This window comes from Pseudonaja textilis, chromosome 2 (genome assembly GCF_049901715.1).
Source record: "Pseudonaja textilis isolate UNSWEBS1 chromosome 2, rPseTex1.2, whole genome shotgun sequence".
In the NCBI taxonomy this organism is placed as follows: Eukaryota; Metazoa; Chordata; class Lepidosauria; order Squamata; family Elapidae; genus Pseudonaja; species Pseudonaja textilis.
In genome coordinates, this window is record NC_141991.1 from 163628171 (window position 1) to 163879263 (window position 251093).

A 251093-nucleotide genomic window follows, 5' to 3' on the forward strand; every position below is an offset into this window, starting at 1 on the left:
TTTATTTATTTATTTTTCACATTTTTGTACTCCCAATCTCCCTCAAAGAAAGACATTGAGTACAATTATGGTTTATTACATGTGACAAAGAGAAAATAGGTGGTTGGGTTCAGGAAGTATTCAACCCCTCTTTAGAAATAGGAAGTCTAACTTCCAGAAGAAACGTTCGTTGGACTTAGAAAAACAATGCTTAATAGGTCGACTGCAGTGGGTCCCTTCTCAGTCAAGATGCTTTGTAAAGTGATAGACTAGGTTTAGGCGGTCTTAGGTAAAATTACTTTTCTTATCTCATTTTAGTGGGACTTTAGATTTGGGCCTAACCTAAGATAGACATGCAGATATGTGACACCTATTATGAGAGGGACAGTTGGAAATGCAAATCTGTCTGATGTCTTTTGCATTTATTGATTATTGATACCATCAACTACAATATTCTTTTGGACCAATGGTTCAAATTGGGCATTGGTTGGACCACTGTTTGCTTGTATAAGCATATTCTTTTGGAGCCAGGTATGCTAGTTTGGAATCTGCCTATAGTAATAAACCGACTGGAGACTAACAAACTAAATCTCCATGCAGGTAAGACAAGACAATGTTCAAGGCCAGTTGTTTGGTCCAGATGACAAAAGGAGGAATTCTAGGAGGAATTTTTCTAGAGGAATTGTTCTCTCTATGAAAAATCAAGTATATAGCTTGAATTTATCAGTGCTTATGTGATGCTTCTGTTCTGGAGATGAAATAGTCATCATATTTGGTAATCATGGGTAGCTTTATCCTCAATTAATTTTTCTAATAAACTTTTAACATCATCCAATTGGTTGCATCAATTATATTTATAGTAGTGAATTCAATATGTGCCACAAGAAGAAACCATTATTTTTGCTTATCTCAAACGTTCAATATTGTCCCTGTCCTCATGTCCCCTTTGTACCCATTTCATGTTCTAATTATATCTGTTATCTAATACATGCTTGACAAATAAAATAAATAAATTATATCATACTGGAAGTTAATATTATGTAAGACGGAAGGGGAGAAAGGGGAAGGGGAGACACCTTTTCTGGTCCTCTGTCATGCCTGTTATTTGCCTTCTATACTACGCTAAAAAGCCTTCAAAGCTTTTCTGTTTTTTCTTCTTCCCTGAAATCATGTCAGAGACTGCTGGACAAGTTCCTGCAGTTTGCTCAGCAAAGTTTTTCACAAGTAGACAGCCTTTGCCTCCTTTCTAGGACTGAGAGAAAATGACTAGCTCAAGGTCGATCAGTTGGCTTCATGCCAAGGCAGGACTAGAACTCCCAGTTTCTGACCTGGTGTCTTAACCACGATATCAAACTGGCTCTCAGCTTTTCTATATGGGCAGGGAAACTGTTCTATCAGTCCATCGATAATTTTTAGATCCTCATTCCTGCACATTTCAAGCTTTATTATGTATTTTCTAAAATGTGATTGCCAGATTGCATATAGTATTCCAAGTATGGCCATACCATATAAGGTACTGTACGATGAAATTGGCATTACTCTTTTCAGTTCCTTCCCAGTTAACCTCATAATTTGCCGTTTTCACAGTATCAACATATATGCATTGAATTTTTTCTTCAATATTCTCTTATTTATGTTAAGAAAAACTAAGATAACTTTTGTGGTTTTGATGTTAACTTTACTTGAAGAATATGTAAATGAGAAATAAGGTGGGATCCTGCAACAACTTCATAGAACAGATATATTGAGGCTAAGCAGTAGTTTCCTGGTATCATTTTTTCAGATTCAGGTTTTCCAGAAAAGAATGACACGAGACAATTAATCTAGAAGGATACCAGCTATCGCCTCCCACAAGAAAAAATGTTATCTCAGTAAATAAACATTGCCAGGAAAGTGTATGTTGAATCCCCTATCTTTTTGTTAGACTAGAGCATGAATTATAAAGGTAGTTGTGTGAAAACAAAAATAATATTAATAATAATACTAGTTTTGGTATCTCATCTACTATAGATGTATTACCTAGTATAGGTTTTATTGATGTTTCACATCTTGTTGTTAGTTGATATATCATTTGTAGTTTTAAGCTATTTCTTTCTTTGGAGACGTATCAAAACACGCATAAAACATGGAATTCATAGCAGCATTAGGCACTCTGCTACAAAAACGAAAACCTGCTCCATATTGCATATAGTTGAGTTTTGGATTTTCCTTTGTTCTTTAATGAGGCAATGATTGTGGGAGACCTCAACACGATACCAGCACCTAATCAAATCCAGCTATGTGAGTGGGACAAAAAAATAGACTGTAATGACATTTATTCAGACAGACCCTGGGAAACATACCACATCTATAATTGTAGAAACTATAACTTACTAGACAAGTATTTGGCAATTATATAAATATTGGCAATACCCAAGCAAAAAATGGAACCACAATACAAGAAATTGTCTTTCAGCTATTGAGAAAAATTAGCCTCACTTTTGACTTCCTTATATGGTCTACTCCATCAGGCTGCTGAAGTCTTCCCAGCATGGCCTTCTCCATCTTTGAAAAAGAAAGTTCTATCTATATCCACAGGGATTGCTCCTCAATTACTGTAGAATCAGATGCCTTTGTCTTGATTGGGCTGTTTGGTGTTACAGTCCAAGAGTTGGCCACTTGTTCCTTATGTTCCTAGATATTTGATCAACAAAAGAACCGTGCATCCTGAAAAGAACAGGAAGAAATCTCTAACAGAATTCGTGTAAACTGCTAAGGCAGATGACCAGGAAGTGCCAGTCTTATGTTGAAAGGTGTCAAAATGCCTTTCTTTTGAGGATTTGATTATCCCGCTGGGAGAGCTCCGGCACAAGGATACAGACAACTGCTTGAAAGCTGGATCTTTTTATTTTTCAGGAAGGCGGAGGACAGCGAGAAGTCTGCGTTCCTGGGCTAGGTAGCTTCTTATGGTAAGTCCCTGGGTTTTTATACCCTTTTCTCCCTTTGTAAGTTGATTTTGTGTGAATGTTTGTATTTGTACTTAATGTTTCAAATCCTGTTTGAGTTTGTCTTTATTCCTGCTGGAGGGCAAACTCTGCGGGCTGCAGAAGGCAAACTCCGCGGGGTGGCTAGATTGTATTATTGGTTTTCTCTAATCTCTTTTAGCTTTAAGATAGTTTTTCATATTTGTTCTGTGGCAATCTCCTGTCTGTCCCTTTTGTAATTTATATTTTGTGTCTTTTGTCTGTTTATTTTGCTTATTTGGTATGTCCTGCGTTTGTAAGGGTTTTCTAAATTATCTTTTTGTTTCCTTTTCTTATTTGTCTAGTTTTCTTAATTACTTAGGCTTTTGTCTATAGGGATTCTTTAATACCTTTTTATTTGATTGATTTTCCTATGTAAGTTTGTTTTATGGCTGACCTGATGTTCCCCTTGGGCTTTTCCTGTTTTTGTGACACTACTGTCTTCGTGAAGTTCCCTTTCCACAATCCTTCATTTTTTATTTTTTATTTTTAGAGGGCAGTCTCAGATTGAGTGTCTGGGTATACTTGGTATTTGTGATCAATCTGGATCAACATCATGGCCGCCTGTCTCCCCTTTGATTTCTCTTCTGAGATGGGATACAGGCCTTTAGGCAGCTAAGGCAGGGTGGTATGCATCGACAGAGGCAACACATGAGGGCTCCAAAGACACAAATAGTGACTATGGTTGTTGTAAGGATTTTGAGCCAATGGAAATCTGGTATCCACGAGAAGAGCCATGAAAAGTCTAGGAATGATTGCTCATGACCAATATTTTGAGCTAGCTCTTTCAGGTGGTGGATGTCCCTCTCTACGAGTCCTGAGGTTTCGTCTAGGTTGAAGCAACACATCCCATGGAATGTTTTGCAGCCATAATTATGCTTCAAGAGAAGGAAGTCTATTGCTGCCCTATTCTCCAGGGTGGCTTCTCTGACCTCCGTCAGTTCTCTGTTAAGGGCATCCAGGGCATGGTAAGTCGAATTCAAGCCTTTTGCTAGGGTACCTGCTAGGCTATTCAAATTTCTAGAATTTCGCACTGCCAATCCAGGTACCCCCACTAAGAATATTGCCAATGAGATATATTCTGCTTTGGTGAGAAGGGAGACTTTGGAGTCACAGTCTGAGTCTAGGGTTTGGAAGGCTCTCCTGTGTCGTCTCTGTAAGGACGGCATAAGCATGATTAACCTTCCCAAGGTGCAAGGGCCATTGGTGGCATTTGCAGGAAGGTATGAGTAGGCTTTTAAGCCACAAAGGAAAAAACCACCCTGGTGGGAGCTTCAGGTAACTATATGAGAATGATATGGTCTCTGTGTAGTTGCATTTTAGTTCTGTGTTGCTAAGGCTGGTGCATTCTGTGACCCTAGGTGTGCTGCACCCAGTGACATTAAAGCATCTCTCAGAGGTGGTTACTGCAGCAATGTGTAGGGTGTACGTGGTGTGGTCTTTGGTTTTTGTAGAGTGGCCCCAGCTAAAAATGCTTTCATAGGAGTCAGGAAGGTTTCTCAATGTGGTGTAGTTAATGATGTTATGTGGTCTAGTTGCCACTCCCATTAGGCATGTGGTTAAGATGTCCTTGACTGATTTCCCTCCTGCTAAGCAAAAGTTAGTGGTGTTGAGTATTTCCCTTGCTAAATATGCCCATACGTTTCCTTTCTCTGGGATAAGCTTTGGTTCCAGGAACACAGTTGCTTGTGTTACAAGTGTTACAATTGTTACAGATAATAATACATAGTATATATTGCATTTCATGTTTCCCATTGCTAGATTCCTTTTCTCCCCCCCCCCTTTTTTTAGTACAATGTAAAAACAAAAGGTAACAATAAAATGTAAAAAAAAAAGATATAGGTCAAGTCTCAAAAATTACTAAAAGGTATGGCTGAAGTCTCTTCCTTGTTAAAAAAATATACGAAGAAAAAAGGGAAAAAAGAAAAAAATGGAGAAGGTGAGAGAAAAATAAAAAATAAAAATAGAGTTTTATAATTCAGCACCTGGGAGTCCAGTTTTGTGTAATTCAACATTTGCACTTGGTTCCTCACAGTTGTGTGGTTCAATGGTGTTGAAGAATGCTGCAAGCGTCCATTGATCTGTGTCCCGATCTTTCTTGAGTTTGATGGGTGGGATTGATTGTGGTGGAGTTTGGCTATGGTCTATGACTGCTGGCTTTGCATGTGTCCAATGAATTCAAGTGTCTCATTCTGCAATCTTTATGGCAGTGTGTGTAGTTAGTAAGACTTGGTAGGGTCCTTTCCACCTGGGTTGTAAAGGTGAGGTTCTGGTGAAGAACTTGATCCACACCCAATCTCCTGGCTCATATGGATGCAGGGCTTCTTCCAGGGGTAAGGTCTGTGTCAGTGCACTCTGGGTCCAAAGGGTCTGTAGTCTCTTTTGCAGGGCTGTAAGATAAGAAGAGAGAACCCTATCCCCCCATCTAAGCAAAGGGAATGAGGATCTAGGCCTTGTAGGGTATCGGGGGTGGGGGGGGGCGACCAAAAAGGATCTCAAAGGGGGAAGTACCTATATCTTGTCTTGGTCTAGTTCTGATATAAAAGAGGGCAATTGGGAGCACTTGTGGCCAGGAGAGGTGTGTCTCCTGACAGAGTTTGCCCAGCAGGGTCTTCACCTCTTTGTTTGCTCTCTCCATGGCTCCTGATGATGTCAGAGAATAGGGCATATCGAGGTTTGGGGTAATGCCCAGGGCCTGGAATATAATTGTGAGGACTTGTGCTATGAAGTGTTTTCCTATCCATGTCCAGAATGGTGGGGACCCTGAACCTAGGCACAATGTCTTTGAGGAGATGTCTGGCTGTTTCTAAGGCAGTAGCATGGTGGCACGGGAAGGCCTCTACCCAGTGGGTTAGTTGGTCCTTGCAGACAAGAGCATATTGATACCCATTTGCCTTAGGTAGCTGTATATAATCCATTTGGATCTTTTCAAATGGTTTCTGTGCCCAGGGTCTTCCTCCTTCATGAATTGCTTTTCTGGAGGTGGTATTATTTGCTTGGCAGGTTTGGCATGTCGTGGCTATTCTTGTAGCCTCACTATAGGCTCCAGGTGCATACCATACCCTCCTGATGGCATCTACCATAGCTTGTGTGCCACAATGTCCCTTTGTATGTAATCTTTGGCAAATTAACCTAAGGAGACGTCATGGGGCTATGGGTCTGCCATCTGGGACTCTCCAAAATCCTTGCTCAAAAACTGCTGGATTTTTTTCCCCCCATTGTTCAGATTCCCCTTTATCTGGAAATTGTTTGTATAGTAGTTCTGGTTTAGTTGTTAAGGCTGGTGTCATGATGGTGTGAGGTAGAGGTTTGGTTGCCACCCATTTGGCTGTTGCATCTGCATATTGGTTTCCTTTTGTTATTGTAGAATCATCTGTTTGGTGGGCTTTACAATGGATGACTGCTAGCTCTTGTGGTAATTGGATGGCTTCTAATAGTTTGGCTACTAATGGTGCATGTACTATCTGTTGTCCAGCTGAAGTTAAAAATCCCCCTTGTTTCCATAGAGCTCCTGTTGCATGGCAGACTCCAAAAACGTATTTGGAATCTGTATAGATGTTAGTAGATCGGTTCCTTGCAGCTTCGCAAGTTTTAGTTAAAGCTATAAGCTCAGCTGCTTGGGCACTGGGGGGGGGGGGCTGCTCCTGTTACTCTTTTGTTCTCGTGCATGTAGGAGGAACCATCTGTGAAGAGTTCAATGTCAGGGTTTTGTAGCGGGGTATCTGTTAAATTGGAGTGGGGTAGTTCAGCGTCATGCACTAAATGGAGGCAATCATAGAGATTACCTTCCCCCTGTTCTGTAAGGAGCAGGTTAGCTGGGTTTAGAGTATTACATCTCTCAAACGTAATGTGATCAGAGGTAAAAAGTTCAGCTTCATATTGAGTAATCATGTTGGATTACAGCAAACATTTTTAAGTCTTCCTGTCTTTCTATCCTCCTTTTTCCTTTTCCTGTCTTTCTATCCTCCTTCCTATCTTTCTCTTCCTCTTTCAGTTTCTCTCTTTGATCATAGACAAAGTTAGTGATCCTGAGCAACTCTGCTATTTCTTAGGTTGGCCAGTTAGAGACAAAGCAGTGAAAATGCTCTTTGATATCCACGGTGGACTGGTCCACGAAGGCTGAAGCTAAAATCCTTTGGTCCTTCAGGCAGCTAAGGTCTAGATGGGCATATGCAGTAGCTGCTTCTGACAGGTGGACCCAAAAGGCATCAGGGTTTTCCTTTTCTCTTTGTGTTGTTTTTTGAAATTCTGACCAGTTTAAAGGCTTTTTACCTATTTCCTCTAAAGCTTCTAGTAAGTTATTTTTTGCTCTTGTGTATTCATCCCAGTGATTGGTATCATTGTAGTCCCAGTTAGGGCAATGTACTGGCCATGCAATTCAGGCTGGGGCTGCCTGTCCAGGGATAGTTGGTAGTTTAGCTATTTGGTCTGTTTTTTCAAATAGTTTTAATAGTTCATCTTTAGTTAGAAAGACTTGTAGCAGCTGAGTCATATCACTCCAGTATGGATTATGGCTGTCTATGATAGATTTCAGGGTTTGAATTACTGTTTGAGGATCAGCCCAGAAAGCTGGGATATCCTTTTTCCAGATGACCAAATCAGAGGCAGAGAAGGGAGTGTGAGTAAAAACATATTCTAATTGTCCCCTATTTCTGCCTGGCACTGGTTTGCTTAAAAGGGGAGCCATAATCTGTGCCTCAGTCTTTCCTTCCAGGGAATGGGTTTCAGGTTTTTCATGATCTTTTCCCTCGGTCAGGTCTTTGGCCCTAGCCATTTCAGCCTAGCAGTACCAATAGGGTATTTGGCTGGGTTTAATGTGTGTTCTAAGTGCTTTCAGGGTTTTATAATCTAAAGTACCGCTATCAGGCCAAATTTGTCTACCCGTGTCATCTCTCAATAAAGCCCACTTTTTGCAAATTCTTTTTGCTTCTTTTTTATGCATTCCAGTCAGGACAGGCACTTGCCTTTCATCCCAAGCCTCAAGTAATTTATCCAAGGGGGTCTCTTACATTGCCCTCGAGCTACAACTTTCCATATTCCATATTCCCTGCCTGATGTGGGGATTGCTTTGTTTAGCCGGGCTACAGCCGTCAGTTTTCAGACAAAAAAGGTCTGGAAAGGACTCCGGTTTCCCTACACATGGAGTACGGGCCCCTTTCTTTTAGGGAAACTCAGCCATCAGTTTTAAGACCCCCCTCCTAAAAAACAGGGATCTCGGAGGACTGTCTGCCCCCTAGCAGCTCCAGTACGGGCCCCTCCTTACACTCAGCCATCAGTTTTCAGCTCTCCCTTAAAGGTAAGGATCTGGAAGGACCTTTTCTGCTTTTTTTAGACAAACTATTTCCAATTTTGTTTGCAAGCAGCCGGTACGGGCCCGTTCTAAATGCACAGGGCTTTGCTTGCGGGATGCACCGGGACTATTTGTCCTCTGCTTTTTATTTATCTCCTAACACCAGTTCCTTTTGCAGCCTGCTCGGTTTTTCTTACGTCCTTCAGAAGGACTCACACTCTGTGATCACCCCTTGCGTTCCCAAATCCAGCCGGTCACGGCTCGTGTTTCAGCTAGCAGCTGGCTGGGGTGCGGCTGGCAATCACGGAGGAGGTGAGGTCCCATTGTTTCCACAGAGAAAACCCACAATCACACACCTGGTCCACTCACACTTCCACTCCCCTCACTAGTAAGGTTATAAATTTGAAGCGGTACTCACCTGCTTTCAAGCAGCTGTTGAGCGGAAAAGCCCAAGGACTCCCTTTACTACCCTATACCTTCCGGGCTGGGTCCGTGGATGTTGTCCCTGGACAAAGAAGGTCCATGCCGGCTGGGTTTGGATCCATGGGCCCAGTCTAGTGGCAGGGTTGGCTGGGAAACCTTCATGGTCGCTAATTGTTGAAAGGTGTCAAAATGCCTTTCTTTCAAGGATTCGATTTTCCTGCTGGGAGAGCTCCGGCACAAGGATATGGACAACTGCTTGAAAGCTGGATCTTTTTATTTTTCAGGAAGGTGGGGGACAGCGAGAAGTCTGCGTTCCTGGGCTAGCTAGCTTCTTATGGTAAGTCCCTGGTTTTTTATACCCTTTTCTCCCTTTGTAAGTTGATTTTGTGTGAATGTTTGTATTTGTGCTTAATGTTTCAAATCTTGTTTGAGTTTGTCTTTATTCCCACTGGAGGGCAAACTCTGAGGGGTGCAGAAGGCAAACTCCGCAGGGTGGCTAGATTGTATTATTGGTTTTCTCTAATCTCTTTTAGCTTTAAGATAGTTTTTCATATTTGTTCTGTGGCAATCTCCTGTCTGTCCCTTTTGTAATTTATATTTTGTGTCTTTTGTCTGTTTATTTTGCTTATTTGGTATGTCCTGCGTTTGTAAGGGTTTTCTAAATTATCTTTTTGTTTCCTTTTCTTATTTGTCTAGTTTTCTTAATTACTTAGGCTTTTGTCTATAGGGATTCTTTAATACCTTTTTATTTGATTCATTTTCCTATGTAAGTTTGTTTTATGGCTTTTCCTGTTTTTGTGACACTACTTTCTTCGTGAAGTTCCCTTTCCACACTTATTAATGTTCCCCCTTGACTCTTTTCTGATCCTGCTATTGTTCGGGGGGCGGGGGGGAGTCATTAAAGCATTGGATCCTGGATTACCATTCAATGCTGGTTAGTATCTCCCATTCTTTTCCCTTGCAGTACTGTTTGACATGTGCAGTGATTTGCCATTCATTTTTACTGTATATGGATCTGATTTATTTGAAGATCTCCAGTACTTTTAGCAATCTTGAGATGATTGCTAAGCATGTGATATCTTGTTTGAAATGTCACTTTTGTATCATGGCCAAGGAATTTTGAGGGAACTTTCATTGATTTCCTCCCCTAATTTCTAGAATTCTGGAGTGTAACCCAAAGTAAATGCCTCTTACATGAGGACAACAGAAAGACTTATCTGGCTTCTGATACATCACACTTGAATGAGGAATATGGACTAAAATTTAGCCAGTATTTTTCTGTACATGTATATACAGGGGAGATATATATCTAGGCAGAAAATAGCAAAACCGCTAGGGTGAGTTCTAATCTGGAGCTGGTTTAAATTCTTCCACCTGTCTACATCATTTTCATAATAACCATGACTGGGGGAACCATATGCATATATTTCATCATGTGGGACAAATAACTGTTTTAAAGGAAGAGGGGGGCTTGGAGGGGGAAAGGGCTAAAATCTTCCTCTATATAGAAAATTGTTTTGAAATTTCCACTTCTTTCATGGTGGCTTTTAGTAAAGAACAGTGGAACTTCCAGTTGTGGAGTCCAATGTCACACCTCCTAGATCTCTTTTAACTTTTAAAAGAGCCTATTTTAAACACTCTTTTGATCCATAGTAAAATATTGTGAAGCTGAAGTGCCTGCATTTAAAATAGGTACTCCAATTTACATTTTGAATGTGCATTTCCCTTCTCCCTCCCTGCCTCCGCTCTCTCTCATAAGGTAGCTGAAGAAATTAAGATGCAGCTTTCTTTCACACACACTGAATTTACAAACTGCAAGGATTTCAAAGGAACCGCATGTTCTTTAGAGTCCCAGAGAAATAAAGAATCATTACTGAGCCGTTCTAATAATCTAGATTTATTTTTAGTGGTGGAAAGACAGGCATGACATTAATGAACCTCACCGTGAAGTCTACTAGAGCAAAAGACTTAAGCAAAGTGAATCAATTTATTTATTGGAATGTTTAGAAAATATAATCAAAAATAACAGGGAAGGTCATGAACTTAACCCAACCAACATGATTACATCATTGTTTTCTAAACATCACATCTTATTCATTTTTTTTCTGAATTGGAGTCATACTTTACTTCAGGGAGAGGAATGTATATTTGAATATGTATAGATTATGATTTATTCTTTCTCAAGGGCATCTCCCTCCTATGTTTCTCTGTAAGTTCCTGATCCAAATATATCCACTGATTGGATAAAGGCATGCCCAAAGAAATTATTCTCAGGAACAGCCAAAAAGGAGATCATGTCTGAGGATGAATAATTGTTCTACAATCCTACATTGCCAATGTTTTGAATTATTCATCATGTTTGATGTGATATTGCCCAGAAACTGATTAGAAGGCAGAGTCATGAATTGTATAGAGCTGCAGTGGGTAATCTCCCTTGTGGCGGGACATTATAGGTTCGGGTCTAAATTTACTACCTAAACCAAGTTAGCATATTCTGACACATATTTTGAAAATAATTAGCTTCTCTTTTATTAATGATAGCTTTAGAATTAGTTCTAATTTATCACTAAGAAAAAGTATAAAAGTCATCAATGTCACTTGAAGAACAATCCTAAGTACTACTGATTGAAAGAAGTGTGAATTGGTAAATTCTTTTTTAAAAAACCTATAGGTGGTTCTTGTGCAGTGACCATAATTGGGTCTAACAACTCAATTGTAAAGTGAAGCAATTACTAAGGGAAACTGTGTTATGATTTTACTTCAGTTTTCTCTGGGACTTTTTCATTCATTGATCGGAAAGAACATGCGACTCCTTTGAAATCCTTGCAGTTTGTAAATTCAGTGTGTGTGAAAGAAAGCTGCATCTTAATATCTTCAGCTACCTTATGAGAGAGAGAGCGGAGGCAGGGAGGGAGAGAGAAGGGAAATGCACATTCAAAATGTAAATTGGAATACCTATTTTAAATGCAGGCACTTCAGCTTCACAATATTTTACTATGGATCAAAATGCATGTTAAAGTAAACACCAGAGGCCTTCTTGGAAATTAAAAGGGGTGGGCAGCTGCAGTTTTATTTAGAAATGTGTCCACCTGCAAGAACGTTGACGGAGGTAATCCAGGTGACAGGAAGCAGTGCAGGAAGGAAACAACCTTGAGTGGGTAGCGGGAACAACATCACATGCTCGACTCTCAAGAAGCAGGAGTTTTGTGACTGACCATGCTCCCAAGGCAGCCATTTTGTGGGAGTACAGGTAGCCCTCAATTTACAACCATTCAGTGACCATTTGAAGTAACAACAGCAGTTTTTTTTAAAAAGGCGATCTATAGCCATTTTTCACACTTAAGACCACTGTCATGGTCACATGATCAAAATTCGGATGCTTGGCAGCTGACTGACATTTATGACAGTTGCACTATGGTGATCCTTTGGTGACCTTCTGACCAACAAAGTCAATGGGGAAGTCAGATTCATTTCACAATGGGCTTTCCTAACAATTGGCAGCAATTCCCTTTAACCCACTGTGGCAAGAAAGAAAGAGTGTAAAATGGGGGCCAAACTCACTTAACAAAGGCAACAGAAATTTGGGGCTCGGATGTGGTCGTAAGTCAAGGGCTACCTGCATGCCATCATGGCATCCAACCAAAATTTGTCCCCCTACTTCCAAAAGCCTGAAGCCTGAAAGGGGCCCTCAGAGAAGCAGGCAGGAGAAGCCAGGACAGCTGATAGGCTCCTCAGCCTTCAGCAAAGGCAGGAGGCTTCCAGAGTTATCACCCTTCGAAGCGCCTCCTCCTCTTCCTCCTCCCTCTTTGCTTTGCCAAATCTCCAGCCTCGAGGTCGCTTCACGTGCTCCGGCCGCGGGGGGCTTTCAGAGGGGGGAGTCTTATTTTCCACGCTCGTCCGCGCCCCGCGTCGTCCCAAGAAGTCAGCGCCAGGCGAGGGAGACACCCACTCCGCCAACTAAAGAGCAAAGGCGCGCAAAAGGCAAAGCTTGGGACTCTTCCCCCACCTTCTTCCAGAGGGAACCAGCAGCGGCGACCGCCAGCCGCTCTCCGCCTCAAGCTCGGGCTCCCGTGCCGCCATTCCGCCAGAACCCCCTGCATGCTGCTGAGGGCAGCTGGTGGTGGTAGCCTGGGCTCGAGCCCCGCTGCTTTCCCCCTCCCTCGCCTCGCCTCGCTCGCCGCGCCTCCCCGTTTGTGACCCCCTCAGCCTAAACGCGCCGCGGAGAGGCGAGGCGAGGCGAAGAGGGCATTTCGGGCCGGCGGAGGAGACAATGAACAGCGGCAAAAGCGAGCAAGAGCTCAGCCCGGCCGAGCCGAACTTGCAAGAGGAAGAGGTACCTGCCCGAAAAGGAGAGGCCGTGGTTTAATTGGCCGTCCTGGGCTGAGGGGGTGGGGGTGGGGGGGTGGAGGTGGGAAAAACTTTCCTTTTTCCAGCGCGGTGTCACGGCGCGCCACGGCGATATATTGGGGAACCCTGGGCAAAAGTTTCGGGGCATCAGAAGCGTCACTTCTGAGCGGGCAGCCTCGTTGGTGCTGGGCTTTTTCTGACACACACGGACATAACACCCGCCTGCGGTGCCCATTGACACTTGGCTCCGTTTTTGGTGGCGAGAGAGATTGCGCAACCTTTGCAAAAAGCGAAAGGAGTTTCGAGTGTTCCAAACAGCATCGCTGTTGGACTTCTGGCGATTCTAGAAGTTGGTAGAGATTGGGCTTCCAGGATCTAGTGTCCGCAGCAATCGGCTGGTTTTAAAGCAGCGTATTCCTTTAAAAAGCCAGGCGCCCAGATTAATAGATAACGTATCGAGCGCATTCTTTTCCGATGAGTTAAGATGCGGAAAACTTGCAGAAGATCTTGAGTAAATTTTAATCCGCAATGTCATATGCGGGGGGACCAATAAAATAAACTAAAAAGGAGGTTAGTCATGGATCATTTACAGCTGCAGGTTAGCAGTATCCCGTGATTTAGCAGCCTGGGTCCTGTATATGTTTGCTTTGGAATAAATATTTCCAGAGAGGTGCGTGTTTTCTAGGTGTGCGATCTTGCACATATGTGTTCAGAAGTAAGGTTTGAGTTAAATGGAATTTATGCCCATATATATGTGTGTGTGTGTGTTGGTGTATGTAAATAAATAGTGTTTAAACTTATCCTTCATGTAATTTTGAAGAGGTAGAGTTGCATTTCTTTAAAAGTTGTACATTTCTAGAATGTTTAATAAATTCACAATCAGCTTAGATCTATGTTTGGATAGTACAAGCTAATACTATGAACATGGTAGCTATCTTTTGAAATTAATAACATATTTGTCTTTGTAAAATGCAGTTGTTTAACCGATAGAGTGACAGACATTCAAAACTCAGTCTTGGAGCACCATGACCTGATGCTGATTTGTGAGAGAAACTTTGTTTTTCCTTGTTGACTGTGCCAGAAAAAAAATGTTACTCATAGTTTTGGCAAGTTGGTAAGACAGTTGCAATTAGCTACATTAACAATACACACAGGCATATTCAGGAAGAGAATAATTTTATCTTGGGATACTCCCCATGTAAATAATATTTCTAAAATATATCTGTAGGTTTCTTCATTGATTTCTATAGATAACTTTTGACACACTATGCCATTTAGATAAAAATAATACTACTTAGATTAAAAAAATAAGAAAATAAGGTTTCTATAACATATTGTAACCTACAGTATAACAGACTATTTAAAAAGTTTTTTAAAACTATAATTAATCTGGATTTATTTTCAGAACTAGTAAGATTTGGTATCTTTATATGTATTTATTTACTTCACTTTTTATCATGTCTGGGAAGAGAAAGTTCATGATATTATCACCGTGAAACCTTTCTACACTGTGAGCAGATTTCATTGTTTTATTGTGTAACTCTAGTGTTTTTTTATTGTAGAACTACTCTGAAGTTGTGAAACAGGGTATTGTTACAGGATATATCTGCATGGCTATCAGATAAGGCATATCCTTTCTTCTAGTAATGCCAATTATGGGTTAGGGTTTTAGAAACAAAGCGAAGAGGATTTTCAGAGGACTTTCTAAAGCAAGGGCCTTCAAATTTGACAGCTCTAAGACTTGTGGACTTCAACTCCCAGAATTCCTGAACTAACATGACTGGAGGAGGAATTCTGGAAATTGAAGTCCACAAGTCTTAAAGCTGTCAAGTTTGAAGATCCTGACCTAAAGCTAGATAAAATTTCAAAACAACACTATTGCTCCAGCATTTCCCAAAAAATGATATTCAAAGACTGACTCTCATTACTTTATAGGAGATAAAGCAGGCAGTTCTAAAAGTCCCTTCTTTTATAGAGAGGTAGGTTCATTTAAGATTCCACTCCAATGTTATTCCTTAAAATTTGTGTTATGTAGGGTTGACTTGAATTTTGACATGGATTCCAGGAAAAGAGCGGCTGCTTTAAAAGTTGCACACTGAAACACTACTCATCCCCATGAATTCCCCATGAACATATTTTTGGAATTGAATCTAAAGCATTGTGTGGTTCTTGACAGCAAAATGAATTACTAAAAAGGGAGAAAGGAAAGAAAAGACCACCTTTTCCTAAGAATATCTGGCCCCAGTAAGATTTGATGGAGATAGTATAGAAAATTAAATGTGCTTCTAAGGTGGGCAGAAACCTGACACACTATGCCAAGATGGTTTTTTCTCCCTCAGATATTTTAAAATGAGACATGTTCATATTTAGCTTCCTACAGCTGCACAGTCTACAGCAATAACACTAAACCTTGGCAAATGAAAGTATGGTATAAATGAAAGTGAAAATAAATTAAGTAATGGGAACTATACCGTCATTCAACAAACTTTGGGTGATACAAACCGGTTTGGTAATTTAATTGATTAGTATTCTTGAACGCTCCTATTGTTTGTACCCTATAGAAGTGTGCTTACCTCACTGACATACTCAATACATCGTATTTTGTAGGGATTCTCCTATAAAATATACTTATATTCCCACTGATAATATTGGGAATGAAAACTATAGGTCAAAATCTATATAATACATAGGATATATTTTTCTTTAAAGCCTGGTGACCTGGTCCAGTGGAGGGAGATGTTTCACCATCCTCCACTGTTTCTCCAAAACTATTTTTCAAAATGCACTTCTTCCTAAGGTCCCTGTAGTAGGATAGCAGTACAGTGTCCATGTCTCAATGATAAACTAGATAAGTATGTTTTGTCAACCCAGCCCCGATGATGAGTTTGATTCAGTGAGTTATGTGAAACTTGAACAGTGAATTAAGCAGGTAATCAATGAGTGAGGAAGTGGAAACCATGTAAATACAATAAACCAACATAGCTACTTCTCTGCTTGTTTTTTGACTTGGGGCATTAACGCTGAGTATATGTAACACGAGAGGTTACATGCCAGTACCCTAGAGCCATTTCAGTAATCCAATGAGAAATTCTTAAAAATCAGAAACTGCTAAGATGAGGTAAAGAGAAACATTGCAACATACTGTATCTTGTCTAATTTTACAAAAACAAATAAATCTGTGGCTAAAGTCAGACATGAATCCAAGTTTCCATTTCCAGAGCTTATATGGTTCTGATATACTATCATATCTTCAGTATCAGTTACAGGCTGAAGAGTCTTCATGATTAGTGGTGATGTACTAGTAGTTGAACTGTATGAAATGTAGATGGACTAAAACTGATTGGGTAAACAAGATAATACACGTACAGAAAAAAGGTAATGGTCCTGGAAGAATGTTTTGTTAGGTTCTCAAACTAAAATCCATGCCTTTGTTTCTTAAGTCTGGAAAGTCTAATCTTTCAATTATTCCAACAGTTTCAAAGAGTATGGCTATTTCTAATAGTGCTAAATGAAACATCTGAAACTATATTAAATGAAAACAAAAACGCATAGGCTATTTAAGGATTTGATAATAAGTTTTGACTGAATAATGCTATTCAAAATCAGTCTAATTCCAGTTCTAAAAATTATTTTACTTCTAGCAGACGGGCTAGAAGGATATGTTTATTTTTTGAGGACTGGGCAACTGTTCCATTTTTATAATGTTACTGAAGGGTTATTAGTAACTATCTTTACCAAGTACTAATATTTCTTATTATACCAAGGGGTTTCTTGTTTTTTTAATTATTGTGCACATAGTATAGATTTTGTGACTATAGATTCTTGGCAGTGAATCTAGGATGATTTGCAAATGGGGCTTTCATGCATTTTTTCTGTATGGAGAAGTAGCTATCTGTTCTCAGATCAAGTTTATTGATACTGACTACCAATAAAATCAATCCTGGTATTTGCCTGGACTATACAACCCAGTGACAAAAAGTTTTCTCTTTAATTATACATTACCAGTAGCATTGGAGGGGGGGGATTTATTTGTGATTTCAAGTATTCTCATTTTTATTAGTCATGATCAGAGAAGATTTGGGGGTGTTTACTTATATGGTCATATGCTATTTCAGTAATAGGGATCACATAACATGCTACTGTGATTTGCTTGATTTTATTATTTATTACTAATTTCATTGGCATATCAGTTTTCCTTCTAATGCAGCCTAGAAATCAGCACAAAGGTTCTTTGACATAAATTAAATGTTTTAAAAGAAAAGAATAGAAGAAAAATTATGCAACTCCAACCATACAATAATAAAAGAAAATTTAAGTCACCCAAGTAAACAAGTACTGTATGTGTTTAGTTGTTATTTAAAATTAGTGTGGAAAGTAATAGCACTTTTCTTTGGAAAGAATTCCAAAATTGTGGCACCATTACTGCACATTCACTAACCTTGGTTCTATACTATGATCCAGAACCACTTTTGGGACCATGATCAGGATTCAGAGGTAGTATTCAGTAGGTTCTGATCAGTTCTGGAGAACCAGTTGCTGAAAGTTTGAATAGTTCAGAGAACCAGCAAATACCACCTCTGACTGGCCCCGCCCCCATCTATTCTCTGCCTCCTGAGTCCCAGCTGATCAGTTGGGTCTTCATTTGTTGCCCTGCACAGGAGAACGGAGCTGGAAAGCAGGTTAGTGGGGTGGGGAGGGAATGGAGATTTTACAGTATCCTTCCCCAGCCATGCCCACCAAGCCACGCCATGCCCACCAAGCCACACCACGCCCACCAAGCCACGCCCACAGAACCAGTAGTAAAAAAAATTGAATCCCACCACTGTCAGGATCTCTTCAACTGATTAGAAGAGAGATAAAAACCAAAATTGGCTGGTACTTACTGCTTTTACCTTAATTTGTTGTGTGAATTCAGTCAACATGGCATGCAAAAATGGTTTATAATGTAGCATATTATGTGAATTTAATCAAATCCCAACTTAGTATGTAATCTTAGCACAGGCAATGCATCCCAAATTGTTTAGCAGGTGTGCGTGTAGTTGGCAAGAATACCAGTATTTCATCATTATAATTTTGCATTGATTGACAAAGGCTGGTGATCTGTTTTGGGTATGGCTTTACAATCTGAACATTGTAGAAGTAGCGTATAATCAAATCATGTTGCTGTCAACTGATGTACCTGGTTGAGCAAATGACATGGGTTCAGGGTACCCTAATAAACTGCTTTTAAATGATCTTTTGACTCAGTTGCTTATTGGGGAGGTAAACTGAGGCAGAACCTAAAGCCAAATTTGGTTTTTATGGGTCACCTACAAAACATTAAGGATACGATCCATAAAGTTCAGACACTATGTTTTTTTGTAAACAGGTAACTCTATAACCTCTCCCCCCTCCCCCCCAAAAGACCACATTTGTGGTCTCAAAATTCCCATTATGGCCATTGACCACATTCTTTCTCTAAATGTTCTCTGCAAAATCAGAAGGTGCTTACCTGACATAGATGCATCTCACAGATACCCCTCCCCCAATTTCCAATGTATGGATGTTCATCAATGTAAAGTTACTGAAATTCAAAATAACAAATTGCTATACATACATATTTGATTAAAACAAAACAAAACAAAATTTTATTACTTTTAATTTAAAGAAGTGTATGTTAATTTAATCTTTAAAAGGAGCTACTAGAATGTATTAAAATGTATTCTCAAACACATGTTATATGCATGCACACATACATATTCATCCTTTCTGAGGTAAGTAACTTTATGCAAAACGGGGAATAAAAAATAGAACAGAAAAATATTGAAGGTGGGAGATAAGAAATCAAAGAGAAGCCTAACTAATTCTAGTTTGTATCAACACTATTTTACTTATATCTTTTTGTCTTGAGAAGCTACCATTGCATCCACTATGTCTGTACATTGGTTTTTGTTCTTTTAAGTTTTTAGTTTCTCATCAACCCATTCAACCACGACTTTCTTGGTCTTCTTTCCTTTTCACCCATTCCTTTTTACCTTGTAAACAGTATTTTGCTTTGCAAGTAATTCTTTTTCATAACATGCCCAAAATAGTTCAATGTACTCCTTTTTTTCATACTGTTTATTCACTACTGCATTCAAACCACATCCATTCATGATTCTCTTTTCTTCTTGTTCTGCCACAGATATTTCTTAATTTCCCCAATCTCACATGCTTTCAACTTATTTTCAGTGCTTCTCTTGACAAATTCCAACCCTGACTTCCACATAATAAAATGGGCAGAACAGCCATTTTTGCTTCTTTCAACTTTCCTTCCTCATAACAGACTATATATTACCCACTGCCTTTCTTAGACCACTCCATATGACTTTAAATTTCTTCAACCCCTTTCCCATCTTTAATAAACATTTTTCCAAAGTATACAATTCACCTGTTTGCTGTAATTTTTATTTATAGATAACTTAAAATACTTCTATCTTTTCAAATATCAATATTTAAAACACTGCATGTCATTGCTGTAATGAACTTTCATTAACTAAATTTGGAACCAATAATAAATTTATATGTCTTAACATATCAAAGGTGAATACAATTCATCATGTCCTATACATACAATATGATTACCTCCAAGACCCTGTAAAAGGAATTCATTTTTGGATTATTGTGCAGGTACTCCTTGAGTTATAGCCATAATGGAGTCTGCTCCATTAAACCGCCTCACTTAATGACCCCTCCCATCTCTGCTCTCCCAATGCAATCATGAAATGAACATGCCAATTAGGTGGAACATGGGGTGTCTCAGGTAGGGGAGATCCTGGGATGCCCAATGCTGTAGTGGTTAACTTGAAACACGATTTTAAATACTGTACTGTACTTCAAAGGAGATCTCATAGATATGGCATAATTGCTGTGAAGGCCAGATGGCATTTAATCAAACAAGTTGCAAAGATGGCAGTGATGAATTGAGGAATGGGCTCTTGTAAGGAAGGGAGAGAGCCTTTGAGAAATTATGGTTTCCAGGCTGTTCAATGCTTTAACAATCAAACAAACAAACACTCAGAATTGGTCCTTGAAATAACCTGGCAACCAGTGCACCTGGTATAGCACAAAAGACAAGTTGGTTGTTCTAATAGTTAGCCAGTTGTGATGAGAACAAGAATCCTTTATAGAAGAATAGAACTGTAGAAACGAAGCTTCAAGGGACATCCCACTCAGTTGGTAGCTCTGTATAGGAAATGACACTTATAATTGCATAAATCAACTCCCCTAAATGTTTGCCCGTGCATTTTATAGTCTCAAATACAATATAAACTACATTAAATTTTCTTTTAAAAATATTTGAAATAAAACCGTGCTTATATATACTTAACAAGAACATTTACTAGATTATTATGCACAGCATAGACATCATTAGGAGCGAATGATGTGAGTTATGAAATTTGTATTACTTGTGTTATGTCATGATGTGAACGATCTACAGGAAATCATGTGTCATTTGAACAATAATGTGTCATGTGTGAGATCCCTGTGCACTGTAAGCATCTGTGTGCCGCACATCTGTTGTAATCCAATTATATGAACATTTCAAAAGAACAGCAAGTATGTTCAGTATATTTTACTCCCACATAAGCAGGTATAACACTAAAGCATAATAGAACTAAGTTTTCTAATGGCGTTGTTTCCTCTTGCCAGTCTTGTCCAGATCCACTGTGTGTTTAAAAACAGACGAAAACCATTACTTGCTTTTGGTTTTTGATGCATTCGGGTCTTGTTTTTGTTCTCTGAGATACTGGAAAATACTTGAAATGTGTACCCTTTAACCATGCTTAAATGAACCCAAGTTTTTTATAGTTTGATCTATGGTGTATGGTTTATATACAAGGTCTTTATAATATATTTAGATTTTTACTAACATTTTTCTTTACCTAGAGGGCTAACTAGGACTGGGGAGAGCAATGGACCATTTTCAGCCATAGATCGCCGAGTGACTTTGGGACTGGTTTTCTCAAATTAGCCTTTTTGTTGTGGACAAAAAATAGGATGGAGCATAGTGGAGGCCACCTTGAACTTCTGGAGAAAAGACATAAAATAAATCTTAACAAACAAACAATATTTAGTACCTCAGGGTTGTTAGGATTACATCTGTTGTCATGTTACATCTGTTGAAACTATCCAGAATGGTCTTTCTGTGGTCCTTTGGGCCACAGTATTGCATTAATCCACTACATGGTGCCCCCACACTACAAATGTACTCATAGACACTTCTCTTGGCTTCTTCACACTGCCGGACCCATCTGATTTCTTGTATTAAAATTTTTAATTAAAATCCTTGGATTTAAAAATAATGAGAGGTTGCAATAGTTTGCTCTGCAGTTATGTTAGCCCCAGGAACAGGACAGAGATAAGCAGAGGGTAGGAGTGTGCCACAGAGGGAGACTACTACGGGTGGCAGGTAGCATTGTATTAAACTGATACTTTGTAAGTATTTGCGTTTCCACTGAAGCATTTTGTCCACAGTTATTTTGTCAGAGTGTTCTTCACATTTGGAATCAACTGTCCCCAAATTGTTATCCCCGGCATAGGAGATAGTTCAATTCATCTACCCTTGCTGCTAAAACTTTCATATATTAGTAGCAACAATAATTCCTTACCCTCTTATTAGTCTTTTATGTATGTATTTCAGTGTGTAATGATTTCTGCCAGATATTGTTGAACTTTATTTACTCTCTGCCTAATTTCCTGGTCTATTAAGATAATTCCTTTTGGTGAATCCCCTGGACTTATGGACAATGCAAGGGAAAGCAAACGTCTCTAGAGTCCCGAGGTCATTTGCATTTCCTTGCATTTTTCCCATGAACTGAAACATTTATGTATATTTGCCCGTTCTTAAACTTGATTGGACATTTCTTTACCACTGGTTATAAATTTTGTTTAGTTTGGGTTTTTTTTCAGAAGGATATCCAACTTTCGTGAAGCAAAAACAGACTAAGCATAATCTTTAATGTAGTAAAATCTATCAGATGAATGAAGAATTACCCTCGTTTGGCAAATGTGTTTTCGTGGATGAAAATCCATCAATTGCATTAAGTCTTAGTTGGAAGATGTATGTGGCTATAGAGGAATTATAAGCAATGAGGTCACTTCTGTGGCCATGAAATGCAAACAGTTCTGCATAAAACTTCAATAGGTAGGAAAAAAGCACAGTGATTAATTAAGCAGTAATTAAATTGGAAACCGTCATCTCCATTCAAGCGCAAACAAAATCAAACTTTTTGATGTGATCTATGTGAAATTGTTTATCACCAATTACTTGTGTTCTAGTAGGAAATGGGCTCAGTTTATGAAAGCATATACTACAAACACTTTTTGATATGTTTAAAAAACTGAGTACTTCCTCAAGTTAATATCATGGACATGTGCATTTCCTGATAGTTAAAACAATTAATCAATGGAATGGCTTGCCTTCAGAAGTCATGGATGCTTTATCACTGGAGGTTTTTAAGGTAAAAAAATTAAAAACAGCCATTTGTCTGAAATGGTAAATGGTCTCCTACTTATGCAGGGGTTTGGAAGATCCTCAAGGTCCCTTCCATCTCTGCTGTTCTATTATCTTTTGGGCAACAATGAGAAGTGCTTTGCTTTGTTTATTCCAAGATGATTTTTTAGCTCCCCAATCTAGCCTATAGCCCTGGTATTTCCAAATAAGTATTAACCAAATATGATCCCGATTAGTTTCAGGAAACTAATATATTTGTAATATATTAACCAGTAGTTAACTGGATGGGGGGGGGGAGGGCGGTTTAATATGTGTATATCCTTTAGTGTTTTTAATGCACTTTTTAAATGACTTGTTTTGTGTTTTTTCTTTGCTTTTTAACATTTTGGAGTTTTATATTTGTATTTTAACTTTTTTTTGAATAAAATAAAAATAGAATTAAAAAAAAACCAATTGCAAATGTCAACATGATATACTTTAACAATTTTCAGCTGCAGGCTTAGTTCCCAGGCTAAGGATTGGGTCTAGAAAAGAATAGAGACATTCCCACCGTGGTAAATTATTGTACTCCTTTTTTGTACAAATATATAAAAATGTTGTCTATCCTGGAAGCCCATTAGATATTAACTTTTGCTGTTTGAAAACACTGCTTTCTCTTTTAATTTGCACATTTATACACTTCTGTATACCTAGAGAGTTTACAAAAGATGTAGAAAGTATTTTGTAATTTTTGGAATTGTCCAGCTGTGCTCATTGAAAGAATAAAGACCTACACTGATATTAGAAAGAATGGCACAATCCTAAATTCCATTCACCCTCTGTGGGTGAGATAAACTGGAACCAAGTTACCTTACAATAGTTAAACATTATAGTAGGACCACTGGTTCAAAGGGAATCTGAATAATCTCTTACCTGGCAAGTCAAGTTAATGCTAGCTGGGGAAACTAGGGTGGATTGAGGAAGCAAGCAAAATCAGAATGTTGCTTACAACTATCTCCTTTCAAAGATCAAGTGGCAGGTGTTGTCTCCTATGAACTTTGTCTTTTAATGTCCCTTATGCACCTCATTACTGAAAATCCATATTTCTCTTTACACAAATTCCAGTATGAATATGTCTACAGCTATTATCAATACTGACAATAGTCTTGAATGTGGGGCTGTTGCGTTCTGAAATAATGACAAAATGAAATTTGAAATACTCTTCCCATTAATACATTTTATTTATTATTATTTTTTCACATTCTCTCAAAGAGGGACTCTGGGCAGTGTACAATAAAATGTTAAAATATAAAACAGTATATATTGTTGTTTTAACTATTTAGTTGAGTCCAGTTCCTGGCAACTTTATAGGCAAGTGATTCCATGCTATCTCATCAAGCCCAGCTTATTTCAGATATTGGATGTTCATCTTTTTGTCAGTTTTGATGTTGTCAAGCCAGTGTGCCTTCTTGTTCCACTAACCATTCCTAGCATCATTGATTTCTCCAATGTAGTCTTGTGATTTGTGCTTCTAAAAGTTAAAAGCAAGAGATTTAACATTAGTTAAAGAGTGTAGGGTGGGCTTTCAGGAGAGTAACCAGCCCCATAGTTGAGTGCTCCCCTGGGCTCTCTACACAATGTCATAGAACCATGTCTTAACTCCTTTTTGGAAGGGTAGTGGGGGCCTGTTTCACTACTGGGGGAAGAATGTTCCATAGGTTTAGGCAACAGGAGAGGAGGCTTTCTTCCTAGACCCCACCAGTCAGAATTATTTAATTGATGGGGTCTGCAATATATTTATTTATATTTCACATTTCTATATCACTCACCTCCCTCAAAGACATATCTTTCTTGCCTGACCAGGTGGGGTGGACTGATGTAATGGGACAAAGACTCATTACTTGCATGTTTTGGATTCCAAAGCTGACGCCTTTCTTCATGACAGGTGTATATATTGACATTTATTTATTTGGTTATTTATTAAATTTTTATGCTGCTTTTATTATTTTTGAATAAATAACTCAAGGCAGTGAACATACCTAATATTCCTTATTTCTGCTATAATTCTCAGCCTGTACCACCATCAACATCTGTAAATGTTCTAGTTGATTGGTCTGCACATCCCCATTTTCAGTGTCCTATTATATTGTTGGTTTGATTCCACTGTTGGGCCTCTAGTTCTGCTCATATGTACAGACTGTGTTTGTATTGCTTAAAGGAGATGTTAGGAATAAACAAAGAATTTTCTTTTCATAACTCTGTTCACCTGTTTCCTGTAATATTATGTTTACCAAATCCAGATCTTCCTGTAGTTCCTGTAATAGAGAATTTTTTTTCCAGCTTTTGCATTCTAATGACTCATTAGTAGTACTTGGCCAAGTGTGATTGGACACACAAGGAATTTGTCTTGGTGTAAATACTCTCAGTATACCTAAAGAAAAGGTACATTCGTTAAGAATCAATCATAACATACATGATATGAGCAGATTTAACATTTGATGAGAATAAAATGACACTGGCCATGCCAATGGGTCAGGGATGGAGGGTGCAAGTGGTTCTTTTGCAGTTGCTCAAGTTGAAAATAAAATACCAACAGACATATTGGATGCTATGGTCCCTTGGATGTGGGTGAATGAAAAGCCAGGAAGAGCAAAGTACATGATCCCAGTTCAAGTAGATTGAAACTCTGCCCTTCCAACTTGAAATGGGAAACAAGGAAGGGATTTTGAGTTGAGAGGTTTACCACTTGTGGATTAATCTGGAAGTTTATATTGGCTTTCAGCACACCAGTATTACCAGTAAAGAAGCCCCACTTCACTGAATATTACTTTATGCAGGATTTAACAGCAGTAAATCAGAATATTGTTTCTCTAGTTACTTTCCAATTAAACAGAAGTTGATGTCTTATCTTGCCTGGGTTTGCCTGACTTGACAAAACCTTTTCAGCTATTTGTACATAAACAAAGGCGGGTGACTGCTGGAATACTAACATCAATGCTGAGCAGGTGGCAATGCCCTATGGCATATTTTTCCAGAAAAGGTGGACCCAGAAGCAGCAAGATTGCCAGCTTGCTTACAAGTCACTGCTGACATGGGTATTCTGGTAAAAGCTGCAGAAAAGTTAACTCTTGCCCAGTGAATGACTGTATATGTGCCACATTCTGTGTTAACAATGTTGGAATAGAAAAGTCCCTGGTTTACTCCAAGCAGGATGGCCAATTAACAGGCAATACTCCTGGATAATTCTATTGTCACCTGGCCACTATTACAACACTTCAATCCAGCAAACCTCCTGGCACAGAACAAGTATGAAGAATTTGAACATTAGAGTGTACATGTGATTGAAATTACCCTGACCTGAAAAATAGCCAATTACTCAGTGAAGAGCTGGAGTACTTTATGGATGGAGCAGCACTATATAGCCTAGGGAGGAGGAGAGCAGGGTATGTAGTGGTCACAAAATGTGCATGTGTTGGATAGTAAAAGCTAACCCTCTATCCCCTCACACTCTGGATCAAAAAGCAGAATTGTTTGCCAAGTTTCATGCTCTCACAGGGTAAGTCTCTGATAAGACCGTCAATATTTATACAAATTCTGGTATGTTTTTGGAGGATTACCTTGTGCAAAGAGAAGGCTTTAATGACTGAAGCTGGTAGTGGTATGAAACATGTACAGGAAATTCTGAAGTTGCCCAAAGAGACATTTCTAAAGTCAAGATTGAAATGTTTGTTGACTCTTTACTGGATCACCCACAGTTACACTGAAAGCACTATGTGCTCATGGTACTCAAATGTCTTGTGGGAAATGAAATGCTTAAACAGTATATGGTTCACTGACAACCCATGCATCCTTAAAACTAGCAGGAGTCAAGCTATGGATCCACAACACCAGTAAGATGGACAGCAGAGCCAGATACTCTACCAGGAGAAAGTGTCCAAAATCAATGGACAGTTGAACTTGTGGAACACTTGAAGTTTTTGTTTAATCAAGTGGTGTATGGGTAGTGATCTGGGGCCTTACCCATATTTTACGATAGTATAATACATCTTTTTCATCCTTCTTTGTTTATAGAAGAAAGAAGACCACATGTGTTATAGGTTTATTGAGATTTATTAAATAGATCATAGAATTTTTGGTATTTAGCCTTTGAAATTAGACAAATCCCTTTAGACAGGGAGAAGGATTAAAATACCAGATTCCAGTTCTGGCCTTCCTCAACCACCCTCATTAGGGATAGTGATTTACTAAAAACAGCAGGAGGTAATTATCACGATAGGATTCCAGGTAGCAAGATTTTGTTTTGATCTACATGCTCTGGATGGGATGTGGTTCTAAGTCTCCAGCTAAGGATCTGCTTAGACCCCTATGCACCTGGGGTCTATTACAATCCCACTTGGCAATAAGGAAGGGCTTAATTGGTCTTTGTACAGATGTGGGTCATTTGATAAAATCCAATCAAGTGCTTTTACTGCTAAAAGTGAAATTGTTTTTAGCTCCCTTACAGCAATGAGAAATATTGACTTATCCGATGGCAAAATTTTGGCTCATTGGTATGTGCCTTATGGAAATTTCCTTTTTTACTTCTTTTCTGCCCTGCAACACTACTGAAAAGCCTTTTGCATTAAAACATCCCATCTGTGCTTGCCTTAAAACATGTCATGATATGAGAGAGCCACCATTTGCAATTGCCATGAGTTTAAAACTGTTACTTGGTCATATAGGCTGCATCCAGGTTGCTTTCAACAAGAGATTGTGGCCACAGATTTGGATAGATTATTTTATCACATTGACATTTTTTCCATGACAGGGAAGCCTTTCTTAGAGCGCATAACCAATATTGATGAGAAACTCTTATCAAACTCTTTCCTGCAAATCCCTTTTCCTTGTTGATTTTTAAGATTCCCACAACTTCACTGGAGCCCAAGTGGGAGTTATTTCATCATGATCAACTGTTAAGACAAGTTCATTGTCAATATGTCATTTCACATAGCTGCTAATCTGCAACTAAAAGACTGTTGGATGTACACACACCTTTTTTGTGAATAACACCACTAAGCGTGCCTGGATTTATAAAGACTGCTATCTTGAAACCCAGGACGGTTTCATAATTCAGATGGTTTTGGATTTGTGAATATATTGCACATAAAAATTTGCCTCCTACATGGTATGGAATGTGTACTTTAGGAAACCTGGTTCCAGCTGTCAGTATATAGCCCCCACCGCATTTTTCCAGGTGGCACCACAATTGTCATTTTTAAAAATTTTTTTATTGGTTTTTAAAAACAAATATAAACAAACAAAACATAAAAACATCAAGCTATCTTCCATAGGTGTACATACAGTGTGCCGGTTGGTTTACAAATTGTTTTGTGCTCCCATTTCGTAGTCTTCAATTACAATTACATTGCATATAATCTCATATTTTCAATCAAAAATTAAATACCTTAGTATCATTATTAATCAATCATTTGACTATACTTTTATTCATTCATGTTTTACAAGATAATCATAATTTACTTAGTTTATTTTATAACAGTTCATATTATCATCCCAAATCTATCCTAAAATCATTTTGTAGATATAATAAGAAAGAAGTACATCTTTATATATTTATTATTTTCTAAAAGTCTACATATTTCATTACTGTATTTTATTGTCTAACCATTGATAGAAAAGATCCCAAATTTTATAAAATTGTTTATCCTCTTGTTCTCTAATTTCAAATGTCAATCTACTCATTTCAGCACATTCCAATATTTTCTTAATGATTTCCTCCTGTGATGGTCTTTTCTCATTTTTCCAGTTTTTAGCAAATACAATCCTAGCCGCTATTAATACATTTACAACCACATATTTCAAATCTTGAACTATATATTTCAGGTAAAATTCCCAATAAAAATATCTCTGGTTTCAAGTCTATTTGCCTGGTCACAGGGAAATAGAATATTTTCAAGCCTCTAGTTGGCAGTGTTACAAAGTTTCTTTGCTCTCACTTTCCCCCTCCTTTTCCAAGCAAGATATAATAAGAATTAATAAAAAAAGAAAAAGATATTTTAAAAAAAGAGATAACTAAAGGGAACCTCTAGCCTAAAATATTACAAAATCAAAAAGGAGAAAAAAATAGATGTAAACGAAAAAACCAGTCCAGTTTCAAAATACAAGATCGTGTATAGAAAATCCAGCAATGAGAAAAAAAACATTACTTGGATATTCCTGTTTAAAATTGCCGCTTAATCACTTCTGTCAAAACTTTTACAGATTCTTTCTTTTCCTTAGGGTGTCCTTTCAGATCTTAGAATAAAGAAAAAGTTCTCATCAAACCGGCAGACTCTCTTTCTGTTCTCTTCCGTTTCGGAGCTGTCCCAGCTTCAGCAGCTTTAATGGCTGCCTCTTTGCCGCTGGCAAGAAGAGCTTCTCCTGGATCTACCAGGGACTTTGTGGTATCCCTGGGATCGACAGGATGTGCTCTTCACTTTTACTGTATCTTCGGGACAGTTTAGATCCGATAGGACCGTCCAGAAGCAAAGATATTGGCAGCGATCTCAGATCTCCAAGATCGCATGCCGTATCGTCACAACGCCAGCTCCGCCCTCTCCATCCTTCCACAATCGTCATTTCTGTCTTCCCCGTTCCATACATAATGCCTTGGTAGAAAGGCAATCTCCTTTGCATTCTTTCCTTCGCTGGTTTTTGCTTTCCACTGGCATTGCTGAATTGGAATTTGCCCTCCTTAATATTCTGGCATCTCTTGAGATTTATGCAAATGTTACAGCAGACACCCTTAGTCAGTTACAAGTAACCTCCTTTTCACAAATATCCATCTAAATCCATATGGCCTTGGATATTTTTTTAGCAAGTCAGGGAAGTCTCTGTGTTCTTATCAACTCCAATTGCTGCTGTTATATTGACTAGCAGCGTAAGATTCTCACTGAGATTCAAGTAATCCCTAAGCAGTCTGCTAATTGGCATATCACTGCGCACTGATGTTTCCTTTTTTGAATTATGGAACACTCTTATATCTTGTTATCAAATTTGGGGTGGTTAAAAACTTGGTTTTTGTATTTTTGTGTGTGTGTTGAATTTATGACATGCTGTTGTATTCAACTCCTTCCCACCCTGATGTCTTCTTGTCCCCAAAGTTTGTGACTTGCTTTAAAATAAACCATAATATTATGGTGATCAATCAGTGGTTTTCTATTGACACTTTTGTCCATTAAATAGGCTGGTGAGCCTCATCATTCTTTTTGTTCTCCTTTTTAACAGTCTAACTTTTAGAAACACAACACCAGCAAATCTGTTTGTGAGGTATGTGACCTTGTGTATTTTGACATTGGGTCACCCTTAACGGGAGGGGAGTGATGAGATAGTGCTTTTTACTCAATGTATTCATGTTTTTATTTATGTATTGATAATCCATTTTAATTCATACATTATTTAGCACATAGCTATAGCTATGGTATTTTGTGCCTTCACTGCTTGGTTAACCTATTTTTTGCGTAGATATGATGGCACTAGAGAAAAACCAGACCATTTGCCTTTGTACTTAGGAATGCCTGTTAACGTGATAAGACCTTAGTTACTGGTTACTTAGGAATACTTGTTAGTGCAGGAATGCTATTGATAAGAGAAAAGCCCTAATATACCTTTTAACCTTTAGTTGAACTATGTTTCTATGACTACTGGGAATGAATGTACTGTAAAACATTATTCTTCATGATTGGTTTACAGTGATGTAAGCTGTTCAGAATTGTATAAAAGAGGCTCACTCCAAGATGTGTTGTGTCCATTTTGAAACTTGCTTCTAGGTAACCTTTTATTTTCAAATAAAAGTCTTAATTCTTGGAAAAAAATTAAATGATTTATTGGGCCCACACACTAGGTAAAGAACATGAGCTTTGAGAAAACAACCAGAGAAATGTCTTCCAGCTGGGGATCTTGCCAACTGGTAACCTAGACTTATCTGTATGTTTCTGCGATGCCCCTATAATTTTTTTAGCAAAAATAAGGGAGTGGCCGGATATAGCCTTCTCATTTTGGAGCTGACATCACAAGTGTCATCGCTCCTTATACTCTCATCCCCAGTGTCGATTAGTTTATGGTCTTAATAACAATGGTGATTGTTTAAGAGCTACCACCCTTATTTATGACATGGGTTTTTTTCAAAGGCCCTGCTAGATGTTAAGGCTACCCTCAAATAGTTTGAGAATCACTGATCACTGCAAGTGATTTGTCAGGGTGGTGGCTTCATCAAGAGGCCTGTTCACCAAGAGGAAAATGTAGGAAGGACTAGAAGGCATGAGATGGTTGTCCTCCAATGCTAGCCAATCAAGTTACTAAACAGAAGGGCAGCTTCGGCATGGAAATTACATGGAGCTTTGCACTAGATTGCTATGACCAAGCAAGGAGAAGGATGAGGAGATACATTATACAGGTAATCCATTTGGGGAGAAAGAAATAGAAAGTGTTTGTGGCAGGATAATGACAACCATAAGTTTCAGAATCTAACAAGCCCAATTCCCATAGATTCAAGATTTTGACATTTATAGTTTTATTATTTGTGATTTAACTCTGGAATAGAACTTCATGAATGTAAAGGTCATACCTGGAGACCATTATTTGAGGAATTAAAATGTATTTATAAATATATGACTATTTAAATGTTTATATCCTATTGGAGCATATGTATAACATATGCAAAGTTTTTAGGATACTTCTAAATGATACTTCTAGATGTGATCAAAGTTCATTATAGAACTTTGTTCCAAAAGAGTAGATGCCTTTTCCCCAAATAATGATTATATTGTTCAGTAGATTGCACTTTTCTTTTTATGCAAATATTAATAAATATAAAAGTTGGCTTTTAAAATGATCATAGGGCTATAGTTAGCATTAAATTATTTACAATTGGTAGTTCTATAGGATAAGTTGACCCTAGGAGCACATTTGTCAAAGGGAGAGAAGCTGGTAGAATAAATATAAAGTTTGAAAATAAGCCAGAACAGACCAGGGTCTGCAGAAGAAGAAGAAAATCCAGAGGCAAAATCTAATTCCATTGATGGGAAAAGCAGTTTGAGCAGCGGCTCAAAATGTTGCCGATTGTTCTGTTCTAAGCATGAAACTCAGAGCAATGCTGCTATTAATGCATTGGAAAAAGTTCTGATGGCCCCGCACTGCATGCTTTCTCTATCTTGCCTATACACTACTAGTTGGGAAGAGAGGAAAGCAGTGAATTTCTGTATTCTAGATTTGAACAAGAAATTCTCCATATCTGCTTATCAAGGCTTGTTATATATATTAAAGGGAAAAGCAATGTCTCAATTTTCTGGAAAATTAAATCAGAAATAAAAAATGGAAGACTGGGGTGTGCTGGGTTTTGATATAACTTATTTGTTCGGGAAAGACAGGACATGAAAGACAAAAGTTCTGGCTTCTTCATCAAAGAACCAAAGAGGAAGATATTCTGGAAAAAAATCATAAAAAATATTGTGAACCAATAACCTTGACTGTAAATAAATAATCAAGAAATAAGTAAGCAAATTGAATATTCCACAGATTTTTTTTTTACTTTTCAGTAGGTAACTTCCATATTAGCTCAAATGTTAATTAACTTGATTTTTAAAATTGCATTAAAATGTATATTTGTTAATCAGTGTTGGAAGATATAGAAAACATGTATAAAGTACAAGATAATTATGAAGTGGAAATCTGGAATCAAATAAGCTGATTCAAACATTGGATATAATTTTTTTTATTCCTCTAGACATTATATTTCTTTTCTAAATGGAATACATTCCCAGTAGAGCTAACATTAGAATGACAACCAGTAAAACTCAAAAGTATAAGGTTGAATTACAGCAACTGATTTCAACAAAATTTCTGTTGCTGAACAAGGCAGCTGTTAAGTGAATTGCACCCCATTTTACAATCTTTTTTGCCATAGTTGTTAAGCGAATCACTGCAGTTGCTAAGATCATGTGGTCATTAAGAAAATCTGGCCATAAAAGCAAAAAAATAAAATAAAAGTAATATTTAATAAAAGCATGTTAAAATACTCTGAAATTTTGGTACTTTTTCATGTTGACATTTAAAAAAAACCTTCCTTTGTATCAGAATGTATTAGTCACACATCATTCCAGTTATTGTGGATTGAAATCCTCAGTGTAAATATTTTTTCAATCCCATCTTTGCTTTCCTGTTCTGCTGGCCCCTCTCTTCTTCGGCACCATAGCATATGATATTTCAGATCATACATGATATTATTTTCTGGCTTCCATTTGATAAATAGAGAGAGGAACAAGACTTGTAAGGAGAAAGAGATCTAGTATGCTTCCACTGGAGGGCTCCATTGGGAGGTGTTTTAAAGGTAGTTTTCCTCTGTTCCTCAGTTTGTGCTCACGTCAGTGGCTGCCCTTCTCCAAGGCAATATATATAACATAAACATTTGCAAATCTGTTTCTTGAACAGCTGTGTTTTTCAGATCACCAGCAAAAAGAATATCCAGTGTTTTCATGTATTACAATTTTATCTTAAAACTAGCCTGCTCAACTGTTGCTCTTTTTTTAAAAAAAGAGCTCCTATTTGCATGTAGCTATCTTAATTTTTGGAAGAAGGTTACAGAAAGTCTGAGTGGAAATGGTCAGCCTGATTTTAAAACAGGAATAGGGAAAACAAGGCTCTCCAGATGTCCCAGCCACGCTCCTAGCCAATATGGACAGTAATGTGGGGTGCTAGATTTAGAGCTCAACAACATCTGGAAGGTCACAGGTTCTCCACCTTTGCTTTCAGAGAAAAAAACTAAATTCCTTCAGTGTTTTATACAAATATTTGAAGGGAAAATGCTTGATTGTTTACCTTTTCAAAAAAGAAAAAAAAGCCTACAGGCTTGCCAGATGTTTCCACAAATACTATTTTCTGTCCATACTTCTTACAAATGAGACCACAAAAATCTAACAGCTCACATATTCTATTTTCCCTGGTTTGCCAACTCACAGATCTGCAAGTATCAGCTGTTTTACAAAAGCCCTTTTTAGTCACCTGAAGATTCTGTTTTTATTAATAATGGAAAGTGAGTTAAGTTAGTGACACAGAATCCAGGAATTTTGGAGGAAAGATGAGAGCTCAGACGTCAATAAATAAGAAGGTGAGAAAATAGCTGACTGTTCTTTATCCTGTATGGAACCATGACTCTTCTCTGCTGTTATAAAGGCCAGCTGTGAGGCTGTCCGGGGGTCTCTCCCAGTGCCTGCAGGCTGTATATGGGCCTAGATGAGGAGGAACCAGCTCCAATTCAATCCTATTGAGACTGAGCAGCTGTGTATATTAATCTTCAAATATGGTTTATATAATTCAATCAAATCTTTGTTACAGTCATAAGCCAGCATAAGTAAGGCGAGTTACAAACAACTTTTTTAAACTAAAAAATATTAAAACCTGGGTTATGCTGTTTTCGTGTTGTTGGTCATATTTGCCATCTTGTTCCTTTTTCCAGGTTGTTTTTATTTACATTGTTCTTATTAATATGATACTTTTGTTCTGTATGTTTATTGTGAGCTTCCCAGAGTATTTCAAAAATCAGTTGGCACCTAAATCAAATGAATAAAGAAATAATTTATGCCTCTGTGTGTTGACATTGTTTTTGTAGCTTTGAAGTTCTACTTCCTGTGCAGGTAGAATGGGCTCATGCCCTAAGTTTTAAGACAACATGCTCGTGTTAAAAAAAAATCTGAGTGCACAAGATACTGAAAGATTCTCAGTTTTGCCCTTGCAAACTACTAATTTTTCTGTTTTTGTCCGGGGCTGATTGAGATAGCTTTGTAGCACAGGCAGACAATTTTGTGAAGGGATCACATGTAATGGAAACCAAAGGCTATAATTTATATGTGGTGTTATAGATCATCCAATGATTCTGCTTCTTGGGTTTGGAATGGGGAGTTGGGGACTTTTTTTTTCTTTTTGGAGAAAAAGTTAAATTATCTACTCTACAATTATTGTGAATTTCATGCCCTAAAGTGTCGGGGAGCCATGCCATCAATTTTCAACCATTGATCAGAGAAGACTTCAGAAAAAGATTGTAGAGGCAGATTGTCCATCATAGTTTTATAGGGATAAAATTTAATCTTTCTTTTTTAAGAGATAAACATGCAAAGTAATCTCTTTGGGGCCAGATTTATTAAAGAACAAACCATTAACTATGTAAAGACACAAGGATGATTTAGTGCCATCAGTTTCTACTGATTTTCAAGCAGAAGGTTTTAAAGATCCTTGTAGTGCTCATTGAGTACATAATAATACTTCTGTAATTTAAACACTTCTATCTATTACTTGGTTATTTGTACTCTCATACTACATGCATTCAGAGATCAAACTTTTATGGAAGGATTTAGAGTGCCAACTAGTTAGCATATATGTCTCAGTATTTGCAGTTATAAAGGGTGATCTAAGCAATCCCAAAATTGGGATTGACGATTCAGTCTTTGTGCTTATCATTATAACTGGCTCACAAAGATGCTCCAGGCTTAATTAAAACAGTTCTGTCTTTTTCAGGGTTAAGAAAAGCTTGGACTGTTCAGTTCAGATATAGTCTATATACACACAAGCACTCCGAATTGCACTTTCTCAATGGTATCTGTATCACTGCACAGATTCACCTTTATCACATAATATATATGTTGGTTTGGTATCACTTCATAAATACCTTACAGCAGGATGCAAGAATGCTATGTTATATGCAGAGGTGGGGTTCAAATTTTTTTACTACCGGTTCTGTGGGTGTGGCTTGGTGGGCATGGCGTGACTTGGTAGGCGTCACAGGGGAAGGATACTGTAAAATCTCCATTCCCACCCCACTCCAAGCGAAGGATACTATAAAATCCTCATTCCCTCCCCACCCCACTAACCTGCTTTCCAGCTCGGCTCTCCTGTGCAGGGCAACAAAAGAAGAACCAGCCAATCAGCTAGGACTCGGGAGACAGAGAATAGATGAGGGCGAGGCAGAGGTGGTATTTGCCGGTTCTCCAAACTACTCAAAATTTCCGCTCCCGGTTCTCCAGAACTGGTCAGAACCTGCTGAATGCCACCTCTGGTTATATGACACTATCTTCCCCAAAATAGCAGCCCTTTTTTTTGCCTTCCTACTCAAAAACAGGTTATTTGGTTCCAGCAAATATGACATTAATCAGTAGCTCAGCTATGGAGACAAGCTAATGCTATCTTCCAGTTGCACCAAGCTTGAGAGAGTAATATGTGAATGTTTAAGATTTTTCTGTCAAATCCTCAAACGTGAAGAAGGAAAACAGAAATGTATCCTTTGCAACTGGCAAATGTTATCTTATCCCACATCCAAAGTTTTAGTTGTTAATGGATTGCTGAGGGTTGAGGACAGAGTTTGGCTATCTATGAATAGAATAGAATAGAATAGAATAGAATAGAATTACCGTAGCTGTTTAGCAGAGTGATGGCATGAGTGATGGCATGAGTGGGAAAAAACTGTCCTTAGGTCTCATTGTTTTGGCATGCAAAGCCCTACAGCAGCATCACAAGGGGAGGAATTGAAACAGTTTATGTTCAGGATGTGAGAGGTCTGTAGATATTTTCTCAGCTCTTCTTTCTACCCGCTCAATATATAGGTCTTCTATGGAAGGCAGGCTGGTTGCAATTGTTCCTTCTGCAGTCCTAACTATCCATTGGAGTTTGTACCTGTCCTGTTTGGTTGTAGTAGAAAACCAAACAATTCTAGAAGTACAAAATACAAACTCAATACAGGTAATCCTTGACTTAAAACAGTTCCTTTAGTGACCATTCAGAGTTACAACGGCATTAAAAAAAGTGACTAATGACCTATTTTCACACACCATTGTAGCGTCCCTGAGGTCATGTGATCAAAATTCAGACTCTTGGCAACCGGTTCATATTTATGATGGTTGCAGTATCCTGAGGTCATGTGATCGCCTCTTGTGACTTTCTGACAAGCAAAGTCAACGGGGAAGCCAGATTCACTTAACAACTGTGCCACTAAGTTAACAACTGCAGTGATTCACTTAAGAGCTGGGGCAAGAAAAATCATAAAATGGGGCAGAATCCACTTAACAAATGTTTCACTTAACAACATAAATTTTGGGCTCAATTGTGGCCATAAGTCGAGGACTACCTGTAATTCCTCTGTAAAACTGCATCAGCAGCTCCTGGGGCTGTCTGAATTTCCTGAGTTGATGAAGGAAGAACATTATTTGTTGTGGCTTTTTAATGATGGTTCTAATACTTTATATCTATTTCAAGTCCTGGGAGATTATATAACCCCAACACTTGAAGGATTCTGTTGCTGCTGCTTAAGTTAAATTAAACTAGTGCTTTAAGTTTAAAAAAAAATCCCAGATAGCTGGATCCTATCCTATTTACTGATAGTTTGGATTAAGGCCTTATTAGGAAAACTGCTGTCATCAGAGTTCCTGTTATCTATGAGCTATGAGAGGCCTAAAAAGACTTCTCGGCAGCATATGTTGGATTGAGAAAATAAATATTTTAAATTGAATCTCCAAAATTTAAAACCTTGAAATTGACTAGCACAGGGTTTAACATTATCTTACTGTTTTAATTGTACTCAAGTTCCTAGAAAAGCTTTAAATACCCTGTCACTTGCTTTGTTAATATTTCATAATGTACTGTTTAATGAAAGCTTTTGTCTTTATGACTACAGAATTGTTGAAATAGTCATACTTTCTTATATTACATTTATTATGGAGATATATGCAGTGACTTGTGCTAATTACTACCTCTCTTCCTGGATATCAAGATTATTTTGATATTTCTTATATATTATCAAATAAACAGGCTGTGATTACTAGTAGAGTAGCTAGATCCTCTATGCTACTTAATAAGAATTGCCAAGTGGTTTACTTTTCCTGTTTTTCCTATATGTATTTATTTTTTTAATATCTGTTTTTAGTATTTTGTAGAGTAGGAATTCTAAAGGATAACAAGAGAGTTGGAAGCGACCTTGGAGGTCATCTAGTCTAACCCCTTGCTCAGACAATTGGTTATCCAATCTCTTCTTAAAAACTTCCAGTGTTGGAGCATTCATAACTTCTGGAGGCAAGTTGTTCCACTGATTAATTATTCTGTTAGGAAATTTCTCCTTAGTACTAGGATGCTTCTCTCCTTGGTTAATTTCCAACCATTGCTTCTTGTCCTGCCTTCAGGTGCTTTGAAGAATAGGTTGACCCCCTCTTCCTTGTGGCAGCCCCTTAGACATTGGAACACTGCCACCATGTCACTCCTAGTCCTTCTTTTCATTAAACTAGACATACCCAATTCCTGCAACCATTCTTCATATATTTTAGCCTTCAGTCCTCTAATCATCTTTGTTCAATGTTTGATCGATGTTTAGGCATCAGGCTTTGTGACCAGAGTGATGACTTGGTAGGCTCATGTTTGATGATGTAACAGATGATGTTAAAAAATAAAAATCCTTGGCTAAAGCTTTTGGTTTATGATAAATAGACTTGTGAAATTCCAGTAAGTGTAAACAATTTTAGATAAACTAACCAAGAGAACGGGGAAAGCTTTCCATTAATGGAATTAATATTTATGTGATGCATTCCAAGAGACAGACTGTACCTCCTTTTTAAAAACAATAACAGAAGAACTATTTCATTTGCTTTCTATGTTATGCCTGTTTCTCTTTTGTGAGAAAAAAAAAACATTTTTCTGGGGAAACAAGCTTGAGGAATAAAATTTGAGGAATACAAGTTGCTTAGAATCTGTTTGGTTTCTCAAAATTTTAAAATGAATTTTGTTTTATGTGATGAAAAATTGTAGGTCATACTTCTGAGTGAACTTATAATTTTAACTTTCATAAACCATATATTTTGTATACTAAAGTCAATAAAATCCACATATATGTACAATGTACAGTAATAATAAATTGTATGTATTTGTTTCATTCTGAGGAATTTTATGTTTCTTCATGTAGCTTTAACAATTCTGAGAATTTTAAACTTATTTGTCATGTGTATTGCTGTATTTAATAGCTGCTTCTTTGTGATGGGAGCCATCCAAAAGTTTTTAGCTGGCAAAAATGCGACAAGATTATGGACGGCAAACCTAAGTTTCTGAAAATGCAGAGTGACAAGGGAGTTTCGTTAGAGGGTCAGTCAGGTGTCACATGCTATGCTTTCTAATTGACAGAGCTTTTTGTATCGTAATATGCTGAGAAAAAAAAATGTTACAAAGAGGATATGTGGCACGCAAGCATTAGAACATCCTTGAGAGCCATTAAACTGCAGCTATATTAACTTATTAATTAACAAATTCAAAAACGTCTCTGAACTTTGATTAGAGACCATACTGTTTCATGATCCAACTGTACTGTAGTTATGGGCTGATATAAAACATAATGCTCATTGCTTGATGATAGTATATATAAAATAATACATGTATGTATTAACAAAAATTGTCCTTTTTGTGGCAATGACCCCCCCCAAAATATATTGTCTCTTATTTCCAATCTTTCTTGGCACTTTTTTGGATCTTGACAGTTTTTAAATCTCTTTAATGGAATTGTGACTTGCTTTATTTTGAATTTGTTTTGAATTGATTATTAATGATAGCGATTAAGTGAATTAATTAAAGCTGAGTAGGATTTGGAAAATAATTTAGCGTTACTGCTTAGTTCATTGTTGGGTTGCATTTGAATATTTGTCCTGTCAAATGTTTGAAATTTTAATTTTGATACAAAAGTGTTTAGGAATTGTTTGGGTTTTGAACATTAATAAACATTACAACTTTAAGACTATATATTGATGCAAAGCCTCAAGCACTCTTTTTTTCAGTTACTGTAAACTGACTGTAATTGAAAATAAATTGTTGATTTGGGATCATCAGTTTCCAGTGTAAATTGAAGATTTTTATCAAATCCATTTTTAACTTTTCAAGTTGATGTATGTTCAAACTAATCCATCCTTTTGTGTATGAATATATGCTGTTTATTCATGTAGGGACAAGACACAGAAATATTAGGACAAAAGAAACTGACTTGAAAATTCCTACTTTTTAAGGTAGTTTTCATAGTTTGTTGGATAGTAGCAGCAACATTACCACTTAATTATTCTAGATTGATGATGTTGCAACATAGTCCCTTGGTTGCGTGTAATTCCTAAACCACTTGGGTTGTATTGTGACAATTCAGCATCAAATCACAATTTATCAACAGGTTTGTTTATTTTGGGCTTGGGAAACAGAAAATGTTCCCTTAAACTTAACCAGACTGCTCCCCAAAGAGTTAACAATGTTTCTTCATGGCACTTCCAGAACATTACTAAGATTTCCGCTGCAGACTGCAAAGGCATAGTACAATTACTACTGTTTTTCATTACAATCAATGAAGGAAAAGTGCTTTACACACAGTCCTCTTGATTTCAATCATGATTTGAATTCTGGACACTGGGGTTTCCAGGTCATGTGCCCTCTACTAGAATAAAGCAGCAGTTGTAAGGAAACATAATCCTGACTGTGAATATATGTAATTATAAACCCTCATTCCATTCCAGTTCAGTTCTATCATTAATAATCATTAAAATCTTAACATCTTTAACACTTCTTTTCAATTAAATATCATACTTCCTTAAAAACACATATGATCTCCATAATTAATTTTTCCCTTATTTCTCTTCACATATGTTTTATAAATCATTAAATATACCTTTTGTTACATTTATTTATTGACAAGCATTCCACTGAATTACAATAGCTATTTTATCAGACATTTTAATCATACATTGTTTCATATTTTCTAAAATTATTTCTGCTTCTAATATAATATAACCATACTATCTTATGTACCTTTGCAGAATCCCTTTTTCCATTAAGTTTTCACCCATTATCTCTAAATAGGCCCTGTTTCTCTATATTTTGCTTCTGTCCTTTATAACTTCTTTTCCTTTCTTTCTTCCCTCTCATCTTCTCCCTCCCCTTTTTACCCCCTTGTCTCTCTAGTTCTAATTCTCTCTTCTGCATTTCCCTCTTCTGTTGCTTTCTGATTTTATACTTATTTTCACTCTATTTTTTTGGGGGGAGTTGTTTTTCACAATCTTAAACTTTCCATTCTCTTTCCCCCTTTTCCTCCCCCCCCCATCTAAGATTACTTGTTCATTAAAGGTGGCTTCTTCTTTGTCGCAATCTTCTTGTTCTGCAGGCATTTCTTGTTTCTCATAATTCCAAATCTCCATTTCTAAAAACTGAAATATGAAGTCAAAAGAAGCTCTCCCTTCTTGTGCATCTTCTTTGTATCTTCTTCCATTTTCAGTTCTTCTAAAAGTAGAGCCATTTTAAACAGTTTTAAATAACCACCCAATTGATTTTAGTCATTCAAAACAATAACCAAGAATCCAGAAATCATCAAGTAATCCAGGTAGCCCTGAGTTATATCTTCTTATTTCTTTTTCGACTTTCTCTTCCTGGGGTTTATCTGTCCAGTATGTGCCAAGACAAAACCTAAAGCAGAATAGAATTAAAACAAATGCATTGGATTCATTTGTTAACTTTAAAAACTAAGCAGTTACAGCGTAATATGGAAGAGTTCTCTGACTCGCAAGATGACCTGCCAAATTTTGAACCTTAATTGGTACCTAGAAGTAAAAGTATGTCTTGCTTCTATGAATTGTTGTACTCTTTGTAAAGAAAAGTTGTCTTCGGTTAGGAAAGGCCTGTATAGTTTGTGACCTGCTAAGATGACCAGCCATCTTTTATCCTCTGTCAGATAAATTTTACTTCCCTACTAGCTTCTGTTTTGCTTTTGCAAAATAAATGCCAAAAGAGAGAATGACCCTTTAACCTCTCCTCACCTTGGGTGGGGCTGGAAAGACATATTTAGATCTTTGGGTATTTGATTGATAAGGGAATGCTTTTTAAAACCATTTGAATGGTTTTATTCTTTATTTCTGTAATAATCAGTATATCTCTAGTAATGTTTAAAAAGGTAAGGAGGAGTGTAGAAAAGTAGAAATTGACCTCTGAGGTCGGGACTGCGGCTCGTGTGTTTACTTCTTGAGTATCTCGGAGCTGGAAAAGGAGGAAAAGGAGAAAGCTTTTAAAGATACTCTTCAGATTCTTTTATTATTTCATTATCACTGTTGTATATTCCTCTTGTAATAATACAAAACAATTTTCCTTAATCTGCTTGGAGGTAAAGAGACATTCTAAGTTATCTTCAGGGTCCAGATATTGAAATCACAGAGTCCTATTAAATCTATAGTTGTGACAGAGAAAACTTTTCAGGTTATAAATGAAGAACTATAGGAACAAACTAGAATGTGTTGCTTCCTGTTGAAACATAAGCATAGAGAGACTTTAGATTTTTGGAACAAACTTCTTAAAGCCAAAGTTTTTTTTTTTTCTTAGGATTTGTGCTGCTGTTTTGGGGCAACCATTCTAAACCTTGGGAAAAGTCTTGACTGCTTTAAGGTGTTGGAGACTGAAGCTACATTCACATCCTTCCAAAGCAGCTTTCTGCATTCTGATTTTACAGGGTTGGTCAGTTTGTTTGTGAAGAAATAACTTTTCTTTCAATAAATAAGGCAAGTAAAAACATGGTTAGGGAAATTTAAAAGCATTATGTTCTTTCCTTCTGGCTTATGCCCTGGCTCACCCTTGACTTGATTATAACAGCAGTAATATTTTATCATTTAAGAATTGGCTGACCTGTGATTGAACTTTAAAGAAAACAAAAGTAATGTCTTATTGAGCCTGTTTCTGGTCACTCCTTAAAGAATTAATGTACCTGTTTTCTTCCCAAATACAAACACATCATTGTGCACTTGAATTTTAGAATTAAGACTAGGCTTTTAGGGAGATGTATACTTTATTGAGACATGGTAACTTTATTCTGCTATAGAAAAAAGAATTTTACAAGTGTGCCTATGTTCCCTTTCCCTCCCTCTTACAGCCCAGGGACTGAGGAGGGGAGGGGAAACCTCTTTCTAATACCTTCTGTTCCCTCTGGGCTTAACACCTGTTTCTTCTGCACCTGTTGTCCTAATGGTTTCTGGATGCTATCTCCAAGGACACCTGCATGATTCCCTATACTTTCCTAGCTTACTATAAACAAGCAGGAAATCGGTGGATACAGTTTATGGTTTACTGTATCATCTGAATTTGGGATTATGATTTATTGTGCCAAAACAATATAGGATTCTTGAAATAGCTTTGAATCTGGACTTCTTACTGACTTATGTCTCCTGGGTTTGTTTGGCAGAATTAAACTTATCATTTAGCTCAGACATTATGGTAACAAGTCTTTCTGGTTAGTTTACTTTCTTACATGAGTGGCAAAAGTAAATAATACGTATTCCTCAACTTGCAATTGGGGCCAGAATTTCTGTTGCTAAGCGGAGTTGAGTGAGCCGTGCCCTATTTTTTGACCATTTTGTCATAGTTCTTAAGCGAATTGCTGCAGTTGTTAAGTGAATCATGTGGTCATTAAGTGAATCTGGCTTCCCCCATTGATTTTGCTCGTCAGAGCTTGGCTGGGAAGGCTGCAAATGGCAATCACATGGCTTTGGGATGCACAGGCCAGTTGCCAAGTACCCAAATTTTGATCATGTGATCATGAGGATGCTACAACAGTTGTAATATGCAAGGACTCATTGATCATAAGTCACTTTTTTCAACACTGTTGTTACTTTGAACAATCGCTAAACACTAATTTAAGGACTACATGTATACAGGGTCTAACATATACTACATTCATAAGAGGTTTGGTAAGCCAAGTTTATCACCACAAGTGAATTTATGTCTCTCCATGTGGAAAAATTGTACATACTAAGAAGTGGATAAGAACCACACTGTCTGATTAGCAGAACTGTTCTCATTATATTGTTAGCAAGGAAGGGTATATTTGGGTTAACGTCCCATCAAAATACACTTTCTGCATTTGGGAAACTAATAATATTGGGTAAAAAGCTAGGGTTAGGCTGAGAACCTTGTTGGAAATATATTAGAGGATAGACTAACATGGCTATTGGATATCATAATTAAAATGGATGCATTTGTGGCAGAAGGGTTAATCCTTTCCTTCAGTGCCGTTAATGTAATTAAAATCGCTTTTATTTAAAGCTGAGAACAAAGCTTTCTCCTTATCCTAGCAAGGAGTCATTTTTTGAAGTGAATGTATATTTAATGTCAAAGTGTTTAGTATTACAAGTGGCTTGGCTCTAGCTACCCCTTTGGAATCTATTTTTAATATAAAAGGAATGTCCAGTTATGCTCCTCCCAAGTAATTGTGGTATAATGAAGAACTATTTCTGTACAGAAGTTATAATGATAGGACAAGCTTTGTATCACAGGAACCACTTGTTATCTAAAATCAACAGTGAATCTAATACACCTTCAATAAAAAGTTGCATTCTTTTGGAAATCAGTTTGAAACAAGTGCTGCTTCCAATTCCTTGAACTTCATCAGTTTAAGGTGGAATTACTTCCTCCCACAGTCATAGAATGGTTATAGAATAGAATCCTATAGAAATAGAAAAAGCATATGACACCAAGACTGATGTCATCTAATAACTTTGGTTTTAAGTTTGAGAAGTTGGATGAGAGGTGATCCCTGATTCTCCTTTGTACTTGCTTAGCCTCTGAATTGTCCTCTGGCCATCTCAAAAGTCAGAATAAAAGAACCATTTTCAGGCAAGGCTTTGGTTTGATGAAGGATTTAGGCCCCGCTTCCTCAATTATCTTTTATTTTCTTTAAAACCATATAATTTCAAACTTTTCTTAATAATAATAATTCTAATTAATAATAATTCTTGGATATGTATATTCAAACATGGGGATGTGACTCATTCAAAGATGCCAAAATTACTGAGCTGATTCATCTCAAAAGGATTGTGCATATTGCTTTAATATCATTCATAGAATCATCAAAACTATGAGTTGAAGGGACTTAAGAGGTCATAGTCAAATCTTTGTTCACTGAAGGAATCCAGTAAGCCATCCCCAACAAGTCATCCAGCTCAGTCTGAAAAGCTATAATGAAGGGAAGGTCATCAGTGCTCTAGGCAGAGTCTCTTTAACAACGGTGACCATTACAAAATTCTTCCTGATGGGTCACTCCTGGGTGAGAATCAGAGAAATAGCTACAGCTTTTCCTTCAAATTGGCCTTAGATTGTAATTTAGGACTGGCTTTATTTTTATGCCACTAATTTGTCCCAGTGACAGGAGGAAGGAACTAGAACTAAAGCTGGTTGCTTTGCAAATGTACTGGGTGGATTTGTGGTTAGGAAATTTTGCACGTGAAATTTTGCTGGTGAACTACTGAGGCAGGCCCTTTTGCAGTATTTGTAGAGTAAAGGGAGAGGGGGCTGGAGGACTTGAATATGTTTGTGAACGATGGGGCTTTCGAAGCCTGAGGAGGGATGACAGGGATGAGGGGATTGGACTGATGGGGAATGGGGATAAGTGGGAATATTGCATTGGGCAGAATGCAATAGAGGTTGGGCTGTTCTCTGACAACACAGTGGCAATATTTTGCATCAATCCCACCTTTCAATCCCCTGGGCTTATTCTAGATGCAAGGACATTGGATCCTCACAAACCTTGGTTTCTGACTGTTGTTCAAGCCTTCCTCATCCATGAGAGAGCTGTCAGGGCATTTATTCCCCTCTCAGAGTTAAGCTCAATGAGGTTTTAAGTGTCATATCAGAGATGGCCTTATGTTTTTTGAGTAATGGTGGTGGAGTGGCTATTGTTATATGGGAGAATTTTCAGAGATGCTACTTCATAGATAAGTGTATATAAGATCTTATTTGTTACATTGGGCTGCAGAGAAAAGTTGGAATTGAGGCTGTATGAAATAAATAAGATTCATCTTATGCATCAATTGTACCCTTTCCTGGATCAGGAAGCATTCCACCTTGTGTGGAGTACTCCATTACTCTATACGTGGGGATACTCTTAATGTAGCCTCAGCTAAAGCTGATTCAAAATGTAGAAATATGCCCATTTGACACCTCTACTTCTCAAGCTGAAGAATTGCCATTTGGTTTCTGGGTATAGTACAGTTCAGAGTATTGATAGAAACTGATAAAGCTCTTCAGAGCTCAGGGTCTTGTTATTTGCACACCACCTTTCACTACTTAGGTTTACTTGCCATCCAGCATGCTCCAGGTCAACTCGTGGACAAATGTTACCTTATGGGATCCTGTGTGTCTTCTCCTGTTCTCTAGAGCAGCATTTCCTCTGTCCATGTCATCTTGACCCTGCTGCCTTTAGGAAGGCATTAAAAGACCTGGCTCTCCAGCAGATCCTAGGCCAGAGTGATCTGTGAATTTGCTAATATACTGTGGGTTTTACATTTCCTTTTCCTGGCAGTTGTTTATCAATTTGTTTTTCTGGTAATGGCTATAGAGTGCTTTTAGCTTTTTTGAGATGCCACCTCAAGTCACATGACAATATAGTGACCAACAATAATAAATAACTATCAGCCAAAGAAATAATTTCATTCATAAGAAGGAAAAAAGAGTTTGTATTACTAGGCTAAATCAAATTAAGAGGAATACATATAACTGAAAGCAGTAAAAATGAAAGCAAAGAGATGAAAATCCTTCCTTCCCACTTAGAAAGATTAAGGGTTTTTTTGATACAAAGATTATGGGTGAGTTCAAAACTAGTTCAGATCTTAGTCTTCTTGATTTCTTTGAAGTCACAAATGGTTGTCTGTCCTGTGGACAGTAACATACAGAATGTTTTTATTTCTATTGACTATTAGGGAGCCTTGTAAATTGTTCTTAACAAAAAAGCATCTTTAAACATTTTCCTCCTTGCTTATAGTACTGGACAAAATTGTGTTCCTCATGCTAAGTCTTTCTCCTATTTCATTCAGATAGATTGTCTGGTTATCAGTAGGGAGTGAATAGTGCAAGGTTTTCTGCAAATATTATGGGCAAACTGTAGGTCATCAAGGAAACTTCTTGCAGAAATAACTTTCAAGTATATAGAGTATCAGTGTAATTGGAAAACACTTATCTAAATAATGCAGATAAACAAAACCCCAGGAATCACTTCTCGTTCTGTTGGATATTTTATGTGAGGAAGGAGTGCAGCAAGTTAGATTGATTTGGCCCCATGCCTATGACTCTTGGAAATTCAGCATCTCAGATTAGTGCTAATATACGGATGCCCTGGCATCGGTTTCTTTCTCCATTTATGGGGATTTTGACATCTTGCTCTTATGTTATGGTCCCTGGCCAAATATATTATAAGATATTATGCAGTTATTATTTCTCTTTGTCCCAGGAATTTTGTTGCTGGAGGTTTGTTTCCATTGTCCCCTGCTGAACTTTATTGATATTTTTTTTCCACCAGCTTTTCTTGGCAGTATGGGCGATAATTCTATTTATGCTAGTGAAAGTAGGTTTACCAACTTTTTATTATCATCATGGAATATAGGTATGACTTAAAAAATAAAAAGCATCCAACTAAAATACATGGATAAACACAAGGAAAACAATATTTACTTCATTGTTCAAAGTAAATGAACGATGGTAGAGAGTTGCTGATTACATATACTGTATGTTTAACTCACTATTCCCAGTTTGTTTTAAATTCTTTAGCTTATTCTTCACTACTTATGAAGTGGTGGCAGAAAACACTCATTATGTCATCCTTTCTGCCTGGACATCTATGGACAAGTTGGTCCAGATTTTTCTCTTGCCATGCATCTGGAGATTGGGGATGAAATTGAAAAAGTTGTGCATTCTCACCATAAAGTCACTATGAAGCCATCACGATGCTGCTTGTTTTTGCTTTAGCTTTCTTCAATTAACTTTCGTAAAATATAATGGCTTAGGAGCTGCAAAGCACAGAGAAACAAACATTTCTACCCATTGAAGATGGATAGAAGTTCCACCATTGCAAAAAGAAGAGAAAAAAATATCAGCTTTACTTCACTTTCAAAGTGGTGCAAAGCCAGGAAAGTGGAAAGCCGGATCATCCTTCATAGTAAGCCAGTGTCATCTGATCAGATAGACCCGGTGGTGTTTTTGAAAAGGCATGAAGTCCTTATGTGGAAGTGCTGGTACACAGGCAAGCGATGGGATAGGTTGGTTGTCCATCTCACAGTTCTCACAGAATTTGTGGTAATTAGTTCAGAATAATTCAGGAAAGAGCTCCCAATACTATCAAGCCCAGTGGGCACTGGATGTTCATATGATATTTATATAGAGCCCGTCTGACCTTCTGCAGTTTTCAGTGTGGCTTGGCAAACATTGTTTTTACTAAGGAAATAAATATACATTGTTATTTGGGTTGCTTTTTTCTACAGCCCATACTATTCTACTTCACTGTGCTCAGCATTTTAGGGTTACTTTTGCTTGCTGTGGATGCTTTGTTTCTGAGTGCAAGGCATTGATATTTTAGTATGCGGATCACTCTTTCCTCCTTAATGCTACTCTTTACTGAGATGCTGTATAATTGTAAATAGAGATACCCTAAGTTTCTTTAGAAGTTTTCAAGATGGCAAGATACATAGATCTGGTTGATTTTGCTAAGTCCTTGAGTCCTTCTCCTAGGATGGCCTTACTTGCTCCCACCCACCCACTCACCCATCCCCATTAGCTATTTCTGTTTCAAGAAACCAAGAAGCATTAAAATAGTTGGTCTTCATGTGCAAGAAGAGCGAAGGAGATTTATGGGGAAGAGTTTTCCTTAGTTGCCTAAGTAGATACAGAATCCTTTTGCAATAAATTATAGAATGATATGGAATGATATGAACGTATCAAAATCCAGATCTCTTTGAAGCTAATGACATTCAGCATGGTTTTTATTAGGTCTGAACGAAAAATATTTTCTCTAATTAATTTATTGCCTACAGTACTTTCAAGATTATAATAGAAAAAATCTTTGAAGTAAGATTCCTCAATTGTTCCAAAGAGCAAACAGCAGGAAGGTTTTTAAAAATCTCCATCTGACACTGCCTGGCTTAAATCAGATAATCTTTATTGCTATAGTCCCTGACCAGCATTTTGTACAATTCATATAAAAAATTATAAGGTTTCTAATTAAAATAAGTTACAAAATACAAGGTTCAAATTAAAAATAAAAGTAAAGGAAATAGCTTGTTATAATGTTATAAATAGAGTAGGAATATAAAAACTGAATAAAAAAATAAACAAAACAAAAAACTTTTATGGTGCAATTATAAAACCAAACCAAATACCCCAAAATGTGCTTAGTAAATGCTAAGGAGTGGAGTAAATGTTTCATTCCTAGGAAGATATTTATGTACTTGCATATATGAAACTTAACAGGAATCAGTGACTAGTGAGTTCTAAATTGAATAATGGTAGGATCTTAAGGGCTAAAGGAGTAATTTTCTGCATATAATAATGTGGCTGAATTTTTCTTTTTATTCTTCTAGAGATATTAGGATTTTGGTTCAAGAATAAAAAGTAAATACACTGCTCAAAAGAATAAAGGGAACACTTAAACAACACAATGTAACTCCAAGTCAATCACACTTCTGTGAAATCAAACTGTCCACTTAGGTAGCAACACTGATTGACAATCAATTTCACATGCTGTTGTGCAAATGGAACAGACAACAGGTGGAGAGCATAGGCAGTTAGCAAGACATCCCCAATAAAGGAGTGGGTCTGCAGGTGGTGACCACAGACCACTTCACAGTTCCTATGCTTTCTAGCTGATGGTTTGGTCATTTTTGAATGCTGGCGGTGCTTTCACTCTAGTGGTAGCATGAGACGGAGTCTACAACCCACACAAGTGGCTCAGGTAGTGCAGCTCATCCAGGATGGCACATCAATGCGAGCTGTGGCAAGAAGGTTTGCTGTGTCTGTCAGCATAGAGCATGGAGGCGCTACCAGGAGACAGGCCAGTACATTAGGAGACGTGGAGGAGGCCGTAGGAGGTCAACAACCCAGCATCAGGACCGCTACCTCCACCTTTGTGCAAGAGGGAGAGGAGGAGCACTGCCAGAGCCCTGCAAAATGACCTCCAGCGGGCCACAAATGTGCATGTGGCTGCTCAAATGGTCAGAAACAGACTCCATGAGGGTGGCATGAGGGCCCAACATCCACAGGTGGGGATTATGCTTACAACCCAACACCATGCAGGACATTTGCCAGAGAACACCAAGATTGGCAAATTCGCCACTGATGCCCTGTGCTCTTCACACATGAAAGGAGGTTCACACTGAGCACATGTGACAGACGTGACAGGGTCTAGAGACACCATGGAGAACGTTCTGCTGCCTGCAACATCCTCCAGCATGACTGGTTTGGCAGTGGGTCAGTAATGGTGTGGGGTGGCATTTCTTTAGGGGGCCGCACAGCCCTCCATGCGCTCGCCAGAGGTAGCCTGACTGCCATTAGGTACCGAGATGAGATCCTCAGACCCCTTGTGAGACCATATGCTGGTGTGGTTGGCCCTGGGTTCCTCCTAATGCAAGACAATGCTAGACCTCATGTGGCTGGAGTGTGTTAGCAGTTCCTGCAAGATGAAGGCATTGATGCTATGGACTGGTCCGCCCGTTCCCCAGACCTGAATCCAACTGAGCACATCTGGGACATCATGTCTCGCTCCATCCACCAATGCCATGTTGCACCACAGACTGTCCAGGAGTTGGGGGATGCTTTAATCCAGGTGTGGGAGGAGATCCCTGAGGAGACCATCTGCCACCTCATCAGGAGCATGCCGGCGTTGTAGGGAGGTCATACAGGCACGTGGATGCCACCTACACTACTGAGCCTCATTTTGACTTGTTTTAGGGACATTACATCAAAGTTGGATCGGCCTGTAGTGTTTTTTTTTCCACTTTAATTTTGAGTGTAACTCCAAATCCAGACCTCCCTGGGTTGTTAAATTTGATTTCCATTGATAAATTTTGTGTGATTTTGTTGTCAGCACATTCAACTATGTAATGAACAACGTATTTAATAAGAATATTTCATTCATTCAGATCTAGGATGTCTTATTTTTGTGTTCCCTTTATTTATTTGAGCAGTGTATTTTCAGTGGGCCTTTCTTTAATCTGTGGACTGTGTGAGCAACCATCTCATGATTATTATTGTGAATGTTTGTAATATGTTTTAAGATTTTCAGTTTTTGTTTTTCTGTACCTGACCCAGAATCTCTTTGACAAGAAATATGCAAATGTTGCAGAATAAATAATTACCAGTAAATAACAAATGTTGATGATAATACTTCTTCTACAAAAACTATTTTCACAGGTTTCCTTAAACTATATTATATCAAAGTGCTTCCCATTTTAATATGGGTTAACTTCCTCATTAAAGATTAGTTGAAAAGACCTGGAAACAATCTTTTGTCTATAGAGTGATCTTCAAAATTCAAGCAAGGGTTATAATTCCTTCTTTCAGCACCATCATAATTTCAAATGGTTACCAAACAAATGGCCATAAGTCAAACACAGATAGTCTTCAACTTACAACCACATTTCAGACCAAAATTTCCATTACTTAAACAAGGAGACTGTTAAATGAGTCACACCCAATTTTTTGAAGTGTTTTTTCCTACAATCAGTGCAGTTGTTAAATGAATCTAGGTTTCCCCATTGACTTTACTTCTCAGAAGCTGGCTAGGAAGATAGCAAATGGTGATCACATGACCCCAGGATGCTGCAACCATCATAAATACATGCCAGTTGCCAAGCTCCCAGATTTTAATCACATAACTCTATGTTGTGGCAACAGTCTTAATTGTGAGTATTGATCATACATCACTTTTTTCAGCACTGTTATGACTTCAAATGGCCACTAAATAAATGGTTATAAGTCGAGAACTGCCTTTACTTGTACAAAACTCTTGTGGACTTCCAGATTTGGATGTAGTTTGTGTTTAAAATACTTCATTAATACCAGAAAGAAGTGCAAAAGAACAAAAATGCCTTTTAAGGTGAAGAAAGTCATTCAGTTTTACAAAGTCGTTTTGAAAGGCTTTGAAATTATTTCCATATACCAGGACCTTTGGGCTTCAACTTCATTATTGTGTACAATACCATGAAGCTGTTGGATTTAGCTGCTGGCGTATTTCTCTCTTATTGTACCATAGTTTGGAACAAGGCACTTTTCTTTCAGAGATGGTGAGGGCAAGTCAACTCCTGTGTAGACACTTCAGGTTGTAGATGTAGGTTTCTGATTCATGTGCCTTGATTATTTAACACAGGCAAATATGGGTTGGAGATTATCTGGCAGCAACAAATCAGCTTTACTTTCCTAATGGAAATAAGCAAAATTAACAAGAACATGGGTAAAAACAGAGAAATTCACTTATGCATAACAAAGGAATAATAAACAGCTAATAAAATAGGCAGGTCTTATAGATAATAGATTTTATAGGTATGGTTAGCTAGATCAGCTCAATGGGTTTTATAGGTTTATGTATATAATTGTTATGTTACTGCATCTTAAATTAATCTTATTCCTATTTGTATACAGGTGGGGATGCAGTGGCTCAGTGGCTAAGACGCTGATCTTGTCGATCAGAAAGGTCAGCAGTTTGGCTGTTTGAATCCCTAGCACTGCGTAACGGAGTGAGCTCCTGTTACTTGTCCTAGCTTCTGCCAACCTTGTAGTTGGAAAGCATGTGCAAATGCAAGTAGAAAAATAGGGACCACTTTGATGCGAAGGTAACAACGTTTTGTGCACCTTCGGAGTTTAGTCATGTTGGCCACATGACCACAGAGACGTCTTCAAACAGCACAGGCTCTTTGGCTTTTTATTGGAGTTGAGCACTGCTCCCTAGAGCCGGAAACGACTAGCACATTTGTGCGAGGGAAACCTTTATATTTATTCAGGTAGTCCTTCATTTACAATAATTCTTTTAGTGACCATTTGAAGTTGCAGCAGCACTAAAAAAATGACTTATAACCAGTTTATACACTTAGGACTGTTGCATCATGAGTGCTTGGCAACTGGCATGCATTTATAATAATTGCACTATCTTGCGGTCATATGATCACCATTTATAACCTTCCCAGTTGGCTTCCAACAAGCCTAGTCAAGGATGGAAGCCAAATTTGCTTAATGACTGCATGATTACTTAACAACTGTGGTGATTCACTTAACAACTGTGGCAAAAGGATCCATAAAATTGGGCAAAACTGACTTAACACTGCCTTGCTTAGCAACAGAAATGCTGAGATGAATTTAGTCATAAGTTGAGGAATGCCTGTATGTATGTGGATATTTATATCCACATACATACACAAACACACTTCACTCTATTTAGTGGTCCTTCAGTAGAGAGAGGCAGACCAGAGGCAGACCCAAAAAAGAATATTTCTGTAATTTTTATATTTTTTATAGACTCTGTACACCTAGCTGACTTCCGATGAAAACAGAATGCTAGATTAAAGGACTTCTTTATTTGATCCAAGACTAAATCTCTTTGAACATTCATTAAATATAAGAAAGCTTGTGTATGATACTGGAAACTAAGGAAGTTTTTGATCATATAAAGGGGGCTTAATTGCTGATTGCATTTCTTTTTAGTAATTCTTCATTGACTTTTTTTAGCCTCATAGACGTCAAATCAGAGTAATGGAGTTTAAATTTGCCCTTTACCCTTTATCGTTATTTACTGAAAAGAGAATTTGGGTAATTTCTTTGGACCAAGATTATCTCACATTAAATGACTCAAGCACTTTGTTGCCTAATTTAAGTGCTTTACTTATTAGTTGTTTGAAATAAGTTAAAAGTAAATATCCTGTTTAACTTACTTAGAAAATAAAGAAGATGAAAGCATTCAACTGGAAACAATGTCTTAGGCTGTAGTGGGGTTTTTCTGTTTAAATAAGCCTGTCTTTTCTACTGTTTACATATTTTAGTTACTCCATACTTGAAGGAGTTTGCTAATTGTAAGATTGGAGACAGGGACTTTTTTTTGTTCTTGGTCAAACAACTTTGTAAAATTAAAAGGGGAGACATGAAAAACTGCCAAATTTGTCTTGGCAGAGATAACCCAGTTGGATGTACATGCTATCAGGACTAATCACTTTTTTAAAAAAAACCTTTGTTTTTCTCTGTGGAAAGAGCAACACAATCCTTTTAACCAGTAAATTGGCTTTCTGAGTTCAGTAATACCTTTCTCAGTCTTCAGCAAGTTAACTTAAAGTTGTCAGTAGGAACACTTTTATCTAGATTTGCATTTAAGTGTCTATCTAGAATGTTTTTATGCCTCTGTGTTTGCACAAATCCTGATCAGCTATTCTAGATTTCTTTTATGCTGGATATCTGATTGATAGATATCCAGGCCGATGGGAACGCAGAGTTTTATTTTGTTTTTGTCATAAATTGTTTTCTGAATTTTTTTGTATTGATTGTAGACCTGGATCTTTCACCTGGGCCCTGTTAACAAAAAGTTGCTGTTGGCTTTTCTTTTTCTTGTTGTTTTGCAGGGGGAGATATGAGGACATAGAAGAATGAGGTGGAAGGCTAAGCAAAGCAAATATATTTCATGTAGAGCAAATTGGCTGAAAGGAAGAATGTTTTGGCCTGGCTGAAATGACTCCTCTCATGATACTGAAACTAGCATATAACTTTTTTTTTTTTTTAAAGCAGCACCAATTAGGTCAATGTTCTAAATGAACCGCCTTCCTAATGCTGGAAGACATCTGGCATGCTGCAGAAATAATGCTTGATAGGGTATACAGCAAATATATAGCAAATTTTATCTTGCACAGTTCGATAGGAACAGAGTTGGAGAGAGGCCTTTTAGGAGTTTGGAATGTACTTAAGGGAGATAGTAGCCCAGATTGTGAAGATCAGTTAATAACTGTAGAAATCATAAGTCAGGAAATGAACTGGAAGCCTGACAATTTCCCTTCTTAAAGCGGCTGCAGATCTTTTGTGTAAGGTAGAGTAAAATCATTGAAAAATGCGACAGAATAATATTTAAAAATGTTAGAAATAAACAATAACTAGGAACATCTCTATTTACTTTTGAAATATAGAGACTTATTATAAAGGCAGTAATACTCAATAATAGCACCACACAAATTCACATATTCATGCTAGTTAAAATCATTTTTAAAAATTCAGAAAAAAATCTATTGCTTCAAATTGTTCAAAGGCTGCTTAAAATGCCTTTCTTCTGAGGATTCATTTTCTCCGGTGCACGGATACAGACAACTGCTTGAAAGCTGGTTCTTTTTATTTTTCAGGAAGGGGAGAGATAGCAAGAAGTCTGCGTTCCTGGGGCTAGCTAGCTTTGTATAATAAACCCCTGATTTTTACACTTTTTTCCTCCTTTTGTGTGTGAGTGCTTGTGTTTGTATTTCTTAATGTTTTAAATCCTGTCAGGGGTTGTCTTCATTTCTGGCGGAGGGTAAACTCTGCGGGGTGGTTTGATTGGATTATCAGTTTTGTCCTAATGTTTTCTTATATTTGTTTTGTGGCAATCTCCTGTCTGTCTCCTTTGCAATATATTTTGTGCCTATTTGTTTTGCTGATTTGGCATGACCTGTTGTTTGTAAGGGATTTCTTTTTCTTGTTTCCCTAGCTTTCTTAATTACTTGGTTTTTGTCTAGGGGGCTTCTTTCAATACCTTTTATTAAATCTCTTTTCCTATGCAAGTTTGTTTTATGGCTGGCCTGATGTTCCCTTTGGGCTTTTCCTGCTTGGGTGACACCACTGTCCTCGTGAAGTTCCCTTTCCACAATCCTTCATTGTTATTTTTTTTGGAGGGTGGTCTCTGATTGAATGTCTGGGTATACTTGGTATTCGTGATCAATCTGGATCATTATCATGGCCGCCTGTCTCCCCTTTAATTTTCTCTTCTGAGAGGGGATACAGGCCTTTAGGCAGCTAAGGCAGGGTGGTATGCATCGACAGAGGCAACACATGAGGGCTCCAAAGACACAAATGGTGACTGTGGTTGTTATAAGGATTTTTTGAGCCAGTGGAAATCTGGTATCCATGAGAAGAGCCATGAAAAGTCCAGGAATGATTGCTCCTGACCAATATTCTGAGATAGCTCTTTCAGGTGGTGGATGTCCCTCCCTACGAGTTCTGAGGTTTCATCTAGATTGAAGCAACACATCCCTTGGAATGTTTCACAGCCATAATTATGCTTCAAGAGAAGGAAGTCTACTGCTGCCCTATTCTCCAAGGTGGCTTCTCTGACCTCCCTCAGTTCTCTGTTAAGGGCATCCAGGGCATGGGAGGTCGAATTCAAGCTTTTTGCCAGGGTACATGTTAGTCTATTCAAATTTTTAGAATTTCGCACTGCCAATCCAGGTATCCCTACCAAGGATATTGCCAATGAGATGTATTCTGTTTTTGTGGGAAGGGAGACTTTGGAATCACAGTCTGAGTCTAGGGTTTGGAAGGCTCTCCTGTGTCGTCTCTGTAAGGATGGCATAAGCATGGTTAACCTTCCCAAGGTGCAAGGGCCATCGGTGGCATTTGCAGGAAGGTATGAGTAGGCTTTTAAGCCACAAAGGAAAAACCATCCTGGTGGGAGCTTCAGGTAACTATATGAAAATGATATGGTCTCTGTATAGTTGCATTTTTGTTCTGTGTTGCTAAGACTGGTGCATTCTGTGACCCTAGGTGAGCTGCACCCAGTGACATTATGATTTCCCTCCTGCTAAGCAAAAGTTAGTGGTGTTGAGAATTTCTCTTGCTAAATATTCCCATATGTTTCCTTTCTCTGGGATAAGCTTTGGTTCCAGGAACGCAGTTGTTTGTGTTACAAATGTTACAATTGTTACAGATAATAATACATAGTATATATTGCATTTCATGTTCCCCATTGCTAGATTCCTTTTCTTCCCTTCCTCCCCCCCCCTTCCTTTTTTTTTTAGCAATGTAAAAAAATGTAAAATGTCAAGTATCAAAAAAATATGAGAAAGGTATGGTTAAAGTCCTTTTTGTTAAAAAAAAATACGATGAAAAAAGGTAAAAAGAAAAAGAAAAAAATGGAGGTGAGAGAAAAAATAAAAAAAATAGTTTATAACTCAGCACCTGGAAGTCCAGTTTTGTGTAATGCAATGTTTGCACTTGGTTCCTCACAGTGGTGTGGTTCAACAGTGTTGAAGAATGCTGCAAGCGTCCATTGATCTGTGTCCCGATCTTTCTTGAGTTTGATGGGTGGGATTGATTGTGGTGGAGTTTGGCTATAGTCTATGACTTCTGGCTTTGCATGTGTCCAATGTAGCCAAGAGTCTCATTCTGTAACCTTTATGGCGATGTGTGTAGTCAGTAAAACTTGGTAGGGTCCTTTCCACCTGGGTTGTAGTGGGGAGGTTCTGGTGAAGAACTTGATCCACACCCAATCTCCTGGATCATATGGATGCAGGGCTTCTTCCAGGGGTAAGGTCTTTGTCAGTGCACTCTGGGTCCAGAGGATCTGTAGTCTCTTTTGCAGGGCTGTAAGATAAGAAGAGAGAACCCTATCCCTCCTATCTAAGCAAAGGCAGTAAGGATCTAGGCCTTGTAGGGTATGGGGGCGGGGTGACCAAAAAGGATCTCAAAGGGGGAAATACTTATATCTTGTCTTGGTCTGGTTCTGATATAAAAGAGGGCAATTGGGAGCACTTGTGGCCAGGAGAGGTGTGTCTCCTTTAAGTAGTCCCACTTCTGATGTATCCCAGCCGCATAAGGAGGTGGCAGGCTTTTTAAATCTTCATGAAGCCCTGTGTTGCTGGTTATCAGCATGATTGTCTTGTGTGTGCCTTTTCCTGGGATTTCCAATTGCAGCCCCTGTTTGCCACATGTTATGGTAGCTCCCATTTTACATAGGAGATCCCTTCCTAGTAGAGACAGTGGGGACTGGGGGCAAATAGTAAATGCATGGTCTACTGTGAAAGGTCCTAGTTCTACTGGTATGTTGTGGGTAAATTTTACATGGATTATTTCCCCCCCGCACTCCCATTATGCTATCCTGAGCCCCTTCAGCCACTGAAGCTTTATATGGTGGTTCAGTAATGAGGAGGTGGCTCCAGTATCAACTAAGCAATTGTATTTCTTTCCTCCTATAAGAATGGTGACAATGGGTTCCCCTTCTGGGCCATTTTCTAGAGGGATAGCCAGCCCATTAAAGGTAGCCATGAACTCAGTGCTTTCATTGTCATGCTCTAGTCAAGAAAGGGGTAAATCATGTTCTCTTCTTTGCTCCCATTGATGTCTATTGTTATTATTTATTGGAGGAAAGGGAGCGCTGGGTGGTGCCTGGTGACTGAAACTTTGTTGCTCAGTGTAATGGACTGGATTATTGGCTGGCCTCATGTTCCTAGGTGGTGGGTGATACCAGTTGCAGGAGGGGTGTTGCCTACATTGCCTGCTGAAATGACCTTCCTGTCCGCACCTATAACAATGCTGACATTTGCCTTGCGACCATCCTGCTTTATCGCAATGCCAGCATTTCTTTGAATTATAGGGGGTTTTACCTGGCGTTTGTCTGGCATCATGCTTCATTACAGCAAACATTTTTTTTTAAGTCTTCCAGTCTTTCTATTCGTCTCTTTCTATCTTTCTCTTCCTCTTTCAGCTTGTCTCTTTGATCATAGACAAAGTTAGCAATCCTGCGCAACTCTGCTATGTCTAAGGTTGGCCAGTTAGAGATGAAGCGGTGGAAATGTTCTTTAATATCTAAGGTGGACTGATCCACGAAAGCTGAAGCTAAAATCCTTTGGTTGTTCAGGCAGCTAAGGTCTAGGTGGGCATATGCAGTAGCTGCTTCTGACAGGTGGACCCAAAAGGCATCAGGGTTTTCCTTTTCCCCTTGTGTTTTTTTTTTTTTTTTTGAAATTCAGACTAGTTTAAAGGTTTTTTTTTTTCTTATTTCCTCTAGAGCTTCTAGTAAATTATCTTTTGCTCTAGTGTATTCGTCCCATTGATTGGTATCATTATAGTCCCAGTCAGGGTGATGTACTGGCCATGCGATGCGGGCTGGGGCTGCCTGACCAGGGATAGTTGGTGGTTTGGCTATTTGGTCTGTTGTTGTTTTTTTTTCAAACAGTTTTAATAGTTCGTCTTTCGTTAGAAAGACTTGTAACAGCTGAGTCATGTCACCCCAGGATGGATTATGGCTGTCTATGATAGATTTCAGGGTTTTAATAACTGTTTGAGGATCAGCCCTGAAAGCTGGGGTATCCTTTTTCCAGATGATTAGATCAGAGGCAGAGAAGGGGGTGTGGGTAAAAACATATTCTAGTTGTCCCCTATTTCTGTCTGGCACTGGCTTGCTTAAAAGGGGAGCCATAATCTGTGCCTCAGTATTCCCTTCCCTGAAATGGGTTTCAGGCTTTTCCTTATTTTTTCTTGGTTAGGTCTTTGGTCCTAACAATTTCAGCCCAGCAGTACCAATAGGGTATTTGGCTGGGCTTAATGCATGTTCTAAGTGCTTTCAGGGTTTTATAATCTAAAGTACCGCTATCAGGCCAAATTTGTCTACCCGTGTCATCTCGCAATAAAGCCCACTTTTTGCAAATTCTTTTCACTTCCTTTTTATTCATTCCAGTTAGGACAGGCACTTGCCTTTCGTCCCAAGCCTCAAGTAATTTATCCAAGGGGGTCTTTTCCATTGCCCTCGAGCTACAACTTCCCATATTCCCTACCTGATGTGGGGATTACTTTGGTTTAGCCAGACTACCGCCGTCAGTTTTCAGACAAAAAAGGTCTGGAAAGGACTTTGGTTTCCCTACACACGGAGTACGGGCCCCTTTCTTGTAGGGAAACTCCACCATCAGTTTTAAGACCCCCCCTAAAAAACGGGGATCTTGGAGGACCGTCTGCCACCTAGCAGCCCGGTACGGGCCCCTTCCTACACTCCGCCGTCAGTTTTCAGATCTCCCTTAAAGGTGGGGATCTGGAAGGACCTGCTCTGCTTTGTAAGGCAAACTATTTCCAATTTTGTTTGCCAGAAGCCGGTACGGGCCCCTTCTAAATGCATAGGGCTTTACTTGCGGGATGCACTGGGACTATTTATTCTGCTTTCTATTTATTTCCCAACACCATTTCCTTTCTCATCCCACTCGGTTTTTCTTACGTCCTACAGAAGGACTCACACTCTGTGATCACCCCTTGCGTTCCCAAATCCAGCCGGTCATGGCTTGTTTTGGAGCTAGCAGCTGGCTGGGGTGTGGCTGGCAATCACAGAGGAGGTGAGGTCCCACTGTTTCCGCAGAGAAAACCCACAATCACACACCTGGTACACTCACGCTTCCACTCCCCTCCCTAGTAAGATTATAAATTTGAAGCGGTACTCACCTGCTTTCAAGCAGCTGTTGAGCAGAAAAGCCCAAGGACTCCCTTTACTACCCTTACGCCTTCCGGGCTGGGTCCGTGGATGTTTTCCCTGGACAAAGAAGGTCCATGCCGTCTGGGTTTGGATCCGCGGGCCCGGTCCGGTGGCAGGGTTGTCTGGAAAACCTTCATGGTCGCCAATTGTTGAAAGGCTGCTTAAAATGCCTTTCTTCTGAGGATTCATTTTCCTGCTGGGAGAGCTCCAGTGCAAGGATACAGACAACTGCTTGAAAGCTGATTTTTATTTTTCAGGAAGGGGAGAGATAGCAAGAAGTCTGCGTTCCTGGGGCTAGCTAGCTTTGTATAATAAACCCCTGATTTTTACACTTTTTTCCTCCTTTTGTGTGTGAGTGCTTGTGTTTGTATTTCTTAATGTTTTAAATCCTGTCAGGGGTTGTCTTCATTTCTGGCGGAGGGTAAACTCTGCGGGGTGGTTTGATTGGATTATCAGTTTTGTCCTAATGTTTTCTTATATTTGTTTTGTGGCAATCTCCTGTCTGTCTCCTTTGCAATATATTTTGTGCCTATTTGTTTTGCTGATTTGGCATGACCTGTTGTTTGTAAGGGATTTCTTTTTCTTGTTTCCCTAGCTTTCTTAATTACTTGGCTTTTGCCTAGGGGGCTTCTTTCAATACCTTTTATTAAATCTCTTTTCCTATGCAAGTTTGTTTTATGGCTGGCCTGATGTTCCCTTTGGGCTTTTCCTGCTTGGGTGACACCACTGTCCTCGTGAAGTTCCCTTTCCACAAAATAATCTAGAAAAAGAATGTAAGAATGAGTATGAATACATATGGGAACATATAGTCAATATGCCTATCATAAATTCAACAAATCTGCTTAATTGTCCTGTGAATAAGCCAAGATAGCTTAACATACATAACATGTCCCCAATTGATGGGGAGTCTGTTTAAATTTTTCAGCCTGCTTACTTACGTGAAACGCTATGGAAACACAAGAGTATGTAACAGAATCATAATAATTGGAGATAGCAGTGACTGCAAACCTATTGGTTGGATTTTGTCTATGGAGTAAGGAACTTAAATATATGAAAGTCATTTTCATAAAGAAATTGAGATGTGTGCATTCATTTATATAGTAAGAAAGTATAATTGCAGAACGAGAAGCTTTAATAAACTGGAAGAATTTACAGCTTACTGTTGATCAGATGGACTAAATTTGCTGAAAGTTGCTTTTATTTTCTTGATGTGAATCTTTTTTTTTTTAATAGGTACGGACACTCTTTGTCAGTGGTCTTCCTCTGGATATCAAGCCCCGAGAGCTCTATCTCTTGTTCAGACCATTCAAGGTACTTTCTTTGACTATCAATCTTGGAAGACAAAACTGAGACTAAGAGCCTTGGTGTGCTTATTTATAGAAACATTGTGATTTGTGTTGTTATTATAAATGGCATATTTCCACAGTAATGTCTGACAGGTTCTCTTGGAAGAGAATGCAATATTTCTAGTGTCTGGATTTTTAAAAGTTTGGAATACAGTTAATTGTAATATCTTATTTCAACTGAAAACATGGCTAGGAGGACTTTCAAAGAGACTGAAAGTTGGCCAAACACGCCCCCCAAAAATGTCTATAAACATTAACAGTGGTGTGATGAAGTTACACATACATGAGCCTCTGGTGATGATAAAGATTAGGTAGAGTTCATGATATCTGTAAATGACATGCCACATATTCTAGATGCTACCATATATTCTTCCAAGGCATATTTTACTGTTTTTTTTAATTTTCTAATACCAGCAATGGAAATGTACAAATCTAACATATATTTTTTATTTGTTCTGGGTTGATAAATCTCATTTTCATTTATAGAAAGCATAATATTAGGCTATATATGTATGAAATCCATCTTTCTCGGTAATGAAATATTTTAATCCACTTCATTACATTTTCCCACCCACTCCCTTTGAGCTGGGTGACATAGGAAAAATTCTTTTTTGTGTCCTTTCTGTTTGACATCGTGATTATATGCATATTATTTTGACTGTGCAAAGCGTTTGAAAGAAGTGTTTCACCAAATGTGTTAGAAAGAACAAAGCACACCTCTGTTTGAAATGTTAAAACAGCCAGGTCATTTGCAACACTTTTAGCTTGCAGAAGACTTGACTTCTTTAACACTTCACTGAGAAGTGCTTTGCTTATGCTCACCTACATTGCCAAACATCTCTGTTGAATGCTTTGCAAATCCCTAATACATATCCCATTAGCAGTTTCTTAGTATTTGAGGTATCTTCCACATGATATTTTCTGAATCATTTAAACACACCTTTTATAATTTTGCCTCAGGAAAGATGGAGACTAACAATCTTTATTTCTGGGAAGCCCCCAAATGTTTCTCTCTGTAAGGCTGATTCAGAAGTGGCATTGCTTTGCCAACTTTTTTTAAAAAAACATGGGTGCTCTAGTCCCAAAGGTATTTTTTCAACAGGCAACTGGACTTTCTGTTTTTTCTTTGAAGACATTTCGCTTCTCATCCAAGAAGCTTCTTCAAGTAACACTGGTGCCCTTGTTACCTCAGCTATTAATTCTAGTACCCATTCTCAGCATAGGCCTAGACATTGGGATACTAAATTCTAGTTCTATCTTGGGCACGAAAGCTGATTGGGTAACTTTCAGCCAGTCATTCTCAGTGCAACACACCTCACAGGGTTATTGTGGGGAAAATAGGAGGAGGAACTATTAGGTATGTTTGCTGACTTGAGTTATTTATAAAATAATAAAGGTGAGATAAATCTAATAATAAATATTGGCATTTTAGCAGACACACTTTTTATTAAGGCTTGCAAGAATCAGACTTGCAAGAGGCTGTTAATGTAACCTTACAATAAAGTAGAACCATCAGGTGTCTACTTCACAAGCTGACATCAGTTTTACAAATCTGACAGTACCTTTCTCCAGCACGACGATTGGAGAATCCATGGATGGGTTGACACATGCCTTTCTGCCCGGAGGCTGAGTCCAACTGTTTTTGCCACACCCTTCATCAACTGTCACTCTCCCCAGTTCATGACTCAGCCTTGCACTAGAACAGGGGTCTCAAACACAATTTACCTGGGGGCCACTGGAGGCAGAGTCTGGGTGAGGCTGGGCCGCATAGTATTATACTTTATATTATACTTTATATTTATATTATACACTAATATTCTACTTTCATATCACGGTGGGGGCCACAGGATATCGTCCTGCGGGCTGCGATTGGCTCACGGGCCGCGAGAATGAGACCTCTGCACTAGAAGGTTGTGGCAAAAGATTGCCTCGTAGATCTCCAGATAGAAAGAGTTTGTGGTTAAAGCTGACTTCTTATAGTTCAGGTTAGCTTCGTAGCGTTTTAATGGGCTATGGAGGCAAAAAAAAAAAATTTCTTTTTCCTCTTTCTTCTCCTCTGCTTCCTGGTCTTCATTGTTATTTCCCTTAGCCACTGCTTGCTGCCAGCCTCGCATAATGCCAGAGGGAACAGTTTTCCCGCATGAGGGCAGCTGCTACGTGAACTAAGAGCTGTGTCTTATTTGATCATTTTTCTGCCTCTGTTTTCCCCCTGTCTCTCAAGGTCGTTGCTACATACCTTTGCACTTGGGGACAATTTGAAGCACTGGTGAATTACATGCTAGGAATGAAAATATTAGATTGCTTCAACAAAGAACTCTATCATAGAATCTTTCTACCCAGAGGGAAAGGGGAAAGGGAAAGGCTACCCAGATAGCTGTCAAAATGCAGAAGAATTGGCAGATAGTTCAGCTGGTGCCCCCAGCCTCATTGTAGTTGTTTTATCCTCAGTGTCTGCAGAATGTGGTGTTGGTGGTGAGGGGCTCTTTAGGTATACTCCGAGTGGATAGCAGTAAAATTGCCTAACTAATCTTAACTAATAATGGTGAAATAATGCCTTGACTTCACAAGGGAGCTATCAGATATGGCAAAGTTGTTTACAAACCTTTGTCCTAGAACTAGGAGAAAAAATGCAACACTCTCTATACAGCATTTCTTCTGGAATGGATATGAATCAGTAGTTAATTGGCAAGCTCACAGAGTGAAGAGAATCCAGGGTAGCAACACTGGTTTCAGAGCAGTAGAATCCTTGCATTATAGAACAGTCCTAAATACACAAGCATTTTGCCATGCAGATTCTTGTGCATTGCATTATGATGTAAGTACAAAATGGTGGAGCTCATGACAGCATGGCATACATTTGTGCCGCAGTGGTTAGAGTGCAGTACTGCAATCTACTTCTGCAGTCAGCTGCCTACAGTTTGACAGTTTAAATCCCACCAGGGTCAAGGTTGACTCAGCCTTTCATCCTTCCGAAATTGGTAAAATGAGGACCCAGATTGTTGGGGGCAATATGCTGACTCTGTAAACCACTTGGAGAGGCTGTAAAACACTATAAAGTGGTATATAAGTCTAAGTGCTATTGCTATTTTGTCATTTTGGCACTTTTTAGTTGTGAGGAGTGGATGCCCCTATGGTATAATATCTTATTTGTGTTACCCCAAAGCTAACATGTCTTTGGAGATTCTCAATCATCCAAGTCATGGTTGTCCCAAAAAGGCTTTTTCCAAAAGACAACTGGATTTTCTTGGGTGTTTTTTTCTTTGAAAATGTTTCCTTCTCATCCAAAAAAATATAGAGAAGCTTCTTGGATGAAAAGTAAAAAGTTTTCAAAGGAAAAAAAAAACACCTAGAAAGCCCAGTTGTCTTTTGAAAAAAGTACCTTTGGGACAAACTTGGCCTTGCTTTTATATATAGATCTGTAGGATTATTATTTTTTCTCTATGCTTTACTCAAAATACAGTACAGATAATCTTCATTAACTGACCACTCATTCAGCAATGGTTCGAGGTTATGATGGTGCTGAAAAGGGAGACTTAGGTTTTCAAAATGCAACTCTTGCAGGGTCCCCTCAGTCACATGATGGTGATTTGGACACTTGGTAGCTGTCGTGCATTTATCAGGATTGTAGCACTCTGCAGTCCCATGATTGTCATTTGTGACCTTCACAGGCAGCTTCTGACAAACAAAGCCAATGGGGAAGCCAGCAGGAAGTCAAAAGTTGCATCATGTGATGTCATGCTTAATAATCTACAGTTATTCACTTATTGACCATAGCTGGAACTGCCAAACTCATCAAGTGCAATCATATTGGCACAGTCATGTGATTTTTCACTTTACACATGTGCACTTAGTAACAGAGTTGCCAATCCCAGTTGCAATTGGTAAGTGAGAAGTGTCTGTAGTTCCAATAATAATGAATACTTTTAAGTATATAACTTACAGTTTAGCTCAGTTTTTAATCCTAATATCTGCCTTAAGGCCATATGAAATAGATCTTTTTATGAATTATGATTGCTGTCCTTTTAAAAGAAAGCCAAATGATAAAGAATGCTGTGCATTACTGTGAGACAATGTGCTGATATTCAGTATTTAAATGTACAGATCTAAAGATCTTGTATATTATTTTGTACATATGTAGTTTTTATTTTTCTCTCCAGGGATATGAAGGTTCTCTTATTAAACTCACCTCAAAGCAGGTAAGGCTAACACTGAATAAATGCTTTATCATAACCATCATAAGAGGTTATTAAGATGTGGTAAATTACAAATGATAAAGTAGGTATAAAAGTTTGGCACAGTAATCTTTATTTTTTTTCTTTTTAACAAAAGTTACTGAAAATGGTTGGAACAACTGAGTCATTGCAGTCTTTTTAGTTGATTCAGTACTTATCTTTTAACTATAGTAATCACTGTGTTAGAGATGTATGTTAGATGTACTTGAAAAATTAAAATTGTGTCCAGCCCAGTTCATCTTCAAAATGTGATCACTGACATTCAGAAGGATTGTTGTGATAATGTTATATATGTAAGTCTCACTTTTTTAAAATATAATTTTATTGAAGACATTTTTAACAAGATTAAAAAATACGAACATATTAAAAAAGAAACAAAATAAGAAAATAGAAATGCAAATAGAAAAGAAAAAGTAGGGGAAGAAAAGATGACTTTCCATCTTTTTGACAGCAGTTATAAATGCATCTGTATTCCACTCTCTGTCTCTAAGGTTACATCATAATTTCCTTCTTTCTATAAGCTACCCTTTCTAATCTACAAACCCATAAATCACAAGCTTTTTTCCTCTTTTTTTCAGCAAAAAGTCCATAAGAGTTTTCCAATAATTGATAAATGTAGTTGTTGATCTTTCTCTAATCAGACAGGTTAATTTTGTCATCTCTACTAGTTCTGTCATGGTCACCATTTATTCCTTGGTTGTGGGCATATCAGAGTCTTTTTATTTTTGCACATATAATAGTCTTGTAGCAGTAATCATATATGAAAATAATCTTCCATGGATCCTTTCTAACTGAATGTCCACTAATCCCAGCAAGAAAAGTTCTGATTTTAGTTGAATATTGGTCTTTAAAATGTGTGGTATCATTGCATGTATTGAACCCAGAAATTTCTGGCTTTTTTACAAGTCCAGTAATAATAAAAATGATACCTGTTGTCCAACATGTATTTAAAGTACCTTTATACATTCTAGATAATTTTTCTGGAGTCATATACCAATGTTACATCATTTTATAAAAAAACATCTTTTAGATTATAACAATATAAATTTCAGCCCTTTTAACCACATATTTTCCCACTGTTCCATCAGTGTATCGTGTCCAAAGATCTTAGCCCATTTTATCGCAATCTTTCATTTGTTCTTTCTCCATTTCAAAATTTCAGCTAAATTACATTTTAGCAATTACATGTTCACCACTTGTACATAGTTAAAACTTCATATTCTGTCATCTGTTATCAATCCCAAATGTCCTATTATCTACCTTAAATCTTTCTCTTAACTGTGCATATGAAAACCACTAAAAACTAAATCCCTCTTTCAGTCAATTGCTCTTTTAAGTTCATCTTATATTTTCCATGTTTCTGTTATAAGGGCTCTCGGTAAGTTAACCATTTTTCTCTATCTACTGTTTCTTTCCTGTAAAACACTTCTTATGCTGTCATTATGTTGTTGTAAGTATTCCCAAATATCCCATATGTTTTTAATATTGTCCCACAGCTTTTAGGTGAAAATCCAAACTAATTATAGTTCTGTAAACCACCTTCATTATCTCAGCTGAAATCATCATAAATAACTTACAATCATTCTTCAATAATGATATTGAGAAATATTTTTTGGTCCAGTCAAATCTTGATCTTCTCTAGGTATTTATACTATATTAGCCTCTATCAAACTTTCTGGTATCTTTCTAGTCTGTAAAATGAAGTTCATTACCTTTTGCAATAGTTGTAGTCATTTGTTTTAAAAATATGATAACAAGCTGGTAAACCACCTGGTCCAGGTGCTTTCCTTGTTGTGACTTTTCTATAGCTTCATAAACATTTCTTATTGTAATAGATCCATTCGTTAATTATTTCCATATTTCTGTGATTTTTGGAATTTTTTGTTTCTTTAAATGTTCATAACTTTCCTAGGGAGATTTCTTTTCCTTTATATTAATTAGAGTAGTATTGATGGCATTTCTTCTGTTAATATAATATTTCTATGTTTTAATTTTAATATTTTTTCTCACGTTCCTCAATTGATATGCCAACAATTTCCCCAGCTTATTGGGCAAGTTCAAAATTCTTTTGTTTTGCATAATTTATTTTTACTTTCATTTTCCCTACTATAAACAAAGACCACTGTTGTCATAAAAGTTTAATTTGGTGTTACATAATTTTCTTTTGGGGGGATTCTTTAATTCTTTAATTTTTATCTGACCTAAAATTGTATTTTCTTGTCTCTTTTTTTCACTTTACTATCATGCTGTATAAAATATCCCTTCATAAAAGCTGTAACTTGTGTCCCAAACCATTATTAATCTCTACCTTTATTAAAATTACTATAAAAATGCCTTTAACAATTTTTTTACATTTTTTTTTACTGTTTCTTTCTGCTGCAATGTTTGTTTACTTTCCATCTGAAAGAATTGATTTTCCTTTTAAACGCTAAAGTGTGAAAAGACCTTTGGCAGTATGTCCACTTATAAACACTAATAGAGAAATTCTTGGATATTCAAAGCATATTAATTCTTGAGAAAGATCTATATTTTTCAGAATAATAAGTGTATTATTTTGCATCATGATTTTTGTGTCTTCATGCATTTACAAGCTCTAGATTATTTATCATGTCAAAAAAAGTTTCGATAATTTATCTTGTGCTATTTTAATATCTTTCTCAGAGGAACTGTCCTTGTGTGAAGAAATGTGAAGCCCAAAGAACCAGTAACACTTCCTATGTTCAAAGCCCTGAAGAGTTTATTATTGTTACTTATACACAAGAATCTAACAGTCAAAGTTAAATTGATGCTAAATAAGGGTGAATGAAATTCATGGGGAGTTAGACTTAGATCTCTGATGACTGTGCAATGATTTCAAACTCATAACACATTTAACCCTGCCTGCCAGCTCAGCCTGCTGATCTCCTACAAAAATCACTCCATTCCAATTTTCCTTAAATACCAATTTTCACATGGTTAGTTTGTTCATAACTCTTTTGTAAAAAATTACTTTATCCTCATTTGGAGCATAAATTTCCATTATCAAAGCTTTGGTCCCATGGAGATAGCTTCCAACCACACATATTTACCCTACGTATTGCCCAATTGTTTTTATAGTTTTTATACTGTAAGCCACCCGGAGTCATTGATTGGGACAGGTGGCTATAGAAATTAAATGAATAAATAAATAATTATCAGTCAACATCAGTTCTGGTTTTAATTGGGGTTTACATATAAAACGATTCATTTCTCTTTTTAATTATAACTGAAATATATTTTGCAGATAAAATATTTTATATTCCTTTTTCTAATATGCATTTCTTAAAGACAAACTATTTTGACAAATTCGTTTGAATTTTTTGAAGTAACTTTCTCCTTGTTTGAGGAGCATTTGTTCCATTTATATTTCACATTAGGCTTTTAAAACTGATGTCTATACCAAAAACTTTAAAAAATCAGTACTTGTAATTACCTAATGTTGTCTCTTCCTCAGTTTATTGTTTTAGCTCTTTAAGGTAGTGAGTGGTAAGACTCTTTGTCACTTTCATTTGCATTTCTTGCAGTTTATCTTTAAACTTTCCTATAAAGTGTCTTGCTTTTTGGATTGAGTTCAGTCAGAACCTCTATGGTTTAAAAGTGAAACTGTCAGGCTTTTAGCAATAGCTGTCATTGGAAACCTATGACTGCAGATTTTCTTCTTATAGTTTGATTCCATGAAAGGGACAGATGACAGTGGAATGTATACAGTGTAGGAATTTGCTGCTGCTGCAGTTTTAAAAAAGGATAAAGAACTTCAAGGTTGTTCATTTGGTAACTAATCTAAATGTTAATGAAATAGATAATTTGAAATTATCTTGCCTGTGCACTAGTATCCTGTCATAATGAAAGATGGGAAAATATATCAATAGGTGCAGATTTAAAAATGTATAATTTCAGATTTTTGTCTAAAAATCTTTATAAGAAACCTAGCCTAAACATTTTGATTGTTTTTCACCTCTTAGGTTAAATCTGTTTACATACCTTGAAAGTAAAATGTTTAATAAAGGCAAGAACAGAAGTAAGATTGGTTCCCTAGTTTCTGCTAAATTAAGTGCTCTAGTACAAATATTTCATAAAACACTTCCTTGTTTTAATGTTTTTATAGATAAATTAGTCTAAACAACAGTCCTGTTTTAATTCTTGGTAAATGCAGAGTGTAGAAGATGAAGCATTTTGGAATAATTAAGTAATCATTTCTTCCTTTTAATTTGTTTTCATAGTCTGAGTCTTTTGATATTGGAGAAATGATTTTCCACAGATGAGAAATCTCACAATCTTTAATATTCATTTTGGAGGCATAATCTCAAGTTTCCAAGAATGTGAAATAAATAAAATTAACCACGGTCTTTTAAAATTACTTAATATGTAGAATGCAACATTGAATAGAATTGTCCGAAATATTTATTTTTAAATATGTCAAGTATCAGATGTTGAAAAAACTGTCATCTTAAATGCGAAATTCAAAATACTTTGAGCATTTTGAGAGAAGCTTCAGTTTGAAACAAGAGGAGTAACAAGTTCAAGACAGTGAATTTCAAATTTGAAATGCTTCCAAAATGTTTGGAAAGTCCCATCTGGCATATGACAAGGGATATTTTGTGAAAATTCACATTAAAAATAAATAAATCAGAAATGAAATGTTTGGACATTCCTAGAACAGAACAAAGTTTAATCAACAAAAGTCTACACAATGAAAAATCAATACCAACTCATAAACTAAAGATACTAAAAACAATGTAATCGTGTTTAATTTGGGCTATCATCAATATTTCAAATGAGATTTTTCTGCATCATTTTTGAATTAAAAGTAGCATATGAAGTAAAGGATAATTTTGACTATGAACAGTCCAGAAACATTCTAATTTTTCTCTTCTTTCAGCCTGTGGGTTTCGTAACCTTTGATAGTCGCTCAGAAGCAGAAGCTGCTAAGAATGCCTTGAATGTAAGTACATAGTATTAATCTCAGTTGACTGGATTGCTTTCTAAGTATGGTTAAATACTTAAGTACAGGGATGTAAAATACATACAGGGAAGTGGCACTGGACTATATTAAAATGGAGCTCTATTGTCTCTACAGAGTCATGTACTGCAATTCAAGTAGGAATTTGAATTGAAATTTCAAATGGGATTGTTGTTTTGAATACTTATAAAAATGCTCTTGCATGTAGAAATTGTCAGCTTTAGCAGAATAGAAATAAAATCAAAGGGGAGATAATTATATAATGTGCTGCATATAGAGGATTGATTTATATCTCTATGCTATATCTACTTCTTCTGCCAAGTGTCCATGGAATAAATCAAATGATTTTGAGCTGCCAAATAGAGTGATGATTGATTATGGGTCACCAAGTTGTCAACTCTTAGTGACATGTAGATAGAATTTATCCAAGATGATCTGTCCCCAATCAAGTTCATCCAGCTCTTGTCTGTTTTTTTTTAATTTATTATTTTATTTATTTATATTCCTATTTCCATCTCCCTTGGAGATTGGTTATCCTGCTCTTCTGTTTTTTTCTTTCTCTCCCAGAATTATGGCTTGTTTGTTTATTTAAATTTATTTCTCAAGGGAGCTATGTTTTACATAAAATGTCAAAATATGATAATTTTAGCTTGGTCACTCAAGCATTGTTTCATTTGTTTGTTTACTTGGGTTTTCATAGTTGTCTTGGGAGTCTTTCCCAACACCACAGTTCAAAAATCTCAATGTTCTTTCTATCCTTTTTTAAAATCATATCCCATTTTAACTTCCCTACCATTGCTTGCACAATTTTTGTATCTGTAAATATAGACATATCATAACATCTGAATATCTTTTCCAAGGCCTTCATTACCAGCATGATGATGAAGATGATGATGATGATATCATCCATTCAGTTGAGTCCAACTCTTGGCAATTTTGTGAGCCAGGTCTCTCCACATCTCCTGCAGTGTTTCCTTGAGTTTTTCTATGCTCTGGCTGGTGTCAGCTTTGAAGGTGATTACCAGCCTACTAAGTGCTAATCTGGAATATATTTCTTGATTGATGATTCCTTGTCTATGTAGTTGATCCTACATAGAAAGCTATCCACAACTTCATTGTCTTCAATGTTGCTGGTTGCTGTACTCACTGTTATTAGTTTGATCCTCTTTGTATTTCATTGTAATTCCATTGATTGTCATTGACTGACTTTAGTAGAGCTTCCAGATTATTTGTATTCTCAGCTATCAAAGTACCATTGTTAACATAAACCAAATTATTTTCTTCTTCCAATTTTGAAACCACACTCATTTTCTTTCAAACCAAATTTTCTCAATATATAATTCTTCATATAGGTTGAATAAGTGGCAGGAGTGACAATTCTGTCTCACTCCTTTGACAACCTGGAGCCAAGCTGTTTTACCATGTTCTATCTGTTCTGACGCGCAGAGGCTGCCTACTCAGGACACCCAATCCACTTTTGGAGCATCGGGCAGCCTCGATGACTCTGAAGAAACACAAGACCATGCCCCCAATGGCTTCTCTTTTCCATGTCAAAAGCTTTTGCAAATAGATGAAAGGCTTCTGGGGAGCGATCTCACATTGCTTCAGGCCTTCCATCCCTTTGCAAAAACTTTTGGTGCAGAGAAGGAGCATGAAACTGCATTCCAAAGGCTTTTCTTTTCTCTTGTGGGAGTGGACCGGTGTATGCACGTGCATCTGCACACCAGCCCACCTCTTGCGTACCTCCCTTCTCCCCGCCAAGCTGGGCTGCCAAGGCTGTTCTAAGATATCCTGAATGTTGACATCTCTACTGTAAAGAATGTCCTATCTTTGTTTGATCTTTTTTGAATTATTTACTGTTTGCTTATAAGCATCCTTTAACATATCAATTTTACGTTGGAAGTTCTCTCTGAGTATAAGATCTTTTGGGAAATGTTCCTTGTTTTTCCTGTCTAGGTGATAGTCCAACTATGTTTTTTATTCTTTATTTCCAACTGCTACATTCTAATCGGTAAGCATAAGCAATACATCTTGCTTATATGTTCTGCCAATTTAAGATTGACCTTGATTATTCAACTCATTAACTTCTTTTTCTTCTGCATCAGAATTGGAGCATAAGGTGATCATCATATGTAATCATCATATTAAAGGGTAATCTGCAAAGTCTAACTGATATTATTTGGGCATTTACTGCATTGTAGCCAAGGAAGATCTTTGCTATATTTTTTTTCTGACTATAAGAGCAATGCTATTTCTTCATTGTTTTTGATATCCTGGATTAATAAGCAGTATTATTTTCTGAATGGAAGTTTCCAATTCCTCTCCATTTTAATTCTCTTATGCCAAAGTGTTCAGTTGCAGTTGATTCATTTCAGTTTTTACTACGTTGAGTTTTACCATGTTCATGCTTCTTATTCCCATGTTCCATGAAAATTATGTCTTTTTAGTTACAAAATCTCCCTGTCTCCATTTCAACATCAGCAGTTCAAATCCTGAGGGCTTTTATGAAATTGCATCATAAAAACCAGTAGTACTTTGAAAAATCCTCAGTTTTCTTCCACAGCATATTGAATGCCATTTAACCCGAGGGGCCCATCCTCAGGCTCCATGTCATCAATTATTTTGTATTATCTATCTATATAGTTTTCTTGGTAAAATACAAGAGTGGTTTACCATTGCCATCTTTTGCACTCTATGAAATGATATTTTTGCCATTATCTCTAAAGGGATGATCCTATACTACAGTATCTTCCTATACTACTGCTGCCTGATATAAGCACCTACTTCCATTAGCTGCAGTTGAGTTGATCTTCATGTCTTCCACTTCTTGAAAGTGTATGTTTTTTGTGTACATTCCAAGCATTCTTTATTCATTCCTCCCAGGAACATCCCCTGTCATGATACAGCAAGAGAGTAGGATTTCAGAGGGAAAGGTGCAGTGGAGAACATATATTTCAGACACTATTATGGTATGCAGAGAATGGAAGAGCAGTGTCCTTCATTCCTGCCTGTATAAAGGAATAAGATTTATTTCCAAACAGGGGTAGACAGCAGGAGAATTTTTGAGAAGTCAAGGAGCATTAAAATGGTAAGCATGACTGGGCAATTGAAGGGCCACCTTTTTAATGGGCATAGCAAAGCCAGTACATGAAGTGAGATAGGCCACTTTTAAATTTGGCCTATATTACAAACAGGCAGTTCAACACGTGTATGTTTATTGATGGAGGATACTGTGTTAGTCATTAACTCTGGTGGCTAAATAATCATAAACTCAGTTATTAAGAGCTATCATTGAACATTTCTCCATCTCCTCCAAAGAAAAGACTTGTCTAAGGCTTCGTAATAGCTCCATTTAGGTGAATGCTGCATACACTCCTAATCATAACATCGGTGGTTAGCAACTGTGTAAGATCATGTTGCATCAACAGGTCCCCCACATAAACAGTAAGACTGCTTCCAATGACTGATACCACGGGATCTCACCTCAGATCCTGATAGTTCAATGGTGTCAGAGTTATAAAGTTATCAAGTATTGTTACCAGATGGGGAAAATGCTGATATATAAGTATCGTGACTAAAAACTGTGTCTACTACTCACTCACAGGAATTCCTAATGCTTTTAGTACAGAAACACTTTTAATTTTATTGGCAAATTTATTTAGAAAGGAATTAGTAAAAAAAAAAATTCGTTTCAGCACAATAAACAAATTGCTTTCTGTTGATGTCCTGATTTTTAATTCAACAATCCTCAACTTACAACCATTCATTTAGTGGCTGTTCAGAATTACGATAGCACTGAAAAAAAATTATGACTGGTCATAGAACTGTCACAGCATCCCTGTGGTCACATGATCCAAATTTGATTGCTTGGCAATCAGCATAGGTTTACAATGGTTGCATATTCCCAGGGTCATGTGATCACCATTTGCAACTTTTTGCTTGCTTCCAAAAAGCAAAGTCAATGGGAAAAGCCAGATTCACTTAATGATCACACAATTCACTTAATGACCACAGCAGAAAAGGTTGTAACATGGGTCACATCTCACTTAGCAACTACCTTTGCTAAGTGACAGCATTTCCAGTTCCAGTTGTAATCATAAGTCGAGGGTTACCTGTATAAATCTTACTGCTGGAAAATAACAATTACAATTTGAGTTAGGTGATGTCATTTGTTTTCCATGTAATATAATGATTAAATGGAATAATTTAGTGGCACACACTTCAGAATCCCATAAAAAAATGGTATTCCAAAGAATACAGTTCTTTGCACTGTTGAGACTTGAGAGACAAAAATACAAGGTCTTCTCACTTGAGAAGGGGAGAATCTGAAATAAAGTGCATCCAAATTCTAAACAGCCTCTCTGCATTCAGAATAAACACATTCAAATGGAAAAAAAACAATGGTACAATCAATGGTGATTTTTTTCAGAAACATCTTAAGTTCTTCCAAACTGATGGCTTTTAGCATGATCGATCAAAAGACAGTTGTGTTCAAAAAGCAGTTAGAAAACATGAGAAAATAACAAGTGAAAGATGTATGGAACTCATATAAAATGGCATTATTGCCCCACAGAAGCCTCATCTTTTTATCTAAACATGCTACTCTGACTTAGACCACCACATTTTTCTAAAATAAATTGTCTGCCTAAACAAGCAGACATTGATGTTTTGATCCTTTTTGCAAACAGCCCCAAATGAAGTGAATAAAACAAATGTTGCAAATGGTAACTTGACTTCTAGAACTTTTATACATAATGCATATTAAAATCACCTTTTCTGCTGCATTTTGCTTAATGCTACGTATGCATTCACCATCATATAGCATTTTATAGAATAACATAAAAAGGAGGTTTTGTTCTATAGAAGTTACAGCCCAAATCTGGCACATGAGAAGAGGGTTAAAAAAGGGCAAAAAAAAATGATTTGCAGTTCAAAATTAGAATTAGACTACAGTTTAAATTCCTAGGCTTTTTATTATTTAGGGATGAGAGGTTAGCTGGTTCTGCAGAAGGCTTTGTAGGGATTCTTTTAACTGCAGTTTTTCTGTAGCTGGCACATAGGATTTACCATTTATCCTTTATAATGTATCATAGAGCTGCAGGGGTGTGTGGCTATGGAGCGAGATAGCAATGTTGCACATTTTCTTTTCTTTTTTATATCACAAATAGTTGACAAGGGCAACCAAGGTGGTGTAGATATTTGAGTAAGAGCTGTGTGAAATTTATATTTGCAAGCTTCTCATTTTGTATGAAAGAGATCTTTGATAATTGGTAGCCTATAAATCTTTAGACAAATGAGTAACAACTCCCTTTTTTTCTCTAAACTATGCTGTCAGCAAGCCTTTTTCTTTTCCTTCTCCCCTCCACCTTTGTACTGCTTATCTTTCTTCCCCCAGGCTGACACATATGTTTGTGTTGGAGATTCATTACCACAAATGAAATATAGCTCAAGATGAGACAAGCTTGCTGTATGACTAGGAAAAGACTTATGAGTATTGATATGGCTTGTGCATGATTAAGTTACTCTGGCATAGGGCCACTGAATATCACATGAAAAGTGTATCAGACATTAGTATGGTACACTGTGAACATTAGTTCCAAATAGACAGCCATGCAGGAATTTTGCTATCAAAAAATGTTTCATTCATCCTGTCATCAGATTGCAAATCCAGATAGTTAAGATGCAGCTGACATGATCTGAAAAAGTAGTTGCTGTTAATAGACTTCAGAATAATTCACATACAAATCAGTTGAGTGATCTAAATAAATACATATTTAATTACTTCTTTTAATTAATAGTACTGAGCATATTTAAGGAAGGATACCCAGACACAATAGTGCATTCCTGAACACATCTGATGCCTATCAAGTTTCTAGCTTTAGCTGTTTTATAGTGTCTCTAACATCAGTTTTATTTCCAATAACCCCTAGTTATAGTTTGGGCAAATCTACATACTACCCTTGCACCAGTATGAAGATGGTTTAGAGCACGGGTGTCAAACTCGATGACGTCACATGACATATCACAATGTATCATACTGTTTTTTGCCTTTGCGGAGCTGGGGTGGGCGTTGCCTGCTGTGCGTGATGCGTCTGGCCCGCAGGCTGCTAGTTTGATACCCTGATTTAGATGATGTACAGTGTCTGTGTTCTATCAACTGTATCTTATCATCCATCTAAATTGGAGGAAGCCTGAGGGCACTTTGATTTCTCTATTCTGGAAATGATATTTTCCCTCTTATCTCACCTGTAGAATGTGGCCAGTGTAGTGTATATAGTTGCTAATGGAAGAGGTAGCCTGAACAGGTATATTCTATGTTGATAAACCTGTAGCTCCAATAGTTTCTGATGGTTTCCTGTGGGTCCAGTTCCTTCTTTCATCCTCCAAAAAGCCTCTTCTCCTACCCATTTATCCTGGCTTTACCCAGCCCTCACCCATTTTTTCTTTTTAAAATGGATAAGCCAGTTGGTCACCCTAGATAATGCAAAACCTTGAAATTGACTTGTCTGCCATTGCTTAAGGCATGTAATTGGAAGTATTACTGAAAGGGTTTGTCTCTTGTATATGTCTTCTGGTCTGTCTAGCTGGGAATCTACTTCTTGGTAGCCATTGCTTCCCAAAACCATGGTTCCTACTTCCTTTTGACATGTAATGTTATTAGAGTACTCTGCAGTTCCCACACTTTGCTCCAGCTAAAGTCTTTTCTCAAACTTCAGCTGATCAATAGCACTCATCCAGCAGCTGCACTAGTTCAGACAATCACTAGGTGTGAGACAACAGGAGTAAAAAAAGAACCTCTTTGCTGCCTTCTAGTGGTCACGAGGTTAGATAGTTTAATCATAGTTTCAAGATTTTTTTAAAAAAGTGCAATCAGATGACAGAATTACAGGGAAAAAATACAGCGCATGGAGAGTATCGTGCATGGAATTTTTTTTACATGATAGAGGTTTGGTGAGGCTGGAATTTCAGCAGAGTTGACCATCAGTCGTAACCTTTCAAAGTTTAGAATGGTATGCATTAAAACTGAATTGATAGAAGAGTATGTAACAAGGGCATGTTATGAGAACCCTTTAGGGCAGCATGATTCCCTGTGATGAGCTGGAGTATAGTAAAACAGCTTTGTAGATCTCCTCTTTAATTTTAGAGCAACAGATTAGCCTCTGGAAAATAAAATCTGTGTGTACAGAATTAACCTCAGCATAGATTATAGGTTATTAAGATGGTTCTTTTTCCTTTTTGAGTTCAGAGAGTAATCCTTTCATACTAGAATAAAAGTATATGGTAAGGACTCAAGATTTTAGTCTATGTTTCTATCTTCATTTTTAATGCACAATCTGTTTGGCTGTGGTAATCTCCAGGGATATGAGGGAACAGAGCAGGATACAGACTACCTTATATGGTGCTGACGCTAAAGATGTTTTAGGAATGTGACTTGCTATAAACCCTATGGCTCCAGATTTTACTGCCAAACAAATTAGATCATTTAAATTTCTGAGGTTTTAAAAGGTTGTTGAGACTTTAATTTGGAACTAGGCATTCTGTATTGTTATTTTTTTGTTCAATGGCTCAGATTCCCACACAGTTTAATGAAAGGCTTGAAGAAGTATGGTATGTTTTCGGGTGCTATTTTTTCTGCATTAAAATTAATTGGAAAGATGCAATGTACATATCACAATGTATCACAGCCCTACTGGATGCAGAAAACACAACTTGGATTGAATGAAGAGTGAATTAAACACCATGAAATGCATTTTTTCTTCCCAATTTATTTCAAGGTTCTTTGCCTGGACTAAAAGATCTTTGCATTAGTCATATTCTGCAGGATCAGAAAGCTTTTCCCCAGACTATATCATTTGTTTTATTTTTGTTAATTTACATTATTTCTATATCATCTGATCATATCAATTTTGGACAATAAACCACAATTAAAACAACTAGAAATAAGTCCCCTAATAGCCACATTAAAATAACTTACTATAAGTCAACTTAACAGGTCAAAAGAAAAAAAAATGATGCAGATTTTTTTGTGTGGCTAGGAGTCAGAAGCCCATTGAAACAGTTCCACTTTTAAATTAAATTGAATGAATTGTATATGTTGTATGAGGTTTTTTCTATACATTCTTCTTGAGGGGGATAATGATGGTGATATGGACTTCATGCATCTGGTGTCAAACTCATAGCCCACAGTGCTGGCCACGCCACCCCCTTTTTAGCAAAGGGAGGAAAAGTCACAATACGTCATGTGATGACAACGTGACTCCCACGCAGGGGTGGGATTCAAATTTTTAACAACCGGTTCTGTGGGCATGGCTTAGGTGGTAGGCATGGCTTAGTGGTCATGTGACTAGCTGGGTGTGGCCAAGTCAACATCACTCACATTGAAGCACATATCTCCTCGCCTGGCCTCTCATGACTATGGGGATGCTGCAACAGTCGTGTGAAAAATGGTCATAAGTTACTTTATTCAGTGCCACTGTAACTTTGAATGGTCACTCCACACAAGCAAAGTACCAGCAAAGGAGGGGTAAAAAACTCCAGAGACATTCCTGAGACAGGAAGTCTAGTCCTGCCAAGAATGTAATAAGGGTTAACGGAGAGGCAGTTTCTGTAAGCAACACCAGAATGTTTCCTTCCTGCCTTCCTTACAGGATTAGGCCAGTAATTTCTTCTAACAACCGGTTCTCCAAACTGCTTAGAATGTTAACAACCGGTTCTAGCGAATAAGTGTGAACTGGTAGAATCCTACCTCTGCTCCCACGAGTTTGACACCTCTGATCTAGAAAGTCAGCAAGTCAAGGAGAGAGCTGCTCTAACAGTCAGTTGGAGGAAGAAGATGCCCCTTCATTAGTCTGATTGGAACTTCTTGTCTCAAGTCTTCCTCTTTTGTGGGAGCTGTACTAATTAATATCCATCCTGTCCAGCTATTATGATGTCCTTGTTTTCTTCTTTGATATACTATTTGCATTCCTGACATTTACACATCCCAGAATCCTCCTTGAACTGTGGAGGATTTAATTGATGACTAACTGAAGCATTTATCAGATAAGCACTGGACAAATTCCTGTCAAAAACATGGCCAGGAATCTTGGCTGGAGATTGTATGTGACTACAAACAACCTGCTCAGGTTACAGCAGAAAATACTGAATAGGATTTTTTCTCCCCATAATTTACGTGTCTTTCAGTTGCTACTTTTTATTTATTTATTTTTGCTTTTTTATTTTTTTAGCAGAAAGCTCTTACGGATCAGTGCTTGTGCCTTGTACATTACTGTACAATTAATAACCCAGTATTTTTGCTTTGGCATTTCCTGTTCTTAGCCTGTTCTTGTGGAAACAAAAGTCGGCAATACTGTGCTAAGTATTATCTCACTCTACCTCCTTAAGGGCCTTGAACATTGTTAGTGTGCCTCTATATGCCCCTCATCGGCCCTTTGCACATGAAAGGGCTGCTTAATCTTAGAATGACCCTACACATATATGCCCCCCCCACAATGCTGGGGAGCTTGTGGGTATAACCAGAAGCTCAGTCCATGAACTTTTTGTTCAGCTGGTGCTCTGGCAGCAGAAATGTCACACAGATTGCTTGGAAATTTTTATTCTGAAGCTGTCATCTGCTGAGAGACGCAGACTTCCTGCTGTAGCACCGGGTCTTTTTTCTGCCATCATTCTTGGCTGTTCTATGAGGCCGCTTGGTCACTCTGTTGCATATAACTGAAGTTCTTAAAATTACCTTTTCTCTCTCTAAAAAAAGAAAACAAGCATAGGAGGGAAGGGCAAGGGTGAAGCATGGCACTTGCTGCTGCCATCTTATGTGGTCCCCCCATTAGTTGCCACAATGGAGCACTTGTCAGAGCCAAGGAAGCACAGAAGACAAAGATGACAATAAGAAGGAAACTCTTACGTTGAATTGAGAGAATTGCTGGCGAAAAGCCAGCAGGACCTGAAATGGCTTTCATTAAACAGTGTCACATGCTTATGTTTTGGCTCTTGTCTTCATATCTCGCTGGCCCACAGTGTTTGCCAGGAATGAAAGCAGAGCTAGGATCTTCATGGTATATAGGAAAAAAATCAGGTAGAGTCTGGTAGTTCCTTTATTAAAAAGCATAAACTTTTGTGAGTTTCTGCTCCACTGCTGCAGCAGGCGAAAGTCTTATGCCTTTTATTAAAATGTATTGTTGTGAAAGGCAGTGCCAGACTCCTCCCGATTTTTTGTTTTCAGTAGACTAACAAAGCTCTGTTTCTGCAATGTCCCTACTTATGAAAATATTATATCAAGTCAGATTATTTGACCATCCACATAGATTGGTTGATTCATTTGATTCATATATATGCCCATCTCACATATGTGTAACTTACAGAAAATAAAATGCATCAACAAAAAAAGTATAATGCAAGGAAAAAGCCAACAAAACATATAAAAGCGTTTTTAAAACCAAGTTTAAAAAAACCATAAAACATAATTCAGCAGGCGCAATAGAAAACACAGCCTTCAGCATAACCATTGAATAGGCTTTGCACCAAAAGTGGATCCCCAGGAGTGTCAGGGCCAGTTTAATTTCTGGGGCAATGTTTCTCAACCTAAGGAACTTTAAAATGGGTGGACTTCAATTCTCAAAATTCCCCAGCCAGCACGATGGATGGGGAATTCTGGGAGTTGAAGTCCACCCATCTTAAAGTTGCTAAGATTGAAAAACACTGCTCTGGAGGGATGATGTTCCAAAGGATAGTTGCTATGACAGAAAAGGCTCGATATTAAGGCTGGATTGATTGAGGGCTTCTGCAACTTCACCCTTTCTGAGTCAGCTGATATACACATTTCCCGCTGTGGTCAAATAAGGCAATGCTCTGCCTTCTCTCATACTTACGATCAGGCTGGTTAAATAGCCCCCAAATGTAATGGTCCTGGGTGCAAGAAGGCAGTGATGTTACAGAGAAAATGTAATATCTTCTTCTACAGAATAGGTTCCATCAGACCTCTCCCTAGGCTTAACCTCACAGTACACTGCTCCATCATATGTCCTGCAGTTCTATCCAAAATAAGTTAAGATTTTTAAATAAAACTTTAAATGTTTAAACTTTATTTAGTTTTCTTTCAATACTGTGTTTATTTTTAAGAAATATATGCATTAAGTAAGTTGTCTTTAAGCAGAAAGACACATAAAACAAGATTAAGTATCGATCGGTTGACAAAACTAAGAGACCAGAGGTTCTAACCAGCATAAATAATAAGAATTTACTGTAGTTTGAAAACTCTCCTTGTCAGCAGAGCCAACCTGTTAAATTACTTATTCTAGATCTAAATCTCATGCAGGTATACAGCTATTCTGTCTGCAGGTGGAGGCTGGTAGGATTTTACACGCCAAAATTCTAAATGACAGAAAAGAAGATCCTTTCTTTGTGATTCAGATTTTCAGTTAGGTCATATTGAGTTTCTTTTCCTCCCCCCTACAAACTGTATCCTTGGGTTTACAATATAGTAGAACATGAAGTAGGAGGCAAAGGTAAAGTTAAGCAAAGCAATTTGCACATTAGTGCTTGATGTTTCATTTATGTTGTCATTCCTGAAAACCAAGATGAGTTCATTACCCCCGAAAGAGATGGCCCTGTCATCATCACAGGAAAACAATCCCCAATGGCCGCTGTAAAGAAGGAAGCTTTTCACCACAGGGAAATGGTATTCTCTTATTGCCTGCTTTTTCTTCACAGGATAGGTGGCCTTGATAACCTCTTTGAGGATTAGCCCAGCTGGTCTTGGAGATAGGAGGTTGCAGTTGACAATAAAGTACACGTGTTTTATTGAGGCTTGCTAATTCTGAGGCTCAGATAATGAGGATGTCTAGCCAAAGTTTTGATGGCTGAATATTTAGCCTAGGAGCTTCTCTTTCTCAAGTGGAACTTCAATGCTTATCATTGCCATTTTAAACAACCTTATTAATCCTAACTTTTGCCTTTAATGTGTTTGAGGGGATTTGAAATGCAGTTGATTAGACTGTTATGCTTTTAATTAAAAATGGGGATGAGGAATTCAAGCTTGCTTTGCTGCTTGCTTCTATTTCCCCTTCACCCTTTCTCTAATTATTTAATTTTGAGTATCCTCATCCTCCTTATGATCTACATGTTATTGCACTTGTTTTCTTCTCTTATTTTCTTTGTGTGGTTAAGGAGAAAGGGACTGATCAGTTGCTTCTGAAGAAACAGATCTCAGTCAACTCTGTCAACATAGGATCTCTCACAACATACAACATAATGCTGGAGCTGAGATCACTATTCATAAAATAAAGCAAAACCTGTCAGCTTTATAGGGCAGTCCAGACAAGAGGTACACCCAGAACTACTAACTTTATTGGAAATTAACACCTGACTGCCAAGGCCATTCCCACATTCCAGCACAAAATCTATACTGCATCTGGCTTCACTAATCCAAACCTGTGGTCTCATTTTTTGGAACTCAACCCAAATTTCTAAATGATGGCTCTTCTTTTCTTAAACTGGCCTGTAGCCAAGCACAGAAAATTCCCCCACGTCCTGTTCAGAGAAAGAGGAAGGTGAAAAGGAAAATTGCTCAGTCAAGACCTCCTGGCTGCATCTGCTAAATGTATGGAGCATAGTGAGTTTTAATTACATGTGTCTTTTGTCCATTGTATATGTAAATGCAGCCCTCTAGCTTACTTTATGGTCCAATGTATTGTGAAAACTCACAAAATGGATTAATCTAATAACAGTACCTTGTACATACTTAGTTTTTATGGTATATACTGAAATAAGTAACCATATACACTAAACTAAGCACAATAATACTTAGGTGAACCATATTTTGTATAGGGATACCTAAGCTTCATCTACTCCAGAGACTTCAATTACTGCATTCCTGTATTTCATCCAAGGGCAAAAACATAGATATTATCTCTCAACAATGAACTTAGGCCAACAGAACAGCCAACATACCTTTTGTCAGCCAAACAGGAGAAGATCTCCAGGAAACACAGAAACAGAAGAAAAACTATTTTATTCTTTTGAATCTACAGTATGTAAAATATAATGCAATGCATCATGTAACATTTATTTATTACAATCTTTTTTACATGTTGTTTACCTTTCAATAGTAGATGAAAAACCTTCCCCAAATCCAAACTGCAACATCTTAAAATCATATGAAATATATAATGCATTACTGTATTGTAATATATAAAATATACTACTATGTTGTAAACACATTCCTGAAATGTGCTATGAAAGAGGGAAATCAACACTCTGAGGTTCAACTAACCACTCCTATAGCCAGAATGTAGGCCAAAATGTCAGCTTGTACCCATGTCTGGTCTTTCTTGTCTTTCACCATCATTACAACAGTCATCTTTATAGGTGCTTTATCTTCTCGAGCTCCTCCCTAAACCATGACCCTGTTAAGAATCAGCCTGGCTGTTCAGATTCAAAAGTTGGATATTTGACCAGTCTGAGTCTCAGCCTGGCCCAAAGAAATTAGCTAAAGAGAGCACACCTGGGGAGACTTAGAACTAGGTTGAATTAGCTGAAAATATACTGTTTTTTTAACGTTTTTAATATTTTATTTGTACACAGTGCAGCATACCTCTGTGTGGGAGATGGGCGTTTTTACAATGTGATGGATTGAAAAGGGGGTAGGGAGAGGGACAGAGAATGACTTGAGTTCAACAACACATTTCAAATTAAGAAGAGCACCAGGAATCAAGTTTTCTGTCTGAATTAAAGAAGCATGACTCCACAAATTAAGTCAGAGTGGTAGGAAAAGACACAGCAGCTTAAACTGCTTGTTGGTACAATCAATATTCCATCACTTTGTTTTCTTCCCTCTCTGTGTTATGCTTTGGATGTTGTTGGATTATCTGTTTGGAATTTGGATTGGAACCTGTTTTCTCTGCTCTTTCTTGGATCATTGCTGATCCACTATGCTATCTGAAAAGTAACCTTTTGTGTTTTCATTCTTTAAGGTTATAGTTTGCAACATGTTTATATTCTTACAATTAAGGATTCATGACTGCAATAAATATCTTGCTTTTTTTAAATCAAAAGCTACTTATTTGTTTGTAATTGCCACCACAGAAAAGACTGCATCCCCCAGTTTCTTAGAAAAGTCACTTGGGAGCAATACATTGATGGTATTCAACAGGTTCTGATCAGTTCTGGAGAACCCGTAGCGGAAATTTTGAGTAGTTCAGAGAACCGGAAAATACCACCTCTAACTGGAGATTTTACAGTGCCCTTCCCCTGCCACACCTATCAAGCCACGCTCACAGAACCGGTAGTAAAAAAATTTGAATCCCACCACTGGAGCAATACCTGAGAATTGCTTTCTTTTTACTGGGAAATTTCCCAAATAACTGTTGGAAAAAATTCAGTTCTATAAGATGACTGGGGGGGTGGGGGGGGCATCAATTTAATGTGTCTGTTCTCTACACAACCGATCAATGGTGGCTATGAATATCACAATAATTGGTTGTTGACCAGTGCATGACAACCAACTGATGTTAATGTCCTCTACTCTCAGATCACAAACAAATTTCAATGAGGTGAAGAGCAGACTGACTTGGACTACAGGAGTTAGTACTGTTATGATTTAGTTGTCTTGTAGCCATGAACTCCTGAGTTCACTGACTCGACCTTTATGGAGTGGAGGTCCTCCAGCACAAATAACTTGCTAGAGTCAACCTTTAGCATGGCAATGAGTCTGAAGAGATCAAGGAAGGGGCAAATTGCTGGTATGCCAGCAAAAACTTCCAGCTACAGATAGGATTTCAACCTAGTCACCTGCAGAACAATACAGAGTCTCAGGAAATTATTAGCACCACCATTCCCTCCTATTCTGGAGTTGAGGTTAGGGTACAGAGAGATTACTCCATCCGTCCCTTGCCAGGTCTCAGTGAAACATGCCACATCTCCAACATCATATCATGAAAGAGCAAATCTTTTTACAAATCATTATGGCATTCCTTAGACTCAACCCAAGTCTAAAGCTTCCTGTAATCTGGCAACAAAGAACATGCTGGGTTGGATTATATCAGTCAAAAGATGGGAAAGAAATCAGATGTCTTCTTCCCCCTTCCCCTGTAACCAACAGATCCCTGCCCATCACCTCCACAGTCCTTTTATTACTCTTCAACCTTTCGAGCATCCTCCTTGCCCCTTCACCTAATCACCTCCCCTCATTTGCATCATTTTAACAGCCTACCTGCAGCTGTTCTAGCAGATAAAAGCAGGCTGGCCCTTCTCAGAAAAACTCCAGGTTTTAGCCTTCCCACTTCCCTCCCTGCCGAGGAGACACATTTACACTCCCAACTCTTATTCTCTGAACTACTTCCTCATGCATAATTTGAAGACTTGACTAGTTTTTAAAGCTAGTTGATAAAGATGATCCCTCTAGAAGAATATTTATATGCATCCATTACTTGGCGATGTCTTATATCGTTAGAGTAGCATTTGCTAAAAAACCTTGCATATGCCTGCCTTTGATCCCTGATCTCATTTGTGATAACTGAAATTTTAACATTCTTAGTTCTTTTGAAAATGATTGGATTGTTGTCCTTGACATATTATGGTTCACTTGGGAAGAACAAACATGTAGTTGATGATGTTTGGATCTGTTTGTTCACGCCAGCGCATATTTTATGAGACGTTTAAGGATAACTTTAATATGCTTATTATAAATTCAGTTTATTTGTTTGTAAACATTAAATTAAATATTGTTCTGATTGATCTCCTGAATATTTTTAGTTTTTTGGTTTTGTTTTATTTAAATCCTTTTCAACTGAAGTTGGCCTTACACCCAATTTAAAACTTCTCGATTACCTCAGTAGGATTTATGATACTACTCTGGTTAAAAGTAATAGTTCTTTTATGCTGCTATATCAAGAATTGGTCACATGCATTTAATTTTAACTTGGGTGCTTCTATCTAGTTGCAACTTATTTGTTAAATTTGGGTCTTCTCAATAACTACTTTGCAATGGTCTTTTCAGTATTTGTCTCTTTTTCTTATACAAGTTGTCTGGTTCTGTCATGCACAACATATTTATTGTTTGTGCAAAGCTTTATGAAGGTTTGTACATAATGAAATGTGATTTAGAATTCTGTTAAACCGGATATTTCATCACTAATTTCCTTCTCTCTTTGGTTTAGGTTAATATAAAACAGTAACAGTCCTATATTATAATATTATAACATGACATAATGTTAATGGCAATCTGTGCTGTCAAGTATTTTATTTGGCAAAGATTACAGAGTCTTTAAATGCATGCTGTTATTTGGTAGAGCTCAGAAAAATGGCATCTCTTTCATCTTGGATATCTTCACTTTGAAGCTTCTGCTTTGTTGTAATGCTGTTGCTACCCCTGTCAGGTTTGAGTGTACCTTTAGTGCAAAATTCAGTTTAGCTGATACATCAAATGATTCTTGTTATTTTGTTTTCTTTCTGCAAAAGGGAATTCGTTTTGACCCAGAAATCCCTCAGACGCTCCGACTAGAGTTTGCAAAGGCCAATACGAAGATGGCTAAGAGCAAATTAGTGGGCACTCCTAATCCCAGCACTCCTGCCACCCCCAATGCAGTACCTCAGTTCATTACCAGAGAGCCATGTAAGTGATGGAGTTTCATTGTTAAATTAGAAAAGTGCATCTTCAAAAGCAGAATGTTTAGCAAACAGCATGCTTAGCTTTTTCAACAGTTTTATTTCTGTTTTCCTTGTTGCTATGAAAATGATGAATATGGGGTTCTTGGTTTGGGTTTTTTTTCAGTCGATGGATCATTTGAATGCTTTTCTCAATGCCTATGTAGGCCACTGGCATGCAGCTTCTCCTTCAACCTCAAAACAAAGCTTTGGTTCTCTGAAGAAATCTTGTCATTTAATCAGGGATTTATTCACATTCCGTAACATGGGTAATATTTATGGAGCGTTTCTAAGAAAAAAACTATAAATTACAGCAACAATCTGTGTCTTAGAATGAATTGCACCATGATGTGTGATGGAAATGTGTACATTTGAGTTGGATGTGTATGTTTTCCTAGTCATGGGTGTCCACAGAGGTTTCTTACTTTCATAAAAATGTTGGTTGAGGCTTGCAATGCAGCACAGATTTTGTCAGTTTCACCTTCCTTCTTGGACATCGCTGCTGTACACAGTCATGGCATTTCTTTTAAATCTTCGGTCAAGTTGCTTTTTTCTTCCTAGACACCTAGTGAATGTGTCAGGGAATAAGAGAAGAATATGGAAGAGTAACTAATAAAGCAAGGATGTAGAGGCTAAGTTTTATGAATTGTTCTTGCATAGAAACTTCCATGTATATATCAGGGCATTGCTTACAAATTACCTAGAGTCAGAATGCATAATCAAATGACCAAGCTTGCTAGTGATGACAAATCATTCAAAATGGCAAATTTTTTCTTATGAAAATATGCTTGCAAATTTGCATGACTTGCAAAGAGAACACGTCCACACTGCATTTCACTTTGCTGTATGAGTAGCTTATTAAGATGGAACAGCTAAAGATTTTGCTGTTGCTTCAGGTAGCAACAAAATTACATCTATCGCACCAACAGCATTTTTTGTTTGCTTTAGAACGGCAAAGTAAGGATGATACTATGGTGTGATGTTATATATCAATTCACAGAATTAATAGAATTGTGGAGTTAGATCAGACCTCTGCAATATATGAAAACTAATTAAACTATCTGGTTTAACCCTCATCTTAACAACTTCCAAAGATGGAGAATTAACCTCTATTAGTAGTCTGTTTTATTGTATACAGAATTTACAGGCAGGGAATTTTTCTTTAGATTTAAATGAAATTTTAAATGTAAGTATACCCATTATTTTGGGTCCCATACTGATATTAATATCATGTCTCCCCTCAGTCTTATTTTCTTTTCCCCAATTTGCAGAACTCCACATAAGGCATGTCTCCAGATCTCTTTTATTACCTTTGTTGTCTTCCACTGACCTTTTGTATCTTGTCAATATACTTCTGGAATGTGATACCCAGAATTGTGGAAGGTACTCCAGATGTGATCTCACTGCTTGTCATTTACCCTCCTTCCTGAAATTTATTTAGGAATTTATTCTTCTTTGTTTTATTAGGAACTATTTTTCCTCCTATCTAAGATAATCTCATACTCTGTAGTTAGAAATATTGATTTGTGAACAGCTCTGACTATTATCAGGGACTACCAAATTTGCTAATAAATACTTCTATAAATCACATCCCATATGTTCCTTGGCTGGCTATTTGCTGCTGTGTATAGACTAGAGTATGCAGTCATATAGTGTGGAATTATGGGGGTTCTGAAAAGAAAATTTGAAACTAAGCAACAGATCTGGTATATGTGTTTATGCAAATTTGCATATTTTTCAGGTTTATAGTTTGCTTGTTAGAATTATGAAAGAAGTAGCTTGAAAAAGCAAATAAAATGTTCAGACATTTAAGACATCCAGTTTTGGTAAAGATTTTATATAATGGAATGACTGAAATGTTATCTTTGTAACTGGAATCAAAAAATAGTTCTTGCTCACAATGTGCTTGTTTGTTTCCTTTGCGGCAGAATTGTCCCTGAACAATTTTGCATGACTTTAGTTTTGCCAGAAACAGCAGTAGGACAAAATAAACAAGAGAACAGACCATAAATAACTATGAGTTTTATCATGCTGCCTTAAATTCTCTTAAAACTCTCTTCTATCTTCAGTAGATCCATGTAGTTTAAAATCACAATAGAGAATGTGCACCTTGATCTGACAATTATGGTTTTGTTAATAACTCAGTTTAACTTTTTCAGAACAGCTTTGATAACTTGCACACCCCAGTTTCTTTTTATTTTCACAATTTAGTTTGAAAGTTCCCTTAAGAAGCCTAAAGTTAATGTTTATTGTAGTAGCATTCATATTTTACTCCATCTTTGTATATTGCACTGGGTAGGTTCTTTGCTTCCCCAGAAGCTTACAACTTAAATGTCAGCAGAGAAAAGTCCACAGAGAAAGAATGAAATGCTAGAGGCAAATCTAATAGAAGAAAGTGTGAGTACAGCTGCGTTGTTTTGAAAGTTTCCAAACATTTTATTGGAATAGAAAAGAGACTGGGAGCTTGGGTGTACAAAAATGCTCCTTGATGTTGCTTTCTTGTTAAACTCCTCCCATGTGACATCTTATGGATGAGGTTAGGAAATGGTATGAGTGTATTTATTAGCTTGTTCCCTTCCCAACCTTAGGAATGACCACAGCCTTTGGAATGGATGATAAAGGGAAGGTTGCTTGCTTTAGCTCTTGCCAACCTTTTCTTGTTTATCTTACTTTCAAATTTATAGCGTTCATGCTTAATGTTTTATATAATTAATACGCATCTTTGTCAGCTCCACTGAAATGAAACTCTTGAGGCTATTCTTGAATGTTTCTCTGTTGTTGGCATAGGGCAGGCTGCGAAAAGAGAGGATTTTAAACAAGTGACATAAAGCTGGTTCTAAACGAAGTCTCTTGCAGTGAGTTTCTCTTTTGTCCATTGATTAGACACTTGCCACCACATTAGGGATATACAAATTGTAAAGCAATACTATCAAGAAGGATCAGGAAGGCAGCTCTCTACGAAAGATAAAAAGAAGGGGAACCTACCACAGGCCAAAACCTTATTCTTGGGTTGCTGTTCTCAAAAGTGTGAGGAGAAGTTGGAACAGCTTTTCCCATCAGCTGCTTCCTATTACTGTTGTCTCTCCCAGTTGTTCTGTTTCGTGGGATATCTCTTGCAGGGTTTCAATAGATGCTGTACTGTATAAGTCATTAATGGCAGATTTGTGATAAAGTCATGTTCCACTGTTTTGTATCAGTTCAGAAATGCCAATAGTTTGTGACAAAGCAAAATTGAGATTGAACTAAAGCTAAGTAAAGATTCTTTTTCTAGTGACTCTTGTCATATATCTTAGTACCTCTCAGAAAAGACAAGCAACCTTACATATTTTATCCTGAAGAGCTGCTTTTGCTGCTGTAAAAACAACTGATTCTTACATGTTTTCCATTTTTGCTTGTGGTATTTGATAGATAGAGATGTTTGTTCGATAGTGCACTGAAAATGACAGGCTCAGTGATGGAAAGGGTAAATTAGTGCCAAGGATTATTAGGGAAGAACTTGATAATAGGCAGAGATACTAGCATAACTGACAAAATTGCTTTGGAGTTACTGCATATTGTTTGCCCCATGTCAAAAAGTAGATCATAGAATTGGAAAAGTTGCAGAAAAGGGCAGTTACAATGATGAGTTGGTTATAAAAACTTCTGTTCAAGGAAAAAATGAAAAAAATGAAGTTGATATCATGATTCATTGTGGCTACTTTTTGTCCTTGTTTCCAAACAAAGCAAGAAGAAGCACTGGCTTTAGGTTGTTGGCCCTGATAAATAAGTTTGAGCTTGAAGGTTTTTAATATTGCAAAATTAGAACCACATAAATGTACTCCTTGTTCTGTGATTAGCACTTTGTATGCTTTGTTTTGATATATTTAGATTCCGCCCCACTCCTCCTGATTCTTAATAGTTAATTATTTTCATTAGGTAGCTCACATGAGGTAATTATTGATTAAGGATTAAAGTTCATTTCATTTCAAAACAGCTGAACAGATTTACAATGACAAAGCCATTGGGATTTTAAAGGTTAAATTGTGCCAAGTAAACAATAAACAACCAGACTCAATGCATTAAAGGCTGCTTGTTTAAATGGATGCAAATTTTTGATATAATACAACAATTGATAAACAGTTACAGGAATTTCAATAGAAAAAAAATATCACATTGAATATTAGGAGAAAATCTGGTTTTATTGCTGGTATATTAGCATTGATGACTAAAATGGATAGTTCATTGTCTAACAATTGTTGGAAATGTAATGACCAGGCTGGATTATGGTTCTATATTGGATTGCAATGTTGCAAAATTCAATGATTTCTGAATGGGATTTATAAATAACAGAATGAAACAAAGTTTAAATGCTGATTTTCCTTTCCAACTTGATACTTTTAATTAAATATTACTTTTCCACACAGTACACTGAACTAACTTTGTGCATGATAATTGCTCATAGATACTTTATGCTTCCTAAACAGAAATCCTACAATTCTTAATCTCATTTTATGATTTTTGTAATGTTTTTGGTATTGATATTTAATGTAGATATTTGATACTGATACTTGGATTTTGGCAATATGTGGTAGTTTAAAAATATTGTAGTATATTTAGATATTTAGAACTAATCAAAGAAATATTTTTAAAAACCTATTTCTCTCATGCCTACAAATTTCCTTTTTATTCATCTTGTATACATTTCATTCTTTCTTCTTTTGTTGGTGTGTGTGTCTTTTCCCCCTTTTCCTTTTTTCTCTTCTTAAAAATGTTTAATAAAACATTTTCTGAAAAATAGTGCAGAACTTTTCGGTCTAGGTGTCATTGATTTTTGCATTTTATACCAACTTTTAAAGAGTTTCCTAATATATCCATGTAGAACAAATTGCAGTAATCAAAATGGGATGTAACTAAGGTTAGATAATCTGATTAGTGACGGAAGGCTCACAACTGGCCAAAGCATTATTGACAAATCCAGTGATAGCTGAGAACCTTTCTCAACCATGGATCTGCCCTTCAGTGAGAATGAAGTCCAATCCCAAACAGGCTGAACATTATGAGTCTTATTTCTTGCTTGTTAATTTAACCTCTATCTTGCTTAATATTTATTTATTTGTCAATAGCTTACAAGATAATAAACATAAGTATAAATACAGGAAATGAGTACAAATAGTTGAGGACAATAGGACAAGGGATGGTAAGGCACGATTGTGCGCTTATGTAATGCCCCTTACATACCTCTTAGGAAGTGGTTAGTTTGAGGGAAAAGGAGAGTGGGTTTGGGGATGTGACAACAGAGTGAGGTTTAGTAAGTCCATGTCAGTTTGTTCTCCCTCATCTAGACCATTATTGAAATTAGGCAACATTCAAAGAAACTGATTGCTTCCTTGGAATGAGATAGCGAGGAACAACTTTTAATTATCTTCTCAAGCAATTTATGTAGTTGCTCAACTGTTTGTCTATGAAATGGAACCCATTTGCAGTTCTCCTGCAACATGAGCTCATATTGCAGAAATTAGGAAGTAAAATGGCCAAATTTCAACAACAAAAATTGTGGGTCTTGTATGGGATGGATTTAAGGATGAGAAACAGAGTAACTTCCCACAACCAAGCTCAGCCTTAATCCCTACCAAAAAGGTAGCTGCATGCAATCAGACCTGGAGGACTATTGGATATAGCGTCTATTGTCTAGTACGCAAGATGAAATTCCTAAAGATGAAGGTCATGCTGCTTCCTTGACTCCCGAGTTTTTCAGAGCACACATTGGCCAATGAATACAGCTTTCCTCTTTCCTCTCATCCAGGTCTCAGTGATGTACACAAGTCACATCAGCACTTCCATCTGAGATTAAATCTTGGATAATGGATAAAGTTGTGAAGTGCACAACTTTTAAGAATAGAGGTCCAATTCATTATTTATTTCCTTGATACCTTTATTTCCTAAACTGCCATATAAAAGAAGAGAGGCCAGCCAGCTGCTAGATTTCAATCTCCCATCATGTCTCCTTAGAATAGCTATTACTTAAATAGGCTGATCTATTTGCCTAGAATTTTGTAAGGATTTGAAAAATACATTTTATACAATGTAACATGCTACAAAATGCCAGGACCTATAATTTTATATCTTTTGTGAGAAACATTTCTGAATAAATTTTTAGCTTCTGTCACACTGAATAATGGGTATTGTTTTTGGCTTAACCAATTCATTCTATATTCATATGTTTTTCTTTTTGTTTACTTTTAATTATTTGATCATGTGTTTCAAAGGCTCTGATACTATGAATAGTGTGATTGTTCTTAGAGTGATGTAGATTCTTGCATGGGTAGGGTTATTATAATGGAGTAACTATCAGGAAGAGTATTTTTAAAACTCTCCCTTCATAGAAATATTTTCAGATGAACATATCTTAGGAATATTATAGGCTGCATGCTGTGCTCACCTGAGGCCTCTTGTATGGTATTCAGCAGCCATCTTGTCAAACATGAGAGTTATCTGGGTACTATGCTGCCCTCCAAGTGATTTATTGTCCAGTGACAGGATGATGTGTAAGATGGCTTACAAAGGATTCAATTGTTTTGGCGGGAGATCCCAGTCAGTCCCCTTTACCCAACTTCCCAGGTCTATGATCATTCTTTAGAAACCTATATATTTCTGCTATTTATAAAATAATTTAGATGATACAATTACATACACTGATGCATTGTTCCACATTTTAATATGTAATGAAGCAAACAGTGGATTGTTTTCTTTCAGAATTTCCCAGTTGTAGCATCAAGTATAGTTTCAGCTGTAGTCATTGATTCAAAAAATATATTACAGTCTTTCCTGATGTGGTGTTCTAGGGATGTGTTAGACTATGATTCCCATCATCCCCACTCAGCCTGGCTGATATCAATGTTTTCGTTGATTGCTCTTAATTGGTAGAGTAGCTTACTTTGATTTTCTCTGTCTCCTGTTTTGCCCCTGTTGAAAAATATCCTTGTTTTTTTTAATGTAAGATATAGATGTTGATTTTTCATAGGTGGTCTCACAGTAATCCCTGATCCCCTTTATCCCTGATTTTCCCCATTTTTGCTTTTTAAGGAAAGAAGAGTGGTCAGAGAAACCTTTTTAATTTGGCAGTGGAGACAATTTGCCGTTTTGTTTTCTGCACTTATTGTTTTTTTAACAATGACCTTTCCTTATTCTTCTCTTGCAGATGAACTCACAGTGCCTGCACTTTACCCCAGTAGCCCTGAAGTGTGGGCGCCGTACCCTCTCTACCCAGCGGAGTTAGCACCTGCTCTACCTCCGCCTGCTTTCACCTACCCTGCTTCACTGCATGCCCAGGTAATTTATATCAATCAGTCACACCTTCACCCACGTTATTCCTTGATCCTCTTCAGAGCTCACCATACAACTAACACTTGTCTGCCTAATAGGGTCACAAGAGCGAAATTAATGATCACTCCTCAATCAAACTGATCCATCCTCTAGGGATCACTGGACTCATCCTTGGTAAAATGGCAGCACCCTCTCTGCCTGATAGAACACCTTTCTCTTCTTGAGTAATTTCACCTCCATTCCCTTCAGGCAAATAGAAATATCTCCTGGGTCTTTGTACGCATATATATTTTCTTATATATATGGATTGTGCTCCCCAGACTTGCCTTTCAGTGGTTTTAACTTCCAAGCTTCACAGGTTTTGAAATAGATCCAAGCAAAGTATGTAAGAATATACTTTTAAATACATGTGTACCTGTAGCTTAAGAAGAAACATGGAAGCAAAACAAAGCCAATGGCAGAGGAAATATACATGTAATGATGATGAGTGGTAAGTTGGGAAGATCTCCAACAGCAAATTGTTTATTAATAATTAAATAATTTTCCCTGTTGAAATATTATTGTCCCCAATCAGTAGTAATTTAGATGCAGGTCATCCTACTGTGCGCATCTTGGTTGCAGGGGATAACCATATCATCACTGAAGTCACCATTTTGCCTCAGTACCCTTGGGAGTGGGCTTTAAATTGGCTGCTTATGAAAATACTTTATTAATTGTAAGAAAATGAGTATGAATAACCATTTGCCAAGTGAAAATGTGCTTGTAATTATTTGCTGTTCTAGTTGTTTGTGTACTTTCTAGTGATGAGTAAAACGCTGAATAGATGCTTGGCAAAGATTATGATCTACATAAACATTAATGAGCTGAAACATTAGAACTGAACAAAAATGGATTCAGACTCTTTAGGTTTACAATTGTGTGAAAGAAAATATGGGTAGTTCTTAGTGCCTTGCTTAGTGACTGTTCACAATTAGGTTGAAAATTGATGAAAAAGTACTACAACTTTACTACCAATCTTCACATTATGCCCTTTGCAGGTCTATAAAGCAAAGGGAAGCTGAAGTAAGATCATAAGCACAGTCATTGTTTCCCTTTCAGATCGCTTTGGTTAACAACTGAGTTGCCATTCCACTTATGATGCTAAACAAGGACTGTCTATATACTGTTTTAATTCTGTGATAGTTAATTAATTCTTAATCGTGTGGGGTGATAAGAAGGGCCTTCTATCCAATTCTGATGCATTAGCTATCAGGGTTGTGGGATTTTTTTTGAGAAATATTGATTTGGCATGATGGGAGATAACAATGTCCTTATGATTCTGAGATTCTATGGGGCAATGTCTAGATTGAAGATCTCTGTGTGTTTTAAATAAAAATACTAAATAAAGCTACTTTTGCATGAATATCTGAAAGCTTCAGCTGTCCCAAATGTAGCTGGTAAACTGCTACAAAAATGGAAGCAGAAGTGGCATGGTTTTTATAAGAGCAGCAGTAATTGTGCTTTTATTAGAATGCTAGTTGACTTTTATAGTGCCAGGGCTTAATTTATTTGAAGTTTTGCAAAGCAAGCCTCTCCTACTGCATGAGAGAGGAAGCAAAACTACACATCCAGCATGTTCTGTGAAACTACTGGGAGAGGCACAGACCGTGGCCAACCTCTCTGACACTCCCTGAGCCTTAAGAATATTTAGGAAATTAGCCTGTTTAGGTGACCTCTTTGTTACTCTATAAAGCAGCAGAAGATAGGAGTTCTGTGATAGTTGTGGTATATTTGTTGTGGGCATTCTTTAACTGTAAGCTGCTTCAAGGGCCTGATTGAGTTGAGTAAGCTAGTCACCCTGCACAAGGGAGTGGGGGAAGACATTTGTTTCAGACTATATGCCGGCAGAAATCAAAGCAGCAGCAAGAATAAAGTTTCTTTGCCATTTGCTAATTAGTCAGTCTTCGTAGCCCCTTCCCTGTAGGATTTTATTGCACTTTGGTAAAATTTACACTTGATAAATGGTTAGTTGAATCCACTGATGGTCTTGTCCAGAAGAGAAAGTGTTATATATAATGCATTTACTTAAGAATTACGTTTTTTTAGATGGGGAGACAGATTGCTTTTCGGGGGCTTCCAGGGGTATGACTGGAAATTTGAAAAGACATGTCAGAGGCACCCACAGAATCTCTTTCATGGTCAGCATGGCCACTCATGAGATACAAATTAATTTGAAAATTGACACGTCCCACGGGATGCTCTTTACCATAACTAATGCAATGAGGGAGAGGACGGGAGGAGTCGAGCAAAGGTTTTTGTGCAGAAATACAGCAGGAGTAGAGGCCGGTGTGTTGCTTTGTTTTGCAGTGGGGCAGCTTCATAATTCATTTTTATTAAAAGAATCATTTTAAAAAAGAGTCAGATGATGCAATGAGTTCAGCAGGTGCAAAGCAAGACACCTTGGAGGAGCAACATCCACAGGGCAAAGGTCCAAACAGGAGAGGTAGTGAAAGTGGTACCTGTATCACCTCTTTTGTACATGTGTCAATGTATATAAGAGGGGCAGAGTTTTATTTAAATGCCCACCCCCACAAAAAAATTTTTTAGTAGTATAAAGTTCTAGTAGCAACTAAATAGGTCTATTTTATAGGAACTGAGAACAATATTCAGACTGGTACAACATCCAGAGACACTGGAAATTTGGGCTGCTTTTGTTATATGAAATCAAATACTGCTCCCCATGAAAGAATATTATGCTAACTAAATCTAAATTAGATAATGGTCATATTTATTCTGGCATCCAGGGTGGCTTCTAATTTTTCAGGCTAATTAAAATTCTGCTTTCTGTATCATAAACTCTTTTATGCTACAAGGGCAAAGGCCAGGTTCAGAAAGGCACATCTCTTTTATATAAGTCAACCATGCAAATATCAAGGAGCGCTTCCTGTATTCCAGGTAGACGTTATCTCGTAGGAATGTTAAAACAGTCTGAAAACATCCAGCACAGTGTTTAAGTGAAGCAAGGTGAGCTGAATGGGAAGCTCTGGTATGCTCTTCTGAGCAAACTGGGAAAAGCATGGAATGCACACATGCCAGAAACTGAAGTTTTGCCAAATTAGTTTAATCTATCGGGTAATATTATTGATTAATTGAATCATAGGGTAGGATTATATGATAAAATGTTTGCTTTCTATGTTGAAAACTCCAGCAATCAATATCTGACATCTCAGCTATGAGTATTCCAGGAACGACTTCAGGTTTGTAAATCCACATAATTTTCCCTTTTAGATTTCCTACTTTGTTCTTTAGGTACTAGAATTTGAGATTCATAGACATCCAGCTGCAATTCTTGATGGAACCTCTTAAACTAGATTTTCTCTTAAAACAGTTGATTGAACAGTCAGTTCTGTTCAGCGAATATTTTATTGTTCATGTTCTCAAAAAGTGATTGAAGATTGAGTGTGATATTTTTTTTTACTACATCTTCTTGTGCGATGCCACCCACCCCCACTGACCACAATCCTAGTTTTTAGTTTGCTAGGAGGCATAGAATTATTCCTTTCTGGCATTGGGATCCTGTTTATCTGAAACAACTCAGATCTATCTTTTCTAGCAAAAAAAGGATCAGCTGAGTGTTATAAGCTGGTATTTGGTTGTTTGACATAATGAAACTACAAATAACTATTTTGCTATTCAATATCCATACTGTCTATGCAATCAGAGCTCTCAAAGCAGTTAACAATTGATAAAAGTCAACATGCAAAAATAAAAATCTGACATCGTCACTTAAAACCAATATGAATATTAATAACTAAATGCCTGGCAAAAGAGATCCATCTTGAGTGCTGTGAAAATATCAGGAGCTTATGCAATCTCCAAGGCACCTATCCTGCAGGTTACATGTATTGTTTTATTTCCTACAGCTTTAATTAAATTTTGAAGAGAGGACCACTGTTTTTATCTTCTTATACCTATGAAGTCATTACAGCATCTTTCCTGGGAAATATCTTGAGGCATGCAGGATGCTTGACATGTATTCTTAAATATTTCACAGTTAACATAGAGCTATTATTAAATAAAAAGTGAAACACATAGAATGGGGTGCGTTAATGTTTCTTAGCAAATGCAGCTTTGCCAATATTTCCCCTAAATATTGAAGACTTGTGGGAAATGGATTGAGAATACAAACCATGAACTTGAGGAAAACTATTTGTGACAGGACAGGAAAAGGAGAATTAGGTTGGAATGGAAAACTATCTTTTATTCACGAATTACAACAGGGCAGATTGCATGTAAAAATCTCCAAACCCATCTGGACGAGTGGGAGATCAGAGTGCCCAGTAATGTACTGTATGTTCTGTCACAAACACTTTTCCTGCTCCTTGAACCTTGCTGCCTGAAACTCCTAATGTTTTCTGAAAGCTGGTGTAATCTACTTAAAAATTAACCAACAAAGGGGAAAAGTAATGAAACATGGATGGCTTTAATCACTGGGGACTGCCTGGGGAGCATGTCTGGTCTGTAATCCTGCATGCTTGGATGCTCCCTTATAGCCAAGAACATTCAGCAAGTTTAGAAGAAATTGGTGTGAGCTTTTGTTGGAAGTCTTGCTGGCTCACAACCTTTGCTGGTTGGGATAGGCCAAATCTTTCTGAAGGAGATACCCGAGGTGCAGACTTCCAGAGTAATGGAATGCTGATTAACTTTGTGGAATTAATTTGAGGAATTCTGGGAACAGGTGTACTTGTCTGTGTTGTCTTTGCTCAAGAGAACTGTCATGGTTTAGTGTCCCTATCCACTTTCTTAGAAATTGTGTTAGCAGCCAGGATGGAATGGACTCCTTTTTGTTTTTCCTTAAACTGGGGCTGTCCTGCCATAAGAACACATTATTTAAGATTTAAAATCTTCTCTAATACCAAGGTCTGTTTAACCTCTGTTAATGTTTTTCGGTTTTCTTTCTGTCCCACCATTGTGTTTTCTTTTTAAAAAGAGCTCCTTTTTCTCAAGTCCAACCAGTTTTCTGTCCATTTCTTTATTTACTTTTCCTCTTACGTTAACCCTTATTCTCACAACAAAGGCTACTTAATCCACAGCTACCAAATTTAGGTCCTATAGATAGATCCCCATTCGTTTGTTTTCTTTGTAAATTTTTTTCTCCCCTCCTCAATCTTTTGTGTATAAAAAAGAAATTTTAAAAACTGATCTCAGAGAACAGATCATTTTTGCTAGGAAAATTTTGAATTTTCTGACCCTGTTAGTATGCCTAGATTAACAATAGATACTATCCCAAAGGATTAATGTTTTAATTTGTTGATAATCTTAAACAGTAGGATTTATCCATGCAAAGTCAGTTTAATTTACTATGAGTGGATAGCCGAAGCACATGAAGGTCTGTTTGAGATTTAAAAAGTTCTGAGGTGGTAAATCAAGCCAAAATTAATCATGACTAACTCCCTTTCAGAACAACCAAGCAGATCTAATTGAGACTAATTTGTGTTGAGCATCCTTTATAAAGTTCTCTATCAGGCATTCTTTCATAAAATGGCTGACTCTTAAATAACTTAAGCATTAAAGGCTTTTAATTATTTTGACCTGGTATTAAAATTTTCAGTCCACCAGAAGTGGACAGCTATCATAAACTTACTGAAATAATAAATCTTCTGCCTCTAGGAGAATTATGGCTATTACAAGATAAAAATGCAATCCAGTTGCTGAATTAAGATGTTTCCCAATTAAAAAGCTATATAAGTAATAATCCTTGTCTTATAACCACAATTAAGCCCAAACTTTCTCTTGCTAAGTGAGATCATTGTAAAGTGAGTCTTGGTTCATTTTACAACCTTTGTCATCACTGTTGTTAAGTGAATTGCTGCAGCTGTTAAGTTAGTAACATGGTTGTTAGTGAATCTGGCTTCCCCATTGACTTTGCTTATCATAGAATAACAGAGTTGGAAGGGACCTTGGAGGTCATCTAGTCCAACCCCCTGCGCAAGCAGGAGCAAATATTAGCCTCTACCTGGGAACGAACTCACAGCCTCCTGATTGTGAGGCGAGAGCTCTACCTCTAGGCCACCGCACCTCCTTTTATCAGGTCGCAAAAGGTGACCACATGACCCAGCAACACAGCAACCATCATAAATACATGCCAGGTGGCAAGCATCTGAATTTTGATGATGTGACTAGGGGGATGCTGCAACCGTCATAAGTGTGAAAAAGGTCATAAGTTACTTTTTTCAGAGCCGTTATAACTTCAAATGGTCACTAAATGAATGGTTGTAAGTGAAGGACTTCGTGTAGCTCAGTCCATGTTTGGAATGTAGACGGTGACAGGTTTAATTCCTCACCATTTTATTTAAAAGATTATCAGATCCCTGAATTATATTAGGAAGGATCAGTGACTGGATGATGATTAGCATCTGGTAGAGGTACAAGGTTGGACTGAAAATATGTTGTTGAGAACAGAGGAGGTATTTATGTCCCTGCCCCAAGTTCCTTCTATAGTGAGGGATGGAAAAGAAGTTTGTACCACACAGTAAATGTAGGATTTCATTCCAGCCTCAGGACCGAGTATGTCATTGTGTGAAGATGAAGCATATTCATAAGCTGAATCAATTAGTCAATTGTCTCACTGGGCCACTGTAACATGAAACCTGATTTTAATCAGTGTTAGTCAGCAACTTCACCTCCATTGCTTACAGTGGATTAAATCATGTTGCAGTCTAAAATCCTGGAGAATGTTCATCATCCCAAGAAATCTGCAAATGTTTTCTGACCTGCCATAATTCAATACCGCATCTTCTCTCTTCTCTGTGTTTTATGTTCTGCTTTCTTGACAGTGAGTTTTCTAGTTCACTTTGAACTTGCTGAACAGGTTATTGTATTTTGTGCTTTCAAAGCACGCTTTCAGTGATTATGAGCCCTTCTCACTGCGAGCTAAACAAATCTGGCCTGTTGACCCTCCATATTGCTCCCACTTTTGTTGTTTTCAGTCCACTGCAAGGCCAGGAGCAAGGCAGAGAATCACCCTCTCCAATTATAAATAAAGAGCCACATACCAGCCACTGAAGGCACATATTTCCAAAGATGGTAGGTTTTATGCTTCTTTCTGTTGTGCCTCCACTGGACTACAGGCATGGAGGTGAGAATCATTGAGGATAACTCCAGGAACAAAGACAGATTCCTTCCTCATATGGCAAGATTAGTCCTGCTTTAGGCATGAAAGTCAGCCAGTCACTCTGTCTCAGCCCAATCACCTCACAAGGTTGTTGTTGTGGGGAAAATAGAAAGATGTAGGAGTATTAGATAGGTTCACTGCTTTGAGTTACTTATAAAAACAGTAAAAACTCTGTTTTTGTCTGTATGTATGTGTTCATTCTGAATTAAGACTGATTAATCATAGAAAACATGTTAGGGTTCTAGTACATAATTCTTTGGAAGTAACCATTCACAATACAGTCATAGTTAAATTAAAAGAGCAAATTCTGTACTAAGAACTATAGTGAACAGAACTGAAAATGAAATCCAGTATCTTCATTTGATGTGGCTGTATTTGGAATACGGTCTGTGGTTCTGATTACCCTATTTCAAAAATTCTGATTACATTGTCCTTAATCTTTTTTTTAGAAGGAAACTAAGAAGGATCAAAAGTTTATCTTTGATGAAACAGCAACAAGTTTCAGACTTTTGTTCTGAAAAATACTGGCTAAGCTATTTGAGAATATTTATTTGTATCCCACCTTTATTGTTTTTACAAATAACTCAAGATGAACATATCCAACACACTACCCCTCTCCTATTTTTCCCACAACAACCCTGTAAGGTGCTTTGGGGTGAAAAAGAGTGACATATGTATTGTAAAATTATGAATGGGTGATAAAAACAGATTAGATAATAGAAGGTATCTCATACAATCACTGAGTTTGTGAAATCAGTACAGTTGATGATTGTGTGACTTAATATTTTTTTCATTGTTTAGGAGCTCCCAAGTAGCAGAAGGCAAAAGCATGAGAAGGTTCATGTCCTGTTTGATTTCATATTTATTTATATTTTGTGTTTTTAAACTACACATCTCCCTCAATGAGGGACCTGGATGATGCCCAGTGTATTACTTTTTGTAGATGTTGGTTGGTCACTAATGGAGGAAAATGTTAAATTAGTTAGGTCCTTTGTATAATTCAGCCTGGATTGTGCAATTTATGTAAATTTAGCAAACCAAGCAAATTTTCCTTTGGTTTATTTTATTGACAAAAGGTTTAGGCTTGGAAATCTGTAGGGTAACAATATCTGACCTTCAAAAAATCCAAACAACCACTGGGTACATACAAAAAGTTCTAGCACCTTGCTTCTATGATTATCTCACAGTTGTAGGGCTTTTCCTCAGCACAAACATGTTAAACTTTGCTAGCAATCACTGTCTTGCCACAGGCATGATGCCCACAAATGATGCTCTCATTTACTCTAAAAATTGGGCACATTGAGGGCAGGCAATAACAAATTCTCCTCCCACCAAATACCACCAGCTAGTAAGAAAATACATATTGATTATTTTTCTTAATGTGGATGGAGATAGGGATTGAGACGCAAATTAATGGCTAGATAAATGTTTCTCAACCATAGCAATTTTAAGATGCATGGATTTCAACTTTCAGAATTCCCTAGCTAGCATTCTGCCTGGGAAGTTCTGGGAGTTGAAGTCCACACATCTTAAAGTTGAGAAAGATAGCTAGATTGATGGATCCAGAGGAAGAAGTATATTTGCCCATAGCAGTGGACAATACTACAGTATCAGAGCTAGCTGATACCACCCTTAATGGCTACCTGATTGTAACACCATCTGAATGGTTGATAAAGCACATCAATTTGTACCCATAGCAAAACTGTTGTGGTTGATGAAAGGAGAAAACAATGCTCTAATGTGGAAACAACTAAGGATGACTGTAAACTGTCTCAGAACTGTACTGAAGTTAAGATGAATGTAATGTCAGGAGGAGTTGGTAGAAAAAAAAAGATTATTTGAAATATCTGAAAAGTACTGGGCTTCTCTATTTCAAAACCCCTGTACTGAAGGAATAGAGAACTGCAAAGAGAAGGCCATTAGCCCCTGTGGAATGTGTGCATTGTGAACATTTAAGGCTGTCCATTTCCTGGGTTGCTAAAGACTGCCAACGTGTGCAAGTGTAAACATGCTTTTGCTGCTGTGTATGTGAACTTAATCCAATGCTTTATGAGCCAAAGAGTTCTTTTAAGGTATTCTATTGTTCCATCCAGCTTGTAGGCAATTATTTGATCAACATGAAAGTGGGAACCAGTGCAAATTTTTACATTCAAATTCTAATGCTGAGTAGAATTTGGAGCAAATAAAAATTGATTTGGAAAAATGTGGATGCCAGGCAGTTCTAAGAATTAAAATGGAGTTGGCTACCCAGATTTACTCCAGATCTAATAGTTCAACGAACATAACTCTCTGCCTCTTTGTCTTTCCTTTTTTCCTCATACTGTCCCTCCTGCAAAACATTCAAATCTCAGGACTGTAATGTGTTTTATTAAAACAGATTAATTAAAAGGGTCACATTTAAACACATTTAAATATTTGAGCTTAAAAATGTCTTAAGTACTTAAGTTCAAGTACTAATAAAACCATATTATTTCCCTTTCTCTTGCAGATAGTGCATCTCTAGAAGATTTAATTAATGCAAATTGTCATGAAATTAAATGGCTAAAATCTTTTTAATACCAAAGTGTTTTTTTTAGCAAAGGGCTTACTTGGCATTTCAGTGGCCTATAAGGTACCAGGAGAAAAATACATTTGATTAAATTGCTTGTAAGCCTAGAGTTGCTATCAGCGAGTAGGCAGCCATATAAATATCCCAAATAGCAATAGCACTTAGACTTATATACCGCTTTATAGTTCTTTACAGCCCTCTCTAAGCGGTTTACAGAGTCAGCATATTGCCCCCAACTATTTGGGTCCTCAGAAGGATGGAAGGCTGAGTCAACCTTGAGCCTGGTGGGATTTGAACTGCCAAATTGTAAGCAGCTGGCTGCAGCAGAAGTAGCTTGCAGTACTGCACTCTAACCACTGCGCCACAGAGGCTTCTAAATAAATAAAAATAAAATAAAATAAATAAATTTAATCAACATTTAAACTGAGCTAAAGTTAAAAACAAATTTAAAATTAACAAATTTAAAATTAACATTGAGCCTGTTTGGTCTAGTGGTTAAGGAACTGGACTAGAAGCTAGCTGGGTGACCTTGAGCCAGTCATTCTCGCTCAACCCTAGGAAGGAAGGAAGCAAGGGCAAACCACTTCTGAAATCTTGCCATAAAACTACAGAGATTTGTCCAGGCAGTTGTTGAGTTGAAGTCATAGATGAAAGAGAGACAGGTAGAGATACAGATTTCCTACTCTGGTTAATATTTTCTTTTTATGAGCCACTAAAAATTAGAATTTGGTGACAAATTTAGGATTGGTTCAGGGAGTGACAACCAAGGCTTGTTGGCATTGCATAAAATTTGGAGTCCTCTGGTTTTGCTCTCCTGATAAGGTTCTGTGCAAGTTGGTGGAGAGCATATCGTGAGAGTCCAGGATTTGATTCGCAGACCAATTGCTGTGCCAAAGATTCAAAAGGCAATTAGACTTTCTTGGTTTTTTTTATTTGAAAACCTTTCACTTCTCTTCCAAGAAGCTTCTTTATTTCTGATTGAATTGTGGGGAATGGAAGGATTTATATTTTTGTATAGTCATCTGGTCATTTGTATTGTGAAGATTATTAGCTCTCTGAGAGACGTTGAGGCCACTTGGGGGTTTATCTCTACCCTCAGGATCACCTGAATCATAGTGCAAATGGGTATCTGGAACCTTTTTGGAATACCTACTGCATCCATAGTTTGCCTCTGTGAAGCTTTCCTTTTTACCTGGTCTCTCCTTGGAGCAATACCTATTAACTCTGAGAAGGCAAAGTATACCAGCAGGATTTCATTTTGTTTTAAAACGTCATGTCTAGAACACGGCCAAAAAATTCTGGCCTTTTGTGCTAGAGTCCTTACATCAGTTGCAAATTCATAAGTGATATAACACATGTTGTGTCATTTGTCTTTCTGAAGATGCACAAAGTTTGACAGACTCAGGGTTTTTCTCACCATTGCATTGAAGAACGCTCTGCCTATTCCTGAGTTGGCAACAAAATTCTTTTTTTTTTTCTGCCCCTGACTTCCCCCAAAGTTTATAGTGGTTTATTTTATACAAATTAAAGCTATCTTAAGAATACTGAATTTAACTCCGGTACAGCGAAGGATGAATTCATGCTGTTTCACTCATGGTCAGGGGATGAAATGAAGACAAAATGAGGCCTAAAATATGTCAAGGCATGTTTAGGCTGTGATTAGGTGTCAGTGGGGGAAAAACCCTGAGAGGGACAAAGCAAAAACCAAACAAAAGGTATCTCATTTTTATGTATGTTTTGGCTGAAGCTAATAAAATGGCTATGACTTAGATGATAGTTCCTAGTAGGATCATTTCATGCATTATACTTCCTATGCCTACCTTTTACATTTTTAAAACTGTGAAGACAAATAAGAGGATTGTGCGGTGAACCAGGTTGATGCCGTATGCTGACTGCCAAGCATTGGGTCGTTGCAATGTATAATGTAGGATAACCCTAGAGCAGGGGGTCTTCAAACTTGGCAAGTTTAAGACTTGTGGACTTCAACTCCCAGAATTTCTCCTCCAGTCATGTTAGCTCAGGAATTCTGGGAGTTGAAGTCCACAAGTCTTAAACTTGCCAAGTTTGAAGACCCTTGCCCTAGGGTATCAGGCAGGTAGTGACAGATTCTGTCAGCTTCTTAATTAAGGCTTTTGAAGATAGTTTTCTAAGATTATGAAGAAGCTTACTTTTTTTCAAGGAGGGAGTTTATTTGGAATGGAATCTCTTCCTCCCCAAAGTGCTTTTTCAGGAGGCAATTGGACTTTCTGGTTTTTCTTTGAAGACATTTCGCTTCTCCAGCTCTAACTTGATGGTGGGGAATGGAAGGATTTATACTCCTTGCAGATAGCTGGTCATTTGCATTCTTTTTAGAGAGTCATTGAGGCCACTTGGAGGTTTATCTGTGTCCTTAGGGTCACCTGAGTAGGGCAAATGGGTGTGGAGCCTTGGCTGCATGATGTTTTTTTTGCCTCGTGTCCCTTCACTGTTGAAGGTAGGTGCAGGTTGTTGGGGATGAGTCTGTGTTATCTACATCTCAAACTGAAGCACAAATGGTTCCTGTAGTCTGCAGTTTTTCTGGAAATCCATAGATCCCTTCCTTCTCAGAATTAAAACTTGACCTATCCATTTAGAGAGTTGCTCTTGTGCAGGAGTGCAAATCTGGAAGTACATTCACTAGTTACAAGGATGTCTTTTTTGCAAACTTTTTCAGGTCATTTCCTTGACTACTGTGATAAGTCAGCTTTCCTATCCTGTTATTTTGGGTCCATTTAAATACTCTAAAGCAGGGCTTGTGGCCCATGGGCTGAATGCATCACATGCTGGCCACACCCCCATCCTGTTTAATGAAGGGGGGAAAGTCCCAATACATCACGTGACGCTGCCATGACGACACAACTTTGACACCTCTGTTCTAAAGTATTAAGTTTTTTTCTGATCTCTTGGCTTTGGTCTGAGTGGAGTTGAGGGGAATGTAGTGCAATACATCTGCACCAGAAGAAAAAAGGTATGGTATGGCATCAGCAACAGAATATTGGTAAAGAGGCAAGATGGCAACTGTAGCAGAGGAAAGCAAAGCCCTATCCCTTTGTATGTACATATCATGATGACAAGTACAAATGGGGTGGGCCTTTGTGCTGCCACCATCACCATCTTGGTTTTTTTGGACTCTCCTGCAAATGCCACTGCATGTTAATATGAAAGAGCTACTCGTTTTTGTATTCTTGTCCAGAACTTTCTGCAAACCTAAGTGACTCAGATCCAATTTATTTAATCTGACGTTTTCATAACATTTAACAGCAATGTAGTGGTTTATCTTTATCTGATGGTAGATGTCAAATTGCTTCATCTGCTGGCTGCTTTATTTTCATTTGCTATTGGTTGAGTTCTTTGTTGTTTTTGGTTAAGTTTTTTTAAAGTGGTCCAGGTTTTTAAGCAAGATATATATACTGATGTAATTACTTCCATGTAATGCAACATCAAGCAAATGAACATGCATGGTTTTGCTGGCTGCACCAAATATCATGTCTTTATGTTCAGTTCATGTTCAACTGAGCAAAACTCCCATAACCAATTACTGACCGCTACATGATGTCTGGTGATAACTTTTCTTCCTATTTAAATTGTTAAAATGAAACTGTATTGCATCTCTAATAATGTCAACGATGAATTGTGGCTGCAGAATTCAAGGATATAAAACACGTCCCCTGTACAGAGTTACTCTGTATTTGTCTGTGACCTTTGTTGATATAGCTGTAATATTATAATCTCTTACTGTGTTGGTAATGAGCTGGCAAACTGCAATGTGGTTTTGAATTCATCTTGGAGGAGGAAATTTCATTTTCATGTCAGCTGGAAAAGAAAGAGATGAGATGAGGAACTGGCTGAGAGAACTCTCTCTTGTGGAGAAAGAACCAGGCTGCATCTTCTGGGAACATCTGAGCCCCAAGGGATGGAGGTGTGAGGTTCTACCAGCATTTTCACCAATATTTTGTCCTCTTGCCATTTCTGAATATATTCCATATTCAATTAGGCTTTTAAATGTTAAATGTGAGTGAAGATAGAACATTTCCTGGCTATCTCATGATTGCATACAGCTATCTGTGGGATAAGAAAAGATCAACTTCTCAATAATTTCTGACTTTCCCTTCTCCGTTTGGCTTCAGGCCCACCCATTTACTCATTAAGTTCAAAAATAGACAGCTGCTTGATCCATGTGGGAGGACTGGGGCTGTGAGGCTGGGAATGAGATGACACCACAATAAGTTAATGAGCCTGCTAGTGATTTTAAGCCATTGACCTATAGGGCAGGAGCTGAGTAACTTTTTTCTTTTTCAACTGCTGGTTGCCATTTCTCCGATCAGTCTCTCTTCAGTCTCTTCAGTGTTGTATTTCCAGCAAGGAGTTTCCTCTGTAGTTTATTTTCTGACAGTAGTGATCATTCCCCCCAATCCCAGCAGATATGATCCTTCCTGATTGAAGATCTTACTTGGGAGCTGCGTAGAATATCCATATATAGGTTAGTGCTGGTGCTTTCTGATAAACATCCAGAATAAGTATTTAACAGTCTCTTAACTGTTCTGCTCTGTCCTTAGAATCATAGGAACACTGTATTACAGTAACTGACTAGCGCAGAAAAATAAGATAACAAATTATGACAAATATAGCAAAATGCAATAATTATAAAACCCATGAGGTCAAATATGGGAGGGGGAAGGAGAGAGATTCTCAAGCAATGCAGCGTTGGAATACCTGGTCTCAACTGTCAGAATTAAAGATGGTTTGTGGTAATTATGACGGACTGTGGACACTATTTAAGAACGTAATGGTTGGTGAAATGGCTAACCACTGTATTTTTCAGGATCGATTTATTCCCTTGAATGTGAGCCAGAATTTGAAGTGATTTTGATTGTGAAGGTTGGCCCTCTACAAGTGGCTTATCTCCGCAGTAACATTACTTTTTGCCATATATACCTAGGAAATTTTCCTTTTGGATTTTTACATACAGTAAAAGGTGAAGCATCTTTTGCTGTAACTTAAAATTATGTTGTATTATAATGTGAATATGATTATGGAACCCCACTGCACAATGTCTTGATTTTTAAATCTCCAGGTCTCCCAGGCACTCCTTAGTTTTTAAATACGAAATAGTCCCCTCTGATATATGAGGAAGTGCATATAGATAACGACAACTAATCTCAAGTGAGATATGCAAATTGCAGGAGTAAGTTTATGTTTACAATTCCCGTGCTCTCAATAGTTAGTGCTCCACTGAATTATACAGTACTATTTGATATAAGCAGAGCAGGGGGGAAAATCTGCTCTTTGCTCCAAGTTCTTTTTTAAAAGTGAAATTCTGTAAAACAGCTAGATCCATAAGTGATCTCAGTGGGTTAATCAGGTAATGCAGATCTATTCTCTTTTAATGTTCCTTATATACATTCTTCTTGATTCACTTTTGTTTTTACCTGCTCCTTCGCTGTAATGATTTAGTAGCGAAGGTACTGCCTTTATTAGTCACCTTGCAGCAGTCCCAGGATATAAAGTTTAAAGCTAATAAGTGAAACAAATGATAAGTAGGTCCAACTTGCTTTTCCCAGATACAAGGATGTGTCCTACTTCCAAGGAACTCGAAGAAGGACATTGGGCAAAAAACATTGTTCATGTTTGCCTGAGTCCCATTTCTTACTTGTGGACTTTGGTCTTTTTCAGATCCGCTGGCTCCCTCCCTCAGAGGCTACTTCTCAGGGCTGGAAGTCCCGTCAGTTCTGCTGAATCCTGTGTGAGTACAGCACAAGCACCACTGGCCAGAGGCTCCAGCCGATCACCAGGGGAAGTACAAGGGCTGTGGCTTCTGTTTTTTTTGTGGTGTGTGTAGAATGAACGTCTGTGCCTGTGATTACTCACCCTTGCAGCTGTTTCCTTTCCCCCATCTCCATATATCTTCCCTGTGAAAAACTACACTTTGACAAGGAGGACACGCTTATGTAATTTGGAGGGGACAGATTTGTTGTTCTATCTATGGCATATTGTTATTAGTAATAGTATTAGTAATATTAATATTCTCGAAGCTCAAATCAGCATATACTGGAGTCCTAATTGTTAATTAAGAGAAACTGGGCCTGGACAGAGTGATGATTGAAAATCATGGTATTCAAGTGGGAACTGGACTCTGCATCTCTTCAAGTCCAAGACCAGCACCTGAACCATTGACTTAAATTAACTGAATTGGCTGAAATTAGAATTTGTAATGCCTTCGAAATGACATATATAAGAAAAAGCATTTTTTGTACATTTTTGCTCATGGTTAAAAAAAAGGGGGGGGGAACAGGGTTAAACCTTATTTTAACATGATGTTATTAATCAGTTAAAAATAGATGTAAGAATGAGCTGAGCTTGTTGACAGTAATAAAAAATAAATTATGAAATTATAAATTAAAGACCCTAATCATGTAGGCTAGTGGGTATATTTGGAATGTTAAGGCCATTACAGTGAATTAAATCTGATGATGTTCCTCAGATACCACAGCAAAAGACAAAATATGTTGCTTTCTATAGTTGCCCACCTTGCCTGTGATGGGAGCTTTCCAAGCAGAGTCTTTTGTAAAGATTGCATTCCAACAAGAGGACCTCAAGATGTCTTCCTTTCTCCAGTGATTAGTTGTCCCCCATTCTTTTAGGGATGTAAATAATCCCTTCCCTGTGGGTAAGAGACCCCTGTAATATATAGGTAGGGTTGGGAAGAAGGGAGTACTATTTTGCCTGGGTTCAAGACAGGAAGAGAGCTGTCTTCAGATGACCTGAAATAGCTATAGCACTTAGACTTAAATACTGCTCTCTCTAAGCAGTTTAAAGAGTCAGCATATTGCCCCCAACAATCTGGGTCCTCATTTTACCAACCTCAGAAGGATGGAAGGCTGAGTCAATCCTGACTCAGTGAGAATCAAACTGATGGCAGTTGGCAGAATTAGCCTGCAATACTGCATTCTAACCACTGTGCCACCATATGGCTCTTAGTTGAATGTCAGAATAGACAAGTGATATATACCTACAATGTCAAGGGTTCATGTACAAACAATTCCATCTACCCTCTATAGATAAAAAGAACTCAAGCCAGCCTCTGATTTTTGAAGCTTTTTGTTTCTGAATCAAAGAGGGTTAATTCACCAGTTATCTTTCTCTATTTTTAAATTATTTTTAGCCAAATAAAAGGAATCTGCTGTTGTTTTTTTCAAAACAACAATAACAAAAAATAAAACTTCACTGGCTGTGCTTCAGGGTTGGAAAGCCGTAAATCAAGAGTACATACTCACAGGGCTATCGAAGGACAACGGCCATGAGATGAAAAAAAAAAGAAGAAAAAATGCAAGCTGAATTTAGTTTTGTAAATAAAATGGGACAGGTTAAGAATGCCAAGCAGTATAGCTGCCCTGATGGGCCGAAAGGAAGAAGACATTTTTCTCCTGAGAAGCTGCTGGTCTGAGTCAGGCAGTGGTCGAAACTCAAAGTCCTCCCCACCACTCCTTTGGAGCTGTATTTTTCAGACCTCCTACAGATAGATTATTCTTTCTGCATACTAGGTCTCCTTCCTACCCCTGGAGCTCTGTGGATTTAGGAACTTAATGCATATTCTCATTTCAGCCCTGGGAGCTGAAACTATTAGGCTTCATTATCTTATGGTGTAGCCTGGTAGCGCTCCAAAATGGATTGGTTGCTTTTCTTGCATTCTTTGCTGGCTGAAGACATGTGACAGAATACAAGCTGTTGTTCAGGAAAAGGTATACATGTGCCATGAGTGATGTCAGATACAGAGTTGTGACAGGTGCAGAGAATGGTTTTGGAGTTGAAAGAGGGAAGTGTCAGCATGCTCAAAGGAACACACCAGATTTAGAAGGATGGCAACCTAATTGGACTAAAAGAAAATGAGCAAAACAGCTCTTAACAGCAATACAATAGAACTAAACATCAGCAGTAGGATTAGATGCTGGCCGACTGCAGGAAAAACAAAATGGCTGGGTGTGAGAATGTAATGGAGCGTACAATAAAAAAAGTCTTGGCAGCTTGGTGGAACCTTAAAAGAAGAAAATTGATTTGATGGGGATCACATACAGTACTGTCAAAATACGGCTTCTTGATTGTGGTTTAGTGTGTTATATAAATCCAGGTAATGCGGTTTTATGACTTAATGTACATTTAAACCCTAATTGTGGCATACTGAGCCATGACTTAGCATGACGTATCAACCCAGTTTTTGTTGCAAATCCCACTGACCCATTTTCCCCTCACATAAAAACACTTTCAGATTCTATGGGACAATCTCAAAATCACAACACCAGAATATTTCTGATGCAGCTTCTGCTTAGTCAGAAGTCAAAAAACTGGTCGGCAAACTTCAATAATGTTAATGGCTCAATTGAGCCAACCAGGAAAAATACAGTAGTCCAACGATGAAAAGAAATTGCTGTCGCTGATACAAAAGTGGGCTACCATTTCCTATTCCTTTATATTTGAGAATGTGGCTAGTTTTGGATTATGTAACTCTGTTGGCTGGGGATTTGGGAGTTGAAAGCAAACATACTTGAAGGCCATCTAGTTGGAGATGGTTTTGAAGAAGCTGTGTGATGTTCACTGGCAGCCTATAGAACATCATAGAGTTCAGATGAGTTCTCTTCATGCTGTGCTTATGAGCACCCAACATGAGACCAGTCTTTGCTGGAAATTCACTACTCAACCTTTTAGTTTGCCACAGCATGTTTTTATCATGTATGAAATTGTTAAGCATCTCAGAACAAGTTGAAGCTTCATATCTAAATTTTAATCATGTTTAGTCCAGTATTGTATTACATTGGGAGAAGAGATGCTGTTCCTCTTCATTTTAAATCCCACAATTTCTATTCCAAAGTGAGTTTTGAAATTTCTAAGCTTCGTTAAAAAAATAAGTCCAAATGAGTACATAAATTATTGTTAAAAGAAGATAAATTTCTAATTCCAGTAACTTTTTGTCCCTCTACCAAATCTATTCAGCTTAATCTTCTCACATTTGACAATCACATCACAGCTTCATTAGACAGAATACAATGATTTACACTGGCATTCTTTTTGCAAACTCAGTCAATGTATTTTTCCTAATATAGCAACTTTCTTTTCCCAAGCCTAAATAATTTAATCATCAGTGACTAAATAAGAATTGGCTGGTGTTTTTAAGCACAGATACAATGAGCGCAGCAGTAAGTTATTTTCATACCAGCATATTTGTGTATGAGAGGGAGAGATGTAAAAATAAGATTGGAGGACTCACAGATTTTTCTCTCCAAAACATTATGCAAACATAACCATATTTGGGAACAATTCTCTTAAGTTATTGCAACAGTAAAACCACGCAACATCTGTATGTAAAGTTCATCTTCCATTACACATATGAATCTTAAGGTATCAAAAAAGGAACCAAGCTCTCTCTTTAAAAATCAAGACCTTAAAACGGGTATTTCATACATTAAAAGTACACCTGCTGGCAAAGCAGCCTAGCAATGGAAAACGGCTACATGGGTTGATCCTACTTCAGGCCGATATTTTACAATGGCCTGTTCCTATTTGGAAGATGAGCCAATACTTCAAGTTCATTATTCTTGCTGGCTTAGATCATTTTGAGGAAGAGATTCTTGGACTCCACAAATCCAACTTTTGCAAATAGAAAAGCTGCCTTTTTATTGATTTCAGTACCTATCTTTGGGCAAGTAATTATTCCTTATCCTAGCCTATGTCTCTAGGCTGGTGGTAAGGGTGAGATTTATTTTTTTGATCCTATTCCACAGTTGGACAAAAGGATGGGTAGCATACATTGTTGACTAATCATTATAAAATCAAGCAAAAAGTCAGCATTTCCACTGACTTTTGACACAGTTGGACAAAAGGATGGGTAGCATACATTGTTGACTAATCATTATAAAATCAAGAAAAAGGCAGCATTTCCACTGACTTTTAACAGGATTACAGTTTTCATTTTGCAAATAGATGCCATGTAATTATAATTAATTGTTTAGTAGATTCTCCAAATTGTTTCAATCACTGGAAATCATATCATCTATAAACAGGAACAAATTTCAGTTAATTCACATTCTTGTGATTCAGTGTGACATTTAGCAAATTATGATTTCCTAGTCTTGAAGAGGATAGATGTACCAATTCCTCAAGATCTTCTTCTATTGCTCTAATAGGCAGGTAAAATGGCCTATCTCCCATGGGTAGAAAAGGTTTCTGCAGTTCAAATGTTGGGAAACAATAGGATTGCAACCTTTGGAAAAGCAGTTAAAATGCTACTTGTCCACAAAGCCTTCGGAGATTAAAGGTAGAGTGTAAAATTGCAGTTTTCTTGGCAAGGTTTTTCAGAAGTGATTTACCTTGTCCATTTCCTAGGACTGAGAGAGAGGAACTGGCCCAATTGGCTTTGTGCATAAGGCATTGGAATTCAGTTCTCCCGGTTTCTAGCCTTAACCACTAGAGTGCATTGGCTTTATCATATATTGGTAACACTGAACTAAAATATATAGTCAGGAAAAGAAATCCAAAAAAACAGTATTTCTGAACATTAGATAAAAAACATTAACCCAGTGTACAAAGTTTGCTGAATAACTAAGTTCTATTCTAGCTATTTGTACCATAATTGTGTATTGTATTTCAGTTGGTTGCAGATTAATAAATAACTGTGAAGAGTTCATTGTGCCTTGGGTATATAGATCAGGCTACTTCTATTTTTATCTATTATCCAAACCCTTTTGTTAGCAGCGAAAATAGTTTTCATAGTCCTGTCTCCAGCTTCCGGAGCACCTCCGGACCTCAGGGGGAAGCCATTTTCGCCCTCCCAGAGGTCCGAGGGAAGCCTCCGGACCCAGGGGAAGGCGAAAAACAGCCCTCCTGGAAGTTCCGGTAGGCCATGCCCACTATTGCCACACCCACCCAGCAATCAGGCAGCGAACTGGTTGCTGGGATTTTTGAATACCACCCCTAATGCTCAGGCTCTTTTAAGTTGTGTAAAACAGAGATCTTTTCTGAGTGGCTGAGGCAATTTGTTCTCATTTGGTCTTCATTTTCAGGAATAAGATTAGCAGATAATCAAGAGGAAAAAAGAGAAATGTGTAGCCTATACTAATTAGTGATACTTTATAAATTTAGTATATAATAAATGAAGTTTCTGATGACACATTTATCTCTGCCTTAGGTATCAGGTGTGTGATGGCGGCTACACTCTGTCTTGTGGGTATTAATACATTCTTCCAAAGTCGCTATTGATGTCTTACCTTCATCTTCCAAATTGCAGTGTGGTCGGTAAGTCAGCATCTACTGCAATCATAAAAGTACACTTTATTTTGAATGAATCAAAAATCTTTTAATACCTCTTCAACATTGGAAACAGAGACCGGGCTTCTACACTAATACAGCAGGGGGCTTTAGTTCACTTTGTTTCATAAGTAAGTGGACAGGTATTTTTTTACTCAATTGTTTAATTAGGTTCTCTTTATCTAGTTTTAGGGCTTGTATGAAGAACAGTTCAGGTAGTATTTATGCAGAAATATTGAAAATTCAAAAGGGTTCACAAAACTTTCAAGCACCATTGTATTCCACCAGCAATAGTAAGGGTCAATAAGTTTATTATTTTCTGCTATTGTACCTTACACATTAAAACTTTACACATTATATTCCTAGTCTGTGGCTTAATTTACTGCATTCTCAGTTGTACAGGTCGGAGAGTCCAAGAGAGAGTTGGGCTGTCTCCTGCTTCCTTTCTCAAAGACGGAGACAATCAAAGTGTAGTCCAGCCCCCTTTCCACTGCGCATGCCCAGTTTTTGACTCTGTCTTCATGCAAAGAGGACACGAGGAGAGAGTGCTCAGAAAGAAAGATAGAAAATATAGGCTCAACGCTTTCGATTATTTGAGAAAAAAAAAAGAGAAAGAGTGAGTGTCAGCAAACCGTGAGTAAGCGAAAGAGCCGGGACCTCATCCCAATGCGGGAAAGCCCGCATAGCTGTTTGGTGTTAAGAGAATAAGCGGCAGCAGCCTCAGTAAGAGCGGGAGGGCTCTCGATCAGCTAGCAAAGAAGGACAGCAAATTAACTCAGCTTTCCCAGAGCCTTCATTAAACAAACCAGAAACCGCACAAGCCTCCAGTGCTCTCTTTAATTGGACGCAAACTCACTTTTAGGCTGAGCAAGTTTCCATTACAGCCACACACGCCTACCCAGGAGAAAGGGAGGCTAGAGTCCATGCTCAGGCCGGTCTGAGTATAATCTATCGGCAAAAGCCAAAGGGAAAGATCATGGCCGACTTTTCTGAAACAGAGGCAAGCCTGGAGGAGCAGGAATCCCCTGCCCCCAGTTTGAGCAGAGAGCAAAGCACAAAGGAACCCAGAGAGGCTGGGAGAGCTTCAGAAAGGCCTCTCAGCAGGGTGTCCAAGGCAGATGAGAGGGAGGCATTAAGGAGACAAAGGGCCATTGAGAAATGCCTCCCAAGGCCGGAAAAGGAGGCGAAGAATGGAAATTCCCGCGCTCCAACAGGCAAACCAATGAAAGCAAAGTATCAGGAAAGGAGCGCAACGCTAGAGGGCACTGAAAATCAGCCTTTCCAGCCTGCTCTTTGTGTGAACGAAGGATTGAATGGACCAGAAAGACAATGCTCTCCGGCATGCAATGAAGAGCCCTCCCCCAAGAGAAAGAGATTTTCAACTGAGTCTAGTTCTTCCTCCACAGCATCGGAAGTCGGGGAACAGTCCTTTAAAGAGGAAATGAGGACTATGATGAAAGAAATGATGGCAGAATTCAGGGACAGTCAGGGTAACAGACCCAGCCTGATGCATAAGGAGAGGAGGCAGGATGCTCATCATCATTCTACTCAAGCAGGAGAAGTAAGGGAGGAACGGGGCTTCCAGGGAGAAAGTTCCAGTAGATCAGACACTCACAGTGAGGCCTCTGTTTCAAGAGAGGAAGAATGTAGGGAGTCAGCTTTCTCAGATGAAGAACCAGAAATTCCAATGTTCACAGGTCTATTTCGTCACCAGCTCTTTAAGATGCTGCTGGGGAAGGCTAAGATAGCAACAGGCCTGGGGAGAATCACAGGGACAGAACGGTCTGAGTTAGAACCATCTGATCCCAAAGATAGCTTTTTTTTTGCCAGAACCAAGGTTGAAAGTGAATCCATACCTTCACCTGAATTGTTCAGGAAAGCGGTAGAAGGTCAGTTGGACAAACAAGTTATTTTCCCAAAGCCAGGGAGGGAATGAGAGGAAATTTTATAACGCGGAACTAGCGGACTTATTCCCAGTCCCCAAGATAGCCCAGTAGCAGCTTCCACGTCTGCTACAATGTTGGCTAACGAAGCTGAGGATGGTCTAAAGGGGAAGGATAAGAAAACAGAACAGACCCTACAAAAAGTTCACCAGGCCACAGCATGGGCGGTAAAGGCAACATCCACGGCATCATTTTTCAGCAGAGCAGTCCTGATATGGATTGAACAGATGCAGGAAAGGATGCCACCTGGCAATCTTCGATTGCAACAGGATTTGAACAAAATAACTGCTGTAACAGAGTTCATAGAAGACGCCACACTTAATGGGGTCAAGTACGCAACTAAGGCCATTGCAGTTTCAGTAGCTGCAAGGCGACTTGTTTGGTTCCACCATTGGCAGGCAGATCTGAAACATAAATGGAAACTGGCATCAGCTCCAGTTAAAGGGGACAAACTTTTCGGGGAGGCCATGGAGCCATTACTGATTAAAACCAAGGACAAGAGGAAGGTCTTACCCAGGAAACTTGGTCAGGCAGGTAGGCAACCTTCTCCATATACACGGCAACAGCCCTTTCCTATACACACAGAGACGGTACACGCAGACCCCTACTAGACATCCAGATAGGTCAAGATTTAGTGATGGGGTGGACAACGGTCCCAGGAAAGGCGCCCCTTCTGGAGTTCGACTGGCAGGGCCTTCCGGCATACAAAGTGACAGCCGGAACCTTTCTCATTTGTTTATTTTTCTCCTTGCCTTTTTCCCCCCCTTGTCTCTCCTCCCCCCTTTTCTTCTTCTGCTTACTCACTTTCTGTTGTTTTCTAACCTTATATCCAGCTTTCATCTCATTTTTCTCTTTTTGGATTGTTTTCTCTACCCTTAAAATCCCCTTTTTCTTTTCCTCTTCCTCCTCCTCCCCAAAGTGAACCCATTGCTCATCCAAAATGGCTTCTTCTTCTTCTTTATTCCAGTCGTCCTGCTGTGTTGTCAATTTTTCATAGGTGCGTAACGCCATTTCTAAAAATTGAAAAAGAGTGCCCCGAGAATCTTTTCCATCTTGCTCTTTCTTATATTTTTGGTATTGAGTTTTTAATTGATCCAAAAGCAATGCCATCCTGAAGAGAAAGATTTCTTCAAAAACAACCACCCAAATATTTTTAATCAAGAGTAATTCCAAAAGAATTCCAAAGTCACTAAAAAGTCCAAATGACTGTTTCTTTCAATACTTTTTTTTTATCCTCTTCAATTTCTCTTTATGGGGTTACTGATTGATCAAAAGGTTCCCATTAAAGTGTATCTTTCTTTAAAATTCTAGGTAGTCTCCTCCTTTTTCAAGCTCTGCTCCAAAAAATTTTTTCCTCTCCCCCCACTTACAACAAGAATTTCCCTTTAAACGCTCAGAAATCCATACCTCCAATTCAGGCTTTCCAATTTCTGAGGATGTTAAGTCCAAAGTCCAAAGTCCAAAGTCCTTTCTCTGATAATTTTCAGGTTAAAATATCTTCGGTGCCCAATGCATTTTCCAGTTCTGCATTTGATACTTCTGTGGGGTGGGAGAGTAAGTAGAAAAAAAAAGGTTTCCCTTAGCAGCTTTCTCCACCGCTGTCTCTCTTCTTAGGGATACAATGTATCTTTCAGGCAATAAACAATTCCACTCCAGGGTTTTAGAAGCTGTTATTTTCCCGGTACAGCCAACACTTTCACGGTTTAAATCTTCCTTCTCCTCCTTCCTCCAGCGCAATCTTTTCCAGCTGCCAGCTTCTTGGTGGCAGCCATTGCTGACCGCCGCTACACCGCCTTGAGAAAAGGAGGTTAAGCTGGGTGAGGAGGGGGTCTGCGACACTTCCAAACCCCTTCCCAGATCATCCCTATCTTCGGCTGCCTCTACAGGGCAGCCTTATCCTCCAAATCCATCTGGATCAGAGGCACCAAGACGGCGAGCACAGCAGGGATCGCAAAGAAATGCAAATCCCTGCTGTCGCCGAAGCCTGGCAACCTGGAAGGCCTAGTTCTAAATGTTCAGAAATCTTTATTGTCCCCTTGGCATTTAATCCAGTTGAATTACCTGTTGGTGCCCAAGCGGATTTTTCCGATTTCTCATTCATCTGCTGTCAACATAAGGAAGGAGAGTGAGAAAAAAGAAACTTTCACTTTTCACTTTCATTTGCTACTTCTGAATCTTCTTTGGGAGCGATGTATCTTTTAAAAGATTTAAATTCCAGGGTATCTCAGTTGTTGCTTCTTATCCCGGTCAGCCAAAACTTTCACTTCTTAACTTCCCCCTGCACTTTCTTTTCCGGCTGAGTGCTTCTTTGAGGCGGCCATTTCTGACCGCCACTCTTGCTGCCTTCGGGAAAGGGAGTTTTGCCAGCTGGGGAGGAAAGATGCGGCTTCCCTCGACCCTGCTGGGATCTTCCCCCCTCTTTGCACACCTCTACGGGGTGGCTTAGCCCCGAAGCCAAGTGGCTCGGGACACTCCAGCGGCGAGCCCAGGCAGAAACTGCGCACGATCGTGGATTCCTGTCTGCCGCTGAAGCCCTGCAAACCGGAAAAGGCATCGGGAGGGAGGGTGTAGACCAATTTTGGATCTCAAATTACTAAACAGGCACATAGGATACAGGAGATTCAAGATGCAGTCCCTGCAAGCTATACTAGGGAGCATAAGGGAGGGGGATGTCCTGACATCAGTAGACCCCACAGATGCTTACCTACACTTACCTATTACCAGGAGGCATCAGAAGTTCCTGCGGTTTTGTTGCACAGGGAGACACTACCAGTACAGGGCTCTACCATTCGGCCTGTCTTGAGCGCCAAGGACTTTCACCAAGGTCCTGGCAGCAGTAGCAGCCTTCCTCAGGACAAAGCCCAAATGGGTCCAATGCTACTTAGATGATATATTAATACAGTCAATGTCGACTCTAAGAGTACAGAGCAATCTAGAAACCATGATACAGACACTACAAGACCATGGCTTTTCGGTGAATTTCGAAAAGAGCCACTTAGAATCGACCAGGCGATTACAACACTTAGGAGCTATAATAGACACCAACTCCTGCGAGGTTTACCTATCACAGGAAAGGCAGAACAGCATAAGGTCATAAATAAATCAAGTGAGCACAGCTCTGGGGGTGTCCCTGGACTTGCTGTCACAAATACTAGGGAAGATGATATCATGCATCTCGATAGTACCTCGGGCCAGGCTGCACACAAGGACATTGCAGTGGTTCCTATTACCTTACCAGAGAGCAGGCAAGGGCAATACAGGAACCAAGGTATGAGTCCCCCCCACTCCCTGAGTGAAGCAGTCACTCCAGTGGTGGAGATCACCCGCAGTGACAAGGGGATGGAGATCACCCGCAGTGACAAGGGGAACCCACCCGACTATCACAACAGAGTGTGATAGTCAAGTTTGATAAGCTGGGGAGCCCACTGTTGGAGCCAGATTACAGAGGTCAGTGGTCTCAGTCAGACCTCAAAAACAACAACAACTGGTTGGAGCTCAGGGCATCTCATCTGGTTCTAAGGGCCTTCAGGTCAGTGATAGTGGGACAGCATGTGTTGATCCTGACCGACATGACTGTCAAAGCTCATATCAACAGGCAGGGGGGGTACTCACTCCCTAGTGCTCATGCAAGAAGCAGAGCGATTGGGCCGCTGGGCAGAGACGCACCTTCTATCGATCAGGGTAGATATCGGGAGTGGAAAACGTTCAGGCAGATAGGCTCAGCAGAACAATGGTCGACCACTCAGAGTGGCGCCTACACCCAGACCTGTTCAAGGAACTGTTGCACAGATTCGGGAGAGCAGTCCCGGACCTGTTTGCGATGCCAGCAAATGCACAACTCCCAAAATTCAACTCGAGATTCCCAACACAGGGAGCACCAATACGCTCCAAGAAGCATGGCCAAGGGGTTTGCTCTACGCATTTCCCCCATTCCCCTTGATACACCAAGGGTAATCAAGAAAGTGATAGAAGAGGGGGCGGAGGTCTTAATGGAAGCACCTCACTGGCCCAGGAGGTCTTGGTACACGGATCTGGTAGATCTGTCGGTATCCAGACCATGGAGAATTCCCCCAGACAAGGTAGAACTGAGTCAGGGAGCCATACGACACCCAGAGCCACAATGGCTGCAACTAACCGCATGGCACTTGAGAGGACCACGCTAAAGCGTTTAGAGTGCTCAGACACTCCAGGCATCCAGGAGACCATCAACCAACAGAATTTATGATGCTACTTGGAGAGCATTTGGAACCTGGTTTTCCAAGAAACAAATAGATCCAAACCACAGTGTTAGTTACTCAAGTGCTGGATTTTCTCCAGGAAGGCCTGAAGAAGGGTTTAACCCCTAACACCTTAAGGAGGCAGGTAGCAGTGATAGCTTCAGTGTTGGGTTGCGGGACCTCAGAGTCCCTCTCACGACACCCCCTAATCCATACGTTCATCAGGGAGCAACCAATCTAAAGCCACCAGTGATACACAGGTACCCTACTTGGGACTTGACAAGGGTGCTAAGGGCGCTCATGACTGAGCCCTTTGAACCGCTGAGGTCAGTAGGACTTAAGGTGGTCTTCCTAATAGCCATTACATCAGCCAGAAGAATTTCAGAGTTGGCAGCATTATCCGTGAGGGAGGACCTCTGTATAGTTCACCCGAATAGGGTAGTATTAAGATTAGACCCGACCTTTATCCCAAAATCAATTCTATGTTCCATAGAGCACAAGAGTTAGTACTACCAGACTTCTGCCCAGAACCGCTCCATGGCCTAGAAAGGAAGTGGCACTCCTTGGATGTTAGGAGAGCTATACGCATTTATATTAAGAGAACAAGGTCCATTAGAAAAACAGAAGCATTGTTCATTTCATTCAGATTGAGTTCCTTGGGACAAAGGGTTTCACCGTCTACATAGGCAGATGGATCAAGACATGTATCACAAAAGCTTATGAAAGTCAATCATTGCAATTGCCAGGTAACATAACAACACATTCAAACAGGAGTGCAGCCACATCAGCAGCATGGAACACACAGGCCTCAACTGAAGAGATCTGTAGGGCAGCAACGTGGTCATCACCATCTCCATTCATCAGAAATTATAAACTGGATACATTTGCATCAGCGGAAGCATCCTTTGGAAGAAGAGTGCTACAAAGAGTCCACACGGAGATGGGGGCTTGGGACAAGGAGTTGGCCCACCCTCAGGACAATTAGCTTGGGTACGTCCCACGCTTTGGATTCCCCGACCCGTACAACTGAGAAAGAGCGTTGGGCTTACCTGAAACGCATCTTCTAGTTGTACGGGAGGAGAGTCCAAATCCCACCCTTAGATAGTTAGTCCCAAGCTCAGAATGGTCAAGAACGAGCACCAAAGAACTCTCCAAGTCAATCATCAGCCTTCATCAAAAACTGGGCATGCGCAGTGGAAAGGGGGCTGGATGAAACTTTGATTGACTCCGTTTTAAGCAAGGAAGCAGGAGACAGCCCACGCTTTGGATTCTCCTACCGTACAACTAGAAGATGCGTTTCAGGTAAGCCCAATGCTCTTTTTCATGGCAAGTACTCCAGTATAAACCACCTGCTTACCTCCATCCAATATCCAGTTCTTTAGTATTAGCCTTCACTATCTCTTCCCATTTTGGCATCCACTATATTGTAATTGTCATTCTCTGAATTTCACTTTAACAATGCCTCCAGGTTTGGGAAGGCTATTCTCGGCTTTCTGGCCATTTGGGGACCTTTAGTTGTGTTGTTGTTTCCTCATAAGCATGTCTTTTCTTTTTTACAGGCTTTTTAAAAAAACCTCACACAAGCGTGGATTCCTTCAAGACTTTGCCACAGCCTCTATCACACATCTTCTTAAAAATAAAATAGAAAGTATTGAATAATAATGGTTATGATAAAAATGCCAAATCCAGCCTAAATATCTGGTTGACTATGTGATGAACCATAATAATAATATGTTCCTCTTCTACGATGTATAAAAGTTCAAGCGTTTAAATTCTATAAGCATGAATGAATTTCTGGTTTGAAAAAAATTATTTTCAAGCAGAGCAGCAAAGAGAAGAACTATTTTTTATACCAAGCATTTTAAGTAAGAGGACTGTACCTTGGGTGGAAGAACTGATTACTGTATACGTTTGATTTTTAAATATGTATAATCTCCTTTCCCTACCACCCTTTTAAGATGCATGTTCAAGGCATGTTTTTAAATCTGGTTCAGATTTTTTTAAAAGTGTATTGTTTGAAATGCACATTTTGGTCATCAGGTTTTGGAGCCTGAGATGATGTTTGAAGTGTATTCCTGTTGTAGTTATTTTCATGTTTCGCCTAATTGTGCCAAATTATATTGAGCAAGACAATCAGCAATATAATAGCTTTTTCATGATTGTAACAGTTGGTGCGCTGTATGTTAGCAGTGCCTGATGCTAGTTCCTGCTGTATTTTTTTTTCTCTATATTTGGATATGCAATTGTGTGGGAATAAGAAGTAGTACACTGTAGAAAGTAGAAAGGCAATTTCTATTATGAATGGAAATGTGCAGTCATAATTATGGACATTTCTACAACTGTGTCTATTCATAGTATACTTTTCTTCAGACAAATATATCTCATGCAGTTGTGTTATTATTTAGAAAAGGAAAAAGGAAAAAAACCCTGGTATTTGTGAGAATCCATCCTGGATGACCAAGCTGCCCAGGAAGTTATGTACTCCAAATCATGTTTCTTACATCCATATCATCTACTTTTGTAAGAACTTATACACTGTGTGTATCTTTGGAAGGTAGTTTAGTTTTGTGGTTTTGTTCCAGATATAAAGCAGATTGGTTCTGGTCATTTATTGTTAATCATATTCTTGGGGAAGGTAAGAGGTGACTGGACCATTGACCCAGAAAACTGAACTTCAGCTGTTGATCCCAGCATTTCATGCTGATGAAAAATGCCAAAGGTTTTTGCTGAATCTGATTCTAATGAAATGGCCATTGTTGGGACATTTGGCTTGCCAGCTATTCTTGATTTTTCCCAGATAATCTCAGTAGTAGTAGTCCGTCCCAAATCTATGCACTGATGCCAGACAGTGGATTTTGAAGTGGCAGCAGTAGCAGCCCCATTGCCCTCATGGTCAAAACTCCCTGCCAGGAAGAAATCTTCAAGTGCCCACTTTTAAATAGCTATTCAACTTCACCTACTGTATGTCTGTGCTTTTGGGGGGAAAAAAGAGAATAGATAAAGCTGCCTCTCAAGGAACAGAGCCATACTGGGAATGATTTCAGGCACAGCGTGCCAAGGAAAAGCTACTTCAAACTTTCCACTTTCTTGAAGGGTTTTATCTTTAGGGGCCAGATAACGGCTGTATCCATATGACATTAGTCAGTCTGGATGGACTTTAGTACTACAATGGGACTCTGGAACATTGCTTTTTTTTGGGGGGGGGGGATGTTGTTTTCTTTCTATTGAAGAGAAAAAAAACTATCCCACAGATCAACTTTAGCTCAGGTGTGACTCACAAATTCACCTGTAACCAAAGGCTGTACCTCTTAGAAGCTAATGACCTGAATTACAGAGGGTTTTTTAAAATCTGCTTCCTGTTTCCACTTTACATGGATATATATGGTCTATTGAATTGAATACAGCTTGCTTCTAAGTGCATAAGATTGGACCTGCAGTTCTTTGGACAGCTAGGAATGCAGCTACCTAGGGCAGAAGAGTTCCTATATCAATCATTCGCGTAAAATTATTCTTCCCTCAATTGCTGAAGGCTGCCAGTGCCAGAAATCCCTCCCTGTTCTCCCTTCAGCTGCTAGCCCACAGATTTTACAATAGTGACAAGTCTGGCTCTGCTGGCTTGCTTAGTAGGGAAGCCAATAGGGTTAATAGGGTCAAACTTTTATGAAGCAGCTTCTCTGCCAGGATTATTATCACTTATCCTGAAATAAGATACATTGGTTTGTAAGAAATATAAATTATATGTCAAAATGTAAAAGACTTTTAAGAATGCAAAATTGCAAGAGGGTTGCTTGGCTTGTTCTCCTCTGGAGCTACAAGTCCTGAGAGTTGTACTCTGAACACATCATAAGTGTCCCAAGCTGGAACTGTAAAATGCCCATTACTAAGCAAACAATATGGATAAATTGAGAAAATTTAAAATATAACTGTAGGTGGTTAAACAACCCTAAAAATATTTGTGCTGGATTGTTTCACAAAACACTTGATTTTTCTCTACAGCCTTTTTACTGGCAGTAACTGAATTATACAATGCTTCCAATTTGTCTATGATTTTTTTTTAAAGAAAAAAGTTGTTAAAAGATACTTTTCTATTATAATTTTCTAAAAATAAAAGCAATGAATAAAATGAAAATATGGTCTATGCTACGTCTGTTATTTACTTGTATCCATTTGAAGAAATCAGAATATGTGACAATCAATGTTAAAACTTAGTTTTAATACCTTGCCCCAGCTCAGTTTTCATTTATACTTCCCTCTTCCATAGTTAATTGGAAAAATCTGAACATGGCTCAATACTAGCTACAAGTCAGTGTTGGCACAGATACCTCCTAAAGATTACCTCAGATTCTGAGACTTATGACAGGTAGTCTCCACAAATCACTATCTCAGAACTTGTCCTTAAAATCACAGAAAACATGAAAATCATAAGAAAAAAAAATTAAAAAACCCAACCATCTCTGTTAGGAGATTGAGAGAAGTTCAAATAGGAGAGGCTAAGAAAAACCACTTCAGAGTCCTATCTTCAATGTAAAAAGGGCTTCTCCCTTAGAGCACCTTCCCAATGCTAAATACCCCATCCTGTTGACCCTGGCAAAAAAATTGGGTAGAAACCTGTCCCCTAATCAACTGGAGAGGATTTGAAGAAGCTTCCTGAATGAGAAGTGAAACTTCTTCAAGGAATAGAAGAGAATAACACAGTTGGAAGGGACCTTGGAGGTGGTCTAACCTCCCGTGTTGGAAGGAAAACAAAGAAAGTCCAGTTGCCTTTTGAAAAAGTACCTTTGGGACAACCATGACTTGAATGACTGAGAATCCCCATAGACATACAACTGGAGAGAATCCACTCTATTAGTTCTCAAGCTAGCCACTTGTAATGAGTCACTGATCTGCACTCAACAAGGTAAGAGCAAGAGCCACAAACTTATACAGATCTTATATAAAATATTAAAGGCAGCATGCATATACACTAAAGAAAATCCACAATACAGGAATAATTTTTTTACAACTGATAACAAATGAGAATGAACACAGTACACATGGCATCCTTCATGGTGTGAGATCATTACAGATGCATTCTTAGAAAGATCACGTTGTAGCTTTGCTATTGAACTGAGCTAGAACCTGTTCTCCCAACAGACTGGCCCTGCATTCATTATGGAAGACGGAAGAGATAAGGAGGCATGACATGGATCCTCGAATCCTGCCTTTCAAGACAAGGACTATTTTAATCAATTAATCACTACCAGGCAGGCACCTACAAATGAAAAAACATGTATGTACACAGATAGCTCTCAACACACAACCTTTTGTTTATTGACCGTTCAAAGTTATAATGGCACTTAAAAGCCATTTGACCTTTGCAGCATCCCCATAGTTACATGATCAAAATTTGGACTGGCTCAGAATTATGACAATTGCAGTGTTCTGGGATTATGTGATCACTTTCCCAACATTCTGATAAGTGAAGTCATTAGGAAAGCCAGATCCACTTAACTATGTTACTAACTTAACAGCTGCAGTGATTCACTTAACAACTGTGGCAGGGAAGGTTGTAACATGAGGCAAAACCACTTAACTGTCTCACTTAGCAACAGAAATTTTGCGCTCAATTGTGATTATGAGGCAAGGACTACTTGTCTATGTATAGTATATCAGTAAGCATAAATATAATTGATTCATCCTGAGCTCCTATTCAAATCTCCATGCAGATTATTTGCTTCTTTCTTGTTTGCAAATGCTCGTGTAACATTTGCGGGTTAGAGTTTATAAGGCTTATAAGGTTTATAAGACTCACAGACCATTTTCAGTTCAGTACAATTTATAGAAGTCTGGGACAAGTGAAGAAACTGAGGTTCAGCTGCTGGAATAACACTCTTTTACATATGTCCCCCATATTTAAAGCAAAATGACTGAAGTATTGTAGTAATAATAACAGGAGTTTCCAATTTCTTAATTCCGAAACCAAGATTTAATCGTTTTCTACCTGACTCTGTAATAGGAAAAGGAATTCTAAAGGACCTGATGGTGAAATACATTTATTTTAACCAAGCCGAGCATATGCCTCTGCTGGTCGCTGAGCAGTAGGATTGTAAAAGATTCATGCCAACACGTTTGCAACTACCCAACTCCTGAGTCTCAAGATGGAAACAACACCATCACCATTATGACTTTGTGATCACTGCTACTTTCATCAGTCCTGAAAGCCTGGCACTCTCTCGTGTCCTATCACCAAGTTCTTTGTGCTAGAGAAAGTGACAGGAAGAGCCAAATAGGCATTTTTTACATATTTTCTCAAATTTTATTTGCTTTTCTCTATTCTCTAGAAGCTTGGAAGGACTATGATAAATTCTATATATCTCATGCATTACAAATAGCTTTATACCAGTGCTCTCGAGCAAACATACAAAATCTTGCTACAGTAGTTTTTCCTTTTCATGTCTTACTTCATAAAAGTATAAATATTAGAATTAAATTACCCTAATTTGTTCAATAACACCGAACAGATCTATATTTTTTACCACTAGTCTAATCCAATTTAAAAATTATGTTCTCATTTTGTGAAGCCAGGCTTTTTTCAGTGAGGCTATCTATACTCAACCCACATTCTTCTGGTTTCCTTGCTCAGTTTAATCTTTAAAGCCAAAAGAAAATCCATACTTAAATTTCCTCTCCACATTTGATAAGCTCATGGCCAGACCTCGCTTACTGCCTGATTAATTACATCATTATCAATTACTAAAACTATTTCTAGAGCAGCCATTTTTTGTTTCATTATCTTTCATTTCTGCAGAACAAGGTGTAAATGCACAATTTGTTCATATTAAATCAATTACCCATATTAAATGAATTATACATTCCAATAATTGGGAAGAGATATATTCTTACCTTCGCTTCCCCCAACTCATACCTTTTTCTTTCCTTCATCACAGCCAGCAGTCATATAATGAAAGGTCACTCTATCACTACACACGAAGAAGCAGACTTGTCTCTTTTTTTTTTAATTCTAAAGTAAATCACAAACAATACAAATACACTTGTGTGCAAAAATTAGGCACCCTTGGTCAAATTGTACACTTCAATAAATCCTTAAGCAAACAGAAAAATGGCAAAATTTCTACATAATACAAAACCACACAATAGTGTTCTACAAATTTCAATGCATACTTAACAATTTACGTGCAGTTATTTATAGATTCAAGGTAAGAAGATACTCGGAGCAGAAGTTTGGATACTCTTTCAGGCAGTACTTTGTAATACCTCCTTTGGGAGACATTTTCTGTAACCAGCTGAGTAGTTCTAAGCTTTGCTTTTGGAATTTATTCTCACTCTTCATTAACAGAACTCTTCCAACTCAGAAGTATTCTGAGACTTCTTGGCCTGCATTGTACTTTGGGATCTCCCCAGATTTTCAATAATATCTAGGAACTGGGAAGACCATTGTAAATCCTGTTTTCTTGTAACAGTTTCATTATTTATTTGGAGGTATATTTCGGCTCAAGGATTTGTGACATAAATGGAATGTTAACACAATCTAAAAGATACTGCATGGGCACCCTGATGGAATTGGTACCAGCAGAAACAACCAACTGAAATAGTCTTGAAAATTCAAATGGAATCTTCAGGATAATATAAGAAATGTCACTTTGTGGGGGAAAAAAGTAAGTATAAAAAAAGAGTTTTCATTTCTAAATAAAAGCTTCATCTTAAACTATTACCTAAAATATTATCTGTCTATATCTAAATTGAGTGTTGCCTTTAGCTGCTTTTCAGTCAAAAAGCATGGAAAACATGTGAAAAAAATCTTCAACTTTTTTGAATGATTTATTAGAAACATGTTTTCTTGACATCAAAAATCTTAAGGTTTATCTAGGTTACTCCAACTGAATAAATTGCCATAGAATGCCAAAGAATTCTTCAAAGAAATTTTAACTGATGAACATGAAGCTCAGCATTACATGCTAAATATATTTACCCCCAATATCAGAAGTCTACTGATAATGAATGGCTCTGATCCAAGTTTATATTAACCGGTAAAGTAAATGTTATGATGAATAGTTTATTCTTGATCCCAAAAGTTGTTGCTTTTCATCTGCTACAGAAATGGAAGAGGAAAGACCCACATCAGATATACAAAGGATATCTGTGTCCTAAGCATCCACATCAACATAACAGTTCAGTTCAGAAGACCAATTTATTTGCCAGGAACTACATCAGAATAATCCTTCAATACACCAGCCAAATGATCATTGTGAGTTTTGAATCTCCGTTTCTTCTGAGATGCTGGCTTCTTCCTCTTTTGGATAGGAGCCTAAAAATAAATAAATAAATAAGTCACATTCACGAGAGCCCTGTTCCCCGAAGGATTTTCCCGGGTAAGGATCCCATAATACACCCTTCTCAACTGTAGTCCCCCATCTGTGAAATATCTTGCTCCCCACCACTTCTATGATGATCTGCCACAGAGGGGAAAACCGGCTCATGGAAAGAGCACTGGAAAGGAATCTTAAGTTTGGAATCTGCCTCTTTGAACTGTTTCAATTATGGTTAATAGGTTGTTGTTGTTTTTTGTTAATTTTGTTCAAATCAAATCACAATTTGATTATGGCTAACTGCCAGCAAGAAAAAATAAACATACTTTAAATTTCAAAATGTATTATCTGTTGCATTCTTTAAGTTGGATAATGAAACTGATACATTGTAAGTGATCTGAAAAATCCAGCTGGTTAATAGAAAGGCTGCATAATAATCATCTGACCTTCCTGCTATTATTACTAAAAAACAAGATATTAAATTTTGACACAAAGCCAAATAAAATCTAAATGTAAAGGCATGTGTAATCATTTCAGTCTTTTTCCTGTTGTTTTTTTTAATTTTTGGTTCCTGCTGTCGCAATTGCTCTACTTGGGGTAGACAGCATAGAAATATCAGAAATAAACAATGAAATATATTTGAGCCTTTGGAGGATTGTACATAACCCATTTTTAAATAAGCAGAACATAAATTGTACAGGTAAGCCATCCAGTAATACACAGGTGTTTGATCCAGAAATTGGAAAATACCCAACATCAGTTTTGCAGATCCAAACCTTTTTTGAAACCTTTTTTGAAGCAGGGTGGCAAAATATTTTGGCTATTACTCATGAAGGCATGAGTTTTTAAAAAATGCTCTGGGGAGGTCCTGAGCAATCCCACCTCATCCCAAGACTGAAATTTTCCATTAGGGGATTAAGGGACAAAATGAGTATCTTAAATTAGAAAGTTTAAGACATCTACTTCTTTCTGTCCAATCCCCAAAAGATTTTGATTTAGAAATGAAGTACGCAAATAAGTAAACAAGTATGCGTGTCTTTCAGAACTGCAATGCTTTTGTTAAACAAATCCAATTCCACACAAAACTGCATACACTAACCTCCCATTGGGGCTCCGCTTTCTAAGATGTACACAAGCCCTACAGTTGAAAGGGCCAAAATGTTTAAACTGAGAGCACACATCACAGTTGGGGATTCTTGCAAAAAAAAATGATTGGTAGTACTGAGCAAAGGCACCAGAAACAGAAGAAGAGTGAACAGCATTCCCCTGACCACTCTTTCTAGTTAATAATTTACAACTCTTGTATTGCCAAACACTCAGCTTACTTTCTAAGCATCAGAGTTTTTGTTTCTTTTTTTGAAAAGGAGAAGCCAATTCTTTGTCTTTATTGTGGAACAGGGATAAACTACAGCTATATAGAACTTACAAGTGCATTCCATTCCAATCTCAAAAGTTAGTATATTTTTATTCTTGAAGACTGAAGGCCAGACCAGGTATTATCTGAACAAATGTGCAAACTCAGTTGCTCTCAGTTCAAGGCTTAGAACGTATACATTAATTTGGGGGTGTGGGGGGGGGGAGGACAGTTAAGCTAATGTCCCCATTTCTCCCATATTAGTGATATTTTAAAAATGGCTTTGTGATTCAAGTTTGTTCTTGCACCTCTTATTTTTCCAAGAAGCCAAGGCGCTTGCATGTGGTTTCAAATATATACAAAGGCCAGATTGTACAGTTTATTAAGCACTTGCTAAAAAAAAATCATATGGTAGTATTTGAAAGGATTTGTAATTCTGCTCCTTATGAATTTTGGAGAATTTTCTTTGTCCTGGACAGTGGGAGAAAGACAGATCTCTAAGTGAAATCATATTTCAGGATATTTTTGAATTTCTATGCATGGAACATTCTCTCCTCTCTTGGTGGCACTACACATATGAGTCTACATTGGCTGATCTTTGTCTTAGGAATCTATGCAGTCCAAAGCAAGTATCAGTCGGCAGGAAGGAACTAGGTCATTTCTCTGCAGTGGCAGTGGATTGCTATCTAAAGGACTGCAATGGGTACCAGTGAAGTCTCTAATAAGATCCAAATGACAGAAATGCTTCATTTCATGTTAAGAAAATGGATCTGTCCATTGCCTTGTAATCTCATTCTCTTAGGCAATTCATTCATCCTTCTCTCTTGCATTCTTAAAATATCTTCATTTCCTATAAATTAAGTATATTAATTCTGAAGAAAGAAAAGACTAATAGAAAGTTGCTTACTATTTTCTTTGGGCCTACATCTTGCATGGAAGAAATACCCTGGCGTTTCAGGTAGTCTTCTATCTTCTCTTCATCCATAGAATCCACAGGAACACTCCTCCAAAGTTTTTGAAATTCTAAAATCCCAAAATGAATACCAATTACTTTCCTTACTCCTTTCATAATTATAATGCTCAACTGGCATCCCACATTGACTGCAATGCTATATAAAATAGTAACAAGCATAACCTTTACTATGAATTGTACGGAATAAGAAAAAGGGGATAAGACACTATAAATACGTCAAAAGGGGCTAAGGTATTATAAATACACCAGGGTATTAGCATACAAGAATTCTAAGATAGAAGAGCTAAAATTAGATAATTACAAAATGATCTGCCTCTGCTCCCAGACTGGGAGGAGAGTCAGGTCCCAAGAGACTGATGGAACTCTTGAGAGTGGGAATTGGTATTTACTTTGCCCTTTTTTATTCACTGTGACACAAATACTTCATAGTGGTTGGTAAAACCTATAGATGTTTGTTATTCTGGACCGAGTTTTAGTGCATTCTTGTTCGAATGAGGACTTAGCTTACTGTGTATCTTATTTTGTTTTTTTAACCCAACGGGTTTTAACTAATGGATTGAATTCATTTCCTAATGAACTCATTGGCATTTTGGCAAATGGAGTCTCTCAGCCTAATCACACTATTCCAGTCAATGAAGGATATGCAGATAATTCTCAACTTAGGACCACAGTTGAGCTCACAATGTAAGATCACAATTGAGTCCACAATCTGGATTGTGTGACAATCACCTCAACAACTGCAATCCCAGCTCTCTCCATTGCGGTTAACGTGAGTACCTGTTCTTACAATATTTCTGAAGGCCAGAAAGAGCAAAATGCCATCTGTTACAATGTTCTGAAGCCTTTTCATCTTTTGGAAAAAATCGCATTGCCTAGTTTTCTACAATAATTGTGCCTGACATTGTTCAGCCACACTTGTCAGCAGTAACACAGAAAGGGAAGGTAAGCAGACCTATGTGGTGGGATGGAGAGAAGACCAAAGCCTTCTGGGAGTGGGGTGGGGTAAAGGGCCAGCCTTCCAGGAGAGTGGTGGAAAGGGGGAAAGGCCCATATACTGGTGTGTCTAGCTGGCTGAGGCCTCCCAACCTGCAATGGAGAAAACATGAGGGACTCCCGTGCTAGGAAAGTCAGGTGCACTGACAAGCGCCCCACATTTTTGTCATGTGACTGCAGAGTGCTGCAATATTCAGAACTTTGAGAGGGGATCATGTGTCCCTTCATTCAGCACCATCATAATTTCAAACTATCACTAAACAAATAAGTCAAGAACTACCTGTAAAAGTATCTGCTGTTTCTCAGTTGATAAACATTCTATGATTGATACACTGGTTTTGATTTATTTATTTATTTATTTTGGTGGATTGTATTTTCATCCAATCATTCTTTTATGAGGACCTAATAATAGCAACATGGGTTTGGGAATTTATTTCATAATACTTAGGATTGTTGTTTTTTTACTTCTTGCTATCAACGCATCCTTTGATATATTTGTGAGTATTAGCTCAGTATATTTGATATTAAGCAGTCATTGTACCCAACAATTTTAATATGCTAGGCAACTACTGCCATTAATATCTTATCCCACTGTTTCTCCTTAACATCAAAAGAAAATATAGCATTATCTTTGATGCTTTCTGATCCCCAATGGCAACATTATGCAGAAAAACCAGAGAACCCTGAATACAAGGACCTCACCAAACTGGAAAAAAGTGGGCCGTCAGCAGCCACATGTTCTCTATGTCATTTGTTTTGGATCCAAAGTATAAAAGATTCATTGTACTATATTCAAGTTTTTAAAATTGTATTATAATACAAAGTGACTTTGAAATAACTCCCAAATTCCTCAAGCCAAACATTTTGCCTCTTGATCACAGAAAATAAAGAGGACAAGAGAAGCAAAACTCAGATAAACTGCAGGCAACCTGCCTCCATATATCTTTTCAAGTGCTTTCCTGGAATGCCTTTATCAAGGCTGTGGCTGGTACAATTTCATTTCCCTTCATTCCATACTAATTAAGTCACAGAGTCTATCAATGGGCCTTGTTCACAAGCCATAAATAAAACACAAAGTATAAATTCAGGAATTCCTTTCAAGTATTTCTACCTATGTAAAGATTTGTTTTGGTGTACTGAATTAATAATTTGGGCAGCCTGGTGCAAACCAAAACAATAATCCATAACATTCTTTCTTTTATATTGGTTTTGCAGAGCTCTGCTCAATACACTGAGTGCCAGCTCTTGGATATTTTTCAAGTTGTGAAAATTCTGCTACTTCACCCTTCAAAACTGCTTAGGACCAAAAGCAATCTATTGGAAATATTATATTGTGTCTTGATTATAAAAGCAAATCCTGGTGTAAACATGTGTTTTGTGACTACAGAGAACACCAGTAAGTTTCCAATGTCCCCAACCAAGTGATCCCTGGTGCTACAGTTAGCAAAACATAGTCTCTGTATCAAGAAAGATGAGGTGCCCAAGGAAGCTGCCATACAAGGGCTCCCATTGATCTCATCAGTCATCCAGCTCAAACATCCATCTGTTGGGCTTCAACAACACTGCTGCCGAAATGAAGCCCAACACATAGTCATGTCCTCCAGATTGGGGCGAGTGATCCTTCCTGACGAAGGATCCGGGTTGATGACAGCTGACGACGCCAAAGGCAACCTCTTTCCCCTGTTGGGTGTACCCAATGCTACCGACAAAACGAAGCTTAATACATCAGCGTAGCTACCGGCTAGGAGACTAATGGATCATCTGTTCGGCACGACAGGCTGCAGGGTTGCCTTTTCAACTGTTCGGCATTTTGTAACTCTCTTGGCAAAACGCTTTTCCCTTTTTCTCAAAGCGCCCAGCTGGGAAACATTTTGAAATATAGTATAGGCTGGTCGGCGTGTCATATGGGGGATTGGGATAGAGACCCGGGGTAAAGGGGGGATGTTATCTGGGGGCTTTTGCACCATAGGTGGAATACGGGTGGGTGACGGATATTGGGTAGTTATCAGGGGCGGGTGTTAGCTAATGATTGGGGGTGGAAAGAGATTATAAAAAGCGCCGAGAGGCGGATGCTCTCAGCACTGGCTTTGCTCGGACTTACTGTTTGTTACTGCTGTAGGAGGAAGCCATAATAAACACGCATTGCTACACCAGGACTGTGAGTAAAGTGTTTTATTGAACCAGTTTCAGTGACCTCCCGTAAGAGCTGACACCACCCCTCACTACACAGAATTTGTTCTTTTTCATCCTTGCACATTTCTTGTAGTCTTATATTCTTATGGTTTCATATACACTGAGTATGCAAATCCACATTTATAAAATAGAAATGTTGCAAAGAAAGCATATTTTAAAATAACAATTACAATGGCACTATACAAAAAGCATTATACTGCTTCAATAGTCTCTGTAGAAAAAATTATTGCATTGTCCCCTCATGACTGGGAAAAACTAAAGCAGCTGCTGGTCCTTAATTACTATGGTAATTGTACTAAAAACACAGTTAATATAAGAGGAAGTATAATACTTGAAAACTATCTCAAACATGCAAAATAAAGGTGAATAAAAGCAATTTAAATAATTAACTGTCCTACTGACTCAAAATAGTATTTTAATGAGGTGCAAACTTAATGAAATGAAACATCAAACACAGTACATAGAATTATGTGGTTGGAAGGGATCCTGGAGGGTTTTCAGTCCAACCCCCTACTTAAGCAGGAGACACTATCCATAATATCCTAACATCCAGAACATTACAATGGCTCTGATCTTACATACTACCGTTATGAAATAAGCAAGATGTAAAAGTCTCAGTAAAAAGTCTACAGTATTTAACTCTAAAGTCAAAACATTAGCAACTTCAGGTTGTTCTCAACTTACCCAATTAAGCATTTTGATTAAGCCAAACTCTACTTAATGCTTAGAGGCCAGAGGTAGCTCAATAAAATCTTGTTTGCTACACATCCTTTCCTATATATTTTCAACTATATCATATTTATTTAAGCATTTTTTTCTCTCTAAAACCTTCCCACAGTACTTGGCTGATTAACCCTAATTGCAGGAAAAAAAGCTTTGGCCCAGAAACCTCAAGTTTATGTTTCCAGAGGGAGGGTAAAAGATTCCATGTCAGTCCTTTCACTATTGAAGTAAAAACAACAAAACCCTACAAATGGATATTTATGATAGGCTTTAAATCTATTTTTAAAAGAAAAAAAATGCATATAATAGGAAGTAGCCCAATTATGAAATAAGTGTACCTGCTACCTGATCTAATTGTGAGTATTTCAAAGAGGGAGCAGAAAAGCAAACTTTATTTTAACTGATTTAAATTTGTGTGTAGTAACTATCAAAGTACTGGATGATCAGAGTCCCACTTGTTTTCAGGAAAAGGAGACTGCAAAATTAAGTAAAAGAAAGAGCACTCAATGATTCTTCACAGTTCCCAGGTTTATAACCTTCATTTCCTTAAATGACACAAGAAAAGAAGAAAGATATTTCATTTAGTTACTCATTTGTCAATTATGGAAAAAGGGATTCCCTCAACATATTTTTCCCAAAGGGAAAAAAATAGATACTGTACAATCAAGTATTGTCTTTTGCTTAATGTGAATGTTCACCTTTCTATTTTTAACCTCCCCCTATATCCCAACATTATCTTATTAGGTTTTTGTGCAAACAAAATTCAAACACATTAATACAAAAAGCTACATATGAGGTTAGTGGAAGATTCCTCCCCCACTCCCCCCAGGTATTGCACACTGCAGGAAAATAGTAATGATAATTAATCAGTCACTTAAGAGAGATACTGTGGATTGCTGAAGCTGAAGCAGAATGATGAATGTTTATACCATTTTTCTTTCTAGTGATTCCTTATCTATTTCTAAGCATTTCTAAATACTGTGATTTAAGGTAAATAAATAAAAACAAAGAAATGATGCTCCAACCCATTCTTAGAATATCAAAATGAATGGTAGTTACACTCCAACGTTTACTTAGCTAGGGAGATATGAGATGACCTGATAAGGACTGCCTTAGGGATGCTGGAGGAGGTTGTGGGAAACGAGTAATGCTTTTGATGTGCCATGCATGAATATTATTTAAAATGTAGGCCAACTTTTATTGCTTCAATGCAATGCATGTTTTGCATGTGACAAACTTTATTCATGGTATGTGGCATTAATGAATATATGCACTGATAATTTGACATCTGTGAAATCAGTGTTTCATTGTCCTTTTGAGAAGATATGCAAGATGGCGTTTGGGATATAGGCTGTACTTTTTGTACTTGGCTTCTTAGAAAATTTACTTGTTTCTGAGTTTCATTTGCTAAACAGAAAATAGGTTTAAAAAGCAATTTTGTACTTTGGAAATCAGATTGTGCCTCAGTCATGTTTTTAAGAAAATTACTTCTCTTTTAATCCCAAATTTACGATTTAAAAGCCATTTTTGAATAGGTAATACTTCCATTATAGCTATTTTTTAACAGCATCTATGACTTGTTCTCAAACTTCCCAATATGTGCAATAGTTCAAAAAAATATTACTTAACAGGGAGTTACCTTTTCAGGCATATATAAGAGGGCTTTCTAGCACTTATTGTAAGACATGCACTGATTGATATAGAAAGAATGCCACCAAATGTACAAAAAGAGAAATTCACAAGGTAAGGTTTTCCTTTCCTTTTTTGACAAGCAAGAAAAAATGAATGCCAAAATGGTAAAATACCACACACAAGGTATATTGTGTTTTTTATGTTCTAGAAGTGTAGTGCTTCTTTTGGGCCAATTTGCAACTAGAACCAGGTTGCAAAACCATTATATAAAAAGTTAGGGAAACAGTTATGAGCTCCTTTGGATGGTCTCCCATATAATAAAATCCGTTTATTTATTAAACCAAATCAAAATTCCTCAACATTTCTTGTAGCAAATAAGTCCCTCCTTTTCCTTTTTTGGACTTTGGGTTGGGGATAAAAATAATCCATGTAGAAACGTTTTTGAAAAATGTTCCATCTTTCATATCAATAACATTCATATGCCAAGGAAGTAAAAAGGGAGACTCTACAGACAGCATGAGAAGGGATGAATAGAGTCATTTGACTGTGTCAGGTAACAAATCTAAAAACTGAAATGAAGTGTAATATAGAAGAATCATTATTAGGAGGCAAAAGAGAGAAGGATCTGCAGAAATTTTTTAAAAAAAACAAATATGAGAGTAATAGCGTTATCCTTGACTTTCCCAGACCCTGGAATTTACAGTTAAGCTTTGTTATCACCAGTGCTCAAATCATATCAGTTCTTACAAGCAATCCTGCATTCAGCACAACTTTCTGCAGAAACTATTTATACGCATACAGCAGTAAGCATGGACAGTATGTGCTTACTTTCTGTTAAGATCACCAAAGCATCATCAGCAAGGGGCAGAAAAGGCACAAGGATACAGATAGTCCTTGGGTTATGAAGGCAATTGGGACTGGAATTTCTATCGCTAAGGTGCAACATCATGTGGCCATATTGCTTAATGATGGCAATCCCAGTTGCCATCATTTAATAAAGACTGTGTAGTTGTTAAGTGAGGACCCTATATGAACACAATGTGGGAAGAGACATGAAATCAGGAAGTGCTCCGTTATGCTGCAGAAAATTTCTCCCAGGCAAGCAGGTCAGCAAGCAAAAGCTATAAGAAGGTGGACAAGAGCAATAAATAGATGGCAAGGTGTTGTGGGCAGGTACTACATAGATGCAGGGGCAGGTACAATAGTATACCTACAAGTGGGTAAGTGCCATAGGCAGGGCTTACAGAATATGAGATCCCCATGCCACCTGGGGGATCCTCATGAGAAAAAGTGGTAGGAGCGGGAGCAAGTTGCATGGGCAAAGTTGCAACCTCCTTCTGGCTTTTCCATTGACCTTGCTTGAATTCTATGGAAGCAAAGAAAAATTCTGTTTGCCTTTAGGGTATAGGGGAATGTTTTAGCCAAGAGTCTGTAATAAGATAGTTTATCTGTATACAAGTTAATAACTTGATTGGTCTTTGAAAACTATTGTCTGTGAACTTCATTATATCAATGCAACCAGTTATTTATAGATATAATATATTGGAAACTGAGCAGCATATCCTTCACACCTTGGATCTCTCCCAAATGTATAGTCTCATTGATGGTTTTTTATGTGAAATTCTTTTAATGGTGCTTTGAATTTTTCTTCTCTTTGCCAGACATTAATAGACTATGGACTCCTTATCTGCCTCACATGCTGGGGCCAGTGGGGAAGATATTAAATGAAGGAATTTCCCAAGAAGATGGGTGGTAACAGCACTAATTCCAACCCAGAAAATGGAGTCAGTGTGTATAATCCCAGAGTGTTTTGGGGAAATGCATTCTGAGATCTTAAATCTCTCAAACTGTGGGCTCAATCCACTCTATGCATAATTAATTCTCCCTGTAATCATTTTCATAAAGAGTCGCAATGCATTTTTTTCTCTAACCTTCACATAGATAGCTTTTTCTGAACAACCATACTTTTAAAATGTATTTGCCCTGCAGGTTTATAAAAAAAGGCACATTAGAAAAGGCAGTTCTAATCTTCATGCTTTTCTTAATAATCCTTTACAACGGAACACACCTACAGATTTATAAATTGCGTGCAAAGTTTGGCTACTCCAGTCAAATTTTATGTGCATCCCTAAGCATGTGTTCAAATTTCAGAAAGATGTTGGATTTAATTATGAACCATGAAAAAATTGTAGTAGCTCTTCTTTAGGATTCATCATCAGAAATTGACTAAGAGAATTTAAATCTTCCCATGCAATATTATTTACCTCACCTTCAAGATCCCTTAGCTGCCTAGTCATTATGAGCTCAGATTTAACAGTGCGTATATATACAATGACATTAGTGACTATTTAAAATATAAATTAACTAGAAAATGTATTTTATAAATCACCATGAAAATATGTCAAGTAAATAAAAATAATTAAATATAAAATGTAAATACTAAAAATCAAATAACTATACAGGCAACACAGAGGACTTGTAAGGTAACACTGCCATCTAGAGCTCAATTTAAGGACCTTCCTACCTTCACTGTGATATTTATTAGATAGCATAGTTTTAAATTAATCTGAAAATGTATTATTTTGTTAATTATTAAATATTAATTCAATTTGAATAGCCTCCCATTCACTATGCAACTCTAGGCAGCTACAATCCAACAATAAAAATGACAAGCCATGATTTGGCAGCTCATATATTTACATAAATAGTAGCACCACCATCTAAATGGTTCGTCTAACTTCCTGATCCAATTCCTGAGGGAAAAATAGGTCTTTAGTACCCAGACTCAAGTTTCCACACAAGTAAAAAGCTCACTATATGATTTTAGACCAGTTACTTTTTCTCAAGTCCAATCTTGAGAGTAAAATGATGTGGTCCCATATATTGACTTCTTTACAGGAAAAGTAAGATAATAAGCAAAAAACAAATAAGCAAGCATTACTACTCAACTTACCACAGTTTGTTTAATGACTTCTTGAAGTTACAACAACACTGAAAAAAGTGACTTATAAGACTGTTTTTCACATGATTATTGCAGCATCTCCATGCTCACATGATCAAAATTTAAACGCTTGGAACTATCATAAATATGACAATTACAGTGTCCTGGGTTCATGTGATCACCTTTTGTCTTTCTGACAAGCAAAACTCACTTTACAACCCTTATTAAACAGTGATTCACTTAACAACTGTGGCAAGAGAGACTGTAAAATGGGGCAACTGTTCTCACTTACAAAAATAGAAATTTTGGACTCAGTTGTGGTTATTAGTTGTGGTTATTGACCCTGACCTGTATACATTCTGAACACAAGCAAGCAGGGCAGTACAACAAAATGTTATAATGTAAAACAAGCTTCTTTTCCAGAGACAGGTCATTCTGTTTTATTGTCTGTCACTATAGTTTCCCCTTTTCCTACCTCCCATCACTCATTGGCTGTCTTTTTCTGTTAAAAATTCCAACTACTTCTGGTAGAAACTGTTTTTATTCCTTCTCACCACAAAATAACTTGATGAACAGAAAACTTTCACAAGTTATCCATCTGTTCTTGCTGATCATCCTTCCTCAGTCTTTATTGAGCTATTTTAGATTCCTGCCTTTTTCTTTTCTATTTTGGTTATATTCTGTAGGATACAGTTAACATCCTTATAGCCATCCTTATACCAAAAAAGACAGTACGTTTCCCTTCTTGAATGCAATATAAATCATTATACTTCAGTTAAGGAGGGACAAAGCAAAAAAGTTACACTCACGGATGTTTGGGGGGATCAAAGGAAGAAAATAATCTAATTGAAATTCAGAACATTTGTTTAAACAATTTAGGTGAAATACAAGTTTTACTCAAAGGGAAGAAAATAAATTATAATTCCTAGATCAAGACTTAGAAATTTTAGAAAATCAAATAAAAGAATCAAAGATCTGTCAGTTTGACTTTGGCAGTTAGTGATTTCTTCATAAAGAATAAAGGGTATTCAGACATTGGAAACTGGCTCATCAAGAACACCGATTTTCAGATAGTCCTTGACTTATAACAGTTCATTTAGTGATCATTTGAAGTTACAATGGCACTAAAAAGTGACTTATATTTTTCACACTTATGACCATTGCAGCATCCCCACGATCACGATTTACATTCAGATGCTTGACAACTGGTTAATATTTATGATGGTTGCAGTGTCCTAGGATCATGTGATCATCTTTTGCAACCTTCTGACAAGCAAAGTCAATGGGGAAGCCGGATTCACTTTACAACCATGTTACTAACTTAACAACTACAGTGATACACTTAACAAATGTGATAAGAAAAGTCATAAAATGAGGCAAAACTCACTTAACAAATTTCTCACTTGGCAACATAAATTTTGGGCTCAATTGTGTTCATAAATTGAGGACTACCTGTACAACTCAGAATATGGGAGGATAACATAACTTCGTATCTCCCCACAGAACTTAAGGAAAAGTAGACTATTTAGGTAGCATATTCAAATTCAATTTATTAAATGTTAACACAACCAAAGAATAGTTTTTGCATTTCAAACAATAAAATTAGCACATTTTTATATATATATATATATATATATATATATATATATATATATATATATATATATATATATATATATATATATATATATTTGTAACAAAAATGCAAAGTTGAATGATAAAACCTACCTTCATCCACTGTAAATTGACAGCTTTTATCATTGTAGAATAGGATTTTCTTCTTATCAGGACGGGTAACAAAGATGATTTGGTCTCCTAAAGCCTGCCTCAATTATAAATACAGAATGGTAGGTGTATATCAACTGTAATTTCCAGAATGTGAAGATTTTGTACAACTGCAAATATAGTTATCTGTTCAGCACTCAAAGCCCATTTTAGAATGACTGAAATGGAAACCTGCAGTTGATTTGCTCCATGTATACAAGTAACAAATCTTTATCATTTGCAAGCATTTTATGGCAGATTGGATGAAAATACTGTGGTCACACTTTCTCCATTATATTTACACATTTTTATTGTTTATTTTATTTCTATCCTACTCAGGATGATATACCTTATATTTCTTCCTCTTATTTATTTTCTCTGTATGAGGAAGACTGATCCAAAGCCATCCAATTAGATTGCATGGCTGAGGATGGGCTAGAACCTGGGCCTCTCCCCCACTAAAAACAGATTAGCAAATTAGTAAAAAGTAACTATTAAAGTGACTTACTGTTTGCTTTAAGTTCTGAAAAAAACTTATTATGTAACATAGCTTTGCCATTATCTCTAGAAGAATAGATAATAGATATCAAGACTATTAGCAAAGATTGGCTCCAGAAGGAGCTAATTCTTCCCTTGCTATACTGGACAACAAAAGAGTAATTAACTGCCTTGTCAGTTACCCTTTGAGTATGCGTAATAGCTTCCAGTGGCAGTGAGAAACTGTGCCACAAGGGAACAACTAATTTAGAAATATGTTTTTAAAAATTAAGTAAAAATTTCTCCTCATAAATTTTTATGAAACAGAGTTTCTATTCTGTAAATTAGCAATGCTCTCTCAAAGCCAAATAGTCTAAGTGAGCAAATATGTACACAAATACAATTCAATACCTATCATTTTGTGAAAGAACGTGTTATCCTAAGTTTTTGGCTTTAAACAAAAATAATAATGCATCTTAGATGTGAAAAGCCAAAATTCAGAAACTTTTGCAGCCACTAGGAGGAATTTGTCAACTACAGAAATCCTAAGGAATTACTGTCAGCGTCAGTTTTCCATTTGCAAATTTGCTACATTTACACTATGCTGCTAAATTATTTGGATGTAAATTTCACTGAATTAAATACATCTTTTGACAAGATGTATATAGCTCAGCAGTGTAACACTGATTTGATAAAATGATAATGGCAACAGCTGCAATTTCAGTCATTTCCATTTTAATGCTGATTTTTCTATTTTAAATGTCTTTTTTATATATGTGTTCTTTTTAGTAACTACTGTATGCTAGCCAGAGTCATTTCTCATGATATAGGCAGCTACATAAATTTCTTCCAGCATTTCTTCGATATTGCCAGTAATTACTCCAATTACTTCGTTCCTGATTAGAAAAACAGGATCAATAATCAACACTATAAGCAACTTCTATTTTTTAGACATCAATCATGAAATAACATGTAAACCAAGCAAAGAATAATAAGAAATTAACCTGCCTGATATGAAAAGCCAGAAATGGCTCAGTCTTAATATTAACCATTGGCATTGAGGTGAACATGCTATGTCAGCTATTATACTACATTTTCTCAGGTGTGACAAGGGTTTGTAAGATACATTTATAATTCTTAAATCCATTTTGGATAATGTTATTACTTCATTTATGAATATATATGTATCTGTGTGTGTGTGTGTGTGTGTGCGTGTGTGTAAGAGAGAGACACAGAGAGAAAAAGAATGAATGCATATGTGTGTATATGTATAGTTATTTATATTTTAAACTGATACAAACATGTAAATATAGCAATAGCCACTTAGATTTATATACCACTTCACATTGCTTTACAGCTCTCTCTCAGCGGTTTATAGAGTCAGCATATTGCCTCCAACAAACTAGGTCCTCAGAAGGATGGAAGGCAGAGTCCACCTTGAGCCACTCAGAATTGTACTCCTAGACTTCCAGTTTGTTCCTCGTTGGTGTCGTTACAGAATCTGCGATCATGCACGGTTTTGCCCATGCTCATTTGCTGGAGGGTCCCAATCGAGACTGGAGCCACCCTGGTGGGGCGATGAAGAAGGGGGAAATTGCCTGGAGGGTCGAGGGAAGCCGCAACTCCCCTCCCTGACAGGAAAATCCCTCCAAAAGGCAAGCTGCAGCAGTGTTCTTAAAATGGCCACCACGAAGACGAAGAACATTCCGGGAAACTAAGTTTTGTGCTGGACAGAGAAGTAGCGAGCAGAGTGTGAACCAGACAAAGGACATCGTTTTTGAGGTACACTGGTATCAAATTAAAGGGCTATTTTGGAGGAAAGCGTGTGGAAGCGGCGACCAGAGAAAGTGAGAAAGAAAATGGGTCTTTAAATTTGGATTTGACTATTCTATTGGACTAATCTGGAGGAGAAATTTAAAGGAAAATACATTAACACAACAAAGGTTTAAAAATTAAACTGGACAGATATTGAACTGTGGGCACTTAAAGGGCATAACTAAATGCTGGAACTGAGTGTGTTGACAAGTATAGCTAATGATTGAAATTAGCGAACTTAATAAAAATATATTCAACAAAGAAAGTTAAAAAGAAAAAGACTCAAGAGCGCCACCTGATGGTACAGGAAAATTTTAGTATGTTTTAAAATGAGACTTTGAGACTTTGGATTTTGGAATTTGAAAGAAAATAAAAGGAACTTTACTATTGCCAGTAATTTGGGAAACAGTTGAGAGGCCAATTAGAGGATTCAGAATAAAGACTCAAGAGTATGAATTGTTGAAAATAAACTAAAAAAATATTGGCTGAAATAATATACTGGATCCTGGGATTGAATATATCTACGAAAGAAGAGGATTTCAGCTATTAAGGAAGAGGAAAGAAAAAGAAAAAAGGAGAAGATATAATGGAGGAGCTACTTGTTGATATAAGACTGGACTCACAAGATATAAGATCAGATATGCAAGATACAAGGGACATGATAAAAATCAAACTTGAAATGTGTAATTATGTACTACAGAAATTAGAAATGGTGACTCAGCATACACAAGAACATAATAAACCAGAGGAGGAGGAGTTTTATAAAGAAGAAGCCAACTTAGAAGGACAAAACGAGCAACAATTATTTAAGCGGGGGGGAAAGGAATTAGAATTAAAAATTTGTGGTCTGATGGGATGATAAAAGGGAGAATGGTTTGGAAAATGGCTAAAGAGAGAAGGAAGAAGCAGAAAAAGGAAGTGCAAAAGGAAAATCAAAAGAAGGAGAGAAAAGTTTAATAACTGGAATGAGAAAAGGAGGGGAATAAGAATGGGGAAAAAGGGAATTAAGAGAAAGGACCAGAAAATAAAGAGCAGGAAACAAACAAGGATGAAAAGAAGGTACACTGTTCAAAGAGTGAGAGATAATGGGTGAAAAAAAAAGAGATAAGGGGATTCCACAAAGCAATGTGTTGGGATGTATAAGAATATATTGAAAATAGCATTTTGTAATGTATAGAAGATTTATACAGAAAATATAATGCGGAATCTGAGAAAAATATATATATATATTTGTGTTTTTATACTAGATAGGGAGATTGATATTAAGGAAGAATGAAGGTGGTTAGCTCGAATTATTAACTAGAGGGGACAATTATATTTACAGATAAGGATTGATAAAATGACAAATGTGACAGAAAAAAAATATGAGAAATGACAATAGAAAGGAGATGAGAATTTTAGATAACATTGAAAAATAAGATATGAGAATACACTAAGAAAAATGGAAGGAGATATATTAGGATTTGGAATTGAATAAATGAACGTAGAATTGAGATGAGAATTTTAGATAATACTGTAAAATAAGAGAACATGAATTGGGATTGGATAAGATAAGCTTAATATTTAACAATAAGGATGACATAATATGAAATTTAACAAATAAAATGAATAGGTAACTATGATCATGTTTGTATTGAGATATGAAACCTGGAACCACACTGCTTGTCAAATGAGAATTTTTTATTTAAAATAAAATAAAATCAAAACAGGGAGAAAATTGAATAATGGAATTATACTAGGTATGTTTAACTGATATGGTGGTAGGCATTTGGAGGGAATAAGGTTGAAAATAAATACTGAAGAAGTATGAATTAATATGAATATATGCAATGAGATGTATGATATATTGATGCCACACTGTTAATGTATCGTTGTTATATGTAGATTGAAATAAAAAAAATGGGGAAAAAAAGAATTGTACTCCTGGAGTGAGCAGTGAGTTAGCCGTGCAGTATGCATTCTAGCCACTGTGCCACCACAAAATATATTAAACTATACAAATACATATACCTATACAATGGGTTTTTTTTAAATACAGATGAGTGGCATGGTGGCCTAGTAGTGAAGATGGCTCACCTTCCATTTGGAAGGTTGAGAATTCAATCCTAGATAGCAGTAGATATTTCTCTTCTCTAGGGAACAAAGAAAAAAAAATCTGCTGCAAACTCCATTGGCGTCAGGAATCGCAACCGACCAGTAAACACTCAGCTCCATTCAGCTGCCCGATTCTACCCTGAATTAAGGGATTCGTGTGGTAAAAAGAGAGGTTTTTTATTTGTATTTTATACTGATAATCCAACTTTATAATACCCAGACTGCTAATTTTAAATTCTTGTTGTTGTATATGTGCAACCTGATGAAGCCTTTTAGGGTATTCTGATTTAATATTGTCTTTTAGACAATTTTGGGCCTGTATGTATTTTTCTGAACTATCCTGATACTGTTAATTTAGTTTTTGGCATTTTGAATATTTTAATATCCATTTTCTTGTGCTGGTTAATCACCATAATAAATCTGATAAATAAATAAATACATTCAAAGAAATTCAAAGACCTATTCTTTTCCAGATTAAGAAGCTGCCACATTGTTCAAGAAGAGACCTGTGAATTTGACACCAGGATTTTAAAAAAGAAAAGTTGCTCTACATTATAATTGAAAGAGATGTTGATAATCCAAATGCCTTGTAACCAGTTAACAAATGTGAAAAATGCAATGATAAGCATTGCTTACCTTAATTGCTTTTTGTGCATTAGGAAGACCTTCCTCAATATCTTCCAAAAGAATTCCTCCTAATCCTCGTTGATCATGCTTATCCAAAAGCCTCAACAGGGCCTTTTTATCTTTTAAGTTATACTTAGGCTTGAAAGCATATTTCCCATCTATAACTTCTATTTTAGGATTGCTGACAAGAGCCTATAATGAAAACAAAACAAAAAGAACTCAGCTGATAGGAAATAGCACACTATTTTCTATACATTTTGACAACAAAAAACATCTACCTGGGGCATGTCCATATAAATCACCTCTGATCAGTCTCCTTAGAATAGCATATTTTGCTGTATCTCTCCGTCTCATTAATTAGTCAATCACTCTCAGTGTAGGAGTAAGTACTACTATATACTTTAAATAAGTCTCTTTTCACATTTTACTTTATTATTAGATGTATTAATTTAACTTAAATATTTTTTAAATATTGTAAATTCTAATCTTTATTTTTAGCAAGTGTGAAAATAAAATACTGAATTTTTATTTAAAAAAGCATGAAATATTTTACACTTGGAAAACATCATAATCATACAAAAATATATGAGAATACAAAGTGTGTGTGTGATATGTGCATGTGTGTGTGTATACATAGATAGCCAGACAGATAGATACACACACACATGCAGGCATATTTAATGGTCTTCACTGCTATTTGTTTATACAATTTCAACATTAAAAACAATTTATATATAATATCATACAAATGAAAGTTTATGAAGTTTCTATTTCTTGACAAATCTTGTAATGTATTTTCTTCATGTAATTTGTTGACAGTATATACAGTATGTTGAGAAAACATTTTTTTAGGGCAAAGTAACATTAAAAGTTAAATAACATATAGAAATTGTATAACCAGAAAGCAACACACTTATATTTGATACTTCTTTGCCAGTTTTGGGCATGAGACTTGGTAACAACTTATTAAATTGTTATTTATTATTTGATCATCACATTTATTTAAACTAGTACCCTTAATAGCTACTTTTGTTACCTCACTCATTAACCACTGTTTCTGCTTCAGTCCAATATCTAAGTGCTGTGTTTCATCTAATATTTCTTCTAGAGTTAATGGATGGCTATCACCACGTTGATGTCGTGTCTAGACAAAAAAAATGATTTTATTATCTTTCAAAACGATAACATTAGTTACATTAGAAGCTGACAAAATATGTACAAAAATAATCTTGCTTAACGAGCCGAAGGACCTTAACTGCTTCCATTTCAATATTTACTTTTCTAATTCTGTCTGTGCTACATTTTCAGTATTAACCCTGATATTGGAAACAATGTGAACTACCTAAATAAATTACAACAGTATTAGACAGAGGTGGGATTCAACTGGTTCTCACTGGTTCAAATGAACTGGTTGTTAACTTGTTGCCCAGTTTGGAGAACCAGCTAATCTGACCTCTAGCTGGCCCTGCGCACCCCTCCCCTCCTAGGAGTCCCCCCCCTTCAGTGCCCCATTTTGGCTTCCAGGATGGTGCAAGAGACCTTCCAGGCCCAAAGCCCCTGCTCTAGGGTGGGCTGGGAATGGGGATTTTGCATGATCATTACTGTGGGGGGAGTTGAGAATGGAGATTTTGCATTATGATTGCTCATAAGTAAGTAGGATCCAGTAAAATTGGAATGGAAAAATCCCTATCTGTAGATCAGCTTTTTTCAGTCTTAGCAAGTTTAAGATGGGCGAACTTCATGCTGTCTGGGAAATTCTGGGAACTGAAGTCCACGCACCTTAAAGTTGCCAAAATTGGGAAGCATGGGTCTACACTAGAGCTTAGAATTTTTCATTCCTGTTTTATTTAGACTTTGGTGTAATTAAATAAATCAGTTGTGGTTTCGTTAACAAATAGTGATTAAAGCGATATGAACCATTACTGGACTTTGAGAAACTGAAATTAAAACTTGATCTGGGCTTTAATGATTAAATAAGGGATTATGGAAATAATGTAGGCAAATGTTAATCTTAGAGTAAGAGTTTGATATATTTTTTACTTATATCCATACCACAGAAAGTTAGAAGTCATTCTTTTTCAGTTTTCCTTCTTTTCCTTTCTTTCTTACACTTTCACTCTTTTTCTTTCTTGAGCCTTTTCTTTTTTCAAATCCATTTGTTTATCCCTTAGCTTTGTATTTTTTTGATGTATGAAAGATCAAATATTCAGCCATTACAATTCTACATTCCTTGTTTACAGAAAGCATTTCAAAATTTAGAATAAAATTTATAACTGGGAACCATCTCATATAATGCGACTCTGAGTCCCTCCAACCAAAAAGTGTTTATCGATAGAAAGGGTGTTGGTACTTACCTGACACGCCCATTCTCTTTGAACTGTGAAGAGCATCCAGTAGTGGGAGGTGCTTCAGTCTCTGCATGTCTAGGCTGGATTTAATTTGTGGAACGCTCCTCCTCTTCCACGGGATTCCTTCCCAGTGTTCCCCAGTTTTGGCAAAGATGAGAGAAATAAACACCCTCATCCTCAATGCCCTAACAATTCGTTGGCCGAAACAGGACCCCACCAGACAGAAAAAGGGTAGGGCTGGATGCTCTTCACGGCTCAAAGAGAACGGGAGTGTCAGGTAAGTACCAACGCCCTTTCTCCCATGAGCTGTTCAGAGCATCCAGTAGTGGGACATACCAAAGCTTGGCTTGTCCTACGGGAGGGACTCCGTCTGGCTTGGAATCCCCTCCTGGTCCCTGTGGACCCATTGCAGAATTCTTCTGCCAAAGGTGGCCTCAGCGGATGCAAACACATCTATTTTATAATGCCTAATGAAGGGCGATGGAGAGGCCCAGGTTGCAGCTTGACAAATTTCAGTTATTGGTGCCTGTGTGGCCCACGCTGCTCATATTGTGGCGCTCCTTGTTGAATGAGCTGTTATGCCCCTGGGCACCTGTAGTGATTGAGTCTGATACGTTTTTGCTATCGCAGCCTGTAGCCAACGGCCTATTGTAGAAGATGAGATCTTGCATCCCTGAGTGTTGGGCTGAAACGACACAAATAAGGCTTCCATTTTTCTGAAAGTCGCTGTGCGATCGCCTCACATCAAGCCAATGCCATTGTAGTTCCAACCCTTGGGATGGTCTGGGACAAAAATTAGGAAATATCAGCTCTTGTGCCCTGTGAAAAGCCAAGTTAATTTTGGGTATAAACGTAGGATCAGGACGAAGGACCACCCGGTCAGAATGGAAGACACAAAGATCTTGTCTGATTGACAAAGCTGCAAGTTCCAAAATACAACGAGCGGAAGTGATCGCTATGAGGAAAACTATTTTATACATCAGAAATTGGGGACTTGATGATTTCAAGGGTTCGAAAGGGCACTTAGTGAGTGCAAGAAGGACCTTGTTCAGGTCCCAGGTGGGATAACGGAGAACCGCTGGCGGGCGTAAATTTGTGGCTCCTCAAAGGAAACTCTGTATGCGTGGGTGATGGGAAAGATAGTAGACCTTCACAAGTGATAACTGATGCCAAGGCCGCCACCTATCTTTTTAACGTATTAGGTGATAATCCCTTGTCAAGCCCCTCTTGTAAGAACTCTAAGATTTGAGCCACAGATGGAGAGATGGGATCAATTTGAGACTTGATGCACCATTTGCAGAAACTGGACCATGTGGCATTGTAAATGCGAGTTGTTGAGGGGCATCTGGTGGCTTGGATGGTGGCAATAACTGTTGGAAAACTTTTCGCTCTTCAGACGACTCTGCTCAACCTCCAAATGATCAGGTGCAACCATTGAGGGTCCGGATGTTGAAGGGGTCCCTGGGTTAGCAAGACCCTGTCCAGTGGAATTCTCCATGGTATTGATACAGATAGGCTGCAGAGGTCTGCAAACCATGGCCGTCTGGGCCAGTAAGGAGCTACTAGAAGCAGCTCCGCCCTCTCATCTAGCAGTTTCTGGATGACCTTGGGAAGCAGTGGAAGTGGTGGGAATGCGTACTGAAGTCCCGGGGGCCAACAGCAGCAGAATGCTGTGGGGTACCTGAAAAAAAATATTGGGAGCTAAGCATTGAGTGGGGAAGCGAACAGGTCTACTACCAGCTGTCCAAATGTCCTGACTGCCTCTTGAAACAGGGTCGGATGGAGGCGCCACTCCGATTGATCGATCGTGGCCCTGCTTAGCCAGTCTGCCTGTGTATTAGACAGTCCCAAAATGTGCTCTGCTCTGATGGAAAGTAGGTTGCTCTCCGCCCAATGACACAACCACTCCACTTCCCGCATGAGGTGTTTCGACTGTGTGGATTGCAGGGTGTGCATTTTAAACTTGTGATATACTAAGAATCGGTTAAAACGTTTCAAATCTAAAATTGCTCTCCACCCCCCTGAACTTTTGGGAACAACAAAAAGATGTGAATAGAAACCTCACCCTCATTGTTCGGTAGCTACAGGTTGGATGGCTCGTATGTCCAGTAGGTGTTGGATAGCTGTTTCCATAAGATCTTGTTTAACCAGATCTCTGGAAAGAGGGCAGGACACAAAGAAGTCTGAGGGAGTGGATTGAAACTCTAGTGCAAGGCCGAATCTGATCGTGTCTCTGACCTAGGAAGCAGACGTTGAGGAGCACCATTGGTCCACAAATAATTTAAGGTAGCCACCAATGGGAATCAGGTCCATGGAGTTATCTTGGACGCCAGAAAGGTCTATTTCCTGCTCCTCGAAAGGATCTCTTGGACTGGCCACCCCTTTGGTTCCTCTCCCCGAAGTTGGACCTCTCTGGCTGCTGCCCTGGTCGGAAAGATGGGAGTCTCTGGTATCTGGTTGAGAAAGGTCCCTGATAAAAGGGCCGAAAGGATCCCTTCCAAAAGGGAGAATCTGACTTCCAAAAAAGGGAAGGTAGAATTTTCTTTTTGTTTCGAGTTTCGATAAGCAGCGGATCGAGGGAAGGGCCAAACAGTCTGCCTCCCACAGGAGGAGATGAAGCCAGCTTGCATTTGTGCTTAATATCTGCTTGCCAATGTTTTAACCATAGTAAGTGTCGCGCTGTGACATGTGAAGTAATGGCTCTGGCTGAAAACTGCATGAAAGATTGTGTCAGCTGAGAATTCAGTGGCTGCAATAAGTTTTGCAATGTCTTGGTGTGCTCTAATGTTAGAATTGGGGACATGCTCCCATAAGAACTGGAGCCATCTGAGAGAAGAACGGGTAAAGAAGGAAGCGGCCGTGGCCGTTCTGATGGCCCATGCATCAGACTGATGGGCCCTGCGTAGGGCCAGCTCAGCCCGTTTTTCCTCCAGCTTTAATCCCTCCAGCGCTTCACTGGGAATGGAAGACAAAGATGCTAATCCCACAATAGGTTTGTCTACCTGGGGAGTATTCAACAATTTTAAGAAATCGGGGGCCAAATTAAAGTATTTCCTGTCATAACCTGTGGGGTAGGGTACACCACTGCAGAAGCCCACTGTTTCTGTACCAGGTCCGCAAACATGTGAGGAACTGGAGTCACATCTGCCCTGACTACCAGTTGGCTGAAAATTAGATCTTCTGGTCCCTCTTCTGAAGGAATTGGAATGGTAAAAGGGGCCGGCTTGTCCAGGCATGCAGTGTTTTTGGCCTTAAACAATAGTGATTTGAATAGTTGTGGGCCGAATAAGCCTGTAAATACAGGTTGGTCGGGAACAAGGTCCTCATCCTCAGACATCCCTTTTTCTAAGGGGTCCGCTTCTGAAAGGGCCAGGTTACTATCATGTACTGATCCCGATTCAAGCTGTTCCATCGGATCAATGTGCTCTACCTCTTCTGTCTCCTCCTCCTGCGGCCCTTGGAGGAGCATATCCCCTTGACACTGTACCTGGGTATAGTGTTGCTCCAACCTGGCCAATGATCGAACTGATTGTGAATCATACTCAGCAGGTGCAGGCTGATCCCTGGTCAGAACCGCATGTTGTAGGCCTGCTGCGATTCCCTAACGGATAGCCATCTCCATCCAGGCCTTCATCCTCTCTGGCACTTCGTCTGGAAGAGATTGGTCCTGTCGAAGACTGTCAGCAGTTGGTGTGAACATCGCTTCAGGTGCCCTTCGCATGGTGGGTGATCCAGTTGACTGGGTGTGTTGACTCTGTGGAGCCATGCTGCGCCTGGATGAGGGAGATCTAGTGGGGGAGGAGGGGGAGAAGAGGAAGACGGCACTGGACTGGGGGGTGAAGAAGCTTGAGAGGTCCTGTGTGCCTCCCATGTGCACTTTATCTATTTGTCTTTCCAATGCCTTGTGGCGCCTGTTGGCGTCTTTCTCTGAGGCCTTAGAATTCCCTTTTGTCTGTTTAGATTTGTGCTGAGATTTAGACTTGACCCTTGAAGTTGAGGTCTGGGAACCACTGCCACCTGCCATTTTGATTAGAGATTTTACAGTATGCTCATTATTTAGTACTATGCTGTATAGGTGGTTGGCACGGCGAGGGACCTGACCAAGGGTGGACAGGGTTCCCTGAAATCGAAATCCCCCACTTTTTAATGGATATAAATATGTATATATATGTGTCTAATATGAGTTGTATCTCAATAATAAATTTATTATTATTACTAGTATATTATTATTATTCCTATTATTATAATTCCTATTATTATTATTAGAGTATATATGTATGTAAATATATATCAATATAACAGCTAATTTAATTGGATATCCCAATCAGCCAAATTAAGAATGCCTAACAGGCCAAAATATTAATCACAGGCCTTCAACAGCTTCCCTGCACAGGCAGACACTGGCCTAGGTGCTCACTGTTGTGCTGCTGGTTAGGGAGAACTGTGAGGGTTAAGCCAACAAGAAGAATAACAGATGGCCTTGAATATGGTTTAAAATGAAGTTGCAATAATTCCTTGGGGTTTTTGAATAAGGATCCTCTGATCGGGAATAAGAAACTACCTCACACAGTCTACAGAAGATTCACACTCAGCGCAGCCACGCAGTCCACCTACAACAAAATGGCGACCGGCCATTATTTTCAGCGCGTGCGCCAGCAGCAATCTCCCGCCGTAAGAAGGGATTAGCTCCAGACAACTTTCCCTTAGTACTAAACGGCTGGGAGGGGTGAAAATAACCAGGTTTAAGCCCTTCACCCCAAGGTAGCGTTCTGGGGGAAAACAGCAATACAACTCAGTTGCGAGTGAGAGAAACAAAATCACGCCGTTTGTTTGTTAAAATGGCATGGCTATCGCTGTGGCAAGGACAGGGCTAGCGGTTGGGGGAGTGCGGAACTAAGCTGAAGCCTCCCTCCAGTTCAGGGCGCAAAAAGTGCTTCTCGATACAGCGATCATCGACGGCCAGATGGAAAAGGCAGTGTGGGTAGATCGTTAAGCAATTTGTTAAGAGAACCTGAAAGACAAATTGACTGTCTCCAAACCTGAAAAGAGAAATTCTTCTGTTTCGGACAAGAAGTAATGAAAAAGCACTGCCTATCCCTCACAAGACTGAGCCAAAACTGGGGAACGCTGGGGAGGAGTCCCGTGGAGGAGGAGGAGCGTTCCACAAATTAAGCCCAGCCTGGACATGCAGAGACTGAAGCACCTCCCACTACTGGATGCTCTGAACAGCTCATGGGAGAAGATAATATTTGTAGTTCATGGTTGAACTGTGGGTTTCTTGGTGCTCTCTGAACTTGATGGTTTTCTTGCAGATTTTTCATTACCAAACTGGGTAACATCATCAGTACAAGAAGGGAGTGGAGTTTGCTCTTATTTTCATACACTAGTAGCTTACCCTGTTAGTATTGATCAGTTGCTTCACAAAACTGTTTTGATTGGTGCCGGGTCTCTACAGCCTCAGGCAGAGAAGGGCTATTCTGTACCCCTCTCTCAAATGTTCTTTAAAATACAGAGTTTCCCAGCATTCCTTTAGGAACCTCCAACATGCAAACTGTGGTTACTTGTCCTAAAATGAATTCTCTGTATCTGGAGCTTCAAAAACTTTTGTTTGCTGGGGAGATGTGTAGCTAAAAGTCAGTCTACATTTAGTGTACTTTGGGGATATTTCTTCATAAGCAAACAAAAGTGTATTTTCTGTGCAGTTCACGCCCCTTGCTTGTTGGATCTGGATGTCACAAAGCCCTCATTTTGTAATTAACCCTGGTGCCCCATTTTGGCTGGCAGAGTGCTGCAGGAGGCTGAGTGCTGTCATGACACCTGGCCACGTCCACCCAGCCACACCCAGCCACCCACACCCACCCAGCTGGTTATTAGGGCAGAGAAGTGGTTGTTAAATTATTTGAATCCCACCACTGGTATTAGAGCAATGTTATTGTAATGACCCGGGGCGTGGCACAAAGGCAACACAGTCAGATAATAATAAGAGTCCCTTTATTATCTCCAACTTTGCCTTCAATATCCAGGTTACCTTCTGGCTGGAGAAAAATTCTCCCAGGAACAGCCTTTGACTGCAGAAAATTCAGTCCAAAACAGGGTAAACACAAATTGTAATTTAAAGTCCAAACAAGCCAAACTGAAGTGATTAATTTGGCAGGGCAGGAGCAAGAATTTCAGGAAGGCACGGCAAAACTCACATGGTTGGCAAAACTCACACGGTTGGGAAGATGCCAGGAACACAGATAAGCCATGACAACACAAGATAAAGCCATGTTTGCTCCCAACAGCCTGCCATACACAGTTTGCCTTTTTTATAAACTGTGTTCCCAGCTGCAGCTAATGAAGGGAATCAGGGCCCTTTCCTCCCCTCTGTGGTTGTAAGCCACGCAACCCATGTTGCTCTCTTCTCCATTCCTCACTGTGTGCTCTTCCTCTGAATTCCCTCTCCCTTGTTCTCCCTCTCTCCTGCTCTGCCCAGCTGGACTTTGCCCTTCCCCAGTTTCCTCCACAGCCAAGGGAGCCACACTCCCACTCCCTGTCAGCTGTTTGGCTTCCTCCTCGGATTCGGACTCCAACAGGGTCATGACAGTTATATTACTAGACAGCAGACCACAAATCAGATTAATTCAAAAGGACTTTATCACAAGCAGCTTTTAATCCAACCAATTTGCACCAGGATGTTTTCACTCTGTGTAAAGTAAGAGACGCTTCTTGGCACAAGTGAGTTTGAATATTACCGAACCACATTTTTAGGAAGTCTATTCAATTTGTATGTCATCATGCCATACAATTCAGACTTGGCTTTCTTTCTACAGGTTGCAGGACTGTATCATATAACATAGCTCTATTCATCTACAGCAGATGCCCACATTACCATAGGAAGATTAATCCTGGGCAAATATGCTCCTCATAGCAATCCCATCCAGCCTTTTATGACATTGTGAATTTGAAGCTCATGAATAAAGGGGGATTCTCCAAATAATTATTAGCAAGAAATCCAATTCAAAAGCTATGTATACTACTGCATTACTTTTATTTGTTATAAATAAAGAGACCACAGGGGAACTATATTGTAAATGCTGTGTTTACATAAAAATGCACCATTTTTACTTAATTATAAATATTAAATGTACTCCATTCTAAGATAAAAAATGTCAAATCCCAATCTCAGTGTTCATTGGCTCAATCCAACAATCGTTCATTTGGGAGAACAATATATTGCCCCAATTAGCAAACACAGGTCTGAAATTCTTTTTGTACCTATTTTTGTGTCATCACATATTTAAGTATTGTTGTTGAAATATGGTAAGCATAAAAAGTGCACATAGTAAACTTGGTGGCAAAATTATACCTTCATATAGTTCACTATCTTTGCAAGCACTCCAAACTTGTAGCCAGAGCCTCCAGAAAGAGCTTTCAAATTAAAAGTTCCATTGCTGTGGTCTGTAAAGGAAAAGAAAAATGGTATTGACTCTCATTCTCTGGGTCAGGCATAGTGAAATATATACTTCTGGAAGAAAACTTATGAAAATATTATATACTTTACTGAGCTATTCCATGAAAATTGAGAAATTTTATTATAAATTTATTAGAATTATATTGAATCCTAAAAATTGGAGAAATCAGGATTTCTTAAAGCACAATTCATTTTCAAAAGAGTCAACAAATTAAACATGCTACTCTAAAAAAATATAAATCTTCAAATGTTTTTGTGTTGTTCAGTATATTGCTATACATCTCTTGGTCCAGCCTTAAAACCAGCAAAATTATTTATTCAAAAAATGAATTAATCCACTTTAATGAAAATTAAGATCCTAAGAAATATACTCAATTAAAAGTAATCACAACAGATCTTACTCATACACAAACAGCTGGAAATCACTATAATAATGTTTTTTAAAAACTTTAAGCAAAAACAGAATTACAAAATAGCTTTGAGTGAAAACTGTTTCTTGATTAATACTGAATTACAAGAATGTATTTTTCTTCTTATAGGAAACTGCTATCAGAACATCTCAGAATTTTTATCAATTGGTTAATCATAAAAAATAACAGGAAGCAATTTATGAAAGTTACAATGAAAAAAATCAGTGTCCAGGAAAACATGTTTGATGTCCCCCAAAGAAATCTACTCTGTCTTCCTCCCTCCCTCCCTCCTCTTCAAGCTCACATATTGCAATTTAAGAAAATGATGGGATATAGAAGAAACCTACAAAATGGAAAAGCATTTTCTGGCAAATATGTATAGTGTACACTATCATGGTTCCAGGTTACCTAAGCTGGAAGCAGTTCAAACTATATTATCTTCCGGTTTCTTAGCCTGAAAATGAATGAAACACAGCAGAGTTGTATTTGCATCCCATCATGGTGAAATGATCTAGAAGGATGTTGTGTTCTGAAATACTGAAAGCTTCCCTGAAGAAAAGGAACATGTTCAAAACTGTCTCAATTTTGTTTGTTTTTGTTTGTTAAAACAATTGCAATAAAATGAAAATAAAAAGGATTCTAAGTAATCAATATTGTTCAAGAAAAGCAAATGTCTGTTCTATACCAATCATGAAGTTACTTTACTACAAAGTCAAGCTAACAGAAAGAACGTTAAAAAAGCTTTGGGTAGATTAGAATTTTAAATATTATATAAAAAAAACAATTTCTGGAAAAAATGATGGTCAACAGGAAGAAAATGGCAATGATCATAACTCTGTATTTGTTCATTTTACATAGGCTTCATTTTAGTTCCAGTTGAGAAGATTTTGAATCAAAAGAAATTGCAATACCTAATTGACTAGCTGGAACTTGAAAAAATTAAACAGGGTTTATTAGCCTGGTTGGTACTGGGATGGAAGATTACAAGGAAATTCCAGATTTATAAACTAAACAATAAAACTGGGGGGAGGAGGAGAATCTTAGAAGGTTGTAATGGCATATTACTCCCACACTATTGACAATAATTTGTCATTGTATTACATGTCTCATAATATTCTCTTAAATTCATTTTATAAGGTAATTTTGAGGTTTCTTTCATAGTGTAACAAATAAGAAATACAATTTATTTGCTTGGTCAAGAAAATCCACTGAAAGTAGTTTTGAATACTGGAAATATCAGAATATATCTCCTTTTTTCAACTGTGTTTTATAGTATTTTATTATATGACTTTTGCACACACACACACACACACACACATATATATATATTTGTGCTTGTCACTTTGTCAGGTATGCTGAGCTACTAAAAAGCCATTTACAAATTTAGAAATATATAAATCTGAACAAAATGTTTAAGCATATTATGTTTTTTACAACTATCATCTGATTAAATGACAAACTAGAATTATAAAAGTAGGCCAGAAGACAATGGAAAATGAAATCTTATTAAGCTGTTTCAGAAATCACTGCTTTAATTTCACAGATTTCAATAGCTTATACCATAAAGTAAAAGACAAAGAATAATGGTAAGTCATAAGGTGTTCAAAATATACGTTTTTATTCCAACATGCATATATGTAATTCTCCTCTATTAAGACCTTGACTGTACATGTGTGTTTCACATCAGCTTAATCTGCTATTAGAAAAAAAAACCCTGAATAAATTAAAACAATAAATATTAAAGCAAACTAAAGCAAAAAAGAGCATTGTTTTAAATATATATCATTGTTAAATAAGCTTTTAAAGAGGTTAACAAAGTAGACAGAATGTAATCTGATATTTTATATATTTCAGATTTATTAACGATTTCCTCATTGGGTAAGGGTCTAATGCAAATAAGCATAAAGGAAGCTGTCAGCTGCATTCTGCTTCAGCCAATAGTAGCAAAGCTCCATCTTAGCTGTACCAGAAGCTGTATTAAAACAGCAGATCAGCACTGTTCCAGCATCTTTTCAGAAAAGAGGTACGTCTATATCTTTTTTAAAAAAAAATAATGCCTTATAATTATTGTCTTTGCAAAAAATGAATACATTTCAGAAAATTAGAATGTGTAACAGCCCTTATTGATGCATTTTTCAGTTATAGTTGTTTTTGATTCTGAAGCTTATGAGCATGGTGGTTAAATGCAGAGGTGCTTGTCTTGTGATAATAGAGAATCTTGCCATCTGTGCATTCATGAAGAATTGATGACCATCCATTTTAAAAACAGACTAACATACTCAGTAATTGTAAACTAATCTGAGGTTCTGTTTCCTAATAATTAATTTCATTTTAGGAGGTAAAATTTAATAAATAGGACAGTGTATTTTTAAATGCTAGCAAGATTTTAATTTTTTTCCAAATTTATACACTCATTAAATTGCAAAACCTATCTTATTAACCAAGCCAGTAAACTGATCTCTTCATCTACCCTTGCCATCTGGCCATTGTATAAGATGAATCAGTAAGTTGCTAGCATGGACACTGCTTTAAAGAAATCAATTGGTTTGTAATAGTTTAATAAATAAACTTCCCCAAACTCAATTCAATCTGAACTAGCCACTGGTATTTACACACACACACACACACACACACACACACACACACACACTGTTTTATATCAGCTGATAATAATGCAATGTTAGGTATTCAGACATAAGACAGGTTAGTGAAGTTTGCCCCCTCCCCACATATATACAAATGATTTAAGATTGCAACCAAATTTACAGAAGTTTCTGAATTTTATTCAAAGCTTTCTTCTAAAGAATTATAAGGATTATTTAAAGCAATCCAGTGAACTTCATAAAAAGCATACTTTTATTCTTGGTATAACCAAGTAAAATTTCATTCTTATAACCAGTCAATAAATAGTACATATTTTTATCAAACCATATAACTAGCTAGCATTCAGCTGCATAGATTATACTGAAATTTTTAGTAGACAGAACATGGTTTGTTTCAAAATTTTAAACTCCCAATACAAAAATTGCCATCATGGATATAGAAATATATATTATGTGTTTAATTAGAATAGGACAGGAATCCATTTATTTCTGTAGTTAAATAAACATAAGCGACTCTGAATACAAACATTAGCCTGAGATTCTATAATACACGTTTTATCTTATCAAAGTAAGATTTAAAATAAAAATGAGTAATGATTATCCTTATGAAAAACTGCCTAGCTATTTTTGAAGTCAGAAATAAGTTTTCTCCTTAAATACTGAGTTCTAAAAATTCTGAAATGTGTTGTCTTTTCACTTTTGCAAACTTGTAGAGTTTAATATTGCAATTAACAGTAAAATTATATTACCACTATATATCTGTGTCAAACAATTGCACGCTGTCAAAAACTAATATACTCTACTTTTTCAACCCAAATTAAATTTCAATATTCAGGGATCAGTTTCCCAGTAAAACTTTCAATATTAACAGTTCTCTTTGTATCATGAAACAGACTGGTTTCTCTTATTAGACAAAACATGCCTGAAGACAGCTGTTGCCAATATAACATCACAGCTGTAAAAGTCAACTTGAAGGAGACCTTACCTTAGCTAACTCACACCTTGATATATCCCTGACTCAAAACTCACTTTAAATATATTCTAAATATTTTGACACTTATCAATGTTGCTTCTAGTAAATACAAACTATATCTGGAACATATGCAGTTATTCTGTCAATTCTATAGTAAATTTACTGCAACTTTAGGGTAAGGAAACTGCTGTGGCTAAATGAAATATATAGTTATCAGTACATATTACTGCTGCCAAAGATGGAAAGAATCAGTTAGGAAATTACAAATAAACATTTATTTATTTTATTTATTTTTATTTGTCAATCGCTTACAAGATAATAGGTATAAGTATATACATTGTTTTGAATACATGAAATGGGTACATATAAGAAAAATAAAAGAAACAATAGGACAGGGACGGTAGGCACATTGGTGTGCTTATACATGCCCCCTACAGATCTCTTAGGAAAGGGGTGAGGTCAATAGTAGACAGTATAAGGTTAAAGTTTTTGGGGCTTGGGGAAGAAACCTCAGAGTCAGGTAGAGTATTCCAAACATTGACCATTCTGTTGCTGAAGTCGTATTTCCTGCAATCAAGTTTGGTGTGGTTAACCTTGAGTTTGAAGCTATTGTGTGCTCTTGTGTTGTTATGGTTGAAGCTGAAGTATTCATTGATAGGTAAGTCATTGCAATGTATGATTTTATATACCATACTTAGATTAGACAGAAGACGGCGTAATTCAAGGTTTTCTAGGTCTAGAATTTCAAGTCTGATGGCATAAAGTATTCTGCAACGAGTAGAGGAGTAGAAAACTCTTCTTGTGAAATATTTCTGGACTTTCTCAACTGTACTAATATCAGATACCTAATGTGGGTTCCAGACTGATGAGCTGTATTTGAGTGTTGGTCTAGCAAATGTTTTGTATGTTCTAGTTAGTAGTGTGATGTTACCAGAGAAAAAGCTACGTAGGATTAGGTTAACAACTCTTAATGTCTTTTTGGCTATGTAGTTACAGTGGGCTCTAGCAGATCATTAGATGAGTATTCCAAGGTCCTTTACAGAGCTTGGATCATCAACAAGGTCTTGACTATTCAGCTTGTATTTTATTTTCTGATTTTTTTTACCAATATGTAAGACAGAGCATTTATTTGTTGAGATTTGAAGTTGCCATTTGTTTGATCATTCTGATAGTCAAGATCTTTTTGAAGGGTAGCAGTATTGTCTGTGGTATTGAACAGGTTTACATCATCAGCAAAGAGATCACAGTTGCTCTTAATGTGATCACAGAGGTCATTTATGTAGAGTATGAAGAGAGTTGGTCCTAGAACGCTGCCTTGGGGGACACCACTATTGACAGGTACAGAATTTGATAGGACACTCCCAGTTTTGACCATTTGTTGTCTGTTTGACAGGAATGCTTCTATCCAGTTATGCAGCTGTCCAGAGATAGCATAAGATTTTAGTTGTAGGAGTAGCTTGTCGTGTACCACTGAATCAAAGGCTTTACATGCTACTCCTGTCCTATAATTTTATAAGTTTTTATATATCTTTTATACTGTATATCTAGAATAACTGTTGAAGATTTTTATTCTAGCTATATAGTCTAGAAACTTTTCTTTTTTCTTTTGGGATTAGTGGACACTAGAAAAAGCCATGAAACTTTCTTTTTATTTATGACAATTTCAACCAGATTACTATATAGTCAAAACTGGAAAAGTTTGACACTGCCAACAATATAGAGATTGTTGGTGAAGATGATGGAATTTGCAGAGGTGACTAAATTAACTTCTTTAATAAGAAAAAAGACAGTATTTATATTAATGGCTGCTCTTATACAAGTTTTTGCATGAAACAGAAAAATCCTCTTATGGTTTTGATTAGGAAAAAAAGTGGATAGTAGAAAAACGTGAGCTTTTAAAAGAGTTCTACTAATAACTGTATTTACTGTAGTGGAAACCCAACAAGCTTCCTCATGTCCAATCTTAAAGTTCAAACCTAGGATTACTGTATCTGGATGGCAGAAATATGGATGACCACTAGATAGAAGCATTTATTTTCTATACTTTTCTTTGTTATGTTGCTTTTTGCGGTCCAGATATTTTAGCTCATTAAAATTTTCAAATAGTTTGAATGGAATAATTCCCAAGTCCCCTTCAATTTCCTTCCAAGTCCCCTTCCATTTGTTTAGAAATCTAATGTATAGTTTTGAAAAATTAGTTTAGAATACTTTGGCTATTGGTTTTATTCCAGAAGTGTATTTCCAACGATCTTTGACTAGAGATTAGTAATCATGTGGAGTTGGGTTTCTTCCTGGGATAATATGAAGAACTATCTTTAATTCATGGCTTCTGTTGGTGCTATATAGAAACCTGATTCTCAGAGAAATAAATACATAAAATGTAACATTGTAATGATTTTCCCCTGCCTGTTCTTTCTATTCAATCTGATTCAGAAGAAGCTCTAAACTAAGGCATTACTTTGGATTTGACATCCACAGGATTCTTCTGGCTATCACACTGAATCTAGTTTCTTTTTGTTACAGATATACAGCTATATTACATAAATTGTAAATTGCTATCTAACTTGATCCAGATAAATATTACACTAATAAATCTACACCTAAGACAGTGGTTCTCAACTTGTGGTCTGTGCAACCGTGGGGGACAATGCCATCACAGGGGGTTCACAAAGACTTGAATAAATGTTATGATTTAAATCTTGAATTAAGTCTTGGGAGTCTGTGGCCATTGTTCATGGCCAGTTAGAACAATTAATCAGTGCAACAACCTCCCTCCAGAAGTTGCAGATGCTCCAACACTGACAGTTTTTAAGAAGAGATTGGACAACCATTTGTCTGAAATGGTATAGGGTTTCCTGCCTAAATAGAGGGTTGGACTAGAAGACTTCCATGGTTCCTTCCCACTGTATTATTCTGCCACAAAAGGTATTTAAAGGGGGTCCATAGTGAAGAAAAGGATGAAAATCACTGACCTAAGAAATTAACAAAGCTACAACAGAAGCATTAAAATCTCTGTGTAGGATAGCTTCTGACATACAATTTTGTCAGTCCCCAGTTGATGATTTTGTAACAGTTTAGCTGGAGTTCTTCACTTATCACTGCATGGCAGACTGACTTGAAAAGCTTTAGAAATTTTCTAGCATTTTCTTTTGAAGGAATTAGCTTGATCCTTGAGAGTGGAATAGATGGTGTCAGTTGGCAGGCATAATTATTAAAGCTTTAGACCATCATGCAGTACATGTATCCTATTTATCTCCCTGACCAAATGGAGGAGTTGCAGAGTTATGGCTGAGACCAGGGAGGCTTTCCTGAAAGGAAATTCTATCATAGGTTGCTTTCTTCCCCTCCCACCATCCTATTTTCAGGTTTGCATAGACTTTAGAGTTACCCTATGAAGGAAATTATTGTCTTAGACCAGGGGTGTCAAACTTGATTTCACTGAGGGCTGCATCAAGGTTGTGTTTGACCTTGGGGGGATGGGGTGGGCGTGGCCAGAGCTACATCACTCCTGTCAGGGGTGCTTCTGGTGGCCCGAGTGCTCTGCCAGCGAAAATGGGCTCCTGAGCTCTGTTTTCAGCTGCCATGGCCTCCTACAACCCTCTGCCAGTAAACTGGAGCTCAGGAGGGCCCTCCTGAGCTCCATTTTCACTGGCAAAAGCACTGCGGGCCAGATCTAAGCATCCTATGGGCTGTATTTGGCCCCCGAGCCTTGAGTTTAATACCCTGTCCTAGACTGTAAAAACAATGTAAGACACATCTAGAAATGGGATCTGCTCTAGAACATTCTTCCCTTAGGAAATTGCAATTCTCACCTTGTACAGTAATTGGAAATAATAAAAACTGGAAAGGAATCTACTTACATTACAATGTACTTACATTACAGTTTCTTTCTGAAAAATTGAATTGCTTTGAAAAACACTTCCCCCATGGTCTGCAATTCAAATCTAAACTTTTTAGGAAAGTTGATATTTATAGGCAAATATCAACTTGTGATAGCTTTGTTTTTTTTCCTTTGAAACAATTCCATGATCATTTTCATTCTGCTGTGAGTGGGCAGCTCCTTCCTCAGTATTGTTTTTTCTCAGAGCTTCTCGTTGAAACAAAAAAGTGAAACAGCAGAGTAGGCGGGGTTAATAGGGCACTGAACCAGACTGTAATCTGGAATCCTTTTAATATAACTCATAAAGACCTCTCAATTATATTACATTCCTTGGGCACTTAAATGGACTGTTTAAAACTCTCCGCTGTCTTTTAACAACGTGGCTGATATGTATCGAAAGAAATCATACTAGGTGAGACATCCTCTAGCTCCTGTAATGGCTATTATTGGGAAAGGACATTTGGAGGGCCAATGTTCACAGCATAATCTGGATGTCTGGGATGAGAATTGTATATGAAAAGTAAAATAATGCTGCAAAAAGCATCTTTATTGAACTCTTCTATATACTTTCTTTCAGGTATAATAAATTAGAGGCTTATATGTAGCTTTCAAAGACTAATATGATTTGAGCAAGATTTATCACTTTCACCCAGTTCTTTTCCCTACTCTGTAGTAAAAGGAAATTGTTTCCCATAAATTACAAGGTTTTCTAGAAACTAAGTAGAAAACCCTTTCTAGATCCAATTAAATTCTGCTTTCCCAGTTTTCCAGTTTCAGAGAGAGACTTTTTACCATTTTAACTTTCCTATTCCTCTTTGTAGTTTTGATTTAAATAGTAACTGGAAAGGGGGAAATTATGAAATTCAGTATGAGTGACACTGATCTAATGCTGCTGTTATTGTTCTAGCAATGAGTAAATAAAAAGTTAAGTACTGTAGTTTAAGCTGAGGTGAGCAACTTATATACCTCCTCCCCAGTAGCCTTTTATGTGACCTTTGTTGGTACCCACAACATCCCTGTCCTCTTCTCACATGCTCCTGGTATTACGATGTTGCCAGCACTGAATTGAAAGGCACTGTTTCTGCAAGCCCAGCGACATAGCATCCTCTTTATATAGCAGCCTTAGAGCATTACTGTATGATCCCGTGACTGGCAAACTGAGGTTTTTTCAGAAAAATCAGCATAGTGAACGTTTAGCTTTATCAATGCCAAACACTTTGGCTTTATCAATAAAGATGAAATCAGAAATCAACAATTGCAATACTGCAGTATTGTTAAGTCCATTTACATCAGCAAATGTCTTCAAAATGTTTCTTCAAAAAACATTTTGAAAACATAATTTGATACTGTAATGATTTATCTGAGAGTAATCCCAATAAATTCAATACATTTGGGCAGTCATATATACAATTATGCTGTGAGCTATAAAGAACCACATTCCCAACTAGAACTGAATTGCAAATTGCGTATTCAGAATGATTATGACTGGCATGCCTGTCAAACACTCCAAAATGAATGCAAGGAGTAGCTTGAAGATTTTGTGTTATTATGATATCATTTGTAAAAAAGATCAGAAGCAGAGATAATTTATTTAGTTCTTCAGGCAAAAAGCTTTCTATTTACTGCAACAACATACTCCCAGCTTACTTGCTAAATGAATCAGGAAACTGATGATGATCTATGAAAAAATTGGCTTTGTGACCCTTTAGCACCACCATTTTAAAAAGCAGGGCTTTTGTTTTGCTGTTTTTAATGGCTGTATTCTATTTGTTTATTCTTTGGAAACCCTGCACTACCAAAATTTGGTACCAAAATGTAACTTTCTCTCTAAAGAAACAAGGTAAATTACTCTAATTTCCATCCCTAAAGCTCCAAAAATCATTCAATATGGCTAAAAAACTAATTTTGCCCCTTCAAGGGTTGCCATTATCTTTCTGGTGATATCACCTGAAAATCTCCCCAGAAGGGCATTATGGCCATTGACCCTGGGAAAATTGTCTGCTTGTGTTTTATAAAGAAACATTTATGATGTGTAGTAAACTAAAAATAAAAATAGCTTTTCCAGTTTTAGTTTGTTAGTAAAAGAAAAAAGAACCCTAACTATTTATATATTTTAATTTATTGCAGAGAGAGAAATCAGAGGTGTTTCCAAACATGGCAACTTTCAACATTAGCCGCTGGAATGAAACCACATCCCTTTATCAGTATCTTGGCTTTCAAGTGCAGAAAATTTACCCTTTCCATGACAACTGGAACACTGCCTGTTTTATCATCCTGGTCATATTTATATTTACTGTAATATGTTTGGTGGTACTAGCCTTTTTATATGAGCTGCTTGACTGCTGCTGCTGTGTTAAAAACAAAACCATGAAAGACTTAGAAAATGAACCCAATCCTGTTAGATCTATGATGAACAGCTTCAGAAAGCATGAAACGGAAGTGGTGTAGTGGTGGAATGATCTTCAGCATCAGAAACAAACAGATGTGCAACATTATATTGAAGCCTCTTGTATTTTAGGACCAAGCAATTCAGATCCTGTTTAGCCTTAAATATCGCTATTAGCAGTCCCTTTTTTGCTGATGGGTAGAAACCTGAAAAGGTTACAAAATACTTGCTAATGGATAATGTCACTGTGTGGTGTGAAAACAGAGGGTTGTTTTGTTTTATAATGAACTGCTGTTGAATAGTACTGATTAAATACATTTTTGTTCATCTAATGAATTGCTTTTTGCTTTATTTAAAATGCAGTCAGAATAAATGAAAGCATATTAAGATACCACAGAATATAAAAGTATAATTTGCCATGCGATCAATTTGATTATATCTTTAATATATCAAAATAGTTTGATATTCCATTACCTCAAACAAGAGACTATTCCAACACAAAGGGTTCAAAATAATATTTTACAAATCTATTAACTATTAGATAAGTAAAAGATATGGATTATTATTAGTTGTACATCAAACCCTTTTTCTCAGTGCTTAGACACTTCCTAATTTCTTACCAGTTATATTCCCCATAGTTAATTATACAATGATCATGTCAGCCTTACACAAGTACTGAAAAAGTCAGCTAAGAAACAGAGCCAAAGGAAATGTTAATGCTTCTTTATCCAGTCCAGCTTTTCATTTTAATATGTAATCCAATTCATTAAAAACCTACAGCAAATATGACAGTAACCTTGTTCCCTTATTTTGGTTTAGGGTGAATTTTAAAACATGGGACTGCCATCAAAACAGCACCTATACACTGAGTCCTCAATACCAAAATCTACGCTATAAAAGGCTATCAAAAGTTGGGATCATAAAATGGGGCAGAAGTTCTTTCTCAATCTCAGTCATCAGAAATAATTCTTATCAAACCAGTTTAGGATTATAATTCCTTGGCTACATTATTCTCTATCACGTCTACCACTTATGTTGCTTATTTTATCAGCCTTGAATAATAAGATTGCCAGCATGAAAATTAAAAAAGGGAAGGAGAAAGCAAACACATTTATGCAACAAGAAGTAAGATTGTAAAGATTGTTTTTATTACATAACAGTTATTTGTTTGTGCTACTGCAAAAATCAGTAGGACTTTTGACTCACTGCTCCTACATCAATTGCAAAAGACTCCATCAGAAATCCCAAGATCCAGAACATTCCCAGAAAAGAAAAGACACATGCCTGAAGAGATTATTTTAGAAATAGAAAGCTAGGTTAAATGTTAAATAAACTTAAAAAAACACTAAAATATAATCAAATGCAAATTGTTTGATTATTCCACTCACTGCATAGCTAGAAAGAAAGGCCACTAAGTAAATAAGTATGCACAATCTAAAAATATAGGTAATCCTTGCTAAATAACCTTGTTTGTACATTAGACACATTGGTTCATAAATTACCTTGTTTTTAAGCTTCACACTTCTCTCTTTTTGAGCATTTCACCAACTGCATCCGAGCACAATTTTCTGTTATCTTTCAACACATTCATCTCTTTCTTCATATATTTATTATTTATTTCTGTCAAACCACTTCAATATGCTTCTTTCTTACTGGTTATTCAGTGCTGTATTCAACCCACATTAATCAGCACTCGTTTGTTTTTAACGCTACCTTTCCATATTTCTTCATGTTTGAACAAATACACTTAAATAATTTCTGTCCACTAAATTTAATTTCTTTTGTTTTGTTTAGCATATTCTATTCATCTCAAATTCCATATAACAAAGTGACAAGGTACATGCTCTTTTAAACAGCCATGTTTATTTCTTTTACTCCTTTTTCATCCTTTGTCATTTTTTAACAGAGAACATCACCCATTATCTTTCTATGAACATTTACGCTTGTTACAATTTCTTCTCATCTTTAGTATACATTCTCATCAATCAAATTCATCAATTTGATTTAATTTTTCACCCTTTATGTATAAACTCTTATCTCATTATATAATGTGATTTATTGCTGGTTGTAAGTATTCAGGGTTTCAATTAACAACACAGCATCATCCAGCTGCAAGCATACATTAATGTCTATATATCTAATTAATATACTTCTAAAGACCCTCAACAATTTCTTACACCAATGGGATAATATCCATCTTTCTATTCAGTATGCAACTACTCACTTAACCTTCCAAACCTTTATTTTCGTCATATAATGTTTACATGGTATTCAGCAACTACTTTTCAACTTTACTTTCATGCAAATATTCCATAATTCAAATCTATTCATGTTATTGCACGCTTTTTCAAAATATGCAAATATACAGTAAACTTTCTTCCTACTGAAGAGTACAGGTTTGTTCTGGAAACCATTGTTCAATGTAAAATTGAGGTGCACTTCCCAAATTTTGTTAATTGTCACTTCCTGTACCTTTTCAAACAGAATTCTATAATTTTACTGTTTCTCCAACAACACGGCCTCCCCCAATAGGAAGTCCCAGCATGTTTTATAGGCATGAAATGAAATTAAGCCCCTCCCCCCAAATTAAGGCCTATATTAAAACATGCGAAAAGGAGGGGGGGGCTTGCCATTAGGAAGTACTTTTGTTGCACACCCAGATATGGTGCTGCCTGCATTGACCCCGATACGAAGTGCCCCACCAATGCCGAGGTCAACATCCAAGCCGTCGCTGCCCGCTTGAAGATGCAACGGGGGGGGAATTAAGTCACCCCCGAAAAGACAGCCTAGCCATTTTTTCGGGGCTCAAAAAAAAAAAAAAAGACCCAGCCTTATTATATGAGAAACACGGTAGCATTATTGGTATTTTTTTCTTTTATCTAGAGGAACAATTAACAGCATTCCCCAACTACTAGACACAGATATTCACCAATGTATTAAATAAATCTAGCAGCTACTCCATGAGCAAGTCACATCCATATTTTAACATTTCTTCAGTTAGAGCTATCAGATATGTAGCCTTACCATTTTCAACTTTTTTATGCGTTTATTACTTCATTTTCATTATTTTTGTCTTAAGTTATATGCGCTGTATTCAGCTCAATTCCACTCTTCAAAATAACACTGTTATTGCAATGCAAATCACGTATGTATTGATTCGATTCAGTTTCATCACAAAACATTTCATCACTTAAAATCTTATTCACTCTGCTGGAAACTCCATGTTTAGACCTCTTCACCCATTTCTAGGATGTATTTTTTCTGTGATAGCTCTTATGTGCACTTTTTTTATCCATAGCTTTTTTCATCATTCCTTATTTCCTATTACCATAACTATACATTCTTTTCTGGCACTCAATACCACAGTTCCGATTACTCTACAGAACTTCCACATGAACTTTCTTTATTGCTCCCTTCCATTCCTTCTATTTTTATAGTATATCATATTTGCTCTCTTATAGCTCTATTATACTTTCACTCTTGTTACTTTCACTTCTTTCCCTTTCTTCCAGGACATTTCTTTTCCAAGATCCACCCTTAATTCTTACTAAGAAATGCTCTATTCAACATTCAGAACCTCTGGTCAGTTTTATGCCCTTCACTCAGCCTTTCAATTTTCATCATAAATATTCAAACCAATCATGCTTGTAGATTTATACTCTTTATTTTGCCATATACGGCTAAATATTTATATAATTAAAACAAACATGTACGGTATTTTTAAGCAGAAACTGACCGAGTATTGGAGATAATGTGCTGGTGCTGTAAACCACTCAGAATGCTATAAAGCACTGTGGAGTGGAATATAAGTCCAAGTGCTATTGCTATTCTTGGGTCTCTGAATAGTCCACTTTTTCTCTTACTTGTTTTTCTCCCATCTGTCCATGTCACCTTGCAGAGTAATTTTTTTCCTGGATTCATGTGCAATGTTTTTTTCCATAGTCATTACTGGTTCTTCCATTAGCATTACACACTGGAGCATAGCATACAACATTTTAGCTCTTTCTTTCATAAAGTTATATCTTCATTTCACTGCAAGCATTCATCAGCTCCACTCCATAAGAACTTCAGAGTATTACATCCTTTATTTTTCTCTTAGTTTCAATACAAATTTATTTTAATACAATTTATTCATTATCTCAAGCTCTTTATATTCACATTTACATATATTCCTAGTTGTAATCTTTAAAATGTCAGACTTGCCAACTGATGACATATTTATCTTCATCACCTATCGTGGCCAATTAAGACTTTCACATAATGATTTTAGGTATGTTAAATGAGTAGAGTAAGAATAGACTATGTGACCAACCACAATCACAATCATGCTACGCACAGCATTCCCTGTTAACAGTAAGAGCAATGGTTATCAGTTTTCACATGCATTTTGGTCAGCATGCCACATCCAAAAATTCAGTTTTAGGCCAATATGGTCACCTTATTCTATGCAGCTATCTATGCAAGTCAACATGTTATTACCTGCACCCATTAACCAAGAGGTACATGCATCAATTACTTATTTCAAATTTCTCTCTCCCCCCACTAACCTGTATTTGGTTTTGAACTTGATGAACCACTCTGTTCTACTTTGGCTTTCTTCTTTTTAGAAGATGAGGAATCAGAAGAAGGTGTTGGACGTTTCTCTACAGCAGGTGTACAGAGTGCTCGTTTCTTGAAAAGTTCTCGTTCTCGTAACAAGTTTGGATCCATAATTCTGTCACAGAAATAAAAATGACACATAAATATTAACAACCAAAATAATTCTTAATTTAATATTGTATGTTTAAAGCTCAAAACAAAAATAGTGTTTTATTTTTAGACACTGACAAATCTATGCTTGCAAAAAAAAAAAAACAGCCTGAATATGCCACCTTAAGAGGTTTAGTATTCTCCAAATATATGTTTATCAATAAACTCAACTTGGTATCCACCAACAATTCTGGATTTATTTCCATTACTTTGCTTTATTAACTTTTCTGGCAAGAGTTGATGTGCATCAAAATGTGCAAAAGTTACTAGATATTTTAAAATGTCTCTCATTATCTCTGAACAATAGAGTAGGAAATTTTAGAAGCCAGATTTTTAAAAAATAATACTAAGAAGAAAACTAAATTATCAAATTCTAGAATCAAGCAAGAAACTGGACTGGGTAGCAGGAAAGATATTTTTATTTATATTAATTATTACAGCAGTTATATCAAAGTACCAGGATGCCTCTTTTTAAAAAGCAAGATACAAAATAGAATGAAGATGACAGATAGCTAGACAGACATACAGACAATAGACATGAATATATATAAACATTTATGTACTGTACTTCATTATCTCCAAGCAAAATTGTTACATTAATTGAGGACAATTGCAAACTATATATTTGGTAGGCAAATGTTTTTACTAGCCTATTTTCTTTGCACTTTCAGAAAGATAACATAAAACTAGAGTAATTAAAGTAAATAGATAAATGCTTAGTAATAGATTATGCTTAGTATTAAGTATTTTTCAGGGAATCAATTTCAAATTTTTGCTTATTATAATTTTGACTCTAAACAGCATATTACATTCATTTTCATCACACATAATAAAAATACTTGAAAACAAGCAAAAACTTCATAGCATTCAGAAGAAGACAATTTATGAACAGGTTTGGAAAATTTTGAACTGGAGAGATTTTTTTCTTCAAAACAATTCCGTAAAATAGGTCTGCAATAATCACAGTGGGAGCCACTTGAGTTAAGCACTACAATGCATCTATTGTATTTTTAAGGCATGTATGATCATATTTCCATATTTTTAAGCAATTGCATAGATTCAGAAGAAAATATCTACATTAATATACTGCTAAAGCATAGTCAGGAACTATAGTACCCTGGCTGACATAAAATATTAAAGGGTAAATCATATTTTATATATAACTGAGATCATACATGATGCTAAACTTGCTTTAACGTGATCTGTAAATTCAAGTTATATATTTTTCAGTCCAAATTTCACTGAGACACAGAACCTTCCAAAATCTATTGTTATCCCATTTCTTATATTGTTATTGCATGGCTCTATCTGTATACTAGAAGTTTATGAAAATAAAGCTCATTTATAGAATTTAAGAGAGCTGCATAACACCGCTGTTGAATGTTTTTCATAGCTACAGTAAATTCATAATGGGTACACAATACAGCCTTTAAGGTGATAATGAAGCAATTTCCAAAAGGCCAGCAAGCAAACAGTAGTGATTGAAGCTGGGAGATAATGTGCAAATAACAGGGCCTCATTTGTAACGATAGTAATTTCTGAATATAAACACACTTTCCCAAAAATAAAGGATTGCCATGAAAGATAGTTACAGTGAAGTACCGTTCACTAGTGCAGAACGTTTTTCAGGAATCCACATTCCAAACAAGTGCAAATATATTTTGGTAAAAGCAGTAGCGCAAGACAGGCAAAACTCAGTTTGAGAACTACATGTGCAATATAGATTAGACATTTTAGTGTAACAAGTTTTATTTTATTTGTATAGTCTTTTATTTGTGTTATGCCATACGTGTCTCAGTGGCAATTAAGGAGAACCTATCTTGCCAGAACCACACAACTACAAAACATGGATGCAGTTTTTAAACTGCATCAATAGAAAGGTCGGTTTACATTCTACTCGAGTACTGAGAATGTCATAGTGTAAAAAACGGATGGAGATAGTTGTTTTTGATAGTTGATAGATTGTTTTTGCAAAGAAAGCAACTTTTGAGAGATGTGTGTTTAAAAATTCGGTAGGACATTGGGACATTAAGGTCAAGATTGGAAAACAGGAAGGGTTTGCTATTCTGACAAGCAAGTCAGTTTGTGTAAGCAGATTAGCTGACAGTTTTAACCACAGTCTAACATATAGTAATTAACTGCTTGCCTCAATTTATTATGCTTATGCTGCTCAGATTGTAAGGAAACAGGAAATGTAGGTTAACAAATAAATCTAAAAAGGGACAAAAGGTAGTCTAGAAAAAGGGAAATGACCAAAAGATGGGGTGATAGATTAAACATGGGGAAGTTCATGGAGAGGGGAAACAGGCGGAGAAGATTGTGACTCTGTAGTCTTTGTCAAAGGGAGCTGCAGGAGAAGGATTTGTGCTTGGGGTGGAGGGAATGAAAAGCTGGACTGTGTGTGCCTACTTGCTAGCCATCCACTCTTGCAAGGACCTATTTTATAATAAACTGTTTACTGCCTCACTTCATAACTCTTGACAATTTCTGACTGGCCAGTCAGTTTCTCACAGTAGTACTCAGGCAACTTATTTTAGGTACAGTCAAGATCTGGAGTATATCTAAAAGATTGTTCTGCATAACAATTTGAGGATTCAAATTGTTATGGGCAATATGTTGACTCTGTAAACCGCTTTGAGAGGGCTGTAAAGCACTATAAAGCAGTATATAAGTCTAAGTGCTATTGCTATAAACGTCTGTTGTTCTGGGGGAGGGGGGAACGGACAAGAAACAAAAAATGGACATTTAATTTCGGCTGAACGTCCTAGTCATTCAGCTAGGGAACAAATTCTCCTTCGCAAAAGTTATTTAAAGCAGGGTTTGAGCCACCGTCCGTGGGAATTCTCTAAAGAGAGACATCTTGCTGAAGGAACTGCAGTGCATGAGAATCCTTTTAAATCTATGATCAAGACTTCCACGGAGATACTCCTGGTCAGAAAGGATTTCCGGCCGCTTCGCGGCCTCCCCTCACGAAACTACACGCCGCACAGCTCGAAGGCTCCCGCGAGCGTCCCGTGTTTAAAATGCGAAAGCGACGTTTCCTTGTTGACCTGCCCAGAATTCTCCCGTCTTCCGCTTTTCCCGTGGACCGCCCCTGTTTCCGAGGGGGCTGCTGAACTCCTCGGCCCCCTGAGGCAGTCGAGCTTCGCAACTCCGCACCCGAGGCGGCGGCACAACAACGTCGCCCCTCGCCCCTCTCCACCCGAACGGCTCCAATCCCGCCAACCCCACCCCGAGACCTCGCGCCAAGCCACTCACCTCGCGCATGAGGCGATTCCCAACGGCAAGAAGGAAAGCGGGCGAATCCGCGAAACCCACCGGCTCCTGCTTTCCGATTGGTTTAGCAGTTCCTATTTAAGGGCGCCCATCTTTCCTGTCGCTCTCGCTGGTCCATTGCATTTTGCGTCAGAGTTAAAGGAAAGGTCCGGAAGTAGGACTATTGCTATGGCAACAGGAAGTCCTTTGCGGAGCGAAATACTGCCCCCTTCTCCATAGGAGAAGAATTCGAGCTTGTTGAATTTTTTGTTTTCGCCGCGTTTAAGAGGTGTGGACTTCAGCTACCAGAATCTCCCGGGCAGCAAAAGCTTATATAGCCTGCCGAAAGGAGTACAGAAGTAATCAGTAAGAGTGATGATCGAGTGCTCTTAGATCTCAGAAGGAAGCAAATTCCATAGGAAGAATCCTCAGAGTGCAAACAATTTGGGGTAAAGCTACTAAAATGCTACTGTGCAAAATACAGTATTTGGCTTGGCTATGGCTATTTATATTCTAGTCTAGATATATTCTAGATATTTAGACATATCCTACATTTGTATATTAAACAGTCCCATTCAAGTCAAAAATTGATTTCCCCCACAACTGAAAAACCAGTAGGCCAGGGATGGGGAGCCCTTTACTCAGGAATTCTGGGAGTTGAAGTCCATAAGTGATAAAAGAGGCAAGTTTCCTTACCCCTGTTCTAGTCTGCTTCCCGCTGATCCCATTCACTTCCATGACTACACCATACCGCTATATGCTATAAATGCACAGAGAGGCTTTCATCTATCCTTCTCCAAAGTTATGTACATTTTGGAAAAAGTGATTAGAACTGACTGACTGAGGTTTCCAAGAAATCTTTGCATGTTTAAAAAAAAAAAAAACCCAGCCATATGAGTGGTTAGAATGCAGTACTGCAGGCTACTTCTGACTGCCAGCTTCCACCTGCTCATCCCATCAGCTCAAGGTTGACTCAGCCTTCCATCCTTCCCAGGTCAATAAAATGAGGACCCAGATTGTTGGGGGCAATATGCTGACACTGGAAACCACCGAGAAAGGGCTGTAAAGCATTGTGAAGCGGTTTATAAATCTAAGTGCTGAAATAAAACTTCTCTGAACCTAAGTTACATCATTCGAAAGCTTCTTTGTAATCAAATTTAGTAAAGCAATCATGGACTGACAAGGGCTTGATGGCTATTTGGTAGCATCCATTCATTTCGAAAGTCTATCACAATATTCAATGGGATAACTTTGTAGAGAAGTTTCCGTACAAGACACCCCATGTATGTATCTTGACTGCACCCCGCTTTACTATAACTCATTTTTCTCATAGGTATTATGGCTAGTCAGATACTAAGAATTCCTAAATGTTCTAGGTTGTTGTAAACCAGCTTCTATAAAATTATTTTCAGACAGAAAAATTAACTATAAATAATTGTAATAGTTTATCCATGAGCCATATACAGAACAGACAGGATAAATTTTAACAAGGGAGTGGGAGAAGGATAAAGATGAATTGTCAAGCTTGAATTTTTAAGGAGTCTATCATTTAAGGCTAGGAATGTAAAACATCTATTTCACCCAAGCAAATGGCAACAAAAATACTAGCCTCAAAAAAGCTAAGCAATCAAACTGGATTGCTCTCATCTCTCTTGGATGAGAGACCACCAGGAAATCCCAGGGTACTATAATAGATTATATCAAAATAATAATCACAGAAGGCAACAATGGCAAATTACTTACCTATTTTGTCCAAAAAAAACCCGACATATCCATCTGGTTATCAAGAGCTAATCTTCTCTTTTGAACAGAAACAATGAATTGAATCACAACTTTTAATGATAAACAAGTTTTATTTTTTGTAGGAAAGTGCCAAAAGTAATTGCAAAAAAAAAAAAAAGTTAACACTTTTAAAAAATTAAGTAGCATTGCACATGGTATTGTGCTTTTTAATATTATTTTTCATTGGAATGTCTTCCTTAAAAATAATGTATTACAAATAAAAAATATGGGCATGCCCATTTCATGAAAACATAGTTCTTTTAAATGTCAACATAGTATTTGAGAAGTCAGCTGCTTCTGAATACAGGTTCAGATATCCTCTTTAATAGGTGATTAAATCTGCGAAGGAACAATTCACATAAATATATAATACATAAATTGTGAAGAATATTCCATACAATGTGCACTCTGATTTAAACTATTACTCTTTTTCTTCTTTCTTTCCCTGGGCTCACTTCCAGAGTTTGATAAGTCCCATTAATTTTTCTGGAAGAGATGTTAATGGAAAACTCACTTGAGTGAGGCAGAACAAAGTAGAGGAATCTCATCTTCATGAAGTTGTTATGTGTAAAATACATTGTTGTGCCATTTCCAGTTTCAATTGAAGAGTCCTTTACTCCCTCCTCTGGACTTTTTAGATACTTTAACATGAGAAATTATTTCTTTTGATGTTCCAAACCACTCTGGTAATTTCCTCTTTGAAGGCTGACTTAACAGCTAGGGAAAAAAATCATTAATTTATTCTTTCATTAACTCGGTAATCATTACTCAGACAAGATACATATCAAATACAATCTTCCCAAATAGCGACATCTTTACACTATTGTATTCCACTTTTTAACCTGCTGGATGGTTTTATGTTTCGTGTGTGTGTGTGTGTGTGTGTGTGTGTGTATGTTTTCTTAAGTTTTCGCGGGTATTTACATGTATGGTATTCAGCTTTGTTCGAGTATGTTCCCACGTCATTGTAGTTGTGCTTTTAAAGTTGTAGCAACGTTTCAACAGAATCTCATCTGCCATCATCAGGCTTCTGTATTGTGTTCGTCAGATGAACACAATACAGAAGCCTGATGATGGCAGATGAGATTCTGCCGAAACGTTGCTACAACTTTAAAAGCACAACTACAATGACGTGGGAAAATACCCGAACAAAGCTGAATACTATATATATAGTCTTTTTCATATGTAAGTGCTTTCCTATCAACTTGTAAAACATACCTATGCCTATTTCCAAGTTGCCACGAGAAAGAGGGGGAGCATACAGCAAATAAAATCAGGAGCACATTCCAAGGTTATCTCACAAAGATTGTAACTTAGGCAACTGGGTATTCTGCCCGGCAAAAATCCTTTATAGGAGAATGTGATTGATGACACCCAGCCCCTTGAACGAATCTGAATTATGATGCACCCAGTAGGGTGGGGGAAGACAGGGTCAGAGTTGATTGTAAGAGTCGGCTTCATAAAGGTCACGCCAGCATGTCGCTTCTAAATAAATCTTTTGAAGTTTTTTGAAGCTTGGCTCAAGGCTTATGATTTAATTAGGGAATTTGCTGGAATCCTGACATTTCCAAAATAATCCCCCCTCCCCCCCCACCCCCACCCCCGGCAAGCAGCTTAGAAAGCAAAAGGAAGCCAAAAGTATAGCTTCTTGGGATAAGAACTTACATGTTATTTGATATTAAATGATCACATAAACTAAGAAAGGTACTAGAAACCTAGTTGTAAAATCAAATCAAATATATTCAACATATCATTAAGTTTGCCTAAGTCTGTTTTGGATGACATGAATTACCTGTGACTGGGAATCAGTAAACAGATCTTCCCCATCATTAGCTGAATTCTGATTCCATGAAGCCAATTCGTTAGCACTCTGATGATTCTGGACATCCTGTTTAGGATTAAGGACTTGCTCTTCCTTATTACATTGTATCTTTGGAAAAAGAGGAACCAGTTATAATCGTTCTGCTAATCTGCCTAATACAAAAGACTGACAAAATAGACTATAATTACAGTTAAAAACTTAAGAGTACTTCTCGCATAGCAAGGCAGATACAAACAGTATGTTTTTAAGAAGGTTGAAATGTTTATAAGTACTGCAAATTGGTTGGAGTGTAAAGGAGAAAGTTATGTATTTTTCTAAACAGTTTTTATTCTTTGTTTTGTTTTTTCGCCTTTTAATATTTATAAGCAACAATAAATAATTCTATCAATTATCCAGCTCAAGATAAAAATATTTATTATATTACATAATAATTCAATGCATTTTGCAATAATCTATTAATGCCACTGCCAATGCTTTAATTATACAATCCAAGCAACTTTTTCAATAATTTAACACCATACCCTCCATGACCCTGGAAAACTATTTTAAAGATCCACTAGCCCAATCTTTTGCCCATACAAAATGCATATGTAATATAGGAAACACTTTTCATTTATTCCAACTTTCAAAATATGACATATTGAGTATTTAAATAAAGATTCTAATGCAAAAGAACAAATTAATCTACTTTCTATTGTCCTGAAAATAATTACAGAACCAATGGATTAAACCTACAAAAAAAGAGAATTACTAGCTATCAAGAGGATTATGTTATGCGCCATGTTAAGTGTTGATTATTATTTTTTTTGCTATAAGTCTTCACCAGAGGCTAAAAAGTCATCTTCCAGCTCTATCTCATAGCTCTACCTTCACCTCAGAGCTGGTGGGAAGGTTTGTTGCTCAGCCTGTGTCAAGATGGCTTGTGAAGTTTTTTGCCAAAATGGCCAGCCAAAGAAGTGATGGATGTGCTCTCTCTCCCTTTCTCACGCTCTCTTTCCCTTTCTCACACACACGCACACACAAATCAAGTGAATATATTCCTTTCTGAAACTATCGGCTGGACGATCTGGGTGGCAAGTCATATCTGGCCAATGGGCTGTAGGTTTGCCAACCCTGACTCCAATGGATCTTGCACTGAGCAGGAGTTTGGACTAGATTACCTCCAATGTATTTTCTCACTTTAAAAAGTTATGATTCTAAGTTTGCATTTTGCATTCTATATTACAATCTTAGTTTATGTATTAATATGAATGTTTCCAATATTACAATTAAAAGAAATTCATTGATGGAGGCTCTGCAATATTTTTAGTATTGGTTTGTTTGGTATAACCAATGGATGATGTACTAGATAATTACCCAGGATAAAGAATCTGTACATGAGGCATTCTGCTTTATATTTCCAAAGGACTCGGAAATGGATTCCTGAATAAGTGGGTTCACTGAATCCTCCTGAAAAATTAAAGCAAATTCCATTAAAAGATCAAATTAAAGTTAGTTGTTATTAACATTAATATAAATAGCAGTGCATCAATTGGAATAAAATATTTGAAAACTACATTTGTAGTTACTTTTATTTTTAAATCCATATCTTGCACTTGTTTTAAATTGGACAATAACATGCTTCTTTTCATATGATTAAAAGTCATATAATCACAAAAACTATTTTACTAAGCAATAAATAAAACAGAAGAAAGCTCAGTATATTTTTGCTGTAACTAAAGGCCAGAAATAAAGCATTTCAACAATAGAATATTTATTTATAACTGCTTCATCTGAATTGTAATCTGTGCACTCAGATTGGGTTTGAACCGGCTCACAATCTTGTTTCAAAATTGAGAGAGATGACAGATATAAATTGTAATAGATCATTGAACAAAACAACCCAGAGTTCTCACTCAAGACACAAAATGACCAAGCTCAAATTATCCTATTTCACACATATTAGATGATCTCTGGCATAGGTTCTATTGCTGGAAAAAGTTGAAGGAAAGAAAGAAAGAGAATGACCAGCAACAAAATAGATGGATTAAGTTACAGTGACAGTAGGTGTAATGTTGAAACACCCGAAAACCAGGTTAGGGACAGATCATTATGGAGAAAATCTATCTGTGGTTGTTAGGGGTCCAAAAAAAAACAAAAACCCACTTGATCGCAGATTATCAATCAGTGCAAAACATATCCTTTTATCTAAAAAGCTGGTAGTCAAAGGCAACAAGGAATTCTATGCAGGTAATTTCTGGGTTGCCAATGGAGGAAAGAAACTTTCCTTTCTCTGCCAATATAACTGTCTCTCACAGACTTTATGTTTGAATAAGCGGACTAAGTATAAAAATTGTTTCTTTCCTAATATTTCATTTTCCTTATGTAGCTAAAAACACACAGTCACTTTCGCAATACTATATCCAACTGCTAACTCAGCATTTTTCTGGCTATATTAGAAGGTAAAATTAGAGTTCCTTCTACTACCAATAGGTGATATTGTTCTGAAATCATGTTTTACAATTCCTCCAAAGAATTCAAAATGTATTATAAATATACATAAGCTCATTTTGATTCTTTATGGATAGCCTGATGATATTTTGCTGTTCACTTTAACAAATATCAATATATTAAAAAATAAAAAGTTTAGGATGCATTTTAGCTCCATCAATCCTATGCACCATGGATGCCCTAAACTTGTTCTATGTGATAAGTAGTAAGATCTATGAAATATAAGAAGCTAGATGTCAGACAAGGTTTATGTAAACTGGTAAATGTTTTGTAATCTTGGGAAGTGAAGTTCAGAGTTCTTTCAGAACAGGTTATACACTCCTGTTCATGTATGTGCTCATGTATATGTGTGGGAGAGAATGCAGATGGTCATAGTAACAGCAACTTAGCTCATCTTTCTTTTGCATTAGCTTGATGCATTAGTTCTATACTAATTATATACATGATGTAGTAATTTTCCAGTACATGCATGGTGTTATTCTTAACATAACATGTAGTGTCATATTAATCGTGCTTTATTAATTACTTGTTCATTTCCAGAATCAGTAGACAGTGCTCTTTTTGATTCTTAAAGCCCTTATTAGTTTGAGCATCCTTCTCCCATAAGGCTACCTACCCCCAAAATATTGTTTAATTTACAGGCAAGGTTTTAGGCAGAAGAAAGTGGCCCTTCATACGTTAATAAGATTATTGAGGTCATAGTAACTAATAGAGAGATCTTCTCAGTGATAGTATCAAATTTGTCACTTAACAATCTCAATACTGCTTTCTTGCAAGATCAAATCCACTAGGTTTTCCCAAGTTTTGACGGATTAGTTTTTAAGATACTTAAATTCCTCTTCTTTTCTTTAGCTAGGAAGTCTATGAACATCACCAGCTCTGTTACTGTATGCCTTTTAGTTAATATGTAGTTTCAAAAGTTAGTCGCATTTATTAAGCTGTCTCAAAATATATGGGACATTAAAAGATACTAATTCCAATATAAAAATCAGGGTACAAGGATATGAAAGGACACCTGGGGTGGATAAGGAGATATTTCTGGCTCTATATGTATCTTTGACTTATGTACAGACAAAGAGATATAAATAAAAATATAGAGTACTAATTTATTGAACATACCGACATTCACTTATGAATATTTTGCAGTGCACAAAGACCAAAGCAGCTCTGGTTCCTTCTTTTTGGTTTTCAACTAGCAAATGAGCAATGCTATGTAAATAGTACTGTATAAACAACACAGCTGAATTTCAACTGATTAAATCAGCATATCAACCAACTAAACATTTAGCTGATTACTATTCTGACAAAGTTCATTTTATTCAATTCAATCTATAAATCAAAAGCATACTTATTTTAGAGGCCATTTAGGTTGTGTTACAATGGCAATAAGTTCTTTTGTTAAATACTTAGAGAAGCAATAGTCTAAGGAATGAAGAAAAGTAGACAATATTTTAGTCATTCTAGGCAGCTATGGAGTAAATATTAGCAAAAGATAAAAGTGTTGCTAGTTTATGAATGGAAAAAACTTTTATTCTCCTGTGCTAATCACATCAAGCTTTTTAATACATCTTTGTAACTTTGCCAATTATTTTCTTCACATAGAGATAACTGCATATTATGTTTGCTGACTTTCTCTCAGACTACAGACACAAGAGTGCACATTATAATCAATAGTCATTTGATACAGGGCATCAAATTACCAAGTCTTAATTGTATTATTGCTCCTTGCTAATTAGTCCTTGGGTATTTTAAAATTTGTTGGCTATCTAATTTCACATGCTCTTGAGAGCAGCAAACTGAGAAGCAAACCTAGCATTAATATACAAAAGCAGTTTGTTACATTTGCTTTCTTTATTTTTAAAAAATAGTATATCAAAAAGTGTGGGAATTTTTAATTTTAAAAAACCCAGCAATGCTGAGATATATCCTACTCTGGGCAAATTTTGGACAGCTGCTCTGGAAAAGAGCAAACTTTTTTATTTAATTAGACTGACAATAATATTACCAGAAGCACTTATGCAACTTAGCTTCAATAAAATCACTATATAACCAAATCTGATTACATAGCACTATGAGGCCATTATATCAGTTACCCAATAGCAAATACAATATATGCAACTACTGAAAATATCAAAAGGGAGAAGGAAGAAATTAAACAAAATAATTAACTGGGGGGAAAAGTACATCAAACTATTTAAAAGACTGGTTAACTATTTTAGTATTTATCCCTCATTCAAAAATAATATAGACAAAACATTGCATAGCTTTAATAAATGAATATTTCATAATATTTGGGGAATATTCCAAATATTTTATTTTAAAAACTCCTGTCAGGTAGCATCTTTCTTTACTTCTTACTTCATAAGATATCTCTATGGACCCTGATGTTTTTTTTCTTTCTTTCTATGACCCTTTCTTTCTAATTTGGGGTATGGTAAAATGAAGCTATTAGCCTCTAAGACTGAGTAGTTATGCAAGAGTTATATTAAATGGTGTACTTCAAGGCTACTACTATGATTGTCAAGTAAGGCTCAATGCTTTTAAAAGTTCCACGGCAGTACGTCAGTGCAGCTGATAAACATGCTTTTCCCCCCATAGAAATTCCATACATAAAAATTTAATTTCTGCCCATGACAAAATTCTGCATATTCTGATGTAATAACACAAAGATGAAAAAATGCAGGAGACCCAATTCTGTTTTGGGGAATGCTATATAGTTTTGATATAGGGGTTCTTGTCTAAGCCAAGTGAGAGTTTAAATATTTAAACACCTTGTCAAGGTCTCTCAAACTACAGATAGTCCTCGACTTACAACGAACCATTCATCTAGTGACTGTTCAAAATTACACCAGCACTGAAAAAAGTGTCTTACATTCAGTCCTAGTGCTTATGACTGTCATAACATCCACATAGTCCTATGATTAAAAATTGGATGCTTGGCAACCAACATGTATTTACAACAGTTGCAGAGACCTGGGATCATATGATCACCATCTGCGACCTTCCCAGTTGGCTTCCAACAAGCAATGGGGGAAGTCATATTTGCTTAATATGATTCATTTAACAACTACAATGGAAGTTCTGGTCCCAATTGTGGTTATATGTTGAGGGACTGCCTGTGTTATACATTATTATTATTCACAACTCATTCATTTGGGTTTCAGGTACTCTATCCCTATGCTGAAATCCAGTTTACTAGATGAGAAAAAAAAAGGAGACAGAATGAAAAACAAAAGGAAGTATTTGCCTTGAAACAGCAAAATAAGCCCAATTCAAAGTAAGTACAAACCATTATGAGCCAATAAGATGTAGCACATAAGCAGTGGTCAGTTTTTTATTCTTTTAAATTAAATTACTTTGATAGACTGCAACCCAATAAAGAAGTGTGGCTTTGCATATTAGGAGATGTTAAAAAGCTTACCATGGACCTACTCTTATCTTGAAACAATGAGTAAGTTTTATGTTTTTCTGATTCTGTCGGGGTGTTGTACTCCCTGTCCACCTGAAGGACTGTATCTGGCTGATCTCTCATTCCAGAATTCTTGAAGATGTCTGTCTGCAGAGTATCACAGAAACTGTTATTTTTTTAAAAAATTAAACACTGAACAAAGGAATAAACAACACTAGGAAGATATGTGAGATATAGATTAGTCCTCACTTAATGACCAGTCACTTAACAACTGTTGAAAGTTATGATGGTCCCCAAAAAGCTACTACTTACAACCCATCTTTGAATGTGTCACTTCTGCATCAACCCCTCCCTGCAGTCACATGACCACATTTTGGGCATTTGGCAATAGGCTTGCATGTTACACTGGTTGCAGAGAGAATTGCGATGTTTTTTCTGGTTTCTGGCAAAAAGCACCCATTCAGAAAGATGGATTAACAGTTGCAATGACTCACTTTGCAACTGTTGTTAAAACAGTCATAAAACCCAGGCAGGTCACATAGTGATTCACTTAAAAACCACAATAACTATGACCAAAATTCCAGGCTCAATTGTGGTTGTTAAGTGAGGACTACCTGTATATAAAACATCCTTGTACTGAACAGCTAGTTCCAGGTTATCTATTTGGACTAAAAAATCTGTGTTTGATCTGGGCATAGACTACAATACACGTTCCAAGCAGAGATATGTCAGGTCAAAAAAAAAAAATCAATCCCTTCAAACTTCCAAAATATTCACTTCTCTACATCCCTTCAGCCACCAATGACACTCTCAGCTTCAAACATAGGGTATCCAACAGTGCTGTACAACCCTCTCCCAATCTCCCAATCTCCCAATAAAGAAAAATTTGAAAAGGAGACCATGGTGGAATTATTGCATAGACCATGTTTGTAGCCAAAGACATTGACAATAGTTACAAGTAGGTCGGGAAAGAAAAATAGTGGGAAGATCAACAGGTGGACTAGTACACAAAGAAGAGAAAAGGGTGAAGAGCACCAAATACGAGAAGACTTCTTCAGGCCAGTGGAGCGCAGGGTGGTCAAGAGGGCAGAGATAGGGGGAGTGAGTGGAGGTGAAGCTGAAGTGCATCAAGCAATTGTAAAAGCAGACTGAATTTTGTTCATGTGACCCAAGGTGCACTGCAATGCCTATAACTTCAAGGACAAGATATGACTACCATTTGTTCAGTGCTATTGTAACTTTGAACAGTCGCTGAACAAATGGTTGTTAAGCAAGGATTACCTATAGAGCCGCAATGGAGCAGTGGTTAGAGTGCAGTACTGCAGGCTATTTCTGCTGACTGCAATTTGGCAGTTTGAATCCCACCAGGCCCAAGGTTGATTCAGCCTTTCATCCTTCTGAGGTCGGTAAAATGAGGACCCAGATTGTTGGTGGGCAATATGCTGACTCTGTAAACCACTTAGAGAGGGCTGTGAAATAGTATATAAGTCTAAGTGCTATTGCTATAGGCAAGAGGTTGAATAGCATGCTGCCAAATGTGATATTGGGTCTCCTTCTTAAAACTTAACAATTTAACTGTTAAATTGTATTTAATGATATCTGACCTGTAAATTATTTGTCTGGGAGAATTGTTTGATTACGTTTAAAAGAGGAGCCAACATGGTAGATTTTGCTTCAGAAATGCCATCAATTCTCTTCATAATTTCCACAGTTGTAGGTCTAAAAAAAAGTTACAGATATTACAGAAAGTCTTTGACTTTATTATTTTGAGTTTGATATATGAAGGTGAAAAAGGGGAAAAAAATGACCTATAAATACAGAAGGAGGGAGAATATGAAAGTACTTGCTGAAGAGCCTGAAAACAGAAGTTAAAAGATAAGCTAGCAAAGTTTATAATCCATTCCAAAGTTATATACATAACACTATGATTATTTTAGGGAGAATTCAGGCATATGCAGATGTGGGTATTGTGTGAATGGATCACTGAGCAATGCCTAACCACAGTTTCACTCTAAATAGTGTATTAACACCATGCAATGTTTCACTGCCAGTAGGAGTAAAGAGATTACTGGCTTCTGGTCTGCTTGACCACCTTTTATTTTACCTATATTATTACAAAATGAAATCTAAATTCATAGTTAGGATAATTATGATATTATTCATTTTATGTAATTTAAATCTTTTTTTTTTACTTTTGAGAAAAAAATCCCAAGGTGGTAAATTTAATAAATGCAGTTATGATGTATAATTGGCATCAATTTAAGGCTACTGATCTCAAGCACATTTGCTAAAGTAAAACAAAATTTTCAAATTTGTGTCAGTGTGAATCATTTGAATAGATTTAGAAGGATGAAACATCTTTAAAAGCATTCTATTTGAAACGTTATCAAAACAGGTGGTAAACACATTTTCCTCCTTTCTGTTATATTGTGGTCAAATAGATTTTCTAATTTTTAGAGATAATTACTTAGAAATTCTCAAACTGTGGGACAAGTCACTCCCAACAGGTCAAGAAAAAGGAAGATAGCAATTTTGTTAAGCAAATGAAAGTTTTTGGGTGGCAAGAGAAAAGCTATAAAAAAATCAATCTTCCCTCAGTTTTGATGATTGTAAGTTTGAGTTAGGACAGAAGCAAATGGTTTAATTTATTACTCAAACCTAATGCCAATGAAATTATTAGTTTATTCATATGGTGGAATGGGAAGACGAATTCATACAAATTCATTTAACATTTTAGGAGATGAGAATCCCTGACATTTCCCCAGCAAAATGATTCCTATTGTTCTCCAACATGTATCAAATGATGTTCATTCACTCACTTCAATGAAAATTCATACCTTATCACAGTCATGTCAAGCAGCACTTTATTTGTTGCAAGCACAGCTGGAGGGATATCTTTTTCACTGGCAAGTTTCTGCCTGGCTACCACTAATTTGCCATACAGTACAGTCTAAAAGAAACAAAAAAGGTTTACAAATTACTGCATGAAATGAAAAGGCAACATTATTTTAAAAATATCAATAAACAAACTTGCTATTCCATTTAAAAGATGTCTTTTTTTAAAAAAAAAAGAAAGGATGCAAATATAAACAAGAAATAAGAAGTAGGCTATCTATCAGGAGCATTACTCTTTCATTTTAATTCAGAATGGAATGCCATATCTAGGATGGCATTTTTAAATGTAGGCTTTTGTGCTTCTGAATTAGATTTATTTCCCAGCAACTGCTTATGCAAGTCCCTGGAGTTTTCTGGCAATATTTTTAAAAGTGGTTTATCCTTTCTAGAACTAAGAGGGAGTGACTGGCCCAAGGTCAACCAAATGGTTTCATGCTTCAGGTGGGACTAGAATTCAGTCTCAGTTTCTAGCCTGATGCCTTTAACCACTACACCAAACTATCTTTTTTAAGTTTCACTCAGATGTCATCCTGAGAGAGTCAAACAGATTAGCATGATGAAAACAGTGTCTTACTATCAGCCTTGTCCCTTTATATCTGTGCCATGATATTGCAACAATCTTCCAAAGCAAAATTCATTGCACAACAGTGTAATAATACTTTCCGCATTTTGACAAAAGAAACAGGGATCAATAAATGTCAAAGTGAGGAATGACTTAGTTTTCACTTTGATTAAAACTAAATCAATCTATTCATTATTATTTCTGTAATCATGAAAGAAACCCGATTCTCACATGAATCTAATCACCAAGTACTGGGTATACTAACCTGCAATTCCTTCTCCCTTTCAGATATAACAGTTTCTGTAGCACTCAGAGGGGTGCAAGGCAGTGATAACTGCACAGTGGCACTACTATTGAAAGAAAAACAGTTAAAACCTCTATTCAGTCAGTATATGTAGTAGCTGACAAATAAGAGCACATAAATGCTTTTATTTTCCTAGAATGGGCCAATAAATGAACCAAAAGCCTTGTGAAATGCTTATTGGATCAAAACAAGACATGCTTATGGCACAAGCTGGAGGAATAGACGGTGCTGTTAATCTTTCCACAAGGAATCAGCATGTTTTGTTTCTCTGAGAAAATTACTGCATTTTAAAGATATTCAGTGAAAAAGCCATTCCTAAATTTACTGTAAATTGATGACAGTAGCATCAGCAAATACCGTACAAACTTATTATAGAGTATTCCAATTTCAATCCACCCAACAGTCTCAACAGACGTTAATATGAAGAAATACAAAAAAACTACAAAAAAGAAAAACTAGTATTTTCAGAAATACCTTTTATCTGAAAGTGTACTCTGGCTGGACATCTTACTAATTTTTGAATAGGAAAACATTTCATGCACAGAAGTGTTCTTCAGTAACATAAAATTAAAAAAGAGAGAATATGGATGTGCATCTTATAATGTTTTTGGATACATTTAAATACAACATTTTAAAAAACATTTAACTATACAAGTACTTTAATAGGATTAGGACAAATCATATCACCACAGTTTGCTTGGGTTTCAATAACAGGAAGCATTAACTTTGAAGAGTAGAGAAATGTAAAGATAATACTGAAATAAATAAAATATGAAACTAATTATGTTACAGTTGAGTAAAAATGCCAATGCAGCCACAGTTGGCATCATCTGAGCCATAATACAGAACAGCCTCTTGACTTCTTAGGTAAGAATGAAAGCCAGCATCATTTCACAACCTAACCAGTTTAAATTTCTGAGTGTAAATTCTTATTTCAACCCCTTTTATTGAGCAACCAGAAATAGATACACATGTACCTATATCCTTTATAGATCATTTTGTATTTTGTACAATTTTGTCTGGCTTTCTGATGCCTACTGTATGAAATATCCTCCCCACGAGTTCCAACAGGCCTTAATTCTTTTTGCCTCCTGGAAGGCCTTAAAATGATGGTTCTTTCACCAAGCACTGTAATCAGATGAGACTGCAGCCCAAAGACTGGGAACTGTTAGCTGGTCATTGTTTTCTGGATGTTGCTTTTAATTATTTCCTTTATGTTCTTATTGTTATTTGTTATGAGCTTCACAGAGCTGTAATAAATGCTCACTGCTGATTTTATAATGAAACATTATTCTCTAATGAATCTCACAAGTAATTTGTCATTTACTTTCTTTTGTCATGAGTAACATTTCTTCTTTCAATAGTATCTTCTTAGTTTCATAGTATCTAGAATTATGGTTAATTTTACCAGGTAGCTTCACTTTTAACTCACAATTAACAAACATGATAGAGTCCTCTGAACTTCTATATACCAGACATATTCCATCTCAAACCCCCAAGAACACTGATTTCAACTAATTAATTTATGTTGCTAGATTTTTCCTCCAGCTGGAACATGATACATGCAGCTATCGGGAAAATAGTTTCAGTAAAGCTCTTTCAACCATTTCTAAATTCAGCAATTTTGTTTCCCTATAGAACAATAATTCCTCTATTAATGAGAGCTCATCTGTTATGTATTCATGCTGCTGCCGCCTCTGACTAAGAGATAATATCTCTAGGTTACCAGAAAAGATAAGTTTCTCTGATATAACACAGACCTGTTTCCTGAGTATTGACGGAGGTAACCCAGCACTGGAAACATGTCCTGCTTCTGCAGAGATTTGTTTGTAACTGCAAAGGGGAAGAAAAGGGAGTTTAGACCTCTTGAAAGCAAAAACCAGTCCCACAGTAAACATTCTTTGCAAAACATTCTGATTTAAACAATTCTGAATTTGAAGCATATTATCTCAAGCAACTTGGAAGGAAGTGCAAAGCTCAAAGCACAAGCTGAGCTCAAAAGAAAAAAAGATGGTTACAATCCAACCTGGCAAAAAGAGTTATGTACTACTACTTTCACACAATATAAAGCTCAACATGTTAAAGAAGGTACAGCTGCTTACTTGAACTTTCTAATGTTTTGTCAATTTACAAATAAAAACTAATTCTTAACCAGCAGCCTTGGAAAAACATTCAACTCTAAATATCCAGAGATTTGAAAGCACAAAATATATCACTTTAGCTGGCAAAGGATTCTGAGAATTGTAGAATCCAGAAATTTTGACTAGTCTAGAAACAAAACAAAAACGTCTCCCGGACAGATTGACAGAATGGCTTGAAATGCATGCACTTTAGAATCAGAAGACATAATCACCTTGGAGTAGGTTTCTTTAAGCATAGATCCTCATCAGATGGAAGTAAAAGGCTTTTCCTCTGCTCTTTTCTTGATTTACTGAGCCAGTCTTTACCCTGAGAGCAAAACAAATTACTTAATACACTGATGCCCCAAATTGTCACTTAACTAAGCACTTTGCCTGATGACTGCAAACCTACCTTCTCAGTAAGCATGCACATGACTGCAAATTTGTTTTGACCAGAAACTTCTTTAAGAAAACCCTCAAGCATGAGACGTCGGCCCAATGCCTTCCATGAGTGCTCTGGCCAATCTTTCCCACTTCCAAACAGACCATAAGTACGGAATTTGTCTGGGAGACGCTGAGAAGACTGGTTTAAAACAAAAAAGGCTAAACACTCAAGAATACAGTATTTATTCTTATTTAAAAGACACAATTCTCGCACAATTCTATACAAAGTCATCACTTAACAAGGCAGCCTTTCCATTATCCCATCAAGAAATATACATCTTTCTAATATTCAGAAAATGACGTCCTGTTCAAAGAGAACCAGTGTGATAAAAAGTAAACAAATTGTATTAGATTTCTTTGGAAAAAGGAGTTGCATAGGGGATTATATATTTATATTGATACTTCTTGGAAAGGAAGACCTTTTTTCCCCCAATATAGGCTAAATTGAAAATAGGAATAAAATAGATTAAAATCAATTCAAAATACATCACTGGAGGCAAGTTTGTTTTTTATCTAAGCTTTTTTTTTTAGAAAAGATAATCTGAAATGAAAAATTTTACACTTAACTATTAATTTGCTTAGCCTAACTGGAAGAATAAGAAGGCAGATCGAACTGGATCCTAAAAGCAAAGGCATTGAAACAATTTTTGTGAAACAACCTCCCACCTTCCCCTCCCCCGCCCAACAATTTATATCTTCAAGAATCCTCAAATCTTCAGTTGGATCAGGGAATGGATTTTGCTTTATCTACTACTCAACTGTACCCAGGTAAAGAATGTTCTGCATCTCAAACCTTGGGCTAAATTAGGACAAAAATGTAGTCTTATTCAATAGCATGTGCCTCTCTTCATTTTATTTCCTGGACTGTTAATGACTTTGCTAAAGTCTTGGGCCAGGACAGTATGGTTATCTAGCTGAATCCTGTTACCAGAAGCACATTTTGTACTGCAGCATTTTCACTATAAAAATCCTTTTGGTAATTTCTAAGCTACTACAAATGCCACATGGCCACATTATTCTTTCTCCCTTCCCCCTTTTCTGACAATGTTAATTTATGTGATCAAGGCATTTGAAATCATGGCTTAAAATTTCACTTTCAGAAAGGATGGTATCGGTTTGACTAGAAATTACCAGTATCTCTTAGTTGCTGGGCAGAGTATGTTAATGTTCTTCATGTTTTGTATGGATTGTATCCTATTGGTAACCTACTGATGAAATGTTAAAAAGCAGTAGTGAGAGCTTAATATGTTTGATGACCTTTTCTCCCAACAATAGTTTGCACCATCTTTCCAGATGCTCAAAGAGCAGATTTTTGATCAGGCTATGTATAGGGAAGATGAAGTATCCGTATTCCTCTCTACCTTCATTAGAAGTTTCTGCTAGAACAAAGAGCATTTAGTTACTGGAGAGATGCCAAATAGGTATCACTTTCATGTAGTTATTATTTTCTCTTTTAATACGTTTCTCTTGGCCGTGTTTCATTATTTTTATTTTTGCTCTGGTTTGTAACTCAATTTGGGCCTTAACAGAATGGGATGCATCATTTCACATGTCCACAAACACAAAGTGTTGGAAATTGGCAGCCTCAAAATGAAACAAAGAAACAAAACATCTCACAACTGCAGAAGCCATATTTTGAAAGTTTTGAACCTTCCTTTGTCTTAATAGGGATAGTGTAGGATTTCAGCTGAGGCAACTTTTTAATTTGAAAGTTCCCAGGAGAATTTGATCGCCACTGAAGATGGATTCAAATTTCAAATAACAGGTGAAATCTGATCTCTCTGGTGACTCACCTGAAATCTGTTTAGGAACACACCTGTGCTTATTTTTACCCAAAGTCTACTAAGTTGAACAAAACTGATGATAAAACAATTCTTCACAAGCCATGAGTGAACATGGTGTAAAGTAAACTATTTATATTTGGAAGTATGCTTTGTAAAGGACATTTCTAACTATCTTAATATTATTATCAAACCATTAAATACTTGTTACACATAGAAATAAAGCTACATAGAATAATATATTATATCTGAAATACTGTTAATTACAGTATTCAGTAAACCATAAAAAGCAAAAGGGGTATAGTTTCCTGTTATAGTAATTAAAGCAGTTTTTTAAACCATAAGCAGAAGAAACTTTGTGACATATTCTACAGTTAACACAGAAGATTAACTGAACATTAATTCTTTTCCTAAGGCATTTTTCAATTTCAGTTGAATGAAACAGTGAATAGCTCTTAAAATAGCCAATTTCATGCATACTGAATGACCAACCTTAAATAACTAATAGAATGAAATATTGCCATAACACTCTCTGACTATTCAAAGTGATTTTTATACATTTTTAGTACTGCATAATAGAAAGGGCTCTCAGTCATACACAGTATTTTTAAAAAGGAAAACTGGCAAGAAATTGTTGCACAGGATTTTATTTGAAACCATGCCCAATGCCCATGAGGGAAAAAAGCCTAAATGAGGGATTATGGAATGCAAAGAAGGGACATGAGAGGTGGCATTACTTCACTTAATCTGCCCTATGGTAGGGCAGATAAAAAGGTGAAAAGTAAAACATAAATTGTATTCATAGTAAAACATAAATTGTATTTATTAAAATTAAAACATTTAGTCAAACATGAAAGCTCTACAGAATGCACAAAGTTGTGAAAGAAAGTTTGTCACTGTTTAGCAAATAAAGGAATGGGACACAATCTTATGGATACTCTTTAACTCACAAACTTTGTTACCACAGTAAGTAGCACAGAGCTTATTCTTTCATATGTAATGAATAATACTGAATTAATAAGAAGTAGAAAAGCCTAGAATGCTTGCACTCCCAGACCCATCATTTGCCCCACTACCACGCAAACAACATTACCAAATTTGCATCAATTTACCATACTTACAGATCCTCTGAGAAACAGTATTGGAACCCCCATGCCAAATCTCTCCTTTAAATCACATACTGCAGACATCAGTTTGAATGCTTGCTGACCAAAATCTTCAAAACTGTCTTGAGTATCAATTACTGGAATACAACGAATGTTCCTAGAACTGCACCAAAATTATACATTGTTGATAACTAGTATCAAAAATATGAGGTGGGGGGAAGGTTATTTTTCCTTCTTATACAGGAACACACATTCAATCATTTGCATTACAAGCTCGCATAATTGGAAAAGCAACCTAGAAAATGCTTCTTTCCTAACCACTGAAATCATCAAGATCAATGGGCAAATTAGTCTTCATCCTTTTTATGCTTCTTGACACAACTGTATTGGTAAAAAACCTTCAAACCTATCTTTTTCAATATTCTCACAATTCTGTGACTCCCATTTCATCATTTTTCTTGGATATTAGTATGTTTGTTTCAATTGCGTTTGTTGATGTATAAATCTTTACAATTTTCTTTTTTCTTTTTTCTTTTTATTTAATTTTTTATTAAATCAACATTAAAAACAGTTGAACACAGTGAGACTTTCTTGGCCATCATTTTGGCCATACAAACTACAGCATAGAAATACATTTAAACATTATTTTTCCCTTTTTTCTTATGTTATTGATATAATGCTAGTTACATATTTGTTTCTATTTTCATTTATATACATTTATATACATATTTACAACCTGGCTTCTTATCCATCTCTTTTTTTTCTTTATAGTTTTTATATTCATATATTCATATCATATTTGTCCATTATATTTCAATTTCTTTAATTTACAGAACTTTTACTTTCATTCCTATAAAGCGTCAACAATTCCTTTTTTTCCCCAACTCCAGCCATTGATACATTTTACTCCAGACTTCATAGTACTCTGTCTCACCCTTATCCTTAATTTTTAGAGTTAGCCTGTCCATCTCTGCACAGACTAATATTTTCCTTATTATTTCGCTTTCTATAGGGGTATCTTCATTCTTCCAGTTTTGGGCATATACCAATCTCGCAGCAGTTATTATATGTAACATTAAATATATTGTTCCTTTACTATATTTCTCATCAATAATTCCAAGTAGGAATATTTCTGGTCTAAACTCTACTTTTTAGCTAACCATCTCTTCCATCCATACCTTTATTTTCCACCAGTACTTTTTTGCTTTTACACATTTCCACCACATGTGATAATAGGTCCTATCTCCATGTTACATTTCCAACATTGTGGTGATACACTTTTACTTATTTTAGCCAATCTGGTTGGAGGGAGGTGCCATCTATAAAACATTTTATATTGGTCCTCTTTATATGAAGTTGCCAGCATTAGTTTTCTATTTCTTTCCCATAGCTTTTGCCAATTGTCTAATTCAATATTATAATCTCTACAATTTTCAACATTCTCTCATTTCTCTTTTATCCTTAAAAATGTTATTACTTTAGTTTCTATTTTTTTAGTTCAAATGTTAAACTTCATTCAATTTGCAGTCAAACACAAACACATACCATACACACAAACAGTTAAATGCCTCGTCACTCTTAGATCACTGTTTGTTAAAAGCAGACATTTTTATAAGCAGACTTTTTTCACATTTGTTACTAGTGTCCAAATAGCCCAATCACTTTTTCTTTATCCTCATCTCATTCCTACTCAGTCAGGTAATCTAATAAAAAAATTCCTTCTGCCCCATAATTGCATTGATGCAGAATGTTGCCCTGTGGTTTCCAAATGGATTTCTGCTTCTTTCTCAAACAATAAAGCCTAAACTAGCATTCAGGGCTATTTACCAACAACTGAAAATTAGTAATGATCTTTCAATCTGGGTAGGATATGGACTCAGGGATTTTGCACTGATTGAATGTCCACCTACGTCACTCTATACCTATGAAAGCATCTAGGCACTTTTCAGAGATTCAAACTAAACATTTTGCAATATTCTAATTGTAATGCTATCAATGCATGGATTGATGGTTGCCAGGCCTGACTGGTTTAATAGCAATCTTGACGCAGCCTCACAAACGTTTATCGTGTCTTCTGTCTGGTCCACTGCACCTCAGTTGCATTTTCTCCAAATTAGGAAATCCAAGCACTTTAGCTTGAATGAAATGGGGTAGATGGCCCAATGTCAGATCAGATAACAACAATATGGATTCAAAAACTTTCGTGTCCCTAGATAATTCTAGCTCTGACTCATGTTAACCAAGCTCACAGATTTATTTTGAGACTAAAACAGCGAAAATCTATCTTTGGCACCTTAATTCTTTAGATTATAAATGTAAAATGATAATAATGAAACTAAACTAAAATTATATTCTGCGAATTAGCTTTTGGCAGTGAATGACTGAATGGCATACCATACACTGATAAATTCTTTATGTTAAAAGTAATGATAGTTTAAGAATACTTCATTAGCAGAGAGCCATTATCTATTTATCTGCTGAGGGAAGGTGGTTCCAAACCTTAAATCTTTGGGGTGCAACATTTACCTTGCTCTGCAATTATCACAACATTTTTCTGTTCCCATGATGCCTGTCGATGCCTTTCGGAGTTGTTTGTCTTCAAAATGAGACAAGATTATTCTGCCCAAGAGAATGTTAGGAATTAAATAAAAGAACAAGAATGTACATGTTAAATTCATTGAAGGAAACAATGAGCTGAAATCATCATCATTAATTAATTCACATAGGAGCTAATTATTTGTCCTTGAATCATCCTGAGACAGACGTATTTTTTTCAAAGTATGAAACTGATAGTACAAGTGTAAAAATCCAGCAGAATCCTCTATGACTTTTCAAAATTTCACTTAGCTTTCACTGAAAGCTGCTGTCTGTCACCTGCTAAAATATACAACATAAACACTTACCTCCGCCTGCAGCTGTTTGAGCTTAGATATTTCTCAATCTTGGCCATCATCTTCAGTTTATACAGGCGAAAGGTTTCATCACGTATCTCACTGATTAGGTGTCTTAAAAAGGAAAATAGAAAAAAACTGAAATACTGATAATTCATCTTATTTTTTTTCTGCTGCCCCCTCTCCCTCCCCCCAAATGTAAATATGCAGCAGGCAATATATAGGAATGTACGTTATATAACATCAATCATTAATTTGCTACAAGTATATACATAGCAAGAATATATCTTTATGGTGGTGGCTGTAGTATATGGAAGACTGTGACTTGGAAAATGAGAGAGATAAATAATAAAGAGAATGAATTAAGAAATGAAATGAAGGAAAGAAAGAAAAGCAGATTATGTTGTACATTTGTGAAACTAAGAAAAGGGTAAGGCATAGCATTGCATGATGATTTTCAGATTTTGAGGAGTATAGTGGCTGAATAAAGGGAGTATGTTTTTCCCTAATCCTTCAATCAGGCTTAGAATAACCCCATATAATAAATAAAGTTGTCTTAAATATTATTCTGTTAGGTGTCATAAGTGGATGAACTAAACCATGGTAAATATATATATATAGTGAGAGGGTCGTTCAGAGATGCTGATTCATGAGTATCTCCTTAAGATAATGGTAGTTTATTTTATTTTAGTTTATTGTCACTGCACCTCGTACAACAAAATCAAACATCATGACCATGAAAATAAACATAAACACACATCCTTCACACTCCACACGCTGAACCGAAACTAACACTGCACTATACAGTAGAATTCAAAAGAGCTACTGCCCTGGGATAGAAGCTGTTTTTCAGCCTATTTGTGCTTGTTTTATTTTAAATATATATTTTAAAGAGAAGTCCATTCATGGCATATTCTTCTCCATTCATTGGAAAAGAATAAATATACATTTAAAAGATTTGTTTTAATTGTTATTGTTTATAATTGTGAATTAGTAAAGGTTAAGAAGATAACAGGCTCTGAACAAAGGATAGACAATTTCATAGTGTCAAGAATAGATTTTGCGGGGGGGGTGAGGATATGGAAAAAAAGGAAAGAATGAAAAAAAGAACTGCAGGAAAACCTTGTAAGAAAAGGTACAAGGCAGATTAGAATGAACAGAAAGTGAAAAAGAAGCTGCTTGAGACACAAAAATCCATTTACATTATGAATGCTACAGGAATGAAAGGAGCTATGTTAATAAGGTATAAAACTGCTTAATTTCATACCTCATTAATACCTCATTCTACAATATTTAGTAGAAAAAGTAAATCTCTGGATGAAAAAAATACATATAAAGTTACAAAAATGCTAAAACAAAAATATGATGTAAGGTATAAAAAGAAATAAAGATGCACTTGAACAAAAAGAAGTCACAAAATTAAGATTAAAAGAGAAAAGAAAATGCAGAGTAATTTCCACCGAAATAAAAACATTTGGATGTGGATGTAAAGGAGCTTTCACAAGGTGGATGGAATTAAGAATTAAATTTATGAAATGATTTGGAATGAAAATGAAGTTGGAACACACTTGGAAACATATGTTGGTGATTTTTACGGGAAGGAGTATGATATGTCAAGTAGAATTCAAATGATTAAGATTTAGTATCAAGGGGAAAAAAATATGAAACGAAAGACACAAAATATACGAGAGAATGCTTTTAAAAAGGATAGGGCTATAGAAATAGATAGTACAACTGGAGAAATGTGAAAATAGGCTTGTTGATGAAGAAGCTATAAAACTTAATATATGAGACATGTCTGCTTGACATACAATGTTGTTGTGTTAAGATCCTGAATGGCTTGCAACATGACAGATTGTAATATTCTACAAGGTATAGAGGCCTGAACTATGATATATTAAAGATCAATATAAGAAAAAAGCATTCATGACAATCACTGTATGTATGTATCAAATTTTTAAAATACTAAATAATGCTCATTGTTGTTTTCTTCACTGTGCAGGTCTAATGCATGGGAAATGAATTATAAAATAGAACTACAGTAGCTCATAATTTGAATTTGTAGTCCCATTATAAAATTCAAACAATGAAATATTAAACAATACCAACCAACTTTTATGTACAGGTAATCCTAACTCAGGGACCAGAATTGGGACTGGCTATTCGGTTGTTAAGTGAAGTGGTCACTAAGTGAAACCATAATTGTGTGTACAGTCTTACTTCAGTTTTCAGTTTTTATCCACTTTGCAAATCTGCCAATGGGGTTGATCACAATATTATGTTTTCATCACATTCATAATTGTGAACAGTCACTAAACAAAGCAGTCACTAAACAATGGCTACCTGCAATGGTTTAAAATATTCAGCATGGTTTTATATCTCTTGTTTTAATATTTATACGTACAAAGCATATCAGAATTGCAGTTACCTATTGAAGCTCATGTCAGCTGGAGTCCACAATGCATAGCAAGAGGCTGGAAGCCCATCACGGCCAGCCCTTCCAATTTCCTGGTAGTATGATTCCATTTCTTTTGGGGCTCCATAATGTATAACTGTCCGAATGTCTGCTTTATTAATGCCCATTCCAAAGGCTATAGTAGCGACTATACACTGCAGAAAAGAACCAAAATCCACAACATCAAAGTTACATTATTTCAATATTAATGCACTTTTCAGTATTAATGTTTGATCTGCATAAAATATTTGTATGCAATGAGTTGTCAATGCTTTGCCAGACTCAGCTTAGAAACACAATATTTGAATTCCAAGTCATTTATGTTATTTACTAAATCCAATACATACGTTAAAATGCCACTGCTGAGGACAAGAATCCTAATTAAAATGTTCCCAAATGTTTCATCTTCTAGAAAAACACATACAGTGATGTGAACTGTAAAGGAGATGACCAGGCTGAGCCCAAGAGAGGGGTCAAACATGTCATCAGTCTCAAGTCTCTTCACGACCACAAGAGATCTAAGTCCAGCACACTTTGTATTCCAGTGATTCTTATCTACAGCCAATTTGCTTGGACTAGTCAAATTGTTTTAGAGAGCTTAAGCTTGCAATAAATCTTTATACCCATTTGAACTGCCTGGACCTTCTGATTTCCTGCAGTTTGACAATCCCACTGTCAAAAGAGCTCTTGGGAAGTTAAATCTTGTTTTAAATAGTCAACCAGAATCTGCTTATCTGATTTGGGGAGAGAACCTCATTTAGGCCTGCAAGAATCAAAACACATCATGCAATGTCAAGAAGTGATGGGACGGGGATCATTTAAGTAAGCTGTAAGACTTAAGTAAGACCTAACTGTAGTGATTGATTGTAGCTTAGATTTAACTGTTTCAAGCTTCCACACACAAACATTACAGCAATAGCAATAGCACTTAGACTTATATACCGCTTCATAGTGCTTTACAGCCCTCCCTAAGCGGTTTACAGAGTCAGCATATTGCTCCCAACAATTTTGCATCCTCATTTTACCCACCTCCAAAGGATGGAAGGCTGAGTCAACTTTGAGCCTGGTCGATTTGAACTGCCAAATTGCAGACAGCCAACAGTCAGCAGAAATAGTCGGCAGTACTGCACTCTAAGCACTGCACCACCAAGGCTCATATTATATATACTTTTGGGTCATTTTCGTCAAAAAATAAATGAACAAGTATAATGTTTTAGACTCATCTGTTTAATGTGTTCTCTATCTAGCAGTACCATATTTTCCCGAAAATAAGGCCAGGTCTTATATTAATTTTTGCTCCTAAAGACGCATTAGGGCTTATTTTCCTATTAGATCTTATTTTGGGGGGAATACAGTAAATACGTCCATCTGGCTGACAGTCTTAACTGTAGCTTATTTTGGGGGTACAAGCAGCTTGGAAAATATCATGCTAGGATTTATTTTCTGGTTAGGTTTTATTTTTGGGAAAACAGTAGTTTTAGGACTTGATCATGTTTAGATATTTATGCAGAAATACTGAAATTCAGAAGGCTTCACAAAAAGCACCACTATACATATATGTGTGTACACACACACACACACACACACAGGTTTGATTAAAACATGCAATATGATCATGTTATTCCAAATCCTGGGCTAAAATATGAATGAAATTCTACTAGATAGACCATCAATTGAACATATGCAAGGTACCCTTCAGAAGCTCTATATTAAATGTTAAAACTTCCTGATATTAGTTAAACTGACTAGTTTGTCTCCCTAGTCTTCCTTTTTAAAAAAATAGGAATTATACTCAGAATATTAATATATGCATAAATCTCATAACCTTTAAAAACAACTACATAAATTAAATAAGGTTACAGAAAACAAGGTTTGAACATAAATTATTGGCATTTATATAACATATCTGTGATGTAAGTAATGTACACACTTATATTGCTTCAAAAGAACAGGAACAAATATAAATATACTATTCATATTTCATCAAAAAAATTGAAATAATCAATTAAAAATGCTAGAAAAAACATATAGTCAGATCTTATGAATAAAAACACTGAAGTATTGTTGAATTCAGTAAGGCATACTATCAGGTAAACATGCATAAAATTAACATGTCAACTTCAATAAGACATTCAGAATCAATTTTATTAACTAGTGGGTCCTAATTTTGAAAAGGAAAACAATACATTTATATGATACCGACAGAACTGATTATTTGTAGGTCAGAGTTGAACTGTGGGGTCCTTGGTGGTCTCTGAGCTTGGTTCAAGCTCAGAGAGCACCAAGGTCTCTATGCTTATGTTGTTTTATATATTTAATATAGAAACCTTCTTCTGTATATTTTATTTGCCTAAACTAGATAACAAATGAAGTTGTTCCATACCTGAATTTCATCTCTCATGAATTTATGGTGGACATCTCTTCTTGCCTTGATTCCCATTCCAGCATGGTATATACCACAAACTAGATTTAATTTTCTTAGCTCTGCAGCTACTTGTTCAGTAGTTTTCCTTGATGGACAGTAAACAATGGTGGGGCCCTCAAATTCATATGTAGACCTAAGATTAGAAAAATAAGTAGAAATCATTTGTATGTGAGGTTTTTCCAGTAATTATTAGAATAGCTAATAAACTGATTAATCTATGATAAATCTCAATGTCAATTTACATTACTTTAAAATTGTCTTTCTCTCAAACACAGGTTTACATATCAGGCCTTCAATAGGTCCAGTTAGGAAACCAAATTCATGTAAGCTAACACTAATTTTATTCTAAAGTTATAGCAACAGAATCTTGCAAGTTTGAATCTGCCTCCCCCCTCCCTCCCTTTATTTATGGGTGAACTAGAAAAGGTCTTGTCTGAGACATTTGCATACATTGCATTCCTGTCCCAGACTCAGGTTTCTTTTATCTAACTGTTGCGTTGACAGCAGCTTTCTTCTGTTTCTCAAGGGCATTCCTCTCCCTCCATGTCACATGGGAAAAATAGTGACTAATAATACGACTTAAATATTTGCAAGGCATTTGTAGAAATAAATTACTCTTTTTTTTACTAAAAACGTTACATGGAAGCTTCAATTAAGAAAGACTTGATGGACCTTTGAAATCAAAATATAGTGATCCATCTATGGATGATCATGCTACATGAAAGATTACAACTTGGAATCAAAGAGAAATAAATGTAAAGAGAACAAATGAAACAAATGAAAACATAGATATGTTATGAAACTAAGAAAAGTGAACAATGTAATAAACCTGAATGAAGATAGTCTGAGTTTATGAAGCAGAACCAATAAATATATGCAGGAAAGCAACTCTAAAGCTCAGAAAGTATGAATTAGTATCATCTTATTCACTCTTTGAAAATAGCAATATTGGGGATAACTGCAAGTATCTAACTATGATAACTAACTATGATAATGAAAGAATATGGAAAGAGTTGGGAGAAACTATCCAAAATACTGAGGAATGTAATCCAAAGCAATGATTAATCTACATAATGAATGCATGGATGAAAACGGTATCAAAGTACAAAAATGTTTTAGGTCATTTGGAAACACAAGAATGAATGAGAATGCTACTTGGTGAAGATCTGCCCAAAACTGTTCCAAATATAGATTTTATGCATGGGTCAATGAATGCTTATGACAAAGGAATAAAACTGAAAACAGAACAGAAGAGCAAAATTTGTATACTGTAAGACTAAAATTGAAAGAACTGGTAAAGAATACAAAATGAAGGCTTCTGAAGATGTGACAGGCCCTTTTTTGGCAACGTCAAGATGATTGTGGTAGAAAATAGGGTTTTTCCTTATTGTTTCCTCTATTTATTCATTTATTTTTCTCACTTCTTTTTATTCTTTTTTGGCTTCAGTTGTGTCACTCATATGAAGCTGTGGAAAGTGCTGAGAAAAATAGGAATCCCAGAATATTTCATTGTCCTAACATATATTAGTTTTTATTTATTTATTTTATTTATTAAATTTATTTGCTGCCCATCTCATTTTGAAGTAACTCTGATTAAAAGCATTAAAATCATAAGAGACAAATATAGAAATCAGGAAAGCCACAGTACACACAGAACATAGTGAAATAGACTGACTCCAGATTGAGAAAGTAATACAACAAACTTGCATACTTTTCCACTTCCTTATTCAACTCATATGCAGAAAATACATTAAAGGAAGCTAGGTTGGAAGAGTAGTGTGGTTTTAAAACCTGAGGAAGGAACACCAATAAAAGACACAATTAATGACATCCCGATAACCTAAAATGTAAAGGATCTGAAAACTATGTTACTAAAATCAAAAACCAGTGAAAAAAATGAGGTTAACAATAAATATAAAAACAAACTAATTTGTCCCTATAAGGGGTAGTTTATGTAAAACCTTGTAGAGGCATGATATAATGTTACATTGATATCTCTTTCTCTCTTTTGATCTCTCTCTGTCTCCAGCATTTAAGTTGACAGATTCAAATTATTTAACATGAACCTCTTCTATTTCAATAGTATTTTCACTGCCAATTTAAACTCCATCCTGACAAGAACACAGATAATAAAGCCTTGCAGAAAAAAATTAAAACTCTCACCAGATATTATATTGACTCTAGATGTCCTCACACTGCATTAACCAGTCTTCCCCAACAAATATACAAATAATTTCTTGCTCATGTGGAGCTCAGACATAATTTAGAACAGGGGTCGCCAACCTCTTGGACCTCAGGGACCACCAAACTCATACTTTTAAAGACCACTAACACAATTTTTTTTAAAAAAGATAATATATTTAATATATTTTTTATTTTTTATATTAAATATAAATTTTGATATATATATATGTATATGTATATGTATATGTATATGTATATGTATGTATGTATATGTATGCAGGTCATGGCGTATTTGGGTCTTTTCCCATGTAAAATTGAGAGTTTCTTGGCAACGTTTCGACGAGGTCCCACTCGCCATCTTCAGGTTGGTGCTTTCGGCTTTGTGCTTGTGTGAGCAAAGCGTGATCGGAGCTACCATCTCCCTATATATACTGGTGGGGAGGTTGGCTGTGTTGTCATTTCTTCATTGGTTGATGGACAACCTCCCCACCAGTATATATAGGGAGACGGCAGCTCCGATCATGCTTTGCTCACACAAGCATGAAGCCGAAAGCACCTATGTTTCTGCTCGCTTTCTTTTCCTGTGCCTTCCTCAGGCAGTAATGGATGGGGCCGTGGGAGGGGGCAGCAGAGTGCCGAGAGGGACGAGAAAACTGACGACGACGCAGCCCCATTCTGGATGTCTAAACTGGATGGTGAGCACAGACTTGCCCACTCCACCCCCTCTGACCACCACCAACTGATACTTTTCCTGCTCTGGGCTGTCCCTACAGCCGTGGCCATCGAGGAAGAGCCCAGGCCAAGAGAGGCGAGCTGGAAGGTGTGGGCATGCCGCGCAAATGCAAGTACCGCGGCGCTCCTGCACCTTCTGGCCATCTCCATTGCCGCTTCAGCCCGCCTGTGCTGCCAGCCCCCTCTTGCTGCAACAGCACCATCATCTCATCCTGGTTGGCGAGGGGTGCAAAGCTTTTTGCAGGTTTGCGCTCGGCCAAAGGGTGGGGGCCAGCAGGTGGGCGGGCCATGTGGGCGGTGCAGCCTTGTGTTCCTGCACAGCCTGGATTAATTGCTTTGGGGCAGATATTTCTCTGTGGCCCACCAAAATTTTCTCATGGATCACCAGTGGGCCGCGGACCACCGATTGGCGACCGCTGATTTACAAAGTGAATATACAGGTTTACTACCCAATCTGGCTTCTCTAACAATGTTTGCCAAGCAGAAAAAAAAAGGATTGCAATGATCAGTAACATGATATTTACACAACAGACTTTATAGCAGGCCTGTTTGCCAATCCATCTTCTGCTGTTTCTTTTATGTCAAGGTCCGTTCCAATGTCCACAATTAAGCTTTAGTTTATTGATTTATTGCATTTCTGTCTGGCATATACACTACATTCTTTCTTCAAGTTTGACTTCATAAGAACATATTCTGAGGTAGATTATACTGAAAGCTAATAATTGACTCCTAAATCCTCAAATAAGCCAAACAGGATTCTAAAAACTATTTAAAAGATTTATTCCATGAAAATGATCTTCTAGTTAAGAATAAGTTGTCAATATATCTCAGAGCTTGCTTACTTGTCTTTCAGAATGAGGAACTGCAATAAATCCTGGATTATGTTTCCAGATTTTCGCCTAACTTCTAGGTATAGATTAGGTCGGTCAAAACTGGTACAAGTAATATGAGGAGTTCTTAAATTCAAACAGTCTATTATATCCTTCCTAATTGAAGAGCTTGCTGTTGCAGTCAATGCAACAATAGGAACCTAAAAAGAAAAAAGAAAACTGAGATAGAATAAAAAGCTGAATTTACTAATTATTTTAAATGACAATACAAAATTAAGAAATGGATAGTCATCTGAAGCCTTTGATTTGAGTACAGTATTTAGTGTGCATGCACATTTATTCCCATAGCAGACTAATTCTTGCAAATCAAACTGAATCGAAGCACACAGTGACATTAATTTTAGCCTTAATCACCAAGTGTAGTAGCCATGGTCTTTTCTTGAGTTAACATATTCAGTCACAGATTCCCATATAGTTTAAAGAAAGACAATTCACTGTTATCTAGTGCAGAAGATCATTCGTTTGTTTGTTTATTAAACTTCTGTGCCGCCCATCTCATCTAGAAGCAGCTCTAGGCAGCTTGCAAACATTTATAAAAACAAAGGCTAGCCAATATGGAAAGTGATGTGTAAGGCATGAGCAGAACATTTAGCCAAGTCAATCTAAGACATCAATCAAATATCTAGCTGAGGCTAAAATAATATGAACTACGCATCCTTTAAACCACCTGGGATTTGTTGCTGAAAACCAACAAAGAAATTCCCATTTTCATTGCATGCATAGATAGATAGATAGATAGATAGATAGATAGATAGATAGATAGATAGATAGATAGATAGATAGATAGATAGATAGAAACATGCATGCCTAAACATTTAAAGTGAAGGAAAAACCAAGATAAATGAGTTTTTTTTTTACCTTAGGAAGGTTTTTCTTTAACAACCCCAAAGACCTGAAAGAATTTCTGAAGTCATGTCCCCACTCAGAAATACAATGAGCTTCATCAACCGCTATTAATGTGATGCCTAAAGAGAAATAAAAATAGTCCTGTATAGTTTGTTTTCATTTTCAGAATTTAGAGCAGAGTTGTCTGCAGAACATTTAGGAGCTGAAGCAATTTATCTATTTTTCTATAGAGTCTTATCTCCAGTAAAGAGATAATGATCCTAAAAATCTTTGATCACAACTATTTTTTATAAATACACAACGCCCAATAAGTTCTTAATTAATTCTAAAAGGGAACTTGTTCTGCCAGTAATCTGGAAAAACTGAGTAAAGTTTGTGAAAAAGCAGAAATAAGCATTTTATAGTTTTGTTTTATACTTTTAATGTGCTTCTGCCTGAAAATGTTAAAAAAAAACCATGCCAGTGGTATTCAGCATCAAAATTCTTCCATGTAATTAGAAGATATTCTGAAGGCAGCAAAAAACGATTTGAGAGAATCATGAAATCTGGTGGCCATGGTGGTGCAGTGGTTAGAATGTAATATTGCAGGCAAGCTCTGCCAACTGCCACCAGTTTGATCCTCACCGGCTCAAGGTTAACTCAGCCTTCCATCTTTCAAGGACCCAGATTGTTAGGGGCAATATGCTGACTCTGTAAACTGCTTAGAGCGGGCTATAAAGCCCTATGAAGTGATATATAAGTCTAGGTGCTATTGCTATTGCTATTTAGGTGGCTGGCCTCTGCAAATATGTTAGGTTTGTTTTGTTTTTTGTCACATGCAGAAAGCCAATGATTATAATGGTGTGCACTAATTAAAACTGTGAAAATGTGCTAGAAATTCCTCTGAAATCTCAGAAACCACAACCTAAAAAGAAAAAAACAGGTTAAGAGAAAAGAGAACCAATTCCTTCATTTTCCATAAGCTTTATAGAATGTGCACACTGAAATAAATTGTGCAGAATTGCATAATTTATACATTCTGCAGAATTCAATGCATTAACGTGCAAAAATAGATAGTATAAAGAAGGTTATATAGATATTTTTGAAAATCCAAAAATCTAGTTTACTGACTAGCAGAATTGGGCAGCCTCACAAGTCCTTGTTGTGGTATGAATATATAAAGATATAAAGACATTCATTAAAAGAAATATATAAACCCAAAATATAATTAAATGGGCTTTCAAGTTGGTTAACCTCACAGCAATGCCAAAGATTACAACTTTTTCTAAATGTTTTCATGCTATCAAAGTTCTAGGTTAAATCAAAGGAGTGATTTTATTTAAGGTAGCATCACATCCTAAGAAAGTGATGTGATCAACCTTGACTCCTTCAGTCCCACCAGAGAGATCCATCACTTTTCTTTACTGAAAATGGTGGCAGAAGGGACTTCCAACCATGCATTTGAATTTGAGGCAGAATTCCAGTGGCTCTTAAAGAAAACTTTCAAGGTTTTGCATATCAACTATTAGCACTTACCAATTGCTTTGTCAATTTGCTGAAGCCACAAGAGGTTCCCTGAACAGAATTCTGGAGTTAAATAAACAACTCTATACTGGCCCCTGTGTAAAGCAAAGGAAAACAGAATTACTTTCTGACAAAAGTAAACTAACATTCATATTACAAACAGTTGAAGTGTTGGCTAAGACTTGGTTGTGATAGAATTCTCTGCAATAAGGCCCACTGAGTTCTGTTTGACTCATTTCAACAACATAACAATATTTATTGAGAAAAGTATTTTTTTTCAGTACTATAAATAGAGGGCTGGAATAAAGCTTACGCTTTGATTTCCTCTCTGATATTTTTTGACTGTGCTGATCCAAGCAGGCAAGCCGGAACTCCTGACATTCTACAAGAAAAAAAAAAATCAATGATTACTTTAAGAACACTGCATCAGTTTTAAATACAACTTTTCCTAAAAAAATTAAAACCTCAATTTTGTATTATATGTAAAGTACAACAAGTCTTTCCTCTGTCCATGCCTTCAAAATCATCTTGCACAGCTCTGGAAATGTTATATTTCAGAGTAGAAGAAAATAAGCTTAAAACTCTCTATGAAACTGTCAAAAATTACACCAGAAAAAGAGTTTGTAAGTGGAATGAGTGACATACACATCCAAATTGCAAAGAATATATAACACAGGCATCAAGCAAAAGCTTTTTTATATGTAATATAAAAGTGTGCTTTTAGAAAGAAAAGGCTACTTTCTAAATTAAGAAGAGATTTTATCCTTGCTTCAAATCTACCATCAAAACTGCTTTGTGGTTGTTGGTTTTTTTGACAACCTAGCCAAAAACTTGTAATTTTTTATTTCCCAGGAAAAAGGAAGGAAGGAAGAGAGGGAGGGAGGGAGGAAGGGAGGAAGGAAGGAAGGAAGGAAGGAAGGAAGGAAGGAAGGAAGGAAGGAAGGAAGGACCCATAAGAGAGAAACACGCATGTGTAGTTTACGATTTAGTGTAACCAAATACTATTTCACACAATATAGTCTTATGTTTTTAAAGAAACCAGTATGTGCAAAGAACCATGTAAACAAGTATATTCCAGTGCATTTTTAATTATTACAAGAAGCAGAAATACGCAATAATACTTTCAAGATTCTTTTACAATCTTTGATCAACACCCAATCCCTTTCTAGTTAAGCCAAAATAGCAATTTGAGCACCAAATCTAGATTGCAAGAATGATTCCTCTATTCTATTCCTGTTTCATGGAAAGCACAACAGGTAGACATCCTCACGTAAGTAGGGTCCAATGTATAAAGAAAAAACATGCTGTTTAACATTTTTTGTATGCTATGCAGACATTTTATTGAGACAAATATTTTCCATAGATCTGTATATCTTAAGGTTCTGCAGCATGGTTAGGGTTAGGGTTGACACACTGACAAGTTCACAGTACACCAAAAATGTCAAGTGTGCCTAAATGGCTTTGAGAAGTCCCCTCCTCCTGGCCTATATATATGCATATGTTACAAAATAAAACAAAAACAAAAATGCTCCATTGCAGTCCTAATTGTCTCTCTGTCCTTAAGTGAGCACCTCCTTGCAACCAAAGTCAGTGAGGAAGTTGCACATCTCAGGTGCTTTGCAGGCAGGCTATGGATTGCAAGTTGCTGTGGAGGCACAACCAGGGCATAGCAAGACTTGAGGGGGGTGCAGGTAGGCACAATCACACTGCTAGGGGCACCCAAAATTGCTCATGCCACCACATTCTGCATCAGCTGCAGTTCCCAGATACTCTTCAAGAGTAGCCCCATGTAGAGTGCATTGCAACAGTCAATACAGGAGATAAGCAGACCGGAGTGATGAAAAAAGAGCCTCTTGATCCAGGAAAGGGAATAAAACTATTTATGCCCAGGGATAATGAAACATGTGTTCCAATTTACCAAACCTATTTCTCTGCATCAAGCAATTACTTAAAATAATTCTACCCTGTCCAAAGCAACCTCAGTATATTTGATTCTCCGCAAGTTTCCCTTTGGTAGCTTGGCAAAGAATCGTATTATTTATTTGCAGACCTTGTGGGTCAAGTCTGAGTAGCATACAATTCCCATGGTTTATAATTCAGGATTAAAACAGGCAGATAAAGAATCCAATTTTAAACTTAAAATCATATATTACACAATCAACAGGAATCAACAATTAAAGTACAAAAATCGAATTCATTGGAACAGGCATTATAATAAGTAACTATTTGAAAAGAGGAAACGGGGCCATTTAGGTATCTGGAAAAGAATATTATTCTAGAAGAGCGAGGTAGTGATCATCCTAATCAAGGAAGCACAAAGAAAACCTACCCTAATATACCTTGTCAGAAGAAAGCAGTCCCACATATATCTTTGTCCATGAGGAACTTTAAATTGACAACCTAGACTTTGAAATGCACCTGTAAGTCAACTAGTAGTAGCCAGGGCTTCTCTCAAAGTAGAACTGCCCCATGAGATGCATCCACAACTATTTAAGCTGCTGCATTCTGGGTCAGACATACTTCCAAATGCTTGTATTCAGGCACTGGAATGGTGTAACTAAATAGACCAAACATAGAGCATTTCATTTATATTTGAATCCCGCTTATCTCCTTAGAAAGTATTATACTTACTTGAGTTGTAGTACTTGGTCCTCCATCAAAGAAATAAGAGGAGAAATTACTACACCGGTACCTCCAGTGCACACAGGTGGAAACTGAAAGCACAAGCTCTTTCCATATCCTTAAAAACAGAATACATTTTAAACATAAAACCAAACATATATCAGTTTTTCCTATACACAGCTTCCAAAGTTGCTATAAATATGTGCATGAGGGAGATTTCAGTTATTGGACTGAAATAGGTAGGTCTCGACTCACAAGTTTGTTTAATGACCATTTGAAATTACAACAGCACTGAAAAATGTGATTTATGACCATTTTTCTCACTTATGATCGTTGCAACATTCCCATGGTCATGTGATCAAAATTTGGGTGGCGGCAACTTGGTTATGATAGTTGCAGTGTCCCGGCATATGATCAGCTTTGCGACCTTCTGACAAGCAGTTAATGGGGAAGTGAGATTCATTTAACAACTGTGTTACTAATTTAACAACTGCAGTGATTCACTTAACTGTAGCAAGAAAACATAAAATGGAACAAAACTCACTTAACAAATTTCTCACTTAGCAACATAAATTTTGGGCTCAATTATGGTTGTAAGGTAAGCACTACCTGTACTAAAACCCTTTGCAAATGCTGAAATAATGCAAGTTGCCTTTCAGATTTAAATTTTGCAGAAAAGAAAACCAAACAAGTTCAAGGTATCCAACTTGATAAACAACCCATGAAAATTAGTAACATAATTTGGAAAGACAGCATGTGTTATCCAAGCCAATATGCAATCATGCATGTATACAATATAGATAAACAATTTTCTTTCTTTCTGAAGGGAATTTAACAGTGAGAACTAATAACAATAAGAGTGCCTTCAATAGTACAACCTGTTCTTAGTACAAAAGTTGAATAATACTAATCCAAATATTCCCAAGTAAATAAAGAATTCTTACGATATATAAAGTAAATCTGAAATTTAGAATTTAAAAGCATAGTAATCCTAAATGATTTGTAAGACACATTCCTTGCTTATGTGAAATTAAAGCAAGAGAGCAAGAGAGAACATGCATAACCTACTCCTTCAATTGCCACTTGCTGTTCTAATTACTCATCTTAATATTATTATTAATAATAATAATAAGATTCTAGCATTGCTCCCCCACAAAAAAACTGAAACGTCCTTGCCCTTGCTTTTTGTTGCTAAAACTAGGATTAGGAATGGTGCTATACAAGCGCCACAGAGTTGAGTGTTATACAGTTTATTGAGTCCAAAGTTCTCCTCAGTTCAGGAATCCAAATTTAAGTATTGTTAATAGATGGATAGCAAGCTTTACTTGAACACAAATAACAAAGGCAACACACCGCCTTTTTTAAAAAAAAGTTAAGACTTTTTTCTGTGAGATGATTTTTCAAACACTTTGTCAAGCTAAGTGCCCAAGAACAATGAAGACAATTCATATAGTTCAGTTATTTATTTGCTTACATCCAGTAGACAGAATCTTGCCCGATTAAACTTCTATATTTTCACTCTAATGGATATATTCTGGGAGATTCTAGGGAGTGGCTTTCCTTATCCAAATGGGTTGGGCTGCCTTGACTTGCTTCCCTTTCTGAAAAGTGTTCCTTCCTGGGAAATTGATGCTTCACTGTAGTCTATCACACCAGCTCCCCTTCCATAGGCACCATCTCTCACATACTTCAAAAGTGCTTTCATGTGACTATATGTGTCTTTCTCAATGATAATAGCCAGTTTCAGCCTCTCCTCCAATGACTCCTCACTATCCTAATTTGCATCTATTTCGGGGTTTTTTTTAATTGGACACATTTGGACACATGACTTCCATGATTTCAGAACTACAGTATATTTCAATTGATAACAAAACAACATAAGTAGCTTTTCCTCCTCCTTTGACTACACAATCTAGCCTGAGAGGTAGGTAGGGCTGAAATATAATGGTACATTTGTACAACATACTTTATTGTGTTTACAAAATTAATCACTTTCTGAGTTCGGACAACACATGAAGCTACAGAAATATTATCTATATTAACACTGATTAAGTCCAGCAAGTTGTCTAAACACATCATTTTATGTCTTTACGTGACCTGATTACATGTGTTGTGTGATAGGTCCAAAGTCACTCAGTGAGTTTCCATAGCAAAAGGTCAAAGTGAGATTTTAATCCCCCTGTTCCTAGGCCAATATTTTAAATGTTACATTATAATAACTCCTTGGTTAGGCAGATACAGCAGGCATAAGAAATATCCATCCTACCATATTGACCTCCTAGCCCTTAAGAGCTCACTTGAGGCAAAAGCCCAAATCTTCCAACATTACAACAGTGTCACTTGCCAACTACCTAGAACTTATCTTGTCTGCAGTCAGAAGCCTGGAACACTTAAAAGAGTAACACTTAAAACACATAACACTTCAAATACCCACAAATTCTCTAACAAAGTAAAGTGCTTAGGGCAGTTAAAAATGTTCCATCCAGAGTAAAGAAAGAACTGGGAGAAGAAAGATGTTCAAGGCAAGATCTTCTCATGCCCCAAAAGTACATTTCTTCCTATTAAAGTTTGTACAATGTTTATTTCTTATTGAAATTTCTTGTTTTCAGAAAGGCCAACTGAGTACTTTTTGTGTGCATAAAGAGAGAGCGGTGAAGATCAGCCAATAATTCTCCAATGTTAATCTACCATCAATCACAATATATAACTGTCTGTCTTTTATTTTTATTTTTTTACTATTTATTATTGATTTAATACTTTTGTTTGCTTGTCTGTGACCATAATAAAGATTGATTGATTTTTCCTGGCAATGAAAAGAACCTAATCTTAAACTTATGCTCCAATCCAATTTATTGTACCCAGCAAGCATGCACAATGAAAATATTCCTGCAGTTCCTTTTCTGTGAGGAAAAACACCTACTGATACAACTACATCTGGAAACATTATCAGCAAATCACGTCTTATGAAGTTTTTAAGAAACATTTAAATAATATTCCAAGACAAATCTATATAACTCACCAGTTGCCATAACAACTAGATTATCTCTTCTTTCTTGCAAAACTGAGGAGATCACTTTCCACTGGACCCTTAAAATTAAGGAAAAAACTATAATAAAAATGTTCCATTTCAGCTGTAACACCTGACAAAAACTAAATCTCATGCTGGGAGACTTCTTTTAAAGATGCTTCTTTAGTGATCAATTGTTGATTTCCTTTTCCACATACAGGTAATCCTCACTTACTGGCCTTTCATTCAGTGACTGTTCAAAGTTACAATGGTGTTAAAAAAAATAACACCATTGACTGTACCTCAGTCATGTGATCACCATTGCAGTCAGTATGTGTTGTTGTACACCTGGCCTGCTTTTTTTTCCCCCACTCTTTCCCCTTGCAAAAGAAAGTAAGCGGTTTTCTCTTCTACACATCAAAAACAAAGCAATCATACCAGCATCATGTTACACAAAGACCTTACAGAACTCTCTTGAAAGTCTGTGAAAGCTTTTGAAATTTCCACATAGTGGAGAGATTAGAAAAAGATTTTAAGACAATACTGTCAGCTCTTTTGTAGGCACCTATGGCTCCCAGCCCTGAGCTGCAGTGTGATCACATTGCTTTCAATGGATACAAGATAATAAGCAGACACTTGAGCATTCCAAAGGGCTTAGGAAGCAAACAAAGGTCAAAGGTGTGAAACTGAATACTGTTATCTGTTTCCAACAGGAAAGCACTGTCAGGTCATGCGATTTCCCACTTAGTGACTGCTCTGCTTAGCCGTTTATTACTGTATATATCCTGAATATGAATATGTTTTCTTTTATGCCATGCAATTTATATATCAGCTGAAGACTCAACCTATTTGAGGAAAATTCCTCACATATTTTATTTAGAAGAAATACATATTTTATTATTTTCTCTTTAAAATGAGAGGTGCAACTTAAAAAAAGCCGAGAATAAACGGAGAAAGGAGGCAGATACGATTTTCTGTTTTTTACTTTATGAAAGAGATTGTCTTAAATTCATAGTTTTCTTCTTTTTGGAACAGTCTTTTAGCCTTTTTTTTTTCAACAATACAACTTACGGTTTAAAACTTGAGTGACCAAAATACATCTTGAGACAAGCAATTTGCTCACTGCTGGGTTTAGGAAAGCTGGAATCTTTGGGGGGGAAGAAAACAAAAATACTGAGATAGAGAAAAAGAAAAAATATGATAGCCATAAAAATAAATTCATATATTTGGTTTTTAAGATTTAAATTTTAAAAATTTCACTATTAAATTTTTAAATGTTATGCATACTAAAATTCTAGCTGTGTAGCTTCCTATCACAGGGGGTATTATTTAAGAATACTAGGTACATATAATACAAGAATATACCCAGAGGCTAAAAAGTCTGCTAGCAATATAAAATCCCGTATAAATTTTAAGTCCAAAAGATTCAAATATACAGTAGTTTCCACACTGTGTTAGTTTCTAGTAATTTTAAATTCTTTCCTCAGAAAGTCAACATACAGTACATGCTTAATTTTCCCACTGACAACATGGAATTTAAAACTGGTTTAACTTGAGTGTATCAAGCCTATAATTTGCTTAAAAAAATTATGAGCATTATGAGCATCCCAATTATGAGCATCCCAACAGTGACTGGGATCATATCCTACATTAAGCCATACTAAGTCACAATACGGTTGTGGCTAAGGTTCATATGCAAACAGAATTAACAAATAAATCAGAGGCTTAGTTAGTGTATAATGTTAACCTGGAATATTTTTTGAACCACAGTTGTTGAAAACACAGCATCCTGTTTTGCTGACTATTTTAAAACATGAGTGGATTCACAATTACACAAATCCAAAAATCCAAACATTATGGTTAACTTTATTGTGAAGCAAGCCATAGCATGCTCAGCAATGGCTGCTTCTCTTAAATTCTATATAACAGATTCCTCATGTCTTACAGAACATTGCTTTTCAAATATTGCCCTAGGCCGCTAAAGTTTAAAGCCTCCTTCAATAATCAGAATTACTATACTGTACCCATATACGTGAACATAAAAAGTAAGATACCCTAGTGTGCTAATATAGAAATCTGTATCACAATTTAACATTTACCCCAAATTTCCTCCTCCTCCTCAATGCCCTCTTCTCCTTCATCCTCAGCAACAAGGTCACTTTGCTTCTCTAAATTCCCCAGGTTAGAATTCAAATTGCTCTTGTCTGTATCTTCTAAAGACTGGAACAGAGAAAATTACTTAGTATACTTTGCATCTTCTAATCTAAAAGAATCAGAGGTAGATAAAAGTTTTATTATTTTTAATACAGAGAGATCCTAACTACATTAGCTACTCAAGGTAAAGTTCCTTTATGAATATAATTTGTGAAGACCTCATAGCTCCCATAGGTTTTCCATATGACTGTTAAAAGCATGAGAAGCAAAGCTACACATTAATTCTCCTTGATTGAAAGGCATTTTATGTCAGGCATTTATTAAAAAAACAATATTAATACTTATTTTTATTAAATCTTATGAACAGTGTTAACTTATTATAACTAGTCCAGTTTTTATTTCTAAAAAATCTTATGAACAGTGTTAACTTATTATAACTAGGCCAGTTTTTATTTTTAACATGCAAATCTGCTCCCCTAGCTTTTTTTCTCTCAGGCCTTCTCTGCTATGGCCCCCGCCTTACGGAACATTCTATCTTCCGAAGCGAAGTCAGGTCCATCCCTTCAATATTCTGTAAACCCCTAAACACCTGATTAGGATGCTCTCATTGTTGTTAATATCTAATTTTCTCCTGTACTGATGGCTTATATTTTTTAATAATGACTTTTATATTTTTAATGATGATTGTTTACACATATTTACATATGGCTTGGGATCAGGTTACCTGAGAAACCGCCTCATTCCAATGAGATTGGCCCACCTCTCTCATGCTAGCAGAAAGGAGATGCTGCAGACCACATCAGACAAGGAATTCAAGAGCCTTTTCTGCTGTGGTTCCCACCCTCTGGAACACTTTTGGCCTTTTGGAAGGGCTTGAAAACTTGGTTTTGTTCATTGACCTGATGGGGGCAGGTCATACCTGGGGCTTGATGGGGGCAGGTCATACCAGAGGTAGTTAATGGACTAAGACAATACTCCACTTCCATCCTGTGAACATTTCCCTTTCCAACTTTATTTTGAATCTATGTTAATATTAATATTTATTATTTTAATTTCCTTATTTTTACTTAGTTGTAAGCTGCCTATACATGGGTGGCATGTAACTTTAATAAAAAATAAACAAAACTCATTGTTTTATTTCATTGTTGTATGCCACCCAGAGTCATTTTTGTGAGATTGCTGACTATATAAATTTGATAAATAAATAAACAGAAGGAAGGAAGGAAGGAAGGAAGGAAAGAAGGAAGGAAGGAAGGAAGGAGGGAAGGAAGTTACCTTAATCATTTCCATTTCAAGTTCATCATCACTTTCCATGGTACCATGATCATCTTCTATAGATAGTAAATCCTAAACAGAATAGTTCAAATTGTGTTTTTTTTTCTTTCGTTTTAACCCCAAAACTCTTTTCCCTAGCTTTTCAGTGGAAAAAAACTAACAAGTAATCCAAGTTTATCTTCTAACCTATATAAACCATTAACATAATAATGCATAATAAAAATGTATAAAATGTATAAAACCACACTGATAATGTATAAAACTACATTACTACTTGTGGGTCAAGAAAGTTTCTGTTTTGTAGATGAGCAATTTAAGAAATGTAGGATTACAAAGCCCATCTGACCTTAGCACAACATTCTTAGGATAAGAGAAACAACTTGTTTCTTCATTGTTGGAATAAACTGACTTTCTCTAGACTTTTATCAATGTCATTTGGCAATCCTAACATGCAATATTTTCTTAGCTCTAATATCACAGCCAATATCTGGAAAAAGACCAGGTGGTTGATCACATCTTTTCTCAAAAGTCAATTACTTATACAGATTTACCTCAGGCATACAAGCTGTTTCAAGTAGCATTTCTTCTTCAGCTTGACGTTCTATCATCTGAAGTTCATATTCAGTTATGTCTAGTGACATTAAGAATTCTTTTTCTGTAGATTTTTTAAAGATTGTGTTTGAAGCATCCACTGTATACTCTTTCTTACCAAGTTCTTCTTCATTTTTTATGTGAAGGTTTTGAACATCAGCTGTTTTATCATCAATACCATGATTTGACTTACAAATGATCTTGGAAGTCAATTCAGATACTCCATCAGCAGCCTTTTCCAACTCTATTTGACAATTAGATTTAATAAGTAATATGTCCCTTAGAGCTTTAATGTTTTTTGAAATATCAGCCAATATTTCTGTTGCACTATGGAAAAAATATGAAATGGGTTATTTTTTTAATCATACTCCATCTTTCTACTTACATACTTTATTTATACTTTATTAATTTATTTGATTCTTTTCATTACTTTTTATTGTTTTAAATGTGGTTTTATATTCTGTAAGCCGCCTCAAGTAGCCATGGGCGAATAGGTGGCAATATAAATTCAATAAATAAATATAAAAACACTCAAGATAGCTTACAACATTCAAAAGAATGTTGTAAATTGTTTAACTTTGTAACAGTTAAAAATTTAAAATTAGTGGAATTAAAGCTCAAATAATAATTAATAATTTGATGAACAAGGTATGTCTTTAATAATAACTACTTTTTGTCTATTCTAAACCACTGTCCAATTGACTTCACTGAATGATCTCTAGTCCATTCATCCTTTTGAAAGGAAGAAAAAATTTCCCCTGTCCACTTTCTCCATTCAATACATGATACTATACTGTACACTCATACCCATTAGGTTCTTTTCTAAGCAGAGGTTCAAATTCACATTTCCTGATCACATTTTTTTGCCCTCTTTCACTTTTCCAATTCGATTATGTTCTTTTTCATATGCAGAACCCAGAACTGAACTTCAGATACATATACACAATTTTGTATAAGAATATCATAACACTGGAGTTTTCATCTGAACACATTTCCTAATGATTCCTAATGCAAAATTGTTTTCTTCACAGCCATCATAATCCAAGTTGTTATTTCCATTGAACCTAAGATCCCTCTTTTGGGTAGTTTCAGATGGTTCAGATCTCATCAGTGTATATGTGAAATTGGGGCAGGAGTTGTCTTAATATGCACCATTTCATTCTTATTTAAACTGAACAATTATTTGCTTGTCCATTCACCTAGTTTAAAACAATAATTTAAATTGTTTTATCCCAGATTTGATGAAAACCTTTATGGTTCTGTAATCATCTCCACCTCAGTCACTTTGGTTCAAGAGAATGGACTTGCTCACTGAAAGTCAAGAGTTCATAGTATTACTTCATTCACCTCAAGCTTAGTCTTTAAAGCAGAAGATCACATTAAACTCCTATTCTTGTTTACTTTGTTTGCTGCTCTCTCTTGTAACCTCAAATTAGAAAGCAAGCAAATGAACCAAATCTTTACAAACTGACTACTTCCCTCAAATAAATACCAATGTTCCCATTCACCCTATGTTCATGAGTTTCAACAAATTGTAAGAGTACGAACTAGTTTAAGAGAATTGTGTGCCCGGAAGTACAATAGAATATAGCACAAAACAAGGCTTATACATTTATTATTTCTATAGTCACCCATCTCACTGGGTAACTTTGGATGGCTTACAATTCTAAAACAATACCGTAAAATGTTTTAAACCAATAAAAACAGTACAAATTGGATACTTATATATACAATGAAGTAATTATCCAATTTAACAGTAAAACCAAGAGATGGGGCCCTTAACATATTCAGAGCCCCAGGCTCAAGTAAAGTCCCTGTCCAAGCAAAGGAATCACTTTGAACATGGAAACTCTGTACACTACTCTTTCAGTTATGCCCACTGAAATAATTGTTCTTTTATTGCAAGAATTTACTGAATTAAATACTCATATTCATATGAACTGATAGATTAAAATAAACAGTATCTAACCTTTGAATATGTGTAGATTGGTGAAAAGTAGCAGGAACACAATGAGCCAAATCTAGCACCTCCTTGGACAAAGATGTCAATTCATTTTTAATTTCACTCGGCAGCAACATTCCACCTGTTTAACAAAGGCAGAATATTTTACTAACTACTAATTCATCTGGGTTTTAAAGATTGCAAAGGCACTTATAATTAAAGAATTAAATGTCCACATCTTTAAATTTTGATCTGGCTCCCTAAATTCAAGTTAATTTATGGATTGCTAAATTGAATTATACAACCCTTGGATTTTTAGGGAGGGATTTCTATCATGTTTTCTGCAGATGCTAATTACCTTTGAACTCTATTCAACAACATCTGCTCTGTTTATTCATTAGTACAGTCCTAATGAGAGCCAGTTTGATTAAGGCATCATGCATCAGGCTAGAAATCAGGAGATTGAGTTCTAGGCCCACGTCAGGCAGGAAGTCAGCTGGCTGACTTTTGGCTAGTCACTTTCTCTCATGTCTAAGAAGGAAGCAATGGCAAATCACATCTACAAAACCTTGCCAAGAAAAATGCAGGGACTTGTATAGGTAGGCTTCGAGAATTGGATACCATTGAATGGAAGACAAAAAAAATTGTCATAATAACCTCTATGATTGATTACTGCATTATTCAGAAGCTCAGTTAGCCAGTATCATATAAAATAAGATGCAAAACACCATGTTATCCACTGAACTCCAAATTTAAAAAATGTATGTGGTCCCAAAGTCATAAGAGAATCACATCTTGAGAGATTTATGCATCCTCATATGCCTGTAACATTTTTGCCATACTTTAATTTTCAAAAAGTTTATTTTCGTCATCTGAATGAATTCATGATAGGATGAAGGGTTATGGTTATGGACTGTAATCTACCCTATCTAAAGCTGAGAAAGAATGACTGACCCAATATTACCTAGCCAACTCCTAATGCTTGAGGGAAAGAATTTGAATTTCACCACTCCTAGTTCAGCACAATAACACCTACGTAGTGTGGCCTTCAATAGTGTGTGCATATAAAAATCTGATTTGTGTATGTGTACATGCATGTATGCATCTACCCCCATAGAACTGTACAATCATGCCTTCTGTATGAAAAAGTTGCTCTTCTCTGATTTAGCTCACCTGTTTTTAAACAAATATGCATCTGCTTATCATTACTCAAATTTATTAGTTTTTGGTAAATAAGGAAGCCCGCCTATAAAAACAAGAAAAGAAAAAGAATAGTTTTTAATACAGAGACAATAAGAACATCTTTCTTCCCACTTGAAAAAAAATAAAGCAGTCTTTTCTAATCTCCAGATATGCTGTTGCCTCAGTTCCCAAATTCCCAACAAAAATGGCTGAAACCTGGGAGCTATGGTCCGAAACTTCAGAAGTGTACCAAATTGGGGGATCTGAGGTCATCAATCCTGATTATTTAGAAGGAAGACAACACATCCTCAAAGTTATAAACACAGAAAAAAATAAGTACGTATACACAGTAGAGAATCAGTAAAAAATGGCACAAACATGGGCTTTCTAGGAAAGGTATGGCAAACTAGATATAACTCTGAAAAAGCAGAGCCAATGACTTTTGCAAAAACCAAGGAACTGTTGAGTAGACTGGTTCCTTGGAACCTCTCTGGATAAGAAGAGAATAGGAGATCACCTATATGTGCTCTAGATGGATGTTCCTCATAGGTTTATGAAGGTAACACTAGAATATGACAAATTGTCTTGTCTGCAACCAAACTTTTCTAAACAGTTCTGGGAATTGGTCATTAACTACTCATAAAATATTAGAGCAACAACTTTGATTTTGGAGCAACAACAACAAACATGAGGTGAGTCTACCTTCAGTCCTGAATGAAAGAAAATTTTAATCATACAAATTTAAAGAACTTGAAACAAAGAACAATGATTTTAAACTTAGAAAGCTATAAAAAGTAGCATTTTGCCTAACAGAAATTAAATTAGCCATTGCCTATATCACATTCTACCTTGTGTGTTATAATTAAACCCCAAACTCTATTGAATTTGATCCAAAATAAGCAAGCCTGCACCTTAAACCATTTGCTTAAAACCCCAGGTTTTTCTTTTTCTGGTAACTACACATTACTGATTCAAACAGATTATTTGCATAGTAAATATGGGATTATTTGCATAGTAAATATGGAAAATTTAGTAGATTATATATGCAATCAGAGGCCTTTTTCCATATCTTAGTTTATAACACTGAAATGTAATCAAGAAAATAGGCCAAAGCAAGGTTTTCAAATTTAATGTAACCTAGAAAAATACAAGCTGCTTTGTACATACATATGCATCTGTAGCTGCATACAACTTTTGTTCTTCAGTTAATGGAAAGCATTCCCAGTTACCACAGCGGACCAATTTGTCTTTCACAAGCTGTTTGTGGAATAGGTGTTTGACAAGGCCATTTAAACTCCATATCTCCTTACATTTTAGCTAAAAATGAGATTGCAACAGTAAAGCATATATTATTTCTGAAACACAGTAATACTGACCCATTTCTAATAAAACTGACAAAATAAGACCATTTTATTGGTAAATGTAAGTTTATATTCAGAGCACACTTTATTGTTTATTAATAAATAAATAATTAATAAATCTTTAACCCATTTTTATTCTGCTAAATGATTACAGTAACAGCTTCCATAAGAAGGTTGGCACCAAGAAGTCCATTAGCAGTACCAAACAAAGGTCCACCAAAATGTGACATACCTCTAAATTCAGTAACATATAAACGTAACTTTCAAAAAACAATCATGTTGAGAACCTAAGTCTAGGCACATCTTTTTTGAGATAAGAGCCATTCAATTTGGTGGAACATACAATACAGTACAAATTCAAATTATCTTACCATTCAAAATCATAAAACATATTACAGAAATAAAAAATAAGGAATGCAATAATCAGTTTGAAAATTAATCAATGTTGTGTGCCACAGTAAAAATGCAGAGCCAGGAAATCTTATTATGGGATGTTTATATTTAGTTCCCTTTTCTTTTATATTGCTACCATTTTACAGTATATTTTTCTGATTAACAAATGTTTGCTTTTTTTGTGTAGCTGACTATATGTTTTGCTTTCTTCCCATAGTCATGTTTCTAGAACCCAAAGACATTCAGCTTTCTGGATTCTGTAATCTCCCACGACTTGAAATGCATACCTAACATTAGAACCATCATTAAAAAGGCACAACAAAGAATGTTCTTTCTGCATCAGCTCAGAAAGCCCAGGAAAAACTGCAACCCGTCTGCCTTCCATTGAGGACCTGTATACTACATGAGTCAGAAAAAGGGCTAATAAAATATCTACCAGTATCTCACATCCTGTTTCAACTCCTCACCTCAGGATGCTACCATACAGCATTGCATGCCAAAAGAAGTAGGCACCGTTAGTTGTTTCTCCTCTGCCACCATTCTGCTTAACACCTAATTCCCACAGTATTGTCTAAGGATATATACCCATTTAGAAGAGCTGTATTACAATTATCCTGCTCATCTTTACTACTACCTTCTCCTATGCATACTTTATGATTATATTACTTGGTTGTTGTATGTACACAGAGAGCTTACCCACTGGAGACAAATTCCTTACGTGTACATTCATATTTGGTCAATTTTTCTATTTCTATTTCTGTTTTTTCTATTCCTATTCTATTCTATTCTTCTAATTACCTTTTCATTAGCAAGGTCAGCCAAATCCACAAGATTCTCCAGTTTGATCTCAAAATCTCGCATCAGCTTCCATTTATCCCCTTCAATACCAACTCCAGCTTTTCTAATAGTGTTATCTTCAAGCAACCTTTTCAGTCCCACAGGAAAATCTGAAGGGGATAAAATATCAGCACAAAAATTATTCTAGCAATGAATCTGGGCCTGCTCCATATAATAAAAGGCTGCTTAGTGATTTAGAACCAAAGTGGGGGAATCTTACAACTTCTAGGGTAATTTTATATCAATCCTAGCACTCAGAACTTTATAGCCCAAACCCACTCTTGCTCTCTGGAATTTGCTTTCTCTTCTGCTTTATTTAGGTATACATGTGATGCTTATAAACAACTACTCATTCAGTAATCATTCAAACTTGTGCTGAAAAAGTGGTAGTTATGCCTGGGCCTTAAAGAGTTCTGGCCTTCACAATTTTCTTATTCAGGAAAAGTAATAAAACATGATGGGGAACAAGGCACAATAGTAAGACATGATTTTCAAATATATGGATATATAAGTAGCTACTACGTCTATTGAATTCTAACATTAAATAAAACCAAGGCAGGATATTTCTTGCTATACAACAAATTCCAAAGTCAGATTTCCCTCCGTTAACTCCTTATGCCCCAGAAGCCTCCCAGGTTCAATATTTGGAGTCTGGCATGTTAAAAACTTCTTCTGGGTTTCTTTAGCATTGCTATATTTAGGCCACCTCATCTGTCCCTAAATTATTCAATTTCTTTAGGGAAGGAATAACGGACTCCATACTTTTCTCAAACGCCATGGGGATAATGTTCCTATATGGAGAAAGCAGAAAACAGCTGAACATGTTTAAATTTTGTTTTAACACATTCAGTGCTTTTGGGGCAAAATTTGGACAATGAAGGTTCAAGATTTTTTTCCCATAAATACACAGCAGTATATTTCTAGGTCAGTAGACCTGCAAGCTAACATTGTTTTTAGTTATTAATACAATTTATATGGCTACTCATTTATCCAAGGAAACTAGGTGGCTGACAAATGGGAGAAATCCCATTGAAACAAAACTGACACAAAATAAATCAAGGCCTACAAAATCTGCATTACCAAGAAAAGTTCTGTCTCTGATCACTAACATTGCAGCTCAGTTGCTGGGGGAAGACATTCACATTCTCTCAAAAGACCAATAGAATTGGTGTACCTGATTTTCACCAGAGGGAGGGCAAGCTGTGACAAAGGGGAGGGACTATGTCAGAGAAAACATGCTTCTGGAGGTATTGTTTCAAGGGAATCAGAGGTCTGATTCAATGCCATGCAGAGCTTTAAGTGTGACAACCAGTACTTTTATTATTTATTTATTAAATGTGTTTATTTATTGAATTTGTTTGTTGCCCATCTTGCTACAAGGCAACTCCAAACAGTTTACATTAAAAGCAATAAAACCATAAAAATAAACGTTTCTAATAACAATAAAAGTACATATAAAAATTATAATTAAAAGATGGAGCAGGATGCACAGGATGGAAGGTGGGATTTTCTACTGGTCCACCAAACATCTCCAGTGTGAAATTCCCGTGGGGGGGGCAAGCCATCTGGCAGTCTTCAGGCCCTTACGGAAGGCCTGGAGAGTGAGAGAGGATCTCACCCCAGAGGGAGAGATTTTCCAAAGGGCAGGAACAGGCAGAGGAGGCTTTTCTCCTGGATCTCACCAGCTGGAATTTCTTGACCAATAGGGTCCACAGCATGCATGCTCTGCCGGCACAAGTAGGGTGGGCCAGCCCTATTGTGGAGAGACGGTTCCTCAGGTAACATGGATCTATGCCGTGCAGGGCTTTCAAGATGGTAACTAACACCTTGAATTGCATGTAGAAGCAAACTGGCAACCAATATGGGCCACTCTAGGGGTCCCAAAGTCTTCCTACACCGCCTTAGTCTACATCAGTTGTAGAGCTTCCAAAAGCTGGGTTTTTTCATGCTGAACAGAACAGAATAACTCTTCAAGTGTAGCCCCATATACAGCACATTGCAGTGTCCAGACATGAGATGACCAGGACTTGAGTGACTGAGCACAGGGATTCCTGAGCCATTATAAAATAAACATTTGAAAACAAAAGCAAATTAACTGAGAATTTATGCAAAAAGGCACCCTAATATTGATCATGCTTAGAGGTCAAATATAAGAGTACTGACTTGTCATAGAAGAGATGTGAAATAAGTAGCACTTGGTTTCAGACTCGCATAACTGGACTAAGGCAACTTTTCCTTCCTTCCCTTTAGTATAAATGGCTGGCCATTCAATGTCAAATCCTAACACAGATCCAGCAGGCAAGGTAATGCTGCAAAACATAAGTATATCTGAGCCATAGTAATATGTTAATGACATAATACAAAATAATGACTTCTTACAATCATTGTCAAATGAGAAACTAAATTCAAGAACATGTATTCCTTTCCTTTCTCTCCTTTTGAACAAAAATGTTCTCTCTCCCTCATTCTCTTCCACTATCATTTACGTTATCATCTTCAATTAATACTGATGAAATAATCAAGATTAAGAAAAATAAGGGAAAAAGAAACTAGAGAATAAAACAAGGAAAAGGAAAATACATGTAATTAAGACTGGATTCCAATTTGCAAATTATTTTTACATGTATATCACCCAGAATACATCAGAAATTATTAAAAAGCAGTAAGTAGAAATATGCAGCTCTAGAGATTATAAAACAAAAATGAGAATTTCCAAAAGTTTCTCTGGGATGATTTTCTTGACAGTAAATGCAGCAGATGAGCTTTAATTCCCAAGTATTCCATATACCATATTCTAGAATGTGTAAATCAACCTATAATATTGTATTTTTATTCATACATACATACATGTATGTGTATGTACACACACACACACATATTAGCTATATCTTTTATATGCGGTCCAAGACAATTCTTCTTCACTATGGCCCAAGCCAGCTGAAAGGTTGGACATGCCTGGCCTATATGTTTGTGGAGAGGCATATATGTTGTTTGTGGGATTTGGGGAGGCTGTTACAATTTTTATGCAGGAAGTTACATATATGTCTGAGTATATTTCTCTGGCCACCCATTCTCTTTTAAGTCTCTTTTATGAATTAAATATCTTAAATTTGCTTCGGGAGGGGTATGTGATTTGGAATTTATTCTATGTATTTAGAATAAATTATCACCTCTGCTTTATATTCAGGGAAAAGTTGGGTATAGAAAGAAGATCGTGGTTGAAAAAAATTAAGAATTTCTGAAAAAAGCAAAAAAGCAGTATTTGGAATTTTTCTTTTTAAACTGCTATAGATTTACACTGTAGAGTGGTGTTTAAAAACAAACTAGGAATGAACTAAAATTCTGTATTAGAGGTAATAAGTTCTGGTGAAAATAAGCCAAAATGGGTAAACTAACATCCAATTATGGTTTCAAATTGTAGATTGATTCTACCGTAAAATATGGTATATTGTATGAGATCCAGCTTCAAATAAAGTATAATTGAACAAAACAAATCCTGATATGGTACTTTGGCCTGGGTCATATGAAATATCAAACCAGTCAGATTGGAGACCTTACAACCACATTTAAGAACAAATCTACTAAATTTGACCAAGATTCTGAAAGTTGCAAAGTTTTTTTTTAAACAAACAGATCCTGACATTATATAAATATAAACAATGTGATTTGCTTTTAAATAAACCTGCATAATATTGCACACTAAAATTAATTTAACAATTTGATCTAACCCATTCAATGCCTGGGGTACCAATGGTTAGAATGCAATATTGCAGGCAAACTCTGCCCACAGCCTGGAGTTTGATCTTGATGGGGCTCATAGTTGACTCAGCCTTCCATCCTTCTGAGATCAGTAAAATGATTGTTGAGGGTGATAGGCTGGCATTATAAACTGCCCAAAGAGTGCTGAAAAGCACTATGGAGAGGTATATAAATCAAAATGCTATTGCTATACTAAGTCATTTTGTGATTAGATTTAGCATGTCATTCAAAGGCAAGTACAGACAATCTTAACAACAAATATTTGAAGCACTGCCTCTCCCCAGTTACATCTACCATCAGAGCAGGAAAGGAGGGTACGTTGTAGGTCCCATCTATCAGAGAAGTACATCTAATGGGATCACGTTGCTGCCAGGAGTGTGTGGGGTGGTGGTTTATGGGCTTCTGACTGTCGATTTTAAATTTTATAAGCTGCTGACAATCAATGTTAGGCAGCTATATAAATTTATTTAATAATTAATCATAATCACAGCTTATTTTTAGTTCACGAATTGTATTTATAGCTATATATTTTGTCTGGACTGGACAGGATCAACAATATACTTTTGACCCCATCCTGTTGACAAGTTACAAACAATTCACTTCTCCTTCCAATCACCTAATATAAACTGGGTTGATAATAAAATCCTGAGGACTTAAGTAGATGTAAATAATATAAATGGAGTGACTACTATGAAAGTGCTATGAATAATGATAATCAAATGAAAACACACATGTAGATGCAACTAGAATATACATTATTTTGAAAGATTACACTAAAAAAGCAAAAATGCAAGTTTTCATTATCTTACAGAATATCTTCCGAGAGCAAGGAACAATCATTAGAATTATAGCTGTAGATGATAGAGCCGTTGTATTCTAAGAATGGAAGGTTATCTTCCAGGACACTCGGTTGGAATGAATTCTTCTGCTTCATAAAAATGTGAAAAACAACTTGGTTTATAATTTGAAGACCAGGTAATGATTTGTTAATATTACCATCATAATATATTATTCCTTTCCAACTTAGTAGAAAAATACCAACCTGATTGGTTAAGTTACTGGTAGCCAAGTAAGAATTGATTTGAGACCAATTTTGATATGCAAAAAAGATACAATTTTATTTTCAAAGCATATTGGTATTTTGGATACTGTTTACACAGATTAGGAGTTTAACAAAAAGAATGGATCCACAGACATTCTACCAAGAGAAACTTCTTTCTCAATTGCCATACTTATTAGAAACTGAAGGACAATGTTAAAATATTGCTAATAAAATCTATTTTGACTAAAAAAGAAATTACTTGATCAAATGCCCTAACAAGGACAGTTTAAAAATCAATCTGAATACACAATGTTTAACCTCCCTACAAAAATTAGTAACCCAATTATAACTGGATATAATTTTGCATATTCTTACACCTTGAAAATACAGCATCAAGTATTCCCGTTTAATGCCATCAAGCTAAAATCAACAGAACTACAAAGAACTAAATTAGCAGTTCTAAAAATTTCCATGCAAATTGGAAATTTGCCCAAAGGACTTGTCATTTTTCATGCTTTAAGTTACAAGAGCCACGCATATATCCCGATTTTCTACCTTTTTGTCATCTACAGTATCTTCACTGTTTGGTTCTGTCATCCACAGGGGAAGTTTATTTGATGGAGAATTCATATTACTGTCAATTTATTCCTCTGCAAATGCACATGTTCTGTAACAAGAGACATTTTATTACTTTTCTTGAAAGCAATAAAAATACCTTAATTGCTAAAAGATACCATTCATAATGATTTTTCTTATTATAAATTCATGGGTTTTTTTAATTGTAAATTCATCTTTGGCAGAAGGACACCTGTTGGAGCATTGACTTTCACTTTCAATAAGCAAGAATGAGAAAAATTGGAAAGGATAAGAAAGCAAAGAATGCAGCCATATACAGAAGGTCAACCGTCTATTGACCTGTCATCCAGCATGCTTTGCATGGTATAAATTCAATTAGTCTGCTTTGCGGGGCAAAGTCACTCAACCAGCTTTTATGTCTACAGCAGAGCTCATTCTCCTGGTTCCCTGGCCAGTGTGGCTAAAGGACAAAAAAAACTTTTCAGAATACCTTCTCCTCTTGGTTTTGGTTGGACAAATATTTGAAAATGACAACCAAGTGTTACTTTAGAATATATATGGTGCTTCTGGAATCAAAACAATGTATCTGTCATCTGTCACAATCATGTCTGTCACTTAGTAAAACAAATTTAGATTCCAGATGCAGGCATATGCCCAAACCATCACATCCAAAGGCAATTACAGGTCAATATAAGAACTGCTTTTCAAGAAGATTTACTACCAAGGGAATATTCATACAGCTATGGCCTTAGTGTGAGGCGATTATATTTATATTAATATATAAATATAGAACTAAGTCCCAGAGTTGAATGCAACAGGAGTATTGATGGCTAGCGATGCCAGATAACTTAACACGCTAATATAAGCGTCTAAACAAAAGCTAACTCTCCTAATAGTCGCGCTGGAAGTAAAAGAAACTCACCTCACCCCGAAATTTTCCTACAGCCCAGTACCATAGGCAAAAAGTTCTTTCCTGATCTCTTTCCCGCCAGACGCACGAAAAAATCATCACCTACAGCCAACACTTATCGTCGCAAGGAAAATACGCCACGAGCCGCCATACTCCTCCTCCCCCCCACCCCGCCTTTCTTTCCGGCCTCTGTCAACTATAGAAGGTGAAATGAGGTGAAGTGCATGCGCACAAAAGCTTCCGCGCCCGCCAGCCGCCGGCAACGCAAGTCATTCTGGGGGATGTAGTTTATCATGTTTGGAAGAAAGGTGGGGGGAGACGGGGCGCTTCAAAGTTGCAGGGAGAAAGGGATTCCTGCTCTCAGGCCGCTCGGTACGCTATTTTTTTTTTTATCGTTTTCTTGCGGCTGGGGCGGTTGACGTTGGCTGGCGCGTGCCGAACATGAAGCAGCGCCCCGGAGGAGGGCGAAGAAGCGGGCGGCAATAGGACCTGCCGGATCGCGGAGCGCTCATCCCTCATCTCAGAGGCGGCCGCGCGGGGAAGGCGAGCGCTGCAGGGGCCAGGGCGGATAGCGGCCGCGGCTGGTTGAGAAGCAAGTCGGCGAGAGGCAGTTGAAGGGATGGAGTAAGTGTCGACCGCCCTGCGCTGTGGGGTTTTGGTTTTTTTTTCACCCCCCTCTGGCTAACCCGCTCCACCCCCCCACCCCCGCCCCGGCTCAATTGCGTGTCATGGCGCCTGGAGGGGCCGTCGGTACAATTTGTACGGGCGCCCATAGGGTGTGGGGTGGCGGGGGGAGCCAGGGGTGGAGAATGGAAGGACTCCCGTGGAATTAGGCTGCCCGTTTATAACGGGGAAGGAGACGCTTTTCAAGGCGAGAGGTCTTTTGACGCGATCGGGTTTGGTGGTGGCGCGAAGGCCCGTTCGGGAAGGTCGGGGCTGCCCCGTTTCTTAGACGGACCTTGCCCCCCATCCCCTTCCCCGAGCGGGCATAGGCAGCTTGGGCTGGAGCAGAAAAAGCCTGTCGTTCAGCACCTGACGGGAGAAAAGGCTTCAGTCGCGGGCTTATCAAGCGAATCCCCCAAGCACTGTATCGATACCATAACACAGGATATAGGGTGTGTTTTAAAGTGGAAAATAAAAAATTACCCGGTGAAAGAACTCTCCTTGTACTCTAGCTACGTTTTCGTGGCTGGAGAAACTTCCCCTCCTGTCAACAGTTTAACGTTGCTGATGTGGTAGGAGCAGGTTGGGAAGGGTGGAAAAGGCTGTTTCTTTTTTTCAAAAACGGATTCTGTGCCTTTAACTTCGGCCAGACATTCAGCAATTTAGCACATGATTTTCCACAAGAACTCCTCCCCCCCCCCCCCCTTTCTATATACCAGGCTAAAAATCAAAAGTGTTGAGTGAAATAACTTTCTAGGGGAAATTAATTGTGTGCAGGGAGGCCATTGCCATGAAAGCGAAATGGATCTCCTGGATGTTTATGATGTTATGCATCTTTGTTATATATTTGTTATTTTCAGTTGATGGTTAAAGATGGAGAGAGGCAGAGGAGGAGGAGGAGGAAGGAGTGTGGGGGGCTCTGGCCTACACAGGAGCATTTACTCCCAGTCCCAGCAGCAGTATCATTATCCTGCCTCCTCTTCTCAGGCGGGCTGCATGGAAATCCAGGAGCTGGCTTCCAAAAGAGTGGACATCCAAAAAAAGAGATTTTATCTGGACGTGAAGCAAAGTTCCCGAGGTCGTTTTCTGAAGATAGCTGAAGTCTGGATAGGAAGAGGCAGGCAGGACAATATCAGAAAAAGCAAGCTGACTCTATCTTTATCAGTAGCTTCTGAGTTGAAAGATTGCCTGGGTGATTTCATAGAACACTATGCCCATTTGGGCTTGAAAAGCAGCCAGAGTCACCGGAATGACCATGCTAATGGCAAAGAACAAGATTCAAGAAGGCGGCAACACCATCAACTACCCTCGCCTCCAGCTTCAGTGGGATCTGAGGAACATCTTCATAGCGTCTTAAAAACTGAATATATCGAAAGAGATAATAGGAAATATTACCTAGACTTAAAGGAGAATCAACGTGGACGTTTCTTAAGGATTAGACAAACCTTGATTAGAGGACCTGGCATGATAGGATATTTTGGTCACAGTTTGGGGCAGGAACAGACTATTGTCCTCCCAGCACAGGGAATGATTGAATTCAGGGATGCTTTGGTCCAACTTATTGAAGAATATGGGGAAGGAGACATAGAAGAAAGGAGGAGTGGAGGGGATGATCCTCCTGAACTCCCAGAGGGGACTTCCTTCAGGGTGGACAACAAGAGGTTCTACTTTGATGTGGGATCTAACAGGTATGGTATTTATTTGAAGGTAAGTGAAGTGAGGCCTCCATACCGTAATACCATAACTGTCCCATACAAAGCATGGACAAGATTTGGAGAAAACTTTATCAAGTATGAAGAGGAAATGAGGAGAATTTACAATGGCCACAAAGAGAAAAGAATGGATATCAGAGGGGACAGTGGAGAAGAACAAGAGGGTCTTGATTAGAATGTTTTTCAATGGGCCAAAAATAAAGCAGAGAAATGCCAGGAGGTACTGATATGTAATGGTTGGAAGAAGTTGCCTTTCTTTTTGTAAGTTCTTCCCTGTTATTAGATAATTCCAATATATGGGTCTGGTTTTCATGTTAAATTACACCCAGCAACTTCTCTGGTTTCTTATAGGAACAATTAATTACCCTGTGATTCTGATTCTTAACCTCACAAGTTTATCAAATCTGTATAATACCACTAATTCTGTTGTAATCTTTAAGGAATATGTATAAGGTTTGTGTTGCAGTGTAACATGATGCAAATATGCCAGATGAAATTGATGTGTTGTAATAACCAAGAGCATTTATGACCAAAACTGACCTTTAAATTTTAAATGATTGTATTGGGAAAGGTATATTTAACTAAGTAAATCTGCTCGTTGCATTATGATAAAATATTTTTAAGGGAGGAAGAATTGGCCAGTGATAAATCGGTGATTAGGTATGGGTACCTGATCATAGGATAACCCGGTAATTTAAGTGATGCCCTCTAAATGATATATCTATGTTTAATGCTGATCATGTCATCCCTTCTATATGGATTGTTGACATCTTGTGAGGAGAGCTTATTTAAATAGTACAAATCTCAAAACTATTTTTATATTTGTGGGGTTAAGTGGTTCTAGGAAGTTGCTGTGATGTGGGAATTTAGTAGCTGAACAATCGTTGGAATTAAAATTCTAAACAGGAAGGTTAAATGTCTACAGTGTGGAAAAACATTAGAATAATTTGTGATTTATCTTCAAAAAATACTTTGAGAGATTTTGGTGCATCAGTTAGTTGGTATCCTGCAGATCAGATTTCACATTGGTGCAATTAAAGTATTCAGTAATAGCTATTGATCTTATTTTGAAATTTTAGCTCAGAAATATTTATTCCAAATTATAATCTGTATTTTTATTTTGCTAAACATTAACCCATGTTAAAAAATATCAAGAAAATGACTGGAGAAGATTTATCATGAAACAGAAATGAAATATATATATTGTTTGTTTGGCATCACTTAAGACTTCAATTATCTATATTTAAATGGGAATATAATAAACTGAATACAGTGAAGCTAAATACAGTATTGCATCAACATGGCAAGGACTGTGCTGTTAATCACATTTTAAATTGGAGTTCAGAGTGCCCAAGCTTTTGCTTTTGACCATTCTGTGTAAGCTATTTCTATGTTGAAACCTAGTACTTTTTCTTTAAAAGAACTAGATTGGTTGGTTCAGGCTCAATATTCATTTCTTTTTCATATCCAGGTGCTCTACTAGCCAAGGAGCATGATTTTCTAGTTTTAGTTGTATTTTTCTTGGTATTTCCATTTCAGCACCATTTTAAAACTATGCTGTGACCTCCTTTCTCAAGGATTGTTAGTAAAAATGGAGATCATATCCTTGCATTTTATTTAGTGTGAAAAGTTGCCCAAATGCTTTTATTTAGAAAGAAAAGAAAAAAAGATTGCACCAAAATCATCAAAGGAACTTTAGAAATTTGTGCCGTAGTTGTGACAAAGGAAAAGAAAATTAATGTCACTGTTTTAGGTGATTTACCCAATATTTGGAAATTTGACCTAATGAGTATTTGGCTGTTTCAGAAATAACTAATAATGTTTAATTTCAAACTCAAATCTAGTTTTAATTTTTCAATTACTAATAGTCTGTGGGCCAGAGCAAGTCATGAAAGATTCTAAGTAAATACTGGTATGAAAGTATATGATCTAAGGTGGAAAATTAGAGGTCTAATGTGCTGTTGTTGATTTGATAGCAGACTTGTAGTAAATTGTCTAAGCCTAAATTACCATTCTGCTAATTTGCTGATGCACATCCCAATGCCTGTAGTAATAGTAATGTCCAGTTATACAACATGGAATGCATGAATGTATGAATTCCTGATGCTCACATTTTCCCATCTCTTGCCTTTCTATTTTTCCTATTTCATCATATATAACAGGTTTTGTTTAAAAAAAATCAATTGATACATTTTTATGGAAACTTTACCTTATCAAATTTAATAGAAACACACATATTAATGTTCTATTTTTGGTGTTTCAAGAACACATTTCTTCTGCAGCTTTTGTTTAGCAAATAGATAAAATGTTATTTACCACTAGAGTAAAAGTGTATATTAGTTAATATACTGGCCTATACAAGTTTGCACTACTTTATCTTGTTTTTGTATTGAGCCAGATAGTCAGCAGTCCCTGTTTATATTGCTGTCTTCCCCCACCCCAAATTTGTGTATTCCTGTGCCACTAAATAAGATTTGTTTCCTCTGTATATAGGCACACATTGCCATGTTCTTCAAATCAGTGAATGACTTAAACACAGATGTGAGCATCTGAGAGGGATTACACATGAGCCTTAATATATATATGTATGTGTGTGTGTGTGTGTGTGTGTGTATACGTATATGTATATGTGTGTATATATATATATATATATATATTTCCTGAGGTTCTCGCGGGTATTTGTATGTGGATCTTTGGTTATTTGGGTTTTCGCCCGCAAAAGATTGGAAATATCTAGGCAACGTTTCGATGAAGTTGAAGTGAGCCCCCACTAGCAGTTAAAAGGAAGAAGCAGCTGCAAGCTCACATTACTCTGAGAAGCACAGAGCCGAAGACACAAGCCTGAAGATGATGAATGAGACTTTATCGAAACATTGCCTAGATACTTCCAATCTTACGTGGGAGAAAACCCGAATAACCCAAGATAGATAGATAGATAGATAGATAGATAGATAGATAGATAGATAGATAGATAGATAGATAGATATGGTATTCAGCTTTGTTCGGGTATTTTCCCATGTCATTATAGTTATGCTTTTAAAGTTGTAGCAACATTTCGGCAGAATCTCATCTGCCAGACGACCACAATACAGAAGCCTGATGATGACGTTGCTACAACTTTAAAAGCACAACTATAACGACGTGGGAAAATACCCGAACAAAGCTGAATACCATACATGTAAGTACCCGCGAAAACGTAAGAATATATATATATATGTATGTATGTGTATGTATGTATATATGTTAAGAAAACATATATATATATGTATGTATGTATGTATGTATGTATATATATGCACATACATACATTGTATATATACAATATATGTATATATAGTCATCTTATTATTGGACATAACTGGATGTGTTTATATCTTTAAACCCAAGGAACATATGATCCAATTTATACTGGTAATAGTTGAAATGGTCATTTGGGAAAAAGTTTCTCTTTACATCTGACAGTACATGCACTTCTTTGGAAGGTCGCAATAACATGTTAAAAGCTTGCAGAAGGATCTGTTACGATGTAAAGAAATATTCTTTGCATCCCAAAAATGCCATATCCCTTAAACTTGAGAGAGAAAAAAATACTCTAGCTTATTTGCACTAAAAAAGCGTGGCCAAAAACAATTCTAGGAGGGCAGGGTGGACATAATCAATTTGTACCTCTTGAATTATTTTATGTTAAAGCCCTGACCTCTCTTTTAAAACTGTATGGTCCAGACAGAAAGTCTGTCAGTTTTGTGATTTCATAATGATGCACTTTATATTTTAAAAATAATAGAAGCACATTTCTGATACTGGTCTGGTACAGTGTGTTTCAGTATAGTATAAAATGATCTTCTGCATGCATGTCTGTCAGTGATTTGTTACAAGGACTAGATCAAATTACATGGACATGATCAAGAAGAATAGGCACTACACCGCAACAAATTATGAGATATCAAGGGCGTGTATTTTTTTAGAATTGTTGAGTCCTGCTCTCTCCGGATTTACATAATCAACATTCCTGAAACTCAGATAATTCAAGGTATTTTTAAAGATTCCTGCAGCCTATGTAGTTATTGGTTAAATAACTCTGTCTTATCTTTTAAACTGTTGCTGCATAATTCCTCTCTTCCTAAAAGAATTATTTTATGGATCTAGATTTTTGTGGCAGCTAGATAAGTTAATAGGAGGCAATGTGTATGACTGTACTTCATATAATATAGCCTTTCCCCAAAACTTAACTTAAAACAAGATAACCTAAAGGCTATTATGACTGACTGCCAGTATTATTATAAGAAAATTTCCATAGCATAAATTCAACTATCAGAAAATGAAAATTTTACAGAAGGATTATTTAGATTATTTATGAACTATTTAAGTTCATTAGGTTATGAACCATTTAGGTTCATAAATATGGGAAGTAAATATATCAGTGCTTCATAGGTACTATTTCACCTTAACAGTGTACACAATTGTTGCTAGAGTTAACAGCTTTTTCTTCATGTTTTCTTTTAAAATACCATTTAATTATTTTCTTTTATGCACTAATAGTTTCACCTTCAGCATCAAGTAAATAGGAAGTGCTATTAATTCCTTTTCTTTGTAAACAAGGAGGAAACTATTACATCTTAAGTTAACAGAAGACAACCTATGTCCCTTGACTTCCTTTTTTGCCATTTTGAAGTTTGCTTTAACAAAGATTGTTCAAGACTAGAAACATAATTTCTTAACTTTTTCCATAAAGAAATTTGTGAAAACTGCAATCTAATCCCTATGTTATTTCACTTATAAAAGCAATTATTAAATATGTTCAGTATATGCCTTCTAGATATGTAGGTTTGCAATTCATACCTTAATTATTCTTAGGACAGTTCTCCTATATAATTTTGATCTCAATTTATCTGCAAACTATGTCCATTAATTTTTTTAAAAACTTTTTTTTTTTGTCTGAGAAAGGGCTAAGTAAACACACCAGTTTGAACCATCTTTGTCCAGATACTTGCTCAGTTCCAAAAATGGGAAGGAAACTATATACAAGATACAAAGCATGCTTATAGTTATTTTAGTCATAACATCCCTTTTTCCAATCATTAAAATCACTGCTAGCTGGTCCTCCATATACCTATTCATGCATGTTTTTCTAGATGTATCAGTACCCAGCATTAATAGCCAATTTGATCAGTATGTGTCATTATACCTGCATCTAGCAAAGGACAGTGTGAACTTGGTCAGAAGCCTTAATACATTTGTTTGTACATTGTTGACCGTATTATAAATGTGTTGTTTTGTTTAATAGCAGTTGTTTCAAACATGCCCTTTTGAAACTAATATATATATATATCCAAGAAGTTTCCACAAAGTTCATATCCTTTAGTTTCAAAAGGGCATGTTTGAAACAGCTGCTATTAAACAAAACTATGAGATTTAGTTCACTGAGCTATGTGGTCTGTTGTTTGAAACTTTAATGTGTTTTTAAAATATGATTGGATTTTGGTACAAAACATGGGAGTCCATAGTTTCAGTGGAACTGAAAAATACGATAGCAGGAAGAAATAAAAGTGGTATTAAAGTAGAAAGGGTAGTATGAAGATTGAATATTTGACATTATACAAAGCATTTGAAGGCAGGCTTCACCAAGTGCACTGACAAAGTATCTCCACAAAGTATTGAAGCAGCTCTTACCGCTTAAAAGACAAAGCAAAATGGCTGTGTCTACACATGGGAAAGTCTTTGAAACAGTCCTGCTGAACTTTCAGCTGCCTTCAGTTTCTAAAGTATCACTTTATTTTGCCTATAACAATGGATAAAACAATTTCTTTAATATTTTAATTTCAGAGTTAAATTATACTGGTTATGTGAAATAAATATAATCCCCCAAACAGAGAATAAAATACCCCTCTTTAAATATCCATTTAGTATGAGAATTATATATGATTATGACAGTATGTCCTTGGTAGTAAAATTGTATTTCACACACACACACAAAAACTAGCATAGTTCAGGGCTATTGATTAACTTCATTATAAACATCAATTTGGATAAATGAATGTAATTCTGTATTGTCCCATCATACTTTCCTGACTGGTTATGTACATTGCATGTAACATTTAAATGTTTTTCATATTTTCTGCTAATAAGTAGAATTACATTAGCAACATTGCTGAAACTTAAATACTTCATATTTTTAAAGATTCCTGCAGCCTGTATAGATTTTGGTTAAATATCTCTGTCATATGTTTTGCAATATTGCTGTAGAATCCCTCTACTAAAAATATTACTTTAGGGATCTAGATGTAGGCGGCAGCTAGGCAAGTTGATAGGAAGCAATGTGTATCACTATATTGTAAATAATGTACCCTTCCCCACCCCAAAGCATAATTTAAAAAGCTATTGCAATAGTTTTATGAAATGAAATATTTTTCCATCTCATAATTTTCACCATCATCTCTATTTTATATATGCATTTGAATTATTATAAAATGAAATATGCTATTTATATCAGACTGGAAATCATCTGTCCATTTGAGGGGGCTGTATGCCAAATTTCTATTTCCAGAACTGAAAAGTTGCCCATCTAGCAACTTTGTTAGTTCATTATTCTTTTTAGCTAAAATGCTCTTAGCTAGAAGATAAGCTTGATTCAAATATAATCATGGGCAGGATTTCCTCCTTCCAATAATTCATAATGTGGTTTGTTTGATTTTGATTTGGTATGATTATGTAGTGAGTCATTATGGTTTATAAATTATTGCTTAGCATTATTTGATCCTGTGCATTATGGCATATTCAATAAGTTATGATGAAAATAAATCATGGCTTAGTGTGGTTGTAGACCTAGTCAATATTCCCTGTCTTTCAAATCATGATTTAGACTACAATAGGCAACCTGATACACTCAAATACCTTGGCTCACAATTCCCATTATGGATTTTGTCCTTAATGACTGGGGAAAAGCCATCTTGGATTAAGTTTAAAAATGCAGTAGAATGCTACTTGGTTTACCTTTGATTAATTTGCTTAATATTTAGTTAGTAAAAAGGGTTCTAGTAAAAAGGGTTAGTAAAAAGCCTTTATGTATACTATTATTTTATCATAATGTAGCTTGATTATTCAAAATTCTTACTTCTGGCAAAAACTATGAGCTTGATTTTAAGATACAAGATTGTATTACTGGTTGGGGTATAAACTTAAATATAATTTTCTAAAACCAAACCAAGTACCGAAAGAAGTGAGGAAGAAATATGTGGAATATTGATGAGTCAATCTTGTAAATCATTGCTTAAAGCAAAGTGAGATACCTAGTGCCTTTCAAATGCTGCTGAATACAACTCCTGACAGTTCCAGTCATTTTGGTCAAGAGAAAAGGATGTTGAGAGTTGTTTGGTAATATATGAGGACCATAACTTTATAGGAATTTTAGAGCTTGAGAAATACTATAGCTTTTGTTACAGATGTCTGAATCTTAAGCTTTAACCAAAAACTAATTTAAAATTAGTTTAATAATAAAACACATAATCCTTTAAAACTTCTAGCTGGGATTTTTACAAGAAGATGAACTCTAGATATTAACACCTTCAGTAATAATATATGCCCTTTAAAAATAGTTTCATACATAGGTAGTCCTCATTTAGTGATTGCCTTGTTCACTTTGTTTAGTGCCCATTTGCAGTTAAGACTACGATTAAAAAAATAACTTCATGACCAATCCCCACATTATTACCTTTGCAAGTCTGTAAAGCAAAGGAAAGCTGAATTAAACACAGTTGCAGTTTCACTTGGGAATTACTTTGCTTAATGACTGAGTTCCCAGGTCTAATTGTGGTCACTAAACAAGGGATATCTGTATTAAATATTCACATTTTTTAAAATATTGAAAACGTATTCATATTTCCATATGAAACATGAAAAACAACTCCAGATAATAGGCTGAGTTAATTTAAAAACAAAAGACGGGACTTCATATTAAGTTACAGCTACCCAATTATTTAATTTTTTTCTTTGAAACTAAATATTTAGCTTCTCATTTCAATTTCCTTTATTTCAGAAAAAAAATGTTTGTTTTAATGAATCAGTACCAAGATAAAGAACCTGCTTCAGATCCAAAGCATATGACAACAGCCAAGGCCTTGGATTAGAGTAGTTTTGTTTTTAGTGAGGGTTGTTTTTTTCATTGATAAAATCTGGCCCTGACCTGCTGAACTGTGCTGATGATAATGCAGAGGCTGATCCAGGATATTTCATGCTGAGCAGCAGAGGAGGCCTTAGCAAGAAGGACCTTTTAGTCAATTCACTGAAGATTTGGGGAGAGAAAAAAGCAGGCTATAATCAAAACCAGAGGGAAGGGGAAAACTTTATGAGGGAAAAGAATATGGAAAAGTTGGGTGTGAAGAAGATATCTTAGAAGACCTAGAACTGACAAAGTGAAAGAAGATAGAATGAGGGAGTTCTCTTGAAGGATCAGGAGAGTATGTGGCCAAAAACAAACAAACAAACAGAAGTACAGAAGAAGCAATGACTTTATAAAAAAAATTAAAGGTGATGCTGTAATGAAGAAACGTGGAGGCTTCCTGAAAGAAAGTGAAACTAATTGGCCACAGTTATTATATTAGTTCTCTTAAACTAGATATCTTAGATTTGTTATAAAGAAAAATTAAGCTATATTTACTCACTCTATGATATGAATTATTAAAGTACCATAAGGATAGCCCAGGATATACTAACCAAAACAAAACATGAACATAGTACTGCTTCCAACAGGGAGGCCCTCTCTATCCATGGCTAATACTCTTAACAAAGAGTAGCTGCTAACCATTAATGTAGAAAGTGACTATTGGTGAATTATTGCTACTTGAGGAATCTTGCAGTGAGACTAGACATTTACAGAAAGGTTTACTAGGTTGTACCTCATTTTGCATGTAAACTAATTGCCTCTGGGTAAACAGTACATGTTAAGTAGTGTTACATTTTCCTCATTAGATTCCTTTAATGTGTGTTGCAAGGTGCAAAGTGGAACACAGTACTAGGAAAGGCAGTTTATTTTTCAGTTCATACTTATTACCAAAGTATAGTATTTTTAAATTTTCAAAAGTGGGTATAAGATTTTACAAATGTAAGTTAGATTCAGTTTTCCCTATTTAATATCTAAATAGGTCTGAAAAAGCAATTGGAAAAAATGCAGGAAATATCTATTAAGAAAAAGCTGCAAAAATGCGGAAAGGTTAGTGAAAGAGAGAAAACTCATTCTCTTGCTTGGTAGTCAGTACTGTGCACACATTTTTATTACAATAGAAAGATACTGTGCTTGTCAATAGATAATCAAAATAATTGCAAAGATTGCAAGGTATCTTCTGCATGTTTTAAGATAGTGCTGTGCTGGTAATTGGGGACATAGAAGAGACTTGGCTGTTCTTGCATCAGAGTTTGCTCTACTATCAATTGATAATCTCAAAGCAGGTATGTCAGTATCAGAATAGTTTAGATACATAGATCAGATATCATTAGATAAACATCATAAGGCAGGATAAATTCAGAATATTCTTAAAGGGAGTTGATAAACCTGCCAGTTTAAATAAAACTAAATGTAATAATAAGCATGAATCAAATCCTGCCTTTATGAGAAAGAAATGAATGAGAAGAGTGTGTGTGTGTTAACCCTGCAGCATTGCCATTTAATCCCAAGATGTCGGCATAGGGTATTGTGGGAAACAAAAGAAACTAGGCATATACTTGGATCTAAGGCAATGGCTTTCCAAGGAGAGAGTGTTGTTTTACACAATGTGCAATGCATTTAGCTTTCCCACTTTCCAAACTATTGGCTGTCCTGGTTCTAGATGTGTATAAGGCTGATAAAGGACAGTTCTATAGCAACTATCAAAAGACTTGAAAATAGGTAGCTGCACTGATAGAAGACTTTTTCAGATTGCTTGGGGGGAGGTGCAGCAAAATATTCATCTCATATACTTTTTGTAAGCATAACTATTAACCTTTCTGGAAGTTTCTTCAAAATATAGAAAGAATCATATTCACAATGCAGTTGTTTATTTCTGGATGTTTGCCCTGCACAATCTTTTTCTAAGAGTTACCAAGCCTGCAAAAGGGATTGTAACCATTCAGTACTCACTTACACTGAACAAATCTTTGTAACAGTAAGCTTTGTTGAAATTAAATAGAGTTCGCTTGTTGCTCTTCTAAGTAGATTTAACAAATTAATTCACAGATACTCTGCAGAAGTAATTGCCCAGTAACAAATTATTCGATTTCAGTTAACAGATGGGAAATTTCCATTTCTGAAAGTTCTTGCCCACAGCAATTCTTCATGAAAATCTTTGTTTATATTGCAAGATAAAATAGCCACCAAACCTCTACCAAGATTAGGACTCTTTTGTTAGAGGTGGACTGTAATTGAACAATCTTCCCTCCAGTCCTTCATTAACTATCTTTCTAGGAAACTGAATATTCTGGCAGATAAAAAGATTTACAATCATTGCTATTACTTGCAGTATTGCAAACATTTTTCCCATCAGAAATCATAGATTTCAGTTTTCTGTGCAGAAATATATATTTTACCAGGAAAAAAAAATATTCCATCAACTAAGTATTGGAAGATGGCAACTTACCCACCAGAAGGAAATAAACATCATGAGCTATAACATCTGACTCCAGTATAGGATGCTATATTTCACATAATTCCTCAGTTTAACCCCCTCCAAAGTCTTATTCTATAAAAGACAATTGCAAAAAAAAAGGGGGGGGATAGTTGGGCACTGTAATTTTAAAGTAGAGCACTTGAGCAATGATTATAAAGGGTAGTACTATTCTACAAAGGTCATTCAAGTATCAAAGCTACAGTGCTGCAATATAATGATCTCATTTTTTTCAATTTTTAGAAGAATTTTAGAAGAAACCATTATACTTGGCTGATATGCTATTTGTTCCCAAAAGGAATAATAAAAATGCCAACACAAATTAAAACCCAGAAATGCCAAGTACATATAAAAAGATAACAAAAAAATTAAAATGCCTTGCCCCTATGCACTTCAGCTATAGCACAGCCTCCTCCCATGAAAGACTAGTGGCTGAATGTGTAAATAGAAATTTTTATTTCAGTAGAAAAACTAGTAAGAATGTGAAAGTTTCATAGTGTTACATTTTCAACAACCATTCTCATATTAAAGATTTATTTATTTTCAAATAAGACTGGCGCATCGTGCCATTTTGTAAAGCAAACCTGACTTGTTAAATATTTCCTTTTGTAGCATAGCAGGTTTGATGTAAGAAAAAACATGATTAAATTAACCCTTAAATAGAAATTGTAGAAGAAACGTATTTCTGTAATTTTGACATGCAGAGCCAAGCTGTTGCAATTCAAAAAACATGCGTAAATTATTTTTTAAGGATGTAATTTTACTAGTCTTCATAGACTCACTCTACTTGCAGTTGGTTATTACAGTGCTCAGTGTAGGGAGTGGTCATTTTGGGTGGAGACCTATGCACAAGAAATTCTTAGATATTAATTGCTCTCCATTTATCTGTTAGAACCTGGACAAGTAACTGTCCTATAGAAACAATAGACAGGACTGTTACAATCAATCTGTTTGCCCATAGAGCAGCTAGAGGTTTTTGTATTGTACTTGGCATTTCTAATAACAAGCCTTCTGTTTCTTTTACATTATGAAATAATATCCTGATTTAACCCTTCTGAAAGAAATAAAAATATTGGTATGAAATGTGTAGAAGCAAAGAGACACACTAAGATCTTCACAGAATTTCTTGTGCTTGCTGGATCAGTTTCTAATATGTTTATGAAGTATAAAGAAAATACTTGCTTACAAGAAAGTGTTGTTTCCATATTATTTTAACATGAATGAAAATACATTAAATGAAGTAACAGTTCGCTCATGCAAGTAGTTTCCACTTAATAACCCACGAGAGGGACCAGATAATTTCTTGTTAAACAGTGCAGTCCTTAAGTTGTTACATGACTGTGACTTGCAACATCTCTCCCAGCTTCCCATTGATGTTGGTTGTCAGAAACCAGCTGGGAGATCACAAATGGCAATCACATGACTGTGCAATGCTGCAACTCTTGTAAATGCCAGTATCTGAATCACAATCGTGTGCCTGCAAGGATACTGCAACGATTGCAGATGCAAGGAACTTTGAATGGTCACTAAACAAATGGTCCTAAGTTGAGAAGTACCTGTAATGTGATACATTCACTATTCATTATTCTAGACATCAGAAAGAACCTTAATGTATAAGTAAATAAGTGTTTTGTAAGGATAGACATGAGACCATTCTTTTAATAGCATAGCCTTAAAATGGCTTTTCTGCAAACACCATGATGAAGCCAGTTCATTAGTCTGTTGCTAATGTTTGGCAGCCTGCAAGGTCTTTTCAGCTAGAGGTCTGTCTTCAAAATAGCACAGATATCAGAAAGGTAATAAACTATCATACTTTTGTTTTCTGTCTTCTGTGATGGTTTATGGATCTGTATGATATTGTAATGTAAGTGTATACATAATTGCAGCCTGAACAGTGACATTACATATTTATTTAAACATAGCAAATTGTAATGTGGAGCACTTTTGCCATGGCATGTGCAGCATTTGTGCTCTTGGATTTTATTTTTATTCTCTTTTAAGTCCCATAACAGTTTAAGTTTGGGATACTAATCTAAATTGTGATTGAAAGCTAGCACTTTAAGTACTTGTAGTCACTTTTCTTCTTACTATATGGAGCACCGCACTTTTATAAATACTATTAGCACTGAGTTTTCAACATATAGTTCCCTGACCCCCATTATTGTGTAGTCCTTACAGGGTGTTTGTTTAAAATAAATAGTGGCTGTATGAAGATACCTTTTCATGAATGTAGCCACTGCCTGGTGCCTAACTTGTATTTAGTCATATGCTAAAGAATTACATAAGTTGATGAAAAGATGGCAGGGTAAGGATAGATCTGAACCATTTTTAACTTTAAAAAATATTAAATTGTTGACATCTAGACAGGTTTTTAAGACAAATATGTGCATGTATAATCCACATATCCACAGGCTTTGAAAAACACCAAAGACATTGGACATTTAAAATGAGCAAGAACAGCACAAGAGGTTATTTTTAGGTTCGTGTTAAATTCACAACAGAGGATGAAGTAATTAACGTGATTTAAGCTATAGAGTTTTGGGCATATCATGTGTTGATATGCTTTTTTTACCATGATGGATGACATGTGTCAATATAGTTAGATAAGAAAGTAAAGATTGTCATTCAGCTTACATACGCTCCTGCAACACAATTGTGTCCGTATAAAACTTGCTTCAACCAGATCAATATAATATACTATTCACATATGTAAATTAGTTTAACTTATTGTAGTCTTAACCATATTAAAGTGGGAAAGAGCCAAGTTGCTTTTAGAAGAAGAGGTATAACATTCACTTACATATACTCCTCCAGTTGCAGAATGCTATGTTATATGAAAAGTTTACAGGGCTGGGAAGAGGTTTCTGGAGAATTTTCACATTAACTATTAGTTGACTACAAGAGAAATTAATTTGATAGATGTTTTATCTGATGTTGAGTTTTGCCATCAGGCATCAGTGTACTAGCTCTACCTTATTAGAAGATCTTAAATATGGTGTTCAATGTTCACTTCATGTTGCTAAATTCCACAGGAAAAATATCAAGGTCAGAGCAATTTTCAAATAATAAAATAATTTATAGACATACCATAAATTTTACCTCTGAATACATACACTTCTAAATATCAGTCTATAAATGCTAATGAGATTATTTGTAAGAATTTAAAAATATTTTTAGTCTTTACTAAGGACTAAATACTCCTGAATCCTGATCTAGCTAATTACCATGCATATACTGAAGCTGGCTTCTGTGTGTGCATCCTTTATTGAATTAAGAAATGTGCATATAAAGAGCAGCATTGCAACATCCAGCTTTTTAGCCTGACAAAGTTCCCTTCCCTGTATCAAATAATATGAGTGTAGACTCACTTAAATAATTGATGTTCCTGCACTGATTGTTCAGGGATAAGGAAATGTTCATTGGAGGCTTACTGTTATATACTAGAGCTTATGTTTTGCATTCTGTCTGAATGAGCCCATTTTATTAACTGAAATAATCTCTATTAAGCAACTTTGCTAATCAAAATGTTTCTTTTCGATTTAAATATATTCACTATTCCAGTTGGATAGAATAGCTGCAGCAGTGACATCTTTCTGAACAATTCTCAATTCTGTATATTTTTTCCAATTTCTAAGCATTCTATTAATAAGGGTATCAGTGTCTATCAACATAGAATTAAGCTAAATATATTTAACCATAATAGCATATTTAGTCCCTTTGCTAATTTGTGACAAATGTATGCGTGTGGGTGTGGATGTGGATGTATGCACATACATGAAGAGCTGCTTCTTGAGTGAAACAGTAAAAACATAAAATCTATTAGAAAACTAGCAAGAAATCCCTTGCCCATAAATGTACAATAAGAGCATGAAAATATGTTTTACGAAGATGACACATTAAAGATAAAGAGCAGGATTCAAAGGGCCAATCATGGTAGCAGTCATACTACTGTCTGCCCTATAGTATCATCTTACTAAAGCTCCTGTAAAGAGCTGCTCCTGGGATTGGAAGATTCCATAGTACTGCATCTAGAAAGACGCATGTATGAGTTTTTGGATCCAATCAAAAATAACTTGATCCAGGACAAATTTGCCAACTTATTTTTTGTAATTTCTATAGTTAAGTTAAATTATCTTCAGATTGTATTTCATTTTAGAGTGTTAGTAGAAGATAAACTAAACGTTTTGGAAGTCTTATTCAACTAGATATTACGTCCTTTTAAAAAAAAAAGTTAAAGTTTTCTTGTAAAAGTATTTCTAAAAAGCAATGTGCTGCTTTTCCTTTATACATTAAAAAATTGTTAGTGGCACACAGGCAGTGTTTAACAATAGTCAGTGACGTGGTTTTTTGGGTTTTTTTAACAGCATGTGGAGTCCTTTTAATCATAATTTTAGTATTCTTCCATAAATGTGTCAAGGTATTTTCACAATTGCATCTATAATCAGAGTACAGCATTACAATCATCAAGTTAATGAAAATCAATCATAACAGGTAGCAGTTTATCCTCTGTGTGTATTCTTCCCGAATGGTACTATTTTTCAGTAGATATTCTTAACCAAAAGGTGTGTTAAAAGTCATGGCATGAAATTGTAAATGTAATTGAGTACATGTAATACTAATTAAAGGAATTTTCTTAAACTTATATGATGCTTAATATTTTCCTTAGAAAATTTTGTTTTAAAGGTAGATCAGTGTTCTGAAGAATGTTGGTCCTATGGAATAAAATAATGGAAATAAAATGCATGTGTTACAATTGTAGACATGGTAAAGAATTAAATGTGAACTTACTGTACAATACTGACTCTGTTTTCAAACAATCTGTTTTGCTGTTTTATTGTTAACATATATTTAAAAAGCAAATGTACTGTAATTTAGCATTTTTTTCCCTATGTACCCTGTTCTCTCAATATACTAGAGATATGAAATGGCATAGGTGTGGAATATGTAATCATGCCTGCATGAATACTTTAGGGTATATATTTTCCTTGATGTGCAAGATTTGTCTCTATAGACATCATTTTAAGTGGAAAACCCTCTCTATCTATTGGCTTATATTATTTTTTTATAGAATACCAGAATTGCTTTTGAATCATTTTAAAAATTCAGGGTCTCTTTACATGATTGTTCTACATAATTGCAGTTAAAGAACAGACACCACAAAGTTCAAGTTAAGGCCCAGCTACTTTGGGAGATCATCTGTTTGAGCCATTATACTCTTTACTCAAGATGGATTATTCATTAGGCCTTTAACATGGTAACATACAGGATTTCTATTTATGTGGTGTCTTTGTTTGAAAGGGGTCCCTTACTATATAAAACAGATCATGTTAATACAAAGCATCCTAATTGCATTACCAAAACAACCACATAGCTAATTGGCCTATATTCAAGATATGTAGATATTAAAATATATTTGAATGTACCAAAACAAATCTATATTGAAGTGACATAATGAGGGAAACGATGTAAATAAACAATAGTAATAGCAGCAATGAAGTCAATGAGTAAATTCTACACTCTGCTGTCTCTGTTTTCTCAAGAAAGAACTGGTTTCAAGATATTTTCAATGCTGACATTATAAAAATGAAAGAGCAGGCAAATAAATATTTTGAAGATACTGCTGACTAGAAGAGGAATGTATTTCCCACAGGACAAGATACATGTGGATAGGATACACAACAGATTTTTATTCAGCTGTATCAATTTGGGTTATATTGCAATAAAAATAGTTTAAGTATGTACTCACACATCCATGTGTTTAGTATGATCTTAGAGGTGATTGGTATTTACAGATTGCAAGCAGTTTTACTAAGTTCTTGCATGGGGATTTTGCCTTCTTTAGTCCCAAATTAGCTATATTATATATTTTCTCTGAACGAGATCCCAGTAAATCTCTGCAATGATATATAGTGCAAATTGCTTCCACTGAAAATGAAAATACTTTACTGATTTCCAGATACACTGATTATTGCTTGGGTTGATTTGTAATTAGCCTGAGTTAAAAAGTTGTTAAGAAAATCAAGGAAATTATTATCTACTGTCAGAACAGTACTTGTGTATTATAATAATAAGTTGAAGATGAAACTTGAAGACAAATTAGTTTTTCAGCTGGGAATCAGGAAAATGAAACACCAGTCAAATATATGAGGATGTTACTATACTATCTTCAGAAGAAGGTAGGGCAAAACAATAGGAAAGTAGAAGTGTGGAAAATACTTCAGTTTTGCTGCCGATCTTCTGCAAAGTTATTGCTTGATGAGTATCATGTTAAAGGCAAAACAGACAAGAAGGGTTGTAGTGGCAATGAGATATTTACATTTGTATGAATACAATTAAAGCTTGTAAAAAATCAAATGAAAAAGGACATAACTTCCCATTTCAATTAAATTACAAGTATGAGATTATAGGATGAAGAGGAGTAGGAAAATTGAAAAGGGTTACATGGGACTAATATGTTATGGAAAAAACCAGAAGATTAGAATTATGGTACCAGCAGTAGTCACTGAGGTAAAAAATATGGGTTGGAGGCAAGCTTCTTCAATGAATTTAAGTGTTCCTTCTTTGAAGATCCTGGTGATGAAAGGGGAAGGTCAATTACTGCGTTCCACTTTGTTCTGGAGAGTCCTGCAATGAGCATCCAGAATATATATTAAGAAGACACAGATGGTTATGGGAGAATTTTGGGGTCTCCTGTGCTCCCCCTTTCAGCAGTAGGATAATTTTCTTTGCATAATTGGAAGTGCTTCTGCTGTGAGAAGAAAAATGACCCCCAAAATCATGTCTTTTGTTTTTGCTTTTAAATCCTAAATGCATAGATGTTCATCCATTTTAAATGTTGCTATAGCAGGAAAAATAGGGTAAATTTCCATATTTACTCTGGTAAAAGCTGCTAGCCCCTAAATATTAAATTATTCTGTTGACTGCTACCAGACTGATTACTGTATGGTTCAGACATCTCTTAAATTCTTCCACAACATTTCTTCAGTTTTACAGGGAAAAAGGAAAAATTTAAGAAAAAAGCCTGAACTTGGGTATCTGATATTCTGTGTTCCCTAGATATCGCTTTCTTCTTCAAATATATCTTTTAGAGCTGGTTGACTATTTGGCATTGGTTTTAACCAGCCATACAATGGTTGGAATGTTCCTATCAAGACCATGTAAATATCAGGCCCTGAATTTCAAAGAGGAATGAAAATCAGCCAAACAATGAAGTCCTTGTGGTATTCTCAAGATGCTTCTAATGTCTACAGCATGCTCTAGTATTAACAGGTTGTTCAGATGTGACTTGTACTGTATTCAAAGATTCATTGATCAGTGACTATATTGTACTGTATGGATAATCATAAATCGCCATGTCTTGTTTATAATCACTGTACCACACAATTTCCATGTTTCAGATTGTCAGCAAAACATGTTGGCAGTTAGATCCTGAAAATATATGGTGCTAACTCTTCCATATTTAATGGTGCTTTTGCAGAAGCTAACTGCTGACATGCTGCAGGTATGTGGGGAAGTTAAGAAGTGTTTCATCTCATAGAAGAAAAACAAACAAACTTGAATTGTTTTACAATATCATCAAAGATTCAGTGTTTTATGCATTGTACTTTTTATTGAAGTTTTCAGCTGATTTCTTCAAAAAGCAGCTCTCTTCTGCTATAACAATTTCTTCCTGTAAATTTGTTTTTGAATGCTGGCCTTGCTTATGTACTTCAAAAAATATGTCTCATAATTTAGGGCTTTGATTTACATAGTTATAATCTGGAAGAGACCTGAAGGCTATAAGAAAAGTCTTTATGAAAACAAGATATTGCATATTCTAGTATCCACAATTCTGATAATCTTTTGTATAATTAAGTACATTCATAGGATACAGTAAGATGTAGCTTTAATACTTAATATTAAGGCACAGGAACATCCATCATAGCTGATTGTGTTTTATCTGTTGTATGCTTAACAATCATTTAAAGTGCACATCTAAAAAATACTACGTAAAGAAGCTCATAGTATAGAACATGAAAAGCTGATCAAGATAAAATCACTGTTTCATGCAGCCAAAGATGATATTTTAATGAATAGAGAGCTAACATGTCTGAGACAAAATAATGTTTAATTCATTTAAAATAAAAAAGTACTTTAATGCTTGTTTTGTTCTTCATTTGGGAAATGATACAAACCATAATTGCTTCATCTTAAGAAAAAAGAATGATTCTATTTTTCTCCTTTTTTTTCAGCAAAGTATTGGAAAAGAAAACATTGTACTGTAATTATTTTCTTTTGGTGATGAATAAGAGGAAGGGAATTGTTCACCTGCATATGAAAGAAACTGGACTATTTCTTAGTTATCAATATATACAGTTGCTTCATGTTATATCAGTTGTTTGGGTAGATTATAACTTTTTGAAAGATAAACCTCT

At 36.7% G+C, this 251093-nt stretch overlaps 5 protein-coding genes across 16 annotated transcripts; 3 read left to right on the top strand and 2 right to left on the bottom strand.

Moving 5' to 3' along the window:
- Nucleotides 1-12496: 12496 nt before the first annotated feature.
- On the top strand, nt 12497-125561 carry RBPMS (RNA binding protein, mRNA processing factor). Of its 3 annotated transcripts, XM_026712694.2 has the most exons (9): nt 12497-13027; nt 60996-61073; nt 65266-65304; nt 70238-70300; nt 86771-86924; nt 94134-94264; nt 109651-109720; nt 115154-115260; nt 122992-125561. In XM_026712694.2, exons 1-7 carry the CDS (start codon nt 12965-12967, stop codon nt 109711-109713), a joined length of 591 nt encoding a protein of 196 aa, XP_026568479.1. In that variant the 5' UTR covers nt 12497-12964; the 3' UTR covers nt 109714-109720; nt 115154-115260; nt 122992-125561. The 3 variants fall into 3 exon arrangements, with proteins under 3 accessions (XP_026568479.1, XP_087782423.1, XP_026568480.1); XM_087926297.1 differs by lacking the exon at nt 94134-94264; XM_026712695.2 differs by lacking the exon at nt 65266-65304.
- Nucleotides 125562-128411: 2850 nt separating this feature from the next.
- GTF2E2 (general transcription factor IIE subunit 2) lies at nt 128412-175560 on the bottom strand. Its single transcript, XM_026712810.2, has 8 exons — nt 175385-175560; nt 171925-172091; nt 157021-157112; nt 148361-148468; nt 147334-147516; nt 142276-142369; nt 132000-132115; nt 128412-129737 (listed from the first exon to the last, which is right to left on the bottom strand). The coding sequence occupies exons 2-8, from the start codon at nt 172085-172087 to the stop codon at nt 129621-129623; spliced, it is 873 nt and encodes a 290-aa protein (XP_026568595.1). The 5' UTR covers nt 172088-172091; nt 175385-175560; the 3' UTR covers nt 128412-129620.
- SMIM18 (small integral membrane protein 18) lies at nt 159423-167709 on the top strand. Its single transcript, XM_026712811.2, has 2 exons — nt 159423-159558; nt 167119-167709. The coding sequence occupies exon 2, from the start codon at nt 167146-167148 to the stop codon at nt 167437-167439; it is 294 nt and encodes a 97-aa protein (XP_026568596.1). The 5' UTR covers nt 159423-159558; nt 167119-167145; the 3' UTR covers nt 167440-167709.
- A 1905-nt stretch (nt 175561-177465) lies between the features above and the next one.
- WRN (WRN RecQ like helicase) lies at nt 177466-229867 on the bottom strand. 9 transcript variants are annotated; one of them, XM_087926299.1, is made up of 34 exons: nt 229686-229867; nt 228743-228854; nt 227955-228070; nt 225550-225695; nt 223348-223496; nt 221963-222112; nt 220787-220859; nt 219641-219755; nt 217632-217998; nt 217081-217152; nt 215751-215871; nt 214723-214798; nt 213664-213731; nt 210654-210762; nt 208336-208404; nt 208035-208117; nt 206532-206638; nt 205626-205813; nt 201826-202000; nt 199416-199597; nt 197000-197101; nt 196623-196715; nt 194112-194259; nt 191178-191348; nt 190999-191093; nt 190406-190478; nt 189120-189196; nt 188607-188691; nt 187722-187834; nt 186489-186603; nt 184897-185031; nt 180342-180434; nt 178956-179093; nt 177466-177880 (listed from the first exon to the last, which is right to left on the bottom strand). In XM_087926299.1, the coding sequence occupies exons 2-34, from the start codon at nt 228815-228817 to the stop codon at nt 177761-177763; spliced, it is 3999 nt and encodes a 1332-aa protein (XP_087782425.1). In that variant the 5' UTR covers nt 228818-228854; nt 229686-229867; the 3' UTR covers nt 177466-177760. The 9 variants fall into 9 exon arrangements, with proteins under 9 accessions (XP_087782425.1, XP_087782426.1, XP_026568590.2 ...); XM_087926300.1 differs by having other exon boundaries at nt 188607-188688; nt 227955-228073; nt 229686-229848; XM_026712805.2 differs by having other exon boundaries at nt 227955-228073; nt 229686-229848.
- Nucleotides 229868-229949: 82 nt separating this feature from the next.
- On the top strand, nt 229950-234392 carry PURG (purine rich element binding protein G). Of its 2 annotated transcripts, none has more exons than XM_026712807.2 (2): nt 229950-230297; nt 231197-234392. In XM_026712807.2, the coding sequence occupies exon 2, from the start codon at nt 231210-231212 to the stop codon at nt 232221-232223; it is 1014 nt and encodes a 337-aa protein (XP_026568592.1). In that variant the 5' UTR covers nt 229950-230297; nt 231197-231209; the 3' UTR covers nt 232224-234392. The 2 variants fall into 2 exon arrangements, with proteins under 2 accessions (XP_026568592.1, XP_026568594.1); XM_026712809.2 differs by having other exon boundaries at nt 229974-230297; nt 231324-234392.
- Nucleotides 234393-251093: the final 16701 nt, after the last annotated feature.

Excerpts from the sequence above, each read along its gene's own strand:
- RBPMS (XM_026712694.2), top strand. The coding sequence starts at position 12,965 with ATGAACAGCGGCAAAAGCGAGCAAGAGCTCAGCCCGGCCGAGCCGAAC. Across the intron at positions 13,028-60,995 it reads CGAACTTGCAAGAGGAAGAG|GTACGGACACTCTTTGTCAG; the intron begins GTACCTGCCCGA and ends TTTTTTTAATAG. Across the intron at positions 94,265-109,650 it reads CTGCTTCACTGCATGCCCAG|ATCCGCTGGCTCCCTCCCTC; the intron begins GTAATTTATATC and ends GGTCTTTTTCAG.
- SMIM18 (XM_026712811.2), top strand. The coding sequence starts at position 167,146 with ATGGCAACTTTCAACATTAGCCGCTGGAATGAAACCACATCCCTTTAT.
- GTF2E2 (XM_026712810.2), bottom strand. The coding sequence starts at position 172,087 with ATGGATCCAAACTTGTTACGAGAACGAGAACTTTTCAAGAAACGAGCA. Across the intron at positions 148,469-157,020 it reads AGATAGTGAACTATATGAAG|ACACGACATCAACGTGGTGA; the intron begins GTATAATTTTGC and ends TTTTTTGTCTAG. Across the intron at positions 129,738-131,999 it reads ATGTAGGCCCAAAGAAAATA|GCTCCTATCCAAAAGAGGAA; the intron begins GTAAGCAACTTT and ends ATTTATTTTTAG.
- WRN (XM_026712805.2), bottom strand. The coding sequence starts at position 228,817 with ATGAATTCTCCATCAAATAAACTTCCCCTGTGGATGACAGAACCAAAC. Across the intron at positions 210,763-213,663 it reads TCTAGTTGTTATGGCAACTG|GATATGGAAAGAGCTTGTGC; the intron begins GTGAGTTATATA and ends TCTGTTTTTAAG. Across the intron at positions 189,197-190,405 it reads CGTCAATACTCAGGAAACAG|AACACTTCTGTGCATGAAAT; the intron begins GTCTGTGTTATA and ends ATGTTACTGAAG.
- PURG (XM_026712807.2), top strand. The coding sequence starts at position 231,210 with ATGGAGAGAGGCAGAGGAGGAGGAGGAGGAAGGAGTGTGGGGGGCTCT.